At 40.3% G+C, this 286,065-nt stretch overlaps 16 protein-coding genes and 1 long non-coding RNA gene across 37 annotated transcripts in view; 13 read left to right on the forward strand and 4 right to left on the reverse strand.

Moving 5' to 3' along the window:
• Positions 1-15,363: 15,363 nt before the first annotated feature.
• erfl1 (Ets2 repressor factor like 1) lies at positions 15,364-63,209 on the forward strand. 2 transcript variants are annotated; one of them, XM_082551639.1, is made up of 7 exons: positions 15,364-15,508; positions 29,361-29,516; positions 55,986-56,059; positions 56,756-56,990; positions 58,643-58,829; positions 60,519-60,648; positions 62,210-63,209. In XM_082551639.1, the coding sequence occupies exons 3-7, from the start codon at positions 55,999-56,001 to the stop codon at positions 63,019-63,021; spliced, it is 1,425 nt and encodes a 474-aa protein (XP_082407765.1). In that variant the 5' UTR covers positions 15,364-15,508; positions 29,361-29,516; positions 55,986-55,998; the 3' UTR covers positions 63,022-63,209. The 2 variants fall into 2 exon arrangements, with proteins under 2 accessions (XP_082407765.1, XP_082407766.1); XM_082551640.1 differs by having other exon boundaries at positions 58,643-58,820.
• A 3,709-nt stretch (positions 63,210-66,918) lies between these two features.
• arhgef1 (Rho guanine nucleotide exchange factor (GEF) 1) lies at positions 66,919-110,111 on the forward strand. 8 transcript variants are annotated; one of them, XM_082551802.1, is made up of 31 exons: positions 66,919-67,211; positions 84,091-84,177; positions 84,287-84,400; positions 87,074-87,172; positions 88,340-88,382; positions 88,493-88,598; positions 90,189-90,329; positions 92,100-92,129; positions 92,943-93,051; positions 93,247-93,316; positions 93,461-93,487; positions 94,058-94,246; positions 94,686-94,821; positions 96,615-96,779; positions 97,699-97,886; positions 97,998-98,144; positions 98,463-98,545; positions 98,795-98,920; positions 99,167-99,281; positions 101,421-101,521; positions 101,701-101,775; positions 101,891-101,966; positions 102,325-102,492; positions 102,581-102,668; positions 102,761-102,877; positions 104,641-104,693; positions 104,786-104,929; positions 105,053-105,178; positions 105,821-106,002; positions 106,442-106,546; positions 107,033-110,111. In XM_082551802.1, exons 2-30 carry the CDS (start codon positions 84,127-84,129, stop codon positions 106,511-106,513), a joined length of 3,141 nt encoding a protein of 1,046 aa, XP_082407928.1. In that variant the 5' UTR covers positions 66,919-67,211; positions 84,091-84,126; the 3' UTR covers positions 106,514-106,546; positions 107,033-110,111. The 8 variants fall into 8 exon arrangements, with proteins under 8 accessions (XP_082407928.1, XP_082407929.1, XP_082407926.1 ...); XM_082551803.1 differs by having other exon boundaries at positions 94,061-94,246; XM_082551800.1 differs by having other exon boundaries at positions 84,094-84,177; positions 93,455-93,487.
• A 1,493-nt stretch (positions 110,112-111,604) lies between these two features.
• On the forward strand, positions 111,605-114,363 carry cd79a (CD79a molecule, immunoglobulin-associated alpha). Its single transcript, XM_082551808.1, has 5 exons — positions 111,605-111,812; positions 112,271-112,591; positions 113,216-113,331; positions 113,553-113,615; positions 113,775-114,363. The coding sequence occupies exons 1-5, from the start codon at positions 111,773-111,775 to the stop codon at positions 113,898-113,900; spliced, it is 666 nt and encodes a 221-aa protein (XP_082407934.1). The 5' UTR covers positions 111,605-111,772; the 3' UTR covers positions 113,901-114,363.
• A 224-nt stretch (positions 114,364-114,587) lies between these two features.
• Positions 114,588-143,129, forward strand: lipeb (lipase, hormone-sensitive b). 3 transcript variants are annotated; one of them, XM_082551964.1, is made up of 14 exons: positions 114,615-114,703; positions 118,150-118,190; positions 122,000-122,241; positions 123,125-123,409; positions 124,144-124,234; positions 125,297-125,442; positions 125,877-126,062; positions 128,623-128,775; positions 131,451-131,595; positions 133,235-133,462; positions 136,026-136,211; positions 137,149-137,330; positions 138,276-138,542; positions 139,319-143,129. In XM_082551964.1, exons 2-14 carry the CDS (start codon positions 118,163-118,165, stop codon positions 139,718-139,720), a joined length of 2,541 nt encoding a protein of 846 aa, XP_082408090.1. In that variant the 5' UTR covers positions 114,615-114,703; positions 118,150-118,162; the 3' UTR covers positions 139,721-143,129. The 3 variants fall into 3 exon arrangements, with proteins under 3 accessions (XP_082408089.1, XP_082408090.1, XP_082408091.1); XM_082551965.1 differs by lacking the exon at positions 114,615-114,703 and adding an exon at positions 115,097-115,188; XM_082551963.1 differs by lacking the exon at positions 118,150-118,190 and having other exon boundaries at positions 114,588-114,703.
• A 902-nt stretch (positions 143,130-144,031) lies between these two features.
• tmem145 (transmembrane protein 145) lies at positions 144,032-185,616 on the forward strand. Its single transcript, XM_082552096.1, has 15 exons — positions 144,032-144,323; positions 158,709-158,783; positions 159,230-159,307; positions 162,611-162,697; positions 163,342-163,443; positions 170,859-170,943; positions 171,538-171,609; positions 174,349-174,417; positions 175,032-175,112; positions 175,437-175,515; positions 176,974-177,067; positions 179,998-180,170; positions 180,859-180,979; positions 181,333-181,521; positions 182,994-185,616. Exons 1-15 carry the CDS (start codon positions 144,213-144,215, stop codon positions 183,231-183,233), a joined length of 1,656 nt encoding a protein of 551 aa, XP_082408222.1. The 5' UTR covers positions 144,032-144,212; the 3' UTR covers positions 183,234-185,616.
• A 2,746-nt stretch (positions 185,617-188,362) lies between these two features.
• Positions 188,363-191,250, reverse strand: mrpl17 (mitochondrial ribosomal protein L17). Its single transcript, XM_082551627.1, has 4 exons — positions 191,125-191,250; positions 190,830-191,021; positions 188,921-188,989; positions 188,363-188,814 (listed from the first exon to the last, which is right to left on the reverse strand). Exons 2-4 carry the CDS (start codon positions 191,001-191,003, stop codon positions 188,560-188,562), a joined length of 498 nt encoding a protein of 165 aa, XP_082407753.1. The 5' UTR covers positions 191,004-191,021; positions 191,125-191,250; the 3' UTR covers positions 188,363-188,559.
• Positions 191,251-196,724: 5,474 nt separating this feature from the next.
• Positions 196,725-198,369, forward strand: LOC309717826 (trypsin-1-like). The gene is made up of 6 exons (XM_082552690.1): positions 196,725-196,800; positions 197,040-197,190; positions 197,309-197,559; positions 197,667-197,803; positions 197,978-198,079; positions 198,202-198,369. The coding sequence occupies exons 1-6, from the start codon at positions 196,761-196,763 to the stop codon at positions 198,247-198,249; spliced, it is 729 nt and encodes a 242-aa protein (XP_082408816.1). The 5' UTR covers positions 196,725-196,760; the 3' UTR covers positions 198,250-198,369.
• A 4,120-nt stretch (positions 198,370-202,489) lies between these two features.
• LOC309716869 (trypsin-2-like) lies at positions 202,490-204,142 on the forward strand. The gene is made up of 6 exons (XM_082550948.1): positions 202,490-202,580; positions 202,810-202,960; positions 203,077-203,327; positions 203,435-203,571; positions 203,746-203,847; positions 203,968-204,142. The coding sequence occupies exons 1-6, from the start codon at positions 202,541-202,543 to the stop codon at positions 204,013-204,015; spliced, it is 729 nt and encodes a 242-aa protein (XP_082407074.1). The 5' UTR covers positions 202,490-202,540; the 3' UTR covers positions 204,016-204,142.
• Positions 204,143-206,243: 2,101 nt separating this feature from the next.
• Positions 206,244-207,874, forward strand: LOC309717242 (trypsin-1). The gene is made up of 6 exons (XM_082551667.1): positions 206,244-206,344; positions 206,542-206,692; positions 206,809-207,059; positions 207,167-207,303; positions 207,478-207,579; positions 207,700-207,874. Exons 1-6 carry the CDS (start codon positions 206,305-206,307, stop codon positions 207,745-207,747), a joined length of 729 nt encoding a protein of 242 aa, XP_082407793.1. The 5' UTR covers positions 206,244-206,304; the 3' UTR covers positions 207,748-207,874.
• A 5,380-nt stretch (positions 207,875-213,254) lies between these two features.
• LOC309716448 lies at positions 213,255-214,819 on the reverse strand. The gene is made up of 3 exons (XR_014279438.1): positions 214,509-214,819; positions 214,219-214,306; positions 213,255-213,505 (listed from the first exon to the last, which is right to left on the reverse strand). It is a non-coding gene; the product is annotated as an uncharacterized lncRNA (long non-coding RNA).
• Positions 214,820-216,317: 1,498 nt separating this feature from the next.
• LOC309717243 (trypsin-1-like) lies at positions 216,318-218,268 on the forward strand. Its single transcript, XM_082551668.1, has 6 exons — positions 216,318-216,426; positions 216,624-216,774; positions 216,891-217,141; positions 217,249-217,385; positions 217,560-217,661; positions 218,098-218,268. The coding sequence occupies exons 1-6, from the start codon at positions 216,387-216,389 to the stop codon at positions 218,143-218,145; spliced, it is 729 nt and encodes a 242-aa protein (XP_082407794.1). The 5' UTR covers positions 216,318-216,386; the 3' UTR covers positions 218,146-218,268.
• A 7,916-nt stretch (positions 218,269-226,184) lies between these two features.
• LOC309716769 (trypsin-2-like) lies at positions 226,185-227,823 on the reverse strand. Its single transcript, XM_082550783.1, has 5 exons — positions 227,722-227,823; positions 227,473-227,626; positions 227,128-227,387; positions 226,635-226,768; positions 226,185-226,513 (listed from the first exon to the last, which is right to left on the reverse strand). The coding sequence occupies exons 1-5, from the start codon at positions 227,759-227,761 to the stop codon at positions 226,361-226,363; spliced, it is 741 nt and encodes a 246-aa protein (XP_082406909.1). The 5' UTR covers positions 227,762-227,823; the 3' UTR covers positions 226,185-226,360.
• A 560-nt stretch (positions 227,824-228,383) lies between these two features.
• Positions 228,384-229,852, forward strand: LOC309716770 (uncharacterized protein; the record flags this gene model as incomplete). Its single annotated transcript, XM_082550784.1, has 4 exons — positions 228,384-229,166; positions 229,264-229,395; positions 229,565-229,601; positions 229,729-229,852. The coding sequence occupies exons 1-4, from the start codon at positions 229,130-229,132 to the stop codon at positions 229,850-229,852; spliced, it is 330 nt and encodes a 109-aa protein (XP_082406910.1). The 5' UTR covers positions 228,384-229,129.
• A 105-nt stretch (positions 229,853-229,957) lies between these two features.
• Positions 229,958-246,668, reverse strand: cblc (Cbl proto-oncogene C, E3 ubiquitin protein ligase). Of its 3 annotated transcripts, none has more exons than XM_082550781.1 (14): positions 246,521-246,668; positions 245,435-245,812; positions 239,011-239,157; positions 238,776-238,932; positions 238,349-238,470; positions 237,843-237,980; positions 237,669-237,756; positions 237,411-237,542; positions 234,781-234,966; positions 234,093-234,245; positions 233,850-233,896; positions 232,679-232,753; positions 232,466-232,521; positions 229,958-231,137 (listed from the first exon to the last, which is right to left on the reverse strand). In XM_082550781.1, the coding sequence occupies exons 2-14, from the start codon at positions 245,806-245,808 to the stop codon at positions 231,007-231,009; spliced, it is 1,806 nt and encodes a 601-aa protein (XP_082406907.1). In that variant the 5' UTR covers positions 245,809-245,812; positions 246,521-246,668; the 3' UTR covers positions 229,958-231,006. The 3 variants fall into 3 exon arrangements, with proteins under 3 accessions (XP_082406907.1, XP_082406906.1, XP_082406908.1); XM_082550780.1 differs by having other exon boundaries at positions 245,435-245,815; XM_082550782.1 differs by having other exon boundaries at positions 229,960-231,137; positions 234,781-234,963; positions 245,435-245,815.
• Positions 246,669-251,721: 5,053 nt separating this feature from the next.
• bcl3 (BCL3 transcription coactivator) lies at positions 251,722-269,028 on the forward strand. 2 transcript variants are annotated; one of them, XM_082551371.1, is made up of 10 exons: positions 251,722-251,808; positions 252,727-253,373; positions 254,148-254,268; positions 261,400-261,508; positions 265,809-266,010; positions 266,691-266,779; positions 266,897-266,974; positions 267,310-267,477; positions 267,946-268,045; positions 268,134-269,028. In XM_082551371.1, the coding sequence occupies exons 2-10, from the start codon at positions 252,902-252,904 to the stop codon at positions 268,364-268,366; spliced, it is 1,572 nt and encodes a 523-aa protein (XP_082407497.1). In that variant the 5' UTR covers positions 251,722-251,808; positions 252,727-252,901; the 3' UTR covers positions 268,367-269,028. The 2 variants fall into 2 exon arrangements, with proteins under 2 accessions (XP_082407497.1, XP_082407498.1); XM_082551372.1 differs by lacking the exon at positions 251,722-251,808 and adding an exon at positions 252,308-252,633.
• Positions 269,029-270,221: 1,193 nt separating this feature from the next.
• On the forward strand, positions 270,222-279,439 carry ddx61 (DEAD (Asp-Glu-Ala-Asp) box helicase 61). Of its 6 annotated transcripts, none has more exons than XM_082551633.1 (12): positions 270,222-270,412; positions 271,219-272,019; positions 273,168-273,231; positions 273,370-273,474; positions 273,924-274,053; positions 274,548-274,694; positions 275,297-275,391; positions 275,503-275,625; positions 275,723-275,851; positions 278,767-278,947; positions 279,033-279,134; positions 279,228-279,439. In XM_082551633.1, the coding sequence occupies exons 2-12, from the start codon at positions 271,844-271,846 to the stop codon at positions 279,407-279,409; spliced, it is 1,434 nt and encodes a 477-aa protein (XP_082407759.1). In that variant the 5' UTR covers positions 270,222-270,412; positions 271,219-271,843; the 3' UTR covers positions 279,410-279,439. The 6 variants fall into 6 exon arrangements, with proteins under 6 accessions (XP_082407759.1, XP_082407762.1, XP_082407760.1 ...); XM_082551636.1 differs by having other exon boundaries at positions 271,275-272,019; XM_082551634.1 differs by lacking the exon at positions 270,222-270,412 and adding an exon at positions 270,419-270,532.
• Positions 279,440-282,301: 2,862 nt separating this feature from the next.
• Positions 282,302-286,065, forward strand: part of tomm40 (translocase of outer mitochondrial membrane 40 homolog (yeast)) — a 10,420-nt gene continuing 6,656 nt past the window's right edge. Inside the window, exons 1-3 of one of the 3 annotated variants that reach the window (XM_082551651.1) lie at positions 282,302-282,515; positions 283,208-283,443; positions 283,556-283,716. In XM_082551651.1, coding sequence (XP_082407777.1) covers positions 282,427-282,515; positions 283,208-283,443; positions 283,556-283,716 — 486 coding nt within the window. In that variant the 5' untranslated portion in view covers positions 282,302-282,426. Of the gene's footprint in view, positions 282,520-283,207; positions 283,444-283,555; positions 283,717-286,065 lie in introns of all 3 variants that reach the window. The other 2 variants (XM_082551653.1, XM_082551652.1) reach the window with 2 other exon arrangements.

Below are 286,065 nucleotides of genomic sequence, written 5' to 3' on the forward strand. Positions count from 1 at the left end.
TTTTACAGTCTACTCCATCTGCAACACGCTCGGCCTCCCATTCCCTCTTCCCCTCTTTCCTCTTTACTCTTTTCATTTCCTCTAATCTCTCGCTCCCCCTTGCTCTACCTCCATGTCACTTTGATTTCCCTATCCACTGGCCTGTGGCGTGTGTGTGTGTGTGAGTGAGTGAGTGAGTCAGAGAGAGAGGAAGGAAAGAGTGTGCATGTGTACTGTGTGTTAAGAGAGCAAGACTTAATTGTGTAAAGCAGTCTCACAATTGTAAGTGAATCAGTGGATGTGTCCTTTAGCACATCAGTAGACGTGGCATTGGAATTACATGGAAAGTCTTGTGTAATCCATGTACCCCAGAAACACACACGCTCACGTTTTTATTTTGCTTGCAGATGTCCCAAAACATTTTCTGCTCTGTTTAAAAAGAGTTGATATTGATATCAGCGAGAGAGCTTTTCGTGAATACATATGTGTATGTCTCCATATATATATATACATGCATGTCTGCGAGTCCATCCGTGCATATGCGATTGTGTCGTGCATATGTCTGTGTTTACCAACGTGTGCGTGTAAATGCAGGAGTAAATCTGTGTGTTTTCGTACTTGTGTGCATGTGTGTGTGTGTGCGCACAGATGCCCCCGCGTCTGGGCTCAAGCCTGGATGGGCCTGTGTATATGAGAGTAGACAGTGTGCGCGAGGAGAGCAGGGGAGTGAGAAGGACGTAGCGGCAGTTGGGGGGGGGGGGAGGCAGGCCAGGCCGAGGGGCCCCCCTCTCGTAGACAGTTTGACTGATGACATGCATTAAACAGTTAATCTGTCTGATTGAATGTTTGCTTCCTCCAAATTGAAACATTAAACAACAAGGCGAGAGAGAGAGGGAGGGGAGAGCCCGAAGAGGAGAGAGGGATATGGCTTCATCTATTGCCCAAATCATGCAAAGCATGAGACTGGAATATATAATACTGTCCTGTGAGCTAGAGAGAGGGGGAGGCAAGGGGAGGAGAGAGATTGGAAGGGACAGAGCGAGGAGTGTGAATGAGGGAAAGAAAAAACGAGTGAGGGAGAGAGATGAGAATGGAAAGGTTCAGGGTAGGTGGATGGGATCGGGGGGGGGATGGGTGAGACGCAGAGGATGCAGCAGAATAGGCCCATAGAGAGGAGGAGGCTCTGTAAAATAAAAGTTTTATTTATCCTACAGCTCAATGGAAATGCACAGATGAAATTGTATCTTTAAAAGGATCATATCTCTATTTTAAACAAGGAAAAACTTTAACAATTAGGACAGTTTTGTCTCTTTGGAAACTTCTTCGGTGAAAACAAACTTTTGGGCACTTCCATTTATTTATTTGTCAAAAATGCCTTGTCTGGCTTTAAGTTCCAGGCAGGAGACTTTGAAGCAGTTGTTGTCTGGTTTTACTTCCTGGGTTCATGACCCTCGAGCATCTTAAAAGCTCCTTATGTTATCAGCGCTCTCCCGGTGGAACGGACACAAAATAAGGTGCTGCTTTTCAAACAACATAATGTGATCATCGATTACATCCATCTTTGGGTAATTTCCTCAGTATTTCTGACACTGGCAGGATTTGTCTTTAGTGAGAGAAATGTACAGTAAAGTAGAAGATTGCTCTAAAGTAGACCAATTATATTCACACTTTTTTTTCATAAATCATTTTACGGATCAAAGATGCTCTGCTTTTATTTTTTTATAGCACATCAGATGATTTCATGGGCAGAAGAATAGAAGAACACTAAAAGACAGACATATAAACGAGACATTAGTTTTGAACAGAGCTGTTGCCACAGAAATGCTGCTACTAGATTGGGAGAAATTGGGTGACCCCTAGCTGGTAATGTGATATGTCATTTAGCCTTAGCCTGACCCTGTCCCCTCCCAGGGTTCACCATCATCACCATGTTCCAAATGGGCTTCCCTTCCCTTTGTCTCAAGTGCATATTCTCCTCTGTCAAAATGACCCTCATTTTCTCCAACAGCTGATTTTGGTCCAGCTCTAAGACTGTGGTATAATTGCACAAACACACACCTTGTGTCTTGATGAGCACATGAGCTTAAAGCCACTTTTCCACCCAACAGCCGGCACCCAGAGAGAAGGGGGGGAACAGGGAAAGATGAAAACATTAATGGATAGGTTGCAGGATGGACGGATAAATTGATAGATCTTTTAGAGAAGGTCAAACTTCTGTGCCCACACGCGGGACCATCATGAAGAGAAGAGAAATTGATTGCCGCTCACAAAGGCACTAAAATGACTAGAGAAATTATTTTCTGGGCAATGAACATTCTAGGAGGTATGGTGGTGGTGGTGGTGGTGGTGGGGGGAGCGCTGGGGGAAAGTGCAAACCTTTCTCAAAGGGTACAAAATGGCTCAAGCAAGCTGCTGTCAAGTGCAGTTGTTGGTGAGAAAGCCCAATGAGTGTATCTTCAGGTAGATCCTCAACAAGCTCAGGTTGTTAGGGCATGTATGTGTGTAAGTGTGTGTATGTACAGTACATATACACACCAGGTGGTGTGGTGTCTAAAAAGGCTGTGTGGGGTCTTCTATTATTAGATACCTCATCCAAACTGCAGCAGAGCCTTGGTATTAAATAGCATCTATCTTTTGTAACTCATGTGTAGGGATGGGTATTGATAAGATTTTCACGATTCCGATTCTATTTTCGATTCTGTTTAACGATTCGATTCTTTATCGATTCTCTTATCGATTTTTTTTTTAAAAAGGAGAACACTAAGGTCGATTAGCATAGAACTTTGTTTCATATCTTCTCTTTGAACAAGATAGAAATTTAGGAGTAACATGGCCTTACAAACCCAACAGTGAGATCTTAAGAGATCAGCCTACAGCTCTTCAATGGGGTGTCACAGGGTCCCCAGGGAAAAAAATTGTAAATGTAAAATAATAAAATAAATATTCTTCTGTAGCAATAACAAAGTATAACATAAATTATTCTGTAGAAATTACACAAGAATATCCAGTAATGTCCCTGCCTACAATTAAACACATTCACTTACTGAAAATCGGGGGCATCTTCTGTGGCAAATGGGTTCAAGCCTTTTACCACAAACTTAGTCACTGCTCGGTGACATTCGTCTATCCTGGCCTGAAAGGAGACGCTACCGGTAGACTGCAGGGAGAACTGCCAGCATCTGAGCCAGACTCTGTCTGTCTCATCATGGTCACCTAAATGCACAGTAATGGCAGGTTTTGTAATAAGGCAGATCACGCTAACATAATATGCACTGTTAGTTGATTATTTACCTGCCGCATTAACGGGAGAGGACGTGCAAACGTTATCGCTGCTGCTGGGTTGAGATTCACGAGTCCGGAGCGGAATTAAAAACATGACATTCATTTAAGGTCATCGCGTGTTTTGTGAGCAAATGCTTTTGCATATTCGTAGTGTTTCCTCCCTTAAATGAAATATCTACTTTGCAAGTTGCCCTGTTGCAAGTATAACCAAACTTTTGAGCCGCCATGTTTCCTGCCAGGTAAATGACGCTCCGCAACGTGGTGACATCATTCGGGGCGACTGGAATCGATAAGGGATTCGTTTGCAAAAATGGCAAACAATTTCAAGGAATTGAATCAGTGGGAACAGGTTCTCAACAAGAACCGGTTTTCGATACCCATCCCTACTCATGTGACAACTGAATTGTCAGCACCTTCTGAAATTTTACAGATCATTTTTCCCAACATAAATCCATGGACACTGCTGCGGTTTAGGTTTATTTAAGCACAGAATAAGTTAAGCCTGAGTTAAAATTTGTGGAAACAGTTAAAACTCTTCTTTTCACCGAAGGACGGGGCAAACATGCCTGTTAATGTAGTGCAAATGTGGGAGAAATCTCCCTGCTGAAATATTTGCTTTGGGTGAACTATAGGCTATATTTCTATAAATTCCAAGGAGTATGAATTTTGATTTGCCATATTATCTATGTTTTAGCTCTTTGAGTGCACAGGTAGAGTAGAAGAGCGCTGTATAAGAACTAGTACACTTACCATTTACTTTCAGACATCAAACAGTGATGCTGCACTTGCTAGTCTTTAAAGAAAATACAATAACCTCAACAGCTTTTTGCTGTGACTCTTACATGGTTTTAACTTTGCTCCCTTTTTAGTCATCATAAAAGCTATTTCCAACATGTCCACATGTGTGCAGTTTTATCCCCATCTGAACATATCGTGGCCCTTTTGTTTGACGATCCTTTAACTGTGGTCCTTTTGGAAAAGCTATGAACATCTTTATCATCGGCTGCTTCTACCTCATATTTTCTGCATTTTCCCTGGAGTTGCACTAGGAAGGGAACTCAGGTGAGAATGATCTCAATGGCAAATGGATCTTTCACTATACATATATATACATATGTCTTTACTAACAAAGGCCCAGAGTGGCATCACTAGTATTGCTCATGTAATTTAGCTATCAGTGTTGTATTAAACACCTCCATCGTGAATGCGAAACGATAAACAAACTGCTCCCATGAGACTTCAAATAAATTCGTTTTCATCACATTACAAGAGTCACACTCCTTGAGCGCTCCCCCATTAAACCCCACACCTAAAATTACAACATAATGAATTAATCTCATTCTTGTTTATGTTGTGGATTTGATGAGGGATGATGAGTGATCCCTTGACACACAAAGTCTTCTTTCTACCAACTTATTGCCGCACTTGGTAAATATATTAATTCCTTCATACATAAACAAATCTTTGACCTCCGCATCTAAACCTCATCACAAAAATGAGTGATCCTCCTGTCTGCTGACAGTCCCCCACTTTCTGATGACAGTGGGGCCCCTTCCTCCTCTGAGCTTGCCTAATGACACTCAGATTGATAGAGACCTCCACCAGCAGCCCAATAAATGGCCCAGCTTCAGGACCAGAAGAATGGAGTACAGTGGCGGATATGTAGATTGGGGGGAGAGCAGACAGAGATGGATCAGGGGGGCTTATGTGTGGATAAACAGAGTGAGTTTGATTGCTAGCACAGAGAGGGGCCATTACGGCGAATCCGCACGCTAATCATAATGAATCACTTACTTATTAAGCGTTAATTATGGCATGCAAATACATCCCATGCAGGCGAGCGAGCAGGGATGGTGCTTGCCACTGTTCTGGGGGGTACAGGAGGAGGCGAGGAGGCCACATTAATTTATTCTTATTTATTAATTTCCCTAATTAAAACAACAAGGCTGTGGAATAGAAGTGTTTTCTTTGGGTGAAACAAATGAAGGCCCTGGAAAAGCGATATGAAACCAGGCGTGGCATGGTGTAAACATTAAATCATGTGAAGTGATGGTGCTTGTTCAGCTGTTCATTATTAGAATAGCTTTATCCAATTGGGCTGCCCCCTCTTACCCTTTTTCTTTGTTATTATACCACACGGCAGCCCCTCCTCAGTCATGACGAACACACACACATTCCCAAACACTTGTACTCTGGTGATGGGGATGGCAGATTTCATCATCATTATTCAGTAAATGGTTTACTTGCCACAGGCAGTATCACAATAAGCCACAGTTCCTCTTTAAACGCATCCTGCACAAATGCCATAAAATCAGACAAACGCCCCATCTTCCCCATTTGATTGTCAGATGTTTATACCTCCTCTGCACAACTGTAGAGGCCTTTACTGAATCTAAACTGCTTCTCCCATTTTCTCAAATTCATCTATCTCATCGTTACCCTCCCTCCTTCTCCACAGCGCCTTCTCTCAATTTCCTGATCTCTCTCTTTTGGTCCCGGAGTGGCCCACCTGAGCGGGCGGAGCGCGATAATGGCGTTAATGCCCGGTAATACGGGCCAGATATTATAATCTCAACACTGTCACATTGCGTTAGCTGCGGGAGACTGACGTGTCAATGCCACGGCGAGCAGGTGACGCGCGGGGCTCAGGAAGCGTGGCCCGGTAATCGTCCAATACAGACACATTTATTTTAGAGTTGAATATTTCGCCACGCTGCTTTTGCAGGAGCGCAGCAGGTATTTGTGGGGAAACTTGTGTCAGCCTGTCCAGGGATGAGGCACAGCTCCTTCTGGTATAAACTTTTTAGCTGCTCTGAAATAGGTTTCTGTTTTCTTGAGCTGGTTAAAATTGAAATCTCTGTGATTTCTCTGCAGTGCATAGGTGGTGCTGTGAATACAGATTACTATAATAACTACAGGATTTATAGAGTATCAGAAAGTATAACAGCATTTGTATTTTACAGGTCTGAAACTGAATTTTTGAATCAAGAAATGCAGCAGCCTGGTTAGCATTTTTGCTTTTTCATGTTGATAAAAATCCAAAGCCCAACTTTAGGTCCTGTAATGTAAAATATTGCTATAATTGTATTTTAGATTGGAAAAATTCACAAATGGTGAATTTTGCCTGATTTTGCTGAAAAAAAGAGCAAAATCTTTGTGATTCTTTGGATTTTCATGTAGTGCTAATACTGTTATTTTACGCAAAACATCATCAGCATCAGAAGACCTTAAAAGGCTGCTTTTGGTTAAATTGTGTCACTCCTAGTATATTTAAACACTGCAGATGACAACATGTACAGAAGGAAACAGGCAGTATTAAATCCTTATTAATACACAATATTATCACACACATAGCGATAGTGCTATTTACAGATACAAACATTTTCCTTACACATACATAATGCAGAAAAATAACCCGTGGAGTAATTATTTAAAAATGGTCTTATCCCATAATTTGTCTACTTAGGCTCCTGATTTCATTGTTTACAACATGCCCAGGCTGCAGCACATGTAGCTGTGTAGCATTACAGCTGAACAGACGGTGATATAAAGCAAAGTGTTGCCTTCACAGCAATTTAGTAAGTTTATACACAATGACACTATCATTTTTTTTCTTTTCACCTCAACCATCCAAAGATTTAAAAGCAGTATCAACTCCTAAAACTATCAGCTGGTGCTCTACCAGATAAGATAACATGTAACAGGATACATTTCATACTTTAATATTGATTGTTGGGGGTGTTTGAGAAATCATATTTGTTTGTGAGTCTTGCAAAGTTCTTCACATTCAATATTAAGTAGTGCAATATACACTCATGGGACACTTTACTAGGTACTAATGTTGGTACTGAGTTGGACCCCCTTTACAGCAAGGTGCTGAAAACATTCCTCAGAGGTTTATACTCACATACTGACGTGATTACTGGTAATAATCTGACTCTCTGCTTTTGGCCTGTCTCTCTCCCCTCACCCCCAACCAGCTGCACTAGATGGCTCCTGTTTCCTGAACCTGGTTCTATCGGAGGTTTCTTCATGTTAAAAAGGAGATTTTCCTTGTCCTTGTCACCAATTGCTTGCTCATAGAGGATTGTCTGATTGTTGGGGTTTTCGCTCTGTTATTGTAGGGTTTTTACTTTACAATATAAATCACCTTGATGCCCCTTCTCCCAAAGGTGCTCTGTTGGATTGGATTAATGACTGTGGAGGGCATTTAAGTACATTATCATGTTCAAGAAACCAGTTTGAGATGATTTGTGCTTTCTGCCGTGGTGTGTTATCTTACTGGAAGTATAGCCATCAGAATATGGGATGGACGGGTAGCTGTGGAAATACCTGGTAGGCTGTGGAGTTTAAATAATCCTCGCTTGGTGCTAAGGGGCTCGAAGTGCGCTAAGAACCATTACACCATATGAGGCACTGATACAAGGCAGGATGATCTGTGCTTTAATGCTGTTTACGTCAAATTGTGTTGCAGCAGAAATCGAGATTCATCAGATCAGATAATGTTTTTCCAATCTTCTGTTGTTCAATATGGTGAGCCTGAGCAGATTGTAGCCTCAGTTTTCCACCCCATCTGACAACAACAACCACACGACGCTTAAAGTCACTGTAATTACCTTTCTTCCCCATTCTGATGCTGGGCTTGCACTTCAGCAGGTTTTCTTGACCATGTCTACAAGCCTAGATGCATTGAGTTTCTGCCATGTGATTGGCTGATTACATATATGTATTAATGAGCAGACAAATAGGCATGCCTAACAAAGAGGTATCATATGTTGCATTTCATAACTTGCTGCATGCTAGGTATATAGACTGCTTACAGGTACATGGTGTAATGTTATACACAATATTTTGATAGCATTTTGATTCCCAAACCGGTCTATCTGCAGTGACTCCATATTTTTTCCATATTGTTTTTATCTAAGCCCCATATCTTTGCATTTTAGGAAGACAGTGGGACAGAGAGTCAGTAAAACCTCCCTTCGTAAAGGTTTATAGCTCATTTTGGTGATAAATCCAACAATTGTTTTTATTTAGAAGGTGAACTTCGTTTGCACTGGAACTTTGATTTTGGGACACGGCCAGACAAATAACATATTATTACATATGTTATGCATACATGGTCTCGTATTTTCAAACCAAGAATGCACTTAATAAATACTTTGTAAGCTCACACCATTGCAACTTTGCCTGCAGCCGTGCTCTTCCTTCTACTGTATATACGTCTGAAAATCTTTGTTCTTTTCTAGCTGCAGAAGAAGAAGAAGAAAAAAGAATGGAAAAAGAAAATGATCCATCCCTCAAATGTCTGTGTGGGGACTCATGGGTGCACGGTTCGTCAGTGATTTATGCGTGTGTGTAATTGAGTGTTAATAAAAAGTGTGTCCGGAGCGCGTGTAATTGTGTGTTTTCAAGACCCACCATGTGTGAGCTTGTGTGTAATTGGGTGTTATCGATGTTGTGAGAGTATGTCGGGGATGAAAGACCAAATGGACAGGTTACAGTGTGATTGCTGTGTGAAAAGTCGAAAGTTTATTTTTATTTATATATAGTTGGAAGGATATTTTTATATTTTCCAGGAAGGAATATTTTATTATCTTCTTGAACTTACAGTTAACAGATTAGAAATAATAGCAGTAACCTTTACTCTGTGCTCTGTTTGCGTGAGAACATGGCAATGACTAATTTATCATATAACACAAAAGACTTAAGAGCAGGTACATTTCAAAGTCAGTCTTTTTTTGTATATATTTAGAAATCAATTGCGCTGGGAACATATAACAAACCAGCATAGCTATGAAACATAGATCACTAAAGATAGAGTCATTTATTTTTTGCATTTTGCTTTTTTTGTGTTAGTTTTGATATGCATGTATGCTGTATTTGTGCACACGCCTATGTTGAGTGTTGCGGTAACAGAAAAGGCATGTGTGTGGAAGGTGTGTGTGTTTGTATGTGGTGGTGATGGTAGTAGATAGAATAGGTATATGTGTGTGTGTATATATAGTGCGGTGCGGGTGCTGTTTAATTGATGCGGGCTGGCCATCGATCCCTCCCGCCCAGCCTAATGAAGGCCTGATTGGTTTGTGAGGGCTGGCTGGTTCTGCTTAGCTGCCTCTGTCTGCTGCCCTGGCTGCACACACTATAACACACACACACACACACTAAATTCAAGATCATTCTTTTTTCTCTCTCTCTCGGTCTCATGCTTTGTCTCTGTCTCCCACTTTACATTTTTGTTTGGACTTTCTCTTTGTCTCACTGTCTCTAACGGTCTCTACAGCCTTCTCTGGTTTACTCTTTGTGGTGGCGAATCCATTCTCTCTGAATCCTAAAATGGCAACGAAATTCCCCATAATTTAGAGCAAAGTGCTACACTTACTGATAATGAAAATTCATTTTGTGGTGAAATTTCAAGATACAACACTCAGTGATCCATTAACTGGAAATCTTGTGTGCTCAAACTTGACCCGAGCTGTGTGAAATCTTGGCCCGCTCTTTTTATGATCGATTTGAAAAAACATGGAGTCGGCGTGTCAGTACAATAAGTAAAATTATGTTGACATATTCCTGTATGTTGCTATCCCATGTGTAAGCCTTGTAGAACATGTGACTCTTCCCTTACTCGGACGTGATCCATGTCCCATCTCTTGTCTCCATCGCTGTTTCGGTGGTGTCGGTGTCTCTGTGTGCCTTTATCTGTCAACCAGCTTGCAGTCCACTCACTCAGTCAGTCAGATGTCACAGTGCTTCTCCTGTCATGGCAGTGCCCATAAATGTCTTTCTGTGTCATTCAGCTCACTACAGACACAGGCATTACACCACCCTGTTAATGGCTTTGTCAGATGGCCTTTTCACAGAGCCACTCACGAAGACAGACGGGACCTTCTATCAGTTCGTGCATGTGCGTCCCTGTGTGCGTGCGTGTAAATGTGTATGTTTCACTCACTGGCATCTGTTCAGGAAATAAAAGACCACCCAAATATCTGCCAGTCATGTATCAACAAAATTCCTCAGAGTGGCTTTTCAGTCAGGCCACAGAACAGTTATTCTTTTCTGTCACTGTCATTCAACCTGCCATCGCACTGAGGAATCTGTCTGATACATTCTTCCTCTAAAAGCAAAATTACTTCCCAAACCAGGTCACTTAACAAATCTGCATCACATAAGTTAGAGTTTACGTCTCTGCGGTGTAGTGCTATGATCCCACTTAGAACTGTCATTGCTGTGGGGCCAAAACTGGATGCTATAAACTGTGGAAACAGAACACACATCCTAATTTTTCTAGTGTGTTTACAGTATTATGACGTGCCTCGTAATGTGATCAGGGAAATGTATCTTTAATGTAATGATGCAGTTGCTTTTAGCTATTTTAAAGGTTGAGGCTAGTAATGCTTTTGCCATTTTAATAAATATAGCTCGCATTTAATCCAGATCAACGTACATGAAACAATATTTACATCACCAGGACCTGGTTTTAAAAAACAACAAAAAACCTCTCATTAAAGAACACAAGTGGGTTTTTAAAATGTCTTTTTAATATTTTGAGATTTAGTTGTGACGTGTAAAAAGTGGGAAACGGCCAGACGAGGCTCACAGACAGTATAAAAGTGCAGACACCACAAGCCTTATTCCATAGCGTCTGTATAAATATTCAGCGTTTTCTGTAACCATCCACATTGCGGTAGTTGCAGTTTTAGAGCAAAAGGGTGTCGAGAGTGACCGGCAGCGCACTGATCAAACTGCTTTTCAACCTGTTGTGCATCTTTATTTCACGTCTGTCCGTCTGCTAAGGCAGCCAACACCTCTGGCCTCATATACCACAGCCTTCACCTCTCCAGCCTTCACCAACAAATACACAACAGCATACACTGTGATAAGTGGTGTGTGTTTACAGCTTGTTCATTTCCACTCTCCAGCTCTCAGCAGAGGAAAAAGAACGGGGGAGAGTGGGAAAAAAGAGAGAAGGGTAGAAACGATGGGGAGAGAGAAGGGGGCTATCGGAAAGTAGAGGGAGGGCTTGCGGGGAGTGTTTTTGTCCTGGAGAGAAATAGCCCTCTAGGTTGTAATTGGAGGTAGAGAAAGGGACAGAGGGAGAGAAAGAGAGTGAGGGAGAGGAGGGAGGAAGAGACAGCAGAAATTGCTTGGCTGGGGCTGTGTGGGATGATAGTGTTTTTGACAGGTAAATAAGGCTGTGATTGTCGACAGTTACACTGCACCTCGCTGACCCTCACACACACCGGCCTCCTCCATCTATATTTCACTCTGACACACATGCTGACTCTCTGCCTCTCTCATGTCTCTGCTTACACACACACACACACACACACACACACACACACACACACACACACACACACGCATTTATGCACATGAATGGCATGCGCACAAGTTTGCTTATGTTATATTAAATGCACATGTTAAGAGTGCTGTTGAATAGCAACTTCCCACTTCCAAGAGCATTTCTCATTTGTAGTGATCCTTAAGTCCATACACGTTACTTGAATGATGGTGACTCACTGCAAAGTTTACCACATAACATTTTAAAATGCACAAAAAAAACCCCCCCAAACAACATTTAATCAGTGTACCATCCATCTACCCTAGCATCTAAATCTAGGCAGGGAGAAAATAACAGGAAACATCATCAAAAATAACTACAGAGTTATTGCAACATATCTTTAACAAAATAGAGACACACATAAGATTCTCAAATATGGCAGTTTTTATTTCAAGTGGATTGTACGTCTAATTTTATCCACCTTTGTGTAGATCTGCCTTTATCTTCTGCTTTTAAAGATAGATAGACTGCTGCTGTTTCTGCAACACCACCAGTAGTATCTCTTCTTCCTACCCCCTTTCCCCTTCCTTCCATCTTCCCATTCTCTTTTATCAAGTCAACAGCAGTCTCCCCCTCCCCTCCTGCCTGCCCTTGCCTCCCTCCTCTCCTCGCTTCTCTCTTGCTCACTCCCTCTCTCTCCCTCTCTCACTTCAATCTCAAGTGTTTTCAATTTTATTCTAGAGTGGAATTAACTACCCCCGATGTCAAATTGCCGACGAAATCGATAATAATATCTTTACAAAAGAGGATATTCCAGTCTCTCGCGTCGGCTTTTGAAAAATGGAAAATTTAGCCGAGATTGATTCATTAGTTGACACGTTATAGGACGGTATAAGTATTGATCGCGGCCTGTCATGTCCCATCTCGGCTAATCGAAGCTGAGGCGCTCTGTCGATGGGCGCATTTTTCATAATTCCGTCGCCGGGGAGAGAGACCAGCCGGCAGAGGCGACTGCAAGGCACAGAGAGAAAAAGGGGAGAGTATAGGGGGGCAGAAGAAAGATAGACGGGGGGAGAGAGATGACTTGGGGGGAAATAGGTAGGGGGCAAAGAGTGGAAGAGCGAGAAATAGAGTGAAAAAGAGGCATGGGGTAAAAAAGGAACAGGGAGAGAAAGAGAGAGCGGTTTTGTGTGTCTGTGCGTGTGCGCGGGTATAGCCGTGTGTCCATACGGCATCTCCTGCCCAGAGGCCTCGGGGTGAGGCAGTGATGGAGCCACGGGAAGGAGAGGCTATGTTAATGGTGCAGGTATTGGGGCGTAGATAATTAATGCATTAACTAATTAAAGCCAAATGGGGGAGATAACGAGGTGGAGGCAAGTATAAGGAAAGGGAAAAGACAGCGGGGTGGAGAATTAGGGCGACAACAGGGGGAAGAATGGATTTTAATGGCGAGCGGGGAGATGCGGAGAGGTGTGAAAAGGGAGAGATGAGAAGGAGGATGAGGGAGACGGGGGAGGTGTTGGGTGGCGCGGGTGGGAGAGCTTGAGGAGTGGAGGGGTGAAATAAATAGAAATTGAATGGTTTGGGTGCGAGCAGAGAGAAGTTCTGAGGCGGAAAAAAATATAAAGAGGAGTGAGAGAAGACACAACGACAATGATGGAGAAACTTTTGATAGTTGTGCAGTTCGTTTGGAAAGTTGGCATTGGCGTGCTCAAGACTTATAAGTCCAACATAATGCCACTCCTCTGGCAGTCTTGTCACGAGCTGCACAAATCCAGGGTCCCCGTCAATCAACAAAAGGAGTTTGTTGGAAAGGAATGGAGCCTACCTGTTTGTCTTTTGGTCTAAAGTCTCAAACCCGCAAACTCCATTGTCCCATGTTGGGTATAAAACGCTAGATTATAGGCCATCATATTGCACAGGGATCCATAGAGGTTTTCTAATAAATGCCAAAAAGGTGCAGTCACCTACTCCACTGAAAGATCCAAACAGACGCCCCAAAAACACACTTGGTCAATAGTGCCTGTGCACTTTTATCCTTTAGATTTTTTTTTCGCTGGGCTCTTTTAAGCTTTTGTTTTTGTGTTAATTCATCATAAAGAAGGCCCTACTGTCCCAAGAAAGGGTCTCTCAAAGGTCAAGTGGATCTGTCATGAACTCATCCTTTCATTATTTATCATCTAATAGCCCCAAATAACCCAAATGTATTGTTAATTTCTTGACCTGCCTCTACATTTTGGAAACTGTGGCAAGGAGCTTCACACAGTTTTACGCACCAAAAAAATAAAATTAAAAACCCCATAAAGAAAAACCAAAGAGTTCACCAGGAGACAACGTCAAAGAGTTGCTATGTGTTGCAGTGGCTAGAGCCTTTGCTCTAACATCTACGCGGGAGAGAACCACGCGAATCTCAATCCCATAATTGATTTTGATAAACTAACATGCATGGTGTGAGGAAGTCCTTTTGCACTGAGAGAAAATGAGAGTGTGTCCAAGAGGCCACCCCCAAATCAGCAATGATAAAAGTGGAGCTGAAATGGGTTGTGGGATGGAATCAAGAGAAATGAGATACACCAAATTAGAAGAGATTGGCCTGATGGACTTGGATTAGAAGGAAAAGAGGTATATAGGGAGGGGATGACGAGAAAAGGAGGAGAGTGAGTGAGGGACTGTGTGAGTGAGTGCATATGTGGAAGATGGGGGGGAAAGGGGAAGGGAGGAGGGGGTCTCGGTACTTGGCAGTCTCTGGGTATCTCAGGTTCTCTCCGGCCGGGAAAGCGGTCGATATTTAATTGTTATTGCTAGCATGGAACGCACGGAAGCGGGGCCTGTACGAAAATTTCTCATTTATTTGGTATTCTTGTTTTCTCTCCTTTTCCTCCCTTCACCCACCACCCCTGTTTGCGGGGTGGAGGAAAGTGAAAGGAGGTGTGGGGGTCTTGTGCGCACACTGGGGGCAAATGGAGAAAGGGGATGAGATCCTTGGATGACTCTGAAGGGGGGAAAAACACTGCGTCCTCCTCGCCCAAGTTTAGTTTCTGTCCCTAGACACATCATATCCACCCACCATCACCTCCACTCTGCCCCCCACCTCACTCCACTCTATCTACCCCCACCTGTCCAAAATGAAAAATCCGTCATTTTCATCAAACGTCCAACCAAATATTATCTACACTCCATTCCCGAAGATCGAATCTTATTTAGGGGCGACGGGATTCGCCATCTGTTTTTAAATTTCATTCCTCCATGAACTTTATTTTCCCTCGACTTTTGGACAAAATTATAACCCGATCGATCCGCTTTCTGGCCACCACCCGTCTACATATATTTTCCTTGTGCGGTCTCTTCACTGTGTGGGTCAATTTTCTGTCTCACGTCCACATGAACACGTGCAGAACACCGTCTGCAGCTGATAGAAACTTAAATGCAGTCCGGCTGATGTGAGGTGGAGGTTCAGGCTCTGCACCTTCGTTTTTTTTAAACCTTCCCCCTATTTCTGCGCTCTCATCCTTACATCCCTCCCAGCGCCCGGATCTCTACCTTTTCGCGCGCTCTCCCCTCGCACCTCTGACCGTTTCTCCTTGTTTTCCTTTTCATGTTTTGCTAACATTGCTAATATAAACTATATCATAACAGAATAGGGACACAAGCAGATTGGGGTCCCTTTTTTCCCTCGTCAACTGTTTTTCCCGCTCCGAGGATAACTTTTCTCCGGCTATAGTCCGCGCGCTGTTTGCTCATCTTGATTTTTTTTTCTGACGCCCTACGGGCGGTATTCACTCATGTTGCCGCTCATACGTCATGCCAGTGTAACACTTCACCAATGTGGTTTAATGCAGGAGGAAGGATTCGCTGTCCGATCTGTTAAATTGCTCGATTACCACCAGTCCTCTGCGCACGTCGACAGGATTCCCATCAACCTAAGTAGGAGCTGCCGGACAAGTCAATGAAGGTGCTTCGATGAAGGTAAGCATCCTACTTTCCCATTCTGTTACAGACAAGTGGCATTAATAATAGAGAAAAGCGTCAGGAATAAGAATCCCACGAGAAATATAATGCACTTTAGTGCGAGGGAAACATGCGCACCTACTGCAGAAATTGATTGATGTAGGCTGTGTACGCTTGTGCGCCGGAGTTTGTCGAACAGCGCGCTGTACGCGGTACTTTCCCCTCAAATAGATCGGCAACAACTCCTAAAAGGTTCCTGCTTTAAAGTGAAAGCGTGTTTATGCGTTGAATTCGTGGGTTTGTATCCTACAGCGGCTTCGGGGACTCAGACGCTAAGGAGAGGGGATGAAGGTAAACAAATGTGCGGTGGAAAGTATAGCAGCTGTCGGGGAACTGAAACATGAACTTGGCAAATGAAGATATTCGCTTCAAAAACTTGTTCAGCCAGGATGGAGCGTGTCCATTTGCGAGCATATCTCAGTACTCCATGCATTTAATTCCAGTGTGCATATGCATGGAATTATGGATTCATTTTAATCGTAAAAGTGGCTAAAGACATAGATCCTCTCAGATGCTAACCTGTACCTCTAGAAGAGTTTACACGGGGGTATTTAACAGTAGTTTATGTCCGTAAAGCTAAACCACAATAATTTTACCAGCTGAAAATTCAAATGCAGCTCCTTCTTTTGTGTATTATGCTTCACAAACGCCTATCTTATTACTTTTAAAAATATTTACCTTTTGGATTATGTCAAGTGTAATGTGTGTGGGTGCTGCGATGAAAGGGAATTTCACACAGTTCAAGATCCCAGCATCATCCTCGTGCTTTTGTCGTGCGTTTTCGTGTTTTTGTGATTATGAAGAACAACCCAAACATAGACAGCAGAGAAATGAGACTCTAATCTTTGAGGTCCCACTGATGTCACTCTGCAGCTGCTGCTTTGATGCAGGAAATCAGACTGACTTTGTGTATTCATACAGCTCTGGAATTTTTATACTTTTAATACTTTTTCATGCATTTTGTTGTGTTAATTTTAGTTACAAATCAGTGAAGGTTGGCCAAAAGGTCAAGGTCACATGGACCTTTCCTCTATACGTGTATAACCTTTTTTCATCTAACAATTTTTCACATTCCCAAACCTGAACATGTGCAGTTTTATTATGATAATTTTTATGACCAGTCCTTAAATAAATTTAAGGTGATGGCTTTTTTATGTGGAATAATGAAAAATGTACTGAAAAGCGCTGCGAAAATTTTAGTGTAAAAACTGTTTCTCACACTCTGCCCTGCTTGTGGGTCCACAGTGGCCTGAAGGGCAGTCTGGATACTGTCAGCTTGACCTTTGCATTGATTTCAACTTCACGTCACACAAGGTCAAAAGCATCACACTGATGGCTCGGGTGCTTTTCAAATATACACTCGAAATGATGCATTTACATCGACATGTGTGCACGTCTCAGTAGCCTATGCAACTGCATGCAATTTATTTATCTATGTAATTATGGATTAATAATAATGTATTCTATAATGCATAATTATTAATCAATCAGTATTATTAATCATACAGATCCTCTCAGATACTAATCTAAGAATGTAGAAGAGTTTACATATATTTATGTCTGTGCCAACAGACATAAAGCACCCAGGAATTATTTTGGAAAATAAGAAATGTCGTCCATGTCTGTGTTAGCCGTGCAGTCACACGTGAGAGAGCCAGACTGCTGCTGCTGTTGTTAGATGATATATAATTTACAGTGTTTAGGTAATATTCTGAAGTAGTGTAATAAAAAAAATCAGTGCAAACAGCCTGAAAATGGCTGAGAGTGTTTAATTTCAGCCAAATTGATTATATGTTTTTGCTGCTAAGATGTGACAAAATTGGTTTTCCCTATAAATCGTTGAGCAGAACCCAAAGACAAAGCATGAGCTTTAACTCCCCCCCCCCCCCCCCCCCATTAATCTTGAATACATGCACAAATTCCATTTTAGAGTCATATTAATTATTACTTTTCATAAATGTGCATCATTGCTGTTGCCAAGATGCTGCCTATCAGTGACATCTGTGCCACTAATCAGAAAGAAACCTGTTAAGATATTAGAGAAAACTTTTGCGTGACTAAAAGTAGAAAAAAAAAGCTTTTTCTTGTTGTATTTCTGTATTGTTTGTGTTTACTTTGTTTTGAAAGATAAAAACTCATTTGAACATATTTTCAGATTGCTCATATGAAAGTTTTCACATAACTTAGTGTTTTACTCCTTGAAGTATTTGAAATGTAACAGGGTGCCTCGCTTAAGGCTTCGGAAACCATCTTATCTCACTTAATCACACGAGAAACCTTCCTTTTGTGAACTGGGAAATGTTTTGATTTCCTAGGCTTGTAGAACCTGGACTCACAACTAATCTGTAACACCGGCACCCAACAATGGGAGAGTGACCCTGCCGTAGAGTTAAGTCTGAATTTCTCTCAGGGGCAGGCAGGAAGGTGTGTAGTTCCCACTGCAGTCTTTTCATGTTTTTTTTTTCAACAGCTATCCCAGTACCCCTGCAGTTTTTACTTCTTCCTGAAAAACCCTTTCCTATTGACACTGATAATGTGTTAATCAATATGGTAGTTTTGTGCTTATTCTAAACAACATTATATCCGCACCCACAGTATGAATCAAGGCTCTGCGAGGGCCCACTCCAAGAGAGTTCCCCTCCATTGATTAAGTATTAGCTTCAGCACCTCCAACGCCCAGCCACTTGTTTGCAAACGGTGCTCTATTTCCGAGGTAATTCAAACGATCACTAAGCATGGGAGCCAATATTTATAGAGGCTTTAACAGGTTCATTATAGTCAGAGGAGCCAGTTCCACCGGGGGATGAAGCACTCATAAAGGGCCCAGCAGAGTTAGTCCCTATCCACTGAGCATTTGACAGTACAGTCAATGGCTCCAATCATTCCTCATCTGCTTTATGGCTGCATCAATGTTTATAGCTGTTATGGGGTTAAAATAAAGCATTAACGGATGCAAAGGGTAAGGTGGTGCATTTAATCAAAGGTCACTCTGTGTGAAGTCTATAATCCACTTGGTGACAGCTAGAGCCATCCAGAGTTTTGACTGTGTGCACACTTTGTTTTGTTGACAATTGTTGAAATGCATTTTACTGTTTGGGGGGGGGGCTGTCCTGAACACTGTTGATCACTTATACTCAGTCTAGTTTTGATGCTGAAAGCTTCACCAGCTAAAATATATACAGACAAAAGTATAAGTATCCATAATTTTGCATCAATTTCATCTATTGATAAGCTTTTTCGGGAATACTTTCGGTATTTGTTAAATATAAACACTTTAAAATCCCTGAATGCCCCAAGTCAACTTTTACTCCTTTATACTATTTATATGTATTCTGACATGCAAGTGCTGCTGAAATGTAGTTTCTGTCTTAACACACACTTTTATTTCCTTTCATGTGTTCAGACGTAAACTTAAACTTGCAGCTTGTGTATACTAATTCCTCTCTCACATCATTATTATTCTCTTACACTTCCTGCTTTACCTTCTTCAGCCCTGCTGAATGTTACTAAAACTATCCATTTGTGTTCCTGCTTCATTTTCTATCATCGCCATCTTCTTCTGCTCCTAAAGCAGCATTTCTTTTAGACAATTTGAACCCTGTTTTGGAGTCACTGACCCCACTACTCGGCTTCTCTTCTCCATACCCCGTCTCCCACTTAACCCCATATTTCACAGCTGAACTACGGTTAATTTCCCCCCAGTCCTGCGAACAACGCTCTCTATACTGCTGGAGCACGCTTAATTACCCACAATTAAAGCCAAACGCTAACAAGAAAATTGCCCTGTTATGAAATGACTTCAAAAGGACTAGAGTAGGTAGAATAGATTGAAGGAAAAGTTGGGTGGTAGCCTCGGGTGGAAGGGAAGAGATTCTCTGCTGTGTTTTCCCCTCAAGCTGTCTCAGTGGAAGTCAGTAAGCAAAGTCTCTGTTGGCAATACCCAAAGCTGTAGACTCCAGTTTTTAACAGCTAAATTAAAGCACTGGTACTGAGAAAGCACAAGTAAGGCTGTTCATTTTACTAATGGAAGAAGGACTCTGTGAAAGCTTTGTTTTGAAAAGGGAAACTTTGGCTTCATCTTTGGTTTCTTTTATAACATCAGTTCAAAAATATACTCACCTGGACAGCTTAACTTGCGTCTTATGTGTCTCACTTAAAAAAAATATACTGTGGATCATGTTTCATGACTGCACAGGAATAATCATGGTCACTGGAACAAGTGTGGCCAAATGAATTCCAACAGTTTGCCATAAATAACTCTCAAAGATATACATGATGTGTAACCCTGTTACAAATGTAAAATGTAAATCACAGAATTCAGTGTTTTTATAATAATTAAAAACCTTCATCCATGTGTATTTGAAAACAGTACCAAAACAACATATCAAGTGGCAACAATTAAAGTTTTACAGTAAAAGATCAAGTGAATGTATCTTCAGCGTATCCAGTTCAGGTACAATGTGGAGCTAATACACCCTGAACAGGCTGCCAGTTTTTCGCAGGGCTAATACAGACAGATGGGCCGCCCGTAATGCTCACATTCATTTTGGAATTTTAGAATCGCCAGTAAACCTGATCCATGCATAGCTTTGGACTGTGAGAAAACACCAGGGAAAAACTCCTGCAGATCCTGGAGGAACATGTAAACTCCACACAGAAAGGTCTCTGCCTGGTTTCAAACCCAGGGCCTTCTTGCTGCAAAGCAACAGTGCTAACCACCACAGCTCCTCATGTGGCACCGGCCAGAAAAGACAATTCAGTAATATAAGATCAATACATGAGCTCTGAAACACTCTATCCATGAGTGCAAGTTTAATCTTCCATACAGTGACAAAAACGTATTTACATAAGGTCCTGAAATTCCATTAAATGCTCTTGGTACACCAAATAGAGGTGAAGTGGAAAGCGCACCTCTGGGTTGAAGAGGAGACGGATCATCCAGCTTGTTAACAACACACTTTTTAAACGTGTATCAACTCCTCGTGTTCCTCTAGGCTTGATACGATAACTTTGCCACCACTGCTGTGTGAGCCTGTGTCTCAGTGGGTGAAACACATTATAAAGCTCTTTATAGACTCAAGCTAAAGTTAAAAGATAAAAGCGCAATCCTTTTTCTGCTCAGTTATTTGCGTATCTATGAACACTGCATTAGGAGAACTTATGCTGCCACACAAACATCTAATATATGGCAGACCTAGCTTATTTCAACAAGACAATGTCAAAGCAGACTAACCTCATATCACAACAGCATGGCTCCATGCTGTTGTGATATGTTAGATCTGTTTTCTATATATGTTAGAAAACAGTCACATTCTCTGTTAAAATGTTTCCTGTCATGTCCCTATGCCCTATTTAGCAGTTAGGTACATTGTTCAAATTATTGCGATTTTTGTGTATTTGGTTTTTTTTTTAAGCTACCCTCACAGTATCTGACTTTTGGGAGACCGGCGATCTATATCAGTCGCAGGTGCATCTTTGAAGAAACAGCTGCAAAGGATTTTAGTCACGTATTTGGACACAGGGCTGCAGAGTTTTGCACCCTATAGGTGAGGGTTCACAAAAACATGTTTTTTTTCCCAACTACAACAAAATATAATGCTGCACAGTCAAGAATTTGACATGATCAGCTCACTCAGATGTTAAAACTGAAACATTTGGAATCTGCAACTAGTCTAGCGATTAAAAAAAAAAAGGGCAAATATACTCTTTTAAAACATTTGTCTAGAAAACATCTGCTTTCTTTACCTAACGTCATGCTGAACAAAAGCTATTGTCAGTATTTTGATATATACAAACTAAAAATGTTCAAAAGGTTTAACTAAATTTAAAGTTAAGGGACTGCCAAGTTATTCGAGTTTGGAAGACATGGATTTTACTATGGTGTTTGAGGAAAATTCAGGGAATAACCAGTGCGAAGGGGCTTCTTCCCATGGTATTATTGGATGGTAAATGTACTAATTGTTGAAAAACATTTATTCTGTAAAAAAGTAATCAACCAACCACAAAGGGATACATTTTTCTAGAGAAAGGGTTGTGTCACTCTGGAAAATTCACCAGTTTTATTAAGAAAAGCATAGAAAATAATGAAATTCTTCACATGTTGTGTGTGGGCTGAGAAACGTATTGTTGGGAAGAGATACTGATCTAAAATGTTATTTCTCCTATTTCTCATCACTGTCAGCACACAGCTGTAATTCCATTCAAGTCCATTTTTGGGGGGTTGGGATTTGAGACCCATGTAGTTCAATATGAGGCCACAAAAACTGAAGATATACACATGACTAGTCAACAGACGTAAGACAGAAAATAGAGTACTGTGAAACAGTTCCTAAAACCAAAAACTAAAGCACAAACTCAAAATAATTTATGCGAATAATATTGCATAATGGGTAAGTAGTCTTCAAAGTGGATGAGTGGTTAGCATGGTTGCCTCGCAGGATGGGTTCCTGGGTTCAAACCTGGGTAGAACCTCCTGTATGGACCCTGTATGTCCTCATCACGCTTAAGTGGGTTTTCTCCAGGAGCTCCCACTACTGAAAAACATTGTAGGTCTTGCAAAAAATGTTCTTAATCTCAAGAGTTTCAGTTTCTTGTTAAAGAGAAAGGTTATAAAAGTGCCTCGTTTTCTTCCACAACACTTTATCCAGAGTATTTTCTGTTGTGTTTAGGTGCGCCCCCACCATTAAAGCCGAGGATCTGAGATGCCTGACAGAATTAAAAAAAAATAATGGTGCAATATAAGATCCAGAACACAACCACCAATAAGAAGATCGTGAACACATTCTTGTAACAAAACAGTACCTATTGAAGCCCTGCTGGTACAACCTCACAGCAGCTGAGAGGAATTGAGACACCCAGATGTTGGAGTGTGTCTAGGACAATATAACTGACCACAGATCCCATTCTCTGTCACTGAGGAATGGGCCGAGCCTTCAATGCCATCAACAACCCTCCCTGCACGCTTCCCCTCCATCCTCCCAAAGCAATCCAATCTACAGCTGGCAAAATGAAACAAATAAACACTAATTTGGATTATTTACGTCCAGTTTACACCACAGGAGGCAAGGTATGAGACGGAGGAAAGAAGAGCTATATGGTCGGAGGATAATTGTAACAGTGGTAGTAATAAGTGCAGCAGCTACAGTGATAACAATTAGATTTGATTTCATTTGAGAATGCCTCCACAGCTGCTCCTCACTCACCCCCTTAACCCCCTTCTTTCCCTTCCCCCTCCTCTCCCTCCCCTCACTCCTCTCCCCCTAGATTAAAGTGGGTGTGTTAATTCCGTGGTGTAGCGATCGAACAGCTCTGGCAACAATGGGAAATGGGCTATTGATCAGAACAGCTCAGATTAAGACTAGGCAGTGGAGCTCTTTCTTGCTCTCTTTCCCCTCCTTTTCTCTCCATTTCCCACCTTCTACTGCCTGTCTTCCTGTCTGTCCTGCTTGTGTCACCCCCTCCTATACACACACACGCACACACGGACACGCACACTTCTCTCTCTTGTCTTTCAACCTCAAAGAGGAAGAGAGTGTTTGCATGCATAAGAGTCTATGAGGATTTCCTGTCCTTTCCTCCTTGTCCCTTCTCTCTATCTCGGCTCCTCCCGCTTCTAATTTCTCTGCTGACAACGCCTCTCCTAACTCAATGTCCCAAAAACATAATATTTTAGCTTCATCAAAAGCAAAGAATGCACGGAATCCAATAACTACGGTAGTCTCAAAAGGCATAGAGCTCGAGCCTTTTAACGGTTCACTCTGCAGCAATTTGACATCCATTCACATGAGATTTTATATCAGTCAGTCACAGGGAGGCCTTGTGTTGTGCCACCACAATTAAAATCTGCCCTATCAAAATGCCTCGCATACCAAAATTAGCTGTCATGATTGTGCTGCAGGATGGAACACATTGAGTTTGCATTGAATAGACATAGAACATGCCAAATGTGAGGAGACAGCAAATCCATACAGTGAAAAGTGAGCTAAGAATCCCCAGCTCTACTTATATTAATTAACTCAGTCAATGGGGATGTGATAGGTCAGTTATTCATCCTCTTCCAGCGCCTCCCCACTCTGTCACATATACCTCCCAGGTGTCAGAGGCTCAGACGCTCCAGCTGCTGAGCAGATATCATTGGGAGGAAAAAAAACATGGATGAATGGGCTGGTCTGAGATCAGTGGCTGGAGGTTACTAGCATGTTTCAGTGTTTCTCTATGTGCTTTTGCCCTTTTGGATTTTAGAGGTGACATGGAGAAATGCAGCAGGCACCGTATACATGTACATGCACCAGCAATATTTACGCACACACACACACCAGTGGTCACATCAATATTGCTGTGACCCTCAGGGGACTCAGAGTACTGGCGAAGCTTTTATCTGCAGAGTGTGTGAGTGTCCTTGCTCCTGACATGGCCATCCGTACAAAGCTGATGTACATTAAAGACAAAAGCTATGCGCACAAGCAAATACACTCATAAACTGGTGTTGCAGCATGGCGTTATGTCCAATGTGAGCCGAAAATCCGGGCAAAAAAGTTGAGAAGCACTGGTGTCTGCTGGAAGCCTTAACAAGCTGTGATGGAAGGCTGAGATCAAAAGTGGACACCAGAGGGCGATAAAGAGGTCCGTGTGTCGTTGTCTGAATTTATTGTATGGACTCCGTGTGTGTGCGTGGCTGTGGCCATAGCCGTGTTGTGCAACTGATGCTCATTCAGTAGTTTTGGCCCTTCCAAATATTTTTGGTAAGATATTTCTGTTTGTGTGTTTTCGCGGGAATTAGAGCCAATTTGCATTTTTCTAATTGCTGATTAGGACAAAAACTAATAATATTTTGCTTCACGGCTGATTTTTTAATCAATCAACAAGCCTTTGAAAGCTTCTGAAAACACTGAAACGTCCTCACCGTGTTTTTGTAGAGTCCAACGTGTGGCTTTCAGCTTCTTTCCCATGCTTCCATCTCCAACCCCTTCCCTTGATACCCTTGTCATAGGCTTTGGCTCTCTGCACTCAAGTGAGTTTCATTGGTTTACCTAATTGATTATTAACTTGCTTATTGAGGATCAATTAAATAATTAAAGTTTGTTAAGGGCAGAGTTGATTCAGTCGCACAAGAGCTGGGGCATTCTTTCCGCTGCGCTGCGTGCTTGTGCGGGTGTGTGATTTTCATTTATGCAGACACTTGATGGAAGTCACGAGTTGAAGGAAGACGATTTGTTTCACTGTAGTGTGGATTTTGCTACAGGGACAGCAAATAAATAACAGTTTGCTTAAGCCAGACTGACAGGTGGGGCTCGACCTTTAGTGAGTGTCGTTTAAGGTTTCCTTTATATTCATTGAAAACAAAGAAAATATTGCTTTGGCTAGGTAGCATTTTATTTAGCACATAGGAAATCACAGTGATTCCTCTAGTCTCAGACTTCAATCCGACTTCAGCTGTAGGTGGAAGGTTTTTGTGTCATAGAAAACACTGTCAGGCACATCAGTCCCCAGTCGCATTGGCACTGGAAACGCATTGAAGTGGCCACTTTCATTGCTTGTTTGGGGAATTGGTGCCCAATTCAATGTGAGTAACTTTTAGGGTCAGGTCAACAGGGTGGTGAGTACTGTGACTCTTCAAAGCCGGCGGGGGGAGACGCGATGGAGGGGCTCCTCTTGTGGCAGCAAAGAGAGCCCTGAATAAGAGAGAGGGAGAAAGAAAAACACACCCAGTCACAAACACACACAATTACACTACACACACACATACACACACACTCTCTCACACACAGAGACCTCATATATGAGACACGGGAGCGGAAACGGGTCGAATCCTACTTCAAATTCTCTTTCCTCTCGGCTTGTCGACCGGGGAAAACAAACCGACCCGAGGCACAGCGAATAGGGATTTAGTAATTAACTGCTTACACACACACACACACACACACACACACACACACACACACACACACACACACACACACACACACACAGGGAGAAAGAGAAGAGAGAGAGAAGAGAGAGAGAAAGATACACACCTTCTCTCCTCCCTCCTCCCCCCTCCCTCTGCTCTCCTTCCCGGGTTCAGGCTGGTAGTAGTGCTGCCTCTCCGGTCTCTGGCTCGGTGCGCCGTCAGAGTGAATGCGTGTGGATAGACTGGTCGCCGGTGAGAAAACAATTTACTAAAAAAAAATCATACTGGAGGTATGTTTTCCTCTTTGTGCATTTTATTTATTGCGTGTAATATTTATAGACATTGAATTTGATATTTTTATTGTTTGTTTTGGGGGGTTTTCCCCTCGAGGAAAAAAGTTGGGGTTCTAGTGAGTTAGTAAGCGTTTTTAAAAAAGCATTTCACGATACGTCTGCGCTGGGCGATATTATTCTTCACGGCTGTCATTTTTGCTATAAATAAGATGTTTATGTTTTCCTGTATGGCATTCTCTCCGCAGTGTAATCTTGTAACAAAAAAGTTGGACTGCACGTAATTCACACAGGCTCTTTTAGCCACCATTACTGGGATTTTGTGTTGTTGTTGTTTTTTGTTTTTAAATATTTGTCTTTTTGCAAACGTTTAAGTGCTCTTTGCATCCTTTGCAAGTAGACACTCACACAAACACACCAGAAAGGTGGTTAAATAGTCCACTTCTTCAGTGCATGTGTGAAGCCTCGGCTGTTCGGGCGCACTTGGATGCGTTCAGCTGTCTGCGTTGGCCCGGATTAGCCTTTAAATGTCTCTATTTGTTAAGGCGTCCAGATCTCACCTCCACACCGCCTTATCAATCAGTCAATTAAACAGCCACTCACACGCGGCGAGCTGCACAAGTCCTCAGCCGGTGTATCTCTCTCTCTCTGTCTCTCTCTCGCTCTGCTCCATTTGTTTGTGTGTGTGCGAGTGGCCTCATGCAATTTATAAATATTGTATAATAAAGTGTGCCTGTGTGACGTTTGGATCTTGTTTTTTGTGGGGGGTTTTCATTGTGCGAGTGCGTCTTGTTGCCTGCATGCTTGTGCCATGTCCTCAACTTTGGGACGTGCACGTGTTGCACGTGGTCAAATTTTGATTTGGTTTTAGTTTATTTCATTATTTGACTTTTTGTTTTCTTTAATTTCTCGTCTTTAAGTTAGAGTCAGCTTTCACGGTTATCGACAGTTTTCCAATTTCTCAGTACAAGCTACCAACGATTAGGTTGTTCGAGTTTATTCCAAGTTTTGGCCCAACACACACACACACACACACACACACACACACACACACACACACCACAAGAGAAAATAAATAAATAAATCAACAACCAAGCAGCAAAGAAGTGGTTTGCTCTCTGTGACCATCCTTCAGTGTGCTCACCACAGAAAAATATTGAAGTTTACTCCAGCAGGAATGAAGCCGGCGACATGTGTGTGTGTGTGTGCGCGCGCGCGCGCGTGTATCTGCCTGTATATGTGTTTTCAGACTCACATGGGAGTTTGTTTCAGAAGTGGGCGCATCGATACATTTCGGAGTCTAGCTTAAAAAAATATATATTTGGAATAATCTTTATTTGATTTCGCTGGTCTCTCCCTCATATGGTGTTTTCTTTTTAGGTGTTTGCCCCTTTGCAACTTTGATGCATATTTATGCGCGCCGTGGGTGTACTCCATCAATTATTTGTGCCAGTATAATTCTAGATAAACAGTGTTTGTAAATCAATACATGCATGTAACTATTGCAGATTAAGAGATCGATCAATGGATCCACCGTAACCCCAACCAGTGCTGTTTTTTCCTCCCTCTCTCTCTTTTTTCGAGTCAGTTACAACTCACATCTAACTTTTCACATCTGTCTAAAAAGAAGTTTTAATGCGTGTGAAAGTGCTTGTTTGTGTCTGTGAAAAACATTTTTGACATTTGAGGAAACTTTAGAGTTTTCTATTTTATAATAACCAGAAATTACTTAAATATGCCCAGATTGTGCGTAATAATGTTAATAATAATAATAATAATAATAATAATAATAATAATAATAATAATAATAATAATAATAATAATAATGTCTTGTTCTTATAATTAATTTTGTTTTTGTATTTATTTTTCGTCACCCTCGTGGCCTCCGTCAGTTTTCCCCTCTCTGTGTTTCCTGTGTGTGAACTTTCAGACCAACGTGTTGAACCTCGGTAATTGGATAATATTCCTGCTTTTTGCGCCGCTCCTTGCCAGTCGCCTCATCCGTCTCACTGCTGTCAATACAATAACATAATAATGTTGGAAATGTTTCCGACATTAAATGCCATTCGGGGAAATTTCTCTCCACGTCACTCACCCTCCCCTCCTTAATCGTTCACCTCTGCACGGCTTGAACTTGTTAACGTGTCCAATTTATTATAATACCAGCACTTTAACGCAAATGTTTATTTAAACACACGGTTCACACAGTAATTAAGAATATGTCTCCGTTCCTTCCTGCCTAATAATAATAATAATAATAATAATAATAATAATAATGATAATAACTAGTGTATTTTCGTTTTAAAATAATGGACATTTTCGATTATTATTATTATTTTTATTATTATTATTATTATTATTACATCAAATAACATGCCTTGCCTAAATGCCTAAAACTTCAAATTTCTCTTTCCGATTATCTTACTTCGTTGTTAGGACAATTGTTTATTAATTTAATTTGCTCGGATTCATATTTTAGTTTTTCTTTTATGTCTACAGAAAAAAATACATTTACTCTTGCTCTTTTTTCTGCAATTCATTTGTATTTTACCTGCCGTCACTTCTAAAAGGTAAATATAAATATCGTTTCTTCCTTTTATGTCCGTGTTTTTATTCGTTTCTCGCTTTGTTATTATTATATTTTATTATTATTACGTTAGGTTTTTTTTAAGCCGTCCCAGCTTTTTAATGTCAGTTACATCAAATCAAACTTACTTTTCAGGCTTATGATCATAATTATTTGATAAGGAATTTGGATATTGGATGCGCCCTCGCCTCCTCATTTTCTCCTTTGTTTTTCGCCTTTTTCCTTTCCTCGTTTCTGAAATAGACTATTGACTTCATTTTATTCATCAAGACAATCCACCTATGGGGTCTCGCACCTCTCCTCATCTCCATCTTGTCTAGAGGAGAAACTTCTGACAGGTGCGAGAAGCGGGTTTGATTTTTAAAAAATGCTCTCATCCTTAATGTGTTGTCATCTGGAAAGCAATTTCGTATGATCAAAGTGCGGCTAGTTAGTGCGGTCAATATTCTTTCCAGCAAGCTTCTCATATATCGATAACAAGACAGCAAAGCCTCTCGCCGAACTGCATTCAGGCCCTGTATCCGTTATGTGCCGATAATCCCGGGTACATCCTGTGCGTAAAATGCGTTATAGCCTCATATACATTTCAGGAAGCTTTAATATAAATATAGGAAAGAATATACCTCATTTATAAGGATTTTATAGGAATACTGCAGAGGGAAAAACTCGAGGAAATGCTTTCTAGTGCGATAAGGTCATCTACAAATGAGTGGCAAATACGCACGAAGTCATTATGTGAGTATTATAAGCTCTAACTGGCTCTTCCTCTCTCTTGCTGTCACAGTTACTGTATGACAGTAAGGAGTAAATAAGGTGATTGATCTGTGGTCTATGAAGCAGCAGTGGTCCTGCGGGAAAACATCAGAACACAAGCCAAAGGATCGACTCCAGTCAACTGGGCCAAAGCGCCACCTCCCCTGTTTCCTGTTACTTCATTTATTTTCATTAATTATTTGAATTGAGGGCAACCCCGCGTACGTACTTGTCCTTTTAACGGAGGATCTTCCAGTCGTACTAATATATATAAATATAAATTTTTTTCAGTGACGCCTTCGTGCAACAGCGACACTTTCCTCCTTGTTTCCTCCTTTCCGGTCGGATCAAGCGAAGCAGCGAAGAAATTTCAAGTCCAGTCCGTGAGACCGTGATCGGGCTTCGGCCTCAGGTGCATCTCTGAGGCGGAGCGACGCGGAGGTCCAGGTGGGTGAATTCAACCCCCCCCCCCCCCCCCCCCTCCTTTTTTATTTCTTTCTAAAAAAATTTAACCGTGTGCCTTTAGTGTCTATTTTCTTCCATTGCTTCTCTTGTGCGGTTGCATTTTCTAATTACAGTCGAACCTTTTTCTATAATAATTAAAATAGTTTAAAATGTTTTTAAGGTAATCTGAGGTCACTTAAGTCAAGATGCTTTCCAGTGGGTGGAGTCATTTGTTGCTGATTTTAAAAAAAGAAAAGAAAACGGAACTGTATTTTACAAAGAGAGTCCGTGTAGAGATGCAACGTTAAACCAACGTAACCATTCAAAGTGGTAATTTAAACTTTATAAGACAGCTTTCTGCACTCTATGAAATCTTTCAGACTCACCTATTTCTTAAAGATTCACAGAAGAACAACTTCTAAAAATTATGAAAAGAAAATAATTTTTTTAATGTGTGGAAATGCTTTTCAAAATTTCAAGATTGTCCTGTTTTTCTATTTTAAAAAACACTGCAATTAAAAAATAAATAAATAAATCCAAACACCTCTTTTTGGATTTTGAAAATGTGTCAGTGACAAAGTGGTACAGAACTATCTACAAATAATCAAAGGTGTCCAGTCTACTATCCAGTAACCCTTGGCCATGTGCAAGATTGCTCTCCATCAAGGTAATGAATGCTTCCTTCGTTTCTTCTGCACCCGTCTAATTCTTCCCGTTTGATATTACACTCTTAAAATTTGTATTTTAGTATTTATGATTCAATATTCATTAGTGTCTGCTGGAAGAGAAAATTCTACCTCTTACTCTCATAGCCTTATAGGGGAACTGAAGGACTTCTCCATATCTTTTCCATCATCTGCAAACACTCCCTCTTTCTCCGCCCCCCAACCCCCTCCTGTCGTCTTTCCCTGCCACACCTGGTAACTACAAACTTGTACACAATAATAACAGCCAGATGTATCCATCTATCTCTCTATCTAGCCTGTCGACAGTTAGTGGAGTGGCTGAGAGACTTGCAGGCGTGAAAGGTCAGTTAATCAATGGCGCACAATTTGACAAATCCCAGTGACTCTTATCATCCTCACGGGTGTTTAGGGCCGAAAGGAGGACCACCGAGATAAATGCTTAATCCTGAGTGCTCAGTGAAAGAGAGAGAGCGAGAAAGAGAAAGGACAAGGACGGGAGCGCTCTGAAGCAGATGGGCATGCAGAGAGGTTGAACGCCAGGGTTGGTAGTGGAGGGCAGTGGACTTTGGAAGAGTTGACAAGTAGAGATAGAAATTGAAGAAAGAAAGAGATTCGGAAGTGACTCAGTGCAACAACTGGAAGGTGATAAATGTGCCTGCTTTTGGAAATGACAGATTATACTTTTGTCTGTCGCAATCAAAGGACATGTGCAACTTTGTGGCTCTCAGATCACAGAACATTGCCTCAGGCTGGACAGGCCGAACACATGCCTTCTGGTCTGACAAAGAAATCCTGGTTCACTCTCGGTTATGGCTCTGCTTCTGTGTGTAAAGTTGAGAAAAACCTGAGGAAAACAAAGGTGTATGAGTGGTTGAATTCTCCTGTGGCATGTTAGCCCGCCTGCAGCAGTGTGCAACCAAGAGGAAAATGAGCTTTTGTCCACAAGGCTGGCCTCTTTTTTCCTTCAGTTTTTTTTAAACTGCAGGGGTTTTGGAAGAGGGAACAATTTCTCTGTCCTTATACCCTTAACAAACATCACCTCAGTAGGACATGTCGTCACTTGTTTTCTGTACTGAACTGCTAGGACCTTGTTATTTCCTGTTTTTATATTGGCATACATCACATTTAGTTAAAGAATCCAAATAGCATTACTGTCACCAAAAGTGATGGCTTGAATCTGAGGGCATGAATTGAATTTCCTTGCCGTGTGTGTTTTATCTTTTTTTCACATGGGTGCAAGAGAACTGGAGCTCTTTGAGCAATCACACAGACAGACCCTCATGTCCTTTATCTCCATCTCAATACAAGTTCAATGTAATTCAATTGAGATTAGTTGAACTGGCATGACAGCAGATCCGTAGTATTGCCAAAGCACTTAGGAGGCAATGACAGAACCACATCGATGTGGACTAACACATACACAACGCTGCACGACCAGCCAACCTTGTAGTGAGACTAAGACACACACATGCACACACAAAGTATAGGATCGAGCGAGAGAGTGACAGTCAAGTCAAAGAGGTTTTGGCAAATCTCGGGATGATGAAGTTAAAGGCTGATAGAAACTTGTCTAAAAAATGTGAAAAGAAGGAGAGAGGAATGATAAAGGGACCCGGACGATGAGTAGAGCTCATGTATGACAGAGTTCGTCCAAAAAAGATGAAAGAATGATTGACTCTCGGGGAGCACGATGGAGAGAGAAGAAGAAGGAAGGACAGGAAAAGGGGAAGAGGAGGACGTGACAAAGTGAAAGAGGTGAGCGATGCTGAGGAGAGCGAGAGAAGAGAAGGAGCGAGTGAGGAGAAAGCGCTGAAGGCGAAAAAAAGGAGAGGACAAGAGATAAAGAGAGCAAAGGGGGGGGGGGGGGGGCAAGAAAGGATAAAATGTATAAGAGTGATGTACGAGAAGAGGGGAGAGGAAGAGATTTACTAGAAGAGAGATTAAGTCAAGTTGTCCCCGGTCAGTCATTAATCCGATTTAAGAGCAATTAAGGTGAGACTGATTCCTTCCTAGAGAGAAAGAAATAGATGGAGAGGGTGAAGAGAAGGGGGGAAGAAAAGAGGAGACAGGGAGGGAGACAAGGAAGGAGTGATTGAAAGAGAAAAGTGGGAAAATAGAACAGGTGTCTGAACTCTGGATGTCGGTTAGTGGACAAATTACAAGTAATGTACTGAAAAACTAACAGGAACACTGGCAGAATACTCTAATCTGTTTATTTGACTGTCAGGTAAAATTGGACAAATCTAAAACTTGCTAAAAGTCACAGGTTAGGGAGCGAGGTGAAATAAATTTTTCAAAAGGCACTCCAGAAGTTTGGTCGTGGCTTTTCGTGTATTCTCGCATTCGTTGACTAACACACATTCCCTTTTGATCAAACCATGGATTTTCCGTGACATTGGGATCATAGAAGGGTACCTCCACACTCTGTTAACAGAAACTAACATCTAAAGTCTGCGTGTTATAGCTCAGTTATCTGTGAGATTTGTTTTGTGAGAGTGGACAGGAGACGTGAAGTTGAATTTCAGGTGAAAGTGCAGCGGCTGCTTCCCTCCAGTCAACATTAGACAGCGAAGGGCAAAGAGGAGAAAGAGACAGTGTTAGAGAGAAGGAGAGTGAAAGACAAAGTGGATGACTCTCCTCTGAATGAAAATGAAAAGCACGGGAGCAATGAAGAGTTTCCCTCCTCCTCCTCTTCCTCTTCCTCCTACTGCAACAAACCCCTCCAATCCCCACTCGGTGTGCTCTGTTGTTCCAGATATGTATCAGGGGTCTCGGGGTCAGCAGAGGGGTCCCTCCACTTGCTGTAGTGTTTCTATGTCTATTGGGAGATGGTGGTCCTGATAGCTTGGCCGTCTGACACGTACACAACAGTACATAAATCAAAGGCGCACATACACACCCTCACTCCGTTTATCTCCCACTCAAACAGTGCGGTGATAGCAGCCAACTCTGCATAGAGTCAGACAGAGGGAGAGGTTGTGGTCTGTCTTGTTAAGTGGGAAAGTAATAGGTAGCTGTAAAAGGTTTACTTCTGTTGCTGCCATCTCTATTGTTCAGGCTTTTCCAGTGTTTGTGCCTCTTTTGTTTGATGTGCTTCAATAGTATATAGCACACTCAACTACGTACATAATTGCTGTTCCACATAACTGCAGGACAGCAGCATGTTATTATGAAGTCTTTTAAGGCAAAGAATGTAGCAAATTGAAAGTGAGGTTATAGATTTTGTTTGTAACATTTTAGGTATCTGAATGGAAATGGTTTTACATGATTTCATTGACTTACATCAGTCACAAATGCACGTTTTTCAAAAGAACTCGGCCATTACTGGGAAAATGCACTTATACACATCTCTTTATTTCATTTTCTGTTTTGTCCTGGCTTTTCTCCTATTAAGATTCTCTCTATATTTCTGTGGCGCATCTATTGCAGTTTCTGTGGACCAATCTGTAGACCATCGCAAGTCACAGATTGAGAGGCCATTTGGCTGCTGTTGACAGGAGACAGCAGCTATTGACAGGGCCCTGCCGGGGAGGCGTGTCTCAGGCCCCACGTCCAAAGCGTTTGTGGCATTTAATACACTGTAGCAGTGGTCCTCACAGCCCTCACCCTGCGTGCTACTGCCATAGGGATCAATATGCACTGGGTTAGAGAGAAATGGACCATCTGATGCACACTCAGAGAGGGGGATGAGAGGAAAAAAGAGTGTAAGAGATGGAATCAGCGGGGAGGGGTGGGGTAGCAAGGGATTTAAGGGAAGAGAGGCAAAAGACTTGAAAAGGGGGAAATGGTGAGACCTAAAAGTGAAGAAAAGAAGAGAGGAAATGATTAGAGGCATGGTTTAAAAAGACATGGAGGCAGAGTGTTGCCCAGCACAGAGATAGATAGCAAGGGAGAGAAAGTGGTCAGTGGTTGAAAGAGACATTCAGCTGGGAAAGAAAACAGATTGGAGGGAACGGGGATAGACACTGAAAAAGAGGAAGGCTCTAGACACCAGGGAGGATACACACAGGAAAGGAAAAAAGACATAAGGGAAGAGACGAGTGGGAGATAGGAAGGGAGAGGGGGAGTAGAAGGAAGAAAGGAGAGGGGAGAAAAACAGAGGTGGTGGTGGTGGTGGGGGGGGGGGGGGGTGCTGGGAAGGATGAGGAGGAAAGGAGGGGAGTGGGGGGGGGACTAAAATTTCCATCAGGTTTTCAATTGGGGCGGATCAATAGTGTATTAGAGCTCACCTTGACCCCATCCCTCCCCCCTCTCCCTGGCCCAGCACACAGGCCAAGCTACTCTCCCTCACAGCAGGGGACAGAGAGGGGGAGAGATTGCATTACGGCCCCCCTTTCTTGGACCAAAGTGGCAGAAAATGGCACAATAAAAGCAAGAGCGGACAGAAAGAAAGAGGAAAACTAAGTCGCGGCAGGTAGAAACAGAGAAAGTGGGAGACGAGGAGTAAGAGACCACGGAATGAGCTGGAGGAGAACCCAGCAGGTGCTGCCGTGCTTGTTCGGATGGAGCTTTCTAAGAGAGGAAACTTGTTGGGTGGTGTGTGCATGACTTGTGTGCATTTGTATCACTATAACACTCAAAAGGACAGATTGGAACTGAAATGTGTGATCCACATAAAAAACAAGCATGTTTTTTGAACATGTATAGAATTTGGTTAAGTAACTGTGCTAAGTGTTGACGCAGTCACGGGGCTGCTGAACCTTGAAAGACAGAGAGTTTTGTCTATCAGTGTAAAAAAAATGCACTCATATGGACTCGAACAAGTCCGTGCATTAGTATTTTTATTTTATTAATATGCCACTAGTTTAAAAATTGTAATATTCTGCATAGAATACCTTAAATATATAACTATTGGCATTGGTTAGGCTACAAAGCCTACCAATGCTTTTAAGGTGTGGTGTACAAATCGGTGATCTGCTGCACGGTTACACACAAATGCTCAGTTAAATAAGTTGGTAGATGTGCACGAGACTGGTAGGACACCCTCCATCACTGGAGGACAGCGGGACTTGAAGCTGTTGCAGAAGGACAGAGGCAGGGGCCAGAGTGAGGGTGATGATGGGGGGAGAGGTTGAATAAAAAAATTGATCTAGGAATTTAGCATTTAGACACAGTTTGCAAAGTGATATAGAGGGGAGGCAGAGGAGCAGAGGGGACAGTGCGGGGGAGGACACTTAACTTTACAATAGGTCAGCTCTGCTGCTAAGTCTCTTACTAACTGGAATCTTGACATCCTGCCTCATATGCCGCTCTGTGCATATTCCCCAGAAAATAAACACAAAATGCGATTCCGAGATTCTTTCAATGATCCATCTTGAGCGTGTGATTTAGCTGTTTAGACAGGAGCTTGTTTGTAAAAGCACAGACCTACTAGCAGCACCATCCTCATCTCTTCTCCACATTTCCTAATGCTGTTCCTATTGTCACCCATCCACACTCCAGTGCACATACACACGCCAAGATGCCCGGCAAAACAACACGCAAATGCACACGCGCGCCCTGTGTCAGGCGTACGCACACACAGTAACCCACACAAACTCGTCCCACTCACTGAGGGGGAGAAAAGGAAAGAAAAAAGGAGAGAAAAAAGAAATCGATCGCCGGGGATAGCGGTGCGCGTCGGAGGATCGTATCTTGTCAAAATAATATATTACCCTCATCCCCGCCTGATCGATGCGGTGGATTAGGGACGGAGGGCTCCCTCTCTCCCCTCCTCTCTCTCCCTCTCTTCCTCCTCGGTGCTTGGTGCAGTTTAATATTTACCTCCGTGAAAGAACGGCCGCGACGGCTCTCAGCCCTAATTGATTCCGACACATGGGGCTCTGTGCTCAGGCTGCGGATGAGAGAGGGAGGGCCGGCTGGAATGCAGAGGTAGAGAGGTGAAAGAAAGAAAAAGAAAAGAGGAGGGAGAGAAGGAACCTCAGGACAGCAGCATCAAAAAACAAAATAGCAGGAATATGTGAAAAGGAAGGCTAGGAAAAGAAAAGATTTCCATAAGGAAGAAAAAAGAAGCTGTGGGAAGAAATGGAAAACTGAAAAGGGTGAGATAAAGTATGGAGTTTGAAAAAATGGATGGATAAAGGTTAGGGTGGTGGAAGAGAGACGAATGAACTTAAAACCTTGGAGGAAAACCTGGGAGGTCAGAGGAAATACAGTTAGAAAGGTATAAGATGGAGACAGCTGAGCCAGAGGGTGGAGAGGAATGGCAATGTATGTGGCACAAATAGAGGAGAGAGGGATGAATGGAACGGATAGCAGATAGGAAATGAATCAGGAAGAATGAGGGAAACGGGGAGAGTAGGTGGAAATGGGACTGCACGCGAAAGTGGCTTCAGGAGAGCAGGAAGAGAAACGGGAGGGATGAGGGCAGAGGAGAGCAAATGAGAGGGGATTAAGAGAGCGACAGGAAGATGGATAGAAATGGAGGAGTGAAACATGACGGGTGGAATGTAGAGCACCAATAAAAAGGCAAGAACGGGGAGCAAAGAAATAGGGGGATGATGGAAAAAAGAGCCCGGCGCAGAGGTGACAGAATGATATCAGGTGGGATAGACAGAAAACAGGAGTGATAGCGGAGCGAGAGGCGGGAGGGTATAGAGGGACCATATTTTCCGCTGAAGGAACTGGCCTGTCATGCTGTTCCGCCAGCGCAGAGCGGCTCTATAAAATACAGGGAGCAGGCGGGTCGTGTCGGGTGACTTATGTGTATATCTAGGCTTTGTCAATATTTCTTTCTGTCTTCCTTCCTCTGTGCTCTCCCTATTGCTCCCTGACTTTCTTTTTCCAATTGTGCTTCCACTGTCTCCCCATTTCTTACTACGAGTGTGTGTTCGTCCCAGTTAAGTGCTCACTCCATCTCCAGCACTGTTTGTCCACCTTCCTGTTCTTTCTGGGAAGTGAGAGCACATACAAGAGATATAAGCCGTAGAAGTCACCTGCACCTTTTGAGCTTGCAAGCCAAACACGACTGTGGTGCAACAACTTGAGGACTTATTGAGGTTTTATTCTTCAGTCATTCTCCATTATGAGGCGATAGAGGCAGGATGATGAGGCTTGCGGTTAAATTTACATCAACAGAGCACCAACACAAATACTCTCATTGGGGTTCATATTTTAAAGTCTATCTCCAGATTAAGAACATAGAGACACACACGGCTGGTTCCCTCTCTCAAACAGAAGCCGTCTTACCTGTTAAGACGGCTTCTCTTTTGCATAAGTGCGGGGATAAATGAATTCATCGGGTTGTGTACATCTTTCTGTAAATCCACTTTTCTAGTTTGTGTTTCTCCAAGTACAGAAGCACCGGGTGGTAGGCTGATTTATTCATGTGATCCCACGTTGGGTTACACCTCCTCTTCCTCATTTGGCATGGTTTAGTATCCTGCACACAGGTCTGTGGAGACCTGGATCCATGGGGGGGCCAGGCATCCTGCAGATACACTACCCCAGTGCACAACTAGTGGACACTCACAAATTACCCTGCTCTACATTTCATGTATATTTATTATGAAAATACATTAAAACTTCTCCGAACTGTTTCTGTCTTGCCATGTAAGTGAGAGTACTACAATGTTGCCCTCATTTTTGACTTCACCAAAGTCCTGGTGGGACTTGGCGATGAGAAAAACATTCAGTTCTATTTCTACCTACCTGTGTCGCCACAGAAAAAGTGAGGAGGGGAGGGGGAACATAGAGGACACAGAAGTTGAAATGGAATGAAACAGAACTTATTTATTTTTTAAAAATAAGCCCCAAATTTCCAATCTATCCCCATGACTTCCTCTGCCTCGGTGCTATGGTTTCTTTTTCCTTCCCCTTTCTCTCTCTCTCTCTCTCTGTCGCTGTGTCTGTTCTTTATTTACACCTCTCTCCTGCTCTCTGCAGTGGCTCAGGGAGCGGTAACAGAAGTGTCACTTGTCATTATTGGTCTAATTCAGTAATCCGTCATCGTGCACTCACTGTATGCAGCGCATTATACGCCAGCACAGCAGGTGTACTACGCACCGAGGTGGAGATTCGATTTGACACGCACACACAGGCGAGAGAGCCAACGGGGGCCGTAGCAGACGGGCACCGAATGTGTGTGTTTGTGTGCGTACATTTTGTTTTCTGTGTGTCGGAGAAAGTGGAAGGGGAACAGATAGAAAGATGGAGAAATTGAATTTTTGTGTGCATGTCTGTGGATATATTGTAGTTTCAATAGAAATACAGCGGTCTAAGATGTCTCTGTAGTGGGACGAGACATCAGCGACGGGACAGAGACAGCAGAACGAGTCAGAGCAGAGACTGTGAGCGGTAGCATGTGTGGGACCAGATGCGAAAGAAGATATTTGCAGTAAAGAAAAATGAACAAAATCCAACAATATATTATTACAGCGTGCTTTCCATTCATTTACAGTCTGCAATTATCAAATCAAAGTTTACGTCTTCATCTGAGGGCTGAATATGTTTTATAACCCAGCCTGGAAGCAAAGCTATAACACAATCTACTGTTCAAAACACGGTATTGAGTTTCCATGATTCTGTTGTTCAACACTTTTACTTGGCTATAAAAGTTTTGCTTTATCCTCATAGCATTTTCTAAAGCAGTTCATTAGAAAGTAATATTTTTATTTCTTAAGCGAATATGATGGCTGACCAGCCAAGAAAGTCAATTCAGTCTGATTTATAAATTAGTTGTCTGACTTTTAAGTTTGGTGAAACTTATAGTTTATTATGTTTTTCCCAATTGAACTGCTTGGCTATTTAAACCACATTAATGCCAATTTTTCTCCAGTATTTTCATTTAGCTGCTACACTACACAAATAGGACCACATGCCTCTACCTACCAGTGGAGAAAGAAAAAGAATAGACACAATGACATGCAAGACAAGGAACATCCAGCTTATGTGGTCAGCGTCTTGGACTTCACCTGGACTCTCTAGATTTAATTATGAGAGTATATGGACTCATTGTCATTGTACAAAAACATAATGTGTTGTGCTTTTCACCTACCTCATCCTGCTATAGTGGGAAAAAATCCATAAAGCGATATGATTGCTAAGTCTCCCAGATCTCTGTTCAGCTTGCGGCATTGCTAACTTCTGCACTACAGTGTGAAATTATGGATTCTCCTGAGATTATGCTTAGAAGCACCTAGATAGATCTCCAAACCCAATGTTTGTTTTATATAACGGTCAAGTCTAGATTCAAGTTAGACATGGTGAGGTGAACCCTGCTGCAGTCAGGGTTGTGGTCTGTAAGACTGATCCATTATCCATGAAGTCAAACACCGATTTTATCTGCTTTAGTCTCGCCCATATTTATGTTTGTTTTTGCCAGTATAGGCATCACAGATGGCTAATCAATCAGTCAATCAATCAATAATCAATATTGGTACAGATTTTTTTTTAATTTAACCTGTTAGTGCTTTATCAGTTTAAATGATTTTAAGTGTAGTTTAGCGTTTTTAGTGCCGCTTTCCTCAGCTTACACATAGATATCATTTTAGATGCAAGAATGTCAGACACTTTATCAACTTGACTTATGCTTGGTATTGGTAGCTGTTATTCAAGTTCATTTTATTCATTTATTTTTTAGTTTGTTTATTCTGCATGTAGTATATACAGCTGGATGCTTTCATATCAAGGAAATAAACACAAAGGCAAAGTCCGATAAAAACAAAGGAAAGTGGAAGTACCATCCCTGAAAATCCTTTCACTTCATGTATGATATGTAAATATGATATGAATGGATCTTAAAACAGGAGTAGGTAGAAGCTTAACACTGCACTGCACACAAAAATGTGCATACAGTCCAAACTTGGCACACTTCTAAGTCAAAGCTATCTACAACTTGGTGCTCCGGTGGGTCCAATCGAAAGAAAGGCAAAGCCAAGCTTTGTATGCAGCATTGACAGTCCCACCTCCCTTGGGGTTGGAGATGGTGCCCCCTACATTCTGGGTACTAGAGTTTTATTCTATGTGAACAAGTGTGTGAGGGTGATAGGGTTTAAGATGTGATGGAGCTTCACCTCTTCTCTTTATCAATGGCAATTTGTATGTGAGCACACACCTCTGGAGTCCCAGCGGACACAGTGGATTTCATCAAGTTCTTAACCCCACAAGGCTACAAATCCGGTTACCACTGTAAGTGTTTTAAACTGTTTAAACTATCACAGCACTCCATGCTGAGTCCCAGCCCGTGTGCAAGTCACGCCCAGATCACACCGAAGCATATGAGTGTAACTGCATTTACTCTACTTTTTTCTCTTATTTTATTTTTGCTTTATATAACACCTGCCATTTCCACCAGCACATCAAACCCCGGCTGTAAGCTGACTCCGAGGGGATTCACTTCTATTGTTTTGTGAAACCTTTTTACAGCTGCTTTTATTGATTCATTTTTATCATTCCTTTTTTCATTAAGAACATATGGAAGACATTTTTTATGTGATTTGACTACACCCCAAATTTCTGCTGCTGATTTTACTGTAAGATTGTGAGATCCTCTCGGTGATACTGATGATGCAGAGTAGGGCAATGCAGTTTATACACTGAATACTAATAGCCACGGTTGCTAATTGTTAATTGCAAGATTTTTCTAATTACTACTCATTAGTGTAATTTGCATAACTCTAAATGTATGGTGAACTATGATGAGCCCAGTTCAGAATCAACAGCTCAACCAATGAAAACAATGAAAAAACATCACAGTATGTCTTTATTTGCCATTTCTTAGAAATTATTTTGTCATTGGTCATCAGTAGAATTTCAGACATGTGATTGAGCTAAATCACCAATCCACTTTTACATCAGGAGCAAACCAAAACACTTTTTCAAACAGACATCGACTGCACAATTTAAAGCTGTCGCTGCATCTGATTGTTTACTAATCGCTAATTTATCCGAGAAAGTATTCAGTTCAAGAAAGTGAGGTGAGAAATTACAATTGAACTAAGAGAGAGAGAGAAAAATAGATTTTTATGTTAAAGATGTTAGACTTTTACTTATTTTTTCTCCAGAGGCCTTCTTCCCCTTCACCCACCCAAAAGACAAGAGTAAAGCCTTTCAGTCACATATAGCCAGAGAATTAGAGATAGGTATATGAGGCTAATCCTTCAATGTGGTATAAACAGTAACAGGTAATTTCTCATTGTTGTTGGTTTATAAATTATAGCTCTTGAATTTAAATTACAAAAAAAACCTTTTACTATACAATATTATTAGGTTAACATGAACTGTAAACAAAACATGCTTAAAAGTTGAAAGAATGAAATGGCAGGAGCTGTTTGTTTTGGATTTCACAGAGCAGACAAAAAATGTTATGTCAAAACATCTTAATTTTATAATGAACTAGTTATTTTGACTTAAAGGCTACACTGAAAGGTCATTAATATCTGAAGGTTTGCTTATTTGCTTATATCTCCAATGGATCATTTAACCTATTGACAAAGAGCCCTTTGATTTTATCTATTGCCTGCCTGATGGTGATCATCGACTGGGGAGTTATTTTGTATTAAATAATCAGAGGTGATCAATAACTGTCTTCCTCCTCCTTCTTATCAGCCCCACAATGTCTCCATGTTGAAAGACCCATAGGCGCACACTGCTGACATGGTTATAAGATGGTCGGAATATATGTAATCTGTTGATCCTCTGGCGTTTTACAGTTACTTTGTCTTTGTTTAGGAGCTGAATTGCACAATAGCATCCACCAAATGATGGCCAGCGCACAATGAGCTACTTCTCCTCCTCTGCATCAGTTGATCAAAACCGCCTGGAGTTATGCAGTTAATGGCATCATTATTGTAAAAGAGAGAGAGAGAGAGAAAAGGAGATAGGAGAGCGAGAAAAAAGGGGGTGGGAAGAACAAAGTTGGAAAAGGAGAAGGAGGAGGAGGGAAGGAAGGAAAGTGTTTGAATTATTATCCTGTATATGCTCGAGTGGACACGAGACAGAGAGCAGGGGGCGATTTGGCGAGTTGTTGAAGAAAAGATGAGAGGTGAGGCCTACGGTGGGGAGGAGAGAGCAGGAGGGAGGGCCGGTGATGAATGGAAGGAGAACAGGGATGAGAGACGGAGCAGCATGAAAGAGTATATACGGTGCGCGGTCCCGCTCCGAGGATGATGAAACGTTAATTAAAGTAAACGAGCTACCTGAGCTCCCCGGCTAACCCCCTGTCACACTCTGTCAGGAGACAGAAAGAGGGAGGTGGGGGGCAAGGGGGGAAAGAGGGGGGGCGGTGGAAATTTGACTGGAGAGGAGAGAAGTTGGATAATCCAGCTGTGGCTTTAGTTCAAGGTTGATTGCTGTCACAGTTTCTAGCACAGATATCATGTATGTGCACACCAGCGAATGTGAATAAATATGACTTCAATATGATCATTTAATCATTTACGTTTTTTTTGTGCATTATTATTAAAGTATTTCCCATTAATTCCTCGCAGGCTCCATCCAAGATTTCGTGTGAGACCCGCCGAGCTCTCCGCAATGACATCTCACATGCGGGAACAGAACATTTTGAATGAATCGATCAGCCGTGCGAATGTGCCTGAAATGTTGCTGCGTGGATCAGTAATTACAAACTACTTTTTGGGCAAAAGTGTGCCCTAATTTTCAAAAGAAAGCCCCACCCATCCTCTCCCCCTCGAATATGTTTCAGCCTGTTCTCCTCTGTGTATGTAATCCTTATTTCCCGTTCAATCCACGCAAGGTTTCATCCGCCAAGATCACCTTTGTTTCTTTTTAATGCTCATATTCATTCAATTAATCTGGGCTCTAATTCGTTTATATATTTATTTACTCGGTCTCGCCATCACTCTCTTCTTTTTTTCATCTCTCTCCAACGATTATCCTGGCGTCTAATTAGAAATCGATGCCGCTTGGCCGCCGGGTATTTGCAATGTGTTTGTGGACGTTGAGAACAATTCCCCGGACAGAAAAGACTGAGAGAAGAAAGAGAGAGGAAGAGGAAACGCTACACTACACCGCACTGCACTATATGCACACACACACACGCGAGCGCGCAGATTCTGACAACCGACTTAACTGCTTGCAGCGATTCTTCTTTCTAAAAAAGCAGTAGGCTAAGTTAAAAAAAAAACAGAAAAGAAAGAATGCAAGGAAAGGAAAAATGAAAAGAAAATGATTTTTTTAACGACTGACGCGAGGGATTTGTGCAGAATTGTTGAGGACTGTTTCCCCGTCTTTTAGGAAAACAAACAAACCTCGAAGTGGAAAAGCACTTTAAATGTGATGGCCTGCATCTAACCCTAGCCAAAAGTCGAAGGAGCCAATTCATCACAAGGTTATAACAATCCAGTGCGCCGAGCCTCTATTGCAATGGTATTCTTATTTTAGCATCGGGCTTCTATTTTTGAGCGTTTGGGGCCTGCGTATGTAATTAATGCATTAGTCCGAAATGCAAACTTCAATGAAAAAAAGTGTAAGAGCCTCTACGTGCGTTTAATAGCAGCCAAACTTTGTTGAAATTAGCCTTCAGTAATTGAGCAATCGTTCATTTGCCTTTCTCCCTTTAAGGCGAATATTTCGGGCAGTTGGAAACTCAAAGTCTAAATTACTTCAAACTTTGTGTGAACTATGGCACCCGTTCTCTTTTCCCTTTTTTGTGCCATAACCGGTGTCTTCTCTGATGCTCATTCCGAGCCGGCGTCGCCTCTCTGTCGCGTCCCGCGGAGAGGAGTCGGTATGGAGACGACGGGTTAGCGCCATTACCGGGGCCAATCGAACCAAACCGGATTAGCAGCTGCCAGATGAAAAACGAAATCGTTCCAACCAAGTGAAAAAAAATGTAGGGAACCAGAGCCTCGCACTTTTATTAGTTCAGCTTTACACCACAGTGTGTTTACCATCTGTGCGCAACCTTTTATTGGCTCTCCCCATAATCTGTTTTTCAGACGCCGTTTCTCTCTGTTTACTGTGTTCATCATCCCAAACGAGATGCATCACTTTCTCTCCCCCCTTTCCCTCCCCTCCCCGTGTGTGTGTGTTTCTCCAATAACTCCGTGGGTTCACCAGTCAGGAAGTGTCATATCGGGAAATGCAGTGTTGGAGTGTCACCCCCCTCTGCATGATAAGGAAAACTGAATAACTTGCTTCTTCTCCTTGTTGCTTCACATTTCATCAACCCCTGTGATGCTTTACTTGTGCCAAAACCATCAGCCTGGGCTCCCTGGTGTCTGTGTGTGTGTGTTGTGTGGTTCCACATGTGTGCATGTGTATGCATGTGAGTGTCTGTGTGTCTTTGTTGCTCTGTGCAGTAAGTCATATTTGAGGCTTCATCCTTGCATTTTCTGTCAGTCTATCTTTCCATCTTGCACGCTCATTAAACGTCCCTCCCTCACACAGACACACACACACCATCTCTCTCTCTCTCTCTCTCTCTCTCTCTCTCTCTCTCTCTCTCTCTCTCTCACTCACACACACACACATACACACACACACACACACACACACATTCCCTCTCTCACTCTCTCTCTGAGTCTCTCCCTCTCCTTCTTCTTCCTCCGCGCCTCACGCTCCCCTTGCCCGTGGCTATATGATCGTGAAAAATGTGTTTACAAAACTCGCTCTCTTGCAGATCAAACCGTACGGACGAATCAAAGACTTTGGAGAGAGAGGCAGAAAAGAAGCGAGGGAAGATAGAGAAAGAGAGATAGAAGGGGTATGAGCAGAGGGTGTGTAGAGGCCTTATAATTTTAAAATTCTCTGTGTGTTATTCTCTCTCTCTCCCTCTCACTTTTTTTCCTCCTCATGTAGTTGTGTGTGCGTCTGCATCTCCTTTGGTAATACAATATCTTTAAGGCCCCCAAAACAACTATCTGTGTCTCACAGTTAAACATGAGATAATGCAATATTGATGTCTCCTTGTCTTTGCTATAACGCAATACTAGACCCATTCAGGCTGGACACGCTAACATAGGCCGATAGTGCCCTTGCACTTAAAAGAATTACTCTGCTCCTGTAATAAATTTTAGAGGGATGCTACACAAATATGAAGTCCCACAAGGAATATAGAAGCCTGTGAGAACATAGAAGTAAAAAAAAAAAAAAAACACTCCCAAAGAAGCATCAGGTCACCTTTCATATTATGTATTCAGTACAAGGCACATAGTAATATTGGGCTGTATTAGCTTTCAGCTGGTTCTTTGTGCATTTGGGTTTCAAGGGAGTGATTTGAGACATGTTTACTGGTCCAAGTTTTGAGCAACTTTGTGTTAGCTGAGGCCTCTGGAAGTCCTCAGAGTTATGAAGGCTATTTGCGCTTCATTTTGTGCATCACTTGTTCACGTAATTAAAATTTCAGACTTTTTAGTTCATTAACAAACAAGGACATTATTCTGAAGTCCAACGCTGGGTGCTTGTCACTGCTGTCTTACTAAAAGTTGTTGAACTGTTTAAAGACCAGGAACACTATTCAATCAGTGCTGGTGGTATACAATTTGGGTGCATTATTTTACTAAGATTTTATTAAGTAGCCGAACCAAATAGAACCAAAACTGCGTCATTTTAGAATCCATAAACGCACAAAATCTGACATGGTGTTGTACATAACAAATGACATCAAGTGCAATAAAACGTGTGATAACCTTTTTAAAACTGGTTTATACTCTTGTGGTTGGAAATATGTTTCTCAAGTGCCCATATGATACATTACTTCTATGACAAGACTTCTTTTTTTTATCACAATGTCAAATTGCCTGATGAGGGTGCAAAGGCAGGAAAGGTGTGAGGAGTTATTTTTAAATAGAAATATCAGAATTGCTGCTCTTAATGTTTATGACAGGTTTGATAATTATGAGAAGAGAGCATCTAAAATCCACAGACAAGGACAGGAAGAAGACACAAAAAGATGAAGGAAGGGGAGGAAAGGGATTGTGAGGGGATGATGGTGAATGTGGTGAAGGAGGAGAGGGGAATGAGGGGGGTGGGGGGCAGACAGACAGGCAGGGGGAGCGATTATAGCAGGGTTTATGTATGAGCTATTGATTGAGTCGGTGGTGACTTCTTGAGTGGTTAATTCGGGAAGTGAGAGCGATAGAGAGAGTAACTCACTGACCAGAGAGGGGAGGGAGAGTGAATGGGGGGGATAAAGAGAGAGATAGAGTAGGAGAGCGTGATGAGGAGGAGGAGAGATACAGAGGAAGAAAAAAGTGGACTTCCCCAAGTTAAAAGTGTGGAACATAAGATTCTATTTGGCAAGGAATTAATTTGTGGTTCATGATTACTAACAGGAGCAATTTATGAAAGAATGAAGCAGGGTTGTTTTGTTTTTTTGTCTTTTGACTCTTCTCAAAACTGCTGAACTTTTCTCCAAGTGTTTCACACAAACACTTGGAAAAAAATTCAGCCAATATTTAAAGGATTTCTATTACAGAAAAAAAGTCTTAAGATTTGTTTATTATGTGGATTATGCATATATGCTCCTTCTGTTTGGCACAAAACAGCAACTAAAAGGGAAAATAAATGAAATCCACATTTACCTGTGTAGGGTTTTAGAGAGGGCACGGTACCTCGGAGCAGGAAGGGTTCAAATCCAGTCTGAGGCTTTTTGTGTGATGTGTGCATGTTCTCCCCATGAATGTGTGGGTTCTATCCAAGTACTCCGACTTCCTCCAAAAGTCCAACAACATGGACTGGTTTAGGTGAACTTCTGATTCCAAAGGGGCCGTAGGTGTGAATGTGAGCATGAATGGTTGTCTTTCTCTACGTGTTAGCCCTGCAACCCATCCCGGGTGTTCCTTGTCTCTTGCCCTATGACAGCTGGGATGGGCTCCAGCCCCCTTTCAGCAACCCTGAATTAGATAAGGGGAAGGAGATGGATGGCTGGATGGATTTTAGAGTAACATATAACCAGGCTTTGAGCTGGAGTCTCTACCTCAAATCTAAATTCTCAATCATACTGGTTCCAAAGCAGTTATCACTAATTTAGAGGGGAAGTGTCATTAAGCATGAAGGTGATTAAACACCATTATGAGCTGCTAAAGGGTCTCTATGACCCCAAACACACAGAAAACAGTGCAGTCACATTCAAACACTGTGTAAGTTATAATGATCACACAGCTTCTGATCTGCCTTAGTATTGCTTCAGTCCCAACACGGTTTTCTTTGGGAAATTAACTGAAGATCTGAGCAACCTGCGTTCATGTCCTGAACATACTCAACTCAATTAAAGCCTTCCGCTCTCCATCACACATAAACACTGAGCGAGATCAGACAGTTTCTTCTCTGGACTTAAGCCTATAGGACACTCGTGCGATCGCTGGAAACCACAGAAGGATCTGTTGGTCTCACTGCATCACCTTGTCTGAGGAAAAAATAGTCAAGAGCAACAACTCTGAGTGGGAAACAGGGTGGTGTGTGCGTTTGTTGGACGTGTTTGTAGTGTAGTGAGCGTGAAGGTTCTCAGTAATAGCCTATAGACAGATTGGTTATTATTCCAAATGTGTCCGATGCATATTCGCCCGCAGTTTGATTTGCAATGCATCTCTCAGTTTGTTCGCTGGTAGGATATCCTGGATAGGATATCAAATTCCGAAAAGCTGCGCGCGCGAGTGACGCTACGTGGGTTTTGCGTGCATCGGTGTGTGTGTGTGCGTGCGTGCGCATGTGTGTGTGAAGGTCAGCTCGCCGGCGCAGTTTCTTTTCCTATTTCTCTTCCCTCTCGCGCAGGTTTTGATCTCTCAGCCGCGAGATCAAAGGCGCTCTCTGGCTATTAGTCAGCGCGAGCCATTGATCCCTCATCGATCCACGCGAGACACAGCCGCCCCGTGAACACCGCGCGAGGCTCCCAAAAGCTCCTCCCGCGCGTCAGGAGAGAGAGGGAGAGAGAAAGCAGAGGAGGGAGATGGAGCGGTGTCTGTGTGTGCGCGCGCGCGCGCGTGTGTATTTTTCTACTGGCGCGGGCAGAGCCAAACTCGAGCTTTTTCTTTGCCGCGGGACATGAAACAATGAGGCTCGAGCCGGTTTTAATAAAGCGCGCTTTCCCTCCTTTCAACTCTGGCGCGAGGCGGACGAGCCGGCAGCGGAGAGCGATCGATAATTAATGACGATGAATAATTTAACCCTATCGATTGATACTTTTTTCTTCATCCTTTTTCCCCTTCTTTTCCTTATTTTCTTAAGGCCAGCGTTCTATATCATACTAATGCCGTTTTCACGCGCTCAACATCCTCATTTTCACTCACCTCTTCTTAAACTTGTTGGAGTTCACCACGGATCGTGAAAGTCTGGAGAAAAAAAAATCAGGTTTCCTTATTTATCAAAGCAGGGGAGACCGGGGATAGTTGTAACGTGGGTCAGTTGTAACACTTCCAATTTCTCCAATCAGGGCTAAGTTTCAAATGATGTGACTCATCCTGTGCATGCCCAACTCAGTTCTGCTATCACATGTGAAAAATCAGCACATTTTGTCAAACACAGACAATTTAACATGAAAAAAAGTAATTTGTATGCCAAAAAGTAAGTTTTTCTACTTTATTTCAATGTTTAATAGCATTATCTGCTTTGCAGTTAAACTCATCAAACTTAAATTATGTTATTTGTATGTCTATGGGGATATATTCTGTGTAGGTCTTTAGTGCTAATGTTTTAGCCGTTGGCTGTAATGTTAGCTAGTTCATGGCTATAGGAGTCTGGGTCAGTTGTAACAATAATGCAGATGTTACAACTTACCACACTATTACTTTAACTTATATTAAACAAGTTGGGGCAATGGCATCAGCAGAGAGAGGTTCACTGGTCGCTTTTGTATATGCGGTTAATGCCATTGGCAACACAATTCCTCCACTGTTTGTGTTCCCCACACATACATTATGCAGACCACTGTGTCAGAGATGGACCAGTAGGAAGTATTGGTAGTGGAAATAAATCAGGATGGGTGCAAGAAACAGATTTCCTCATCTTTCTGAAGCACTTTGCAAACCACACCAAGGTAAGCCATGATAAAAAGTAATGGAATTGCGGTGCTGGTGCACAACTACAATTTTTCAGCTTCATTGTTATGTTCAAAATTGGTGCAAGAGTTGTAGGTTATAATGCCCACTGAGCCAATGAGGCCAAACTCAAGGAAGACCAACCAAAATTAATGAAATATTCAGTTGCAGAAAATTCCATAATTTGTCTTTTTTGGGGGGTTGGAATATGTTCAAAAGTTAGATTTCTGCATTCTGTCACACACACACGTAGCTACATAAATGGCTCTAAGTGCATTCATGTGTTGAATAAACAAAGATTACATGTTAATATTTTGTCAGTACCCTTATTTCATTGTGTTACATTTCACCCCAGGATATGTTACAACTAACCCAGACTATGGGGTTAATTGTAACATTTCACTCTTTGTGTTTGAGGCCATACCATGCAATGGGCAATTGTGCTGCAGAGAAAATAGCTGCACTATTTAATAGCCGAGACATGTAAATACTTTGCATTACATTTTGAATCCACTACCTTAAACGAGCTCCAATTTACAGACAGAAATGTCAAAAATGTTACAACTATCCCCGGTCTCCCCTACTCTATTTATGACCCGAGCTGGAGTCTAAACTTCTCTCCGTGAATTGAGCTGGCCTTTTCTTCTTCTTCTTTTTAAAACCGCAAGGTGTTGTGTTTGTCATAAAAGCCAAATATGCACATCATACCCCATTACAATTAGCCCAAGAAACGAGCCATGATATTCGACCTTTTAACATATTTTTTCTGCTAACACTTCATTTATTACAGTCAATCCCTCTCACACACTCCTGGTGTTACTCTGTGACTTAAAGTAGTGTTATAATGTAGTAAAATCTCCAAAGCTCAACTCATGAAAGAACACATAAAGCTCTTACTCATTTTAAAGCACTCATATTTTCAGCAGGGGTATCTGTGCTCAGCGTTGACTTTAAGCTATGTATTCATAGATTTAGGAACTTGATGCAAATTCTAAACCCAGCCTTATTCCTTAAGCCGTGAACCAAACAGTTCAGTGTGAAATTATGTTTCTTAAGTTTTCAGATATGGACTTTAATATTTCTCTGCCCTATTACTCCCTGCCTCTGTTGTCACATCTTGTACCGCTGCTCTACTGTATCTTTCAAAGTACATTTCACTGGATGATATTCTGGCCGGGCAGTCCTGTCAGATGATAGCCTGTCTCAGTGTGAAGGACTCAGTATTAGCTTTGCCCCTGCAGTGTGGAGTAATGGGTGCTCTGTGGGAGAACAACTAGATTCAGCCAGTACTCCTGTAACGATATGTCTTGGTTAAATACACTGATGCTACTGCACCGCTGCCTGCTCCTATTATAGTGACTGCACTGATTTCTCACTCTTTCACATTGCAGTGTGATGGGTGTGTAAGGTACAAAGGAGGGATTGTGGGGAAATCTAGCGGCTATAAGTTGCAACATGATCAGTATTGCTGTGATTATCTGCGCAGTTTCAGTGATTAAAATGTAATCTTTTTTCATTTTTTATGGATTTTCACAGATTCAAAGCTTAAATGGTAAAAGTGAAAACCTTAATGTACATGAAATGCAGAACAAAAAAAATAAATATCAATAATTTTAAAAAAACAACCAGTGATGGTTTTAATGTTTTATGATTCATCGAGTGTGTAATATCCTGCGAACAGGTCAAATTGTCTGAAAAACCTAGTAATTGAGACCAAATTTTTAACTTGTGAAGTTTTGAGAGTCTTTGGGATGCTGAGGTTGACTCTTTTTTTCGTTATGTAAAGGGGAAGTTAATTTTGTTGATGGCAAGGTTTCAGTCATTGTTTGTCTTAGTTTGAAAAAGCACGTAGAACTTTTGTTTGTCACATACAAAATCCAAAGAACCTTTTTAATTGGATGCTCAAACAAGATGTAGATGAGATGCATATTTGGGCTTCAAAACAAAATTTGTAGCTTGATATTTTAAGATGTAACTAAATATTATTTTTAAAAATCATATAAAGAATGTTTTTTTGGTAATTAAGATGGAACTTAAGCTAAATAAGAAGGTTTATAGGCCAGTGTATGGATAGAATTTAATTCTGTGTTGACTTTTCTCTTCAACATTTGGATAGATAGGTTCTTTTCCCTCTTCCTGACCAACCCCCTTTCCTCCTCTCCTCCTCCTTCTTCTCTCTTCTGTCTCTCTCCTCATTTCTCCTCTCTCCTTCTTTCCATCTCCTCTAACAAACCCATAGCAGAGTCCCTCTGTTCTTCCACCCTGAGGCTGACCAGTGTGTCAGAGCTAACCAGGGAGAGGAACAGAGAGAGAAAGACAGAGATAGCAGGAGAGAGGCAAGCAGAGTGAAAGGAAGAGAGAGAGAGAGTTTTCAGTCGGGCCTTTTTCAGGGGCAACCAAAAAAAGGAAGATGAGACAGATGTACAGAGTCCTTTTCATCTAGTGGAAAAAGAAAGCGGGAGAGGCCAGACTTTTCATGCCTCTCACATTTTTCTATCTTTTTATATCGTGACCCATCACTCTTTCCTTCTTTAGACAGCACTGGAGACATAATGTTGCCTGAATGTCAGGCTGCCCTCCTTCCTCGCTCTACCCCAGTCACTCTGCAGAATTTCAAAACGTAGTTTGTACTACAGTATATCCCTCACACTGGTTTCTTTTCACTCCCGTCAGTGTCCTACTAACCTTGGCGTCACAAGTATGCCAGTTCTGCCTTTACTTTAGCAACATTGTTACAGAGTTGATGTTTGGGAGATACATGCAAAAGTTACAAATACAAATCTGTGACCTTTGTGGCGAGACTGACCTCTTAAAACTCAGTGGGACTGGTCCAATCCTGACTCTTGGATATGCTTTTTCAGTCCTTTTCTTACTCTTAGTCCCCACTTGGGCAAGAAAGTCGAGAGGTCACAGGAAGTTCATCAGTTGAGAAAATACAAGTTTCAGTTTACTGCTGAAAGAAGGATGGTTCACGCACACGTTTACCTGAACATGATGCAAACATACCAATTTGGTCATTGCAACACTGTAGTAATTTTCATCTTTCTTTCTTTGGACTTTGTCCCTCGTCAGTTACAATAGATGGAAACGATTGCTCTCGTTGATGTAGGAGTTTGTCTTTAGAAGACCCATGTGCTTGTCCTATTGTCCTTTTTTTCCAAAGCAGTTTTCCAATGATCAAAACAGGTTTGGCATTACATGACTGAAAGGTTATTTATAGGAAGCGACTGAACTTTATTTGCACTGTGTGAAATTCAAGAAGAAGAGAAATAAACTGAGTGAAAAATGCATTTTATCTCCTCTCCAATCATTATTAAATCTGCAGTGAGCAGTATAACAGTATAGTACCTTGCACTGTGGGTTTGCTAGCAGACAGCTTAATTTCTTATATTGTATGAATTTTGAGGGACTTTGTCCATAATTTTCACTCTCTAAGGCTTTGAAAATGGCTAAAAGTAAGTACAGAGAGCAAATGTGGAGGGATTTCTGAGGTTTACATGTTGAGCAGTGACAACAGCAGAAACCTTTAACCTTTCAGCCATGACACAGGAAGTTTGTGTATCCCTGCAATGTTGTTGTGTCCTAAAGTCACAAAAAACAAAGTGCACTCTTTCAAGCGTTAAACTATAGAAAAGCCTCTGAATCATCAACACACCAGAGATTTTCCAGCAGTAATGATCCATTTGCTAGATCTAGTGCAGGCCTACACTTCAGATTATGTGTAGGAACACAGCTGAGGTGTTTTTGTGAAGATGTGATTGTGTGAAGTAACTTAGTGAATCTATTGAGTGTGCTTACTATTGTCACCGGTAGCCGTGTGATCCATCATCCACGCTGGGTTTCACAGGTGACCTTTTGTGGGAGAGGGGTCCTTTGTTTGGACTCTGTGTCTCTTTGTCCAAATAAAGCAGTGTTTTTTCTGCCCACATCTCTCTATCAGTAAACCAGAATCTTTAGTAAACAAAGTGCATTCTCTTTTTCAGCTCGGTGAGATCTGTGTTAGTGTGCCGATATTGATTCAGTCAATATCTATGGGCTCCATGTCTTACTTTGTGTGCTGCGTCGTACAGTGTGTGTGCGACGGCTACCTGAATGCCTGCGTATTTGTGCCATATCTGCTTGAGACTGTGTTTACTGTGCATGCACAATCCCTTACAATCTGTGAGTGTCTGTATCTGACAGTCTGTGCATGCACGTGTGTGTTCGAGTGTGTGCGTATGAGGAGCAGTATTCCCTGGGCTGCTAGTTATAATGTTTCTGGGGGTGATGGGGGGAACTTGAAAGCCCTGTGCTGCCCAAATCAAAACTAACAAGGAAATGATGGGGGCTCCTTTATCTCCTCTCTGGCCTGGGGGGCCGAGGGGGGGGCGAGAACGGGAGACTGGGCAGGGAGGGAAAGAAGAAGAGGTGGGAGGGAGGGAGAGAGAGAGAAAGGGAGAGAGTGAGGGGAGGAGGAGGAGGAGGAGGAGAAGGGGGGGGGGGGTAGCCTGGCTTCCTCTTTGATTTGTAAAAAATGCATTACCTCCGAAATCAAACGGAAAATTACTGCGCCGAAGCAAAACACACAGAGCAGAAGAGAGGGAGAAGGGTGGAGTGGAAGGGAGGGCGGGGGAGAAGACAGTGGATAGGTGTGTGAATAGAAAGGAGGTGGGAAAGAGGAAAGGAGGAGTCACCTGTATAGATATGCTGTTGGATATGAAAAGGGAAGGAAGAGTATAGATTTGAGGTAATGCGTAGGTGGTATGAGAGGAAGTTGGAAAGACTGTGAAAGACAGGAGCTCACATATATGTTTTCCGCAGAGGAGATGAGCTTATACATGCCGTGGACCATGAGAATACGGCAAATGAAAGAGATGATGCAGTATTGATGACCTGTAGCCCACGGGGCAGAGGAAAGTTATGGATTGCTACCTCCAACACAACGTATATCTCATTTTGTAAAGACCAATCTTCGCAACGGCCTTCCTGTCAGATGAGGTCAACATTTTCATGGAAAGATGACAGTTTTAAATGTTTTCAAAAATCTCCAAACATGTGAACAGCGGGGTGTATTTTGATATCCTACTGGTAAACGGTCTAATCAAAATATTTGATCCTTTTCTAAAAATGAGTCGCACGGGATGAGTGCAGACAGAGTCTCCAGATAGTTTAATGACCAAAAAAAAGAGAGAAAAGGAACAATAAGAGTAAAAATAATAATGATTATTATAATAAATAGAATTAATGTCAGCTCTGCACTCATAGACAGAGAGAGCAGACTGAAAACAAGGAAGATGAAGAGCGGGAGGGGAGGGGAGAGAGGAGACAGCGAGCGGGGCCACAATCCAAAGGCTTGAAGCGGGGTGAGAGCGAACGTGAGACAGAAAGAGTCAGAGAGTGAGAGAGTGAGAAATGCCTGGAGTTAGCAATAATAATTTATACAAACACACCTTAATAATTCACGTTTCATTTCAATGCTGGAGGGAAAATCCAAAATTCACAGAGCATAATTAAATAGAGGCAGAGAGTGAAGGGAGAGATAGAGAGGCCAGCATTAAAGATACCAGTGTAGCAGCAGGCTATCTCTTCCATCTGAGCTTTGTAAAACAACCCTGATGAAACTGTGATATCCAAACTAGATTCCATCTCAGAGTTCCCCTCTTCATCACAGAAACACCAAGATCTCCTCATCTTCTCGCATCAGCAGATGTCTATATGAATATATTTAGGAGGCCTTATGATCATAAGCTCTTGTATTATAAAAAGGCCTACCCTACCTCACTGACACGTGCACGTATCATTCAACATTCAATGCAGAGCATGAAGCGATGTGATGGGGTGAAAAAATAAAAGTTTGGGGGTTTTTTTGTAAATCTTCAGATTTCAAAATGCACAGAAATAAAAACAAAATCAGGTTTTTAAATAGTTTGGACAGTTTATTTTCTTGTGATGTTAAACATGGACGTGTTCACTGGACTCACTGCATCATTTCTGACTTTTATTCCAACAATTTTGTGTGTTTTAAAAAAAACGTGTAGTTTTATATAACCATATACTATAATTATAGGGGGTATAATTTAATATTACAAGTACAGATGTGAAGTGTTTTCTCGCTTTTGCTTGTTCACACTCAGCTATGCAGTGACTACTAAACAGTACATCCGACAATTAAAATAGCTCTAACTCAATCAACTAATAAAACGACACTCTTGTATGTTCAAATCTTTATGCAATTTGGCACTATTTGTAGTACTTACCTGACTTACCTAGGATACCTAAGGTGATATGAAAGACATTTTACCAAAAACTATAGCCCTTTAAATCCTTTTGAAACTTTCCTCATCTGGCAGACAATTAAACCTAACCTCTAATAGCCCCGAACATAACTTTGTACATGAGATTTTTTTGATACTTTTAAAACTTCACTAAGAAATAACCAAGTCCTATTATATATTTAAAAACCCAAGTTTTAATGTATAATGTGGCTCAGTTTTCAAGTTGGTTTTCAAAAGTCTATTTAATTCCTCCTGTTCATAAATGCACTATAGGGATGTCCACCACGTTGCATCAGACACAGCCTCAGGTGGCCACATCCATCAAACACCTGATCTCTACCAAAGACATATGAAACATAACCTTGCTATATTTCACATCGATTTAAAGTATCATTTTGAACTCATGTTGCGCCTTTAGACCCTTATGCAATACCTTCAGTTTCAACAAAATGTACTCTCTTCTACTCTGACTTGGTGTAATAAATGCAATAAACATGCTGGGTAGTTGAAACTGGCTTAAGCAAATACATCTCTGCAAAATTCTCTGTTTTTCATTTGTAAAAGTTAATGCCTTCTCTCTCTTTTGTTTTGTTCCAGGTTTTGTGGAGGCATGGACTGTAACTGCGTCAGTGATCTGCTGCTCCCCCCGGTGCCCGCCCTCTGGACGCCAGGTCGGTACTCTCATCAAAGTTAGTGACATGAAGGCAGGAGACTATTACATCCTTGCTTTTCTGCATCAAATCTCCTTAAAGTTCTTATTTGTAACATTTAAAATCTTTCAACTTATCTTTAAATCTAGTCCTAAGCCACATGTGTAAATCGGGTGAACCCAGACAGCCAAAACAAGCAAATACTTAAGAAGCAGCTACTTCATTATTAAAATTGCATGTTGAAATTCATCCCCAATATTCATCTATTTAAAAAGATTAACCATACACATTCATGTTTGCCAAACAAGTTCAGACTCTGGTAGTAATTGGTTCAATGTGTAATGTATTTACAAGGCTAGTTAGTGCCAGATTCACTTTGGCCTGAGTCAAAAAGCTACTTAACTTCATCTCTGATGGTCATAGAGTTGGCTTTTAAAATTCAGACCTGAGCAGCATCAGTCAGATCTCTCCCAGTGAGCTGTCATCATCCCACTGACCAATCTGTTGAGGCTAGAGGGCATTAGCTCAGACTAACATTGCTCAAGGCACGTGCTGTGATATTAAACACATCATCCCTCACCTCCATCACTCATCAGTCATTCAGACAGTGAACTCCCCCCCCCCAGACACACACACACACATGCACACACTCCCTGTGAGCAACTGGACAAACAGGCATGAACCTCACCCTGCTTCTTCCTCCTCCCCTTTGCCCAGGGATCGCCTTCCCAGAGTGGGCCTACAAGCCCGAGTCGAGCCCCGGCTCCAGACAGATCCAGCTGTGGCACTTCATCCTAGAGCTCCTGCAGAAGGAAGAGTACCAAGGGGTGATAGCCTGGCAGGGAGACTACGGGGAGTTTGTCATCAAGGACCCAGACGAGGTGGCCCGACTGTGGGGGATAAGGAAATGCAAACCTCACATGAACTATGACAAACTGAGCAGGGCTCTGAGGTATGTGTTCATACGAGATGTGTTGAATGTCAGGCAACCGCACTGTTTGCATCAGATAAATCAGGCTACAACCCTGCGGTTTCCATAAATTGTTTACTCTTGTTGGATTTAATCCCCACTTAACATCTCTCTTTTCCATGTTGGCAAAAATGGAAAGATAAAGGTGGGATTTTTCCTGGGGAACGTCAATACCCTCAATTTCTCCTTATCTCTGGACATCCTAATGGAAAGTTCACCATTGAGCTGCCAAATAAAAAATTCAATAGGGATTTCAAAATTAAGCCCCAGTGTGAAATTGGACTTTTTCAGAACAGCAAAACTACTCGACACTGAACTTGCTGAAGGTGATTAAAACAATGCCACACTCCATACCTTCAGCAGTTTACACCCCCAGCCAGTCACACACAATCTTCTTATGCAAATACCCACTACCCAACTTGTTCCCCTACCCCACCCCCTCCCTCTGCTTTCCTTCGGCCTCTCGTTAATGGGGACTGTCGTCAGAGTTTAATTGTTATAAATTGGCTGGGGCCACAATTAGCCTTCTTAATTAGCCTTACTTAATTGCTCAATTAAGGGCCATGGCACAATTGCCACGCAAAGCAAAACATGTACACATCATTGCACTGGGCTCAGCCAGTGTGGATACATGCAGATATGTACACGCTGCTGTGTTTGTTGATATAGTGTGCCTGCATAATGAGCTCACCACTATTTAATGCTGAGGTTGTCTCATGAATTCTGTGTTTAGCATGCTCACTGTGGCTGCACTCACACAAAGGAGTCCAAAAAGTCCACAAGGAAACCAGATTTAAACTTGTATTTCACAATAAGACATCTGCAGGTTTTTTTAATTTGTCGCATCCCACTTCGCCCCCACCCCCTACGCTCCTCCACCTGAGCACTCAGCTTTTACCTGGGCCAGATGGCTCCATGTTTTTCCTTTGCTGCCGATCAACGTGGCATCCTGGCAGATTGTACATTGTGACACCTCTGTGGGTGGCAAAGGAAACTGGTACGATGACGACCTGACATGCCCAGCGGGAGACACTGGGGGTCGTTACCATGGAGACCTCTCTTGCTGTCCCACCTCTTTGTGAATGTGCTTTGCTATTGGAAACGGTGATGTCTTTTGGTGTCATGTCAAATGGTGTCATTCCGACAAATTTCTAATTTTCTGGAAACAAAAAAGTCTCGAGCTCATCTGATAGTGTAACGTGATGCTCACATTATTTCTTCAATTGATAAATAGTCCTGTGCATAATGAAAGGAACATTTACTTCTTGTGTAGTATTTCTGTGTGAGAGGTTCAAACGAATTTAGATTTTGGGGGGTTTTGAGGCGGGGGGGGGGGGGGGGGGGTTGATAATTGCTGAATATAAAATTCACTTTACAAAACCATATTGTATTGAATAGAGGCAGCCAGACATGAATTGATTTGAGAAAGGAGGAGATGAATAAAAACACTGGGAAATCAGCACAGCTCTTGCCTCACAGCACTGAAGTTGTTTATACTTTACTTATAGTGATGAAACACAAAACCTTGATGTGTATTATATTAATCCTTCCCACCTCTTTTCCTTTTCCTCTTCCTTTTTCGTTTATCACTTCACTCCATCCCTCCATCAATATTCTCTCCCGCTCCTTTGCAGGTATTACTACAACAAGCGTATTTTGCACAAAACCAAAGGGAAGCGTTTCACCTACAAGTTTAACTTCAGTAAGGTTGTGCTGGTGAACTACCCCATCCTGGACATGGCCAGCTCGCCCTTCTTCCTTGCCCAGAACCATTTCAACGGGGGCTCCACCACACCAGACTGCAGCCCAGAGGTACACAGGGTAGGATGGAGGGTTTGTGAGAGGGGGTGGATGGGTAAAAGGATATATGCTGTATGCAAGTAGTAGATTTAGTAGCATATAAATAGAAAATTGTGTGAATAATGTGAGAAATCATACCTATGTATGTTCAAATTGTGTCTCTATAGCAGGTAATAAAAAGAACTAACATTTTAAAACAGAGGGAATTTAAAAAAGCCAAACTTTAAACAAAGAAAAAGGATGAAATATAGCAGGACACCGCACTCTGCTTCCTTAAATTTTTATCAACAAAAATTTAATTCAGGTAACTGAAAACCATTCAACTCGAGCTGTTATATTTCTCAGGCACCTGCTGTGCATTCCCCCTTTTTTGCAAAAGAATGGTGGTATTCATCGTAGCTATCTTTTATTCACTCTGTCTAATGGGGGTCATAATAGACTACAGTTTGATTATTATTTGCCCTAAGAGATTGTAAAATTTTTACAGAGATAAAATGTGTCAGAACACAAAAAAAGATGGAGGCGTAAACAAAAATGTCCTAATTTGGTTAAAAAAAAATAATGTTATGACTTTACTTGTGTTTATAAGATATTTAGAGATTTTTCTTTCTTTCTTTTTAATGGAAAAAAAATCAATTTCTGCGTTTCAGATTCTACACTAAATTATAGATGTGGCTGCACAAATTGATGAAGAAGGCTATTTTTTTGACTTGGGTATAAGTGCTGGTGTGCAGATAATTTTATTTTAGATGACTAATGTCCTAGAAAGTACAAGTAACTTGAAAGTACAGTAAGAGAGAATCATTCATCAATTGTCTGTGCCGTCCTTAAGATGGGGATAAGGAGACGCGAGCTCTGAAGGAGACCGTGGAGGGGGGACGGTTTTAACTTGCCCTTAAAACAAAAGAAGACGTTATCCCCTCTTTCTCTCATCCCTGTCTCCTATGGCGTATCCATCTGTCATCGATTGAAAATGAAAGAAATAGAAAGCAAAGGGGTCGCGTCAGATCAGATCAATGGCGGGTCATTAATGCGGTTTGTTAAGCAACGCAGATCTCGCAGCTTGGGAGTACAGTCTCACCTTTCAAACTTGGGGCTGCAGGGTGACAGATACTACTGATCCGCAATCACGCTAGGGGGGAAAAGAAATCCCCCCGTGTCCCCTTGATTCCTAAGATTAATCTGTTCCACTTATTTTACCTCTTCTTTGCAAATTTTAGACAGAAAAAAATCTACGCACTCACTGACACGCACACAGCTGCCCTACTTCTAAATGGATGTCATTCTCTCACATCTCACTGCTATTCGTCCTGTGTCCCTTTACACAAGCTGGCCCACAATCCCTCTTTCTTCTTTTCATTTATCCTTTGTGCCCACAATCTTAATCATTGGTCTCCATTTGACTCTGTACTTTTCCTCCCTTTGAGTCTCTGAGCCCGTGCGTCCTCCTGCCTCCCGTTTTTTTTTTACCCCAAGTCCCATGGCTTCCCTTTTTATCCTGTCCTTGCTGCGACTGTGTCACTGTTTGCATCACACTCTGCAGGGTGCTGCTGTCAACATATGACTTTACCCAGCAAAGTGCAGCAGCATCATAAAGGCAGATTTGTAGGAATATGTACGCAAGCTTTTTTTATTATTATTATTTCATGGTACAAACTCATCTCTAACCTCCTTTTCTACTCTTTGCTTGTGTCTCTTTCTGCCGCTCAGGCCATACAGTCCTTGTTTCCTCGTTTGCCAGACACCAGCAGAGGAACTTCCCTTTTCGATCGGGGGACCACAGCACCAGGACCTGAAGGGGACAAACTGAGACTGGACTCATTTCCTTTCCTAAGTTCAGGTGAGCAGAGAGAATGACAAAGTTGGTCAGATACATGCCGGTCTTCCTCTATTGCATGAAGAAAAATACACTTATATATATATATATAAAGTGTATGATTGGCAGTGTACAAACAAAGAGAGGAGGAGAAGGTAGCAATGTAAGTTGAGCAGAGAGAGAAATGAGGATACAGTGAGGCATGAACATTTATTGTTAAAGGAAATAAGAGAGATGGCTGTCCCATAGCAGTCTACAGTGAGACTGTGCTCCAGGTGAGAAAGCCCAGGTTAGCTGGTGAATTATGCATGTCAGCTGTAGTGAGACACAAGTCGAGGGCTGGAGAAATCATCCACTTTTTCAGCGCAACTGTTCACATTTGTCCCCTTCTATCTCAGAAAGTGAGTTCAACCAAACACAGCACGGAAGTGTCATTGTTTGCTTGACTGATGGCACGCATGCACAAATGCATTTCATTTGCAATCTCTGCACACGCATAAGAAGGTATACGAATCTGCAGAGCTCGAGAGGTAGTGTGTAAACAGACTCACTCACACACAGATGCAATTCTCATCCCAGAACCGGCACCCTCTCCCTCCTCCCTATTCTGTTTGTCCTCAGGTCCTATTCCCCCCTTCTTCCCTTCTCACCCTCCTCTCCCTCCCATGTGTCCCCGCTGTCCTAATCCCTTCCCAGGCAGGAAGGCCCTAATTGAGGGTGCAGGCTTCAGTTTGTGGCCTGTGGGCGCCCATTACTGTGTTTTCATAAGCAAGTGAGGCCTGCCTGACTGATTCAATATTCATGTGTCTGCCAGCTACTCCTGGCCCAGCACGCAGAGACTTCACCACTGTCAAATTAGCCCTGCATAGTAAATAACAGAGTGAAAGAGAAAAAGAGAGTGAGAACGGCTGGGAGAGAGGTGGAGGGTGCAGCAGAGAGAGAATCTTTGAGTCGGTTGTCATTTGGAAGGAAGTAGACTAGGTTGAGAGGCAATGCGTTTGTTTGTTCATTAAAATTGCATTCCTGCATCACCTCAAATTTGCCCCCTCGTTCTGTTTTCAAGTGATTGAATTCAAATACGCAACGCAATTTGCTGCACCATAAGTGTTTTTTGCTTAATTTGAAATGATATCATGACATGTCAGAGCATTGCGGGGACAAATGTCGACATTATTTCTCAGTGAGAATTTTCAACAGTGTGACTGGTTTCACCGCAATGATGCGCAATCAAAACAGAAGCAGAGTCACTTCACATATTTCTTTTCTTTTAAATATACAAGGAAATGATAAGCCGTTTGGAAGACGGGAACTCTTCTTAATTGTTTTTCACTGCAGTGGAGAATCTTTGTGTTGACATCTGGTTTGCAGCGGTGTGAAGTGGGTGTACTACACAGTACCGGCATGCATAAATGAACCATCAGGTTTTGTGTTGAAAGCAGCCGTGCCAGAATTAGCCCCTGTGGCTCCTGATTAGAATTGCTAATACCACTGACTATAATTAGTGAACATTCTTGGATGTTGTATGTCAGGAAACCTTTGCCCCTTCTGAGAGCTAACCTCCATCTCTGGATTTTCTCTGTCCTAGGTGCACCGTGCTATTCAAAACCCCCGTCCCTGCTGGGCCCGTACCCTCGCAACCCACCCTTTGACTACCCCTGGGGCTTCAATCCCTACCTCCCAGGGGCCTTCTCTCTCAACAACTGCCCAAAACTGCCCCCTGGCTCCCTCTACCCCTCCCAGTTTTACCCCAACCCCTTGCAGAGCAGCCTTTCACAGCTGCCTCACCCCTTCTCCTCCCTGCTCCCGCCTGGAGAGGCAGGTGGGGGTGAGAGGGGAGCAGCGGGGCAAACTGGCGGGACAAATGGCACAGCGGGTGGTCAGCCGGCCAGACTCTGCCTGCCGCCGTACCAGGGCAGCCTGTCGATGGGTCGGACAGACATTGGCAGCGGGGCGACACTGGGAGAAAGGGTGGAGCCCAATCCTCCGGGTCTCGGCTTGACCTTGGGCCTGGGAGCGGTCAGCTTAGGAGCTGGGACTGGGACAGACCAGCAGAGCCCCACAGAGAGAAGAGGAGGGGTGAAGCAGGACCCAGAGTCAGACTCAGACCTGGAGATAACAGATCTGAGCGACTGCAGCTCGGACAATGAAAATGAGCATGAATTTGGCATTCGGAAGGAATCCAGCCATGCGAACCGATCACAGCTTGTGTTAGATGGGAAGAAAGGAAGCGTGTTGCCTCCCATCTCCTCTCTTCCTCCACCAGTGTCCCCACATCCACTGAAGAGCCTGGTGCCCATTACTCCTCCTCCCCCATCCCTGCCTAGGTCACTCTCACCTTCCATGGCTCTGCATGAAAGACACAGGGAGACAGAGACTCTCAAACTGATACACAGCTAAGACATTTTCTGATGTGTCCTCCATCTTGCCAGTCTATGGTCTGATAACTCTCTTTTTCTCTCCTTTTGTTTCTCTGAGATGAATTTTCCACTTTAAATCATCAGATCTTTTCCAGCCCTTTTCCAGGAATGGCAGTTAACTTCTTTTACTTCTAAAACTGCAGTTTTCCTGTTTGCTGTGCAAGTTTTGAGCTTGCCAGCAGTCCATTACACTACTGATTCATTCATCTTAGAATATATGGGGTGTACAGTTTTTAGAGTGTCGGCTGTCTCGTCCTTTTTATTTTGATCTCTCGCACCAAATGGTTTGTAGATTTGCTTTATGCATTGCCAGCACTAGTCTACAATTTGCTGTCTGCAGCTGAGCTACGAAAGAAGGCATCGAGGTGGGAAATTACAACACAGCAATTCCTGCCTTGACAAACATTAACAAACAACATCCCTAAACTAACAGAACAACAAATGATGCTCAGATCGATCCAATTTTACAGATTTGTCCTGTAATTCTACAGATTTAGACTATAAATAATTACTGTGGCTTTTAAGACATGGTCAAATACTGCCACCTAGTGGTCCTTTCACTCAATGTCGTTTTCAAAGAACTGCAAGTGTGTGAGTGAAGCTACTGCCCTGAGTTCATTTTGCACTGTTTTTTAAAATATATATATTGTTTATTGTGGGTTAATTTAAATGTTAACAATCCATCTGTTCAATAGTGCTAACTGTGACGGTCTGTGCGTATTTACTTTGTCTTGGTGCACATTTTCTAACAGGAAAGAAAAAGAGAGCAGGAAGGAGCTGGACCAATCTAGAATTTGTATGAATATTTCTGTATATATTTTAATATGGTGTACATGACATTTAATTATAATTCACTATGATAAGATTTAGCTGTATTGTTGTGATTTTATTCAGTATTTAAACATGTTGGAAAATTATAAGCTTAGGTGTATCAAAATTGAAATTATTAATGGCAGAAGATCTGCACTCTGAAGACTTTTTTTTAATGTTGAGGACTGAGCTCACGTTGGGATTTGTCTCTGATTTCCTCAACCCCAGTTAATTGTGCCCTTTGGTCATTTTGTTCTTGCCAGATGCCCAGTGTACAAACCCTTTGGGTTCAAAAACATGCCGGCAGACTTATTTTTCTAGTTAGCATTCACCCAATGTTCCTGTACTGTAATTAATCTAATGTGAATAATATTGGTCTTTGCATTTTCTTCTTTAAATCCTCCCCCCAAAATCTGTTTTGATTATTTTTCAATCGATTCTTTTTGTCCATGCCAGCAGCAGAGCAATTTGTTTTGCTTGAGGACACTAAACAGTGGTGGGAGGGAATACTTACAAAAAAAACTGTACCTTTCCTCTCCCCAGATCTTATGACCAACATCCTTTCTACAGCCCTGTTTCTCAGCGTGGAGTGAACAGTGAATCATATTGTACAGTTTCATAGCCTTTATGCCGATGGTTTGTCAAACAGTGGCAGTATACCGATTATTTGTGAAAGCTCTATTGTAAAGTTAATGTAAAACTCTATGTTTGTTGAGTTGCTCCAGGAAAGGCCTCCAGTCACCTCCACAGGAAGAACACTAACAGCTGTAAATACTATTTCCTCGTGTGTGTGTGTATGTGTGTACACATCCAGAAATGACAGTGCAGTGGTTTTACCTGTCATCTTTCTTTGTTTTACTGTAAAGAGGAAAAATGGAAAGTGCAAAAAGAAGAAAAAGAGTAATATCTTCAAAAGCAATAAATATTATTCTGGATAGCGGACTGTTGACTGTGTTGTTGAAAAGATTTAAAAAATACGGTGCTTCATACATCACAATTCTGACACAATCTGTGGAATTCAGGTCAGTGAAAAGAAATATTATATTATATTATATTATATTATATTATATTATATTATATTATATTATATTATATTATATTATATTATATTATATTATATTGACACCAATAATGATTTGATTTTTTTATGCATTGGTGAAAAGTCCATGAAAAGTGTCTCTTAAACTGAAAAAGCACAGTAATTGCACACCATGCCAATTTAATCTGAACTTTTCTTTTCCTATAAATAATTAAATCTTGTTTACATTTAGAGATCTCTGCCCAAACTTTCTGTTACTTTCTGTTGTGTTTGACTAATTGTTTACCTGCTTTTCTTTTAGATTGGCTTTTACAAGCTGGCAAAATGCAGACAAATGAGACATTACAATTACACATGCAGAAGTTGTTATCACCATTTTGATGTATATTTTAATGTTTTAAGATGATTGTTAGGATGTTTTATATATGCCACTTAATGATAGGAAACATATTCCATTCAGGGAATGTAAAATTTTAAAACTGTTTGTTTGCCATCTACAAAAAAAGGGGGAATTTATAAAGCATTGCGTAATAGCACAAATCATACTGAGGCACCTCTTAGTATTACAGAGAGGAATTTATTACTCGCACTTAAGCTCAGTCAGCATGTGAAAAATATTTTAAAGAAAAAACACCTCACTATCAAACAAGAAACGTCACTGTGCTTGTGATGATCACTGGTACTCACTAGACAAAACATTTGCAATTGTCATTATCAACTGTAACTAAATTTGTTTGACAAATACACAAGGAGTGGGGCTGCAGACATAGAGGGTGAGTCTTTTAGAAAGGTGTGCAACAGAAAATAGTAACATCATCATTAAAGTTCAGATCATTTAATGTATATGTGGCATCCACGTCATGTGTACATCATTTGTCACCAAGCGCTTAGGCCTCACTACTTTTCTACGTTAATCCAGGGAGAGATTAAATTAATTTTCAAAGAAGTTTGTCAACCTGGAAAAAGATTTAAAGGTCAAAGAGAATTTATAAGCTGACACAGTACAGGTAGAGACATGTATTAATGATTTAGAGGTCAATTTGGAGACATTATTTGCATCTACAATGTGTTCTTTCAGACTAGTGACACAAAAAATTCCCAAATACACATTTAAGGGTTTATTTTGCTACATTTTTTTTTTATTTATGTAACACAGTGCATATTAATCAGACATTATATTTGTATATGTAAACACTTTACTCATGTTACAAGAAACAGTTGCCTTAATGTAAGAAAAAAAAAACAAATCTTCTAAATCTTTATTGTTAGATGTATTTGGAACGTTTGCCCTTTTTATCTCAGGGTCAAAAAATCTCAATGTAGAGCAAAAATAAATACTTAAATATTCATTCAGTCAGTCAATACACACACACACACACACACACACACACACACACACACACACACATATATCGTTAGGTGTAGATTTGTTGCCTGGTCGTTATCATATTTCTCCACAGTGCGGCGCCAGAAGGCTGGAAAATAAGTGAAGCATCGAGAAAACCAGGGAGAAAAGTTTTTTGAGAGTTCAAGCCTGTAAAATATAAATAATTCATATTAATACTTAATTTCCCGCAGACATAGTTCCTTCAGACATTTCTGATTTCTTAGCTTCGCAGTAGTGAAGATAATTTTTTTCTAAGCAGATACAGAGATTGACACCATCCTACATATCAATAATTTATGCTTTACACTGTCGGTCTTTGTTCAGAACATAATACACATTTTTAGAAAGAAAAAACTGTTTTGTTTTTGCTGCAACATTAATTATAAAAGAAAACTGAAGACGAATGGGTTTAACAGGTTTCATGTAAGTAGTGGACTGGCTAAGTAAACAATAGACAGAGGAAGGGTTTCATTTTGTATTGTGTTAATAACACTTTTTGGGTATCTCGTCTAGATATTTCTAAATGGTAGTAAGCGAATTCGTGTTTACACAAATATAAAGGGTCCATAAACACCGTGCTAATAAAATTCTCTTGTGTTGCAGAGAGTAGGTTCTTAATGGGGACAGGTTACTGTGTAACACAGTGCGGAAACAAGCCGTTTGTAGGGGTTACTGTTACGTTTTTATATAACATTCAAACCTTAAAACACACGTAAATTGACAAAAAGTTATAATATAGCCACTTTTATTTATTGCGTACTCGATAATTTCGAAGCGGTACACTGTAACTTCCCCCCCTCGCGGTTAATCACTCAGTTTTTTTTTATGTGTACTTCCGCGTACAATGTTATTTTTTTTCTTCCCACTGACACACGGCAACTTCGAACAGGAAACCTCTTAGACGTCTCGCCTGTCGGTTTCTCTGTATTTACGGGTAAGTACACCATTCATAATGTTCACATGCTTGTGAACATTATCACGCTTTTGGACTTTTACGGGTTTCAGTGCTATAGTTTGAGTGGTTTTTGGCTATTTGTTGGCGCTGGCTTCCCCCCCATACAGCCAGAGCGGCAGACGATAGCGTCCGCATACAGGAATGCTGTACTCGGCTCACTGCACGACATCTCGTCCTGTGCGATCAAAGCCCATCTGCAGACGATTTTATTCAACATTTTGGCCATTTTCATTAGCACTGGGATAGCCACAGGTTTATTTTGTGAACTTGTTTAACAAAGGCATGGGAGTAACAGGGGAAAGAAAAAAGAAAAGAAAAAAAAACTTAAGGTAGCAAACTTGTCTTTGTGTATTTTTTGGCAAAGCCATCGAAATTTTATACGACTGTCCTCAGTTTCGGTTTAGCCCAAACTACAAATCACTTTAATATTCTCAAATGGAGTTATGTTTTGTATTGAGCTAGTCAGTGGGAAGTTTATAGCTTGTGACCTTGAGAATTTTTATGTATTTTTTTCTTATCTTCTTTGAAATAGTATCTTTATGAAATGTATCATATGGGTAATCTGGTTGTTACAGCTATACAGTGTGAACCTGTGTGTATTTTACCTCATAAATGTTTTTATTATATCCAGCCTGTGATGCAAGTATACACACACATACAAAAAATACTCTCAGCACATTATAGAGGCTTAGGAAACCACTACCAGATCAATTCCTCTGTTTTCCTCTCATTTATTTGTCGACACTTTTTTCCCACAACATGAAAAGTAGCATCTGTCTTATCCCTCCCAGTTTTTCCCCCCTCCCCCTTTGCTTCCTGTTTCTATATAACTCACTTATCAGATCGGCCTATAGACTGGGGGTCTCAATGCAGACAAAGTTCAATAATTAGTGTCTGTATGTAATTGATTGCCAGTGGTGATGTTTTTTCTCTCACCAAGTGCATTGCCTGTGCAAAACAGGCAACAGTTTCCTGTGCTCACAGGAAACTATAATTACTGTACATCTAGTGGTGCATCTAGTACAGCTTCAGTATCTCATGCTACCCTAGACAGAGGATGCTAGGGTAGTGTGGGCTGTGTATGCCAGTAAGCTGTAAGTTAGTAATTAGTCCTCAAAGAAAAACGGTTGCTTTTAAACAAGTTGTCAGGGCAGTTTATCCAGGCTTTTTTTTAAAGTCACCAATCATGAGCTCAGTCAAAGCCACCTTAGAATCACCCTAAATTTTGATGATGCTTATTGCCCATTATTTGACTCTGCCTGTGTGGTAAGGGCATTGGAGCTGGCGGTTTTAGAGACTGTGACTTGTTCCCAGTCAGCCGCTGCACCCCAGAGGCCCCATGTGAAGCAGGCTCTGCCACTTCCTGTTACGCTCTGTTAGACTAGAGGTGCACTGCACTTGTCATCTTTCTCTCGCTACATTTTACAAGTGCAGGCTTGTCTGGAGCCCAAAGGCTACCTTCTCTTCCTTTTAAAGGAGTGTTGGCTATTTAATCTGAGTTGCTGCACTGCTCTCTCCCTCTCTTTCTTCCACTCTCTATTGTTTTAGACCTACATAAACTCAGCCATATCCCCTCTTTCTTAGTGAGGAGGAAGATAAACTCAGGATATCGCTACAGTGAGCCATTTTCAGTTGTTGTTTAGCCTATGTGAACGATACCAAACAACTGGAATGACGGGTAATGCACTTTCAGTGGAACAGCCAGCAGCTGTCCTAAGGGCCTGGTGGTGTATTGCTAGCACAATGATAATTTACTGTACTTGGGCTCTGACTTCAAAGGGAGCACAGGTATTCTTCTCTGGCTGAAGATAGTCTGACAAACAGTCAGCAGATAATGAGAGATGGAGTGGACTCCCTGCTATTCTCTCTGTGAGTCAGAAATCTCCTGATTCCTCCTGAATGAGCTCACTAGGTGAGGTGGGGTGAAGTTCCAAACAACTGTGTGAGATGGTGAACAGGAAGGTGCTCATGCTCTTCGGCGCGTGTGACGTGAGTTTTTGTGAAACCGCAACATATGACCTCTGATCAAGGCACAACACTATTGTGTCATTGTAACTACTTCTGCATTGGTTTGCATGGATCTCTCATACATCAATAACAGCACAGATTTGTTGGCTGCATAGATATAATGTTGTAGCTTCTTTGCATAGTTTTTGTTGTTGTTGTTGTTTTTGCACGGTTGTGAAATTGTACCTGTACCTTTTTGTTGCATTTGCATAAAGAGAAAAAGGAGGCACTTTGCAACATCATATTTTTATTCTTGGACTTTGCTTGTGTAGCTTTGCGTGATTCACAGTTCAGACTAAAGTCGTGTCGTCTTGTACTGGGCTTCAGTGCAGTCTCTCTCTCTACATCCACCCCTGAGCAACACATTTCAGGACCTATCTATTTCTGACTGTCTTCTGATTGGCAGTCTCTTGCAAACAAAGGATTTGAACAGTAGGTGGGTTGGGCTGCAGTGCTTACAGGTTGACCATATTATTAGGGGTTATCAGTGCTCGCTGAAAGGAAATGTTTAGACCAGTCTCACGTTGTGAGCTTTTGCCTCCGCTGAATCATTTGCATATATGCTCATGATTAATATGAGCATCCATCATTGTAATAGCGCATATGTGTCAGAAAATAAGAAAGAGCGTAATAGAGAGCGAGCAGTATGTTTCTATGAGTATTTATGGTGCCTATGTGGCCTACATGTGGGAGTTCCCCTTTAATTGAGTAATACATTATTCATGTGTCATTATGGCTTTCCAGCATAGACCAGAATGTATCTGTTCTGGGCTTCTTCTGTGTTTTTACTTGGCTTGTCTGTTTTTGTTTTTGTTTTTCTCACCTGTTAAGTTCCGTCTTCCCTCTGCTGTCATTTATGTTCTGCTCAAACTGCATGTGCTCGAAGTGGATTTGCAACTTATGAGTCATATGTGTGCAGCAGTGATGTCCCGCTGCAAATGAAGCAGCCCTTTTGATTTCAAAATGAATGCAGCACGAATCCTTATGAGCTTTCTGACTGATGATAGGAGTTTTTTGTGCAATTTCAGCCTTGTCTCCAGGAGCTTAAGCGTCTCGTATGAAAAAGAAAGAAAATGGAAAGACTTGCATCTATCTGTCCAAATGTGAGTCAGACGGGCTGGCTGGAAGGCCGATGTGACAGGGGGTGAGGGAGTGAAGAAGCAGAGAATGAGCTCTTTCATTTGAGGGTCAGAGTGGAAAAAGCGAGACCAGACTCCACTCTTATGTTTACTCTCGAGGAGTGAAAGATGGTGGGGGCTTGGTGGGGTGAAAGGTCCTCCAGTCAAGTGTGTGGAGACAGTGTGTTGGCTGTGTGTTAGCACACAGCTCTTTACAAACAATCGCTCATCCTGTGTTATACAATAAGTCATCATTTCCATTGTCATTTTAAATAATGGCAACTTCTATATTTATATTTTGATTACACTGTTCCACTGCTAGTCTACCCTACATAATGTATTACTTTTAACTGTGATGTTTGGTGCACATTTAGCCTTACAGCTTCATACATGTTCAAGGGAAAAATTAAAAAGAGAAACCCCAGAAAAAGCAAGAGGAGAGGATGAGGGATTCGTCTTTTATGCTGGCTAGGTAGTTGGATAGTTTTCACACACAGAAATGTGGCTCTGAACTTGAAGCATTCCTTGTGAAGTACCGGTACACTGGAAGATTATTATTGTGACATACCGAAAATAATTCAGATACCTCTCCTAATACATGGAGCTTATTCTTAGAGCTTTATCTATCGACCTTAAAAATAGGCCCCTGATAAAAGTAGTAGCATTGCAACTAAGTGTTCCTATTATTAGGAGTGTTATAGTATAGCATTGTTTGTTAATTGGAAATATTTAAAAAATGAAATATTAATTTGTTGTTTTGTTAATGACAGAGCCCAACTGATACAGGAGACTGACACCGATATTTAGAGATTTAAAGAATGAGATATTATTTTATATCAGCCGATGTTTTTTTTTCTTCTTTCATACACATGAAAGATAAACATTTATTTATTCCTTTACACTCTTTCCAACTCTGCCGGGATCAGGTTGTTGTTGTGTTTGTGGTGTTCCAAACACTTGTTTCCATCAGCGAAGTTGCCCTTTTGAGGACAAACTATGCAACATCAACTCTTATAATATTACTGAAGGGTGTTTCTTCCATCTCTTATTTACTTTTTAAATTTGAATTTATGAGGGTTTTAACATCCACATACCTGTGTTGATTTCATTGACCAATAGTTGTCGTCATTTTTTTTCCTGACAATGCAAGACAAGACAATAGCTAAATAAAAACTAATGCACAAAGGCAAAAATTATGATGAAATGTGTCAACACTTTCCTCAACTAATAAAAATGCAACTAAACTAATTTGGCTGTATAGAAAGGAGGGACAAGTTTGAAAGTGATCCAATCAGAAGTAATATCTTTGTGCAGTAAAGCTAGATGCACACATCTGATATGCCGCCGACAAACAAGGTGGAGGTGGGGGCAGAGGTGGTGGTTTCTCAAGAAAACACAGCAAAATGTCAACGCTTGGGAGGAAGAGCAGAAATTTCACAGCTGATGTGAAGGGAAAGATGCTGCTTTGTAAACTGAGTGGAGCCACTGTCACCAGAAAAAGACAACAAACATTTACAATTTAAATTTAGAAAATAATTTAGATGCCCAAATTATGAGTTTTAGTCAAAAGGTTATGACTAAAACTAAATTAAAAAAAAAAAAAACTGTCAAAATTAACACTGCTAGATTAGCAAAAGTTAAAATCATTGGAGTGCATCGGCCGACTGATACATTGGTGGCTCTATACATGCAGCTCTAGTTAATAACACAGAGCTGTGGGGCTGGTTTAGTTATATCTTAACTAAACCAGCCCCAATGACTAGCTAACCATTGTATCTGGTTGTATTTTCACAATTCACATTTTTGCTTTTTGTAGCTTTTAAAATTTCCTTCATTTATTGTGATATCATCATCATTCATTCCTTTGGTTGTGTTTACAATGTGGTAAAAAATCTTTGGAGACAGGTCAATTTTCAGTAATGAATAATTCAATAATCAGTTTAATGTATGGTCTATAAAAATTTAAAAAGAAGTGCATTATTTCACTATGGTTGGCCGCTTTGGGGGTGCTCTCTATACTGTGCTCCAGTTTTTCCATCCAGTGTTTCCATTTTTAACTGCAGTCCTAGCAGTGAAAAATGGAAACCTTTCTCCAAAGTTGGAGTTGATGTATTTCAAAGGTTGTTTTGCCAGCAGTCTTTTAATGTAAGAGCTCTGTATAGTAAGAGAATCGGATCAAAATATGACCCAAGTTACACTTTTTTAGAGGTAGCATACAGCGTGAGATAATCCACTAAATATCCAGTCACAGTTCTGCAGATTCTTCCATTTGGTTTAGACAAGGGCATTGGTCGTGCGGATCATAGCACACCAGACAACCATTTTCTCATTGCGGTTCACCAGAAAATTTACCTATGCCAGTCTCACATTGGTTCAGTTGGACATCACACAAGCTTCTTACTAGGAAACTAACATGTAATGTTAGTTGGGTAATGTTTAGAAAGGTTCAAGGCTACAGTGCATATGTGAAAGAAGGAAATTATTTCTGTTGGCAAAATTGGAGCCAGTGAATATTGGCATCTGTGTCTTTAAAAAAGGCACAAGAACCATAATCTCTAGCTGAATGACTTGTAACTAATTTGGAGACCGGATTTTGACAAGAAAGAAGCCTGTGGGGATATTTGCAGTCCTGCTGCACTCTTTTCATTTTTTTCTTTTTTCTTTTTTTTTTTTAAACTGCAGGCACACTTTGAGAAATATTATTTCTCAACATGTGTATTTCATTACTTGGAATGCTACTGGCTATAGCCTCCCAAATGTATTGTCAGTCAGTGTTTGCTTTAAGTTTTTATATTGATAACTGTCAATAATATTGACATATCAATTCACACTTGAATAACTGTGTTCTTAGAAAAATCTTCATTGCCAACCATGAGAATGATGTTTGAAGCATCCTGAACCAAGGTGCGCCTGTGTGCAAGTACACAAGCATTTTTTGGCAATGTTAACCTCAGAAGCTTTGAATCTGGGCAGGCTAAATTCCTTCCAGAAATATTCATCCTGTTCCCTGGCATTTCTGGCTTTGTTTGGTATAGTCTTAAAATCAGCAGCAAACGAACCTACAGTGGACACACTAATGCACGCAACAGACTTGTGAATTAGTCGGGAGTTGTTTTGGTCCGAAAATGCTAATCAGAGATGTCTGTGTTTGGTTTTTAGCAATTACTGCTCCACACACACACACACACACACACACACACACACACACACACACACACACACACACACACACACATGGAAGCAGTTAGGACAAGCTAGAGGTTCACTGTGAACTGCCAATCCATGCCAGTCGATTTGCCTCAGCCTATCAACTGTTTCCATGAAGCCAGTGACCTCTATATGGGGATAAGGCGAGAGAGAGGGGATGGGGCGTTTTTGGCTTGGAGTTGAGGGTTATGAGAGTAGGAAAGTGAAGTATGCTTTAGCTCTGAGGAGCGACAAGAAAATGAATCAAACGTCTGTTAAGCCTTCATGAATATGTGTGCATGAGGACATGGAGGGGAGGTTATAGCTCTCGTTATATGGGATGCCTTGTTAACCTCTTTAAACTAACAAACACTGAGGAGTATTGCGCTGAGAGTTGGTTGGGGGGTTCTGTCCAGCATCATTAAAAACCTCTGAATCTGCTCAACTAAAACCATATGAAAAGAAGGTCATTGATTCTTTGCAGAGGTTTTGTCCAGATAAAGGTCACTGGACTGTTGCAACAGTCCAGTGGCCAATGTAGGATCTTGTGAAGCAATGAAGAAAAAAATCTGCCTGTGCTTTGCCCGCTCTGTTGGCCATAATCTTATTTTAGCCACTACGTAATGGTTGTTGAATTACATAATTGACCCTTGTCTACTAGCTATGAATGCACTGGCTGTTTTAGAAGTGAGTGTAAAAGGGGCCACTTTGTTTAACGCCAGAGGTAGAGGAGAAGAAAGTAATATATACTTAGAGAGATGAAAGTCACAGAGGGGAAAAAATGAATGGTAGACGAAAGCTGTGGTAATGCAGAGGAGGAGAAAAGGCAGTCTTACCTCTTCAGTGCTGATGAGCCACTCCCTTATTGCGCATGCACTGATGCACCGACTTCCCCTGTGCATGCACGCTGCTGTGCAACATAATTATGTCACAGGTAGCCTTTTTTTGTTTTTTGCTCATTCCCTGCCTAGTGACAAGGTTTCAAGGATAACTTTGCCCTCATGTAATGCTCAGACTTCTGTTCTGTTGCCCTTTTATCTCACACAACATTCATAATGTGACATTCAGTCACATCAGGACTACTTATCCTGAAATGTCTTATTGCTGAGAATATGACTTTTAATCAGATATGTTTGTTTCCTATGTCTTTGAGCTGATCTCTGCAGGAGTAATGCCCATGAGTCATACAAATTAAATAACACTCTCTTTGTACTGCACTGAGGCATTTTACACCTCACACGTGTTCTGCTCAAACCCTGCTCCTTCCTTCCAGCCCACTAACACACAGCCTTTCAGTGCATGTGCATTTAGGCCTGCACTTTTTCATACTTGTGGATGTTCGATTTATATGCCATCATGTCCATAGGTTTGAACCTGATGTGGTTGGAATGCAAACTTTATGTTTTAATTCAAGGCTTGAGTTGGTTAGATGCTGGGAAAGGATTAGTGATCCTCCATTTCAGTTGTTATCTGTGGTCTTTCATGCTGTTTGGTGTTCCTGAGCTGGCCAGTGCATTCCTTCTATTTAAGAATGTACCAGATTGTTGATATGGCCACTCCTCAAGTTTTTGTTATCTCTCTGATAGGTTTATTTTGTTTATTCAGCCTAATGACAGCCTCCCTCGCTTTCATCAACATCGCTTTGAGAGTTTCGGTAAAAAGATGCCAAATACAAGTTGAATCTTGTCTTTGTTTTGTCAGCTGGCCATGGCTTGTCAGTTAGATGTCCAATTACTTTTGAGCCTATAAAAATAGGGCTTATATATAAAAATGTGTATAATGCGATACTTTTGTTAAACACCAAAAATTCAAGCTGAAGGTCTGCACTTCAATCAAATCTTAACTGTTTGATTTTTAAATCAACTGTGATGGTGCACAGACACAAAATTACAAAAGAATGTGTCCAAATTCCTATGGATCTTACTGTGACCTTTTTGTGACCACAGGATGCTTATTAAGTATAAAGATGTATAAACACAACATCGGGGCTTTATGTGTTGCCACATCAATTTTGTGCTGGCACATCAATTTTGTGCTGGCTAAACATTCAAAGATAATGTGATGATGAGCTGAAAGACTTTAAAACTGTTGAGTTATTTTCTTTATAGAGCCGGCTGTCGGCTAAGTTGTTAATCTAAACATCTGTGTGGACTTGACATCCCAACACACAGCACATGCTCTACAGTCAAGAGTTCCCTTTGGTTTTGTTTATCCTGAGGTGCTAGCTTACTGTCAGCTCTGCCAGCTGCAGCTAAAACCATTTGGTCAAGGTTGGAAGAATCTAGTGTGCATGCTTGTTTATACTTGCTGAAGAGCAGATGTATACTCTGTCGGCCTTCAGGTGCAGGGCCATGCTCTTAACAGTGTTTCTCAGTACTTACATGCTTGCTACTCTTTCCAGGGTGTTTCACATTTATGTTTCCATTGCCTGTTTTCTCTGTTTTTCCATCGTGGCAGCCTTGTTCTTAATTTCCTGTTGAAGTGTGTCCCTTCTTTCTTTCTTTTTTTTAATTTCTGCTCCACACTCCCTCTCCTCCTCCTCCTCCACCTTCACCTCCTTCCTTACCAGACCACTGGTTTTACTTCTTCTGTCTTCCATAAGGTCAGTATAAACTATATACTGGTGCTTATAGCCACAGTTTGTTTTTTGTTTTGTTTGGTTTCTTGCTTTCTTAGTTATTCAAGAGCTTTAGATTCCAAGATCACTAAAACAGGATATATGTAATACATATAATCATTTTTTGGGAGGTTTTTTTTTAACATGTGTGTAGTTAACAAAAGAAAAATCCTGATCCACTGAAGCCATGCCTGCTCTTTAAACAGTTAAATGGTTGTGCTGCATAAGTGGGTACATTTGAAGAATGTGCAACTTATTAAACAATTTTTCATATCCGGCCAATTTTACATTTTGATAAGCGAGCCGCTACCTTTGTTATGTGGCCACATTTGGCCTTAAGTGTTAACCACAAGAGATGACTAGACCTAATACAGGAAAGTCAGGTTACCAGTTTTAGATGTCAGGCTTTTGTTGGTAGCAGCGTTGTGATATAACAACTACTGGAAAGTCCAAACTTGACTTTTTGCACAGTAGATTTAACAAAATGCAGCCACACTGCTGTCTTATTTGATGTGGCGTCAGTTTGGAGCCAAGTCTAAGCAAATCTTCAGAAAATGTAATCAAGCTAGTTTTCATAATAAGGTTTGAGTAAGTCCACAGTTGTGAAAACTTGGGAGTGTTCTTCAGAAGCAGCTTGTTTCTCCTGCTGCTCAATGAGTTAGTCATGAAAAGCTATTGTAGCAGTGCCTGCTGTTGTCTCGCCAATGGGAATTTAATTGGATGAGAGCATATTGACCAAACAATCAACCAGATTTTTAGATCAGTCTGATATGTCTAAGTGTCTTATTTAGCTTTTATTTTAAATATATATAATGTTGGAAAAAAATATTTTGAATATGTTTTAGCTGCAAGTCAGAGCACAATGTATAGCCAGGCCCTGTAATTTAAGGCCATTTGCCCCTATTCACACCATTATCATTTGAGTTCTGTTCCTCATTTGTTCAACACTGGGTTTCATTTATGCACTGCATTAACTTCCTTATCTGGTTCCCATGTGAACTAAGAGATGAGCGGGACCGGAGGTTTGTTTGATTCAGTTTTGACAACCATGTTTCATGCGGAAACACTTGTGGGCACCAACTTTTTTTTTTCTTTTCAAACTGTCTCACTCATTCTCATCTCTTTTCTGTCTCGCTTCCTCTCTCTCTTCGCATCTGATAGGTCATACAGGAAATGGTTCTGATAGCTTCCTGAGGAAATTACACCCACTTCCTGTCTGTGTGCCTCCCCATTTGCCACCTTGTCCATTTTTTTTCCTAGTCTTTTCTCAGGCTCCTCAAGGATAAGCCACTGGGGGAGTGGAGGAGCAGCAATACTGCTAGAAATCCCCCAGTTAGTGCTAATGAGGTTGAGGCCTGATGAGCAAGCCAGATAAACCATACAGCAGTACAAACACAGCAGGCAATGGCCATTAGCTGTTGGGTTATTTTTGGATGCTACCCTCATAGCATATAGAGAACAGGACACAACCTATTGTGACCAAGTATAAGAAGGGAGCAGTGACATATGTGTATACAATGGATTCTGTAGCCAGGTGCACCAAGTAATTGTAAACAAGTCTACATCTATCTAAATTTAGTGTTTTCAGTACAGGATGTATGTGTCTACATCAACTGGTTCCTCACAAATTTCTCATATTTTCACTTAGAATAATTTCTTACTCTATCAGATATTTACTTATTCCAACTTGAGAGCCACTTGCTCACACTTCCTTTTTTTCTCTCTCACAATCTCTTGGGTGGTTCAGTTTGACTTTTAAAGCACTTTCAAAATATCAGCAAACCCTTGACCTGGTGTGAAAACCTTTTCTAATCTCTCTGATTAAGAACTTCAAATTTGACATCACCAATGGGGCTGACTAGCAGTGTGGTTTGTTGCAGAAATATGAAATCTTTTACTGCAATAGTTCAACTTTTTTTTTTTTAAACTAAAACATGAAAAGAAAAGAAGGGATCCTAAAGTTCCCCTCCAGACAAAAGTGTATTTTGTTTATTGTTACATTACATTTGACCTCCATTGTGTTCGAGGAAGCATGCTAAAGTTTTACTCCATTAAGCGGTTTTCATTTTCAATTTCTAAGGAGAGAAAACTACTGTGATCAAATCAAATGTGTAAGGATGATTTTGTGATAGCATAACTAGTTTGTAAACTCCTTGTTGTTGTGTTGTGAACTTCAAAAGTGTCAGTGCACAGTTACTAAGAGTGGACCAAAAATCATAGATTTGGGATTTTCGTGTAAGCAAGAAGCAGAGGTAGTTTAGAATTCGGGAATTGAATTGATTTCTGTGTACGTGTGCAAAAATGAAATACATGTCAGACACAAGTTATTATGTAAAGCATGGATTTTAAACATCTCTTCTGAACACATATGTTAATAAAATGTGTCCATAGCAAATGATCAAAATTCATCCAGTGTTGCACTGTTTATCTTTCTGTGCACACTTGGCTGAACGTATACTTCCACAGGTTTATAGCGTTCCTCTTGTTGCTGGCACTAGTTTTTCAAACTGCGGCATGGTTCGGGGTGACCTCTTAAGCTCTGTAAATAAATGTCTGCATAATATTATGTTAACATAATGTTGCAGTGGAGATTGCTCCTGTGGTTCAGTAACCTGAATGTGTTTTTTCTTTGGATAATGAACCTTTTAGTTCTTGGTTTTAAAAATGTTGCCATGCCATTTCTCCTCTGCGGTGCATCATTTAAACTTATTTATAACACAGGGGTCTGACAGCCACTGCCATGTGATTGCAGGAGTTTGATTGACAGGTGCAATGCAGATTTTGGGGTGATGTCACAGTTTGACGACTCCACTCTTCTTGGTCATAGGAGTTGTGCTAAAAAGCTCATTGTTTTAATGTCTTGCAAGTGAATGTGGGGTTTACATGAGAGCTGATGCAAGTGTTATCATGCTGCAGCAAAACCTTGGTGACCTGGTGGAAATATAAAATGTTAAACTGTGCAGGCTGGTTGCTGCTTTTTTTTTTTTTTTTTCCTCCCATCTTTTTTTCCAATTTGAAGTGTTAGACGTCTGCATGGTCTGAGATGAAGAGGAATGCTTTGTAAAGACCAGCTGTCAGAGAGCACACACACAAACACACAAGTTTACCAGCAGCTCTCTACAATAACATAGGAATGGCCCCCTCCCATATACGTGCTAGGTCCTAATGCACACACATACACACACACACACACACAAAGGCACGTACGCTTGATGGCTATCATTAGATTGATGCCACCTGACACTTAGTTAGTACTGGAATGTGATGGAAGGGAGGGGTGGTGGGCAGCTGCCGACTCAGGAGCACCGGACCTGATCTCCGCGCTTCTGGGACGCTCTGTTCAAAAACTCACACCCTTCCTTTTTTTCCCCTTAGCAACGCCTGTATCAGACTGGAAAGACACTTGCAGCCTAGAGCTTATGCCAGTTATCCTGTAATGTATGTGATGGGCAGAGGGTCTGGTTATTGCTCAAGACCAAGACTGTATCCATCTGTTGTCTGAATTGTGCCATATGCTGGAATGCACCACTTGGCTCATTCTGGTCAGAGGAGTCCCTTCATAGTCCTAACCCTGCAATTAGCTTCCCTCTGCCTACCCCAGTTTGTCTTTCAATGTGTGAACTTGTACTGCAGCTCCTCTGAAATCAACCAAGACATAACAATAACAAAGGCTCAGATTTCGCTGTCCTGTAATAAGGAGAGTGAAATGCTGAGAACCAGTATTAAAAGCATTTTATGAATGTTTATATTCTTTAAACATTTAGTCAGTAATAATTGGGGAAACTACTATAAATAACTGCTATAACTACTATACCAGTATAGTAAGTTTGTGCACTTTAAGACAGTTGTTGGCTCATTTTTTCAGCTAAAACTCCAGTGCGGTTTGATGGTCAGAGAGTAAGTAAAGAATAAATATAAAATCTAATTCAAACAGTTACTTGGTATATGTGAACTTTAGAACCTCTTACTGTACACTGAGCTCCATGGATCTTACAAGATTGCTGATGCAATTTTCTGGTGAATTGACTGGTTAGTAGACATTTATTTTGTACCTGTAAGTCTGCATAAGTTACCATAGCAATGTACCCCGTTTTAAAAGTTGACCACTTTCACAGCACTGAAAACACAGTATTAGTAATGGAGTTAGCTGGTTAAGCCCAAATCCTACTTCATATTATGACCCTCTGGACATATACATAATACAGTAGCAACATGTCCATAATAGCCTTTATAATAGGTATTACTACTGATTAAATAAATTAAGCTAATTATTTCTGGTTATTTTTGGTTAAACTCAATAGGAATGGCCAAAATTGTTCAGGAGTTCTGGGCACTTTTTGCCAAACAGAAGTAACCAGAAGTCAATAGGAATGGCTAAATTTGCCCAGGATTTTCTTTCTCAGTTCAGTTTTTGTTCTCACGCACCTATTGTTAAAACTTGAGTGTGTTAAGAAACGTCCACAGCATTTTATCTTTCCAGTAAATGCGTAGATATGTTTTTCCAGCACTAATCATTGTCGTCATGGTGTCAGAACTTCTTCAGTGGCATGATAAGGTATCTTTGATGGTCTCACTTTAGTATGGCGTTGGCGGTTGGGTCTATGGGTGTGAAAAAGAGGAGACGTTTCCCTCTGTGTCATGTTTGTGTATGTCCGTGCAGATGTGCGTTCATGGCCCTGGCAGGCCTGTGTCTCTCTGTTTGGCTAACCCCTCCTACGCATGTTGCTTCAACACTGGCCTTTCTCAACCTGCAGCCCACTGGAAATGGCCATGAATGAACACATTCTCTCACTTTCTGCCTGTCTCCCAGTTTCACTTTCTGCCTGTTTGCAATCTTACCCACTGTTTCACTCCCTCTCTTTACCAGAGCTCACGGTGACTTTCATGTCTTTCTCACCCCACTTATCTTCTATTGAACACATACACTGAAATCAGGCCATAAATCAAATAATGATCATCTACACAGTCACATTTCCTTATAAACTCTAACCACTTAGTGAGTTATTTGTTCCTACTTAACAGACAACATGCAAAACCGCATATGTGAGCAAGTTTACAATGGCACAAAAAGTGTACTTAAAGTATGAAAAGACACTGAGAAACTCTGTGGATTTCATGAATCTTTTTTTTTTTAGAAGAAGCTAATATAGTGAGTTTATCAAATATCTTACAAATTACAAGTTATGTAACTACATTGATGTAATAATCCTGAGAATTTAATATTGCTATAACAGGATATTCTTGTCTACACTGGTTAAAAAATAGTAAAGGTACAATTACCGGAGTATAAATGGCGATGCAAAGCTGAATAGCTGACACCTTTTCATAGTTTGCACTGTATACAGATTATAATAGGAAACTTGCTGTAAAAAGCACAACACTTATCCAAATCTGACTGTCTTTAGTCTTGACTCTGGGCTAGAATAGAATGTAAAGCTCTATATCATTAGTCCCTCCTACACTAAATACATACAGGTACTATGCTATTTAAACAAAATTAAATAGAAAAGAATGAATGTAAATGAGTCCTTATACTAAAGAGGTGCTAGATGAAACGTTCAAATATGCTTCTTGCTAACATTTGGTCATGACTTTCTCTTCTTTTTCCCCCTCCTATGTTTTTAAGATGAATCAGTTTTTAACCATTTTGTCTCTGTACTCACTGTGCCTTGTGTTCTCACCTAACACTACAGTGCAGCTTTTTAACGTGTGTTTGTGTGACTGTGTGTATGTAATTGGGTGTTCCCTGGTGGCGGCTCTGGGTCTGCAACCTTCAGAGGACTGAATACAAGGGCTGTGTGTTGTTTGTGTGTTTTGGGGAAGAGGAAATGGTTTGGGCTGTAAAAGGGTGCAGCTAAATTGATGTACTTTTTCCCATTCATCATTTTCTAAAGCAAAAATTAGAATAAACCTTTTATTTCCAATTACTTGAGCTGCATTTTTAGACCTGAAGAGCTTGTGTCCCAACTAGAGGAGAGATTTCTGCAGAATGTTTTTACTGAACCCAACACAAGTCTGGAAAAATAAGGGACAAAATCTGGACACACTTCAGAGAATGTGATATTTTCCAATGCATGTTATACCCCAGGGAGAATTGAAGGAAGAAGTAGAATCCAAGGAAATCTCTCTAAAAAATAAAAAAGGAACAAGGTTGAAAACCAATATTTAAAGCCTGTTATCTTCAAGTCATCAGCCAGCACTGCATTGCAAACAGCCGTATAAATCACTGTGTGGACTCCAGAATTCTTCCTAAACCTATCATGAGTGAACACAGTTTGTCACAGGGTCCATAATTGCCTATTAAATAAATTAAAGGTTCACCTAAGAAAAGTGGGAAAACTTGAACCCATACCCTGGGTTTAAGAGTAGATGGCCATATAGTTTCTCAGTAGATGGTTCAAAAGCCTCTATCCATAATGGTACTACATGGGAGATGCAACAAGGCATGGCTGTCTTATTCATCTATAAAGGCCCCATAAATGCTAATGTATACAAGTTTTGTAGCAGCATATGCCACCATCCATATGATGTCTTTCCTATTTCAGCAGGGCAACATTCAGTTCATGTTACAACAGCACTGGTCTATGGAGGGAAGAAACCCTGGTGCTAAACTGGACTATGTTTTCTTATTGAGTAAAAATCGTAAAACAATTCCCCTCAATTCCCAAAAGGTTGAGTGTGGTTATAAAGGTACTCACTGTAAACTCATAAGTTCAAAACGATTACAGCCTCACCAAAATGTAATGCATCCCTCACTCATTATGAGCCAACCAGCTGACACACAGATGGATATGTATAAGTAGCTGCTCTCCTCATTTGTGCAAACGGATAGTAAAGGTCAAGTTACTAACTTAGTTCCAAAAATACAACTATATGTGATTAGCTGTCTATCAAATTGTTACCGGGGGCACCTCTAAATGGATTTCCTAAACATTTTGGTGCTTTACTCTAGAGATAAGTTTTTGTTCTCATGTTCATACCTATAGTAAGTTTAGAATCACGTTTAACATCTTGATCCATACTCAATAATCCAGTTAAAGTAAATCCCAGAAAGATGATTGTGTTCATCATTCTATTTTGATTGTTATGCAACTGTACTGTTTATAAGGTTGGAGAAACCTGCAGGGAGCTGAGACTGAAGAAGTCAGTGATGAAACATTCTCCCACGGTGCCTCCAGATGAACAGAATCAACTTTCTGGGAATCACCAGTTAACGAAACTTGTATATTTAAACACAAACTTCACACAGAACAGGAAGTTTTAACCCAGAACTTCGTAGAGTAAGGCAGCAGTACTAACCACACCTATCTTGTCTAATTTACTTTTTTTTAAATTTGTGTTACGGTGGTGGCTATATTAACACAGTCTCATAAAGCATTGTCTTCTAGTCATTTAAAAAAACAATTTTAAATCAAATTCAGAAATACAGTTAGCAATAGTTCCTTTTAAAAGAAGTAGTAAGGACATTGGTAAGCATACCCCAGCTTTTCATTTAACAGGTATTAAATTTAAAATGAACAGATCTTCTTTAAAAACATTTATAAATTTTTATTTAATAGCACTCATTGTTAGTGAAAAATAAATAATGCATTGAATTTTTGTGACTTTCTTGGATTGTATGAATGGGATTCTACTTAAAGCAGGTCTCTGCTTCTAATACAAGGACCCCACAACTATTATGGCCCATCAGGATTGTCTCGATCTCTCCAGAAGGCTGGTTTAGAAGCTGTGACATTTTCCCCCATCTTTCTGCTTGAACTTGTAGAACACTGGGAAAGTTCACTGTGTGTAAACTGTCATCTGGCTTTATGTCTGGCTCTGCTCAGTGGGAGCCCAGGACGTCAAAGAGATACCCTACCACTTCAAAGTATAGCACATAACTTTTGCTAATTGTTTTGTTTTCTTCCCCTCCCTGCCTCTTTCTCCATAGCAGGGTGTGTCTGGACCTCAGTGCTCTAACCCAGCCATGAGCATCATCGGGGCTGAGGATGAGGATTTTGAAAACGATCTGAATGAGGTGAGTGCAGAAAACAGTGGCACATGAAGGACTGAATGTTACTTGATCATCATATCTCAGATAAGTTATTCCATCTCCTTTTACACCTATTTATTTTTGTCTGTCTCAGTACGTGGAAGACCGGTCCAACACCTTTAACCACATAGAGCAGTTGAAGAGTCGGCCGACCCACCTGCTGGTTTTCCTGCAACATGTCATTCTGCAGTTTGACCCTGCTCCCCTGGTGAGAACTCACATTATGCAAGGTCCACTACAGCCAACAAGCTATATGAAACTGAGATAACACAAGCTTCCACAGAGCAGCTGCTGTTAACAGATATTTTTACAAAGTTAGTGACGATAATGATGAGTAACTCTAAATGTAGAGTTAGTATATCACCTTTTAGATATGATCTAATCATGAAATCCAAATCATAATAGTCATCAGTTTCTGTCTGGCTTGTGTGAAACACATGAAACAGCTATTTTGATGTCCACTGTACCTCAGTGTGGATTAAGACTGTTTTACCTATGAGTCCAATTTTACTTTTCAGAGTTAATATTTGGATTTAGGATAAAGGTTAGAATTAGTTGTTGGTTGGGGTTAAATTGGAGACCATGGAATGCATAATACCGATGAGTAACCCCCATGGGAATAGAGAAAAAGGTTTGTTTGCGTGTGTATGTCAGTGCTGATCAAAGGCATGCCTGTCCTTTTCCCTTTATTCTGCATGCAGAGAACATGACCCACCCAGGTACTGTTACACGTTTCACACCCATGATGTGCTCCATCACCCCCCTGCTTTTCCCTCATGTTTGTCACGACTTGAGTCGTGTAGTCTGTTAACAAAATATTTGTAATTCTGCAGCATTTAAGAAAATGTGGTTTGCATCAGTGGTTGCGTGCTCAATTTGCTTTGGGGTTATAGTGCGTCCACTAGACAAATGCAGGTTGGGGTATGTGCATGATAATCTCTGGAGGGGACAATAACTACTTTATGGGATACTGTCATTAGGATTCAACTATTAAATTGATGTCAGTCATTTTGTGTTAGACATTAGGGGTGCAACGATACACAAAATTCACGGTTCGGTTCGATACTTTGGTGTCACGGTTCGATATTTTTTCGATACAAAAAAATGTTCATGCATTTTTAATTTGTCATTTATTAAAATTATAAATATATATTTTAACTCAAAAGTACAGTTTTTAAATTTAACCCTAACCCTTGTGCGTGTTTTTTATTTTGACAGCGAATGCGCACCTGCGGACCACTTATGTGCAGCCCTGGTTATTTAGCTCGTCATATTGCAGCCACAGAAATTATTTTGTCCATGAAACCATAAAGCTGCACTTTCTTTTTGCCTTATAGTCTGATTTGTCATAACTTCTCCGTTTTGTGGTAAGCTTTTCTTTGGCTGTCACTTCTTCACCCTGACCTGTCTTATTTGGCTCAGCAGAACTGAAATGCTTTTACACACTCACTCACATAAGCTCAGCGATTCTCTGCGCGATCAACCTCTCACATGTTTAAGCTGCGGGAGATTTCACTTGTCATGTTTGCATAGTAAGCTAACGATGAATAAGACGATGTCAGAGGAATTGGTGCACAAATTATCATCACTCACAGATCAGTGCTGTCGCTCTCTATACACAGTTCGCACGATTGCAAAGTGAAAGCAAAAAACAAGCGCAAATTCAAACGCGATTTCAATATGTCACATATTGACAGTGGCTCACCGATGCCAATGACATAATTACCCAGCTACATTTCTGAAAGAATGCAAAAGCATTGACATATATTTTTCCTTCCTACAATAGCCCGACGGGCAGGGAAGAGATAGATTTTGGTAGCCCGACTGAAAAAATCGCTAGCTCCGGGACGTCGGGCTAGCGATATTGCGAGCCCTGTATCTGATTGAGGAATCACTCATCTTTGGAAAAGAGAGTTTATTACAGAGAAATGGCTCTTTCCAAAATAAAAGCTATACTATCCGCTTCTTCTGGGCTATATTCTCAGCAGCATAAGGAGAATCATGTGCTAACAGCTGTCTAAATGACTCGGCTAAAGTTAGTAGCATGCTTGTTGTTTTTGTCTTTGCACTAGGATGATGTCGGCGTAAATGTGCAGTCATATTCGTTGTGTTCCCACTAGTGCTTTCAGGTTAATCTCGTTGAAATGACCTTAACGCCACAACACGGCAAATCTCCGTTAACAAGCTACCGCCGATCGCTCCGTGCATGGGGCTAGACGGCCAACACGTTAACGAGCTAACTGCGCTAACACACTAGTTCACACCAATGAGGCATTGCATGGCACATCCAACATACTGTTTTACTTTAGTCCATGACTCGCTTACCTTCAGAGTCATACGTCACATGAAAACCAAAATAATTCCAAACGCCAGATCTGAATGAGGTTCAATTTGCCTGTTGCAAGGAGAGCTTAACTTCTGTCTCGCTAGCTTGCCCTGCGCTCTTCCTTCTGACTATGCTGTCTGTGTTGAGCGCTCAGTGGATCTGCGCTGGACAGTGCAGCCTAGGCGGAGTAGTCGAACACAGATTCACTGAGCGCTCAACACAGACAGCATCGTCAGAAGGAAAATTGATAAAATAAATTACAAATGTTGTATTGTTCGATACATATGCGTACCGAACCGAAAGCACTGTATCGAACGGTTCAATATCGATACGAATATCGTTGCACCCCTATTAGACATGTAAGCACACTGAGTCAAACTGAAGTTGGGTTTTTATGTCTGGCATGCCTTTATGTGATGTAGGTGTTTGTGATCTTTAGTGGTCATGTCAAATAAAATTGTGACAGCTGTGGTCATAAATTGGCACAAGTAGTTATTTTAAAAGATTTTGGAGCTATTCAGTACTAAATAAAATTGTCTTTTTCCCAATTGTCAGCTCTGTTACCTCCATGCTGAGCTCTTCAAAAACCTCAGTGCCAAAGAGACCAAAAAGCAGTTTGGGGATTTTTACACAACCTTCTTGGACAAGGGTGCAGTAAGTAGCAGACTACTCAACATTTCTGTCTTTTTTAAAGCCGTCTCGATTATCAAAAATTGGCCCAAATGTTTATACCTTTCATAGCCAAAATAGAGATAAAGATGTAAAGCTTGAAACATTAAATTTATTGCAGACTTCATGCAAAAAACAAAAAAACAAAACGCAGAACAATTCAGTACAGAGAGGGAATGAAGTCACTCTGATAATTAAATACAAAGTATTTTATACCCTTTATACTCTTTATCTTATCTGTCCTTATTTACCTTTTGCTGTAAATGGAGTTATAATTGCACTGTAAAAAAAATTGATAACCACTAAAATGATTTCTTCCCTCAGATTCTTTTGGCTCATGGCCTGGATGATCAAACTATCAAAGTTCTGCTTGCATGATTTGAAATATACCCATAATAACAGACTGTAGGGTTGGCTCCCTGTCTATGTATTTTTAGATCATTGATATTCTCTTAATTCTTAGGTTTAAACTTATCTTTGAGCTTCTTAACTTCAAGGTTAGTAAGACAAAAGTAGCCTTTGTATGATCAGTACAATATTGTGTTTTATTTTTCTAAAATTATGAATTTACTGAGCTGCTCAGCTCAATAAATAAGATGAACTTATGAGAGAGGAATCCATTGTTTTTGTTTGCTTTGTCTGTACAGTATCTGTCTTGCACACCTGGCCCACATTACTGTCCATTATATTTGCTCCTTAGAGCTCATGCACTGTACATGTCTATCAGTTGAGTCAAACTCCCTGCCAGCCCGTACAGCCTCACAGCTTCCTGTCAAGATCGTGGGAAAGCCCTGTAGAAGGAATCATCTTCGCTCAGTCCCTCCTTTCAGGGTGAAAAAAGGAGGGACTGAAAAAAGGAGGTTAACCCTCTGTTAACCTATTGACGTAAAGTTGGCCCATGTGGTTATTTTCATGTCAATGACAGAGCTGACATGAGCACAGAGCATCCCCCTTTGGAGTATCTGTTTTTTCTCTTATCTATATTTCCTGTGTTAAAATGCCACCCTGTGGTGACATCTAGCTACTGCATCACAGTGTTTTACAAAACAAACTGAGAATCCATACTGTCAGTTAGTCTGAATGTTGTCTGAATCGTATCTCATTTTTCTATTTTTCGCTCTGTATCTTTTTGTCATTTGCTTCACATTACAGGTTCTGAAAGTGGCAGTACCAGCTCACGTAAACTCTGAGTTGGGTAAGTTATTTTCCAGTGATGTTTATAGATATAAGTCAGTGCATTGTTGTTTTGTTCCTCTCTAGTTTTTGACTCACTCTTTCCTTTCTCTTTTCCGTCTTCTCCCTAAGATCGATCCCGTCTAGATGTGCTCACAGATGATATCCAAAAGCGCTTTGTTCAGGACATTCAGAGCGTCCAACTTGCTGAAGTGGCCAAACAGTTGGAGGATTTCAGGTGAGAACTCTACTCAGGCTTTACATACTTTACTAAATTGGCAAGAAGTTTATAAATGCACAACAAGCATCTCACAACATGATTAGAACATCCAGGGTTGGGATTAATGGCTGGTATGTGATCAGGGACATTCTTGAAACTTTGGTTAATTAATTTTTAAAAAATTACTACAATAATAATTACACTTTTTATTAATCTAAAGGTTGGTGTTGTTGGTGTTTCTCCTCACTAAAAAAAAGAAAGCTTCCGTTTGATGATCTGTCTTGTTATTGTCTTTGATACATTTTCAGTGAGTTACTTCAAAACAAGCTGAAAAATAATTTTCAAATTTTGGTCTCAAAAAGTTTATTTTGTTTGTTGTTGGAAATGAGAGTTAAAAGGTGTAACAACACTTATCTGGACACTGAGCTGCTTTAAATTACCATCTCAGTTCTTTTGCATTGTTAACCCAATAACTACAATTCTGCATTACTCAAGTAACTTGAAACAGTTTTTTAAAGTAATTAATTGGATTCAACTTCTAGGTCTAAAGCTATTTATGAATGTTAGTATTTGACAACATTCAACAGTTATGTGAACTTAACATTACTGTGCATATCCTGATTGTAGGTATGTAATTTATAAAATCTAGCCCTCCTCCATTTAGAATTGCAACAGTGACTAATACACATTAGTCACTAAAGGGAAGATTAATACAAAACTACCAGTGTTTACACATAAAGATTTCAATATGAAATCTTTATGTGTAAACACTACAAAAGGTTGTCTTGTCTTTCTCTATCCTATGTTAATGACACCTGTGCTTAGGTAAACAGAAATATGCAGGCCACTCTTTACCAAAATCCATATGAAGCACACTGATCTTACATTTGAGAGTAAGATGACAAAGGAAGGTTGAAGGTCATGGAGAAAAAATGAGTAGGTGATTCTATAATTTAATTTTTTGCCCATTTCTCAGTCCTAGATTTATGTGTACCTTTTTAATGAATTAGAAAAACATAATGAACTTTGCAAAAGTCTTGAACCACAAAAGTCTTGAACCACCCCTCATTTTTTATGTGCAAGCTTAAATTGAAATACGGAATATAAGGTAAAAACACAGTTTGAACAATTCAAAGAAACTTGAAAGTAAGTATTTGGTATGACCACATCTATCCTTCAGCACTGCGTAAACTTCTTTAGGCGACTTTCTTGTCATTTCTTTAAGTACTCTTCAGGAATGGTCCAAAGCTCTTCTTTGGATGCTATCTGCCTTTTGTTCACTTTTTCACCAAGATGAACTCACACTGCTTCAATGTTGTTTAGGTCTGACCTCTGGAGAGACCAGTCCATGACTGGTTCTATTGTATGTTTTTCTATCTGGGTGTACTTTTACTGCTTTAGCAGTGTGTTTGGGGATCACTGTGATGCTGACAAATGATGCTATTGCTACTCATACACTTACCAGTCGGTATTACATGGTGGATCAAAAGCTGACTGTGCTTTTCTGTTACTTTTGCACAACACTGTCTTCATTTTATCCTTTTAGTGTTAAAAGTTTGAGATGTTTTTGCTAAACTTGATTCTCTGCTCTTGCTCTGTGTTGCCTAGGCAAAAGAGGATGATGGGTATGACCCTCAGTGAGGCTGAGCTAAATGACGTGGACAGCCACTATCCCACCGACCGTGTCCCAACGGATATGAAGGAGAAGTCTGTTGCTGAGAACCTCCTAGAGAAGATGTCTGAGACACAGTGAGTTTTACTCCACTTTTCAACAAATATTTCAGGTATCCAGCCTCCACAAAGTGAAGTTCAAGTCATTTTCTGCATAGAGATTCTGCTGGATGTGCTTAAAATGCCAACGATTACTAATAATGGGTAACCACTTTACATATTACAATAATTTTTTGTTAGATGTTCTTGGGAGCTATTTTCTCTGCTATTACTTTCTGCTGTGCACATGAAGATGACTGATCTGTTGGCTAAAGCTGGTAGTTTTGTATTAATCTTCCCTTATCTTGCTTCTAAACTTCCTTAAAAGGAAAGCGTTAGCATTAGTCGTGCACAAATCCATTTCCAAACAGCTTATAAAGCAGGTAATTGATGAAATTAAGATGACAAGGGACTTGTGATTGAAACACAACAAAACAGAGCCAGAAAGACATGAGGAAGCGGAGAAGAAAAATGGAGTCAGTAGTGCCACGCTGGCAGGAAGGCTCTCCCCTGGCATTTTGCCAACTGAAGGAGGGCTGGTAGTGGGAGGTGGAGGGGGTAAGACAGCAGAAGAGACAAAGGAAAAGAAAGGGCCAGAGGGTTATCGATGCTGGATAGCTCCTGCCCTGAACACAGTTAAAGAAAGAAAGTAAGAGATCTAGGGGAAAGTTAATCTATCCTTGACCCCGTGGCAAACCACAATGTGTTATCCTCTACAAGAAATGAGTCAGACAGAGAGGGAGACGAGGCCAGGGAAAGGGGCAGAAGACTGTCTAACTTCATCTTGTCAAAGAGAGAAAAAAAAGATCAGCAGAAATGAAAAGAGGTGCACTGTGCACAAGCAGCACTCATCCTGTGAATATAACCACGATGAGAGTGGAGGAGACACAAAAAGCCTGCAAAGGAGTCTCTATCAAAGACGTGATAATTCAGTTTTGACTCACTCAATTACTATCACACAGTTGGATCTTTATCTCCAGTGCACAAACGAATCATTCAGCCTCACTCCATTCAGTCCTGCTCGCTATTCCTCTCCGGCACTCCCACACTCAGTCACCCCTCTGCACTCACACGCACACACCTCCCTCCATTCTTGACCACAACACAGTGACCTCACCCCATCTGTTTCTTATTGGTCTCTTTGATGAAGCGAACAAGGCAACCAGTCGATGTGATTGGATTATGCAAGGAAATCCCGAGGAAACCCCTCCCATCCTTTATGTTCATCTCAAAACATCAGTATCCAATTTCCACAGTCTTGCCTGCATGTTGCATCAGACAAACATGGTTAAATAGACATTTCCGCTGCGCTGGAGCACTTCTGATTTTGCTTTGCAGGCGGCTGACTGAAGAGACAAAGCAGGGCAGAGAATTTTTGATACTGAGGACAGCAGTTTGGTTTTTCTTTTGCAAATCGCCAAGTGTGCAGATTGAGTTTAAAATTTCTGGAACAGGCAGAAGAGTAGCTTTTGAAGCATCTTTTGCACTTTTAATCTTTTTTTTTGTTTTAGATTTTTAGTTTTTCTTTCCTTTTTTGGTGGATTCTTAGAATATGATCAATAGCTGCAGCTCTGACCCCAACAGCATAACAATCAGTTTTGAGTTGTATCAAGAAAAGCTTAATCACTTCAGATTCCACAGGCCTAAAACAGAGTTCATAGTTAGTCGAGCAAGAGAAAGAAAAAATGTTACTTAAAAGGAAGAGGTGAGTTAGATGCAGCATCAGAATTACTTTTGTTGTTTGTTTCTTTGTTTTGTTTTTTCTGTCTACAATAGTGACATCGCTGACACTTGTCTCTGTTCTTTCAGATCAACAGGTGCCTTTGATGAGGATAAATGGTGAGTCAATGGTGTTGTTGTGTATATATATTTTTTCTTCTTTGTGTAGCAGCTTTGACCTCTGCAAGCCTGGGTGTGGTCCGGCCAAACATTTGGCATACTGTTTCAAAATGTATGTTGCTGTAGAAGTATGTTAGAAAATCCAATCCAAAAATATATTTTTTTTCTGTATTGTCACTGCACTCGTTTTTATTCTATTTGCATTAAATTTTTCTTTTAATGTCCTTATTAGACAATATATTCTCTTAGTGCATATATTTGACTAACCTTGTCATGCATGCCTTAGTGTCTTTAGGCTACTCTCTGAGGACTCCTCGTCCTCTTCAGTTCAAATTCTTTATTGTACGCCTTGTACTCAGGCGGCAGACTCTGAGAAACTGTGCAGTGTCTGGTAATGTGATGCACTTTTGTTCTATGCACATCCCCAGTGTCTCCTCCCTTTCCTAGCTCCTTTAATATCTCCTCAGCTCTTTGTGTCTCTTCTTTTTCCCTTCCCACTCTTCTGAGCTCCTCCTCTCATGCTCCTCCTCTAGACATTCTCCAACTCCCTCTTTCCTTCTAGTCTTTCATGAAGTTCGTCCTTTTTTTTTTTTTTTTTTTTTTAAACCAAGTGTCTCAACTGTATTACTTGGAGATAGAATAAGCACACTGGTATTTTTGCTGCCATTAATGTGAGGACACATGCGTCTGTAGGGACTTTAAATATAAAAAAAATATATATATATATAGATATATATTCTGGGAATTTAAGCAAGTTCATTTGTTTAAAAACTATATATTATTATTAACACAAGTTTCTTGTTTCTCCACTAGCCAAACCATCTTTAATGCTGTGGTCTTGTACATGAAACACCTCGGGGTTAAAAACAAGGCAGCTGACAGTAAGAAGTCCAAAGGAGGTTTCTTCACTAGAAAGACTAAGGTAAGGTAAACTGACAGCATTGGTATCCTATTAGAAAGCTAAATAAATGCATCAACAATCAGAACAGTGCAAGGCAATTATTGGCCTGCAGTGTTCTTCTTAAACCATTTTGTAGTTGAATTTGTATTTTTTCAGCCTTTTGATCTTATTTTAATTTTACCTTATTTTTTAATTTCCTACCTGGTGATATTGCAGCCCAAGAGTAAGGATGATATCCCAAAGGCCAAAAGCTCAAGAGTGTTTCCTGTTTTACCAAACTGGATGGGTGTGTATAAATTTTTTTATTTTTCCTGTGTTATAATTAATATACTAAACTATATAATATACTGACTTTTAAAATTTGCTAAGTGATGTTGATGAATAATGTGGATATGAAAATATTTTGTCCTACCCTTCTTTCCAGTTACAGTTGAGTCCAAAATTAAAGTGGATGAAGGTAGTCACTGTTCAGAATCCTCCCCTTCTGCTTTTTAACTTGTAGATTGAGAATGGTACTAATTAACCCGCAAGCATGTGTGCATGTCCTGAATCAGTACAGCAAAGCATGTGGGTGGAGCATTGTTTAATTGATGTTGTGCATTGGAGTGGTTCTTTACAAATATTATACTAGCACTGAGTCTTTAAACACTGAAAATGTCATAAGTTTTCATAAATATTTTCTAATCTAAATGGTTGTTCCTCAACTCTTAGACCTTGTTGGCTAAAATCACTTGTGTGGCCCCCTAACCCATACCCATCCAAATCTCGTAGTTGATGACTTTGCACTTTAACTCAGGATTCCCCATTTGTTTTGTGTCTTGCAGAGACTTGCATTAATCTAAAAAACATTGTTGATATACTTTTTGTTTCAAACCAGTCCTTTTGTTAGCTGCAGAAGTCCTGTCTGTCTGACTTACAAAATCTGCTGTGTGCTGTTTTTTGTTTGTTTGTTTGTTGTTAAGTGAATGAGGTTCTTTGTGGTCATGGTTTTTTGTTTGTTTGGGTTTTTTTTCTTCGTCCTCTCAAGCAGACAGGGATAGAGGGTCAGTCGATCGCAAAGGTCCTGGTGCTAAAACCACCCCGAATGACTCTGGAGTTCCCACTATATCGTTGAACAAGAAGCAGAGTCTAGTCCCTCCTGTGCAACCTGCGGTAGATGTTGATTCCCCAAGCAACAACGCCACCAGCACGACTACCATAGAGGCACACAGTGACGGTAAGGTTGCTCATTGATACTGATGAATGAGATACACCACAGTTGTTTTGGTGTCCTTGTTTAGTATTTTATTGCACTGCCGCTGTCATGGTGTCATGACATGCTTTTTCAGGAGATTATTTGAAATGATGGTGAAACATTTATCTGGCCAGAAATAGTTTTCAGTTTAAAACTCTTTTCTAAAATGAAAACATGTTGTGATTTGGGCTAAATTCTAACATTCTCCTAAAAGTCGCACCCTGACAGTACTAATGTACACAAGATATAACACACAGGCATTTTATGGGCACATAAAAATTGTATCACTATTATATTATACCAGCCTTCAGAGTGATTTGATGTGTTCTTGTAAAATGATTTCCATTATTTCTTTTGCTTAAAACAGAAGGTCAATTTTATTTAACAGAAAAATGCTAAATTTAATTTTCAATTCTTCTAGCTGTCCCAAGCAATCGTTTAGAGCTTCCAACTCTGCAAGATGACTTGCCCTCTGGGCCTGCAGGTGGGCTGATCGAGCCCATCTCGCCCATCTCACCCAGTGACATCCCGCCTGAGGAGCCTGTGGAGAAAGAAAGGTGAGAAGGACGGAGATAGTAATAACAAGTATTGTCTAGGGAGTAAGATAATATCTGCAGTGTAATGAGTAAGAGATTATAAGCATTTCACAGATTTAGAGATTGTAATCAGATTATAATTAGACTTTATGGGAGACGAATGACCAGGGTAAAGTGGGGGAACAAAATGTGTTTGAATTGCTGAGGCTGGGGCGAGCATGGTAAAACTCCCCCAGCAGTCTGTCCCTGCTGTGTGCTAGCTTTTGTCATGCTGCCCATTGCTCGCTAGCTAACAGAGTCTTCAGTCTTGAGATGGACCCCGATCAGGTGAACCCAAATCCAGCCTTCTACTTCCAGCACTCTGCCTTTCCTTTCCTCATTCCCTCTCTCCTTTTTCTTCTCCATAATGGCACGTGTGCTCTTTCAAATATCTTCTGTGTTTTTTGTGTCTGCGTCCTTTGCATCTCTTGTTGATGTTTACAGCAGAGCTTTATTGCAGGTTTTGTCGCATATAGACATCCGCTGTGCAATTCTATCTTTTTTGGGGGGGATTGAGGTACATGTTGGCAATAAAAAGGCATATTTATCCATACTTGCATATTTGTGATCATAATAGTGCCATTGCATCAATATTGACTCTTTCTAAGTCACAGCCATTAGCCTTGTTAAGCCAAAGTAAAAGCTTTATAAGAATTTGAATATTGGCAAGTTGTTCTACTGCCAGGCTTGAGACAAAACTTAACACTATGTAATTACATTAATAGTCAAATATAGACACTACATTTAGTTCAGCGTTTTTAGTTCATTAGAGCTTTTTATTTTATGTGCTTTTCAAGGTGTCTCTGTCTGTTGCCATGGTCAGGGCCCGTCCTTTGTCCTGCTTGTCTCCACCGTATGTGGTGTTAAATGTTGTGCCAGGGGCTTTGGCATCGTTTTTGGCATGCTATTCTGACAGAGGTTTTAAAATTAGTTTAGGATAGTATGGAGGGATGTGCTTTTTGAACGTTATGGTTGTCACTGTGGCTTACAATAGTTGTGTAAAGGCGAGTGTGTAACAATGTGGTGTCCCGTGTTTTTGCAGACGGAAGACAAGGTGGGTGTCAGCGCCTTGACAGAGTCATGGACATGCTTCAGGCCTTATACTGATCGCATATCACACAAACACAGAACACAACACTCACATGCACATGCTCACATTGAGCTTCACAGTGCTTTGCAGATACGTAACATAAACATGGTGAAACATTTTTAACCTGCTTGTGAAAGAATTAGCTGATTGTTGAGATTAGCTGGATTTTTTGTTGTGTGAAACTGGAGAACTGCTGAGATAGCTTAAAGTTGCAAAACTGGAAACTTGTACAGTATAGTCCACAAAGTACAAGCAATGCCTGGCTAGTTTAACATACCTTTTGTAGATTGGCAGTTTAATGCAGTGTATGAAATATACTTTTACTATCTAAACATATGCATGTCATATCATGCATATTTGCTTGTTATCCATTTTCTTTTTCTCTACCTTTTGCTGATATGATTTATATTTTTGTGTAAATTCTCTATTGATTTATCTCATCCTCTTTATCATCCTAATTACCTATTTTCATATGTACATCTGCTACGTACATCTGCTGTCTTTTCCTTCTACTATGTTTTCTGTTTTTTCTTTTTATTCTCTGGCCTCCCTTTTCCTCTTAAAATCCACACATTTTCCTCTTTTCTTCCTGCTGCTTTCTTTTGTTTCCACCTGTCATTTCTCTTTATTCTGTCTCAAACTGACTCCTTCCTCCCACATCCTTTCCCAACTTCAACCCCTTCAGTAGGAAAGTGGCACGCAGTGAAAGTGCCCGAGTGGACCGACAGTCATCACGGCGGCGTGGCTCTTCTCGGGCCAAACAGTCTCGCTCCCGTAGCGATGTGGACCTGCAGCCACCCTCTTCCACGACAACAACACCTGCCCCGCTCACCCCCCAACACCTCCATCCGTAAGATGGGCAAACCTTCTCTTAATGCCTCTCTTCCTCGTGAGGTGCACAGCAGGGACAGACAGGATGTCAAGTTGAAGTAGGAACAGTGCTGCAGTCCTGAAATAATCAGGAAGCACTTTAAAAATAAAAAATAATTTTGAAGGCTTAAAGCCACCTGGCTCACCACTGTAAAGATCACTTAGGAGGCATATCTGTTAATATCTGTTAAATATTCATGGAAAATAGTGCTAATTGTGTGGATGAGTGGAAATTATTTAAAAAGGCACATTTCTGTTTTCTCCTGTTGAAATTGATCACTCTGGCACTGTTACTGACTAACAGTTGCCTGACACATTGGCTGCTTTCTAATAGTTGACCTGTGCTGTGAGCATCGGGGAGTGAAGCATTTAAACAGCACTCTCATTTACAATGATAACGAGGTTCTTTAGGGGAACGAGGTCGGTCAATATTGACCGTTTGATAAACATTAAGTGCCCTTTTATTAGCTTAACTTGCTGTTTTCGAATGTAAAGAATTTTGCAGTTTCTTCTTTGATTATATTTTTATACAGTAATAGGAAATGGTGCGTTTTTCAAAGTTTAGATTTAATCTCAATTATTCTTGAATCACTTTAAAGCCAAAAAAATCTCGGTTTTATCTGAGCCATTGCCTGTTATTTATTGGTGAATTATCACAAGCTACTGAAATCGTGTTATTCTCAGTGAACATTTACTACCTAGATTATCTAATGTTAACATGTCCCTGATATGCATTTAGAAAGACCAGCTGTTTCACAACTACTTTTGTTCCACAGCCAACAGCCTCCAGCTGTGCTGCCAGAAAGAGTCACATAATTTGATAACTGACTGGTCGCATTTCGTCTAAGCTGTAGTTCTTGTTCTGAAGTAATCCCTCTCGCCCCACATTCATTCTTCAGCCCAGAAGGACTAAGTTTTGCCCCAGACCCTGGCCACTCCCCCACCAGCCCTTTCCCGCAGGTGGAGGAGGTGGATCCGCGGCTGCAGGAGTTTGAGTCTGATCCACCCAACTGGAGGGAGCTGGCCTCTCCTGAGGCTCTGTCCAAACTGACCAAGAAGGAGACCAAAATGCAAGAAGTCATAAATGGTAATTAGAGAGAGACAAACAGTTGATGAGACGATAGAGGAGTTTGTTGTATAGACTATATTTAAATTTCCTATTAATCACTCGTACTTTTACTACTGTCTTTCCTCTCAGAGTTGTTTACAACAGAGCACGCACATGTGCGAATGCTGAGTGTCCTTCAGGTGATCTTTGTCAGACCATTGGAGAGAGAGGAGCTTCTGACCTCAACTGAGCTGGCCGCCGTCTTCCCCAACCTTGATGAGATCACTGAAATGCACAGTAAGGGCTGCTGCAAAGAAGCATTTGTAAACACAGCCAGACAGCTGAATATAGCACCCTTCCTTCAACGAATATGCCATTATGCAAATAACACTCTTCCTTACTCATTAGTGAAATCACTAACTGCATGTACTACCTGCAATTGAGGGCACTGTCGTTAAAAAAGCATGATGCTAAATTTGTTCTGGCCAATAGTACCAAGTGTAGATACAAGACGAATGCATAGTGCTGCCTGAATTGCCAACACAGTGTTAGGAAAGAGAATATGCTCACTATCTACTTATAAGTCAGTTGTCTTTTTCTAACTTTCAATTTCAGGTAACTTCTATGAGAGCCTTAAGAAACAGCGTTTGGATAACAACTTCATAGTTAAATCCATCAGCACCACAGTGCTCAACAGAGTGAGTCGTCACAGTCTTTCACTTCATTTCATCATACAATATTTCTCTTTTCTCTCTGTGCATATTGTACAAAGTCAGTATGTGCCAACAAGTTCATTTTACACAATATTACTGTAAAAATGCAACAAGGATTTTGGCCTTTTCTGCACTTCTCGAGTTTGACTCACTTCATTATTATGATTTTTTTTTTTCCAACTAGCCACAACACAATCTTTGATTGTAATGTTTGTGTGTGCACGTGTGTTTCAGTTTGGTGGTACAGAGGGGGAGTGGTTCCAGAAACTGACAGCAAGGTTCTGCAGCCACCAGTCATGGGCCCTGGACCAGATCAAGACCAGGCAGAAGCGAGATCCACGCTTCAACATTTTCATACAGGTACCACATACACACAAACATATCCCCCAAGATTGAACAGAGACATACATGGACGCACTTTGCAGATGCAAAGTAATGCAAAATGTGACAAAGGTGTTCTAGTCTGACTGTGTGTGTGTGTGTGTGTGTGTGTGTGTGTGTGTGTGTGTGTGTGTGTGTGTGTGTGTGTGTGTGTGTGTGTGTGTGTGTGTGTGTGTGTGTGTGTGTGTGTGTGTGTGTGTGTGTGTGTGTGTGTGTGTGTCTCAGGAGGCGGAGAGTAAGCCCCAGTGCCGTAGGCTGCAGCTCAAGGACATCATTCCCATAGAGATGCAGAGGCTGACCAAGTACCCACTGCTGCTGGAGAATATCGCAAAGAACACAGGTGTGTGTCTGTATGTGTCCCTGGCCTGTTTGTTGCTCACTTTCATGTGTCAGTATATGTGCATCGATATTGTAAAACTTATTGCATTCTTACTTTCTTTACATTCTTACTTTTTACATTTATTCTTTCCTGATATATAAGATAGTCAAATGCATTTTTATTACACTGTGTATCATCATATTACTCAGCTATATAATGCTGTATATCTGGGTTTGAAAATGTAATCGGAAGTACCACCATCACCAATGATTATGATAGATGTTTGTGGTGTGATACATGAACGTGCACGTGCATGATCCATAAGAATTTCCCTCCTGCTCAGAATCTCTTTCTCTCTCACTTGCTTTATATAATGCTCTGTTTGTTATATACATAACAAGCCAAGGAAGAGAATGGTGAAGGAAGGTGGTTTAAATGACTTTGAATCTGGCATGATTTTTGGTGCCAGATGAGGTTGTCTGAGCATTTCAGAAACTGCTGCTCTACTGTGATTTTCCTGCCCAGCCATCTCTTGGGTTTACAGACTGGTCCAAAAAAGAGAGAAATATTCATTGAGTGGTTGTTCTCTAAGCAAAAATGCCTGGTTGACGCCAGATAGGGCTGTTCGATATAACGATATATATCGGATGACGATGTAAAAACGTCTATTGTTTCATTTTACGCTATCGTTTGTTTCGTGGTGTCGCAAAATAAACTGTTTACGGCAATATTTTTTCGGTTGATCTGATATCCTCGTGTTGGTGTTGTTCCCAGACCATCATGAAAATGTTGTTTCAGGATCAACATTGCAAGTGACCAATCAGAATGATGGTCTGGGAACAACACCAACACGAGGATATCAGATCATCCCTCTCTTTCATCGTTTTGATGGTCACTGTAGTGGCTATATTAATTTCTTGAAGTTCTCTCTTTCTCTTATATTTAATATAACCACACTACGGACGGGCAAGCGCCTGTTTTTATGCGTTGTGGTTAGCAACAACAACAGTAACACCATGTTTCACATAAACCTTTCACAATAAAGCTCAAGATCCTGTTGAGACTTTTCAAAATAAACCGAATCACGTGAAAGACCAGATTATTTACGGATGAGAAATAAAAAAGAGCCGCCAGGTGCTAAAAAATAAACCTTAGACTCAAATGTTAGAACAGGCTTTTCCCCGCAGCACGCTGTGTATTAAATACTCACAAAGGAAACGGCAGTCGTTACAACTTATGACTAAAAATGTATCGTTTCATGCATCGGTTAAAACACTCGACTCCAGCTACATGACGCGCAGCTGGAAACACTTCCCGCAAGTCGAGCTGCCCGAGATTCACAGAATTTACAGTTTACATTTTTGTAATTTATATCGTTATCGGGACGATAGAATTCCTATATCGGGATATGAGATTTTGGTCATATCGCACAGCCCTAACACCCAGAGGTCATTGGAGAACGGCCAGACTGCTGTAAGCTGATAGAAAAGTAGCCAAAATAATCATTTTACGATCAAGATATGCAAAAGAGCATCTCTGAATGCACAACTCAAGAGTATTTACAGCAACTTGTTAAATCTGTGACACAGAGAATTAAAAATGCATAGAACTGTGATGTTCTTTAAGGGACATTAAAGTAAAATAAACATATCTTGAGAATTTACAGCCTAAAGAGGTTTCAGCAGGATTCCTGTCTTCCTTCGTTTGAAGGATCAGCACAGAGTTCTATTGCAGTAAATCTTTTATATTCTTCAATGCCTCCATCAAAACAACTCACTGAAATAGGCAGCACCCTGATTGGGTGCCCCCAAGAGTATCGTAGAGTATCCCCAAAAGCTAAGGAAGAAAGCCAGAGTTAACAAAGAAAGTTACTAATTGCCCTTATGATAGCTGTCATCTCTTGCTTCAAAGTATATCCCCCTTCTGCAGGTGTTGATGTATGAACTATAACATAACACTTCTTGAGTACTTTGACTCTGTGACCAGAAAGTTGGTACCACGAGGAGGACCAATGGAAAGTTTTGGTGTGGGTTTTTTTTTTGTTTGTTTGTTTGTTTGTTTTTTGTTAGTGTTTTGTTACACTCTTGATTTATGGCTTTTGTCTGGGCTTTGCTGTTAAAGACATATTTTTCTCATCTCTGTATTTCTCTCTAACTGCAGAAGATCTAACGGAGAAGGCAGCAATTGAGAAGAGTGCAGAGTGTTGCAGAAAGATCCTCAACCACGTCAATGAGGAAGTCAAAGTGATGGAAAACCTGTTGGTAAGAAATGCTCAATTCACCACTCAGCCAACAGCTGCGTGGTAACTTGGCACCAATTGAAGTTTTGTAAATGAATTTTGAGACTTCTTTAGCTCACTGCTTATAAGAGTACATCTTTTTCTGTGCTATGTTATCAAACAGACCACAGTCTGACTCACAATCATTCTCTCTGCTCCCAGACTCTGAGGGAATACCAGCGCAAATTAGACACATCAGGACTAAAACCCAGTAATGAGCTCTATAGTGAATATAGGGTGGGTTTCTTTCAACTAAACTTGTCTTTTGCACACAGTGTTGCAATATTCCTTTTTTTTTCCTCCAAGATTTTGTTGAAACATATTCATGTTATTCTCCTCCTGTCTGTACTAGAACATTGACTTGACTCAGAAGAAGATGCTTTATGAAGGCCCACTGATATGGAAAGTCACCAAAGAAAAGGCCGTTGGTAAATATGTGCTATATTACAGGCCTTTCTTTCACAGCAACAAGGTCAAACATTTCAATATATTGCAAAGTAATACTTTTCACACTTAAACTAAAAAAGATTTTTAAAAGGAAGAAAAGATTTTGTAGAACGTCATACAGATTTTATGTCTTTCACTTCTCTTTTATGAACATCAAAATCGGCAAAAAAAACCCCAAAGAAACAGACTGACATAGTGATTTATTTACTTCCCCTTTAGCATTATTTCAGTTGAATTACCGAAATTTGGCAAGTTAATGAGAATCAAATAGGCAGCATAATGGTTGGCCTGTTGCCTCGCAGCAAGAAGGTCCCACTCTTTCTGTTCCCTGTCCTTCAGAGGTGCAATGTGTGTTGCTTGCGGACTTACTGGTGCTCCTCCAGAAGCAGGATGACAAGATGGTCGTCAAATGCCACAGTAAGAGTAACATCGCTGCACAGGACGGCAAGCTGATGCTGAGCCCAATTATTAAGCTGGACTCAGTCTTTCTCCGTGATGTGGCCACAGGTTAGCAGTGCACCACAGTACAGTAGTTTGCAAGTCACTCTAATCGTAAGATAAGTCTTTGAATTGCTGTTTTCTCCTGTTGTGTCAGATCGAAAGGCTTTCTACGTGATATTTACCTGGGAAAGCGGCGCTCAGATTTATGAACTAGTGGCTCAGTCTGTTGGAGAAGTAAAAATGTAAATACCAAAGAGAATTGTATTCATAAATCATGTTTCCTTTTGATTTCAAAGCGCAGGATAATTTTCCCCCCGTATTTCCATATTTTTAGTTGGACTCAAGTGATAAAGAAGGCAGTGGATGACCTGAAGAAGAGTGGCAGCACAACCAAGAAGTTGACGGTGGCTCCTGGAGTTGGAGTTGTAGGACCTCCCTTCAGTCCCATCAGGTAGGTGTGTGTGTGTGTGTGTGTGTGTGTGTGTTCCTGTCTAACTATCTTTGTGAAGACTGAAATGTGCATTCTACTATAAGATAAGATAACCTTTATTAGTCCCACACGTGGGAAATTTGTTTTGTCACAGCAGGAAGTGGACAGTGCAAAAGTTATGAGGCAAAAATTAGAATACAATAAGAATAAATACAGTACACAACTGTACAGAATAGAATAAAATAATATACTATATACAGTAGAATAAAATAGAATAAAAATATACAATAAGATAAAAATAGAATACAAATACAAATACTATATACAACTGAGTAAAAATACAACGATGACAGAAAGGATTATTGCACTTAGTATTATTGCATATGTATGGATGTGTGTGCTTGATCAGTTAAAGTCTTTGTTGTGGAGTCTGACAGCAGTGGGGAGGAAAGACCTGCGAAATCTCTCCGTCCCACACCGTGGGTGCCGCAGTCTCCCACTGAAGGAGCTGCTCAGTGCTGTCACAGTCTGCTGCATGGGGTGGAAGACGTTGTCCAACAGGGATGACAGCTTAGCCGCCGTTCTCCTGTCACTCACCACCTCCACTGGGTCCAGAAGGCATCCTAGAACAGAGCTGGCCCTTCGGATCACCCTGTTCAGTCTCTTCCTGTCCCCAGCAGAGATGCTGCCGCCCCAGCAGACCACACCATAAAAGATAGCAGAAGCCACAACAGAGTCATAGAATTTCTTCAGGAGTGGGCCCTCCACTCCAAACGACCCGAGTCTTCGCAGCAGCTCTGCCCTTTCCTGTAGAGGGCGTCTGAGTTATGAGTCCAGTCCAGTCTATTGTTCAGATGAACACCAAGGTACCTGTAGCTGTCCACAGCCTCAATGTCCATACCCTGGATGTTCAGTGGTTGCAGTGGAGAATGCTTGTGCCTGCGGAAGTCTACCACCAGTTCCTTGGTTTTACTGGCGTTGATCTGGAGGTAGTTCAGCTGGCACCAGTCCACAAAGTCTTGGGTCAGACCTCTGTACTCCTTGTCGTCCCCATCAGTGATGAGGCCGACTATTGCAGAGTCATCAGAGAACTTCTGCAGGAAGCACTGGGTGGAATTGTGGGAGAAGTCTGCAGTGTAGATGGTGAAGAGGAACGGAGCCAGAACCGTTCCCTGTGGGGCCCCCGTACTGCAGACGACCCTGTCCGACACACAGCCCTGAGTCCTCACATACTGTGGTCGGTCGGTGAGGTAGTCCAGGATCCAGGTAGTGAGGTGATGGTCCACTCCAGAGTTCACCAGCTTGTCCTTTAGAACCGAGGGAAGAATGGTGTTGAAGGCACTGGAGAAATCAAAGAACATGATTCTCACAGTGCTTCCAGCGGTCTCCAGGTGAGCGAGGGAACGATGTAGGAGGTGAATACTTGTGAGAACCAACAGTCACTTGTGAGGACACACGCACCGGTCCGCACAAATTTGAAGGCCTTTTTGAGCCTCAAAATGCGGTTTTAGAGTCAGGGTTACAATTAGGTTATGGTTAGGTTTAGGGTCAGGGTTAGGCATTCATTTTTAATGGTTAGGGTAAGGGGCTAGGGAAACCATTATGTCAGTGAAGGTCCTCACTAAGATGGCTGAACGTGTGTGTGTGTGTGTGTGTGTGTGTGTGTGTGTGTGTGTGTGTGTGTGTGTGTTGGAAAAAGTGAGAGATATTCATATATTGCCAAAGTTTATTTATCAAAAAATCCAATTTCCTTGTTTTTACTTTTTTTTCCTCCTTTCTTTTAGTCTGAATCCCCCTATGAGCCCGATTGAGAATGGAGCTTTGAAAAGCAGCAGTGGTGAGACCGTTGTGACTGCACACCTACAAATTTGCCATTGTTACACACTCATAAAGACATAAGCAAAATTTAAGACTTATCTCTGTCTGTAGATCAAGATAAGGACAACTTGAAAGATAAAAAGTCGACCGATCCCAGGCACAGGCTGATTGATTTCCTGTCTGACAAAGGGTTTGACTTGATAGGCCACACCAAAAATGATCAGGAGAAAGTGGCTAACAGTGCATTAGATGAAGGTGAATAGGGGTCTTCCTTGTACTTATATTCATGAACTATAAATGACTATATTTTTGGCTTTACTTTCTTTCAAAGTAGCTTACCTATCCTAATAAAGCCAATGAATCTGTCTCCTCTGTTAGTCATGTCCCTGAAAAGGCTCCTGGTCGGCAGCATCAGTCTATCAGAGGACTCACAACCTGATGAAGAACATGAAGTAGGGCAATCAAAAGGCCCTGGGCAAGATGTGGAACAGCATCAGTTAACAGGTTTGGCCTATTTTTTTGTCTTTCTTTTTTCTTTTCTTTTTTCTTATTTTTTTAAAGGAATAGTTTCATAGCGATAGATGAAGAGAAGCTTAATACCACTCATATCTGTAAGCTAAATAGAGCCATCTTAGCTTAGTCTTGGTAGTTTTATCTGTACAACTTCCCAGAATATTTTTTTTCTTAAGCAGTGACTTTCCAGAGTTGTTAACATTAGCGGATGCAGCAAGGCTAGCTGCTTCCTATCTCCTCTTGATGAATTGTTATTAAGCATTTAATGTTGAAACCTCTGGCATGTAGTTTCTTGTCCTTATTTTTCACCCTCAAAACCCCAGTGTTACCTGATTTATTTGTTTTTTTTAATTAGCGACTTTACACATGATTCTACACATTAATCAAAAGTATTAAAGTATTTCTAATATCACAATTTGATATCAGTATATCCATTTTAAAAGCAGGATTGCAAATCCCCTCGCGTTAAAGCAGGATTTCGTGTATGTGTGTACTATTCTATTTAATGCAGTATTACAAGGAACTTACAATGTCAAAGGATTTTTGCAGTGCTAATTATTAATGGCCAGAATTTATTATTATTTAAAGACTGCTGACTCTTGACACTTTCAAACTAAATATTTCTATCCACAGATGAAAGTCAGACCACGAACGAAGTAGCTGAGGAGACGAACCCCACGAGTACAGACAAAGAAGGTCAAAATCCAAAAGGAGACGATGAGAGCATCAGCGCGCCCCTGGTGCTGTCCCAGGAGAGAAAGGAGGAAGTGTGCAGGAGGCTACGCAGCCTGGAGGAACAACTAAAGAGACTACAGGTGAACAGAGGGGGAGATGGAGGGGAATATTGAGAGAAAACTGTAAGCAGGGAGCAGGACGTATGACAGGGGCAGATAGAAATGTCAGCTCTAACAAAAGATTGGAACTGACTAGAAAGAGACTCAAAGCTGGGCATCAAGATTTCAGTGGGGATAACTTGAGTAAGGAGTGAGCTGTGGACAAATGGGGCCAAATGGCACAAAAGAGAAACCAGAGAATAGAAAACCATTTAACTGCTGCTGTTATTGCTTTGCTGAAAATTGCCTTGTGAAATTGGACTTCTCTAAAAATGGCTATTATGTCCAGCACTTGCAATGGGATGTGTCAGAGAAGCAGTGAGGGAGACGAAGAGAGGATGTTAAGAGGAGAAGGTTGAATTGTGTGTGTGTGTTTGTGTGTTCTCAGTTCCTAAGGTTATATTGATTTTGTGTGTTGCAGACTGTAGAAGAGGAACACCACAAGCTGCAGGAGGCCCTTTCCAAGTTCTCACTGGAGGGGGGCAGCTTCTAGTGACCCACCTTAATGCCTCCTGCTGGCCATTAGGTGAGAACACTAAACTAGATAGTCATGTTAAGTATTGAATTGTCATTATGATTAATGGTATAGAGCCATTTCCACCCATGAATGGACAAGGTTAAAAGAATCGGGTTTAGCTTTTGGACAGCTTTTTATTTCACCCTGAAAAATATGTGCAGTGTTATAGTTAAGCTGTGTATATCTCAAGAAAAATCCATAAACAGGTTGGGGCAGCTTGTACGTGGCCTGAGAGGTGAAGCCCAAGGCAAAAACAAAAACCACTTACTGCTGGTAGTTGCAACTATTGGCCGTGAGCTAATGGCAACATTTGAAGGTGACTGATGACAGCAGCTGCATTTTTATGAGCTCTTCTCAAGCTGCATTTGCATTTTTGTGACTGTAAAGTCTGAAGAATCAAAATGAGTCTACAAAAATACTAGATTTAAAAAAACAAAACAGGATTTATATTTAAAAAAAATGTTTGTTTTTTTGTTTGTTTTGTTTTCTGTGCAGGTTTTGACTGGTTCTGGTTTGGACTGAGTGACTTTCAGAGGCTTTCCTGGAAATTCCTATACCATCACACGTCTATGACCGGACCATCGATACATTTCTTTTTCTTCCCCTCTTGCGTGTGTGTGGGTGTGTATGTCAGCTGTTTGCAGCCAATCAGAAGTTTTATTTTATTTTTTCTCCTTTTACCAATTGGCCATTTAGGGAAGGGCTTTGTGCACAGTGCAGTGGTTCAGTAATGGAACATGTGTATGTGTGCGTGCATGCTGGATAGAGGGCTATACAAAAAAGAAAAAAACAATCCTAAATTGGGGTTTGAGGATGCTGTTAGTGAGAGGTGCCAAAGGAAATGAAGCAATATTTTGCTGTTAGTGAGTTGCTGCCTAAGAAAATATAGTGATTTGAGTCTGCTGTAACACACATACGCAAACCAGAAACATGCATGATGGAAAATAATTTACAGTAATGCCAAATTCTAATGTACAGTAACAGAGAGAGCCTTAAATGGCCAATATAGCATTAGGTCTATTGAAATACTACTACTGATATATAGTGTTATTTCTAGTCTATGCCAAAGTAAAACAGAGATGCACTTTTAATCAAAACAAGATGAACGCACACAGTTATTGCTAAATTTGTTACTTTTAGCTCTGTATTCTGTATGGTTATTAAGGCACCCCTCATTATTGAAACGATGCATGCAAGAAAGTGTGTGTGTATGTGCGTTACAATTTTTTTAATTAAGGATATATTTCTTCAGATGATTCTTACTGTAATTAGGTCACATAAAAATCATTTATAAATAGTGGCAGTATAAGTAATCTTGCTGTTAATAGTGGAGATTTGTTTGTATGTACCGCTTTTATTTATTCCCTTGAGTCCTTGTGTGTCAGTGAGCTTCTTCACCTGAGTGAAGCTGATACAATGCCAGGCCAGAAACAAAAAGTGATGTGCAACTGTCGGACAGGACAGACAAAAACGAAGCTGGCGTGTGTGAAGCAGATCAGAGTGGAATAGAAAAGTGAAAGAACTGGGAACTGGTTTCAAGGGGGTTGCTTTTTAGAAACCTTTAACTTGATGGTCATGAGAGAGTAGAAAGTAGGAGATTGGGATTTGCGCCCCTATATTAAATAAATAAATATATATAGCGCTCAGTATTACTATGCTCATATCATTTCAGAAGTTTCAACTTACCTTTAGAGAGGGTTCCCAAATGCTCGTCCAAAACACTTTAGTTGGGGTTATACTTTTCAGACGTATTATGAGATCAGATTGATTTAGTATATTGCAAATTTGAGCTAAGGTGATATTTTATTGAGCGTTGACTATGGTAATATAATTTCTGATCTGTGGCGTAACTGGGGCTGTGCACACAGGACCAAAGAAGTAACAGCAAACCGCTAGATCCTCATTTGTACAAAAGCTTTATTAGTGACGTGCATCATCTGTGTAGTAGTGTGTCACAAAATGTTGATGCGGGAATGGTGGCTCAGTAATGCAGTCTGGAATCAGCAGCCGCTTTTCTTCACCCCAAACACGAAGGGATTTTAAAAGCACATTGAATAATAAAAACACTTCTTTTTTTAAAGTTAATGTAAAGAAAATACCAAGATGAAAAACGTTAGATTATTTGGGATTAGTCATAAGACATGAACAATCTATAGGACTGGGAAGTTTAAAATTGAATGAAAAAGTTGCGCTATAGAGGATTAAGAGACGCACCGAACATGCCCCTGGTACTAAGCTGAACATATGGGGCTGATACTGACACAGCAGCAATACTGTAGCCAGATGAGGACACAAAGGAAATGCTGAAGGTCTGGAGGAAGGAAAACTGTAGACTCATTCCTACAGAAGCACGTCAGGAGCACTTCCTGACATCCATTCTTATTGTTGTTGTTGCCACAACAACAAATGCCACCTTTGAACCTACTGAACCTCACCGGGTTTGCTCATTTTGATCACTTAAGTGTTCATAGGCTTCAAAAACTATATATGATTCTAGCATCTCTCTCCACGTATTGTTCTTTGGAAGTGTATATAAATGTAGTTTGAAGGCAAAAAAAGACAAAGACAAAAAAATAATAGCTCCCCTCTGTGTCTTAAGCTCTTTTTTTTTTTTTTTTTAGCTACACACTCTTCTTCATAACACACTCACACCTTTTAATTGCGTAATCACTTGTTTCTACTGCACAGTTTTATCCTACATTTTGTGTATTGAGTCACTTAAGTAGGTTGGGGAGGGAGTATTTTCCACAGAGGCTTTTGTAATTTTTTACTATGCATTTTCCACAATGGTGAGAGAGGCAGGACTTGCCTGTAACTTGTCTTTGCATTTTGATGATTGTGAATCAATTGAAAAAAAAATATTCAGTGCCAACCAGCTCTGTACTGTGGGTACTATACCTCAGGCTACCCACAGTGCTTTTTAAGAAAAATTCAATGTCAGTGGTAGACATTTGGAGTCCAGCTACCACCAGCATCAGCTGATTCCTTCAGTCTCCACTGGCTCAACGACTACTACAGGCACTTCTCGCGCTCTCTCCTTTAAATGCTTTTCCTCATGTATTCCATATACAAAATGTATAGAAAACTTTATTTATAGAGTGGTGCCTTGTTCTAACGATCAAGTTGTTTGCTTCATAAAAGACTCTTTAGTTGAACACAATCACTGCTGTGTACCTCAATGAGAAACATGACTAGTAAGCAGAGAAAAATCATGACAGGATTCAGATTTTGGTGGTTTAAGGTTTGAGGGTTGTTTCTATATGTAGATTTAACTTGGGCTTCATCGCACTATTTTTGTGTCCATCTCTATCTCATAGTGAGGATGTAAGCCCTCTACCAACTCAGCCGACCAGTGCCCAGTATATTTAAAAAAACAAAATAGACATTGCTCCTTGCCATACTGGTGTTTGCCACCTTATCTATAAACATTATATATGCAAGAACTATACTGTGTATTTGGGTTTGATTTTTATTGTGTAAGATGCTCTTTAATGATGTATACCTAAACAAATTTGTGGTACGTTCTATTTTTTAATTCTTTTTTTTTTTTTTTTCAATAAACTGGGGAAATTTTTTTCTGTTTTCTTATTTACAGTTGGGAGAACATCATGACAATTGTTTAGGGTTCAACCATAGTTGGGCTTCACTCCATTTGTTTTGAAATATACAGTGCATATTTTAAAACACATGAATTATAGAATATCAGGATTCCATGTAAATCCCAGTCCTTTAAATTCTAAATATTTAATTGAAAAAATGATGTGTCAAATCTCAAAGCTGATAATATTAATCTGCAATATTCAGTTAAATAATTGTGCCCAGAAAGGTATTTAAAAGGTAAAGATAATGGCTTTATATGCAAGTAGCTATCTCTTTCTAAATGTTGAATTGCAAAGAATTTACAGGGGTTTTTTTAATAGACAGGGAACAAGGCTGAAAAATATTAAATGGATATTAAGGCAAAGCTGTTTGAAACAATAGATTTCTGTAGTGAAAGGCACTGCATTAGTTCAGGAACACAGTTCATGACACTGCATGCACCAATTAAACAAAGCTCCGCTATAAAACAAGAAAGGTAAACAAGATCCAGAAACTCTCCACCTATGGGTCTGACCTCATTTGAGACAAAGTGTTTGTTTTGTCTGATTAATCTAAATTTGACATTCTTTTAGTTTTGATGGGTGCACTCTGTAACAATCCAGCTATATCACTGGAAGGTTTGGATCAGCCATCAAACAGGACAAGAACAGACTACAAAGGACTGTGAGGTCTGCAAAAAAATAAAACACACCCTAGACATGACCTCTTCCAACTATTCCCCTCCAGTAGGTGCTATAACAAGCAGTGTCACTACTAGAATTTGGCAACACTGGGACCTTAAACAGGTTGCACAGGTATTCCAACTCCTCCAGGAAAGTACAGCAATATTTGCCATTGCCAGAAAGCTTCCAGTGTCTTCCAGTAATGGTCTTAAGAGCATAAAGGTTCCAAGAGACAGGCAGTTACTTTAAGAGAGCAGAAAAGGTACCTGCTCCTTTGTGCAAGGAGGAACAGCTGGAAAACTACAAAATGACCTTCAGCAGACTTCAGAGGGTGGCCGGAACATTGATGTCCTCTAGTGGGTCCTGTGCTCACTGGAGATGATATGTATTCATATCATTAGCAGGTAATGTAGATGTTTAAATGTTAGGGATTTAAATGTTAATCAGAGTGGTGATGAGTGGGAGGAACAACAGCATGGCTCCAAACTGAAATGGTCTCACCCAGTGGAAACACAAGACACTGAAAAGAAAAACGACTGACCAAGGCTCCGAACTGTTTAAAAGTAAGACTTTTACTTCAAAGCTCGAACAGTTTGTCTCCTGAGTTAATGCTTTCAGAAAGAAGAAGAAATGCAATACATTGTCCCTCTATCAACTGTTCCATTTCCACTTTTTATATTTGCAATTTTCAGTCAAGAGCAGCATTTAGTTGCTATTTGCATGTTTAACAGACTTTTTTTTTTCTTTTTTTTTTTTTAAACAAAGTTCTATTTTTTTAAGCATTTGGATGCAGCACTTAAGCAAATGTGGGCTGGTGGAAATTTATTCAAGCATAAATCCTGCCACTGAAAAACAAGACACCAGTGTGATCTTGCAGAAGAGAAGACTGAAGCAGAGCTGTGTGTAGAATTTTTTTTTTTTAAATCAGAATTTTATCCTTTTTTATTCCTAGATTGAATTTTGGCTTACAAAAATGGGGATGGTTGTAATATTTGTCCTCTCCAGCTTGGTGGGTGAGTCAGATTATATTTTTAATACCGTACATTCAAGTATTTGAACTTGTTTTATTTAGAAGTAATCATTGACATCATCCATTTATTATATATTTCAGTAATATCAGTTATGTTTTTGAAAGATTAATTATTTCAGCGTGTCATATTTCTACATATCGGTTCAGTATATATGTACTTATGTATTCATTTTTGTTTAACTCTTTTGAGTTCTGCTTCAGTGAACCACATTTCCTGTCAAAACAGATGGCTGTGCTATCATGATGACATTTTTGCTTCAGTCGTTCTGGTTACTTATGCTATACAATTATAGATCATTTGGCATTTTTAAAGCATATTTTAATACTTTGTCAGTTTTGAATATGGGTTGTGAAATTATATGCAGTCATCATTAAATAATCGGAGACCTCAATAACAAATCCTACAACATAACCTGTCTTAACATGCGCTTTCTTCAACAGTGGGTTTTGCTTGGGGTGAGCTGATTTTAGAACCAGACAGACCCTCACTGAGTGTGCCAGTCTCTGAAAATGCTTCACTGGAATGCTGCTATAAATCACCGTCGGGGAGAGTGAATGTCCACTGGATCTATTATAACAAAACTCAGCAGATGTTGTTAGATAAAACAGCTGAATCACAGAAAGATTCCAAATCTGAAAAAATATATTGTGCCCAACTGAACTTCCCTGAAGTAAAGCTGGAGAACCTTGGATTTTACCATTGTCAGCTGAATGATAGTGGCAACACATATTACACACATGGAACCTACCTGCGTGTCTACAGTGAGTGTGTGTGTGTGTGCATGTGTTGTTGTTGGGGCGGGGTGTCACTACTTCATAAACCATAAATCCTGTTATTGTTAATCTGCCCAAAAGCTGTGAAAGTGGCAGCATCCACATATATTCAATTTATTTAATCTTTACATCTTCAGGATTGTTGCATTGCAGTATGCTGCACCATTCATTCACTTTAAATAGCACCAAATTTAGAATTAAATTTCAGTCAATGTGCAAAGGCATTAGTCACACTGAAAGGCCACTTCACACACTAATCTCATTAAAACCAGATGGTAGATGAGGAAACATAAAACTGCCAATCTGAGGGATTATGTGTGCGATAACCTGCATTGTTAACGTGACTTAACAGTACCACCAATTGTATGTTTAACTGTGATCCTTATGCTAAATTTAACCGTTATATAACAAAACTATCAGTGTCATAATAAATCTCCCAGTAAGGCTTTTGAGTAATTATTTTGTTAGCTTGCGTTTTCATGTGCAGGCTAACAAATACGCAGCATTCACGTGTTCACACTTAAAGCAGAAAAAGATAACTCGTGTTTAAAAACCAATACGTGCAACTGCTAATTTGTTTGTTTGACCTCTGAACCCTTTCTGCATTCCTAGAGCCAATGGAGAAGACCATAAACCTGAGAGAAACCACCAAAAACAAGATCCTGATAGCTGAGGGATTCTTACTGTTACTGTGTGTGATGCTGCCTTCTGCCATTCTTCTGTTCAAGGTCGTTGCATTATTATACAATGATCAGCAGCACTACTGTTGAAGCTATGCTTAATTTCAAGCATTTTCCCAAAAGAGCATTACTTTTACTTTATTATTCATGCATTTAAAAGTAATGGCAGAGCTGTGCGACTCTGGCATGGATTTGTTTTTCTTCCTTCTCCGTCAACAATGGGAATTTGCAACATTTGACTGATTTATTACTTTTGGTTTGCCCTACAGTCAAAGAAGCTTAATGAACTGGAGAAAAAGAAAGCAAAGAAAGAAGAGGAAAATATATATCAGGTCAACATTACATATTCTCAATCTCTTTCCATTACACAAGGCAAAGCAGGAAAGCAGGAGCTAAGAAATGAACACCATTTCTAGTTGTTGTTGATGTGTATATCTTTCACTGATAATAGCCTTTGCATGATTTCCTTTTTGCATTTTCTCAAAAACCAGGGGCTAAATCTGGATGACTGTTGTGCAACATACGATCAGATTGAACGCTCCCAAGCACAGGGCCCGTACCAGGATGTGGGCAACATTAAGGAAGAAGAGGAAGAAATCCAGCTGGAGAAACCATAAAACAAAGTGAATAACAGACAGTTACGAGTGTTACATGTAAATAGCAGGCTTCTTACAACACGCTCTGATTTCAGAGTTTTGTTCTCTGAAGTTTTTTATTTTTTAAGATTTTATCTGTATTTGTCAAAACAATCATAACACAATATCCACTGGTCTGCAACCAGGATTTTAGAAATACTTCCTTATCAACATATCAACTATAAACTTTTTTTCAGTTTTTTTTATGATGTTTTTAAATATACTCCTTTACATTTTTAAATATATGTAGGTGTTTTGCTTTAGCTTTTTTATTCTAATTTTGCACACAGATTCCAGAAAAAAAATGACGGGTCAGACTGGTTACGTATGTACCCCAGGTTGCGTTGTCAGCTTTTTAAATATTCATTGACGTGCATCTGCTACAATTATGTGTTTTTTGCTATTTCTGTGAGTGCTGTAATAATAAAATAATATTTAAAAAATCCATCAAATCTCTCTGTAAATTGTCTGAGTAATACAATTGCCCTTTGTGTGCAGTGAATAGGATAGGATTGTTTCTTTTAGGGGGTTGCACAATAAAGAGAGTAGGGCGGCACTTACGAAATTTTGATTTGTCCTGATTGGTTACTAAACAGAAGTAGGTTTTCATTGGCTTACATTTCTTGCGCGGGCGTGGTCTCATGGCTTCTCAGGTAGAAATGTGAGAGGCGGTGCATAAACAGAGTGGGCGAATATGGCGTCCAGCAAGAAGGGTAGTGGGACTAGCAGACTGGAAAAAGGTGTGAATGGAAGGCGCTCGTCCAAACACAAAGAGGGTCCACTGGGTGAGGTTTTTTTTTTTTTTTTTAATTTGGTGTACCTACTACGCTCCCTCTGTGGCTTGTCCCTTTAATAACACCCCCGCCCCCCAATTTGTACGCTGTGTCCTCCTGCTAACGTTCGTTAGCGGCTAAGTTAGCTGTCCTTTGGTAGCTGCCGCTAGGTCTGTTTTAGCAGTAAAAGTCTCGTGATTCTTGTATGACAGAAAGAGGCGCTGAGTTAACATGTGTGAGCTGTTGGTGAAATAATTGTCAAGACAAACTCTGACACTCTGTTGCTGGCATGTCTCTAGTTAGAGCATCCTTTAGACGTAGAAGCCGCCTGCACACTGTTAGTAGTCATTGTAACGTTAGCAGCTAGGTTATCTATGTAATAGACTTTAATTAACGGGACACATACTGTATGTAGCACGTGCTCGTATTTATGTTCACTTGTCACTTTTCGTGACTCTAGCGTCGACCGCTGACACCGACCGGACCCACCTGAACAGGTACGCCAAAAACAACCACTAGAGGAGAAGACTAGATTAACCAGATTAAAGCTGCGAGCGTAACACATGCACACAAAGGGGGAGTTTATAGTTGTACTGCCCTGTGCACTAATCGATTAAGGTGGACTGATGGTGACGCTGTCACTAGTTCGACCGGTGTGACGCAAGAGCAGGGTGACACATGGTGACTAACAGCAAGTCTCTGAAAGGCGGTGGCAGACTTTCAAAGCACGCTGCTCGTAGGGACTGTGGACGTGCTATTATTACTAAACACACTCTCGATTTTGCTCTGTTCGTCTGGTAACTAGTCTTCTGTCTCATTGTTTCTAAGAACAGTCCAGGCCACCACGTTCAAAAGGCCATATTTCTGACCGCAGTCTGAATCTTATCTTTGTCTTTGCTATCTAAACAAATGGCATTGTGTGTTGTAAGCACTTATAACTGGATAGGAAACGCTTCCCTAATCTTACTTGTTATGTAAATTTCCTAACATGCTCAGGTTTTATCATCAGACTTATAATTTTCTTACGTGAACCTATTTATGTAAAGGGTGTGGAGGCTCATTGTTGCAAGTTTCCTGTTGTTGAGTTTGGACTTGTGTGCGTGTGAAGGTGCTCTGTTTGGTAGAAAGGTCAAAACTTCGTTCTCATTATACTACTGGGCTCCTGCTGTGCGCTCTTCTGTTTTGCCTTTGCCCTGGACAAAGATGTCTTTCTATAGATTTAATTCTTTGAGTATGACACATGATGTGGCAACTGTCACATCATATGTAAAGAGACCATCTTTCAGAGGTTGTGCTGTGATGGAGGGTGCCTTTGAAAAACAGCCAATTTTTATGTGCTTGGGACTATAATTACCCACTTTTCTACAGCATGGGTCTGTTTAGGCTTGATAAAGTGGGGAAACAAACACCAACGAGTTAGAGAAGGCTTAGACAAGATCAGTACAGTAAGTCAAACTGGCATTGAGAAGATACTTCAATATAACAACTTCGGTAGTGTTTTCTGAGTGGAAGGAATTTCAAGTGAGAATTTATAGTCAAGACAAAAGGAAAGCTCTTAAGTTTATTTATTCACTGCAGTCACCTGACATTTGGAAAAGCACAGGTGTTACAAGCAATGACAAGAGTTCCCATGGGGCAGTGAGCCGGTCCTCACAGTCAGTCCAAATCCAGATGGAATGAGAAACATTCATTTTATTATTTACATCTGTTTCTCATTATAAAATGTTTTTATATCTCCTGAAAATTAACATAAAAATAAACATCCGTCTGTCCATTTTCTTAACTGAATCAGAATCGTGTTTATTGGCCAAATATATGTGCAGACACATACAGGGAAACTGCTTAAGAAAATGAGAAGAGCCCTGTATTACAAAGTCAGTTCAATGTACCAAGGTATTTTTTTTTTTTTTTGTCATCATCTGGATTCACTTGCTCTACCCTGGTAACAATAAAAGCAATAAAATTGTTTTAGATTTTCAGCAAAGAGGGGAAAAAAAAACAATCAAGGAATAATGTTGTGACTAAGAATCTGTTTCTTAGTAATGCTCATCAGGGACATAAAATTAAAAAAACAAAACAAAACAAAAAAACCCCAAAACCAAAATATTAGATGCTTTTTAAAAACAAAACTTAAACCCCTCCTAGTGTCTGTGCCCAAAGGTCTGAGTGATGTTCCTGGAATGGTGACACCATTTTTCCGGAGAAGGTCAGTAGGTGGTGATTTCATATCTGTCGTTTTCTAATCTGAAACTTAACCTGTACTTATGCCGAAATGTATTCTGCTCAGGAGGTTAAGTTAGGCAGTTCATGCTCATACTCTCACTTAAGGCCAGTTTAGAAGCACCAATTTCAACAATATCTTTGGACTGGGAGAGAGATGCAGGCACTGGGAGAGAATGCAGCGGAGCCTTTTGTTCTGCTGCACAGTAGAGTGTGTGTGTGTGTGTGTGTGTGTGTGTGTGTGTGTGTGTGTGTGTGTGTGTGTGTGTGTAAAAGTTTGTTTATCTCAGTATTTCTATAAGTAGGTGAAGGTTCATGACTCCATTCACTGAGTTATGAAACTGTCATCTGTGATATCAGTCAAAAAGTTCTCACTGAGGTCATGTTTTCCGAAAGGAAAATATCCTTCAAATCATGTTTTCACCATCTGTTTTTGGGTGTTCACGTGCTGTCCATGTCCTGCATTCATCCCTGAACATTAGTGTTTCTCAAGAGTTGGTGCAAACTGCATGTTTCTGATGCTTAAATTAATACGAATGTATTAAAGGCACCTCAAATACTCAAAACTCTAACACATGGGGTCACAACACTAAAGTGTTATTGGCACTTTAGGTGTAATGCATATGAGTTAGACTAATGCTGGTGCTAAGTGGTGGAAGGTTTAGTTAATTAATCATAATGTTTTGATAATTTAACAATTTTAAAGTGAATTTTGTTGGGGTAACCATTTGTGAAGGTAGTTTTGTGTAGGGTTTTTTTATGTAGTTTTTCCTAAAAAGTCTAACTGTTAGTTCTTGGTAACAAGTAAACTTTGTTCTATTTTATTTAAATATTTAATATTAAAAACCAAACAAACATTTTAACAGTTAATATATTGCTATCATATCATAATCTTATGGTTGTAGTTTGCCAATTAAGTTTAAGGTCACAGGGAGTTCCAAGCTGATCTGCCAATAGCAAAATAGCCTCGAGTTACAGGGAGAAAGTTAACTGGGCAAGGGTCGTCCTTGCTGTCCGTCCTTTTAAAAGAGGCATGGTTAGGATCAACAGAACACAGGGAAGAGCAGCATATTGCTTCTTGTTACAACGTCTGAGAGGTAAAGAGATACGTCACAAAGACAAGCGAGCAAGACAACAGAGCTGGAAATCACTTTCTCTTTCCTTTAGACAACACCAGCATCTATTTTTCTTTCTCTCTCATTCTCTCCTTTTTTCCCTCCATGCTCTCATTGTGGAAGAGAGGACACAGACATGGACAGAGCCTTGAACTCAGATGCTGGTAAACACTTTCACTTTTTTCTCTTTAAGCTATTCAGTTTTGATTTTTGTTTTTTAGTTTTTTTTTACTACTTCATCCTGTCAGTTGTATGTTATGCCAGTGGCAGTCAGCAGGTATTTTTATGGATGCTAAATTCACACTGTCTTTGGGCCCCACAGGGAACATTATGTGTCTGTAATGTTGTTGGTGTTGGTTGTTGTACATGACTTATTAATGCTGACTCTCATCCATCTTTAATGTGGAGAGACCAGGTACAGCTTAATGGTTGCAGTGGCCACTTGTTTTACAAAAATATGGAAAACAAGGCATGTTGAGACATTTTCAGTATTGACATACTAGCTAGAGGAAGCCTGGAGCATTTGTGAATGCATACAAAGCGGATGTGATAAGGACAGTAGGTGAGTCATGTCTGATGGTATATTTACCATCTGTAAATGTACCGTTCCTGTAATGTTATCAGCTTGTGTGGGTGCATGTGTTTCATTATGGAAAATCCTGGCAAGATGACAAGATTATATGCCTGTGGAGAAGTTTTATCAATGCAAAACTTTATCACAACTTTGCACGACGGTTTCACAAAACATCACAAGTTTGTAGTTGAGTCTAGCTGAAGATGAATGTGGTTTTATGCATGGTGTAATGTACCATTGTTTACGCCAACACATGGGTTGAATGCCAGCATTTGACAGGTGTTTAAATGCTTTGCAAGATACTTTCTAGTAACAGCTATCCTTTTCCCTCTGTTCTAGGCATTATCATTTGTCAAACAAAGGTGAAGTCTTTATTGGATCATTGTATGTTTGAACTCTTAATAAGATGGTACTGGTTTGCCTAACTTTGTTCATTTGCATTTCATTTGCGTGTAATTTGGTCCCTGCAGTTAGATAGGGTTGTAATGTCTCCTGGCTTAATTTTCATTAAACAAGTTTCAGAGCAGCTTATGCTTATCCAAGGGTTCATAAAGTTCAGGCCCTTTCAACATCAAGCTTATTGGCATGCTCAGATGAGAGAGTTGCACCGCCGGCTCTAATTAGGCAATGTAATTTTAATATTGGGTTTGTGCCCAAACTGGTTTGACTGCATTAGCATTGCTTTTGGGTGATTACTTGACTAGCACCACTCACTGTATCACTTTAGGTCACACTGCTGTGAATGTGTTTATGCAGAAAGATAAAAGTATATTTATAGATGTTCTTTGTTTGTGTCCTTTGGTACTTCATTCTGATGTCATTGTACATTACATGACTGCTTCCTGTGTTGTCAGGCTCTGAACGTTTGCAGTCCACACATAATCCACTAGCTCTTGGTCAAATCCTGAAATTGAGCAAGAGTTGTATAGATCTGCAGGTAGCTGTTGAGTTGTTTTGAGTCTTAGTCTAGGTTTACTTCATTGATCTTTACCAGGAATATGAGTAAGTAATGCTTGTGTAACATGTCAGGGTGAGTGGGACATTGAAACTCTGGAAAACATCCACCAAATAAATGTAAATCGCCATTGTTTTCCTTTGTCTGATACACCTGGGCTTGCTTGCAAACATGGACGAGTCAATCTGAGAAGCTGTCAATATTGAGACAAATCTAAAAAAGTGAGAGAAGTCCTACCAGTCTACAAACCTAAAAAGTATTGATGTTTAAGGAGTTTAAGTAGTTGTCCATATTTCTAAATGATAAACTCGTGGTTCATTGAGTTTGAGCAGCACAACGTTTCAGAATCCCCAGAAATCATGTGATGATATTAGACCACAAAAAGTATTCCTTTCACATGGCTGAACTGGTTGGAAATTTGCCCTGAAGCTGCTTCATTAAGCTTTGGATGAATAAACAGAACTATTTTAAGCTGAAATTTTTAAAAAAGAAACCCTTTTCCCACTGCAATGCTGTCCTGTTTAGTTCAGTGATTTTTGGTTCCACATTTGTTTTGGTCTTTCTGTATTCCCCAGGGTCAATAAATGCAGAAACTAACATTGCTCACATAAATCACATAAATTCAGAGGGTTTTGTGTTTGTAGAGAAACGTTTTCTGCTTTTGACAAAAGCAAGTTAAAACAGACACAACTGAGTGGACAGTGGACATAATATCACAGCACATAATGACTGTTTGCTGATTTGGAAAACAAACAAGCCTCAGCTCTGTAAAATGTGGACTTGGAATTAGGTGTATTCAGATGATGCATATTTTAAAACAATCAAGGAAGATCTGCTTGATGTAATTAAATCATTTATTACTAAGTGTACAACAGTTACAAAAGTTGATTCTTCAGAGGCTCTCTTCTAGGATATGAACAAATTGTTGTTTTTTGTGTTTGTTTGTTTTGTTTTTGGGGTTTTTCTTTGTCAGAGTAGGGGAGTGAGAAGCAGATGCCAGTCAGGAAAATGAGCGTGTGCGCGTGTGCGTGCGTGCTATAAGTTGTCTGGCTGATAAATGTCTCTTTGCAGATATCAGGGGGACGTGATTCCTCCCAGCAGTCTGAAATTGCCTCTCCTATTACTCTTCCTGAATGGCAGAGAATAGCAGAATAATTGTGCGATTAGGGCTCCATTATTTCTTTGACCCTTGAAACAATATTTCTCTCTGTTATCTGTTCACTTTTCAGCATGCAGAGCCTACTCCTGCTTCCCAATCAATTATGTCTCTTTGGGCATTGTTTTACCAGAGTTATTTATCTGCATTTGTTCTGTATTGCTTTTTCAAAGTTGAAAATGTAAAATCCAAAGTTAAAGGATTGAGGCTAATTCTTAGAGTTGTCATTTAATTTAGCATCACTTAAGTGGTGATAATTTACTCTACGAACTGATTACTATCGACATATTGCCATACTAATGAAAATCTATTAAATCAAGAAACAACAAAAAAACCTGTTTCCATTTCTCCCATAGTTTCTCGTCTTTTTTTTTTGTTGTTGTTGTTGTTGTTGTTTTGTTTTGAATTGAATTGAACTTTCTGCGTGTCCAATGCCCCTTCTTTTCTTTCCTCTTTCTCAGCATGCCAGAAACCTTATACAAGTACCAGCTAGTTCCAGAGATGTTATGGAAACTCTGATCTCAAGTGACTCAGTAGGAGAACGCCATCCTACAGTGATAATCCAACAGGGCAAAAGTGCTACATCTTTGTTATTATTGTTTTTTGTTTTTAATTTCACTAGAGAGGTGGGCACACTTAATAAACACAGTCTGCTGATGGTTGTCTACTGTATACCTCCCTTTGGGATTCGTATGCAAGTTTGTTTATGTGTTTTTTGTCAGTGTATGACTAATCTGTGTTTGTTTCCCAGCAGCATGATACCAGATCTTGGTGGATTTTTGGTGTGCAGCTTTGGTTTACATCATTTAATTTCAAGCCTCGCTTAACACGTTTCAGTTCATGAGATTCCATACATCAGGATGTAGGGGCTCAGTTAATAAGACTAAGAACATTTTGTAGGATATATCCAAAAATATCCCACTTGGTACAGTTTCTACATGCTGATTACAGCTGTGGGTGTGGTGCAGAATATTGATCAGGGTGCTACTTTTTATGGTAGTTGGAGCAGATGCCAGCTTTCAGTCAGGTTTTTAGAAACGCAGCATATAAGAATACATTTGGGATTAGAAGGATAGTGGTATTAGTAACAACAATGTTACTAATAACTAGTAACAAATTATTGCGATTACACCCCTAAATCATCAGTTACGTGCCTACAAGTGAAAAGAGACATTCCCCAGTGGAATACATACTCATGTTAAAAGAATGTTGTTATTCTTACCCACAGTAAATCTGATTCTTTCATTGTTTCATTCGTGGCCTTTTCCTTTTGTTTCACTGCTTTTAGTGATGGATACCAAAGCAGTATTTGCGGCCCTGTACGGTGTGTGCGAAGAAAATGCAGCTTTCTTCTCAGGGGGAGCCAAGGGGTCACAGGGTGATGCTGCACGGCGGCTGGTGGAGGCCATGAAGCAGATTCAGGAGCACGCTCGCAATCTGGAACCTGTTATTTCTGGCTTTGCTAATGTTTACCATCACTTTGATTTTGATCCACATATACCAGCTAATGGCTATCGCTCCCTGGTCAAGGTAGGCTTTCTGATGTTTTAAGGTCTTTTTGCGTGTATAAATGAACTCTTGGATGTGTGTTTTGTTTTGTTTTTATTTAATCTCTGTGCAGCTTGGAGAAATGGTACCTCTTCTGCAATACATTCTTATCAATATTCTTTCCACACTGTGAGAAACTATTCACAGCACCTCTTTGCTTGAATATCACTTTGTTTCAAGGTCAGTCCATTTGTTTTACAGATTGATTTTATGTTACAAAGTGGGCAAGATAAATTCCTCCAGCTGCGAATATCTGCCTCTACTGTATCCACTGTACTTTATCTTGTACAGTTATTGATGAAACATCATGACCTTCGGTTACTGCAGCCCACCACAACAGAATGAGTCTAGTAGAGCAGCAAATGAATCCTGTTCTGTTTTCTGGCTTCTCTGTTTCCACATTTATAATCCTTCTCATTCCAGCAGTACCACTCTTGCTAATCTGTAACACCCAGTGAAGCAGGAAGTTTTTTACATGTTCTCATTTAGCCATGCTTTCACACATCCTCTCCTTTCCCTTTAGGCTTACCACACTAATCTTAATCACAACTTAAGCACACCCAGAAGACTTGTCTCTTTAATGAGTGCACAAATGGAGATTTTAGGTTTTGTTTTTTGTTCTTTCAAATAATGCGTATTGCTGTGTATCTTCATTTCAAGAATAAATATAATTCTATAAAATTGTATCCCTTTAACACCTAGTAATATAATGTTTCCTAATACTTATATTAGTACTTAATAAAGTTTTTAAGGTTCGTGTAATGTGATTTAGAATTTGCTGAATGTCAAAGTAAACTTTATTGTGTGGCGGATGTTTTCTAATTTTAGGTACCGGTATTTTATTGTCACTTTTTTTATTTTCTAGGTTGTGCGTTGCTGCCTTCTCCACATCATCCACAAGGGCCACTACATCACAGCCAACCGCCGCAGCATCTTCTTCCGAGCAGCACATAATGCAGGGGAAATGGAGGCGTACTGTAATGCTCTGTGCCAGCTGCGTGCCCTGCTTTACCTGGCTCAGCGCATGCTACATGACAACAGCCACGGCAATTTGTTTTTCCAGGATGAAAGCGGGCTCAGCGAAAGTTTTGTCCGTGAATATGCATCCATGCACAAGGGTTGCTTCTATGGCCGTTGTCTGGGCTTTCAGGTGAGATGAGCTGTTTTAGCAGTCATATGATGTGACAAGGATAAGCACTGGGAACTGTGGAGTGGTGAGAGTAAGAAAACGTGTAAAACTCTTATAACAGTATAGATGAGCAGCACTACTCATAGCTACAGTTCTGGTAAAGGTTATATACATTTTTCATTCATCAAATTTTTCATATTGCATTCTACACCTTTAACTTTTTTATATTTTGTGTTGTGTTAGGACTAGTTAGTTGCGGAATAGAGGTCTCAAAGATTTCTATAGTAATTTGTAAAGTATTCTTTAGTTTTGTAAAAGAAAGAACTTGTTTATGTTTGAGGCAACTGGCCTGTTACCTGGTCTGTGTATATTCCCCTGCTTTTATTTTAGAAATAGGAATTGACCCTAAAAAGAGATGTTAAGGCTATGAGAAATACAGAACGACGATCTGGTCATCTTTACAGCAGTTCCCATTTTTCTCAGTTGAGCTTAACAAGGGAGGCTGAACTCTCACAGCACAGAGGTCAAAAGCAAACTAAAGGGAAAAAATGATGAAGCTCCCTTTGAGTCTATTTTCTATCAATTTGTAATCTCTTACAATTCTGATATTATGAGATCTTCTCATTCTTTTTTTCACTTTCTTTTGTAGTGATTCTAGTCACATTTGTGTTCTATTTCTTATGTTTAAATGTGTGGATAGTGGACTGGAATTGAAATTATTTTCTCTGTTTTTGTACATGCCTTCTCCCCTCTAGTTCACTCCAGCCATTCGCCCCTTTCTTCAGACCATCGCTATCGGCCTTGTGGCCTTTGGAGAAAACTACAAGCGGCATCAGTCAGGAATAGGTCAGCAACATCTTGTCTGCATCTGCACCCTCTCATCATCCAGCCAGATCGTTTTCATTCATAGATCGTACTCATCCAGCCCCACACCTCTTCTACATTGCTCCCTTGCCCCTGACTGTGTAACTTTTGATGTTGTGTTTGGATTGTAGATGCTCTTTCATCCCTTGGAATCTTGAGGGCTTGCTGCTGTGCTTCTTTTATATTTCAGAATGTTTTGAACATGCACATAGTTATGTACAGAGGCAGCAAGAGAAGAACATGCACTGTCATAGACACACATGTATTGTGCATGTGTGTACACAGACAGAAAACTATTTAACATTCAGTAAAGAATTATCCATTTCTCATGGTTTCTTGTGCTCTCTGCTGCACCACAGTGGAAGCAGGAGGTATTGCACCATATGGTGAGTGTGCTAGACCACCACCCCTTTTATAATATTCCTCTGTAGTGGTCTGTATAACTGTGTGAAGAAACTTATTTTATTCTAAAGCTCTTACTCTGCCAAATTGTTCTGCATTTAGCACTGTAAGCTACATTAGCATTCCTGTACCTGTATATCATCATGATAAAAGGCCTTTCCTTACTGCCCATCCTTGACCCATAATCGTGGGCAGTAAATAAACCGCTGAAAGCAAGAGAAGATTGATAATACAATTGAGTCCTTGTGTGGCTTACCATGAGCCCAGTACAGTAGACTTAAAAATCCCTGTGGCAAAAATGACTATAGTGTTTTGACTATGTAAAAGCCAATTTCACCCTTCTGTTTTTGTTTTTTTTTTTTCTCCCCTGCTAGGGACCAGACACTTGAAACTTTAATGTTCATTCCCTCCTCCACTTGTTCCTGCTCTTTGTCTGTGTGTTAAATGTGGCTCCCTTACCTGTTTTTTTTTTTTTTGTTTTTTTTTTTTTTTTTTAAATCTTTTGTCCTTGCTATTTAGTTTCTGTTCCATTTTTAACCCATCATTATCATAATATGCATTCCTCTTTTTTTTTTTCTCTTTCCTCCATCGCCTTATCTCGGTCTCCTCCTCATCATATATGCTTCTCCCTACTTTTTTCAGGGGTAGCAGCCAGCTCTTTCTTTACCTCAGGAAAGTATGCCATTGACCCCGAGTTGAGGGGGACTGAATTTGAGCGCATCACCCAGAACCTGGATGTCCATTTCTGGAAGACATTCTGGAACATCACTGAAACTGAAGTCCTGTCTGTGAGTAGACTGTTAATGTTTTTTGTGTCTGTCTGTTGACAAACACACAGAGACACCCGCTCTTGGACATCTGTAATTGAGAAGAGTTATCTTTGCTAACTCATGTACCAGGATCTGCACAGTGCTGTTTTTAATTTCGACGCAGTATCAGGGATACTTTGCTTTCCTCTGGTAATGGTACCTTTCTATCATTATGCATTTCACCTACAGGCTGTTAGTAATAATAGAGTGGAATTCAATTTATTCAATGGGGTTCATGATTTATTCATTCAGTTTCTCTTTCCCTCCAGTGGCCTGCCTCACTCTGAAACTTGGACTTTTTTTTTTTTTTCCCCTCATCTTTCTTTGACTTGTTTTCTCACTAAATGTCTGGGGTTTGTTTTTTTTGTTTTGTTTTTTTTTCTTTTTCTTTCTGTCTGTCTCTTTTACCACAGAGTCTCGCCAGTATGACATCCACTCAAGTCAAGGTAAACCGAGCTCTTTCTGTGCCTCCTGCGACCTTTGACCTTCCCTTGGCGGCCAACCACAGAGCATCAGTAACTATAGCTCCACCATCAGCGCACATCGGCACTGCTCCTGTTCAGATGAGACTCATTTCTTATGATCTGCGTGAAGGACAGGTACTTGAATCTTTATTCAGTCCATACTATAGTGGCATACTTGAAAATTCAATAAAATCTTTATAATCTCAAATTCTCTGCAAAAGTTTATGGAGCTTTTAAAGACTAATGCTGGCACTTGCTGTACACTTGTCTCTATGTCATTGTTATGTTGAGTTCTAATCTCATTCTGGATGACTGCCAGAGATGGGATTGTAATACGTTAATACGGTAATGTGCTTTTCATGCCTGCGTAGTAGGTTGAGACATAACAACAAAGTCAAACTTGTGATCTGAATGACATAAACAACCTGATGAAAGACCCTGGCGCTGATCTGATTATTCTCAAAAAGATTTTAAGTAGGGTTGTAACAGGTCTGAAACTGCTAAGGATACACTGCAGGCACTGCCAGTTAGCATCTGACTTAAGGGCTTCATCTGGAAGCAAGGGAGGCATCAGTCGCTGGTGTTTGATCTAAACCTTGGTGGGCCTGCACACAGCCTTGGTCTGGCTAGCATTTGTGAAGTCTGTTAAAGAAAAACATATAAGGGGAACCTTCCTAACTCACAAGGACACCACCAAGGCAAAAGAATATAGAAAAGTGCAGCTACAAATTTAAATTGTTAAATTGCTTTTAGCATGTACAGCACTTTGTGAACTCTGGTTTTATGTTAAAGTGCTTTATAAATAAAGGTGGTATGGTATTGTCCTTGTGTTGCCCACAATCCACATATGTCTCCATGGTAGAGGTTAAATGTCAGAGAAGTGGTTAGTTATTAGCTGGAGAAGACTGACAGATTCTTTGCTATAGTTCAACATAGTCACAATAACAAAGAACAGTACAACAAAACTAGTAGTCAGAATTTAAAAAAGCAAAAGATACAATGGCGTGAAGCAGTAATCTACCTGTACAATGATTGGAGGTGCAGCGTGGTTTGCAAAGTGTGCCCCTTGAGGAAGTGAACTACTGAAACTCCTGTTAATTGATATTTATACAAAGCCGTTTGTTGAAATGAACTCTTGTCTATGCTCACTCTGGGCTAAAAGGTAGCTAAGACTTGCAGGTTACAAGACAACTGGCATACGCAGTAAAGCACTGACAGCCATTTATCCATCCATTTTCTGCTGCTTGTCCAGATCACGGGGAGCAGCCATAGCAGAGATGCTCAGACCCCTTCTCCCCAGCCACTGGCTTCAACTGCTTTGGAATCACCACTGAAACCTTCACAGGCCCAACATAATCTATCCAGCAGCTGACCCAGAAGGCAACTGGGAAGCATCATAGACTGATGTCCAGACCACTTTATCTAGCTTCTTTTAATGCCAAGCAGTATCTGCTCTTCTCTGAGCCCCTCTTGAATGCCTTAAGCTTCCCACTGTGTCTCTAAGGCTAAGCTCAGGCTCCCCACCACTTGTAGGCACAATTTTATTCTTTCTGTAATTACCCACAGCTTGTAGCTGTAGGCTATGTAGCCAGCTTTGCCTTTGCACTCAGTTCTCTTGATCACTTCAGTGCAGTGTCTGCATCACTGTAGGAGCTGCACCAATTCTTTGTCAATCTTTGACAACCAGTGACAACAAATACAACCTGAGCACTTAGACAAGAAGATAAGTAGAACGCCAGTGCTGGGTGCTAGGCCAGTCCACAGGTTGTTTGTGTCAACCAGATGACACCTGCATCTTTCTTGGTATTATCTGTGTGTGTGATGCATATTTAAGTAGCCAATTCTGGTGGTTAGGAAAGTGTACTGAAATAGGTTAGTTTTCCTCCATATGTTTTTGCTGACCTTGCATATATCAGACATTTAAAAAAAAAAAAAATCTTTCAGTGAACAATTCAACAATATTTGTTGGCATATGTGGCATTTTCCTTGTTTCTTGTTTAAACAGCAGCTTGAAATCATCATCTTATTCTGCTTAATTCTCACACACACACACACACACACACACACACACACACACACACACACAAAATGTCATTACTTTCTTTCTTTCTTTCTTTTTCTTTTCCCTTTGCCTCCCTTTTTCTCTTGGGAGACTCCCCCTTTATCCGAGCTGCTCTTGTAGCCTGGCAGTTAACCAGACATACAATTTCTCACATTGATCATCCAACAAACAAGTCCTTTTTATGTCACAAAACACAAGCCTGCATCAGTCGAAACACTTTCTTAGCCTCCGTCCTTGTTTCTGTTAATTAATGGGAATTAGTATGTGTTCCTGCAGCCAAGCAAGGTTGTCAGCAAGCTGCTGCAGAACAACTGGTTAATCCACTTCTCAAAGGAACCCTGTTGCTAACATTAGAAAATTTATCAGCAATAAGACACTGTTTGGAACCACAGACACTGTGAATACTAGACCCAAATAGGAGATCTTGATTATTTGTCTTTCTGTTCATCTTCTAAGTTATTCGTTCTCCTAATAATGGTTTTTTTTTTTATATATATATATATATATATATATATATATATATATATATATATATATATATATATATATATATATATATATATATATATATATATATATATATATATATATATATATATAAATATATAAAAATAAATAATCTCACTCTCTCAGGACAGTGAAACACTGCTGTCTCTGTCCCGCTCCGAGGGGGGTGCTATCTCTCTTTCCCTGGGGCTGAAGACCAAGCGCCTCCCCTCTTCTCCATGTCTCCTGATCCATTTCCATGGTGGAGGCTTTGTGGCACAGACCTCAAAGTCTCATGAGGTGAGAAACTACTGTTCTACTGAAGTTAGCTCAGTTTCAGAAGTGTTTTATTTTGACTAGAGATTCATTATGACTACCTCTGTCTTGCATGATAAAGCTGGTTAGATTCAATGGACTGCTTTTCCTTGTATTTAATGGAGGTTTGTATAGGACAGTATTGATGTGTTTGTAAGATTTTATAATAGAACACAGACCAAGAAAACGTGGCACTTACCTGTCAAAGCACTAACAACAATACACCTCTAGCATTAGATGCCAAGTTCAGGTTTTGAGCCTCTATCACCAAAGCTGTCATCCAGCTAATTTCATCCTCTCATCCCTTCAATCATGTTTTCTCAGACTAATTGTAATGAAAACCCAACTAATTAAAGTGTTGATGAGACAGACACTAGTTGACAGCAGAGGAGAAGAGGGGTTACCAGTCTGAGTCTCTTCCCCTGTCAATAGTGTGACATGGATTGAGAATTTAGACTAATTATTTTTATAATTATCCCCTGAAAACTTAACAGAGACTCTCTGACCTTACTCTGTGGCTTACTTACTGGTAAGGTGCTTGCAGAGCTGACCCTTGTCTGTCATTGCTTTCTGTCATCTAATTCATCCTCACTCCTTTTTGTTCTCATAAAGGAGGAACTTGTATCCTAGATTTAATTTCTGGATCACTGTGCTAGAAAAAAGAAGCACACAGACACTAGCCTTGTATATTATTACTATGTAAAAAACCCTTAAAGTCTTTTTTTTTTTTTTACCCTTTTGATCATAAGTTTAAATTGGTGGCAGTAAATAAATTTTAACAGGAAGACTGCATATTAGTGTGGTTTGTTGATTTATAAATAGGAAGATTTTTTTTAAAAATATAGTTTGTACCCCTGTACTTTATCCTGTGCTTGTGTGGTCATTATGTGGCATGAAGCTACTTATAGCTGCTTTAAGACAGGGCTCTGTGAAATTGCAAAGGACATTGGCATCCTTGATCTGCAGCTGCATAGCAACCAAAGGATGAGAGGGAGCAATCAGAGAAGGGATGTGTGGGGCTGTCATGTTGAATTAACAGAGAACTGTACAACCCCGCAGAGAAAGATTACCCAGGGCACTAATGGAAGACTTGTCAGACTATCCTTCTCTCTCTTTTTTCTAGGCGCTCGTTTCTTTTTCTTTTCTTATTACATCCTCCTTCTCAATCTTTTTGATATCACAAAATCATTTTTGTTCACTTTGTGTCCTTTTTCTACATCTCAGTTTAGTTGTATTTGGACATCACTTTACTTTCTTTCCCCCTTTTGCCTTTTTGGATCCCTCTACCAAGACCCAGAAATGAGGAATACAAAAATGAAAGATTTTATGATGGAGTGGAGATGAGCATTTTTGCCTTCAGTAGCTCATTTAACCTCTTCTGGATCCTGTATCTCCCATCATATGGGTGAGATGAACAGTTCAACCTCAGATGAAGAAGCCTGTGGTGGTCTCAGTGCATAATGATGCTGATATCACAGGAATAAATGTACTTAGAGTCTATGTATTTAGTAACTTGGGCACAAACCCACATTCAGTAAATGTTGAGGTATTTGCAGATTAACTGCTATTTCTGTCGAAGAATCAGTAGGACAGCAGCGCCTCTTAATTCCAGCTTAGAGGATAGATTTGGGACCCTTTAAAATTATGTGTGTGAGAAGAGTTTCCTGAGTCATTTAAATTTATACAGCCTGGTTCCCACCCATTAAAACTCTTGCACACACCTCTTCTCATATTGACTTGTTGTAGACTGCCAGTAATGGCTGTTGTTCTCACTAAGTAGAACGCATATACACCTTGGGAGCAGCTTTACTGATTTGCACAAACTCACATTGCCTTTCCTGCTCAGTGCTCGGACTGCATGCACACACTTATCTGTGTCCTCACACCGAGATTTATCGTGACAGGTAGAGTTTTAAGACATCACAGCTGACTGCTGGAGCTGCTACTTTTCTTTTTGTCATACTACGGTAAATCAATGAGGGATGAGACAGCACATAAACATGTACACACTGTGCTCTTCCTGCCATTGTGAATGGTGATCTGTTGCTTTTACCAACACCTATCACAGCAAACGTATAGGTGTTGGAATTTGATAAAGACAGAAGAGGAAAGTGCGAAAGCTTTGCAAAAGTAATATTGTCAGAACTCATCGTGCCTTTCTCACATTTCAAGGTCACTGCCTAAGCAGAGTAAACACTTAACCTGACTGTAACAATATAAAAAAACGATCAGTATTCTGACAGCAAGTCTGTATCTATGGATTTTCTTTGTATATCCACACCACCTCCTTCTCTTTGTCCTCTCTCTTCATACTTCACCAAATAGGACATGTGGGCACATTTGTTATTGCAGTGCAAAAAGAAGGAAAATGGATTTGACTGTGAGGGCAACGCTCATTCTCCCTTTGTCTAGACAGTAAGCCAGAAAGCAGACAGATGACATCAGAAGAAAGCATAATTTTCATAACTTTTTGTCCTTCTTTTCAAATGTTCCACACAGCAGGCTTTTCCTCAATCACTTCTCTTTTTTATTTCTCTCTCCCTGCCTCTGTGTTTTATTATGGCTGCTTTTGTGTGTCATAAATTTACCAACATAAAAAAAGCATTGTTTTTCCTTTTATAAAGTCATGTCTTTGTATCATTATCTTCTGTGTGAAACAGCCCTATCTAAAGAGTTGGTCCCAGGACCTTGGTGTTCCCATACTGTCAGTGGACTACTCTCTGGCCCCTGAGGCACCCTTCCCACGCGCCCTAGAGGAATGTTTCTATGCCTACTGCTGGGCTTTGAGAAACCACCACCTATTAGGTATATGCATCACACAGCATTGTTTATACTTGAGTATGGCTGTGTATCTCTCTTGTATATTTTCTGTTTCTTCTTTAAAGTCATGGGAATAGTATACAGCAGATTCACAAAGTACTCAAACCCTCTCATTTTGTTCACTTTATTGTACTAAAGATTTAATTTAAAATGGATAAACAAAGCCATGGAGTCAGCTGGGAGCTTTCTGTAGATATATGCAGTAAGACTTGAGGCATAAATCAAAGTGAGGGGTACAAAGCAACTTTTAAATCTGAGTGTTCCCAGGAGTCCGGTGTCCTCAAAAACTGTGAAATGAAAGAAATTAACTACCAGGAATGTTCCTAGTATTAACTTTGTAGTGACATAGACCTTCAGTGTGATTTGATAGACATATTGGTCTTTGGGCAAAACTCTGAGCCTTATACCTTTCAAACACCAGGCACTGCTCATTACTTGCTAATACTAGCCTATGGTGAGGCATGGTGGTAGCAGCATGGGGTTATGGAGGAACTCTGTGACAGAATAAGCAATAACTTGTCAGAACTGATGAAACGCAGCAATGATTTCAAGCATGGAAAGGCATATTCTGGACCACTCAAGGATCAAAGTATGTCCTAAAGCCCACAGTTAAACCCCGGAGAGTGGAGATACCTCAAGATACAAGTTCATTTTCTTGCAATCCAGTCTGTTGGAGGTTGAGAGGATCCGCAAGGAAGAGTAGATAAACTGCCCAAATCGAGCTTGTATAAGCTGCCAGGGATCTTCTACAAGCTACTGATTTCATGTCTGAATACGTTAAATGGTTTTAAAGGAGATTTGAGTTTTTGATTTCTGGTTTAAAAAAAAAAAAAAAAAAAAAAAAAAAAGAAGAGAAAAAAATCTAAACAAGTTTGTGTTAAAAGTAAAGGTGTGTGTGTGTGTGTGTGTGTGTGTGTGTGTGTGTGTGTGTGTGTGTATATATATTCTACATCTTTGTATGCAGAAGTAACAGTATGTCCCTTAGGCAGATGAAAGAGAAGAAAGTTATTAGAATTACTGAGCAGGCACGTTGAAGGGATAACACCCACCTATTTCAGCGTGAAGGTTTCTGTGGAGTGCTTCTCTAAATCCTCCGCTGCGTTCACCAATTGCTTGTACCTCCTGAGAGGATTCATTTATCACTTTGAAAGTGATCATGCTGTATGCTTCTTGCACTTTACTTGCTGTTCAGTGCTATCACACCAGTTGTGATGCTCAGTATTTCGACAGAAAAAAAGAAGCCATCTGGTCGGTTTGGGGTACGCTCGTCCGCTGAAGCACACTGTGTCAAATTAACAGAGATTGCAGTGCAATATGCTACTGCTGTAGTACAAGTCCTCAATATCATGGCTATGAAGTAGATAGGGAAACCCTAGTTACAAGAGCTGCCTATTACCACAATGGTGAACAGAAAAGAGAGTGTTGCTGTTACACTGCCTTTTTTCTTCTTCTTTCATTTCAGTAATGTCATAGTTTTTTTTCCCTTTAGAAAAGATGTATAAAAAAAAGAAGTTCTTGTCCCCTTCATGTTATCTCATTTTTCAAAGTTTTCCCTGTGAATTACTTTTCTTTCTATCCGTCCTTGTACCAGAAGTCTATCATTTTTATTTATTTTTCCTTACAGGGTGGACTGGAGAGAAGGTGTGTCTGGCTGGTGACAGTGCAGGAGGCAATTTATGTGTGACGACATCGATGCGAGCTGCTGCTTTTGGTGTGCGAATGCCAGATGGCATCGTGGCAGCCTATCCAGCTACCCTGCTGACAGCCTACGCATCCCCTTCCCGTCTGCTAACACTCATGGATCCCCTGCTGCCACTCAGTGTGCTCTCTAGGTGTCTCAGTGCCTACGCAGGTAGGTTTGTGTGCATGTGTGTATTTCTGATTTTTACCTGAAGTTGAGATTTAAGTTGAATCCTATTTTTCGTTTCTGTCGAGCACATCTGTCTACTCCTTGTTATACATTACATAAACATATTGGTCAACCACCAGGTGACAGCTTTACTCTACTGGATGTATGATAAATTTTTATTGAAATAAGTTGTCAGGTGGGTAACAAACATTAAAAGATAAAAGGTCAAGTTTTCAGCTCAACACACAAACAACTCACACAAAAAACCCTAGAGTTACATCACTATATTCAGGAGGCCAACAACGGCAGGGAGAAATGAGTTCTTAAATCTGCATCTTGGCAGATTAAATCTGCAGCTAGAAGGAAGAAACCTGCACTGTTGAGTAGTGATATCCGATACCAAGTAATATTCAGGGTGGTATCGACGATACTGATCCGATACCGGTACTTTGTACAAAAACTTATTTTATTTATTGTATCTCAAATTATAGCATAATAATGATTATAGGACATCAGATTACTTGTTCTTATCGCTTAATGCAGGGTTTATCATATAGAAATAAAAAACTGAAGTTGTGGCTATTTGAACACCTTGCCTGCCTGCAGCACTAAAGGACTCCGTGAGAGACGTCTGTCTCGCCCTAGCAGCACCTGTCCCTGTCCTCCTCTTCAGTTCGTCTCAACATACGCTCGTCATATTCTGTGATATGATTTACTCTGAGGTGTTTGACAAGGTTAGTGATGTTGCCACAACCATACATGCCAACCCTCCCGATTTTTCCGGGAGAATCCGGAATTTCAGTGCCCCTCCCGAAAATCTCCCGGCGCCACCATTCTCCCAAATTTCTCTGAATTTTCCACCTGGACAACAAAATTGAAAAACCATATTGCAGAATTCATAGCGCGGCCCAGCCAATTCCAGTCTCCAACAATGACGACAGCTACTTAGTTTTAATATTACTCTTATTTCTCTTTCTGGGTCGCAAAAAAAACGTTTAACATATTTTCAGGTGAGAATGTAGCTGTGTAAACTTCAAATATCTGAGCCAACCGACACATCGTTTTCAAACCCCCGCGGTCTTGCGCTACTCGGGTTAAACATGATATATAAGTCACTTTGATAACTTAAAAATGTTCTTGTTTGGCTTTTTCAGTGTTTTATTTGTTCGTGGGTAAATCGGTTTGGCTGAGATTAAAGTTATTCGATTAGATTAAATTAAATGTAACTTTATTAATCCATCGGGTGGGTTCCTCTGGGGTTTTCACACAGCTGAATAAACGTCAAACAGAAAACGATTAAAGAGAAGCGTGAAACGGTTGAGAGTTTACGTCAGCGCCCGGTTATATTTTAGATAGCAAGGAGCAGACGGCCGAGTTTCACTCCACGGAGGGAGCTCGTGACGTGCTACCCGGTTTTCTTTAGGCCGCGAAGGCCGGGTCCTCAGGTGGAAGCAGCCTCTGAATTTGGACACCCCCGCTGTTTCCAGGCCGGTCAATAATAATGGTGACATTTAATGTATTTTATCCGATAAATAAACACTGTAAAATGTATTTATCACCCCCCCCCCACCCCAACAGCCCTTTTGAATATCTCTCTAATTCTGAGTTCTCAAGGTTTGCAAGTATGGCCACAACACCTCACTCTTGGAGCACTTTTTTGCCACATGTATCGCAAACTACGTCTCAGCTGTTTGTGGAGATAAAATAAATCCGCACATGACTCCAATTACGCTCAGCCATTGTTGTGAGTGCGCACGCCAGCGGTTGCGAGACATTAATACAGCTGTATTTCGCACATAACTATGAAAGGCAGAAGAGGAAGTAGTTCCTTTGAATGTAGACAATCCGAATGTTATAGTTTCTTTCCACTGTGTTCCTGTTAATGATAAACTACAAATTTACCCTAAATTACTAAAATATCGATATTTTAATGTGAGAATCGATTCTAGAACATAATTGATTGGTACGTTGAAACCAAGCACACCATTGTTTTTTCTTGTGACATTACCAATAAGTTTGATGTGTTACATGGCCCTCTTCCTATTGAAAAAAAAACAAAAGTTGTATCCAAGATGGCCGACTTCTAAATGGCCACCATGGTCACCACCCATCTTGAGGAGTTTGCCCCCTCACATATACTAATGTGCCACAAACAGGACTTTAATATCACCAACCGTGTGTGTGTGTGTGTGTGTGTGTGTGTGTGTGAGAGAGATGAATTTTAGTTTCACAAGGCAGGAGAACTGAGGACAATGAATGACTGCAGGAATTGGCTAACAATTTGTGACAAAGAGATTGGCTATGCTGACTCTCCTTTCAATAACTGAACTAAAACACTCATCATTTTTCTGTTCCTTCCTGCTGTCCACATTGTGTATTGTTGGCTTTGCAAATAATTGTATGGCAGTATTGAATGCACTCTGTCAGCGTTTACTGGACTATTATACCTCTCTTATTATTGCTTTCCTGTCTTCTCTGTTGTTATTCATTTGTGCTTACTGAAGAATAACAAACACTTTTATCCATTTTGTACATTTACTTCCTTCTTTTATGTCTTCTTCTCCAGGCAGTGGGCCACAGACCGAGAAGCAGGTGGAGAAGGTGAGCACGCTGAGCCTGGTGAGGAGAGACACTGCACTTCTGCTGCGAGATTTCCGACAGGGAGCCTCCAACTGGATCCACTCTCTGCTCGATTCTAGCAGAGCTCCAGCCTCCACCAGCACAGCACCAGAGGCACCAACAGAAGCCACAGGTATACAAGTAACTGTTATAGTTGTTAGTTGTCAGGTTGGAACATTAGGTGTGGCTTGAATGTATTTGATAGGCAGTTGCAGTCTGTCCATGTCTTGGTCATCTGCCCCTGCTCAGATATGTGTGGGTGTATATCTCCCACATTCTGTGTTTTCATTGAGCCAATTAATATAAGTGTTCCCCAAGTTCATTTACACCTCTCATGAAAGAGGTCAGTGATATGAGAACTTCTTATGCAGCATCTAACTAATTATTGCTTTAGCCAAACCATTTGTGTAGTACTCCTGTGTCCATATTCATATCAGTTCTCATCTTTGGGATAGCAAAGCATTGACAGTAATTGTTAATTGTAGCCACCGTAAATCTGGTGGCGAATTGTAATTTTCATGGTGTGCCCCTTACCTTGGTGACACCCCCACAGCTGCAAGCCCAGTCTAATGAGAGTATCATTGGTGGGTGTACATTAGTAAAAGGCCATCATGGTGCTGAGATGGTTCATTATTAAAGAGATAGGAGATTGGTAGAGCTTTGTGAGACCAGCTACTAACTGCTGTGTTTTGACAGTTCAGGGCGGGCAGATGCTATCATCGTGTGACAGCACTTTTTGAATTTTCTCCACCTACTTCTCATCTCTTCCAGATGTAGCTCAATTTGCATTCTAGGCTTTTAACTATTGGCTGTCAACCAGAGGACATATGATAAGTGGAAACAGTAGATGAAGTGAAAGTGATTGTGTGTCACCAGTGTTATTTTTCATGTGTCCTTCAACTGTGGTTAGTCCAAATGAACTAAATGCCCTCTTCATTCTTAATATGCTCTGATCTGTCAATCCTGTGTCGTTTCTGAAACTTAATTGTACTATATGTTTGTTTCTCATTGGCATTCTTAATTTCAGTTGTGCATTCATCAATATGGTTCCTTCTGTCCTTGCTTCCTAGATGCAGTGAGGAAGAGCATTTCGGAGGCGAACATCTCTTCTCCTCATACAGACCCACCTGTCCCCACGGATCTTTCGGAGTTCCCCAACAGGAAATTATCAGTGAAGAGCCAGACGTGCCAGAACTTGGGATCCTACAGCAATCCCATTCCCAGCAGTGCACCGCTGCTCTCTGAGCGTGCTGTAGGTCATGCTTGAACAGCTTGCTTTCAGCTGATGCTCTTATGCAGAAGAACCTAACAGTATTAAATGGCCAAGATCTGTTTCTTTAATAACACCTGGCTGTTAGTGGGAATCATTGTGAGAATTAAACCTGTCGTTATTTGACAATGGGTAATTTAATGATGATTGTAGCACCACTTTAGTGAAGTGAAATCCCACTAGCCTCTTGTCTTTGATCAGGATATCTCTGCTTTCAGCTTGCTTTAAAAGGATTTGGCACGCAGTTGTAGCCTTTTTAAGAGGTCGAACATTTTTGGGGCATTGAAATATTTTGGCCGTTGATCAAACAATGCTGTCTACCCTGTAGTGATGTGCATGTGTCACTTTGATGAACTCATCCGAGATTGTGTCACCCATCCCTCACAAACAGATTTGGCTTTGAAATGCTGACAGGATATCAAAAGGTTTTGGTTGTGCGAGTACTGGCAAGGTGTTGCAGATTATCCTCATATTTTCTCGCAGGCACACTGGATTAGTGGCTGGCGCAAGCAAAATTAGCAAGCAGAGGTGACGTAAGATATTAAATATGCTTTTCCTTCTGAAATGGGAATCGCTCAGCCAAGAGTCAGGCACTGAGCCAAGATTTTTCCAAGGACAAAGTGGCGTGTGTGTTTACATAACTGTGGCTCATGGCTCATCGCTAGGCAGTGGTGCAAGTTTCAGTCATTATGCAACTGTAATGTTTAGTAAGTTTGGGGAAACCTGCAGTCAGCTTAGATTGAAGAAGTCATTTGGACGAGTGATGAAGCAGTTCTCCCATTGAAAACTGAATCCAGATGGATAGAATAAACTTTATAGGACTTATAAAACCAACTTTTCTTGTAAAAATGTTTTAGCCTTTCTTATTTTTTATTGATATAAAGATATCCTTTGAACTAACCTAATATTTTCTCATCCTTTATGTAGCCAGAAGATGTCAGTTTCTTCTTTGCCAAAGATGAAGATCCCTCAGTGATCACTGACCTGTCTTCAGTGGCCATACCACCCCCTGCTGGAGAGGAGGGCTCACAGCAGGAGCACCCCAGGGAATTTCCTCTTGGGTTTGAGCCACTGCGCTCAGAGCAACTAGCAGAGATGAAGGTGGAGAGCTCTCCAGTGGTCAAGGATCCTTTCTGCTCACCTCTGCTAGCCCCTGACAGCATGCTGAAAGGGCTGCCACCTGTACACATAGTGGTAAGAGGACGTAAACGGTTAATTACTGAAATTACTGGTTCGCAGGTTACTTGTACAAATCTATTGTTTGCGTTACTCATTGTGTGCTAACAGTAGTCTATATTTTATAGCAAAGTGTTTTCTGTGAGAACGTGTGTGAGATTCAACTTCAAGTATAAGTTGAGCATTATAAAGGTAGACTGGCAAAAGCACATGCTCCCATGGTAGTGGCTATGGAGTTTTCTGTGGAAGCGCAGCCTCCCTCAGTAGATGGAGTTTAACTGTGTGTCACATAACTGTACATATTTACTGTCTAGTCTTCTGAGCACTTTCTGAAGACTTATTGTTCACTTAAAAGTTGAGACTTGGGGGGCAATGGTGTCATCACTGGCTGGAGTTGGAGCTTTTGATTGTATTACACAATCTCTTTCGATGCATTATATACTATACATGGTGCTGCAGAGGCATTAAAGTGTTAACTGACAGCATACCAAAAGATGTACGTGGTTTACAGATATTGAAGTGAAACAGTGTGATGGGAGAGAGAGGGTAGGTTAAAGTTATGTTTTTCCTTTTCTCTTTTCTTATTTTTGTTGTTGTTGGGTTTTTGGTTTTTTTTTTTTAATTCGCTGGAGTGAGTCAGTGAGAATGTAAAGAAATTGGGGACAAAAGAGACTGAGGATGCTTGGCTTCGTTTTCTTCATCCACTAATTAAGATTCATGACATGTCTGAAGGGAATCCAGATTTGCTTCTCACCATTTCTAACCCTTCTTTTCCTCTCTCTCCCCACCCTCAGGCTTGTGCACTAGACCCCATGCTGGACGACTCTGTAATGTTTGCCAAGCGTTTGAGGAACATAAACCAGCCCGTCACTCTCTGTGTGGTGGACGACTTACCCCATGGCTTTCTCAGCCTATCTCAACTCTCAAGGGAGACGAGGGAGGCTGCCAATGTCTGCGTGGAGCGAATTCGCGCCGTCTTCACACAGGACACACCCCCAGAGCCACGGAAGCACCGCAAGTTGGAACGGACCGACGGGGGTGTGTCAGCATCTTCAGGGGAAACCAGTTCTCTCTTTGTTGGCCCCACTGAGGGAGGAGAGCTAGCTGTCGGGAGAGGGGCTAAAATTGCTGATGGGGAGGGCGCAGTTGCTGTGGCAGCCCAGAATAACACTGATGCTGGTGGCATTGGGGCTTAAATAAGGGTATATAATAAAAAAGGGGGACTGCATTTCACTCGAGGAGCGAAGAGAGAAGGAGTAAATGAAAGTCGGACAAATTTAGGCAGCGTAGTGCCTATATGCAAGGCAAAGCATCCTGAAAACAGACAGGGGGTGGGAAATGCAGTCTAGCATATCGCCCAGTGTTTGAGAGACAAAAAAACAGCAGAGGAGGAGCACTGAAATATAACTTCCTCTGCTTTACAATTCCTGCCACTTGTCTGTGCACCATTATACACCAACGCAAATCTGGCAGACAAAGTGAACGCACCCACAAGAGACAGTCATGTTTTAGAATAAAATTATTTAGCAGCTACTTAGATCAAAGACCAGCACTCACCCACACACACACAGCAGTCGTACTTAACAGAGTTGCTGTGAGGCAGCAAAGGCTCGAACATAAAGAGGCACAGACTATTCTCGAGACGAGGCCTGAATGGGTGATTCATATAGGCCGAGGCAGTGATTCGAGGCCCTAATCAGATAGTAGTAGGGACACTATATGCTTCAGTGTGGAGTCACCTCTATCAGAATGGCCATTTGTCCGTTAGGGAGCGACTCTAAATAACACTTAATAGCTCCACATTGTGTTCTCAATTACGCCAGTTTAGCAGTCAATACAGCTCACTTTGTGGATGGTAACTGTGTAGACTCTCTCCAAAATAGAATTACAAAGCTAGAACAACAGCGTGAAACACTTGAAACTGGATAATTGATTCACTTCTTTTCTCATATTTGTTGCAGTTTAAAATCATTTTATGAATTCTATGCAGTAGTATTAGTTTTGTTATTTATATCAGTTTTTATTGCAGTTATGCCAGGCTTAAATGTTCTTTTCTGTTCTATATTATATAATGAACTCTTTTCATTTCTTTCCCCCCATGTTTTTCAGTGTGCTGAATATTTACCTCTGCTTTTGTGTGTGTGTGTAGCAGCAGCTGTTCTGACATCGCTGGCCTTTCCAATTAAGCTTCTGTTCTACCCTCAGCAATATACAATGATCAGAGTAAATGTAGAACATTACACAGGCACAGAGTGCCCTGCCTTGTGCATTTTTGTAGTGATATAATAATGCTAGTACAAAGACTGGACTGCATTCGTTTGTAGACAAGTACACTTAGGATACATCTTGTAGGTCTTTCAGTGACAATCATTGCTTTGATATTTTAAAATGTTTTTTCTTTTTTTCTTTTTTTTTCCTTTTTTTGTTACAGCAGCAGAAAGTCCAGCTCTCAGCTATCAATACACATTTAAAATTTCACTACAGTGATTTCCTCTCAAGTTGCCCTGGTCACTGATTGTGTGCTACTGTTCACTACTTCTCTGCACAGTAGGGACTGTGTCAAAGTGCCACTTCTCTGTAGCTGTGGGATTTCCTGCCTGACAACTCTTTTTCTTTCTTTCTTTCTTTTTTTCTTTTTTTTTTCTTTTTTTAAATTATCACGTCTAAGTAAATATAGATGCCAACAATGCTGGCACTGTCCTGCCCTTGCCTGGTAAGAGGGCTGGGGTTGTCAGGTCTGTAGAGAGGGATGCTGTGTGATGAATTGGATTTAGCTGATGCTCAGAGAGCAAAATCCTCCCCCTGTTCAAGAGCAGGATTTTCAGTAGGAAAGTCATGCTACAGGATTATACCATACTCAGTTGTCAGCTTCAAGTACTTACTGCAGTATTTTTAGTCAGATTGATGGAGAGAACAAGGACCGAGAAGAGGAAGAAAGTTATACAGTCGCTCTTTCCGAGATGCTGGGCCGAAGCAAGTGTTTGCTTTACTAGCCGCTGTTTATGCTCACTGTGCACTTTTGCAGTAGTTGCACTGTCGCTCAGTACAAGTTTAATTTAAGCAAAGCTTGAACATGTCACCTCCCTCCCCTCTCCCCGCTCTGTGCCTCTGTCTGTGGCTGAAATGGAGAATGGCTGCACACATAATCACAGTTGTCTGCTACGTGTTGAGAAACACGACCTCTTTGTGTTGTGTTCATATCAGACAGGAATGGCACTTCACACTCTAAACTATTCATAGTATTAATTAGCTGTTGTTGAGAGATGTCTCTAATGTAGTCAAGCCTCTGTGAGACAACAGTTTTTATCTGATATAATGTACACAACCTCATCCATACTGAAGTCAACACCGCACAGGATGAACAACAAAGGTGACGGGCCATTAGCAGTTTCTTCTATAAGGAATTTGAGTTAACTTGCTTTATTTTGATTTTGTTTAAATTGTGTCAAATTCTTATAGGCCTTCCTATGCCTCATATCCTTGATGACCCTCGAGCATCAGGCTAACCTGAGTGCAGGCGGTGGACCAGGGAGTCCTTGTGGTGTTCTGATCAGACAGGCTTGCTGATTCTCATTTTTGCTTCTTTTGTTGAACCGTTTGGTGCTTTAATGCTGCCTACAACTATTAGCTGAAATATTTTGTTCAGTATTGATTCATTTAAAGCTCGGTTGATGTTGTCTCGTGTGTTTATTTTGTTTAATGAGCAGCTGCTGTGGTAGTTGTTTAATATAGCTGTGTTGTTATTGTTGTTATTATTATTATTAATTCAGTCTCAAGTCGTGCAGTATACCTCTACAGTTTGACTCTATTCACTAGAGATTTTCTTTGCCTCAGGCTGTTTCCAGTGAAATGCAATGCTAAGTGCAATACTGCTACAACATGAGCCATTGGAGCAACATTTGCAGCAAACCTGTGTAGTTACACACCAGCACAATATTTTTTTCTTTTCATTCCCTGCTTCCTCCATCACTTTTTTTTTTTTTTTTTTTTTTTTTTTGGTGCAATATGTTTGACTCACTTCACAGCTCATATGTAGGTTCCTTGAAGCTTGCTTCCTTTACAAACACCTCTGTGTTAAACTGACTTTAAGCACTTTGCAGAAATGTTACATGTCATTCATTTATGGATAAAGTTTCAAGTTGAACCAAAGACTGAAGCCAGAGTCTTGTAACAGAGATGTGCTGACATTACTGCTTAATGTTCACTGTTCTCATTGAAAATGCAGGTGCTAGTCAGTGTCATAGTCTGCCTGCACTCCATATGCAAATTGCACTGCAACAGTTCTGATGTAGAATATGATTAGCCTTTAAAAAAAAAAAAGCTTGTATACATGACAAGCCATAGACTATAAAAGTGAGATGTTTTTAAGTTTGTTTTGTTGCTGTTCTTTAAAAACACCGTAAGTGCAAACCCATGAATAAAAAGAATGTATATTAAATATTATGATTTATGTAGATATTTTTACTTAAATTTGTTAATCAGATTGGTTGTAGATTGATTTTTGACTGCATTTCTTTGCAGGTTCCACGTTAGGGTGATGTGTCTGCTGCGCCAGGCTAGTTACTTCCTTTGTTGATTTTTATCCAAATAAAATTCTGACATGAACCCTGCTGTTTTTGTATTTAAATTTTTTGAATTAACCTTTGTTTATCATTGATCTCACAAAAGGTTAACTAAAAGTCACAGACTATGACATACTGGTTATAATTCAATCAGATATGACTTTTTATACAAATTGAATTAGGATTCGGGATTACATTTTTGGACAACGAAATTGCTTAAATTAACTTTTCTAACATTTTGATTCAGCTTAGACTTTGGAAAAGGTCAATAAGAAGTGTGACCTTTAGCTAAAAAGTGTCATCTAAAACCAAAAGTACACAGCACAGACGGCTCTCTGCAGAGAGGTGCGAAATGAAAAAGTACTCTTAAGTAGTTTTGAGGCGCTTGCCATTTGCATGAGTGTTTTCATGTGATGCCACTTCTCTCCACATTGCACATGCAAAGACCTGCAAGCTCTCAAACTGCTGAACTTCTGATTGCTACAATTATTTTACAGATCAACGTGGTCATAAAGGTGATTGTGTGACTCGAACAACACAACCGCAAGTAAATATGTAAATTGGCTCTATTTCATCCACTTCAATTGGAACTGTAACAAAGTAATACTTAAGTTTGCATATAGTAATTTTATTGTAACAGCATTTTACATCCTAAAAATGCCCTATACCTAAATGATGGAACCCCCCCCCCCCCCCCCCATCTTTTTCTCATGGGTAATTTTCCAAGTAACTCGGCCCATTGAGTCACGTTGCCGCTGATTCTTCTGGTTAGTAATATCATATTTGGGGCCAGGAGACCAACCAGCATCTGTCTCAGCGCAACTTCATTAGAAGTGCGTGACCTCTAATGGAAACATGATTGTAATCAGCCATGGCATTTTGAGCGTGTGGACATGTCGCATTGACGAAGCACGAGCGGAACCGTGCGCGCGCTCGGCAGCCGCCACCCCCTCCCTCCTAAACAACCGCCATCCAGCTTCACCTGCCGGAGGGGGGGCACATGCATTGAGGCAGCCGGCGCGAGCGCGCCTGATTCCTCTCTCTCTCCGTCAACGCGCGCTCTCGCGCGGAGACTGGCTTCTGGGAGCTCGGAGAGCAGACGAGCGGCAGCTGAGGAGAGAGAAAGATGGAGGTGAGGGTCGGGGAGAGACTCCTGTGCCTGGCCGTGCTGTCCAGCGTCCTCTGCATGGATTCAGTCCTCGGGAAATACGTGAGAGGCGTCGTCAACACAAAAGAGGTGAGCGTTTGTTCCCCCCCCCCTATCTTTAATTTGTTGCCTTGCGACAATGACCCCACCGCTCGCTGACAGAAGCGAAACCGACTTGACTGCGAATCCGTTCGCAGGTGTCTCTTTGGTGGACTGTTCCGTTAGACGAGGGGCCAACAGCCGATTCACGGATCAAGTTGCCTCGCATATGTGCACGGCTCTAGTGTCAGCGTGTGAAACACACTCACCTCTATTCTGCCCTAAAATCCCGCGCCATCTACCTGCGTATCATGCGTGGCGTATGTTTTACCCTCATCACGATAGTCTTCTGTATTATTGCTGCCTCTAAAGCGGCATCACGCCAGTTCAGAGCTGGAAATAAATCCTAGGAAGTGGTTACTCTTCTTTAAGTCCCATCCGTGTGTCCGGGGTTTTGTTGCCATGCTTGGATGTAAATTAGCAGCGGCTTTTCTGTTTATGATCGGAGGACCTGTCACAGGTGTGAGTCATATGGCCCGTGGCACGCGGCGGTGGTTTGCTGTTTGTTGAACCTGGGCTTAGTACCGCCTGTTAAGGGTTTGGGGGGAAGCTGTCAGCATCGGGATCACTGTTGTCCTGACGAGATCTGCGAGTTCAAATGTTGACTCTGCAGCTGGAGCAGGTATCTCTGCGCTGCTTGGAATTTACCACCTCCTGTGTCACATCTCTGCAGGCATCCACGCGAGTTTGTTGGGATCAACTTTTACATAAATGAGCAGTAGAGTTGGGTCTACCATTTTGTTGTGAGTGAAGCAATAGCCCAATCAGAAGAAAGAAGCAACCACCTCCGACAAAGTTATTAATGGCTGTTTTGAACGTGATCGGGATACTTAGAATATCTGGTAAAAAGCGAAGGAGACAATGTGGAATCAGCTGTTAGTGTGTAACATACACACAACATTGAGATTATGAAGTCAAAATGCATATGCTGCCGAAGTAGTTTCTTTTTCATCGCGGGTTTGTTTTTACTTGATAAAATAATAGTTTCAGCTTAACAGGGGCGCTCTCAGCTCTTAAAGCCTCCTGTTGCCACAGTGGAGTCACTCAGTGACCAGAAGCAGGGAGGTAGGGTCCATTGTTCCACTGTGTGGCTCAGATATCTCTTTGAAAAAGGCGGTGGTGGTGTTTGGTCAGATATTTTGCTCACGTCATTGTACAGTTTTACCTCACTCGTCCCAAAAAGAAGATTTAAACAGAAACACCAGACATAATAAGCTTTGATGATTCCTCTTACCTGCTGACATGCACTGCTGGCTTGTGTGCTCTTGACTGCAGTTTAAGAGGAGTTGAGCCAAACGGTGACATTGAAGTCACCATTTTTAAATCTGCAGGATGACGATGGAGATCAGAATAGATAAATTGAACAGGAGGCACTCATCCATCCATCACGGCTGGAGAGATGCCCTTGAACACAGGCTGAATGTGCACCTGCTCCAGTGGAGCTGCACAGTGGCCAGCAATATAGGCTGCACTGGGCAACTTCCAACTGTTTGTGTGCATGTGTGTGACTGTCCAGCTGCTGAGCAGAAGGACAGCCATCTACTCTTCTAGAAAACCACAGTGAAAAAAGATTTAGTTTTTCTTTATTGCTGGCCTTGTTGTGGCAGGCTGGTAATAAAATATTATTCATGAAAAGTAAATCTCATAATTTCATGAACCACTGTAGGCTGATTTTTTTGTTCTCACAGTTAATTATTTCATCAATCAGAAGTGGACAAAGTTTCACCAAAAAGGGCAATGCCAGTGAATTTCTTTTCTTTTTCTTGCTTAAAAATTATTAAAATAATTGCTGAAATTGTTGCTATTGGGTTACTTGTTAATTTATCAGCATGTACCTTTTTTGGTTTTATTGCAGAAGAAAAAAGAAGAAGAAATATTATGAGAATAAATAAATGAATAAAAGGAAAAAAACCAACGCTTGGTGTCTCCTAAAAAGTTGTGGTGCACTTTTTTTTTTTGGTTTCGTTCTGTAGCTGGTCAGATATTAGTTGAGTGCCTAAAGAAAACAGAGCACTTTGAATGACATCCTGCAACATTGGGCTTGACATATTGATATTGCGTGTGTGCGTGTGTCTCTGTGGTTCACTCCTCATCAGTCTTGCTTGCGCATTCCTGCCCCAAGGTCATCCACTAACTTTACTCAATATCCTGCCTCTCTTAGATACAGACACACACACACTCCCATGCACACAATCATGTTGACTTCACACTCCTATCAGTCTGTCGCGCTCACATGCTCACTCATTGAATAAACTCTGCTTCGGTCCCTTGATGCGGTAGCTGTGTCAATGCCTGCAGAGGTGAAGGCTGAGTTTGTGCAGAGCTGCAAATTGATAAATGAAATTTACCTCACTGGGAGAGGGATGAGCTGTTGAAAAGTGCTGGACAGCTGGAGAAATATATGGAGAGGCACACGCCTAGTTGTCCAAAGGCAGTGGTGCGGACTTGTCAACAGCTTTCTTGGGGCTGGTCGATGTGTACAATTAGTCTAAGTGGCTCATAGTGTGTGGACGCACTGATAAAATGTCCCTACAGAGGGGTGGTGGTGCTGTTAGATTAAAGGACAGGAGAAGGACGCCATTTTTAAAACCAGTTGGGAAATTTTGAGAGGGAGAAAAAGTTTGCCCTTCTTTAGCACACAATGGCACAGGACCTCTGAGTAAGGCAGTAAATCCACCCTATGCTTCAGTCTGGGTCTCTTGTGTTAATGTCCATAGAAGCGTATGAGTTTGTAGCATACTGATATTAAAAATCAGCTGAAGCAAAGACTTTATTCAACCAGGCTATATACAGCTGAGCTGTATCTCTGTTACATTTTAGCGGCACACACCTGCCGTTGAACCGTGAAAGTTTAAGTGCCCGCCTTTAGCTTTGGTGTTTTAAGTACTAAAGCTGAGAAACGTTAAACGCTCAGAAATCTTGTATTTTGTCCTGCCATGAATGAAACGTCTGTTACTGACACCATCCAAGCAAATATTGCAATCCAGTTAGAAAAAGTGAATAAACTTGGTTAGTGAGCTGTAAAAATGACTTCTTTGTATTTTTCCCCAGGATGCTGGGAGTTGGTTTTAGAATGGGGCGGGGAAGCCCATTGAGCAGAGGTGTGCTGATAAATATCGTTGCTAATGTTTCCAATTGTTTGACTTACAGACAGAACAGATAATTATAGATTTCAGTTTATTAAGGGTCATTTAATTGCAGTTAATCAAAGTAAATTTGTCTACAGCAGTTGTTAAGTAGCTAAAAAACACTGTAAATTGATTTGTAGAGAAGTGTTGTTATTGAAGGAAAAGAAATGGAGCAGTTTCTGGGTCAAACTTGCTTGATTAGAAACTTTTTGAGTATTTAACTGCAATTTAAAAGCAGTGGACTCTTTCAAATTACAGTTTTGGTATTGATAAATCAGTAAATTAATCATTTAGTCCTAGTTTTCTGCCAACTATTGGGCATTAAAAGGGAGGTGGGCTTGAGGATTCAGTGCTGAATACAGATATTAAATAAAAATGTCCATGAGCAGGTTTAAATGTTTGTGTTCTTCACAGTTAATTAAAATTTGTGGTTTTATAAAGAAAGGTCTTCAAACGGTTGCCTTTTAAAAATCAACAAATGGCCTTGAAACTTCTGTTTCTAAATGAAAAATCTAACACCACGTTCAGCAGCATACTGCTGCCCACCGGGCCTTTCCCCGTCCTAAAAATCAGCACCTCACATCACATAACACTGACATATGTCTGGGTTGATAAAAGCAGCAGATCTGAAATGAGGGATTTTGCCAGGAGTTCTTGGTTTAATAGGATCATGAAGAAGCCTCATATGTGATGTCTTACTTTAATTAATGCCGTGTCTTATCTTAAAACATGCCAGTTTTGAACTCTTGAAATTCACCCAGCAAGACTTTTAAGAGTCACTTAAAAGTCCTTTAGCTTGACTTTGAAGTAAGTTTTGGGAACCCTGTGTGGATAGTGTTATCTAGTCCACAACTCAATCAGTTTTCCTTTATCTCTTTTTAATGAGGACATTGTGATCAGATACAGGTGCCGTATGTGTGTAAGTAGGTGTGGCGAGTGGGCGTTTCATGTGCTCATAAGCTGGGTTTGACATGTATGTGTATTTCTATGTCTGCAAACCCAGCGTGTGCTCACTGAACCCCCCCCCCCCCCCCCCCCAAAAAAAAGACAAAAAAGAGAGCTGAGTGTGTTTGCATGTGTGCCTGTGCGTGAGTGTGTTTAATGGATTGCAGCATTGTGTAACCCTGACTAATGAATCATTGAGAAGCCCAGCGGGCCAGGGGTGACTTGACTAGCTGATTGGTAATTAATTGTTAATGAGGCTTAGCAAGCAAACAGGGTTTTTGGTGAGAAAGAGAAAAAAGATAGAAAGCTACTGAGATGAAAGGACAAAGTGTGAGGGAGGGGGAAAGAAAGGAGGAAAGAATAAGACTGCGAGAGGCTGAATTGACCAGATACTGCATCAAGGCATCGCACTTGATTAATGGGCGTACATACACACATGTACAAGTGCAACAATGCACACACACTCTGGAAGGTGGTTGAGTGACTCTGCATCACAATGCAGCGGCCTTGGGGAAATAGGAAGACTAAAAGGGGATTAAGGTAGACACCTCATCCACTGTTGCTGTTCTCCCAGGCTCATTGTCTTTTCTGGACTTCACTCACACACACACATACACAAACACACACACACACACTAGTGGGAACGTAGTTGTTAACGTTTGTGGAATTGCTCAACACCTGTGTTGAACTATCTTTGCATCCATCCAACAGTATACAAGCTTGCTGATGTTGTCATGACTCAGTTAGACTCTGTTAGCTGCTTGATTTAAAGCATCCACTGTGGAATTGCAGTGCTGGGAAAGTTAAGTAGGAAACATAGCTGCATTTAAAAAATTATAAATAAATTGCTAAGTAAATAAATGAATACTGCACTATTCACAGAAAAATGTCATCCTTGACTCTGCATGTCAGTCAGACCCCTGCCTTCTAGAAACTTTGGGGTATTGGACATAACATGATTAATAAGTCAGGCAACTTCACTGGTAATGTTTTAATAGATGTAATGAATCAGTACTAATAATGAGTACAACTGGAACCTAATATGTGCTAGTTACCGGTGAGCTTACTGTCCAACTTCCCAGAATCATCCTGAGACCTAAATCTGTCCCTAAAACACATCACCTCAGCACTGTGGGCTTTTCATAAGAACAAATTACAAGCAATGTAATATTTTTGTTGATAGCACATCTAGTTTGTTTTAAATATGGGTGGTCAGCAGGGGTTCAGTAATGTATAGTAATAATCCCCCAGATTTATAGTTTTATTAGTAAACGACACAGAAATGACAATTTGCATGTAACTTAACTACTGAAATCTAAAAGCACACATGGGTAGTTGATCTGCTAGAAAGCTACTGAAAAATGTAGTTAAACTGGTTTAACTACATTCATTGTATCACATGCTGTTTAACTCTGTAGCAGCAGCAAAATATATTTTTCTTCATTTATTAATCCTGCTCATCAAATCATTGACTGATCACTTGATCAACAAGGTTGAAGGTTGTAATTATATACAGTCACCAGTCTGAAATCACTGTTTGGTGTTTTAGCCTGAAAAGTGACCAAAGCTACTCCAGTAATTAGAATAATTACCTGCTATACCAATAATATTTATTCTTTTGCGTTCAATGCTGGAGCCACATTTTCTGCTTCAGCGTGATGATATCATATACACAAGGGCAGGTCCATAGAAAGGGCTCTCTGAGTGTGTTGAGGAAATACTTGACTGGTGTGCACAGAATGCTCAGACCCATCAAACACCTTTCGGGATGAAGTGGATTGCCAATTGCAAGCCGGGCCTTATCGCTGACATCAGTGCCTGACCTCAGTAATGCTACTGCGGCAGAAAAGAACCAAATCCCTGCAGCCAGGTTCAGAAAACTTGAGTAAAGACTTTCTACAATAATATTGACTTTTATAGTGATATTCTTATGTCTATGGCTTAGGAATATTTGTTCTCAAACACATATAGATGTGATGACTGGATGTCAACGGGCTTTGTTCAGCAGTTCACATAATTTTGACTATGTACTGTGTTTTATTTTGTGTTTGGCTCCACTACTTTGTTGTTTCCCACACATAGACTTGGGGGAACCATCCAGGTCTATTAACAGTTGCCCAATGAAGGCAAATTAGCCTTTTTTCTTTTATCTATCCAAAATAATAACATAATCAAGCTCATTTGCTCTTACTGTGAAAGTTCAGTTGCAGGAAATCAGCTAGTCCTGTCTCCTGTTTCAGGTTGCTGTTACGGCAGTCCTTCAAGTCGCTCAGCTTGCTTGTCTCTCGATCATACACTCCTACTCCTACGTTACCTTCTTGGAATGCAGCTGGTAACTGTGGTCCCGTTTCGCACTGGAGATTTGCTGTAAGCTGAAGGGTGACTCTCACCAGAACGTGTAGCAGGTGGAGAGCTGAGGCTCAACGAAGCTGCAGAGCAGAACAAGGACTGCCATCAGTACCTGGGGTTCAAGACAGTGGAATTTGAGTCTGTTCAGGGGTCTTGGACATTAGTGTGCACCCACTGCAGTCTAATTATGTGGCAAACACTGAAGTCTTTTAAGTCTATTAAGCATTTAATGGCAGTATGCATGACCAGTAGATACTGGGTCACTCATTGATGGTTTAGTTGATGCAATGCTTAAATTTGAGATGAGAAATTTTCAGTAGGATCTTGATAACTGGAAATTCATCAACTCTGTTTTTATTCTCGAGTCTTTTAGATTCATTTTTTTGTCACTTCATTAATCAGTAATTCACTTATTTGAACTTGATCCAGAAATTAGTGTGTGAAATTCCTGACTGTCCTCTTCGGTGTGAGAAGCTTATAGAGTTGGCAAGTAAGTTGAACTTAAATCCGCATTGAACCTCATTGTTTGGACTTGTATTCTACTCCCGGGTACCTGTGCAGGAAATTGAAGGACAAGTACACAGCAAAAACACAAAACAAGGATTGTGTGTTGCTTAATGTTTCTATGGCAGCTGCAAATGAAGGTATGCTGTGGTTGCTATGGCACTAATGGGGGAGGAGAGAGGTTTGTGTGTGCATTAAGTGATCTTTATCGAAGGGTAGGCATGTGTCACGTTGGCCATGGCATGCTGTAAAGTGTGTGATAGATGCATTCGAGCAATTCTGTGTGTGTTCGTGTAACAAAAGGGTCTTTCACAGTCCTGGCCTGTGGTGAGTTAAATTACACCCCTCACTATCTCAATAACCCAACTGGACCACCCCTCTCTCCTCTCTCCAGGGATTCATCTCTGGGTCAGTGTTTTCCTCTCCTGCCCTGGTTGTCATGGTTACTGCCTTAAGCGTCACCCAGGACGACGCACGGAGGTGGACTTGAGTCCCGGGCTTCACTGACTTTTGGAGTTTGCCATGAATTATAACCCAGAGGCTCCAGGGGCTGAAGCTGGCTGGCAGTAGCTGAAGCTGGCTGGCAGTAGCTGAAATATGGCTACAGTTTTGTTTTGCTGTGATATATGGAGGCGGCGGCGCTAGCCATGCTACGCTGCTCTGGATGCACTTTATTTCTCAGCACAGAAATCACCGTGCTTGTTTATGTAGGGAGAAGGCAGGGCAGAGGTAATTACAGTATAATGGTGCATGGGGAGTTTTCTTGGTTGGTTGGAGATCAAGAGTTCATAACAACTAACCTCAAGGCTTGTTTTAATAAGAAAGAGGCAAACTGTGGTCTTTGGAGAGGTTGAAACGTGCAACAGGATGATACGCACACTGTGCAAGAAAATGTGCTCATGTTTTGGATCAGTGTGTTTTTAACATTTGAGGAGCACAATTGATTTTAAGGATAGTAAATATTAAGCACAACTCTGAGATCAGCGTGAAGTTTGGACACACTAACCGACTCGTATAGGTGCTGGTACTGCACAATAATAAAATATTTTATCCACATTTCAGGGGCTATATCTGATTTTCTGCACAGCATGTTATAGTTTAAATGAGCTTTTACCAGTGAAGCTAAATTAGTTAATTCAGTTATCATCTTATATGTTATATGCATGTGCCTGTTCCATTGTCATAGCCTCAATAGTAATCAGCAATCTTAGGTTAGTAAATAACTTAAAAGCCTCATATGTGGCCACACCAAGTCAAGCCGAACCAAAATTTCGAGTACAGAATAGAGTAAAATAGCCTCTACGTCCTCTGATTTGTTGTCAGATAGTATTGTCAAAGAAAAGCACTTTTGATAGACCATATGCAGCATATGGACGCAGCATGATACCTGCAATTTTTTAGTAGTGTTTCTACTTCAGTAGCATTTACCTACTCTGTATTGTCTTATCAGTGAATTTTGTACAATTCGGCGAACTGTCTTGCTGACGTGAATCGGCTAATATTAGCCAGCTTCTGTTGACAGATTACACACTCGGGCTGAGACCTGTTCACAGACCAGTGAAAGCAAAAGATAGATAGCTTCTGCTGTTAAGTCGCACCTTTTTTTTCTCTTTTGTTTAGGTGGTGGACATCTGCACTGGTGGTTAGTTGCAATTGCTTTACGTGCGAGTGATTTATTTATATTTTTTCCCCTCACGGGATTTACTATCCTTCTCGCTTTCAATCAAACATTCATTGTGTCACGCTGTCATGATTTCCACCATCTGGCAGCTGCACGAAGGGACTGGAGTTCCTTTTGACAGTTTAAAGATGTATTTTTAGGAGAAATGAATGTGTACAAACCACTGATACAGTAGACTAATGATTAATTCATACCTTTTGTGCAGTTGCATCTTGCAATAATAATGAATAGTTGTAAAAAGGTTGGTAGGGCTTCTTGACTGAAATTTTTGTTTGGTAAAAGCCAAATAAAATGAGTTTTCAAGTTTATCATCAGTTCAAGTCTTAATTAGGAAATCAGAACAAATTGTAATTTTATAGCAAAATTCTTGAATGGTTACATTTTTTTAGAACAAATTAAAGTGCAGATTTCTTCATTGTAACTTACTGTAAACCTTTAGTGCAGCTTTTAGGATGTGATGATCAGCATGTGCTTATGTGCGTATTGGTATCTCATGATAAAGTTTTGTGGGAGTTTGCGAAAGGCTTTTGGAGCCTCGTTTCTTCGACATATGTGACAGTGTATTTCTTTTATGTTTCTTGTCAATTAAATAGACCAGCAGCATCTCTCCTTAGGTGACAACCTCAGAGAATATCTGGGATTGTGACATTTATAATGCAACACCTGCTGTCAAGGTTACCATATGCATCTTATATAGCTTGTAGAACCACTTTTAACAGGAATATTTTAAAGCAACCATTTTCTGTATGACTTGATAAGTCTCCCATCATTGTTGAGGAATTATGGCTCACTCTTCTTTATAAGGTTGTTTATTGAGTTCATTGATTTTTTGGGCATTTGTTTATGCACAGCTCTCTTAAGGTCCCCCTCATCATGAAAATCTGAACTTTGTCTAGAAAACACCTTTTTAATTATTTTGTTTTTCAGCAGATTTGCTGCTGTGTTTGGGGCCAATGTCCTCTTGCATGACCTAATTGTGGTCAAGCTCCAGCTTGGCTCTAGAATACTTAAGCACACAGAAGAGTTCATGTTTAACTCAATGACTGCAAGGAACCCAGGGTCTGTGGCTGCACAGTAAGCTCATACATAACCTCTCCACCATTGTGCTTGACAGTTGGTGTGAGGTGCAATATGAGCAAACATCTCCACTTTGGTCTCATCTCACCAAAGACATTGTTCCATAAGTCTCATGCTTTGTTCAGATGCAACTTCACACACTTAAGCTGTGCTGCAAGGTACTTTTTTAGAGAGAAGATGACTTCTGCAGGCAAAACAGGCCATTCTTGTTCAGTCTTCTGAGGCCTGTAGAATCTGAGATGTAGAACTTGGGTTTTTTGCAGTTTCCTTAAGCATTGCATCGTCTGATCTTTGGGTGGGTTTGCTGGGACATCCACTCCTGGGAAGAATGATGTTTTCCACTAATGAATCATCATTCTCACTGTAGGTGGAATTCAGATTGTTTGGAAATGACCTTATAACGCTTCTTAGATTTATGTGCGGCAACAATTACTTCTTTAAGACTGCTGATGACTTTCCTCTTTAGCATTTTGTTAACACACGCTTGAATACTCCAGACCAAAACATCTGCATTTATAGAGGTGGTCACACTTACTGATGATCAGTTAATTAAGTGCATTTGATTAGCAGCGCCTGGCTGCTCCTTAAATTGCAGCATGGAAATTGTTCTAATCTTTAAGATAACAGTCTTGCTTCATTTGACGTCATCTGTGGATCAGCATTAAAGCTTTTTCGTATTGTTTTTTTTGTCACAAATACAACAGAAGCTAAACTGGAAATTGTTTTAGTGCTGGAAGTAAATACTGTAATTGTAGGTAAGTACAGCTCAGTGCTTGTAACAAAAATGTGTTGTATTGTATGTAGTTTGATTTCAAAAATGAAAATTGTAAAAAGAAAATGAGGAGCTGCTTTTGGCTGCTCATTATTTCTCATGGGGTTACTCTGTTAGATGGATCTGTATGTTTGATTTCCCATTTTTATACTGGATGCTTTTCCTGATTCAAGCCTCCTCTTTATCTGGACTCGGGACAGGGGTTAAGTCTCCTGCTGGTCTCGAGCCAGGGGTCCTAGTGTGCAAGTTGAATTTGTTAACTGCTACGTATAAATCAAAATTCACAATGTTTCTTGCCTCAATGATTTATTTATTTACATTTCAAATGCATTGTTTAAACAGCTTTGTATTGTGTAAGTATCAAAATTAATCTAATACCAGCAGTGTGCAAACCTTTAAAAATGACATCCAGCACTAGATGTAAGCCAGAAATACTTTGACTTTGTCAGAAACGCCCAGCCTGTACCCTAAATTTAATCAGCTACTTTTGTAAACTGCAGAGGCCATTGTCTGTCATTTTGCTAGCCAAGCACTTAAGATATTGTTAATCACAGGCGACACCCTAGTGACTGTGAGGCTTTTACCACAAACCTGCAGTATTTCAAATATAAATCCAGCCTCAGTCTTTCCCCTAATGCCATTTGTACAAATGAGACTTCTACCATTTGGTGTATTAATTTTACAAGATTAGCTGTTACAACTTCTTAAGGATTTGATGTCTCATTTTAGTTTTAAAGCAGTTCATTCATTCTGGCTGCCTCAGTAGGGCCTACTCGCACTGGGCAGTCATCCAGACGGAGAAGCGTGTGTAAACAACATATAAGTGATGTGGTGTTAGTGCTGTGTTCAGCACTATGATCCATATCTACAGTGTGTGTCTACTAGGGCTGGGCGATATATCGAGTTTTTTTTAAAAATATCGATATATTTTCATACGAGATATAAGATGTGACAATATCGTTTATATCGATATAGTCTATGTTACGTTGTGGAGCCGCAGGTTTGCCTCTCTTTCGTCCACTTTTGTCTCTACGAAACGTTACTCGGCCTCGCCTCTCCTTCACTGAACACAACTCCGCCTCCCCCATAGCTTCACCTGCAGGCAATGACAAGATGAAAGCGGAAAATCTCCGTTAGCGAGTTACCGCGGATCGCCCCGTGCGTGGGGCTGGACGGCGTCAACGTGTTAGCGAGCTAACCGCGCTAACGACATGCAGCCCGAAGGGGCTGCACGGCCTAAAATCCTTTCATTTTCTCAAAACTCGACAGTGCGCCTTATGTATGAATTCTGGTTGTGCTTACTGACCGCGAACCGATTTTATGTGGTGCACAGCGCTCAGCAATCTGTCAAAAAATGTTTTAATATGACTTTGCTAAGCTAAGGAGCTGCACCGCTTGATGGAGCCGCCTCGCGGAGTGATACGTACTGTGCTTCAACGTAATATTACCGTACTGTGTGTGTATAAGGACCACAAATGGCACCTGTTCAGAGACGTGGTGCAGCTGTGAAATCTGTCTCTTTGTTATTATGCTCAGCGTCTATTAGTTTACATTTTGACTGCACAATTGTGAGCTTTTTGTTATGCACAAAAACAACATTGTTTTCTTTTATTTATGGACCATGATTATTTAATAAATGCTGATAATTTATTTATGAGTAATTTCTTCATGTACATCTACGCTGTATGTAAAGAAAATGCCCGTGTGACATCTGGGACACAGTGTGACTAAGAACTCTCTTTTTGTTCTTAACTTATGGCTTTTTAAAAAAAAATATTGAGATATATATCTTATATCGCCATGCAGCTAAAAAATATCGAGATATGAATTTTGGGTCATATCGCCCAGCCCTAGTGTCTACCCACAGCTGTATAGAACAATTTATAGAGAGATCACCAGTGACTGATCCACCATCCTCACGCTGCTGCAAGTACCTTATGTAAGCTCAGTGAAGTACACCATCAGCACTATTATCTGGTCTCACGCTGCTAAGTTTATGGATGAATAATATTAAGAAGAAATACTTTTTTCTTCCTCTCCACCTCTTTCTTATTAATGTGCTCAGCAGCCCCCTAATGCCCTTTCTGCTTACCCTTTCTAGAAGTTTATGCTCTTGGCACTAGCTCTTTCATTTATACTTTTCTTTTTGTTCTTATTCCGTCAACTTCTTGGTTTTTCACTGCTTTTCTGCTTTCTTTTTTTTCTTTTAATGCTTCTTAACTCTTCCCTGCTGTTATAACTCGCTTTCCCGGTGTTTGCTCTTACTTGTCTTTATAGCTCCATTTATGTCCTCACCATCTCTTATTTTCTTTCTTCTCTTCCCTCCGGCTCCCCTTCCTTTTATATCTTTAACTTCCATATGTCTCCTTCCCCGCAGTCTCTCTGTTCTTTAGCCGAGCTGGTGCTGTAGCTTTCAGGCAAGTTAATGTCTGGCTGCTGGTTGGTCTGTTTACTGATATATCCAAGTAATTATTGGATAAGCTTTTAAATACATTTTGGATGCAATATCAGCATTACCCAGAGAATGTACGCAATTAAAAGTTTTTTGTTTTTTAACTTGTGCAACATCTAAATGTCTAATCTATTCTCCAACTTTACCTAAAGAAAAAACTCAACCATTGGAGTTGACTTTATCAGTCCTTGTGGAGGAATTTTGTGGGTTGTGGGGATTCATTTATGCACATCTCTCTAAGGTCATGCCGCAGCAGTTTTATGCAGTTTAGGTCTGGACTTTAACTGGGTCATTGCAACACCTTGATTCTTTTCTTTCTCAGACATCCTGCTGTGGATTTGTTGCTGTGCTTGGGCTCATTGTCCTATTTCATAACCCACTTTCAGCCAAATTTTAGCTATCAGACAGATGGCCTGACATTTGACTCTAGAATACTTTGGTATGTCATGGATGACTCAGTGACTGCAAGGTGCCCAGGTCCTGTGGCTGCACAGTAAGCCCAAATCATCACCTCCACCACTGTGTTTGACAGTTAGTATGAGGTGTTTGTGCTGATATGCTGTGGCGCTGTGCATCTCCACTTTAGTCTCTGCATTTTTTTTTCTTTTTAGAGAGAAAAGGCTTTTTCCTCACCTTTTTGAATTTTCATAACTTGCTTTAGATTAATCTAATGAACAAGTAAGAATTTTAATTTATCTAATACTTTTGAAATAAGCCTTAGTATTTAGTGCTAATTAGCTTATAGCTGGCATATAAAGATAATATGATGGGGACCATAATTTGCTAGACAAGCTCCATGTTGTATTGTGAAACAGTTGAAACTACTGATTGAATTTATGAACTCCATGGAAAAATGTTAACTGAGGTCATAGCTCAAAATGTTTCTCTGACAAGTTTAAGGCACTTCCACAGTCTTCAATCTTTAGACCTGGAAGCCTCCAAAATGGCCTCATCACTGCAGCCAACACTTTTCTAAGGTGCAGCTTTTATTTTGAAAGCAAACGGTCTCCTTTTCTGGTTTGTGTTACACTTATCAAACTTTCTTCACTGCTGCGATTGTAGTTGGACAGTTCTTATGGATGAGGTTGCGTGCTCCATGCAAACTACGAATGAGGTTTTTACCAACCGGTTGGGGAAAACACATTTATTTCCTCACAAACGTTGGTTGCCAGATGGTTGCAGACTGGTGTCTTGGCCCATGTGTGTGACTTGAGGCTTATTAACTTGATCCTATAGTGTCACAAATCCAAAATAGTGGACAATCTAAGATTGCATGGTTAGTGGTCTTTTAACTACAAAACTTCAATACAGTCTGATATTGACAGCAGCGTGAGGCAAATGCTTAGAGAACTGCTGTGATGGCTGAAAAAATGAATAGTAGCATGCTGGTAAAAGTTTCATTTTACCTTGATTATATCAATTTTTTAATTTATTTTACATTTTAGCTTCTTTCTTTTCTTGATTACAGGACTGGGTTTTCCTTACACGCTTCTGCTTTCTTACCGAGTTTGGGCGGTTGGATTTCCGATTTCGCTACCCAAAGGTAGGATGCCTCATGTTAAGTTTAATGTGTGTCTGTTACACATTACTTTTGCGTTCATCATCTGCTCTGTCTTCACAATTTTTTTTAATTGTTTAGTGTTTTCCTCTCGGCTAATTCTGTCTTTTTTCTCACCTAATAAAAACTGATACCACTGCTCTTTTCCTTCTCTCCTCCTTCCTCTGGCTGTTCCTGCTCTATCTGCTTCATCCCTTTGTTAATGCCCTAAAAAAAAGAAAAAGGAGGAGTCCTTTTTTCCCTTTAGAGTGTTTTGTACATCCACTCCATCCTTTCTTTCCCTTGCGTTGCTTTACTGCTTTTGCCCGCAGACTTTGGAAACAATTTTGTCAAATAAATCTCATATTGTCTCACTGCCTCCTCTCTGATATCCACAAACCAGCGCAATCTCTTTCTCATTCTCCTTTTCTCTCTCTGTCTCCTCTTTGCAGTCTCGTTGCTGTCAGAACATATTGCTCTACTTTGATGACAGTTCTCAGTGGCCAGCTGTGTACAAGAGGCCTGAAAAGGTGAGACATCGACACCCTCAGCATCATGTCCCTGACAAGCTATTATCAAAGGAAAGTGCTGCTCCATTTGCTTATTCACATGTCATCGCTGGTGCTAATTTTCACATTTAAACCTTTGGATCACACGTTTCTCGCTCTGCTCCGAATAAAGAAAAGTTGTCCTTAAAAGCTGACAGTCTGGGGGGAAAAGGAGGGTTTTTTTTTTTTTAGGTTTTTTCTACTATCTTTTTACTATTTACTATCAGGCAATTGTGTATTATTGATGATACTTGCAGTGATCAAGTATGGTACAATCCAAAGTTGTGAACACAAAGCAAGACACTAGGGAGCCCCGTGTGAACCGAAATGACAGAATAAGCTTCCTTCATATAAATGTCTACTTTCTAAAAGTAATAACACAAAATTAAAGGCTGGTTCAAGAACATTTTTTGTTGTTCCCGTGCTTTTCCCTAACATATTGGATTACAGTGCATACTCATGAGCTTAATTTGATCACATTTATATCAGTTTTGGTGAGCAACATAACCTTGTCTTTATACGAGGAAACTGATCAAAGGCTCGGGCTCTATCTTTAAATGGTCTGTAAATCCTTTGCACTGACTGAATAGACTTTTAGCTTCAAATACCCTCAAAGCAAACAGCCTGCACTTCATTAGTGTATTAATGCAGTTTGTTTAATCCAATATACTTGAGAGAAAAGGCAAAACAATAGAACAATTTATGTATGTGCACATATCAACCCACATTTAGTAAAACTCATATATATATCTTATCCAATGTTGATTGGTTGTTTACAATACAATGACTAAAGATTGCATAAAAATGCTGAGCCATTGAAGCAATGCTTTTTTTATTATTATTATTATTTTATTTTATTTTTTTTAGACCACCCAATGTGAGGTTTATGCCATAGCTGACCTAAGTTAACAGTATTGTATTGGTAATTACTTAAATCTCTTTTTGATGTTTGTTGTAATGGTTAATCCACCAATATGCAGAAGCTCTCTAATTGAGAAGATTACATTAAATGACTTTTAATGCTAAAATATAATTATTACTATCCACTTTTTCAAATCTACTGTTAATTAATTAATACTTGATTAGTTTCTGACTTCTCAGAAAAGACCAGCGTGCCGGCTCAAATTTTATTTGCCTAATAAATAACAATATAATTTTCAGTTTCAAAGAACTTTTTGACTCATTTCTAAATATTAATATTTTATTTTTTGTGACGAGTAGTCTAATAATTGGTCTAATAATTTTGGACTGTATCCATGTGATGTTATAAGATATACTGTATCGAGATCTATATATCTTAACACATGACATGTTTATTGGTTGATTATACGATAATAACTAAACATTGCACAAAAATCTGGAGGGAATAGGGAACTTTTAAATATTTTGGTTCGTGTTAAACAGAAATACTCTATTTATTGAAATGCAGCGTTTTGCACTGTTTTCCAACTGAGATCTGGGGAAACATTTCCAAAAAGAGGATGGAGCTGGCATGTCACAGAGAACCCAGTAATGAGATGTGTTGGTGTGTGTGTGTAAGGAGGGTGTAAGGAGGGTGGAAAGGATCTGGTCAGAACAGTATGCTGTGCAGTGATGTTCTGATGCTGATGTGGAAATGAAAAACAGAATTACATTCAGGATGATAAATTCTTCATTCCTGCACGTAATGAAGTCTCAAAAAGAACTTTTCCTTGTCATGTTCAGTTCTTGTAATTTAAACACAGAGTCTTGATGTTAAACTAGGGCTGTGCGATATGCCCAAAATCTCATATCCTGATATAAGAATTCTATCGTCCGATAACGATATAAATCACAAAAATGGAACATTTTCTGTAAATTCTGTGAATCTCGGGCAGCTCGTCTTGCGGGAAGTGTTTCCAGCTGCGTGTCATGTAGCTGATACAAACGATACATTTTTAGACATAAGTTGTAAAGGCCGCCGTTTCTTTGTGAGTATTTATTACACAGCGTGCTGCGGGGAAAAGCCTGTTCTAACGTTTGAGTCTAAGGTTTATTTTTTAGCACCTGGCGGCTCTTTTTTACTTCTCATCCGTAAATAATCTGCTCTTTCACGTGATTCAGTTTATTTTGAAAAGTCTCAACAGGATCTTGAGCTTTATTGTGAAAGGTTTATGTGGAACATAAACAAGCGGACCCGCGATGGTGACACCGTCGCTGTTGCTAACGACAACGCATAAGAACAGGCGTTTGTCCGTCTTTAGTGTGGTTATATAAAATATAAGAGAAAGAGAGAAGTTTAAGAAATTAATATAGCCACTACAGTGACCATCAAAACGATGAAAAAAATATTGTCGTAAACAGTTTATTTTGCGACACCACGAAACAAACGATAGCGTAAAATGAAACGATAGACGTTTTTATCGTCATCTGATATATATCGTTATATCGAACAGCCCTATATTAAACTGTTTTTTTTAATGATCCTATTAAATGCTGCTGTAATTTTCTTCGTAAGTTAAGCTGTGTGACGAGAGTGAAGGTATATCTACTGTAGGAAATGTGTTTGTCGCTTTGATGATGAAAAGTGGTCAGTTTAAAGTACTTTTTGACCTTTGATTTACCCTCTGTCAGTATATAATTTTACATCTGTCTTCTGTAAAAGCCTTGTGGTCCAGCAGCATGTGTGGAAATTAACCTTCTGTTTTTTTATAAGTTTCTAGTGTTTTTTAAACCAGGGCGAATTTCAGAGTTGGAAATGTAACAGTTATTTAGGTTATGAAGTGTTTTGCGGCATATTGGAAAAATCCGTGCTAAAATGGTTTAGAACAGCCAAAAAAAAAAAAAAGACCCAAATACAGTGCATTTCTTGGCTGGTGCACTAAAGTAATTTGGTTGGTGGTGTATTCTTCTTCTCCCTGACATCTTGTGACACACAGACATCATGTTGAGATATTTTCAGTGCACTTACAAACAGCACATCATTTCTCAGCTTTCAGTCAGTTTCTCGTGTCAGATTCTCTAAATCAAACACTGTGGCTCTTATACGTCACACAGCTTTTAACATTAATGTCAAACAGTCAGACAGGGAACAGAAATCCACTGCAGAAGAGTCAGAAAACATCAGTTTTATTTGCAGCATTCAAACAGATCAGAAGCACGTTTTCAATCAGATTTCAACTAAAATCACCATGAATTCTGTGCACGGAGAAATATCTCTCTTGGAGCCCAACAACTGTGGGTACATCTTGTCCTGAGGTTTACTGAAAAGCACTTCGTGGAGGCTTTAAAAACTTGTTTTGATATTTCTGTGTCCGCTGATGTCAGAACTGCTACCAGAAGGAAGCCGTGCTGAGGCCTGAAAACAACCAGGTCATCAACCTCACCACACGCTACACCTGGTCAGGCTGTGTGGTAAGAGCACCACACAAACACAGATTTATATATACACGCACAGTTGCACTCTACAGCATCTTGTCCCTAAGCAAGAAACAAAGCCAATCTTTACAAATCCAGTGCAGGGATGCTTTTCTGTATTTGAAGTTGACCACTGAGCTTGCTGTCTTGAACAGCATGTGTGTCCTTTACAGAGTATGATGTTTTCTCCTTTTATCATCCGACAGTTGAGCATATTTTTTTCGTTCCTATTGTATACTCTTCTGTAAAGTAAGAGAGCAAATCAGTAAACCGAGAGGGAGTGAGAGCTAAAGGCGAGTAATGTGTTTGCATAACATTTTACTTATTTACATTTTTCCTCTGGTAATGATGCATCTCAATCAAACAAAGGTTCCCAAAGATCTTTCTTCACACTTTTTTTTTTTTTTTAACCAAGCAACACAAAGTGGTGTATTACTTTAGAATGTGTGACTAACAGCATGACTCTGTTGTTGTTGCGGTTACTGGATCTTGTTGCCACATTTCAGGCTACGCTGGGGTGTGAAATATGTTTGTATCTTGATATTTCAGGCTCCAAAATCTACTATGACAGCTCAGTGTCTCTGTGAGGCAAAATGTGCTGCATTTCTGGATAATAATACGTGCATTTTTTCCCCTCCCAGGTGGAAGGGGATGGAAACGAGGAGGTCCTGAGCTGCGTGGGTGGCCGCAGCTTCCGCTCGGTGAGGGAGCGATGGTGGTATATCGCTCTCAGCAAGTGCGGGGTAAGCACTGACCTCTGACCCTCCGCAGCCTTCCCTGACCCTGCTGCCCTGGTTTTCTTTAGAAAGAGCAGGTTCACCACCAGACAATGCCGTGATGACGCAACACCTTTTTAAATGGAAAAACACAGAGAGAGCTCACAAACCCACTCCTGTGGTCACTGTGTGATTCTGTTTGTATTCTAAGACAAACGCGCGTCATTACTGCCATCACCCTCCACGTCATCGTCTGCTCTAGCCCCCCCTCTAGACACTGAGGAAGCAGGGAGTTATATTCTTGTCTTAGATACCAATAAATTGATTTAAATGCTTTTTTTTTTTTTTTTGCGCATTCCGGCAGAAAGCTCATACATTTCTGGTGCAAACAGCTGAATCAGATATTAAAATAGGAAAGCTCAGGCAAAAATACATCCAGCACACCCCGAGGAGGGCTCTGTGAAATATTGGATATTTTAAGGCTACTTTTTTGTGCTGCTTCCCAATAAATTTTAAATCAACGTGAGCATAATTTCTGTCCCAGTGTATGCTTACCCATTTGGGCATTTTGCACCAGGCTAGACTTTAAATAGTGGAAGTAAAAATATCTAAATAGGGGAAAAAAGAATTATAATCCAGTGATTTAGAGTACTTATTCAAGCTCCTAACCCAGTTAGACAGATACTCTTACAAACATTTAGAAACTGGTCTTCAGATAAGGATTATGCCACATGTTACGTTAAAGATTTGTGTGTAAAATGCCACACAGACACCCCTAAATTCATCTCCTCAGATGTTACAACCGATCCTTTATCTGTGTATCTGTCTCTGGATTTCCGCCTGACACTCTGAAGTGTCTTATCTCTCCCTTCATACTGCTACACTTTCTGCATCAAAGCACAGAGACTCTGAGTATGCAGCCGTCTGCTTCAACTGAGTTAAACATGCCTTGTGAGGCCTCCGCTGTAGCTGACTGGCTCGCTTTGGGGACACTGATGCATTGTGTTGCTTTATAATGGGATTGGTGTTGTGGTAATGGTGTGCCGGGAGAAAATGACCAAAGTGCTAGCTGTGGTGTGTTGTTTGTTGATACGAGTCTAGGCTGGAGCACCCTGTCCAAAAATTGTGAGCCTGGCTGATGATAGCTCAGTGATGATACCGTATATCCTCCTTCAGTCAAGGACAAATCCCAGTGATAGCTGTGTTTTTTGTTGTTGTTGTTTCTTTCTTTCTTTTTATTTTTTAGAATGCAGGTAAGAGAAAGTGTTAAATATCTGCTGAAGGTGTACCCCAGCATGCCTGCCTATCAATGGCACACTCACCTGTACGCGAGCATGTCATGCTCCGATTCTGTGTGTAATTGTGTGTGAGCATTCCTGGCCTTGTATTTTTTGGGGGAGGGGTACGTAGGGTTGTTTTTGTGCTGCCACTTGAGAGCCCTAGCTGAAGAGGGATATGATTAGAATGGATGCTTCCTGGAGAGTATGGTTTAGTGTCACGCCAGCATCCGCTGAAAGACACGCTGCCTAATGCTGTTGGACTTGAGAATAAAGGCTCGCCTCCACTCCTGGGGAAATATGCATGCTACGTCCCGCAGCCAATTTCCACCCCTCGTCTCTCACGGCTTGCGTTCTCGCTTCCGTTTTGCTTCCACACCTCTTCATCTTTCTTACCTCTGTCGCTCACAATCTTTAGCTGTGTCTCTCTTTCAACTCTGTCACCAAGCTGTGACGCGCTCCACGCCATTTCATATCTATTTACTCCTGCATCTCCTGTTCCTCTCTGTCAGCCTGTGCCTAATTGTGTTTCTCCTCTCCATCTTGCAATCTCACTGGTCTCATTTCTTTTTTTGCCTCTCGCTCATTTAATGCATTTTCCCCAGCACCCTCACTTTTATCTGCTACTCCCTGTTTCCCACTTTGTTCCTGTTTCTCTCTTATCCGGCTCTTTTTTTGTTTCGTGTACTTTCCATCTCACTCTTTACCTGTGGAAGTGGGTCTAAATCCAAATCAGCTCCTAAGTCCTTAAAACAAGAGGACGTCTGTTCTCAATTCCCTTGCCAGCATAAACTGGTAAAATGTGAGGCTGGTCTTTATTTAACATTTCCAAGCAATTTCACTTGATTAATTATAGCAGGAAACCTCAAGGCTGCAAATAATTATTATTTCATCAGGGGAGGAAAAAAAAAAGACATTAATAAATAAACTTGAAGTCATCCCAGAATTTCACATGATGATTCATAACATCAAAACTTTTACAAAGCTTTACAAAAAAAATCGTTGTTATTATACTGTTGTCATTAGACTGTTTTGAAAAGTTGGTATATTAATAAAACTTGTCATGTAACTAATTGGGTACCATCAATAGAAAGTGAAGAGAAAACAGAGCAAATGCAGAATAATTACTTGCATTTGTACGAGCAACTGTTGTCGGAGCATTATTGTGTACTTTCAAACACAAGTGAAGATGTAGAAGGCTTTGAATTGCTGTAATCAACTTTTTCTTTATTATTCCAAGCAGAACTACTGCTAATGAAGCAAAATTACTTCAGCAGGGAACCAAGAAAGAACTGAAATTAGCTTGGCTGTAAAGAGGCAGGGGTTAAAGAAACGGCCAGAACTTTGCAGCTGTCAGCTTGGCCGAGCGACAAATCACAGCTACTGTATTTTGTCCAGGTTCTCCTGTTCTAGACGGGGAGCCAGTTTGAACATGAAACATTGCGCTTGTTCAGTGTAATAAATAACAACAACAAAAAAATAACAGGATTAGCTGACAGTGTTATGAGTCTTCTGGGAGATATATTTACCCATATAAAAAAAATCAGACTTTGTGATTTGTAGAATGTAATAGTAGTTCTGGTGTGAACACAGAGTGCAACAGTTAAAACTGTGATTCTAGTAACATGTTCCTACAGTACACAGTGTATGCACCATCTGTGTGTGAGCTGCAACTAACATTTACCTGAACGATTAGGTGCTAATTACTTTTTTCATCAACTATCAGCTCACGGTCATCACAATTCCTGAAAGTGCAAGGTGATGCCAACACCTAAATATAAATTACATTATGTTATTTTACATTGTATAGATTAAAAAATATGTGGACAGGATCCCTCGCTGAAGAAACCTAACAAAAAATCTCGTCTGCTATTTTACCCATCTGTCACCTTCATCTTCACTGCAATTTAAAAATTTCATTCATATGATAAATCGCCACCACAAAGGGTCATGGAGCAGTGACTCTGGCAGGGAACTTTTTAAAGGGTTTGCATGTTTTTCTATTTTAAAAGCGTAAAGGATTTTGCAGCCATGATACAGTATATTTCTGTGTTTTGTCCTACACTGATACAGGAGTGTACTTTTGGCCTGAAGGTGCTTATCATGGTCTGGGCTCTGCTCCTTAGATCTATAAAAGGAAATCTTAATCTGTTAATCTGAGTTTGTTGTTGAAGCATTTCTCTGACCGTCTGGCAATTTCAGTATGAGTTGTAGCACCAACTGCGAGTCAGGTCTTATCTCCCGACATCCATGCCTGACCTCACTGATACTTCAGTACTTGGCTGTGAGAAAATCCCCTGCTGCGGTCAGGTTATAAAATCCTGTGGCAGGCCTTCCTAGAAGAATGGCTGCAATTTCAGCATTATGGGAGATTTCACCTAAATTTTAATAACCACTTGAATTTACTGGTCATGCTCAGTGCTACAAGCTTGTGAAAGCAGATGTTTAATGGCCTCTGTAGCTTTAGAGAAGCAAATGATGCTTAAATAATCATAGTCATCAGGGCTAAGCTGACTTTAGTCAGGGAATTACCCAAGTAGATGCTATAATATTGCTACAGTGGTTTGGGTTTATTGGAGGCAAACGGGGACTACAAATCGGGATTTCTCCCCAAAGATGTCACGGATCGATCATCAAATAAAGCAGCTTTAGAAACCATCTGATCTTGACTGATTGTATGTTGGACATGGACAAATGTTCAAAAAAGTCTTTCTGTTAATTAACTTCAATATTACCAGGCTAAGGGGTCTTATCCCACCTTCCCTTTATTTCTTGTAAGAAATAAGTCAACTCTCATTTGAAAAGTGAGATTTTTTGAGAGTATAGGTCATGATATTGAGATCATCATACCACATAAAGAGTTTAGTGAATGCTACTAATGATCTGGACCATGAACTTGTGTCTGTGCTTGTCTGAGTGCAGCATCCAGCATTACCAACATTTTACATCAGAGGAAAAACAGCAGTGCTGGTTGGAGTCATGGTTATCTGATGATGAATTGTTTTATTCACGTAAATGACACACAAAAGATAGTCTTAGAGTTTTACAGGGTTCTATTCTTGGGCCAGTGTGTATGACATCATCCATGCCTTGCTCAAGTAACATTCATTGAAAATGTTGCATACATTTCCACTGCTCTGCAAGTAATATTTAAATCTGCATTGCAGATTAACTACTATCAAGTCCCAATTAAATTAAAGCCTAGATGACTTGAAATGTTCTAATTCTAAATTCACACTAAACTGAAGTTACTGTATTTTTAAAAACCCATTCTGGATGGCATTATACTCACACATAAAACTGACTGTGCAAACACAATTTTTGGAGAAAAAAGGGTTTGTTGCACTCAAACGCTACCCGAACATTTACGTTCCAGAGGCACACTCTCTCAAAAGACTCAGACATCCTTTGAAAATATTGTTATCTGCAGCTTAAGGGATCACAAGTTGTATCAGACTGTTTTGATGTTGGGTGAGAACACCTTCAGTGTGCGATACATCAGTGCGGTACGTCGAAAGTGGGTGCCTTTTACACCAGAAACCACCCAGCAACCCTAAACTCATCTGTGAACCCTGTGGAGAGAAGTCCTGCAGTGAAGTGCCACTTCTTCCCTCATCTCCCCTCTTTCCCGTGCATCTATTTCTCTCTCTCCCTTTTTGCATTTTTTTGTTTCCTCAACCTCTCTTTCTCTCTACCTGTATTTTAAACTTTCTCTCTCCACATCTATCACTCTCCTTATCTCTGTCTCCTTGCTCTTTGTGTCTGTATTGATTTTGTGGCAGTGCACGCTCCACGCTTCTCGCCCTTTTTTGATAGAGGGAGTGAGATGGAGTCTCAGGCTGCCAAATGAAATCAAAGTCTTTTCTCTCCCCCTCCCTCTCTGGTCCCTCGCTCAAGCAACAAGCGCGAACTCCATCGGCTTTGAACTTACGTCTGTGAAATGAGCTCTCTGTGCTCTGATTGTCAACCCATCTTTGTGCACTTTCTCTTGTTCTTGCTCCCCATACGTCTTTTTTCTCACCTCCCAAATTCATTTCAATTTGATGCTTTTTGTGTTGAGAACTGACAAGTAAACATTCACATTAATCCAATATTGGCTTGCCACAGGGGCATGCTAGTTTTCTTTGTGATGTTTCGCCTGACTTAAATAAAAATAAATATTCTCTCTTTGTGATAGCTTTCATACCACTGCACTGTCAGGCAGTTATATCAGATCAACATTTGAAGATATTGAGCTTAACAAATAATTAAAATCACAGTATTAATAATTGAGACCAAGAATACTCAGACTTAAGCAAGAGAAAGCTGTTGCTATGGCTATGATCTTTTCATCTTTCCTGTTAATTTGAGCATCTCTGGATTTGCAGCACAGTGTCGGCAGAACAGCCCAGATTCCTTTTTCTTTACCCATCAACTTTTTCCGTACACCTGGAGGATCCTGAGGTGCGCCGAGGCCAGCTCGAAGAATGACTAAATGACACAGTTGCATTCAATGCATTCAGTTGTAATCAGGTATACCATACCTGTCTCCTCATAGTAAATTACCAGATATGCACCAATTGCCATTTTCTTAGTCGAGTCCAATTCCTCTGTCGATTTTTTGCAGAACTCCGATTTTCTTTCTGGGAACAATGACTTGCAGTATATGCAACCAAAAAATAAATAAATAAATACAAAATATAATTTTCATAATAAAAGAAATAATTAAAATTCACAATTTTCCCCAAACTGGAGAAGGTTACAGAAACGTCACTTAATCAACTGAAAATAAATCGCTCTGCTACTGGAACGAGGCACAGATAATTAACTGAAAACAAATTACTGGACACCCACCTTTACCTGACATATTTTTCACCTTACCAAACAAAAGCAGGTGCAACATATTTATATAACAAAACAACTGTCAGGTACTTAACAACACTTTCCAATATATGCGTAACTTCACCAGGATGTTGACCCTTTTTTCGCTCATCTCTATAATTTTCCTAGTATCTGCTTTGATTCTTTGTTCACACTGAGGCTGCAGGCTTGTGGCTGGCTCCTGAGCTCTGGATGGCTTTGTCCAGTTTTCCTTTGTAACCTCTTTCAAAAAACCAATGTTGATTTAAGTGCTGGAATAAGTTTGTGTTCATGAACCTTTTCGTGGTGGTCCCGCATAATTTACTTTCACATACTTTGTTTTTATCTTCACAGTGAAAAGCCTCCATGGTAATGGCACACCAGCATGTGGCTCTAAATATGCATGTATTTAAATATATATATTTCGGGTTTCTAAGACTTTAATTATGACAGACATTTGAGAGTAAACAGGAAAGGTGGGAGAGCGGGGCAAAGTAAATAGCAAATGGCACACGGTGGAACCGAACTAAGGCCTCTGTAATAGCCTTGAAGCATATGGATCACCTGCTTAACCCCGTGAGCTTGTGGATAAATATTTGACTGCGACAGTGTATGTGGTGCGCATACAAGAAAGGGAGCTGCTCCTAATCTATAATTTACAACAATGCAACCATTAACTGTATTTGGTAGTTATAATGATATCACTCATTAGCCTAACATTATTATTCTTTGGAGCCATATTTGGAGGAGAAAGCTTCCAGCTAATGTTAGCAAGTTGGTTAGCTAGGTTCAGTAACAAACAATGCATACAAATAAAAGGCCACAATATGACTCACCTAAACTTCTTGGGCAAGTTCTTGATACAATTAGCTGCAAAGAAAGCTAAATAATTTGTCATTAAAAATGCTTCACAAGGGCCCAAGTACACAAAAACGGTCAAGGAGTTGAATTAGCCAAATGGATGTCTAACAGCCGGCTAATGTCACTCGAAATGCCCATGCCCCTAATAATGCATAACTTTAAATGGGTAAGTTATGAAAAATTCACCCACCCTGTATGGTTGCATACAGGGTAAAAAATAGCTATAGAGACCAAAATCATTTTTCGGAACTAGCTGTAAACATGTTTACTTCCCCTCTAAAGTAATTTGGTCTGTGGGAGTGGATTTGCTTTTTTTGAGCCAGCCTTGAGTGACCATTTGTAAAAGCAAAAATATCACCCAAATTCATTTTTATAAAGATCATAGATAAACATAGTGCATTAATATTTTGTACAAATCTGCTAACCATCCACTGTCCACTTCTGCTGCTCTCTTATGTCTTGCAGGGAGATGGCCTGCAGCTGGAGTATGAGATGAAACTGACCAATGGCCAGTCTTTCTGGACGCAGCATTTCTCTGCTGACGAGTTTGGTAAGTGTGATTAGACTGAAAGTGAGAGATTATGGAATGAATCGCTGATGGCACAAGCCTACGCCACTTAGCACGGCCAATAAAGCACCTTCAACTGAACAAATTACACAAATGACAATAATGAAGGGATGGCTGAATGAATTAATGATGCTAGATAAACTGAGAGGAAGGGATGAAAAGAATAAAAGAGGGCCAACGTAGCATCTAAATTAATTATTCCTACATCACTAATGTTTCCTCCGATCTCTCACACTCTTGCTCTACTGTAACTGCCTCTCACTTTTTCTCATTTAATCCAATATATGGCTATAGGATCAAATGAGAATCCAAAGAGCAGGGTGCTTGATCCATATCAAGCACCCTGCTCTTTGGATTTATTGTCCCTTGTAAATTATCTGTCTTTCCCTCATACGTTCTACTTTCTTTTATTGATCTGAACACTTTGTACACCTTATTTACTCCTTCTTCCTTTGTATCTAAACCCACTGTGTATCTTGTACATTTGCCTTCTTTCATATTTCTATTTCGTTCTTTCTCCTCAAATGTTCTCCTTTTATCACAAGTTTTCTTGAATTTTTCTTCCTCCTTTCACAGGCATCTTGGAAACAGACATCACGTTCCTGATCATCTTCTCCATGGTGTTCCTTCTCTCCTGCTACTTTGCTTGTAAGTACTGCCTTTTATTTCACTCTTTTAATGTAATAGGAATTCAAAGCCCCCCAGAAATGCAATTTTTGTGTCAGATCTATTATAAAATCTACATGGTTTCTTGATGGGATGGGAGTAAGTTCTCGTGTTTGTTCAGATAAGTAAAGGTGGAGCCTGTGCCGTTTTCATTTTGGGCTGAGACTGAACACGAGCATCAGGGAAGCAGGAAAGAGGAGACGGTGATAGCGAGCCTTGGTTTTCAAGTAAAGGTGAACGGTTGAGTGGAGAAGGTAGCTGCAGCCTTAAGGTTACTGAAGCGAGTTTGTCACGCAAAGGTCAAAGCTGAAATAACCCTGAAGCAACTGAGAACAACAGCTCCTGGCAAAATCCCCTGCTTTCTTCACGTCGGGCGTTTCTGTGCTATCATATGCATATCTTCCTTTTTATAAACTGGCAAGGGGGCAGAATCACTTGTATTGCACCTAATCTGTAGTTTGCTTCTCTAGACGATCACAATTAAGCATCCATTTAATGATCTTTGGACCCAATGAGGCACGCTTCAGATTAAGAATGGAAGGTTGAATCGCACAATCTTTCACAGCACTGAGAGTCAGATTTATATTTTTAAGTCTGCCTACTAAATTAAGTTCTGGTGAGATTTTTCTGTTAGCGCTGTTAACTCTCACTTTTTGTCCAGCTGTGAACAAACTGATGCATGTGTTTTGTTTGGTTTTTCCCATGTGAATGCTTTTTCTGACATCTTTATTGGGGTCCTTACTGACGCTGGGTCTTGAGATTGACTTCATTCTGAAAATCTTCAGAGGATTTAAAATTAAACAGTCAAGATGTGGCTGAATTGACTTTTAGCTTTAATACAAGGATTTTAACAAAAGTAATGCATTAACTGTTTAGCAATTGCAGTCAATTCTATATGTAATTTTTAGTATAGAGACACAAAATTGTGTCATTGTCCTTATGAACATAGAAAAAAAGCCATATAACCAAACAGAACGCAAGGATTTCACCCTTTATTTGACTAAAAATGACAACAAAAAAGAACAAGAAAAAGAAAAGATCTCAAATTTTGAAATGGGTAAATATGTGTGTTTTTAAGTATGTAGTCCTATCTGAAATTTGTTGACAGAAATAAACTTCAAAAAATTGAAACAGGGTAAAAAATACTTCGAAAAGTTGTGTAATGTCTTAAAAAAAAAACCTTAGTCGAATCTACACATACACACACTGTTGTAACAGATTGGCTGTTTTACCTTTGGTCGCTGAAACTATTTTTCCTGCAGTTTTTTTTTCTTCCTCTTTTGATGTTGCCTTTACTAAAGCCAAAAATGTGTCCAAACAACAGATGTAGATTTTTTTATTTGGCACAAGCTGCTCGAGTTGCACAGTGGGCTCGGTGTTTGAGTTTTTCCTCCATGATGTTACCATGGCGCAGGCTGGACGGGGCGGGCTCACGTGACGACGCTCTGAGTACTGTTTTAAAGGGGACTGTAAATACCGGCTGGAGTATTAACAGAGTTCGAAAAAAGCAACAAGAAAAACGAAACAAACTCAGAAATAACCAACGTGGGCAAGATTACGTCGATTAGAGGTTCTGACTGTCGGTTTCAGTTCTCTTTGGATTAATCCCCCTGCTCCACTTGAGTCTCTAGTGGAAATCACTGCATGCTCTCAGAAACACTTCTGAGCACTGTTTGTTGCTGCATCCATAAAATGCAAGTTGCAATACTACTACGCAGGAAAAAAGCACTTGTAAACAAGATCCAGAAATGCCTTAGCTTCTCTGGGCTCAGCTCATTAAAGGCTGACTGAGGAGAAATGGAAACTGTTTTCAAGTCTGAATAATCAAAAATGTAATATCTTTTTAGAATTCATGGACGCTTTGTCCGTTAGAGTACAGAGGAGAGGGCACTTGTTAACGGCACACAGTCCAAAAGACGATGAGGGTAAAAAGGAAACGTGGGATGGGTAACTTGCACATCTGTATGCAGCATTAATACTGAACCACACATGGAGATTTTGGAGCAGCATGTCCTGTCGTTGAGATTAAGGCTTTGTTCTTTAGGGGAGGCCTTGCTTTATTATCACCACATTCTATACATACTACAGCAACGTGTCTCTGTTTTAAAAAACAGGAACAGAAAACTCGAGAGACGCGCACTCGCAGAGAGGGGGGGAAAGCGCAACAACAGTGTTTGCAAAAGCTTCAAAGGGCTGTAAATGAATATGAAATTTTTTGGAAGTTTTTGTCTCTTTAAAAAATATCATTAGAGCACCTGCAAAATTCCCAGGAGGATTCAGCAACACTTGGCTGGCTAAGCCTGCTGTAATACAGGAGAGCTAAAAGAGTGTGATCGTTTATGACCCTTCTTCTCTCTATAAATTTTCCCCCTAGGCCACTGCTGTTTGCCGGAGTGTTTTGGTAGTAAAATAGGCTGCTTAAATACGCATTAAGAATATTTCCTCTCGGATTATGTGCCGTGAACAGAGAAGATGTATAAGGCGTCATCTGGAGATGTGCATCATGAGATGGATGCATACTAATGATCGCTCCCGCCCATTTATCTGGCCCGTTCCCTTGTTCTTGCTCTTTTCTTCTGCCTCCCAGTCTCTGTACCTCTCCTGCTCTCCTTCGCCATCTGTCAGTGTATCCTCATCCTTTTTATCTTTCCCCCAGCACACACACCTCTGTCACCTTTATCTCTTGTTATTTTATTTATTTATTTATTTTTTTACCTGTAGACAATCTGAAGGGAAGACAGCTTCTTCACACAACCTACAAAATGTTTATGACGGCAGCAGGTGTGGAAGGTGAGAGCTTCTGTCCTGAACAGACACGCACACTGACAGAACACACACACTCGAGATGACTGAGCCTCTTGCACGGTTGCAGCATCTCACACCTTAATCCCCACTTCAAGAGCACAGATATTATCGCACTTATTAGCCTCTGAATAGGACCTACTGCAAACAGTCGCCCTGTGTTACAGTGTTTAGTGGAGCATGCTGTTACTGATGAACCCCCTCCCCGCTCTCCTCATCCTGTCCTCTTCTTTTTCTTCACCCCCTTATCTCACTTTCTTCTTTCTTGCCTGCTTGTCCTCTGTCTAAATCCCTTCTCGATTCTCGTGCCACCCCTGAATTCGCTTTCACCCTCTCCTCCCACTTCTCTCAAGGATTTTGCTCCTTTTATAAATTCCTTCTTTTTTTCTGTCTTGCTTCCCTTCTCTCCTCCCTCATTATCATCTGCCTGTCACCTTTGTTCTGTGTATTTTCTTAACTCCCACATCTCTTCCTCTTAATGCCTTTTCTCCTCTTCTGTAACGCCTGCTCACCCATCTCTTTTCCCTCTTTTCTTCCTTCTGGTGTTTTTTTTTTTTTTTTTTTTAAATTTCTCTCCTCCCTGCATCCTTTCCACTTGGCAGTGCTCAGCCTGCTGTTCCATTGTGTCTACTGGGGCCTGTATGCTAGAGAAGGAGTTGGCAATGGCAGCCTCAAAATACTTGGTGAGTTCCTCTCCTGCATCGATCACTGACTCAATGACTGACACTAACTCTGCACTGGAAAATCGCTCACTGCCTGAGCAGAATGAATGATAGGATGCTGATGGGTGCGTGTGCAGCTGAAGAAATGTAATAGGTGGTTCAGCGTGCACGGGCTGGATTGGGTGTGATTGTACGTGACTGTGTGCGCGAGCAAAAATGTGTGCGGTGACCTGATTTTATCGTTCCCCTCTGATATCTCAGATTCGGAAACCACAACCTAATTACCCCTTCTGTCTCCTCTCTCTCATTTTCTGTCTCTCCCTCCACCTCTGTGACCATCTCCAGGGAAATTACTGTTCTCCGTCAGTTTCTTGGTGTTCCTTCTGATGCTCATATTGTTGGGCAAAGGTTTCACTGTCACCAGGTGGGCGCTTTGTCTGTGTGTACATGTATTATCTCACTACACTGCAGTGTTGTGCGCGTGTGTGTCTGTTTATACAAGCCTGTCACATTTTGTAGGTATTTTTATGCTGAGAATGTCACTCACTGTCAGCACTTACCGTCACCATGATGACTTGATGATGCCGGGTGACAGGAGTCAAAAAGTCAGTTAGGATGCTGCGTCTAATAATGTGGGCGAGCGCCTGATGTGTGTGAAGGGATGTCATGGATAAATGATGTTATGGTGTGAACTTTCTGATGCTGAAGCATTACCTTTGGCTCGCAGAGCCGGCTGACAGGTTTTTTGTTTGCTCACTAGTTTCTGGCAAGAGTTAGCAGACATTTTCTTGGGACAGGCAGTTAGACAGCACAATGGATTATTTAAGAGTGCTTTTCTTCACTGGAATGTCAGCATTTATCCATCTTCCACATGACTGGACAAATGCCCTGCTCATCCAACTGTCATTGGTCTTGCCTGTTTTCGAATGCTGGATTCAAACTCCAGTTATCAAACGGGAGAAACGTGTCAGTTTTTATTTGACATCAGTTTCCGAGTTAGCTTTATGTGCGAAGAAAAAGTCATGCAGCTATCCGATCTTGCTTTTTTACAAATCACCTCTGTTTATAAGGTATTTTTTAGAATCTTGATTTTATTTTTCTGGCAAGTCATCATCTAAACATGTGTCAAAGTTTGAAGATTGGTTTTGCTTTGGCTTGGCACAAACTAAATCTCTTTTTTCATACAGAACTCACAGCAAAAACTTAGCTTGCAAAATTTTTAAGCTGGCTTTTTTGACTCTAGGATTAGATCCTCCTCTGGGTTCAGAAGATTTCTAGACGTATTAAACTCTCTTAAAACCCCAGTGAATAAAACGAACTGCTTCATGGCTAAGCATGAGGCAGAGCTATTTATCTGCAGCGTTTAACTAGTTGACAATTTGCAGATAACTACTCAACAACTTTGATTTCTTTTTTCTTTTCTTTTTTGGTTGAGCGTAATGATGAATTAGCTGTGCAAAAAGATCTTTGAAATGCTGATGAAGGCTTAACGCTGAAATGCTTATTTGTTGACAGCTACAAATAGAGAAGCATTAATTTCTGTTTTTGCTCCATCCATAAGCCTGCAGCTGTTTTAAATATATAAATAGCAGAGAGTTTAATGCTCACATATCTTTGTGCTGTGTAGTTCTGAATAGCTGTTTTTTGATTAAGCTGTCTGCTTGAGTGTAAAGAAGCAAATGCAGGATTTTGTGTCTTTCTGTGTGTGTGTGTGTGTGTGTGTGTGTGTGTGTGTGTGTGTGTGTGCGTCTGTGTGTGTGTGTGTGTGTTTTATATCTTAGCTTTCCTTTGTGTCTCTTAAAGTGTGTCATTGTATTTTCTTCTTATCTTCCTCCAACTTGTGTGCAACCTCTGACCCTGTGTTTATCCTTGCATATCACAGGGCGAGGATCAGTCACAGTGGGTCTGTGAAACTGAGCATCTACATGACGGTTTACACAATCACCTACGTCATCCTCTTCATCTATGAGGCGGAGGTACTGTTTACACAATCACCAACACTGCTGGAAGGGACTGGAAGTTTATTTTTAATATCGATTTTATCTATACATATATTTCTAGCCAGCAGTATAGCATCATACTTTTAGAGCCAGTTACTGTGCCCAGAAATAATCATGCTGACTTTTTCCACTATGTAAGATTGACAGGCTTGTGATAATGTGAGTAGGTGTGCAGGGAAGTAGCTTGGCAGCTATAGTGTGGATTGTTGGCAAAATTTGAACGCCATGCAGTCGACTGGCATAACTCTGAAGTTCTTATTGTTTTAATTTGTCCAATAATTCTTTGGTAACAAAATGCCTGCGAAACTGTACTGGAGCATCAGCTGTGTTCTTGTTTTAATCGCCAATTAGTTTGAGCAGACTAGGACATTTAACTAAGATAGTAAGCGAAATCTTAATCCTGCTAAACATTAGCACATCTTCACCCCTGTGAAGCTGTAAAATGCTCAGTAATGAAAAAAATAATCTTAATTGTTAATGATGCTGATACAGTATGACCATAAACATGTGTGATTCATTTTTAGTTTTCAAAAGATTGCTATACAAATACATATTTGAGGGCTACGTGTGAGAATATTGTTGATGTTATTTACTTAAGCCTGAGCCTGTTCGGTCACGATTTGTTTATATAGGTGGGGATCTTATATTCATTTTTTTGCACAGTCTGTTTACTATGTGGTGACTGAATAGATAAATATTAATTATCAAAATTGTGGTCAGGCCCTGTGATAGACTGGGCACCTGTTGAGGCTGTACTTTGCCTCTCACTCTGACATCTGGGATAAACTTCAGGCCCCGGGAGACCCCGAATTGGAGAAAGTTGAAGGAAAATGTATGGATGGATAGAAAATTGCTCTAAATTAATTGAATATTGATTAATTTGCCAATTCAACTATAGCTCCAGAGTCAAAATGAATTAATAATTATGCTAATAATGATTTAATACCAAGCATTTTCTGGTTTCACCTTGTCAAATGTGTGAATTTCATGCTTTTTATAATGCTTTGGTTTTGAAGTCTTCAGTGGATAGAATGAAATAGTTGTCTTTTGTACGGATATATTAATTAAAGCAAGATTGATTGCTTCAATGGGGGAATAACTGAAAGAATAATCAAGACTGAAAATATCCTTTAGTGCCAGTCCTGTGAACGGTGGCGATCAAAGCTTTCAGTTCAAATACGAAAACTTTCCGATCCCTTTGCCCTTCAGGTGTGACATGAAAATAGCGTCTGAATTATATCCGGGATGATTGGGTACAAGATTTCTCACACACCTAAACTCGACACAGCATCTGCACTTGTGTTATTGCTGTCTTTGGCTTTTTTAATAATCTCATAAATATTCATAGAAGAGTTGGGCCCATAGATCAGCATGGGGCGTAATGGCTTTTCCTGTCAAGTTATTCATTACATTGATACATTACTAATTATGAAAATGCATCAAGTTGATTGTAAAAACAAAATGCTGAAATTCATTGATGAGTTACAAATTTTCTATCTTGACAGAAACAACCAGACAGTTCCCAAGTGCAACCACAACATTTATGGTTCCTTATGCCAGTGCATATAATGTACTCGAGCTCAGATCAAGAACCTTTAGAGTTTTCCTTGACAGGGACGTTAGACTTTGTAATCAGCCTCCACTCATTAATTCTTATGCCTCTCTAGGTTCCAGCTTCGATGAGCTTATGAATTAATAACAGACTCGTTGCATACATCTCTGCATACTGTAAAGCCTGCAGCAACGTGACATGTAAACATGGTAAATGCAGGGACGGTGGATTACAGTGTTTGAGGACAGCACGGTGGTGATACATTTGGCACAGTGTAGTGGAAGCTCACTGATAACTCTCACAATACAATATGTGGATCCGAGGCAGTATAATTTCTCTGGTGCCTGCCCTCTTATATGGTCGCTGCTATTAAAGAGCTCAAAACTCCAGGGAGCTCCTGCTAAAAATAAGCTTAACTAGGTTACAATTGGAACTGAAAGGAAAACTTGTACACTGTTTCTTGGGTTGCAGTCAGGAATCTGCCAGGCCCTCTGGAATGAAAGCAGGGCTGTGTTCTAAGTGTTATAGCTGTCTGTTACCATATCTGAATGTGTGAAAGCATTTAGTGTGACTCTTTCCAAGTGTCTGAATGAGTGAAAACAATGTTGAATTATTTCTAATCATTCCTACTGGCGATTCAGGAGGAAGTATCAAAAGTGTTTGTACTTCAAATTTTATTTGTGCTTTAAGAGCAAACTCGTGGCCGTAAAAGTGGGATTTTGTCATAGTTAAGTTCTGCCTGAATTTCCTTTTCACCCTTAAATCATAGACAGACAACTTCAAGCTGTTGTGGAAAACCTGTTCACAAAATTCATCCACAGCACAACCACACGTGTCCCTGCAGGTTCAAATCTACATCTTTGCATCTTCTTTTCTCATTCTTAAATTTATACAAAAATTGTGTACCCTTTTAGATATTGCAATACAGAATTAAAATACTTTGTGACTCTCTGGTGTGCTGGGGAGGTTTCAAGCAGGTCCACACAAACTACTCAGATCTATGCATTATGCAGTATGAGTAACCCTGGATGGCCCATGCTATCCTGTCACTGGACTGTGAAATGCAATCTAGTATCAGCAGATTCAAGCACATGCCCCAAATACACACATACAAAGCCGTGCACACAAATACCAGTGACCTAGTTGTGAAGTATCGGTGTCAAAGACTCACACTGAATGCTACAAGCAGAGCTTTGCCTCTGTCATCACAGTGGATCTGCTGAACCATGAGCTATCCATCTTAGTAATTAAAGCACCAGCTTCAGTATAAAGCTTCTTCCCTCCTTTTGTGTAAAATATTTTGTACTTGTTTTAATGTGTGCGTGGTAATTTTGGCATCATTTCCTCCTGCCAGTTCTTTGACCCAGGTGAAGTGCTGTACGCCTACGACAGCCCTGCAGGATACGGACTCATGGGCCTGCAGCTGGTTGCGTATGTGTGGTTCTGCTATGCCGTGCTGGTCTCCCTGAAGCACTACCCCGAGAAGCAGCCCTTCTACGTCCCTTTCTTCACCACATACACACTATGGTGAGACCTGCACTGCTCTCTGCGCTTAATAGCACCAGAGATGGTACTGGGGTTTTGATTGCACAAGTATAAAAAAAAATACACATTTCTCTGCTTGAGGACTCTCGATTTGAATAATTTATGCTGTTCTGTGGGGAAAAAGTGCATGAGAAAGCTCATGTTTGAGCTATCTGGGAATAAAAAGGTGTTTACACATCTTCTCTGCAGTAGTGTGCGGCCAAACACTTTTACCTCACACGGTTGCAGTGTATCATTGTTTCTGACTGCATGATTGCTAAACAATACTGTGTGTTTTTCTGAGTTGGTGAGATATCTTCTATTAGAATAATTTATGCTTCTTTATATGTGTGCCAGATATTCAGTGCTTTGTACTGGATCAGCTACATACTTCTACACAATCCTGAGAAAAAAAAATCTTGAAATTACACTGCTTAGTATCTCTAGCCGTCACCCACTTATATATAACAGCAGAGGCTTGAAATGAAGAGTAGATTACAAAGACTAATATTATCTATGTATTTCTCCCTCATTGCAACCACAATCCCCCGCCTCATTATCCACATCTCTGCTCTTTCCATCTTTATCTCTCTATATGCTTTAAATCTTTTAATCTCTCCCACCATCAGACCACATTCTTGTAGTTTTTTGGGGGTCTTTATGTCTAAATGTGTTCACTTTTCCTCCTCAGGTTTTTTGCTGTCCCTGTTATGGCTCTGATTGCCAACTTTGGGATTCCTCGTTGGGCTCGGGAGAAGATCGTCAACGGCATTCAGCTCGGGATCCATCTCTACGCTCACATCGTCTTTCTTGTTCGTATCGATCGCCCACTCGCATGCAGACGAGTTCATATTATTTAAGTCACTTTTTCCGTTGTCAGTCATACATTATTTCTTACTTAACTTCCTCATGCTGGTTGTCTTTTACACACATCATTATCTTCCTTTTTCTCACCTTCGACACGTTATTATTTAGTAATGAGCCCGGCTCAGGCAAATTTCCGTTCGCATGCCTGCTCACTACATTCCTCGCACTTTCCTCTTCTCTCTTGGATCTGGATGCGTGAAGGCTACTATATACCCTGATTTTAAACTGCGTCTATATGTATATGTGTGTTTATTTTATATGCACATCTGTGTCATTTTCTAATCTGTTTGCCTTTTAGGTTATCACACGGCCTTCAGCTGCCAATAAGAACTTCCCATATCATGTACGGACATCCCAAATCGGGATTCTGCTGTCCAGTCCGAAAGGCGGTGAGGGGGCGGAGAGTTTTCCTCATCATGCCTATGGAAATAGCTCCTTCCTGGGAGACTCGCAACCTAACTTCACCGAACTTTTCTCCATCCAATCAGTAAGTGTAAACTGCAAGTGTTTATGTATATTTGAATTTATACTATATAGAATATAACTGGATCAGTTGTTTCCTAATCCTTTTCAAATGTGCACATTTCTGTGAAAAGTGAAATTACCTCATTGCCTCACCCTAAAAAATTCCATTAGCTTAATAATAAAGTAACTAAGGGAAAATGTTTACAGGGATTACTTCTTCCCAGAAACTTTCATAGCTTCCTAAATGTGACAGGCGAGTGCAGTGAACACAGACTGATATTAAAACACTTTAGCACAGTGAAATAATAATTAAATAGGAACTTTGACCTGATTTGACCAGAAGTATTTTTTAGTCAGATGCATTTACAACCCCCCCCCCCCCCCAAAAAAAAAAAAAAAACAAACAAACATCAAGCCCCTGACATTTAGGTGGTGCAACATATCTACAAACTTGTTTTTCTGCCCCTACGAGGTTGTGGTGTTCAGGTTTCAAGTTGAGTAGCAATTTTCTTAGAATAATTCCTCCTCTTGAAGCCCTTGACTGTGAAAGTTGAGACCTGATAGATGAGTGCCATGAACAAACTCTAGGTTGGTATATCCACACCTTGGACTTCTCTGGCAGGCCTGATTTGTTAGTGGAAACCAGCCAAGTTTCCAGTCTTTGGTTGATATTTGATCGATGCCGCGTCACTCAGGCTGTTGTAAGCGACTCTTCTCAAGCCCTTCACTGGTTTCTTGTGATGGATGGTATCTGAAAGTTTCAGCTTCAATTAGAGCATGGAGACTTTTCTTTCCTTCAGCACCAGCAATCTAAACCAACTAGATAATCTGGCATTGCAGTCAAGACACATTTTGAGTGTGGTCCCACTTGCATTTCATCCACTGGACCACTATTTCTCCTGTGCTTTCCAGTTTTATCTCCATACCTGTGTACTACAGACACCTCTATTAGGATTCATGCTTTCTGGAGTAACTGAGGAGGTATTCTGCCCCCTCAGGCACCTGTCAGGCCCACTAAGCAGGAAGATGGTTGGGTAGATCTGGGGCATTCATCACCGTGGGCTGCACTGGCCTGTGAGCCAGAGCCCAATAGCTGTAGTTACTGTGAACAATTACACTTCCATCAGAGGCCTAGAGACCTGGTAGATATTCAGAGAGCACAAGGTGTTACACACGCTTTCCAAAACACATTTTATACCTTTTTGTTTTCCACTGGTGTTCTTTCTTCTTCAAGAAGAAATACTAGGTCAGACTAAAGACTAAAGATATTTCTGTGTCTTCTGGTGTTATCATTCTGTTATTGGTAGTCATTAAAGGCCACTGTTCCAGTCAGGTAAACCTGTATATGTTTAATTTCCCTCAAAGTATCTCGGGCATTTGCTGCCATAGTTGGTTTACTGATTGGTGTCTGCAAAGTCCTAATTTATGGTCAAGACAGCCTATGTAGAGGATCAGACCATGACAAATGTGAAACTCTCTTCTTCTTTTTTCCAGGAACCGGTAAAGACGGTGGAGGAGACAGTGGCCCGTAAAGGGCCAGATGTGCAGAGAAATAGCGAACAGAAGATCGTCACCACTGCTGCAGACTTAACGTCGATATTGCCCTCACCTCCGCCTCCAATACCCCCGCGCCCGGCCACACGATCACCCCCACTCCCACCCCGGCTTCCGTCCTTTACAGAGTATTTCACCATGCAGAGTGGAGGAGGAGCAGGATTTGGAACAAAGGCATGAGATGGAGAGAAAGGCAGGACAGAGGAAATTGGGCAGTAGGGCGGGGGGGAGCATGAAAGCAAGGACAGAATGACAATAAAAATAGAAATAGTGACAATAACTTAAGAAATATAGTGGAATTCAAAGTATTACACTTATGACAGAAAAGGTCAGCCGAAAAAAAAAAGAAATGAAAATGTTTGGAAGGACGAAGAAGAGATCATCAGAAAAGTGAATCCCTAAACGGTCGCTTTTCACCTTTGAATGGAAACGATCAGAATGGAGGAGTGAGGAGAAATGGCTGAGGCACAAGTGCAGAGCTTGTTAAAGAATAAAGAAGCAATAAATATTTGATGTTGACCAGTAAAAGGCACACAGGGAGAAAGATGACAAAGTGGATGTAGCCAGAGCAAAAAATGATAGCTGTGCACAAAGCGGAAATGAACAAAATTCTTGAAATAGTTTTCATTCAAAAATTCATGAGGCATTGATGGTGTGCCTGAAAGAGTTTGTAAATAGCTAAACCCGGTGAGTGCTACCAATCTACATAGTTTTTTATTTTTTTTTTAAAGAAGGAAAGATTTATTTTTGTTTTTTCCACATCATTAAATTGTAGTTGGTGCTGTGACCATAGAGAAACATCATGCCATTACATGTTCTGGGTTAATCTAAAAAATGATTTTTTTTTTATTTTTGACACTGTTTGATAAAGCTTAGATACATTTACTCTATACGAAATCTGTTCGGTTTATTTATATTCTTATATGCCTTCATTGCAGCTGGCTATACTGGATTGATATGCTGATGTGTAACTGTAAATGTCACGTTTACTGTGGGCACTCCTAGGTACAGTGCTTGTAAAAACACGCATGTTTGTATTGTATTTCCTGTCTGATTATATGTACTCAACATGACCACACAATATTTGCATATTGTGTGTATTGAACTCTTTCATTTTGTAAATGCATACAATAAGCTTCAGTATATTTCGACTGGATAAACTCTGTTGTTACTCCAGTCAAAAGCGTCTTGCGCTGTTTGAGACACAATATAAAACAAATGTTATATTGTTTTTTTGTTTTTTTTTCTTTGGTTGAATTTTCACTAGAGTACAGAATATGCCTGTTTAAAAAAAAAAAAAAAAAAAGTCATTTCTGTGTATGTAGACGTTGGTGAATGTACTGATGCAATACAGCACAAGGACAGGGGTGATTTTCAAGTTACTGGAATTACTCTAGTATACCTTTTGTCAATTTTTCTTTTTGCCTCTCTTTGGCTTCCTTACATCTGACACATCCATGACTTAAAAGCTGGAGGCTGCCTTTTTTTATAGAATACAAGTAACTTCATTCTCACCTCTGTCTCAATCCTGAAACACGAATATTATATTTGTCGGGTTCTCGCGCCTGAATAATTTACCCAGTGTGAGAAGCTGAACAAATATTACTAGTTTTGTATCCCCTAATATTGAGCTATAACAAGAAAAAACAACAAAAAAAAACTTGTAGATGAACTGTGAAACAGATACCGTGTACATTTCGTCTGTCCTGCATGGAGCACTTTAATGTTCCTGGTCTTAGTCTGTTTATTCGTGATGATGTCACCTTATAAGACTGCTTTGAAACCTGTATTCCTACAACATCGAGTACTATTCCAGATGCATACACCTGTAAATACAGTCCAAAAATGCCATCAACTGTCCAAACGTTTGAAGTTAACGTTTCATGCTTAGTCAGTGTAACACAACACTGAGTCTCACATGCTGGTAAGATTTATGTAAGGGTGTCATTGAGACTGAGTACACTTGACAAATTCAGTGTTTTTTTTTTTATCTCGACCTTTCATTCATTTCTGGCTTATAAAATCTGTGGCTCTGCTAATTATCCACAGATGTGTCACTGGCAATCTTTCTGTAATGGAGTTTAGGCAACGTTAGGACTGTGGTGTGTACCTTGTAATGTAATCAGAGGTGTAACTTAGTCTGTGCAGCTGAATGATACTTGAATTGGAGTATTAGCTGTTATTTCTGATTATGTTTCTGATTTGTATTTGGCATGTCTGCCATTTCGTCATCTGTTGACCATTGTTATGGTTGCCATGACTTGACAGATTAGAAACTGGGTGACTCGATATACCTACTGAATTGTGTATCCCTGCTTCAACCTTGTTTATAATGACTTTTAATTACAGAAATGACACAAAGAACTGGGGACAGAGCGCAAAGAAAAGAGATTGTGTATGCATGACAGAAAACAGCACAGCTTTTAGGCTACTCAGAGTGATCTGGTTAAGAGCACATCATTAAAGCACCGTCAAATGCATTTTAATGGTGTCAAATAATAATTCTAAAGAAGCTGTACATATACACTTTTTGCCAAAATAATAAAAAAAATCTTTGGTTTTATTAGAGGCTTTGCCTGGCTTTGTGTTATATGGCTCCTGTGTTACGATCCAGTTAGGACAAGGGCACGTGTCCAAAGGAGTAAATCTAATATTTGTAAATCAAATTTAGAATCTGTTCTCATTACAAGTCCATTAAAGTAAAACACCACAGGGACAGACTCCAGCCTGCTCACAATCTGATGTAGGCTAGCCTAATTGTTTCGCAGTCACTGCCAATATCCTGTTTGGTGACCCCTGAAGTACAGAGCCACAACAAAATGCCAGTGTTTGAGTTTCAGGTAGAGACACAAGCTTTCATTATGACTAATGTAACAGTCTTCAGAGAAAAAAATGAAAAAATATAATGCTTGGTAATGAGCAGTGTGATATAAAGCAATGTTGCTTCCCAGCAAGAAGGTGCCTGGTTTAAAGCCAGGCTGGGGCCTTTTTTCTGTGGAGTTTGCATGTTAGAGTAACCGGTGAATCTAAACCGAGAATGAGTGGTTATCTGTCTCTATGTGTTAGCTCTGCAATAGACTGGCAGCCTGTCCAGCCCAGCTGTGATCCTGAATTGGATAAGAGGATGGATGAATTTGTTTTTTTCTTTAGTTTAATGTTCCCAGAAAAAGTGACATGTGACACATTGTATTAGGGATTTGTCAGTATGAAGTAGTGTATATGCAAAGGCACTAATAACAGGATGGTGGAGGGAAGATGTAGGCCATTATTTTGTAAATTTAGGTCTTAGATGTGAGATTGGCTGCCACTTTATTAGGTACATTTTACTAGTTATCATTTTGGACCCTGTTTTGTCTTCAGAACTCCATTAATTTATTGTGACATGGATCTAACAAGGTGCTTGACACAATCCTGAGAGATTTGGTCCTTATTGACATAATATCACAGAGTTCCTGAAGAACCCAAAGATGCTCTGTTGGATTGAGGTCTGGTGACTGTTCAGGCAATTTGAGTGCAGTGAACTAATTTCTATTTTCAAGAAACCAGTTTGAGGAAATGCACTGTGATGCTAACCTGCTGGAAGCATCCACCAGCAGACGGGTACATCGTGCTCATAAAGGGTGAGCAACAATACTCAGATTGTGACATGTAAATTACACTGTTTGTGCCAAATTCTGACGTTCCCATCAAAATGTTGCAACAGAAATCAAGACCAGGAAATCTTTTGTTACTCATTTTTTTGTGAGTCTGTGCAAATTGTAGCCTTGGCTTCCTGTTTCTGACAGCAGTGCACCTAGTGTTAACTTCTGCTGCTATAGTCCATCTGCTTCAAGGTTCAACATGTTGTGCATTCAGAGTTGTTCTGATCATGGTGGTCCAGGAAAATCAGAGTAGATCAGCAGTTTCTGAAATACTGACCAGCCCATCTGCCATGAATGAATTGAGCTTCTGCCACAGATTATCTGATTAGATATTTGCAGCAGTGAGTCGCTGAACAGGTGTACCTAACAAGATGGGTAGTGATTGTACAGTTGTGCTTTATATAAATGAAATTTGAACATGTCCATAATTCCTTGTGTTAGTTCCGCTGTCGACTAATTTTATATATGACGTGTCTACCATTGTCTGTGCTGTTGCATGTCAATAGACGTGACTCAGGTGGCTGAATCACTACTTCAACCTTGTCTATACTGACATTAACTACAAGACTGGAAAACGATTAGTGAAGAGAACTTAGAGACAACGTACTGTCCAGAAGTCCTCCTTTAAACTGGAATTACACCAATTTGCACATGAAAGCAACCCTGTATAACCCTGCCACGTGTATTATATTTGAAGTTTAGAGACTTTTACATCATCACTGCAATCCTTATCCTGAAAAACATAAACTGCGCAAAAATAACAGATGTAGCAAAAAGTATATATATTAAAACTCATATATGTAAATTGCTAGTTTTAATTTGTTTTTTGTTAACACTCAACAGTCAACACTCTGAATTTTCTGGCAATTATTTAATTGTTCAGGCTTTACAGGGTTAAAACCAGTCATATGTAAATTACATTACTCACCTGGTTACAGTGCACTGTACTACTGGTAAACTGATTGCTGCTGTTCATGGGGTTACTTTAACATGCATCGCACACCTAAACAGTACTGCAGGACAAGCATACCCTAACGCTGCAGTGCCCATACCAAGCAGGACAATGAGCTCTGGCACACCGCAAAAAGTGCAACAGCTCAGGGGACTTGACAAAGAGTTCAAGGGGTTGACCCAGCCTCCAAACTCCCCAGATCCCAGTCCAATCGAACATCCGTGGAATGCGCCATTACAAATCCCATTCCACGGAGGCTCCACTGTGCAACCCACAGGACTCACAATCATCTACTGCCATTCACCACAGAACTCTCCCAGAGGTCCCATGCCCCAGCAGGTCAGAGCTATTTCGCCAGCTTGAGGAGAGCTGTGTAATGTAATTCAGGAGGTTTTAATGTTGTGGTTGATTGGTGTATATGTCACAAGGAGCGCTATGCATCCTGTAACGCCTTCAGAAAATTGATGACATGTCCAAAAATAATAGTAACATTGCTTGTGCTTGAAAAACAACAAATTTATAAGAGTCATGCTCTGTTATAAACAGGAGATATGGAATATGCAGTTGTAGAGTAGCACAATTTTGATCATTACTTTGACTCTTTTAAAATTATAACCACAATCACCACACAGGAAAAGCAGTTTATTTGTGAACCTATTTATGAATGCTCAACAGCATGAATCTGGATTCATTGACAATCAAAGGAAAACCAAACATTTCTTGCTTATCTTAAGAAAGAATATTTATTAATACACAATCAGAAATACTTTACAGAGCTGCGGCTTCTTTTGGTAAAGAACTGAATCAGTGTCTTTAAGCCACAGTCTGCAGAATATGCAAGTGGCTCTTCAGGAGCATTTCAGTACAGCACCATCACCCTTCAGCAATCTTTGATCCATCTCCATGGTGGCAACTACGGCTTTGTGTCTAACTGTTGTGCCCTGTCCTCTCTGTAGCCTTTGAGGAGCTGGTTGATAAGAGTCAGTTCATTTTCCTTTTTTGCAGGATAAAGGGGTGGGAAAGGGTTGCCTTTGTACTCCAGAACAGCCATCTTAGCTCTGTCCAGGTTCTGTCTGTTGGGGATGCGTGCCAGCCGTGTGTAGCTGTTTGAGTGGTTCTCAAACCGTGGAGCCAGGACCTTGAAGAGCTTTGGGACCAGATCCTTCTCCTGAAGAGAAGAAGCATACTTAAAATAAGCTTCACATCAACTGTTTTATATTCAGAGCTACACGGTTATTATCTTTACAAAGTGAAGAAGAGCTGCAGACACATACCGTCAGCCAAAAACTGGCCATTTTCATCGCCTTCTCATCAGTGTCTCCCTTTTTGGCATAGTCTACCAGCTAGAGGGAAAAAAGAAAAGATAAAAGAAAACATCGAAAGTCAGACGCATGTCAAAGAAAATGAATTAAAGACCTCTTTCAAAAAATATAAGGCTTTCAAACCTTGTTAAGAAGTTTGAACCATGTTTTTTTAATATGCTAGAAGACAAGTCATGAACAAATAAAACAAATTTAAAAAAACAAAACAAAAACAGCTACTATTGCAGCATGCTAATTAAAATGAAAATCACAAATTCAGGCAGTCAGGATTTCACACATATACCGAATATTAGGGCAGGGCTCATGTTATCTGCATGTCCTCGTTTTGTTTCAGTTAAGTGTGAGAATCTGCTGCTTTTTCTGTCATTTACAGTTGCGTGAGTTTCGTCATCTCATCCGTGTCTTACACTGATCCACGTGAAAACGGAGCAAAGAAGTGATGATTAATTTGACTTGACAACTTGTGATGTTGCCCTGAGAGAGGGGAAAAAACAAACCTTTCTTACAAGTGTTAATCTATTTAATTGTTATATTTGTATTAACATGTTTTGTTGATTCACTTTAATAGCTGAAACTTGCTAATTCTCAGTGTGGTACAGGCTCTGTATATTTTGTCAGGATCCTCTAAAACACTCAGTTTTACGTAGCGAGCAATTTTGTGAGTGCGGAGCCAAGGCGTGTGGCGAAGACCAATTTACATATTCACAGATGTCTGCATACTGAATAAGGCAAAGTTTTAGAGTTAGAACAATTTTAATGCAATAAAGGGTTATTTTTATATGAAAAACAACTTCTAAACAGGGATGAGCAAAACTATTTCAACTTCCTTCTAATAACACTCAGTAGGAGTCTACACAGTGCAGACATGCACACATATTAATATGCATAACCAGTTCCTATCAACTGAATAATGAAAAACTTTTAAGCAGCAAACTGCTCAGTGACATACTATATGCACAAATTTCCCACACAGGGGTTCTCCACCGCAATATGATGAAACTTGAGTGTGCTTCACACACACCTAAACCCAATTTAAACTACACACCAGGACTCAATATTCCAGTCAATATTCCACAGCACCAGTGATCCGCTACCTGCTCTTGCTGTGGAAGTATTTTTTATACTCTTTTTGTTATTCTGGGGGGTGGGTGGGGTATTCTCACAAATCATATCAAGACATTTGGAGCCAGAAAGAAGTGGAAAGGTAAAAGCTACAATCAGTTTTGGCAAAATGGCCAAGAAAGCTGCAGAAATTGCAGTCAAAACATAACATAGCAGTAAATATTTTAAGTAGCCAAGAAGTACTGTTTTGATAGTAGGTACAATAGTACAGAAATTACTTTTTTGCTTACAAAAAAGGTCACTTATTTAATATATAAATTACTTATAAAACTCCTTTAATATTGTCTATATACAGCCTATACGGCTCAGATCTCAGTCAGACGGTGCAGGCTTATGAATGAATGAATGTGTATTTTCACAATCTGCAGTGGAAACAATGAGCTGTGAAAACCAGCAAGCGTTCAATTCATTGATTGGTTGGAAGAACGTGTCTGTTTCAGCTGACCGGAGAGTGACCCGAGTGTTGCACTGGCCAATATGAACTGATTGATTAAAACGTTGTTTATATTAATTGTTATGTTAGTAACATTAGTGAGCTGCTGTGGGTGTAACAATCCTCTTAAGATGCGAGTCCACGTGTTTCTACCTAATAACTGTACTGGCCTTATTAGAAAGGCATCCCCGCAGATTAAACAATAATGTTATTAATAATTACTCATATTGAATTTGGCTAGTTAGAACTACTCAGATACTGTTAGATTTCACCGTTTCTAAGCATACTGGTTCCTCACATGGTCACCTTTTCGGCGTAGAAGCGGACTTCATCTGCTCGGGCCAGCGTGGTTTCTATCCTCTCGTGTCGGACCAGTCCTGTCAAAATGTTGCGCAGCATGTCGATCCTGGACCGCGGGCCCAAACCCATCCTCCGGGCCATCCGGCCGTGGGAGATCAACATTTGCAACGTGAGGCGCATTTTGTCGGATAGCTTCGCCTACGAGAGCCCGCGTCAGACAAAATAAAACTCAAAAAGCAAAGAAACGTTTAGAATATAATCTACCTAAACCACTGTTTATACACAAAATAGAGCAGGTTACCTAAATGTTAGAAATATTCCGGAGGTCACATATATCAACGATATATGTGCAAGAGTTGACATTGGTGGTACGTCGGCTAATACGTCCGACTGGGTTGCGAAATTGCGAGAAGATAGTTCCGCTTAACACCGCCGCTGCCTCACCTACAACTGGGGTCCTTTTTAAAAAAACACCTTCTCTATATGTTTTTGTTTGCTTGGTTAAAAAGCATTGTTATACTGTTGTTGCGTGTGTGCATGTAAACTGTGTAAACTGATGAATGTTACGAAACTATTCATATCTAGATAACTTTTAGGCATTGTTGTGCCTCCCACGACTCAAAAGGTTATGACCCAGTCTCAAAATTTCGACTTATTCCTGTTTCAAAATTGCTGAACTTTTTTCAGATGCCACCCCAAAAAGGTTGTTTCAGCGGTAAAAAGTTTTTTTTAAATGATAAACTATCAGAGCATTATTAACCCAAGAGTTTGCAGGCTGATTTTAAAAGGGTTAGCTGGACTGAACTAGACCCATTCACCACTGAGTCAAGACAGAAGTACAGATACACCTGAAAGGGCTGTATCTGAGTGTTGTGTGGTATAGATGTATAATAGAAGGTTTTGACAATGACAACTACTTAATAATAGTAGTTTGCTTTAAAGAGGAACAAATATTGTTCTTTGTATAGAAGAATTATTTTGAAATGTACAGGTTTTTGTATCACATATTTTCCTGTTTGAAAGGCATAAGAACCAATAAATGATGTGACTGATTGACACGAGAAGGAGTTACTGACCAGTCTATGCTTTCAACAGATGCTAATATGAAAGCTTTGACATAGTAATGAATAAACCTCCCAAAACATGACTCGTGGATTTAATAGGACCGATGGGAATTTGGAGAATTTCTGTCACAAAAATACAGATTGAATCCATGCATCCATTTTCTTTTGCTTATCCTTTTAAGGGTCAGGGAGCAAAGTTTGCTGGTATGCATAACCAGCAGCATACATTAAATAGGTGATAGTGGTTTATGTTAAAGAAATGGTCCTGGTCTCTGTGGATTACTTTGATATAAATGACAGGGGTTTTTTTGTCAGTACATCCATAACCCCCAAAGGCACAACACTCTGAGAGCAAGGTAAGCAACCGATATTTGAATGAGTTTCAAATCTATCTAGCTATGAAACTATATGTATGAAACTTTTACAGCCATACCTTCTATATAGGATGCAAGCACAGCAAAATGTACTTTGTAATCACTAACCTTGACTTGGCTGTAGCCTGTTGCACTCCAGATGGCCATGTTCACAACAGCAGTTGCAGAATGTTTCCTAACCCATATATATATATATATATATATATATATATATATATATATATATATATATATATATATATATATATATATTTGATAAACCAACAAAAAATGTTGTTTCAAGCAAATGAGAAAAGACAAATAACACCAGCCAAGTAGACCAATCATTTGTTAAAATATGCATTGGATTTGTTCTTTTATGTAATTGCAAGGCAGAGCAATATTCAGTTAATTAACTTTCTTCTTGACTAAAGATGATTATCAAAATTATTGCTTAGAATTAAATATTATAAATGAGCTATTTATTTGACAGCATAAATCTAAATATTAAAATGAAAAAAGATATTAATAAGATGTGAAAATAAAGAACTGCATCCTGCTTTATGTGGAATTCCCAAAGTTACTCTGGTATAGGTTAAAATACATTAAAGTATCCCTACTTTTAAAAAAATGTAACAGCTGGAATTAGTCATGATAAATATTAATGACTTTTTTTTAGTAGCTTTTACATTGACACAGAAAAAAATGTAAGAATTCTAATAAACAGTCTGAGGATTAGACATACATTTAGCATTTAGTATGCGGGACTCTTTAAAATCTAACAATAATTGAAATGTAGATAATTGCAGGACTGCAGGATTGTTAATTGTCACACAGCAGTTGGAAATCAGCAGCAAACCTCTGTATTACTGATACATTGATTATTCAAATCTAAATTTCTGAATTTCTGAATGGGTCTGATTAATTTGAGTCATCCATTATGCTGCAATCATTTTTGCTATAAGAATAGTTACATGTTGTCCTATTTGATTTCTCACTGCTGCATATTTCTTTTATGGTTGAGTTCTGAACTCGGCCTTGGTGTTATGTGAACAATCCATATGTTGCAGCCATACGGGGTTAGATTTAGAAGCCTTACAAGTCTGGAATGGACCACCTGCGTCTGGTTTTCACCTCACTATCAATTTGTGTGTTTTAGTTGACTGGCTATCACAGGATAAAGACTGAAGTGAAGTAAAAGGATACAATTTCAGCCATGAAATCTCTGGTTTTCATTTTGCTAATTGAAGTTGCTTGCAAGTGCAGACAGTGTCTTGTGCACTGTGCATGTTTCTATAGTGCAACAAATGAATTATTATTTCTGTGTCAACAGATGATGATGATGGGTATGAGTGTGAGCCCTACTCCCAGCCCCAATCAAGCGTCTTCTGTGGTTGCTCCTTGGTCAATGAGAACTGATGCAACTGATGGGAAAAATGAACAGAAAATCAAAATCTCTTTTTATCAGCTTCTTTGTCTGTCTTTTGCATGGAGTTGTGTATGGGAGATCATCATACTGGAGCCACTGAGGGTAATGAGGAGTTTGTTAGTGTTTTCCATATAATCCAACAAGCCTTCTGTGACAGTTTGGCACTTGTGAATGACATCAGGCTGCTCAAGCTCAGCTGCCATAGTCAACCAGTATGTGCAGCCTGTGGCTCTGCCCGCTGGCTGTGCCTCTTCTGGGACCACTTGCAAAGTCTCTATTATCCCCAATGTTCTTTTGTATTTGCTGCAGCTGCTGACAGGCTGCGGTGTGCAGAAATTCCCTTCCTGTCTGAAGATTACTGTCACATTACATACCCCAATGTAGTTGACTACACCGTATTCTGTAAAGGATACCTGGATGAAGGCAGGCTCCTGCCAGATATGTTTCTACTTTTCTGACAACATACGTTCAAACTGGACCAACCACTTTTTTTTATTTCTTTAAAGTGCTGAGGGCTGAGCATTGCATTGCAAAAGTTCAGAGTTCAAGTATCAATATTCACTGCATGTAAGTCCAAGTTTTTCTCTCAAGGTCACTCTGGAGGTGCTGATTTCTGCAAAGTTGTGCTGCAAGATGTATATTGGGGATATAGAAAAGCTGAGAAAAGCTATCCTACACCAAGGCATCATGTTAGTGCTTCCAAACACCCCATCCTGACTGATGCTGTTCAGTTTCTATGTCTGTGTTATGATTGAGTGGTGTTACGTTCCCCTGAGGGGTCTAGGCGGTGAGGGGGGAGTAACAAAAAGTGTCCAGGTCAGAAAAAGGAGTCAAGGAGGCAAAAGGGTTAAATCAAAGAGTTTTATTAAAGTAGCTCAACTAAAAGAGACGGACAAGCCGCTATCACCATTTAAGAAAACAAACAAAACTCAGGCGTGGTCAATAAAGTAAAACGTAAGCCAAAAAGAAAGAGAGCAGCTCACTAGCTGCAAACCACAATAACGCAGCTCACTAGCTGTAACCACTCACAAACACACTCAGCTCACTAGCTGTAACCACTCACAAACACACTCAGCTCACTAGCTGTAACCACACTCATGGCACTCAGGCCCAGAACTCACCTTTCCCTGGGCTTAAATACTTTTAATTACTGATGTGAGTCAGCTGTGTAACAGGGAAAGGTGGCACCTCAGGCAGAAGAGGTGGTGGGACACGCCCACACAGGCACCTTCAGGAGGAGGCCCTGCTAGGGCCGTAACACCCCCTCCCATAAATGCAAACCCATGGTTTGTCAAATTACCATAACCAAAAATGAGTCCATAACCGTTTCATGACGAATTTTGCAGGCTTTCCACCTACCAAACCCCATAACAACGGTTAGGCATTTCCTGCGGAAACTGCCAATCCCATCTCAGTGGGTTCACAACATTGCCAGAGAGTGGCCCCAGACCCTCGAAACAGTGTCCCATGGGATAGCCAGGGCTTCGAACCATCACGTGTGGAGAACCCAGCAGGCAGCTAGCAGGCTTCACTGAAACACAGACATGACTGTTAGCAAGGGGTGCAGGTCTGAATGGTGGTTTTAAACATGAACCGGAGAAAGGGTCAACCAGCGGCAGCTCAGGGTTAGTTGGCCTCGTACACTGATTACGGGGTGCTACTGAGCAACTGTGCTCCAGGTTTAGCCTTTTAGTAGGCCTGGCAGGCTTGTCAGTTTGAGAGCCACGACTGACTTTACTCAAAACAGGCCCCTTTCGTGTTGAGTGGGCTTTCTGTTTGAGTGCCAGTCTGACACAATTGGCAACCACATGGCCAGGCTTGTGACAGAAAAAACACAGTTTGGGCCTAGGTCTTAACACCATAACTGCATTTTCCATCTTAGCTGGCCCACTTTTACCTGTCCAGGCTGCGCTATAGTGCAGAGGGATATCCTGTCCTACCGCACTTGCTGTATGAGTCAGCTTAAACTCATCTGCCAGGGTGGCAGCTTGCTGTAGAGTTGTAACCCTCTGTTCACTTAAATAAAGGGCCACTCAGGCCCAGAGCTCACCTTTCCCTGGGCTTAAATACTTTTAATTACTGATGTGAGTCAGATGTGTAACAGGGAAAGGTGGCACCTCAGGCAGAAGAGGTGGTGGGACACGCCCACACAGGCACCTTCAGGAGGAGGCCCTGCTAGGGCCGTAACAAGTGGCTGCACAACACAAAGGCCATGCATTAACTGTGTATAAATTGGACTGGTTCTTATATAGCACTTTTCTACTCTATTTGAGCACAACTTGCCTCATTCACCTATTCACACAAGCATGCATCAGAGAGATATTTAGTGGGGATTGAACCCCCAACCTTCCGGTTAGTAGGTGACCTGCTCTGCTGCCTATATTTTTCAGCATTTATATCTCACATATAATTCTCCCTTTTCAAATAAAATAAAATCACAGCACTTGCTCTATCACAACTTTATATGCATGTCCTATGTTTTATGAATAAAACAAAGCACATCATTTCTTTCTTGGGGCAAACCTTTCATATCTGAATTTAGTTTCCAGATTACAAGGCTGACGTGTAACTGGAGACGTGGTATGTACCTTTACAGTGTGACCAGAAAAACAAACCAAACTCCCATTTCCGTCAGCTAACAGTTAAATTAATCAAATTTATACCAAAATAAAATTTGCGTGATTTAATTTGGTCTTAAGAGTTGCTTTATAGAATATTGCACAGGATTAATGTCAGAACATTACACATAAATGAAATGATTTGTTTTGCTGTGACTGTTTTAACGATGCATTAGGGAAAGAGTTTCTAACAAGTTGTTTGGTTTATATTAACAATTTGTATACATATATTACAGATATGAAACATAAGTCAGTACAGATAATAGAGAAGCAAAAACTGTCTACATCACACATTGCATTATGACTTTCCTTGTTTGCTAAAAATTAAGCCATCTCTATGCAAATAGCGAGGCCAGTTTCAAAGACAGAGATTGGTTCCTCAATGACCAATAGGAACTCCCCAGCTCCCTCCCTGTGTATATAAATCAGAGCTCCAGGTGAAGTTCTCTCATCTGTAGGATCACTCAGCAACCATGAGGTCTCTGGTCTTTGTTCTGCTCATTGGAGCTGCTTGTGAGTGTTTGTGAGAAGTTTTAAGGCTTCTTCTCTGCTAACAGTTGGTTGGCTTTCTTCCCAGATCGCACCATTAATCATCATAGCTTTATTATCTCAAAGTGGAAAATTAATTATGTTTCTGTATGCACTCAAATAGGTTTGATTTATGCATTTGACTGGAAATCAAACAGCATAGATGTTTCACTCCTGATGTAAAAGTGTAGGAGTAAACAGTTTGTTTACACTTGTGTTTTCAGTTGCCCTGGATGACGACAAGATCGTCGGAGGGTTTGAGTGCACACCTTACTCTGAGCCCCATCAGGTGTCTCTGAACTCTGGCTACCACTTCTGTGGTGGCTCCCTGATCAATCAGAACTGGATTGTGTCTGCTGCTCACTGCTACAAATCGTAAGTATATTTCTATAAGATCTATAAGATTACAGGTCTGATTTTCAGACCAAAGTTGTGCAAAATAAATTTTTATTGGAAGTTTTATACTAATTTCCTGTTTTTCAAATGTTTTCAGTCGTATCCAGGTGCGTCTGGGAGAGCACGACATTTCGGTCAATGAGGGAACTGAGCAGTTCATCGACTCCTCCCGTGTCATCCGCCATCCACAGTATGATTCCTGGAATATTGACAATGACATCATGCTGATCCAGCTGAGCCAGCCTGCCTCCCTCAACAGTTATGTGCAGCCTGTGGCTCTGCCCAGGAGCTGTGCTCCTGCTGGCACCATGTGCACAGTCTCTGGATGGGGCAACACCATGAGCTCTAGTGAGTAACTTCTGCACGTTAGCAGTTTAAAGTTAAAAATGTTTCATGACATTTGGTTCCATCAGCATGAATCGTTGTTCATCCATACTCTGTTTCAAACATTGCAGCTGCTGATCAGGACAGGCTGCAGTGCCTGAACATCCCCATCCTGTCCTACAGTGACTGTAATAACTCCTACCCTGGCATGATCACTGACTCCATGTTCTGCGCTGGATACCTGGAGGGAGGCAAGGACTCTTGCCAGGTATGTAATAAGTCAAACCTGCAACTGTCCCCTTCTCGAATAGTAAAGCTTTCTTAAAATGCCACAAGAGTGGACGTATCCCACAATGACAACAACACATTTAATTTATATTTAATTAGATTAAAATAATTATTTCTTGACATCCATCTTTGTTTTCTTTACTTTTATTTTCAGGGTGACTCTGGTGGTCCTGTTGTGTGCAACGGTGAGCTGCAGGGTATTGTGTCCTGGGGCTACGGATGTGCTGAGAGGGACCACCCCGGTGTCTATACCAAGGTAAAACTATATGCTTTCTTTAATTTAAACAGTTATGTCATATTCAATTCACATTGTGTGGCTTCAGTTAAACTTCATCATCCTGTCTACATTAACAAATCTCAATCTGTCTCCATTCACAGGTCTGCATCTTCAACGACTGGATTCAGCAAACCATGGCCAGCTATTAAGTCTGATCCTTCGATCACCACTCTGCTTGGCTGCATTTTTTTTAACCAGTTTAACTCTGCTCTTCTGTAGAGTTCTGAATAACATGCAGTCAACTAAATCAATAAAATCACACAAACTGAGTACTGTTTTTTCATTTGTTTTACAATATATACATTTGATCAATAAAGAACTAACATAGACATGATAGCCAACAGCTATTTAAGATGTAGCAGACAGTCATTCACAGTATTGTACATATAAATGTAAGGCACACACAGAACGTTATACACCTTGACCTTCATTAGTTTTACCTGATTATCTGCAAATTGTTTGACAAAAAAAAAAGAAGATAAATCAGTGCCAGAGATGCCAGCAGGATCAACAAACTAATCCGCAAGGCTGGAAGCATCATTGGTCAGAATTTGGAGGTCTTTGAGTCAGTGAGGGACAGGCGGACACTGAACAAACTGGCCTCCATCATGGAAAACCCATTCCACTCACTCCATTTCACACTTCTGAGGTGGCAGATCTCCTTCTCCATCAGACTGATTCAACCTCACTGCCATAAAGAACACTTTGGGAAATTATTCCTACCGTTCTCTGTAAAGCTGTATAACAACTCTTTACTCTGTGACAGGTGAACACACCTGCCAGGCATAAGATCCCAAACATATTTTGTATGTTTTGTTGTATTTTAATCTGATTACTTCTAAGTAATCAGAATAAAATTAATCTGATTACTTAGAAGCTTTTTAATTTATTAGTCTCGATGAATCGCATTTAATTGCTCAAGAAAATTTGCCCCAGAGTCTGAAGACAATGAAGAGAGGTGGAGGCTCTTTGCCTTTGCTGGCTCCTTTGTGCTGGCATCTTTACACTGTTCCTGCAGCAGGACCTCAAGGCTGGTCCAAACCTCTTCTCGCTCTCCCCTTGCAAGACACTTTAAATCCTTAAAGCCTGGGTCAAGCACAGTAGCTATCTTGAGCCACTGATGGTTGAATGTAGTTACACGTTGGGATAGGTCCTTTGTGAAGGCAGTCTTAAATTTCACCAAGTAGTTTGAGTCATCATCAGAGGCCTCCATGGTGTGATGCAGATGGCAGAAAGCAGTTAAAACTACTAAACCTAAGACATATGTCTCACCTCCAAGAAGCTCAGTCACAAACCTGTAGTAGACAGTTCAAGAAAGTAATTATTCATCTACACAGTAACTGTCAACTATAGAGCTTTTTGAAGAAACACTAACAAAGTTAAAAAATAGCTTTATTTGGCTGCAAGGACAGTCACCAGCTTTTGGAGTTTTACCAGCTCTGATGGAGTTAAAATGACTAACTTGTGCTTTTTTTTGTCTAAAGCAGCGAGACAGCCTCTTGATTCTTTAGTAGACAAGAAACCATATCCAGCGTTGAATTCCATCATGTGGAAACATCCTGTATGAGTGGCTCTTTGTGTTGCCCCAGTCTTGTTTGCTGCTGGTGCAGTTCCTCCATATTAGCAGGGCTGTCTGTAATGCATCTAATTTTGCTTGCTTTTCAAGCTGTTGAATTTTACTTGAAATAGTCGTTCAGCACAGCAGTTGAAAAGTTGGATCACCTGACACTAACTGTAGCACATTGTCTAACCCCCTATCTTCTACCACCAATAGTGGTCTACAGTCCAGAGCAATCCATTTTGCAAGAGTAAGTTTGTCTGATGTTGACTTACTAATTTTGCCCTGAAGTCAGTCTTGATGCATTCTCAATCATCCAGGAAAGTAAATTGCCATCTTACAATGCTGTGATTGCAGCCATTCCCCAACTCTCTGTGAATGGTACTCATGGCCATTGATCAGTGGGTTTTGGTCAGTGGTTGTTGACCAATGGTCATGAGAATTTGCATAATTATGATGAAGGAACTGACCTCCCAGCTCATTGTTCCCTCAGTGGGCTGGTTTCAGTCATTATGCAAATGTACTGTTTATAAGATTGGGGAAACCTGCAGTCAGCTGAGACGGAAGAAGTCACTCGGATGAGTGACGAAACGTTTCTCCCACAAAACGCTACGTCCAGATGAAAAGAATCAACTTTTGGAGATCAGAAGTCAGTCATTTCATCAAGTTTGGGCTGCCGACACCTTTTTTGGTACTCGGACTGAGACTCATAGTGCTAACAGCTCCAACAGTTTCGGTCCTTGCTGTTTTGTATTTAGATGGTACCCTAAGGTTGAAGTGCTTCGGTGGTATGCAAACTCCTTTTTACACAGTTTGCACAAACCCACGCTTTTATCAAGGCTTCTGTCAGGTAGTCCTTTCAAAATGAACTTTGCCTTTGATCAGTCCTAGCAACAGGCTTTCTTCTGATTGTTGCTCTGATGTGAGCATCAGTTTAATCTATACCAGGAAATTGTGCATTAACAAAAGTTCCCCTTTGCTTGGAATGCAAAAGCTGTGTCCAAATTCAGAGGCTGCATCCTCCTGAGGCCGATTACGTCACACAGCGACATGACAAAGGCTGCCCAAATTCGAAGACTCCTCCAAATGCGGCTGACAAATGCGTCCTTTATTTCCCCAGATTTGAAGGATGGATTAGGTGTATCCTTCGTGGCTCAGCCTATCCCAGAATTCATAGCACGGCACAGCTAATTCCAATTTTCAACAATGGCAGCAGCAACTTAGATTTAATACTACTCTTATTACTCTTATAAACTTTTAAGATATTATCAGGCGAGGATGTAGCTGTGTAAACTTCAAATATCTGTGGGATTTATCAAGATATCACACATTTGCAAAAGTGCTCCAACGTTTTCAGAGACGTCTGTTACCCACCAACTTGAGGCAATCAGGGAAAGAGACACAGGTGGGTAAAACAAGCAGCAGGGTCAACAGAATCAATTTAGGCGCACGAGGGACGCAAAACTGAACACAACACACACAGGACAAGAAACTATCAAAATAAAACAGGAACCTAAGACTGAGACTGACACTGAGACACATCGACGTAACAGGCAAAAGACAAAACTGACAAAACACAAGAGATATCACATAAATGTAAACACAGGAGGGCCAGAAAAACTCTAGAACAACAAAAAAATATGATGAATACAAAATCAGAATGAAAACCGCCACAGGACAACCACTTCCTCCACTCCTAAATGGCCTGTATTTGTATAGCGCTTTACTTAGTCCCTATAGACCCCAAAGCACTTTACACTACATTCAGTCATCCACACACACAGGTGATGGCAAGCTACATTGTAGCCACAGCTGCCCTGGGACGCACTGACAGAGGGGAGGCTGCTGGACACTGGCGCCACCGGGGCCTCTGACCACCACCAGGCAACGGGTGAAGTGTCTTGCCCAGCGACCGAGACTGTCGGAGCCGGGGCTCGAACCAGCAACCTTCTGATAACAAGACGAACTGCCAACTCTTGAGCCACGATCGCCCCCTTCACAGATTTACTGTAAGAAATCCTACTTTAGGTAAGAAGGTTTTTAATTTGCTGCTCACAGCACTTCAATGTCCAGTGTGAATTTAGTTTTCAAGTGCTGTGAAACACACAGATGTGAGATAGTGCGTTCCAGATATCTAAATATAGAGATTATATTTACCTTTGTCGAAGTCTGACCAGAGACACACTAATTTCAAACAATAGGGGCTGACTTATTAGTCTATTGTTTTATGAAAATATACATTTAAATTTGTATTTTATGAGAGCTTATGCATGAAAATGGTTGCATATACAAAGGAATCCTTTGAAAGAGTTCTGTTGGAGATATTAAAACCACTAGGATTTGTTATTATATCATGCTCCACTGTCAGTGCATAAAAGTCTGGGCATAGGGAAAAAGTGACCCTTAAGTGCTTATTGAAGTGAAACAGTTCAGGTCTGCGAGGCTACAGAAACAACCACAAAAAACTATTTAAGAAATAAAATAATCCTATTTTCAAACATTCCTATGAAATTTTCCTCATTTGCTAAAAAGAAAGCCATCCCTTTTCACTATTCTGCTCATTACTGTCATCAAATATTGGCAGGATTGAAATTAACTTTTCCCAGTATTACAAAAAAAATTGTAATAAGTTACTAGCAATTAAAATATAGATTAATACAATGATACAAAAGAGTAATCTATTTATGTGCATGATTTATATCAAGATATTTCTAAAAAAATAAGCCATCTCTATTCAAACAAATCACCAACCCCAACGAGCCACACAAGAGATTGGCTCTTTGCTGACCAATAGGAGTGCTCAGAGAGCTGGGCAGCTCTCCTGTGGATATAAATGAGAGCTCCAGGTGAAGTCCTCTCATCTCCAGAATCACTCAGCAACCATGAGGTCTCTGATCTTTGTTCTGCTCATTGGAGCTGCTTGTGAGTGTGAAGTTTTATCTGAGCAGATTGTCTTCCTCTCTGACTGGCAGATGTTTTTCTTATTAGACTAAAACTTCATCCAACATAACTTTAGCTGCTCATGGCTGCAGCTTCACAATGATTCTAATCAAATACAATGTACTTTGGGCTGGAAATCAAACAGCATAGATGTTTCACTCCTGATGTAAAAGTGTAGGAGTAAACAGTTTGTTTACACTTGTGTTTTCAGTTGCCCTGGATGACGACAAGATCGTCGGAGGGTTTGAGTGCACACCTTACTCTGAACCCCATCAGGTGTCTCTGAACTCTGGCTATCACTTCTGTGGTGGCTCCCTGATCAATCAGAACTGGGTTGTGTCTGCTGCTCACTGCTACGAGTCGTAAGTATATTTCAGTAAGATTTTAAATCTTATTTAAGGGAGTGATCCACAATTAATATTTGTTGGTAGTTTCTGAGTGTTTGAATCTATTCTTTCTGTTTTTCAAATGTTTTCAGTCGTATCCAGGTGCGTCTGGGAGAGCACGACATTTCGGTCAATGAGGGAACTGAGCAGTTCATCGACTCCTCCCGTGTCATCCGCCATCCACAGTATGATTCCTGGAATATTGACAATGACATCATGCTGATCCAGCTGAGCCAGCCTGCCTCCCTCAACAGTTATGTGCAGCCTGTGGCTCTGCCCAGGAGCTGTGCTCCTGCTGGCACCATGTGCACAGTCTCTGGATGGGGCAACACCATGAGCTCTAGTGAGTAACTTCTGCACGTTAGCAGTTTAAAGTTAAAAATGTTTCATGACATTTGGTTCCATCAGCATGAATCGTTGTTCATCCATACTCTGTTTCAAACATTGCAGCTGCTGATCAGGACAGGCTGCAGTGCCTGAACATCCCCATCCTGTCCTACAGTGACTGTAATAACTCCTACCCTGGCATGATCACTGACTCCATGTTCTGCGCTGGATACCTGGAGGGAGGCAAGGACTCTTGCCAGGTATGTAATAAGTCAAACCTGCAACTGTCCCCTTCTCGAATAGTAAAGCTTTCTTAAAATGCCACAAGAGTGGACGTATCCCACAATGACAACAACACATTTAATTTATATTTAATTAGATTTAAATAATTATTTCTTGACATCCATCTTTGTTTTCTTTACTTTTATTTTCAGGGTGACTCTGGTGGTCCTGTTGTGTGCAACGGTGAGCTGCAGGGTATTGTGTCCTGGGGCTATGGATGTGCTGAGAGGGACCACCCCGGTGTCTATACCAAGGTAAAGCTAAATAATTTCTTGAATGTAAACAGCTATCTTAAACTAAGTTCTCATTGTAGAACGTTCATCATCCCATCATCCTCTTTTCAATAACAAACCTTGATCTGTTTCCATTCACAGGTCTGCATCTTCAATGACTGGATTCAGCAAACCATGGCCAGCTATTAAGTCTGATCCTTCAACTTCTTTCCGACTCTGCTGCAATTCTTCTATCATTTTAACTCCATTGTTGTTGTCGAGTTCTAAACAACTTGCAGTCAGAAGCCACCTAAATCAATAAAGTTATTCACCTTGACTTCCATTTTTTGCCTTCTGTTTTCCTACAAAACTGTTTTTTGATATTTAAAATAGTAAAACAAACATTTTACAATCATATCCTGGAATTTAGGAAGTAGGAGAAAGGCAGTTACTTTGTACATAAATCATCTGAACTGCTGAAATCTTCTCTCTACTTCAATTTGCCACTGCTGCTGCTGTTTAGAAAGGGATTGATACATGCCCAATAATCTGGGACTGGTAATAACAAATTACATATTTATATATTGTTTGCTATACAACAGTCTATGTATCCTTAAATAGAATTTTGAGCTAATTTTGATCAGTGACTGTCTCTGAGTTTTTTTATTTGGTAAGTTCATGTAATCTGCTTCAAACCTTTTCTGTGGACATAAGTACGACTGAATCTGAGGCCATCTGGATATAGGGTGGGCTCCTTTTAAGGGTCTTTTTACTCCTTTCTAACATGCAATGGCAATTGATTGGCAGAGCCTGTTACCACTGTCGCAAGACATCATCATCAGTCACTCTTATGGTGTAACTTTACACGTGGCCAGAGTTCAGAATTAAGACAGAAACCAGCTGTAGTGCATGTACATTCTAGCGAGCACTGCACAGTAATTTATAACAATAGCATCTTATTTAAAACAGTAAACCTACTATTAAACATATTCCTAATACCTAAACAGCACCTTTTCAAAGCTAGGTTAAGAAACTTTATGCAAAAGTATCCCTGCATTAATTCAATTGTTATTTTTATCATTGTGTATATTTCCAGTTTTTATCTGTTGTACAGTGTCCTTGGGTGCTTTGAAAGGCGCTATTTAAATAAAATGTATTATTATTATTATTATTATTATTATTATTATCTGCTGAAGTAATTATCCATGTGAGGGATAAATCAATATAATCCCTAACCCTATGGTGTCAGAATGTGTGATTTCTGGCTTTTAAAAAATGTTTCCACTGTACTTTTTTTTTGGACATCACACAGTACACGACATGATTATAAGTCAAAAAGAAATATATATAGTCATACTGCCTCTGTTTTCTAGATAACTTTGATGGATTTCTTTTCAGGATATATTTTCATCTTTAAAATGATAACGAATTATTTTAGTAAGAACCTTTTAAAAAAACGAAATTAAACTTGCAAACAGTCTGTCAACTTCATAAAAGAACCTCAGTTCAGTTTTTTCATGGGGCAAAAAGCACATTCCCAGAAAAGTCACAAAGACAAAATGTATAATGAAAGCTGTCATGGCGTTTTTATCTTTGAAAGAAAAAAACAACAAAAGCCAACAAAAAATCAAAACAAAACAAAACAAAAGTAATTAAAGTAATCTAAAACCAAACAGGCCTAATATAAAAAAAAATAAGTCCCTAAAGTCTGGATGTTAACATAAGATGTTCTATAAATCTAACAAGAAAAAACAGCACACAATTAAAAATAATATGATGTTCTTTCTTTAAAATTTAAAAATATATATAAATATAAACCTACTGTACAGCAAGTCACTACTTCTGTATCAATTTCTTTATCAGCTCACCTGGAGTTGCCGATTGTCTGGATATTTTTCACACTGTGGTATTTCATTATTTACTTTAAAGTGAGGTATTTCACACCCACAAAGAATAATTTATACATATAATATTAACTATCAACTTATTTTTTGCTCATGGCAGCCTCAATGTCCATTTGTGACTTTAGTTTCTAGGTCATAGGTGCTGAGAAGTACACAGCTGTGAGATACCGTGTTCCATTCATCCATTTCTCCTCCTTATCCAGCCACAAATATCTAAATATAGGAGTTATATTTACCTCTATAACCTGACCAAACACATGCACACAAATTTCTGAGAACACAAGATAACTTTTTATTTCATGTTTTTTTTCTAAACCAAAATCTAAGTGTATAAGTGTGTTTTGGTACATTGGAAAGCCACACGAGTACAATATACATATTATTAGGATTTTTTCTATTTAGGTGCATGATTTATATCAAGATTTTAAAAAGAAAGCTATTCCTATGTTAATCTGGTCTCCAACCCAACGACCCACCAAAGAGATTGGCTCCTCGCTAACCAATAGGATTGCCCAGAGAGCTGGGCAGCTCTCTCTGTGGATATAAATTAGAGCTCCAGGTGAAGTCCTCTCATCTAAAGGATCACTCAGCAATCATGAGGTCTCTGGTCTTTGTTCTGCTCATTGGAGCTGCTTGTGAGTGTGAAGTTTTAAGGCTTTTCTCAGATCACACCTTTATTCACCATAGCTTTATTATCTCAAATTTCATATGTTTCTGTGTCCAATCAAATAGGTTTGATTTATGCATTTGACTGGAAATCAAACAGCATAGATGTTTCACTCCTGATGTAAAAGTGTAGGAGTAAACAGTTTGTTTACACTTGTGTTTTCAGTTGCCCTGGAAGACGACAAGATCGTCGGAGGGTTTGAGTGCACACCTTACTCTGAGCCCCATCAGGTGTCTCTGAACTCTGGCTACCACTTCTGTGGTGGCTCCCTGATCAATCAGAACTGGATTGTGTCTGCTGCTCACTGCTACAAATCGTAAGTATATTTCAGTAAGATTTCAAATCTTATTTAAGGGAGTGATCCACAATTAATATTTGTTGGTAGTTTCTGAGTGTTTGAATCTATTCTTTCTGTTTTTCAAATGTTTTCAGTCGTATCCAGGTGCGTCTGGGAGAGCACGACATTTCGGTCAATGAGGGAACTGAGCAGTTCATCGACTCCTCCCGTGTCATCCGCCATCCACAGTATGATTCCTGGAATATTGACAATGACATCATGCTGATCCAGCTGAGCCAGCCTGCCTCCCTCAACAGTTATGTGCAGCCTGTGGCTCTGCCCACGAGCTGTGCTCCCGCTGGCACCATGTGCACAGTCTCTGGATGGGGCAACACCATGAGCTCTAGTGAGTAACTTCTGCACGTTAGCAGTTTAAAGTTAAAAATGTTTCATGACATTTGGTTCCATCAGCATGAATCTTTTTTAATCCATACTCTGTTTCAAACATTGCAGCTGCTGATCAGGACAGGCTGCAGTGCCTGAACATCCCCATCCTGTCCTACAGTGACTGTAATAACTCCTACCCTGGCATGATCACTGACTCCATGTTCTGCGCTGGATACCTGGAGGGAGGCAAGGACTCTTGCCAGGTATGTAATAAGTCAAACCTGCAACTGTCCCCTTCTCGAATAGTAAAGCTTTCTTAAAATGCCACAAGAGTGGATGTATCCCACAATGACAACAACACATTTAATTTATGTTTAATTTGATTTAAATAATAATTTCTTGACATCCATCTTTGTTTTCTTTACTTTTATTTTCAGGGTGACTCTGGTGGTCCTGTTGTGTGCAACGGTGAGCTGCAGGGTATTGTGTCCTGGGGCTATGGATGTGCTGAGAGGGACCACCCCGGTGTCTATACCAAGGTAAAGCTAAATAATTTCTTGAATGTAAACAGCTATCTTAAACTAAGTTCTCATTGTAGAACGTTCATCATCCCATCATCCTCTTTTTAATAACAAACCTTGATCTGTTTCCATTCACAGGTCTGCATCTTCAATGACTGGATTCAGCAAACCATGGCCAGCTATTAAGTCTGATCCTTCAACTTCTTTCCTACTCTGCTGCAATTCTTCTATCATTTTAACTCCATTGTTGTTGTCGAGTTCTAAACAACTTGCAGTCAGAAGCCACCTAAATCAATAAAGTTATTCACCTTGACTTCCATTTTTTTGCCTTCTGTTTTCCTACAAAACTGTTTTTTTGATATTTAAAATAGTAAAACAAACATTTTACAATCATATTCTGGAATTTAGGAAGTAGGAGAAAGGCAGTTACTTTGTACATAAATCATCTGAACTGCTGTTACCACTGTCGCAAGACATCATCATCAGTCACTCTTATGGTGTAACTTTACACATGGCCAGAGTTAGAATTAAGACAGAAACCAGCTGTAGTGCATGTACATTCTAGCGAGCACTGCACAGTAATTTATAACAATAGCATCTTATTTACAACAGTAAACCTACTATTAAACCTATTCCTAATACCTAAACAGTACCTTTTCAAAGCTAGGTTAAGAAACTTTATGCAAAAGTATCCCTGCATTAATTCAATTGTTATCTGCTGAAGTAATTATCCATGTGAGGGATAAATCAATATAATCCCTAACCCTATGGTGTCAGAATGTGTGATTTCTGGCTTTTAAAAAATGTTTCCACTGTACTTTATTTTGACATCACACAGTACACGACATGATTATATGTCAAAAAGAAATATATATAGTCATACTGCCTGTTTTCTAGGTAACTTTGATGTATTTTTTTTTCAGGATATATTTTCATCTTTAAAATTATAACAAATTATTTTAGTAAGAACCTTTTAAAAAAAACTAAATTATGTTTGCAAACATAATTTTTGACCCCTATGAAAAGACCATCGAGGGAACAGTTCACCCTGCCCGGGATAGGGTTACCGGGGCCCCGCCATGGGGCCAGCCCCGGGGAGGGTGTCTGAGGGCGAGCGTCTGGTGGCCGGGCCCTCGTCCATGGGGCCCGGCCAGGCACAGCTCGAAAGAGGGACATGGGCCCATCTTCCTGCCGGCTTACCACCCGCAGGACGCACTGTAGGGGTTGGGTGCAATGTGAGTCGGGCGGCGGCCAGGAGCGGAGGCCCTGGCGGACCGATCCCCAGCTACCAAGACTGGCAATTGGGACATGGGATGTGACCTCTCTGGTGGGGAAGAAGCCTGACCTAGTGCGTGAGGTTGAGAGGTACCCGCTCGATATAGTCGGGCTCACCTCAACGCATGGCCTGGGCTCTGGAACCAGTCTCCTGGAGAGGGGCTGGACTCTGTCTCAGTCTGGAGTTGCCCCTGGTGAGAGGCATTGGGCTAGGGTGGAAATGTTGTTATCCCCTTGGCTTGCTGCTAGTATATTGGGGTTTCTCCCAGTGGACGAGAGGGTTTGTTCCCTTCGCCTTCGGGTCAGGGAATGGGTCCAGACTGTGGTCTGTGCTTGTGTGCCGAGCGGCAGTTCAGAGTACCCAGCTTTCTTGTAGTCCCTGAGTGGGGCCTCCTGGGTACTCTTTTGTCCTACTGGGAGACTTCAATGCTCATGTGGGTAACGACAGCGAGACCTGGAAGGGCGTGATTGGGAGGAACGGTCTCCCGGATCTGATCCCGAGCGGTGTTTTGTTATTGGACTTCTGTGCAAACCACAGTTTGGCCATAACGAACACCTTGTTCGAACATAAGAGTGTCCATAAGTGCACATGGCACCAGAAGACTTTAGGCCATAGCAGAGGCGGAGCCAGACATTTGAAACACCCGGGGCTTAGCCCTAAAGGGTAGTATGCATGTGGGATTTTTTTTTGGGGGGGGGGGTTAGAAATGACTGAAAGATTAATAGGCTCTGTTTTGAGTTTTGTTCAAAAAAGAATGACTTCATATATCCATCCGCTTCACCCGGGGCCGGGTCGCGGGGGCAGCAGCCTAAGCAAAGAGGCCCAGGCCTCCCTCTCCCCAGCCACCTCCTCCAGCTTATCCGGGGGAATACCAAGGCGTTCCCAGGCCAGCCGAGAGATATAATCTCTCCAGCGTGTCCTGGGTCTGCCCCGGGGCCTCCTCCCGGTGGGACATGCCTGGAACATCTCACCCAGGAGGCGCCCAGGGGGCATCCTTGTCAGATGCCCGAACCACCTCAGCTGGCTCCTTTCGATGTGGAGCAGCAGCTGCTCTACTCTGAGCCCCTCCCGGATGGCCGAACTTCTCACCCTATCTCTAAGGGAGAGGCCAGCCACCCTTCGGAGGAAGCTCATTTCTGCCGCTTGTATCCGCGATCTTGTTCTTTCGGTCACTACCCACAGCTCGTGGCCATAGGTGAGGGTAGGGACGTAGATCGACCGGTAAATTGAGAGCGTCGCTTTTACACTCAGCTCCCTCTTCACCACGACGGACCGGTGCAGCATCCGCATTACTGCAGCTGCAGCCCCAATCCGTCTGTCGATCTCCGGCTCCCTTCTCCCATCACTCGAGAACAAGACCCCGAGATACTTGAACTCCTCCACTTGGGGCAGGAACTCATCCCCGACCCGGAGTGGGCACTCCACCCTTTTCCATGGCCTCAGATTTGGAGGTGCTGATCCTCATTCCCGCTGCTTCACACTCGGCTGCGAACCGTTCCAGTGCGAGCTGGAGGCCCTCACCCGATGAAGCCAACAGAACCACATCGTCTGCAAAAATCAGAGATGAGATTCTGAGGCCACCAAAGCGAAAGCCCTCCGCCACTTGGCTGCGCCTAGAAATCCTGTCCATAAAAATTATGAACAGAACCGGAGACAAAGGGCAGCCCTGGCGAAGCCCATCACCCACCGGGAACGAGTCCGACTTATTGCCGGCAATGCGAACCAAGCTCTTGCAACGGTTATATAGGGATCGAATGGCCCGTAGCAATGGGCCAGACACCCCATATTCCCGCAACACCTCCCACAGGACACCCCGAGGGACACGGTCGAATGCCTTCTCCAAGTCCACAAAACACATGTAGACTGGTTGGGCAAACTCCCATGCACCCTCAAGTATCCTGGAGAGGATAAAGAGCTGGTCCAGTGTTCCGCGACCAGGACGAAAACCGCATTGTTCCTCCTGTATCCGAGGTTCGACTAACGGACGAACTCTCCTTTCCAGCACCCTGGCATAGACTTTCCCAGGGAGGCTGAGGAGTGTGATCCCCCTGTAGTTGGAACACACCCTCCGGTCCCCCTTCTTAAAGATGGGGACCACCACCCCGGTCTGCCAGTCCACAGGTACTGCCCCTGATCTCCACGCAACATTGCAGAGGCGTGTCAACCAGGACAGCCCTACAACGTCCAGAGCCTTCAGGAACTCGGGGCGGACCTCATCAACACCAGGGCCTCTGCCACCAAGGAGTTGTTTAACTGCCTCAGTGACCTCGCCCCCGGAAATTGGCGGGTCATTCCCCTCATCCCCAGACTCTGCTTCCTCCTCGGAAGACGTGTCAGTGGGATTAAGGAGGTCCTCGAAGTATTCCTTCCACCGCCCGACAATTTTCTCAGTCGACGTCAGCAGCGCTCCGCCAGCACTATACACAGTGCAGGTAGAGCACCGCTTTCCCCTCCTGAGACGTCTGACGGTTTGCCAGAATCTCTTCGAGGCAGTCCGAAAGTCTTTTTCTATGGCCTCTCCGAACTCCTCCCACACCCGAGTTTTTGCTTCAGCCACTGCCCGAGCCGCATTCCGCTTGGCCTGTCGATACCTGTCGGCTGCCTCCGGAGTCCCACAGGCTAACCAAGCCTGATAGGACTCCTTCTTCAGCCTGGTGGCTCCCTTCACCTCTGGTGTCCACCATTTGGTTCGGGGATTACCACCACGGCAGGCACCAACCACCTTGCGGCCGCAGCTCAATGCAGCAGCTTCGGCAATGGAGACGCTGAACATGGTCCATTCAGACTCAATGTCCCCAGTCTCCCTCGGAATGCTGTTGAAGCTCTGCCGGAGGTGTGCGTTGAAGATCTCGCGGACTGGGGCCTCTGCTAGACGTTCCCAGCACACCCTCACTACGCGTTTAGGTGCACCAGGTCTGTCCAGCGTCCTCCCCCGCCACCTGATCCAACTCACCACCAGGTGGTGATCAGTTGACAGCTCAGCCCCTCTCTTTACCCGAGTGTCCAGAACATATGGTCGCAGGTCTGCTGATACGATTACAAAATCGATCATCGACCTACAGCCTAGAGCGTCCTGGTGCCACGTGCACTTATGGACACTCTTATGTTCGAACAGGGTGTTCGTTATGGCCAAACTGTGATTAGCACAGAAGTCCAATAACAAAGCACCGCTCAGGTTCAGATCAGGGAGGCCGTTCCTCCCAATCACGCCCCTCCAGGTCTCGCTGTCATTACCCACATGAGCATTGAAGTCTCCCAGCAGGACAACAGAGTCTCCAGGTGGAGCACCCTCCAGCACCCCCCCCCCCCCAGGGACTCTAAGAAGGCTGGGTACTCTGAACTGCCACTCGGCGCATAAGCGCAGATGACAGTCAGGACCCGTTCCCCGACCCTAAGGCGCAGGGAACAAACCCTCTCGTCCACCGGGAAAAACCCCAACATACCGGCAGCAAGCCGAGGGGATATTAGAATACCCACCCCAGCCCGCCGCCTCTCACCAGGGGCAACTCCAGACTGTGACAGAGTCCAGCCCCTCTCCAGGAGACTGGTTCCAGAGCCCAGGCCATGCGTTGAGGTGAGCCCGACTATATCGAGCGGGTACCTCTCAACCTCACGCACTAGGTCAGGCTTCTTCCCCACCAGAGAGGTCACATCCCATGTCCCAATTGCCAGTCTTGGTAGCTGGGGATCGGTCCGCCAGGGCCTCCGCTCCTGGCCGCCACCCGACACACAATGCACCCGACCCCTATGGCGCCTCCTGCGGGTGGTGGGCCTGCGGGAGGATGGGCCCATGTCTCCTCTTTGGGCTGTGCCCGGCCGGGCCCCATGGACTAAGGCCCAGCCACCAGACGCTCGCCCTCGGGCACCCTCCCCGGGCCTGGCTCCAGGGCGGGGCCCCGGTAACCCTATCCCGGGCAGGGTAAACTGTTCCCTCGGTGTCCTTTTCATAAGGGTCTTATGAATCGCTCTTTGTCTGGTCCCTCACCCAGGGCCAATTTGCCATGGGAGACCCTACCAGGGGGCAAAAGCCCCCAGACAACATAGCCCCTGGGATCCCTGGGACACACAAACCCCTCCACCACGATAAGGTAGCGATTCAAGGAGGGGTGACTTCATATAGGGAAAAATATATATCACATGTGCAGGACACCTTAAACTAGTGTTTTAATTAAGCCACAAGGCAGAACAAAGTCGGGGCTGTATCAAGACACGAGGACTAAACCCCAATTCAACCAGACCCAGAACTGATCCGGAATTAAAACAGGACTGCAACAGTTCAAAATCAGGACTACTTAGGATTTAACCAAGACAGAACCAGAATCAGAACTAGATGATAGTAGCGCTAAAAATCATCATAGACCTGCACTACACTTATTTTTTAAATTCTACCAAAGAACACTATTTAGATTGAGAAAAGTTTATATAATTATTTAGCCTTGTTGTGCAAACAAGCCTGCATAACTTAATAAATATAGAATTTGAAAAATAGCAAACCTAAAAAGAAACACTAGGTACGAGATACATGAGTACCTATGATACGGTGATACTTTTGGTAAACAACCATTTGACTAACATGTGTGTCTCACCTGCTCTTGTTCCATCTCTGTTCTGTCCTCGTTCTCCATCTCCCTCTCTGTCCCTCTCTGTTCCTCTCTCTCCCTCTTTGTGCTGACAATCATCAAATATACAGTTGAAACCAGATATTTATGTACTCTTCAGATCAAAACACAAACACTTTTTTAATTGTAACATCAAATCAGACTAAATGTTTATTTTTTTAGATTGATAAATATAAAAAACATATTTGTTAACTTGAAGAGTAAAGAGAGAAACTATCTGTATTTCTTAATTGCAAATGGCACCAAATTGTATTCAAACTTGAGCCACACTTATGGAGCTCCACAGTTCTTTTCCTGGTGTTTTGATTGATATCTCTTAATTTTCCCATTTCAAAGAAACAGGCTCTGTGTTTTGCCTTATATGCATCCACAGCTGTGCCACCAATTTACTCACATGGACTCTACTAACCTATCAGAAGCTTCTTCAGCTCAGAATGGAATCGCCTGCAGTTTTCTTATTAATTAACAATAAACTTAGTGTATATGTGCTCCTAAATTTGATCAAAGTGATAAAAAATAGAAGCTCTGTCTCTCTTTATTCTGACATTTAACTAATTCAAAAGATATTTCAATATTTATCTAAAACAAAAGTTTACTCTAAATTGATGTTGTACAGTAAAAATGTTTTATGTTTTCTCCCTAAAGTGTATGTAAATATCTGGTTACAAATGTGAATATCCTGCTGTGTGCTGAAATCCCTCTTGTTTTGCATAGAAATATACTGAACAACATACAAAGCATAATATATAAAATAACATTTACCTGAGTTTTTTCTTTGAAAGAACCCTCTAATGTCCATTCTTATATTTCAGTACATAACTGAAACCGATTTAGTCGGGGAGGGTAAGAACTGAAAATATGAAATAAACACACGTAAGATAAGACTCTATTAAAAAAAATAGCATTTGTTCGGCTTTTCATTTCGCCATTTGTTGATTCACTTGAAGAGCAAGTAACGTAATATTGGTCAAGTGATCAGTTTGATATCAATCTTTCGTGATGCACCGTCATATTTACATTATTTGTACGGTATGAATGATTTTCTTTGGTACCTGGTCAAACTTAAGCTCTCCTTAGTATGGCTGGCTCCGTTTCTCCAACAGCGCACTCACAGGCGGCAGCTGCCCCGCCCCCTCGCTCAGTCGCTTAGTGCCTGAGCTCGGATCATACCAATATCAGGGGGGATTCACGCACAGTCGTAAATTCCCACAGTGTGCACTATGTGCTTCGAATATTGTGTGTACTTTTTGTTTTATACAGTTGTCAGCCAGACATCTAACTATGAAAAAATTACACTCCAAAAGACCCCGGGCTTCTGACAAAACAACCCGGGCTTAAGCCCAGTAAGCCACCCCCACGCTCCGCCCCTGGGCCACAGGTCGATGATCGATTTTGTAATCGTATCACCAGACCTGAGGCCATATGTTTTGGACACTCGGGTAAAGAGAGGGGCTGAGCTGTCAACTGATCACCACCTGGTGGTGAGTTGGATCAGGTGGCGAGGGAGGACGCTGGACAGACCTGGCGCACCCAAACGTACAGTGAGGGTGTGCTGGGAACGTCTAGCAGAGGTCCCGATCCGCAAGATCTTCAAAGCACACCTCCTGCAGAGCTTCAACAGCATTCCAAGGGAGACTGGAGACATTGAGTCCGAATGGACCACGTGCATCACCTCCATTGCCGAAGCCGCTGCACGGAGCTGCAGCCGCAAGGTAGTTGGTGCCTGTCGTGGTGGTAACCCCCGGACCAAATGGTGGACACCTGAGGTGAGGGGAGCGACCAAGGTGAAGGAGTCCTACCGTTTAAAAGCAAAAAGCAAAACAAAAACCCCCCAAAAGAACAAAAAAAGAAAAGAAAAAATAGTTAAAGTAAAAAAACAAAGAGGCCTAAAATTAAAAAAGAAAGAATACTTTATACATATAATATTCACTGTCAACTTATTTTTTGCTCATGGCAGCCTCAATGTCCATTTGTGACTTTAGTTTCTAGGTCATAGGTGCTGAGAAGTACACAGCTGTGAGATACCGTCCTCTATTCATCCATTTCTCCTGCTTATCCAGTCACAAATATCTAAATATAGAGGTTATATTTACCTCTATAACCTGACCAAACACATGCACACAAATTTCTGAGAACACAAGCTAACTTTTTATTTCATGTCTATGTTTTTTTTAAACCAAAATCTAAGTGTATAAGTGTGTTTTGTTACATTGGAAAGCCACACGAGTACAATATACACATTATTAGGATTTTCTCAGATAAAACTGAAATGCTAGAATGCTCTCCAGTTATTAGTTATTAAAATTACCAGTTATTATTGTCATAATATATTGACTGGATTGAAACAATTGATATCAAACAGTAATATATTACTCCAAGAAAATGAACAATTATATGTTAAACTATATCAAATTAAAGTTTTCCTGATATCATAAAACAAAACAATACAATAGTTTACCAGGGGCAGGGATAGCTCAGTAGGTAGAGTGGTGGCCTCATGATCGTGAGGTTAGGGTTCGAATCCACTGAATCGCTACCCTGACGTACACCTGAGCAAGGTACTGTCCCTACACACTGCTCCCTGGGTGCCCAATGGCTGCCCGCTGCCTCACTGATGAATGGGTTAAATGCGAAGAGTAATTTCCCCACGGGGATCAATAAAGTATACGTTATTGTTATTATTATTATTAATTAAAATATAGACTGATATAGTTATACTAAAGAATAATGTATTTATGTACATAATTTATAGCAAGATTTTAAAAAGAAAGCCATTCCAATGTAAATCTGGTCTCCAACCCAACGACCCACCAAAGAGATTGGCTCCTCACTGACCAATAGCATTGCTCAGAGAGCTGGGCAGCTCTCTCTGTGGATATAAATTAGAGCTCCAGGTGAAGTCCTCTCATCTAAAGGATCACTCAGCAATCATGAGGTCTCTGGTCTTCGTTCTGCTCATTGGATCTGCTTGTGAGTGTGAAGTTTTAAGGCTTTTCTCAGATCACACCTTTATTCACCATAGCTTTATTATCTCAAATTTCATATGTTTCTGTGTCCAATCAAATAGGTTTGATTTATGCATTTGACTGGAAATCAAACAGCATAGATGTTTCACTCCTGATGTAAAAGTGTAGGAGTAAACAGTTTGTTTACACTTGTGTTTTCAGTTGCCCTGGATGACGACAAGATCGTCGGAGGGTTTGAGTGCACACCTTACTCTGAGCCCCATCAGGTGTCTCTCAACATTGGCTACCACACCTGTGGTGGCTCCCTGGTCAATCAGAATTGGGTTGTGTCTGCTGCTCACTGCTACAAATCGTAAGTATATTTCAGTAAGATTTCAAATCTTATTTAAGTGAGTGATCCACAATTAATATTTGTTGGTAGTTTCTGAGTGTTTGAATCTATTCTTTCTGTTTTTCAAATGTTTTCAGTCGTATCCAGGTGCGTCTGGGAGAGCACGACATTTCGGTCAATGAGGGAACTGAGCAGTTCATCGACTCCTCCCGTGTCATCCGCCATCCAGATTATAATTCCAGGACCATTGACAATGACATCATGCTGATCCAGCTGAGCCAGCCTGCCTCCCTCAACAGTTATGTGCAGCCTGTGGCTCTGCCCAGGAGCTGTGCTCCTGCTGGCACCATGTGCACAGTCTCTGGATGGGGCAACACCATGAGCTCTAGTGAGTAACTTCTGCACGTTAGCAGTTTAAAGTTAAAAATGTTTCATGACATTTGGTTCCATCAGCATGAATCGTTGTTCATCCATACTCTGTTTCAAACATTGCAGCTGCTGATCAGGACAGGCTGCAGTGCCTGAACATCCCCATCCTGTCCTACAGTGACTGTAATAACTCCTACCCTGGCATGATCACTGACTCCATGTTCTGCGCTGGATACCTGGAGGGAGGCAAGGACTCTTGCCAGGTATGTAATAAGTCAAACCTGCAACTGTCCCCTTCTCGAATAGTAAAGCTTTCTTAAAATGCCACAAGAGTGGATGTATCCCACAATGACAACAACACATTTAATTTATATTTAATTAGATTTAAATAATAATTTCTTGACATCCATCTTTGTTTTCTTTACTTTTATTTTCAGGGTGACTCTGGTGGTCCTGTTGTGTGCAACGGTGAGCTGCAGGGTATTGTGTCCTGGGGCTACGGATGTGCTGAGAGGGACCACCCCGGTGTTTATACCAAGGTAAAGCTAAATAAGTTCTTGATTGTCAACAGCTATGTGAAAAAAAGTTCTCATTGTGGAACTTTCATCATTCCACCATCCTCTTTTTATTGGAGATTATGTACTGGAATTTCAGGAGCAGGATTCCTCCAAATATGCTCCTTCCAGCTGTCATTTATATAGCTTCCCCCAGTTCTGCAAGCTGATCATTCTCGTTTACGTGCCCCACCGTCCCTCCCTCCTTGTTTTCCATTCTTTAACTTCTTTACTTTTATTTAGTGCATGGGAATCTGCTAGGCCCGGGAGCCATCGCCAGTCCACTTCGAGGCCTTCCCCAAACCGCAGCTCAATTCATGTCAAAGCATTCACTTTTACCCACTAAAACACTCTCAAACCTAAAATGAGGACTTGGGCCCAGCTAGTGAAATAACAAACATTGATCTGTTTCCTTTCACAGGTCTGCATCTTCAATGACTGGATCGAGCAAACCATGGCGAGCTATTAAGTCTGATCCTTCAATCATCACCTTACTCCACTGAATTTAGTTTTTTACCAGTTTAACTCTACTCTGTTGTAGAGTTCTGGTGCAGTCAGTTTTCATGTAAATCAATAAAAACATACAGACTGAGTTTTGTTTGTTTTGCCATTTCTTTGCCATTTATATATTTGGCAACAAATATTTTAAAAAGGACTTTATGATCATCATCATATTTACAGTGTAGCAGGCAGTTCTTTACAGTACTGACCTTTAGAGAGTCAGTTTAGAGAGATACTAATGTTTACTATTGAGTTTCATTTGATGCATTTTAGTTGTTTATTTAGTTAGTTTGATATTTAAAAGAAATTTGTCAAATTTGAATCCAAATTATTATTATTACATTATAATTACAACACCAAATCCACACTGGCATGTTGTGTAGTTTTGGACCCAAATTCATTTGAGGTAGACAGAAAAACAAAAAGCCGACCTTTTATTTGGTGATTTAAAAAGTCTAAAAGGACAGATACTGTTAGAGGCATAGAACAGAAATCCAATAGCTTGCAGAAAAATTTAGAGGAAGAATAAATGGAAGAAAGGACCATGTAGTATAGGGAATGAGGCACAGTAGAAAACAATGACAAGACAAGCAGACAAACAGGAAGTCATAACACCCCCCCCCCCCAAGGCAATACAAACAAAAAAACAATACACAAGACACTTACAGATACAAAAAACTGAGGAAGCAAGAATAATTCATTTCATTTCTTTCACACATGGTTCAACAGTGTTTCGAATCATTAACGTTACGACAAAAACCAAAATGAAAACGGTAACAGTAACTCAACTTGAAGCAGATAGGCTACAGCAGCAGGACAAAAAATACTAGTTGTCACACCGGGCAGCTATTATCAGGAACCCGAGGCTACAGTGCACTCTGGCTCACCATAACTGAACACAAGACTGTAAAAATGTTGCCTGTTCTGATGAGTCGATTTCTGCAGCAAAATTGAGATTTTGAAGTCAAAATTTGGCACAAACTACATGAAAGCATGGATCCATGCTGTCTTGTATTAGAGGTTTAACCTGGTGGTGGTGTAATGGTGTGGCACACTTTGAGCCCTTTAGTGCATTTGTTACCATTAAAATCAATCTAGTCTTAGCAAGATGTAACTAATGAAGTGGCTCGAATTTTAAACTTAGGAGTCCAGAGTCAAAAACATAACCAGTCAAATGGACCATGACAGTTGAAAGGTTTCTCCCTCTTCTTCGTAAACACACAGACGCATCTAAATGCTGATTTCACACTTTTTTCACACTTTTTTTTCACATTTTTAAAATTTGTTCTAAAACCCTCTCAGTATTTTAGTAAATATGCCAAGAACTTCATCTGCAATATAGAGTCAGATTCTCATACATCATTAAAGGATGGATGTTTGCTTTGGTTGTTGCACATTAATGATTCCATTTCATTTTCCTGCATTTGAATTGTGAATAAGTTAATTATAAATGAATATGCAAAATGATTTTTAAAAAGGACTTTGAATTTTACATTCTGCCATTAATTTACTAATCAGTCTTCGTCTCATATTCCATTTAATCTTCTCATGTCTGTCACACCACAATCCTGGAAAGAGCACTAATTTCTGTGAAGAGCGCATTAGAAATATTCCTGTACAACTGTCCACTGGTTTTGGAGTGATGGTTTGTCTGATCTGACACAATCATCAACTCAGGACAAGTGAATGATGGCTGTCTATTCTCTGCTTCTGCTGACCTTTCATAGACAAATTCTGTGTGTGTGTGTGGATGAATTGTGTCAAACAAGCCAGTTTAAAAAGTAGAGTTAACTACAGTGCTTGTTTTTTTAACCTTCAGGTCCTTTTCTTTTGATGCTTTTAGACCATCAATAAAAACCCTTTAATAGCAGCACACGTTGCCTCAGTTCTTTAAAAATTACAAATAATTTAAAAAAAAAGAAAACACTATACAGCTCTAAAATTTAGAGCTATATAGAGCAAATGCTCTAAAAGGAGTCGGGAACAACTCTGAACGTTCTGCTTTTGACCGAAACGATCTGTCAGGGGTCTGTGACCCAGAATTTATTGAGTTTATTTTGTATTTTTGATTTCTTATGTTATATATATATATATATATATATATATATATATATATATATAGGAAATATGTTAAGTTGTTGTGTTATTAGTTAGGATTTATCCATCCATTCCCGCTTATCCTTTTTCAGGGTCGTGGAGGGTGCTGGAGCCTATCCCAGCTGTCATAGGGGGAGAGGCAGGGTACACCCTGGACAGGTCGCCAGTCTGTCGCAGGGCCAACACTCGCACTCACATTCACACCTATGGGCAATTTGGATTATCCAATTAACCTATCCCCACAAGACGCATGTCTTTGGACGGTGGGAGGAAGCCGGAGTACCCGGAGAGAACCCACGTAAACACGGGGAGAACATGCAAACTCCACACAGAAAGACCCTGGCCTGATGGTGGAATTGAACTCTTGAACCTTCGTGCTGTGCAGCTACAGTGCTAACCACCGTGCCACCGTGCTGTCCTTAGGATTAGTTAGGACGTAGTTGAGTTTTATTCTACTTTTTAATCTATGTTTCTTGATTTAAACGTTTTTTCCTGTCGTCTATGCAGTTTGTCTTGACGTCAGTGTTTTTCTTTCAGTTATGCCGGTGTGTTGGTGTCTCCCAGTGTTCCATGTTCTAATTGTCAAGCTTGTGTTGTCATGTCTACATCTCTCTTTGTTTCCTGTTTTTTGTTTTGTTTTTTGGTGGTGTTTCGATGTTCAAGGTGTTTCATTTTAATTTCACCTGTGGTGCCATGTTCATTTGTGTCAACTGTGCTTCCCCAGGTATTTCCACTTCCATAGCTGGACTGGCCATCGGGCATACCGGGCATTTTGTTTTTATGGACCGATCGTTTTATTTTTTTATTTTTTTTTATTTTTGGAAGGGTATAAATAATGAAAGGTGTTGGATTGGCCAATTGGTCATGATCGACTCTGGGCTGGACCAATTACAGCCGAGGAGGTCGGATGCACCCTCCCCCTTGTTTAGCAATCTTATAGACGAACTAAAGAAAATGGAGAACAAAAAAAGGAAAGGAGGTGCAGAAAAAATTAGAGCCAAAAAGAAACAAGCCCTTCAGGCAGACGCTGCCAAATGTGTAAAAAATAACTGAATTGTTTGGCGGTAGCTATGGCATAGCTTCCACAGATTTAGCAACATCAGCAAGTGGTGGAGGCCAGCAGGTGGATAAGGGAAAGCGGAGGCAAGAGGAGGAGAGACCCGAGGCGGCCGCCGGTCATAGTGGCAGAAGAACTGAACTTCAGGTAAGAAGTTATGACCTGCTGTCTGTCTGTGTCAGATATAAACCAAGTTTAGTTGTAGTTTGTTTTCGTTGTGCTGACTTTTTACAGTCGCTTAGAATAACTGGTACTGCGTACTAGCACTAGCATCCCCCAGGCTTCTACCTTTCTACCTATAAAACCCGAGAGCAGCCAAATGGCTGGTAGGCTTTTAGCTAGGCTTTAGCTTCAGCCAAGTGGAAGCTAAATTGGCTAGTCATTCATATGTAAATTGGGTCGTTATCTGGGAATTCTGGAGGGAGGGGAGTGGGGGTGTGTGATTGAGGGCGTGGGGGAGCTGCTAAAAGCTGTGCACTTCCTTTTGTGTTTCATCTTGATGCATTCTCAATCATCCAGGGAAATAAATCTCCAAAAGTCACCAACTTGGAGTGTTTCAGTTTGCCATCTTAGGGAGAAATCAACACACATGGGTGTATGTCCTTTGTTGCTGAGATTTATTGATAAAAACAGTACAAAAAACCAACCATTTGTACACATATTTACAAATGGCCTGCTGAGTGGTGCATGGAGCATGTTCATTGGTTCATGGACCTCCCTGAACTAATGGCATTTATTGCAATTGTCATCTTGCGGGGGATTAACAGGGTTCCATCTCTAAATGACTGCTGGTGGGCAAACCTGGGAAACCCACAGATAATTGGAACTATGGCACGAATCATGTTATAAAACACGGCGACTGGCCAGCGCCGTGTTCCTCTGCGGACAGTGTACTCCCGAACCATCTGGTCCATCACATCCACGCCACACTTTGTTTTGTTGTAAAGGGAGACAGTGTTTGGCTTCCTTTTGGTGGTGTTATCAATCTGAACCACGCTGTGCATGCTGCTAAGAATATAGACTGTCTTCTTCCGTTTGGCCGCATACGCCGTCAGCGGAAAGAAAATGCAGAGAAGACTCACCACTCAGCAGGCCTTGGAAATGATCCTGACGGAAGTCGACCCTTGTGACTCGGATGGAGAAGACCTAGAAGTTCAGCCGGATTCGGACTCAGAGCTGTCTGATCAGTCTTCCGGTTAGTTTCATTTCATGTTATTTCCTTTTTCATTTCAAACAAGTAAGTGGATGTAGTTAGTAAGTAAGATATTTCAGACATTATTCTGATACAGAGGAGGAGATACTGGAATTATAATTAGTATCTATGCATGCATTTGTGATTTTGTTTGACCTTCCCATTTTGCTCACAATTTGAATTTGTTCACACTGCAGATGAGGAGACTGCTTCTCCACCGAAAAAGAGAGCTTGTTTGGGGACTGAGACAGCGAAAGATGGCACAGTGTGGCGTGAAGAACATGTGGGGACCTGTCTCCCTTTCACCCCAATAGAAGCGTACGCTGCAGATGGAGAGCCAACGGCTAAGGCCAGGAGAAGTATCTCGAGTCGCCTTCAGAGCTTCCTGTGTTTCATCACTCTTGACATGCTTCGTAGCATTCAAGAATGGACTATTCAACATGCACAGCAAACGGAGCATGTTCATTGGTTCATGGACCTCCCTGAACTAATGGCATTTATTGCAATTGTGATCTTGCGGGGGGTTTACAGGGTTCCATCTGTAAATGGCTGCTGGTCAGCAAACCTGGGAAACCCACAGATAATTGGAACTATGGCACGAAACCGCTTCCAAAACATCAAGCAACACCTACGCTTTGATGACAAGTCCACCCGCTGTGATCGAGCAAAGACTGACAAGTTTGCTGCAATTTCCAGTGTGTGGGGATCATTTGTCACCAACTGCATCATGTGCTACAACCCTGGTCTACATATCACCGTTGATGAACAGCTTTTCCCATCAAAGACTCGGTGCTGTTTCCTGCCGTATATTGCAAGTAAACCTGACAAGTTTGGGATCAAGTTTTGGGTGGCTTGCGACCTAAAATCCAAGTACATTTGCAATGTCTTCCCATATCTTGGCAAGGACCCCAATCGTCCCACTGGGGAGAGACTTTCTGAAAATGTAGTAATGAGGCTGATGGAACCATTCCTAGACAAGGGCAAAAATGTTACCACGGACAATTTTTTCACATCGCTTTCACTTGCACAAAAACTTCTTAGACGGAAAACCACCATCCTCGGCACAGTCAACAGGATTCGCAGGGAAATTCCTCAATCCACTAGACAGACAGATCGCAATGAATTCACCACTCAGGTATGTTACAGGTCTTTTGTGGTTCTATGTTTATGTGTTTCATTGTGTGTAAAAGGGCTATGGAAATAACAATTTATCTTATTTCTTAGGTGTTTTCAACCTCTGCTGCCACGCTGACGGCGTATGCGGCCAAACGGAAGAAGACAGTCTATATTCTTAGCAGCATGCACAGCGTGGTTCAGACTGATAACACCACCAAAAGGAAGCCAAACACTGTCTCCCTTTACAACAAAACAAAGTGTGGCGTGGATGTGATGGACCAGATGGTTCGGGAGTACACTGTCCGCAAAGGAACACGGCGCTGGCCAGTCACCGTGTTTTATAACATGATTCGTGCCATAGTTCCAATTATCTGTGGGTTTGCCCACCAGCAGTCATTTAGAGATGGAACCCTGTTAATCCCCCGCAAGATGACAATTGCAATAAATGCCATTAGTTCAGGGAGGTCCATGAACCAATGAACATGCTCCATGCACCACTCAGCAGGCCATTTGTAAATATGTGTACAAATGGTTGGTTTTTTGTACTGTTTTTATCAATAAATCTCAGCAACAAAGGACATACACCCATGTGTGTTGATTTCTCCCTAAGATGGCAAACTGAAACACTCCAAGTTGGTGACTTTTGGAGATTTATTTCCCTGGATGATTGAGAATGCATCAAGATGAAACACAAAAGGAAGTGCACAGCTTTTAGCAGCTCCCCCACGCCCTCAATCACACACCCCCACTCCCCTCCCTCCAGAATTCCCAGATAACGACCCAATTTACATATGAATGACTAGCCAATTTAGCTTCCACTTGGCTGAAGCTAAAGCCTAGCTAAAAGCCATTTGGCTGCTCTCCGGGTTTTAAAGGTAGAAAACGCCAAATGGCGATCCGTGGGGGTTTAAGTCTAGCTAGCATGACGGAGTTTATATACTGCTGGGCGGGTGCTATGAAGTTACTGATAGTAAATTTTATTTTATGCTTAAGGTTAGTTTCTCAAACTCCTCAAAATATTAACAAATTGTGCCAATCCTTACATGTTGCACCAGGCTGATTTATCATCAAAAGTGGAGAAGTCTGTGACAGAGGAGACAGAAGAGCAGCAGAGAGAGATGGAGATGGAGAGATGACTTTATGTCATCCATGAGGGATGCATTTGACATATGTTTCACATATTATAGCCCAACAAGTTACTTATAGCAATTTCAATACGAGCAATCAGTTTTTGGTAAATACCAGAAATCAGTTTTTGGCAGACAATCACTTTTTGGCACAACACCGGCTATTGCAGTTAATAATACAACAGCTTCTTGCCATTTTTTGTGTTTCTTTTTATCGCTGTGTAACTGAGTTCAATTGAAAGCCTGCATGCGCTAGTACCTCTTGCCACAAGTTCCCCGAATCCTTTGCGGTTTTACTCCTGAATGACGTCACATTTTTGGTGGGCCGGTCTCTAGTCAAAATGCCCGGGCCGATTTTTTGTCCCAGTCCAGCCCTGTCCACTTCCCTCATTTTCGCTCTGTGTTTTTAAGTCCTCTGTCTTCCTCTGTTCTTTGTCGGGTCGTTTGTTTGTCTTATTGTCAGGTCATGTCATGTCAGGTCACGTCACAGAGTTTTTGCTCGTACTCATGCTCATGTTTAAATTTTTTCACTTTTATGTTTTGCATGTTCCTGTTCAGGTTCATGTTCTTGTCTCTTGCTGTTGTTTTATAGCTGGTTTAGTTCTTTCCTAGTTTAAGTTTTAGTTTAGTTTCGCCCTTGTTTCGCTTTGCCTTGTTTCTTTTGTTTTTGGACATCAGTTTTCTGTGTCTGCTTTTCGGTCCGTAAACACACCGGCGTACCCCGCCATGACAGGATCTAGTGATGTACTGATGTACTCATGGCTTTTCTGCACCTTATATCTATGATCATTAATTGCTTTTTTTCTTTCTTCTTTTTTTTAATATAGTATATAACAATTATGTAAATAAGTTTGTTTTTTATGCTGTTTAGGCAACAAATATTTGGGAGAAAAAAATGCATCCCCAAAATAAGCGGCCAGGAGGTAAAGCTTGTCCAAGCATCTGCACACTTTAACATTAACTATGACTTTTTTCAAAGGTCCATGTTTTGAAAAGACACTTTGGAAAAATGCCTTATATCTTCAACTACAGGTCTTCATGAAATCTCCTTGTGTGTTTCTGCCACCAGATCTTCTGTTGAAGTAAACACTTCTTATAAAACTTTCGATCTTACGTGCTGCACAATAATTTTCAATATTTAGTATTTACTGTTATATTCACATAGGGGGTGGGGGAGTACAACTTCTGACAAAACCGCATCAAAAGCATGCATAAATAAGTTGAATATAAAAACTGTTTCCATTGTTGAATGAAGCAACTTTATGTGTTGAGTTTTGCATCAGTCACTCATGATTGTAAAAGGGTAGCCACACTTTGACACAATAATTACATTTTTTTTAATATGAGACATTACAGAAATGTCTTATAGTAAGACATTTGCCAAAGTGGCAGAAACATTACAAATAAATACAAACATATTGATGCAGAATAGCTGATTTTATTTATTGTGCCCTCAGATTGGTTTTTCCTTGTGACTCTGTCTTAGCCTGCTGCTTTTCTTTCTGACACTACCCACAACCACCTCCGTTCTCTGTCTCCTTCAATTTCAATCTCTCTGTTTTCCCTTCTCTCGTGAAGTTCTAGAGATGACAGTCTAGCTGTATCGAGAAATAGTGTCATTGATCCAGGAAACCAGAGAGCAGACTTTGGTGTAGACACCTGGAAGGTTGGGCTCAGCACAGCCCACGCCCCAAGAGATGATTCCCTGCAGCTCCCCATTACACACCAGAGGGCCACCAGAGTCCCCCTGAGCAGGGGAGAGGAAGCGTATGAAGAGAGCAGGGTTTGTTCATCATCTCATCTCATTAAGGTTTACTAATGAGTATACTATTCAATGGTATACTATTCAAGTAACTGGGTAAAAATACCTGACAAGCATCCTTGCCCCCTTCCAGGTATCCAGCACACATCATGCTCTCAGTAATCCTTCCAGGGTAGGAGTTCTCACAGTCGTTGTCAGACAGAATTGGGACTTCTACACAATGTAGCTCATATGAAAATTCTGCAGTTGAGAGAAAGGAGAGGGGATTGTTATCTTTACTAAAGTATTCAGAGCATCTGTGTGCATCACAACCACATCATGCTTGCATGCCAACAATAACTGGCTTCTGAAACTGGTGTAAAATAAGTGCTCTGCATTCATTTTTTATTGTTTAGAGTCATCACATTAAGCCAAAAACAAGATTTCTACAGAAAAGATTTCTTAATTATTGAAGGCTTTAGTTCAAATGTCTTCATATCTATGAAACGTTTTAACTATATTTTTTAAATTTACCAAGGTTTGTGAGAAAATTCTTAATATGTTGCCAAAAGCAAGTCAATTTTTCAAAACCTTTTTTGTCAAAATCAGGTGGGCCTTACCTTGACCAGGGAATGTCTGCCCCCATCCAGATGCTGTGCACATATCCCCAGGTGTGGGGCAGGCTTTGGGTAAAGCAATAGGCTTGACGTACTCGTCCACAGTAACAGGGTATTTCAGTTTCATCAGCATGATGTCATAGTCTAGGGTAAAGTAATCAAAACTCTCATGTGTGTAGATGTCGTCAATTGGCATATACTGCTCTGTGCCCTCAGTATACCAGATTGTATGTTCACCCACAATGGCAACATGGGTAGAGGGTCTGAAAAGCAAGCAACAATTAAATTATTACAGTTCTCTTAGACACACATAGCAAGAATTTTAAGATACAAGAAGTCGGTACAAACATTTTCCAGCAGTGGGCAGCAGAAATGACCCACTGGTTGTTAATGAGAGCACCGCCGCAAAAGTGGTAGCCCTCATTGAGGGATACTTGCCAGGGTTGAGAATGAGCTGGACACTCGTAACCCCCCACAATCTTGTCATCCAAAGGGACTGCAGCTGTAATATAAAGGAAATACAACAAAGTTCTACTCATCAAAGTTAAAAATCTGTGTTACTCTAAAATCTTTGAGCATGATGCAAATAGTCTTTACCTGCAGTGCCCAGGATCATGAAAACAATCAGACCAATCATCTTTTAGCTTGCTCAAGAGCAGACTGGATGCGACTGACCTGTTATTCACTGTATTTATACATCAGCTTCTCTGTGACCTTCCATCCACCCCTCGCCCTGGACACCTTCATTTTTCCATCCACCTACAAACCTGCCCACTAAAGTCAACAACATATCCCTTTTAAAAAAAACACAACTTTGTCTTATTTTTGACAGTCTTATTTGCATACCTTCTATTTATGTTGGTGACAGGTGCAGAAATGATTCCCCCCCCCCCCTTTTTTTAAGCAACTATCAACTACTGTGTTTGTACATACTGCCATAATTCAGGAAAAACAAACAAACAAAACAAACAATGTAGGACTGCTTTTATTTTCTTGCTCCTGAGAGCACAGATGGTTTCTTTCTCACTTCATTTGGCTTTTATACAAACATGACCAAAAGCAGACCCAAACATTGACACGTTTGAGCATTTTCTATATTTTTTAAACAGAACTATCATTCATAAAATGTTTTGACAGCAATCATGTCTGTAATAAAAGCCATTTCTCCAGCACAACTTTATATGTATTGTATTTTCTGCACAAAATAATGTTTAGAATTTTTTTTTCTTGAAGAAAGGACAAATCTTTCATATCTGACTTTAGTATCCAGGTAACAGATGTCGACATGTACGTACAGACTAGTTTTAGCAATTAGGGGGTTAATTCATTGAAATTTATACGATAATTAAAATGCCAGCATATAATTTTTGATTTGGGGTTCCGGAGTCTTACGATTTGCTTTATAAAATATTGCACATCATTACTGTCAGTAAGAATTTACAGGAAAGCTTCCATACGAGAGTTCAGGCTGTGAATGAAATACAGACTTTCAAGCTCAAGAAGTCTAAAGGACATTGCACACACACACACACACACACACACACACACACACGCACGCACGCACGCACGCACGCACGCACGCACGCACGCATGCACACATCAAGGCCATTCACTCAATCACGCACACACACATACCCACCTGCAAACGACACACAAAGACCCCCACCCCCCTTCCCAAATGAAGCCAAGCAGATGCCCCACGGAATCAGCAGCAAAACTGGGATGCAGCCAGATGGGCCCGCGATCCACCAGTGGACCCCCATCCCAGGCTGTAGCTTGCCAACAATGAGTGACCTATGTGAGAAGCTTAAACAGGTGTTAAATGTGGGGAGATAAGCGATTTGGATGAACACTTAGCACCAAGCGGTAAGAACAGAATGCAGAGATACAGACGGGGTCAACATAACCAGGCAAGAGAGGAGGAGCAGGAATAGTTGGAGCACACAGACTATTGCAATATGAGTCAGAGTGTGCCTAGGTGTCTTCTGGGCATTTGCCAGACACCATGAGACTGCTGACTCTGCTGAAGGTTGGATTTGCTGGTAAAAATACAGAGATACACACATACATACAATGTACATATCTCTGTTGTAATGACACAGATTTGAAATGAAATTCACTTCAACTGTTGTGCAACAGTGGCAGTTACTCGTAAAGATGGCAGGAGTGTGAACATCACCATACATGGCCTCACTGAACAGACTACCACATCAGTGATGGTGTGCTCATCAGCAAGCAGCGGGTGCTCTCTGTTGCCCACTGTTGGTACAAGTAAGTACTCAGTGTTGGAAACACGAGTTTGTGCATTACTTTCTTTATTAAAAAAATAGATAAACTAAATAACTACATTAAAAAGATCATGTTGGTGTATGACAAATTTTTGGATCTTAGATAATCTGTTTTAAGGATTTTGTTTTTCTTGTTTAATCTGCCTGTACAGAGAAGCTGAAGAATGACATCATCATCTGGCTCCCTCAGTGAGTGAAAGAAAGGATCGGCCCTGTCTGCGATTTACTTTTACACGACACAGTTTAATATTTCCATTCACTGATGAAATACTTCAGACAAACAGCTGAGGCTTATTTTATATTTCTGTGTGTGCAGGTACGACTATCAGACTCTAGATTACGACATCACACTGGCCAAAATCTACCAGCCCTCAGAGGTGATTGAGGCTGTTATACTGATCCCATCGCCCACGTGCTGGACAAAAAAAACTAATAAATGAAACTTCTTAGTATACACACATTTTTTGATTGGTCTGTTTGTATTTAATGGAAAAAAGAACATCAAATAAAACTTGAAGACCAAAAATGCATCAGTTACAGGTTACTGTATTTATAATCAGTTACAGATGTAAATAAAGCGCCTTCACATTATTCTGACCGCCTTTTAATGTATCACTTTATGTCTGGATCAATTCAGCATTTATCATTTCCTGTACAGTTTTGATGGTAATCCTTCTACGTCAGATATAGTAACACTTACATATAATTTTTAATATAGCTCACGTCTGAACTGCCTGAAGTCACACAAACTGTGCATGTTTCTCATGCATCTTTCCGAGTTACTCTGTTCACTAGAGAATGACCTAAACAGCAATAACCTGTACATAATAACGCTCTCTCTCATTCTTAGACTGAAATGTTCCTCTGTGATGCATCTTTGCTTTTGCCCTTCCAGAGAAAGGGTCTTTCTGTGACTCTGTCTTGGAGGTACTTGATACAGCTTGCTTAGCAATATCCTGCAGCACCTTAACACTCACACATACTCAAAGACCCTTATTTGGAGTGACGGGGAGAGAGAAATAAATGTTCAACAAGTCTGGTTAAAGTACACATGCTGCATGTCTTCTGCATGTAGGTCAAATATCATATCTGAAGAAATTGTGAAACACTTTTATGTAAAACTGAATGACTGTAATGTTATTTATCTGCTGTTTTCAAAGGGTTACAACTGCTTTATCAATATAGAGGCCCTTCTCTACTCTTATAACATTTACAAGAACAAACTTATGTTATAGATTAAAGAAAGAGGTAGGGTTTTTCTATTATTTAATAAAAATCACATTGTCAATTATTAAGCCTCTCCTTAATTTCTGTTTCAGAGTGTCAGTAAATACTTTAACTCCAATGAAGATCTAATGTGACACTATATTTAGGAATTAGTACTGAACCTACCGTGTTGCTAATGGCAGTGCAATTATCAAACAGTAGGAGGCCACAGTGGGCAATTTTTCTGTTAGTCCCAAACACTCCACTCATTTTCAGCAGTGCAGCATGCACATGGTAGTTTGCAGCATTAAATATTATTTTTTACATTCAACAAAGGCTGATTTCTTGGATGAAATTAAGTCTATTGACTCTACATGTTGTTTGTCACTCAGGATGACATTGTTCTCTTCATCTCTCCCTGAGCGTACTTGTCTTTTCTGAGCCCTGGTCTGCTCATCTCCTTTTCCTTATGTCTTCTCTCCATTACAGGGATGTTGGGTCCGAGCCAGGGTACTCCACCTATACACAATCAAACAGAGATTTCACGTGAAATGCACAATATTCACAAGAAGTCTAGCGGGTTAAGGTGACTTACGTTATTCATGTAAGTGTATAGAATCTCATCTCCAACTTCTGATAAAATACTAAAACAATAGTACCTAAACCTAATAAATAAGAGCACCTAAGGGGAATTCAAAACAAATCAATTTCACAGTTTTGACCTGAGAAAAATGATCTCGGTGCTACCATTATTATGCTAATGTACTGCAATGCGTCAAATATGAAACTATTTTTAACAGTATGAGTTCAATTTTCTAATTTCCTGTCATGACAAGGTGAACATGTCTGAGATGTAGAATAAAAATCATAAAGAAAAGCAAGTAAAGCTTATTAAGCAAACAAATATATCCCATTCAAGACCTGAAGAGGCCTATTTTTCTCTGCAGTGCAGCTGTGTGTCTTTAATGTGTTTTTCATTTTTTTTAGAGAAACACCCGTAAAAAACATGTGGTTCAAAGCGTTGAATGATTTCAGTATGTTTCTAACTGTTTTCCAGTCTTGTGCATCAGGTGAAATTTCTTTAGTTCGTTTTAAGATGGAAGGTCCTCTGCATGTTTGCTCACATTACTGTATGTAAATGGCCTGTATTTATATAGCGATTTTCTAGTCCCTAAGGACCCCAAAGCACTTTACACATCCAGTCACACACACATTCACACATGATGGCAAGCTACATTGTAGCCACACCCACCCAGACGGTATCTGAAAGAAATTTAAGAAGCACGCATACAGCATAACAACATATGTAATTCACACTTCTGTATTAACTTGTTGCACATTATACTTTTTAAAACATGTTTAAGGAAGCATTATTCTTATTTCACCAATCATGCAGCAAGTATTCAGACAAGTCAAATTAGCAATACCACGCTGCACTGACAATGTTATTGAAATAGTCAGTTATAAGTATTATCAGCTCCTCACGTATGGTAAATGGCCTGTATTTATATAGCGCTTTTCTAGTCCCTAAGGACCCCAAAGCGCTTTACATATCCAGTCATCCACCCATTCACACACTGGTGATGGCAAGCTACATTGTAGCCACAGCCACCCTGGGGCGCACTGACAGAAGCGAGGCTGCCGGACACTGGCGCCACCGGGCCCTCTGACCACCACCAGTAGGCAACGGGTGAAGGGTCTTGCCCAAGGACACAACGACCGAGAATGTCCAAGCCGGGGATTGAACCGGCAACCTTCCGATTACAAGGCGAACTCCAAACTCTTGAGCCAAACTCTCATCGCCCAGCAAAAGAAGACGAAAGAAGGTTGTAACAACTATGACTTACTGTCGTCAGCTCTCTGAGAGGAGGAAGGAAAGTTTGCTTCTCTCAGGTGTTCCACGCTGTTTTACAAACACATAAACATACCAGTAAATTAACTGCTTCACATGAACCATCCTGTCATTATGACTACTAACTGCACTACATGCATAAAATTGAATAAAAAAAAAAAAACTTGTTTATTGCTGTGAAATTTAAGTGGAGACAGGAGTCAATCACCTGTGAGAGAAAGGGCGTGGTCTCAGCTCACCAGCGTATTCCTCTTCACTGCCGCGTAAACCCTCCGTTCGACAACTAAATAAAGACAGAAAAATATATTTTATCACCTGAGTTGTTTTTTTAAAATTTGATAAATCATTGTGTAAATAATGTATTTTCCATTAACCTAAGCTAGTGATCCTAGATAGAACAACCATCAAGAATAACCTAACAAGCAAAAACAGAAACATTTGGATTTTTAAAAATTACCTCTCGGCTTTAATGCGTAGTTACAAAGCATAGAAACATTTTAATTATTTTAATAGTCTCAATATCTGTATAGATTCAGTAACTTGGCTTGCAGGTCGCCTAACCATTTTTAATCATTTTATGATTCCTCTAATTAAATATTGTTTGCCAAATAACAATTAAATCTTCCTTTCCAAAACAAAATGAGAAAATAACATTAAAACCGGTGTAGTTTGTAAAATTAGTTCATCAAAGCCATCAGTTGTCACAGAAGCAGCTTTTTACTTCTCTGAAAGAAGACTACCAGGTGACTATAAATAAAGCTAGAATGTCATGGATCTTAATTGAGTAGCAGGAAAATGCTCTTTCTAGCATACAAGCAGAGAACCTTGATGTAATACTACTGCGATCTCACCTGCAAGGTTATTAAAGTAAACTAAAATCAAACTAAGAACTAAAACAAGGTGTGAAAAAACATTGTAAAACATTGTAACATTGAAAAAAAGAAAAGAAAATTAAGGTAGAAATATAAAGGTAATATCTTTAGTTTTAGTATCTCTTAGGTTGGTAAAAATGTTATTAAAACTTGCTGGTGAGGCAATTTGCAATAAAGGATTGGACATGGTTTGTAAGACTACTACTTTCCACTACTTAAAAAAAGGTTTTTATTGTAATACGTATAATGATTTTCCTAAATCTTGATTTAGGATCATGATTTAGGATCATAATTTAATAATTATGAGACTAAAGACATAAAGAGACTAAAAAAAACCTAAATTAAAACTTTTAAATTAAAACATTTTTTTGTTTTCAAACAATAAAAACTCAACTAAAACTTGACGATCCACTCTGGACAGAGATAGAAACTAACCTGAACTAAAAAAGAAGTGGAATGAAAATAAAAACTAATTACAAAATACAAAACTATAACAACTCTGCTCACCTGTTTGTCTGTTTTCTGTACCTTTCCGTTTCACTGCTACTTTGAGGCTGCAGGAGAGAACAAACACAGTGACTGTACGGGCGTCGGCTATTGCGCATATGCACACGGCAGTTGGTAAATCTTTTCATTACTTTTTAAAAAGTTTAGTCTCTTGGAGAACTGGACAAATGCAACATCTCACATTTTCAAGCTGCCATAACCAAGAAGAATATGCAACTAACCTGAATGCCAGCAAGAACTTACCGAATAAGAGTTGGAGTGTTTGGGCAGTGTCTTAATTTCAGACGTCTGAGACTGGACGGAGGGAGAGGGACAGCGTGGCATTGTATTATTTTTAGGGGGTAAAGGTGGAGCGCTAATGTGAGAGCTGGGATACTGGAAGTCCAAACTGGAAAACTGGAAAATAAATAAATAAAAATGATAATAAAAAAAATATCACTCAATAGAGAGAACTTCTTTTAAAATCGCAGAAATGCGAATGAGGATGCATGGTGCACACAAGGTGCCTGGATTTTACTGTATAACAACTATTTAAACACAGAACTACAAATGTCTATTTGTATAGTCAAAAAGATGTGCAGGTGGTTTTATGAATCTATACTTGGGCGATGTTGCTTTCAAGTGACTATATATAGCATCCTATAACTAGTATTGACATTAAGCAGAAGGTACATTGCAGTCTAATGAGTTTGCATGTGCTTATTTTATTAACCAAAGATTAATGACTAATTTAATTTTGTCCAAACGATGACGTCGAATGAAAACTACATGACAAAGTTGACCTGCTAGAGGCTATACATGCAAACAATTATTTTCTCTTAACCCGATGGCGGGCCATACTATGGCTGTTGATGGCAGACCAAAAACTCAATTTGCTAGCACAGCACAGCTAAAATTAAACAACATGGAACACGGAAATGTATTTACACACCTTCCTCAGGGCAGCTATTTCCTTTACCATTTCTTCAATATCCACATGATCCTCTTCGTCATCGTCATCATCGCCCTCCTCCACCAGCACCTGATCGCTGACTGGCACGTACGGCTCCAGGAGGATGGACTCTGTTCCTCTGATGTCGCAGCGGCAGTATGGGCAGGTTTGGCCAGCTGACTTCTGCTAGATGAATATCAACAACCCATCATCGGAAGAGGAAAAGAGAACGTTCACGTGAATGTGAAGAAACACCCATTCTCTTCAGCAGATTAATATCTTTTAAATTGTACAGTATGTAGTGGAATATGTTGAACATGTCTTCAAAGACAAAGGCCTCTGGCTGTTTGAAAGATAAAGGTAGTGGAAAATACCACGTTCAACAGACCCTGTAGATTGTGGTTTTCCACCTCAACATAAAAGGGAATCGTTGTAACATTCTGCTTTTGCTTCCGCTACTATAGCACAGAGCCTTTGTGTTTTTCCAGGTTTTGATGTGACCTCGATTTGTTAATATGATTACACAGACTGCTCGCCATACTATGTTATCTATTTTTGTACGCTGGTACGTCTCTAGTTTTAACAGGGATTAATGTTTATAGGGAACCTCACTACAAAATAGTTCTTTTCATTACATTAGTTCAAACATACGTTAAATCTAACTGCCCGGAAGTCTTTTGTTGTGTCAGATGATCGTCATTAAAATCCCTACTTACAAATTTTTCACAAAAGAAACAAGACATAGATTTCACTATAGCTGTGTTTATGACTAACAGAAACACCTTTAACCTCTCATGAACAGTATGCCAAGATAATGGTTTATGCATCTTGCACACAGTTGTACAGAAGGAGCAATGCATACTCAGCAGGAGTTTTTTTTCTAGATGTTTATCAGCAGCTAAATTATTGGGCCGTACTCCAGATATGACAGAATGAATGAGTTAGCAACATGCAACAGGACAGAAATGAGAGGATATGTAGGACATTTCCTTGAAACAGTGATGCTGTTTGCCATCTTGGAGATGACATAATCGATATGATGAGACCAAGATAAAGAGACGTCTGACTTAAAAACTTCATGTTTACGTTTCCAAACAACAAATCAATCGAGATCCTATCAATAAAAAAAATTCAGGGCCACTGTAAAAGCATCCCTACTACAGAAATATGATGCATGTAGTCTATAAATGTTCTATTTCAAACTCTTACTGAATTTAACATACACGTTCTGATATTTGGTATGCTGCTGCAATGCTGATTTTGTTTTTGGGTTATGTTCCTTACACCTTACATGTCTATGTAAAGTAAACTTACAGTTAAAAAGAAAGTTTGCTTAACCTTAATCTCATAAAACTTACAACTTTTCCGTTGTGGTGTGGCATCCATGAAGCTCTTTGAACTTTCTTTTCAAGTTAGTCTCTTTTTCTCTCTCTCCCTTTCTCCCTCTCTCTGCCTTTCTCCTTCTCACATTACATGCGCACACTTTTTCTCATAGTGAATGTCACCGATGCAGCTTAAGGAGGATGTGAGGCTAAGCTCACACAGGAAGTCCTGAGCCAAATGTCAGGACATGTTGCTCTGCACCTTCAAAAAAACAAACAAAACACCTACTGAATAGGTGGAGGGCTTCTAGCTGGGATTGTCTGAGTAAAAGAACTAGCCAGAACCATGAAGCTATACTTTGACAGCTCCAGCTTTAATTCTGATTGGACGTCTTTTTTGTCACTCTGTAACTCGAAAGAGGAAGCAGGAAGTTGGGGAAGCCCCCCTGGAAGAGAACAAACGAAGTGCACACAGGACATGCTGTACACATGATGACTGAATTTTCTTTGGCTGAGAAATTTCTGTCATCTAAAGAGGTCAAATGTAAAGTGTATTGAAACATCAATATCACATGATATTCTGTACATTGTCCTCAGATTTTCACGTTTATATTATAGTGAATAGGCTATGAGCTACTTTGTATTATCTCTATTATATACAAATAAATAATGGTGACATTATGAGAGGATGATTCTTGAGTGTCATGCCTTGGCTATCAAGCTATAAAATCTAATAGGTCATCTAAAAATAGCTCAACAGAGCACATATTACAGGTGCTTTATAAGCATTGGTGCACTCGATATTGCCTGAGCTCGACTATAATTTTTCATGTAAACAAAAAAAAAAAGGAAAAAAAGAAAAGTGGAAGAGGAAAATCACAGCCATGTAGAAGTGTGATAATTCCATATTATTTTTTGAAGATAATATGTGAATACTGGGGGAAAAAATAAATCAAGGTAGTTTTTCAGAGTTAAAATAACTTCTTGCCAATCCTACATTTTAATAAAGTGTTTGCATGAGAAATCTTTTTTTGCACCAACCCCAAACCACATTCAAATAACCCGCATTGTTACAGTACAGCAGGACTGCAACCAACGACCAACCCGTGGCCTAAAAAACTATATCTAGTTCAGCCAGCCCAGACTGTTTCACCCCAATGAACACACAACAACGGTTACAGTAACTGTCTGTCTCCCTTCAACGTCTCTGTATGAGCGGGATATATTTGAACATGCGTCTGTGAATTTGAATGGATTTAAATAGGTTACAGATTTGAAAACTTTGAGTCCGTGGATGAAGATTCATACCTGCCAGCCTGTGAGGCAGGTTTGGCACAGGAGATGGCCACAGGGCTGAATCCGGGTGTCTTTATCCCTCTCTGTGCATATCTTACATAGCTGGTAGGTGCTGCCGATCTCACAGTAAAGCTCATACTGTTCCTGTTTGGTGGTTGTATTTAGTCAGAGAGACAAGACAACATCTCAGGATATTATCTGTTTTGTCTTGGCAAAGGTTCAAGATGCTGCAGTTAAATAGATAATGATGTATAAATTGCAGCCACTCACTTCTGTAACTTTAACTTTTCCTCTGCTGGCTGGTTCACACAAGCTTTTCAAGTCAGGGTTCACATCCCGGCCATCTGGGTACAAGTAGCTGCAGGCACAGAAAAGCACGGAGCTTAGAAAAAAAACACATAAACAAAAGAAGCAATTCAGAGAAATGTACATGTTTGTCCTAACCAGCCCTGATTGAAGCCTTGAATCAGAGCTTGGTAGAGAGGTATGTCCTCCGGGATAGTCTGGATGATGGCACCATCAAATGTCACGTGGCCAATAGCCCACTCTCCCATTTTTGTACAGCTCAGACGAAAGATATAGCTGCAAGGAAAAGGAAAACATGTAGCTCACACAGAAAATGGAAAAATAACCACATTAAGAGACATTGAGGTTTTCCAGAAATATCAGCAGAAGATTTTACACAATTTTCAAATGGGGCTAATCAAATTAAATTCCTCTCATTCTCAGCTATAATAACAATAAAAAATTTGCACTGCATGATACTTTTGGCCATGGCTAATGTTTGTTTGCAGAAACATTTCTTGAATAAACCCCCAGAAAACTAAAGGTATAATATTGGAGCAATAAATGAAAAGATTCTCTTATTTATATATATATTTAGAATCTTGAGACCTTTTTCATATTTTCATACTTTTTGAATATTTTCTGAGTGATGCATGAATCCTCACCTCCCAGGTCTGTGCAGGTAGTGTTCCAGACGAGCTATAACCTGGTCATAGGTGAGGAAGGCCATGTAGCCTGGATGAGTCACGGCCAGCTGGTTCCAGTTCATTAAAAGAGTCCTCCACGGCTAAAAGAGATGAGGGAAGAGGATTTGATCTTGGATACTGCATGCCTTAATCTTTTGCACGCCCTTGTTAGTGACACTGTCCAGTCATCTCCTCTAAAAGGGCAACTGATCTGTTTAGTGTTTGGATTTGTTCTCTTTGAACAAACATGAGCTTTAGCGGTGCTGTACAGTTTTCTTATTTCATCTATCGTGCGAAGCTACAGTAACTAGCTACTGGTAACAAACCATTCTCCGACAAGCAAAAATGCAAATAGACATATTTCCTACACCATCTGGTTCTTAATGTAACAAAACGTTCACCTTACCTGAAACAGTCGCGTGAAAACATCAAACTCAAACACAGAGATGTGATCGTTGCAAGTTAAGTCAATGGTTGACTTCAGAGCCATAGATTCCATCCCTTCCTCAAATGGATGTACATTTCTCAGCTGTTCTTTAAAGGTATTCCACTGCACTATACACCTGTCAGAACACATCCTTAATGTTTGGTAGATGTAAACATACACATAAGACGATGTCAAGAAATGTTTCAATACTAACTTGTCGCCAAATGACTCCCTCCAAAAGTCCTCAGCTGCAGATAACGCCACCCTGTATTTGTCACCCTGAAAACATCCTCCTGGATAAAAGGCCTTCAGCTCCCACAGCATGTGACTGAACAACAAAGTCAGCTTGGTCAAATTCCTCCTGAGAATGAAAGACGTCACAGACTTTAAGCTCTGGCTGCAGAAACTTTTATAGAAACATTTATAGTTTTGCTCCACAGTGTCTGAGTAATCATGCAATACAATCTTTTTCTAGGCAGAAACCCTTGTGTTTGTGAATCTCAAGTATACACAGTGTTCCTATTTAAAATGAGTTTTCCTAAAGCTTTATGTAATTGCATTAAGTACAAATAGATATCTGAACTTTTAGCACTGGTGCACAAATATAGGCACTGTTATATACTACCTTTCTGTTTCAGTTGCAAGAAATACAGACACTTTCCATAGATACAAACACACAAACAGAATCAAACACACTCAACAGGTAGTCCACCTTGCAAACAGGATGCTGCCTGCTGCATGCTTGTCTGTAAATACCACAAAATGTTCCATTGGCCAGTGTGTCACTTTAGGCCAGTCTCAATAGTCTTCTCAGGCACTTCAAAGGCTTTCTATAAATATAATTGATATTTTTGATAGTTTTATTTTGATGCTACACATATTTATAACTTTTAGTTTAGTTAACAAAAAACTTTCTCTTTTTGCTAGAAGCAACTTGGTGCAACTCTCAAATGGGAGTATATTAAAAAAAAATAACAACAACAACAACAACAACAGCAATAACACCTCCCCACCACATACACACACATACACATGTTACATTCAAGCATGCCATAATGTGTAGTGTTAACAAGTAAGGGTCTGTCCTCCTCCATGTGTTTTATGCAGCACAACATGTATAAAAATGTGTTAAAAAGCTAGTGCATGTACTACTACTGAACTTTGAAAACACAGAAGCTACGGACATTTAGATATGCTTTCACTTTTTACATGTGGGCATTACTTTACAATAAATACAATGAACAAGTAGAGGAGGGCTTTAATTTATGTTTCCATATTTATTGTCTATATTGACTAAAAAACACTACTGTCTGTTTCAGCTCTCTGTGCACTAATCCCAATCAATAATTCGAGTATTTAAACTTACTAAGGAAACTAAATTTTGTAACACAAAGTATTTCCTCTTTTCTAACACTTTTATGATGCAACTCTGGAGGCAATCATAACTGTTGAAATATTTAAAATTCTTTAGAAATCTGCTATTGTGGAAAGTGGTTATAGACTTTCCACCTCAATGAGAAAAAGAAAACCCTCTATGGTGTTAAATAGAGTACTCAAGAGTAATAGTAGAGGAGGAGGCGGGAGGAAATGTGTAAGCCACATCTCTCACTCTGGCTGGGCCTTTGTACTTAAAAATATCATTCAAAAGACAGAAACACTGCACTGAATAGAACCATAAACACATCAGCTAACATTAGGGGAAGTGCTTTAATTCCTTTTATTATGAGATATAATAATTTGCATTATAGTAATTTGGTGTCATTTGTAGCTGAACATTGTTGGCATGTTCCTCACCAGCTTGTGCGTGACCTCAAACAGTTTGATGTGAAGTTCCTTGTTACTGTTGCTTTCTTTCTTTTTTTTTGCATCACGCAGCAAAACAGAATTACTTCAAGTAATCTCTGGGTCAGTAACCACCTTTGAACTCTGCCAGCACCAAACAAGATGTTCCATGGTGCAAGATTTCAGATTTAATTGACAGGTATGTAAGTGAAAGAGAGCCGCTTGCATCGAACACTATGGGAATATTTCTCCAATTTGAAACAATTCTGCATGTTAATATTTAGAATCATAATCATATAGCTATTATCAGTGTTTCTTGTTTTTTCAAAGAATACAGATTCGTGTTTAAAACCATTTGCAACACCCAAACTATGTGGTAACCACTACTTGTTTTATAATATAAATTCTGCCACAATTCAGAGCAAGACTATTATAAATCTACTCCACTTCAGAAATTTGATAGTTGTGTGTAGTTCTACAAAACACTATGTGAGGCCCCTTCCTCAGTCAAAATGACAGTGCACAAATATAAAAAAAAATAGATAAATAACTGACAGACTTAAATGCATCATAAGTAAGTAGCTAGAGCTCTTTAGATATAACGTGGCTTGAGGGCGATCGTGGTTCAAGAGTTGGGAGTTCGCCTTGTAATCGGAAGGTTGCCGGTTTGAGTCTCGGTCCTTGGGCGAGACAGTCAGTGCGCCCCAGGGTGGCTGTGGCTACAATGTAGCTTGCCATCACCAGTGTGTGAATGGATGGATGACTGGTTGTGTAAAGCACTTTGGGGAACTAGTAAAGCGTTATATAAATACAGACCATTTACCATACGTGAGGAGCTGATAATACTTATAATTGACTATTTCAATAACATTGTCGGTATTGCTAATTTGACTTGTCTGAATACTTACTGCATGACTGGTGAAATAAGAATAATGCTTCCTTAAACATGTTTAAAAAAGTATAATGTGCAACAAGTTAATACAGAAGTGTGAACTACCTATGTTGTTATGCTAATGCTGCAGCTGTATGCGTGCTTCTTAAATTTCTTTCAGATACCCTCAAAGTTGTCAGTGTTTCGCTTATGATAATCTTCCAACCGCTAAAGCTTCCACTGTTGGTTTCTGTCGTCTCAAATAATAATTAGATCTCACTTCTGTTTTTAATTTTTAACAGGCAGAACTTTCATGTAAAGAACTGCTATTTCAGCTTCCAACAGTCAAATACTTTAAAAGCAGACTGAAAATTTGCTTATTTGTATGAGCTGTAGCAGTACAATCCAAAAAAAACGATGAGAATATAAAAGAGATTTGTTCTGATGTCTAAACCACAATATGTATAACAATTTGTGAACTTGCCACATGACTGACCATGCAGGATTTGTGGTATGAGGGCCATCTGTTGTACATGCTTGAGATTCTTGAAGATGACGACATAAAACTGTAAATATGGGTTATGTGATTTTCATATTCTACGGGAAAATCATCTTTGAAAACAGCTGCTGGCTGTGAAATTTTAGCAGAACTGAGCGTACATTGTGCAGCATGCAGTGGACTCTATAGAGTTACAGCCAGCTCCCCAAATGAACCAGCAGAAGGGATAAGAATGATATTTAAACTGTAATTTTGATGTTGATATAATTATTTGTTTATTAACTTTGTCTTTTAACATGCTAAACAAAGATTTTTTCAATGTATAATATAACCGAGCTACTTCAGTTAGTAGATCACTGTCACCTCAAGCAGTTTTGTGGTTTGAACTGACTATGGTCAGGTGGAACCTTTCTGTGTCTATTTTTACTGTGCGCCCCAGTTACTTTTCACCGGTTAAAGGTTTACATGCAAGCTTAACTAATGGTGCTAAGTTGGTTGCAGGAGTGGGGGCTGCTCTCTATATTAACCCTGTGATGGAGTAGTGACCCGTCCAGGACAAAACTCCACTTATTTCGCAGTTGCTGCACAAATTTTGAGCGCTGCTTTTCAACAGCAAACCGGCCAGCGCCTTGGAATAAAGCTAAAACATTAAAATGTAATATCAAAGCACATGAAGGTTAATGCAACTACATCCAGTCAGAACAAAAAAAAAAATCATCATCAATCATCATCACCAGCTAGTTGATAAAAGATTGGACTATATTTTAGTTGGTGCTCACCGAGAACACTGCAAATCAGCTTTTCTTTATTCAGCATTCACGCTAGCTAATAAATTTGGCAGGGCGCTAAACTTGTGACAACAGAATAGTTATTTGCTCACTCAGTTCTGAACTAACACCGGTTGCAGGTTGGTATATTCGTAGGCAAATGCGGGCAAAAAATCGTGCTCAAGGTTAGACAGTCTCTTTCTCACACTGCTCAAATTCAAAGGATGTTGTTGTTGTTTTTTCTAGTTTCCCCATATTAGCATCACAAAAGTGCAAGGTTGGCTCTTTTCCACCTTAATTATTAGTATTCCAAACAGGTGCAGGAAAATGCAGCCAACACTCCACATATAAGTAAGTCTATTAAGCTGTTCCAGAATATCCACTTGAATGAAACAGCAGACAGAAAGTTATAGTACAAACAGAAAATATAAGTACAGAGAGTAAAGTCTTATTTTATTTTGCCTCAGCTTCTATAGGTGGTTTAAAATAGTTTTTTCTTCAGTGCATTTAATTTGTTTAAGGATGAGCTTAAACCTCTATCACTGCTTTCAAGTAAGACTTTTAAATCAGGCAATTATAATGGGCTATATTTAATTTGAACTTTTTTCCTTTAGTAATGCACAAGTGGTATAAAACCCTTGGTCACAGGATACTGGAAGAAGAAATGGGGGAAGGTTTTGCTTTTTTCTTTTATAGTCTATTTAATATTCCTGCAGAAGTTGAGTTTAGAGAGACAAAACTCTTATGGTTTCTGTTACTTAAATTCATTCCCACAAAATTGACTAGCCACAGCACCTACATTAGATACTCTACACAAGATTTGACACTAGATCAAATGACGTAAATTGAGAGTCTTCGTATTTTACAGTTCCTTTGGTATATCAGAAAAAAAAATTGGCTTGAGAACATGATCTGGTTGAGTGTGAAGGAATCGTAGTGTAATCTGGCAATAATAATATCAGATGGATGTTCACTCATTTTGCTTTTTATAATTTTCTGTCCAGCTTCTTTTATTAGCATCTGGTTAAAAACACATTGTATTTGCTTCGATTAGGAAAGCTCGGGTATTTGCGTTACTTGGATCGGCATGGCCGATTTCATTTGTGGCACTAAAAGAAATGGAAAGTCTGGAAAATTCGAATCTAAGATCTTACAGTGACTTGCAAGACAATTGGTATGAAGCGGAGATGTCAAACTCATGGTCAGTGGCCACATACAGACTGTTTTAATCTCATTTTGGTCAACTGTTGCACAATACCAGATTAAATAAGACCTCAGACCTCTTTTAGTCTTAAAGAAATAGAGGTACATTTTAACAGTATTTAAACTTCAAGCTTAAAAGTCGTTTATGACTCCATTATATTTCATACAGGAATATGCCACATAAAATGTCTTGTTTCCCTAATCTGACAGAAGTTCTAAAACCTTCTTAGATAATTAAATAATTTCATTTTTCAACAATTTTATGCAAAGAAAAGTTAACCCAATTCATCTCCGTCAGCTGAATGGCTTTCATCATCACTTTTGGCATTAAGTATCTGCCTACAGTAAAGCTTGATATTCCAGGTCTGACAGCCATGGATTACTGCAAAACACTACAAAGCAGTGATTAGAAGTGGTAAATTAAAATAACACAAGTCCATAATGATGACAAGCACGTATATTTACATAGCAATAAATTATCCAACAGAACTTTCTATTGTCCCTGCCACACGAACAGACTGGTTCCTGCAAGAAACTATGAAAAATTGCAAACAAAGTGGACAAATTCATGGGTGAGAAGCATTTTGATAATTAAAAACATCACATAGGTACATATAAAGGTATGACTGGCATCATAAATGACCACTACCTGAAGATTATTTAAATAATAAAACAAATATCCGAGCTGTATTGTGAAATATAAGTGCTGTTGGTCAGTTTTTCCATATTCAGTCAGGCTGCCATCGTTACAGTTAGTAATGCATAGGCACGGCTCCTTAGCTTAACCATCCCTATAATCGAGGCGTCGTGGTAGGCCGTGCTTTTGAGAAGTCTGACAATGCTTCACACCTCGTTCGGACAAAGGCCAACATTTCAGACAATCACCTTTATGACATGTTCAGTTCTTAACAACTTGATACACAACGCTTCCAAAATTCGGTCAGAAACTGATTTCCTACTTCCGTACATATGCTGCTGTTAAGGAAATTTGACCTGTGAGACTTCTGGAAAGTTTAGTGAGGATTTTCTTAGTTACTCTCTGAAAATCTAAAAACATATTTTTGGGGCCAAAGAAACAGAAATTTGGCAGATTAACCTGTTAATCTGTCGCCCCCCCCCCAAAAAAAAAAAAAAAAAAAACGAAAGAAAATTTATTATTATTTGCGATGACTTCACATGTCTTGTCACTTGTCTGAACAAGGCCAAAATACTGAAAAAAAGTGCACGCTTTCACATATAAGAGACTGGAGCTAGGATGAGTTTGCATTTTTGGTTAAACTGATGAAAAACATAAATGTAATCTAAACAAATGCTAATTTTACAAATGTCACAATGTTCTGTTATAGTATAAATGTAATAATGAGTATGTTACACAGAGTTTTCTTTTTCTTAAAAAAAAAAGTTGTTCTTTGTTTTCTAAACAATTTCTTGGTCTTGAAACATTTTGGTGTTTCAAGACCAAACTTTCCCTCTTCCCCTGCATGTGTATGTAGATGCCAGCCAGGGGCCCTCTCACCTGTAAGTTGAAGTCTCTTCATATATCTTCCTTCGTCCTTCTTTAAACAGCAGTAGAGCCCGCTCTGTCTTATCAAAGAGGTTTTTGATATGGATCCTCAGGTACTCTGCCTCGTCTCCGTGTGGCACCTGTCCACCTGCCTGCCTGAAGCCTTGGAAAGGCTCCCAGACCTGGATGAGCAGCACTGAGGTCTCTGACAGCAGCTGTGGTAGGTATGGCGGACTATTTCTCAGTCCAAGCCGAGGGGTACTGCACAGCTGTTGGAGTTTATCCAGTCTTCTGAGGGTCTTGCCCACGAGCCGAAGATCACCACGAGTGGGGGGCCCGGAGCTCAAATTCGGGCTCCTGGACGCGCCCAAATCTGCTGCCGCCATTGTTCTGCTAATGTGAGGTTTCAGGTGAAGTCAACCAAAAACTCAGTCTGTGAGTCTGTGAGTGTGTGTGTGTGTATGTGTGTGTGTGTGTGGGGGGGTGTCAATAAATATCTACAGTTCTTCTGTGTCAAGAGATGTGTAATCGCAATTTTTGAATGTGTGAATATTCATAAGCAATGAAGCTAGTGGTTGGTTCAAGTTTTTGAGCGTTCACTCTGATATTTGTCTTTAGAACGATATTTGCATGCCATCATGTTAATCTCAGAAGCATGCATCTTGTCCTCCTTAAACTGCATCCATTGTTGAGCCATAACAATCCAGTAGTATTACATTATCCAGCAACAGACAATAGGAGCAGTTACAATTACGTTTCATTTAAAAAGGAAAAGAAAAGTGTGCTCTTCCAGCCAATACAGCCACTTCTACTGATTTTTCGCTCACTCCTGTGTTCGTCTTTCAGAAATACGAAAATACAAGTGCTACAAAACAAATTCTACATTGTAAGTTTAACTTAATACGGGCCTTACAACACTCGAGGCCAAGAAAAGCACTAAAAATAAAACACAAAGAGGCACTGAGGCTAACACCAAGCCCTCAAAACATTTGAAACTTCTGCCATCACGCTCCCTTCTCCTCTCTCTCTCTCTCTCTCTCTCTCTCTCTCCACCCCTACACATTTATAGCAGATTTTAAGCACTGTACTCTTGCTTACCAACATCTCAGCAGCAATGCAGTCCTAGAGCTAGTGCATCTACTGTCAGCGCAGCGGAAACATGTTTTCTGTCATGGCCTGAAACATTACTGTTTCTCCTTTGTCTTGCTTGATGTCACTCTGCCCCTCGTCTTGATTGTCTTGCTGCAACCAGGAAACCAAATAGGTTTGTTTCTTTGGTCTATTGCTCAGGCAGACAAGCGGAGGGAGAGAGAGAGAGAGAAACAGAGGGAGGGAGAGAGGTGGGTGGCAGGGAGGGAGGAAGACAGAGAGGTGTGGACTCAAAACTAAACTTTTACTAAGAATGAAAGCAGAGTGCAGCTAAACTAGTCACTATCCAGACAGGTATAGTAACTAATGAGCTGGACGCCTGTGAAATGAATACAAAGGTCAAAGAACCGTAATCTTCACCTCACTGTTTTGTCTGTATAACGTTTAAATTAAATTTAAAAATTAAATTAATTTAAATTAATTTAAATTTAAATTTTTATTTTTTATTTTTTATTTTTTTTAAAAACTGTATGATATTTTCTTGAACAATGTATATGTAAACTTCATAATCTTAACACCTCATCTGCTGTGCTTTTCAAAACATTTTGAAGACTTCTGGGCACTGAGTTTAGAAATTTCTTGAGTTTTGGTCTCAGAATTTAGTCCAATTCTGTTTTCTTTAAAAAAAATTAGTCCTATTGTTGCCTGATATAGGTTTTCAGCTGCTGAAGAGTTTGTGGTCACACTTGATGTATTTTTTTATTTAACCATTGAGCAAACATTCTCAAGGTGAAAGATCTGGACTGCAGTCCAATTCAGCACTCTGACTCTTCTCCGATGAAGCCATGCTGTTGTAATAGCTGCAGTATGTGGTTTTGCATTGTCCTGCTCAAAAATACAAGGCCTTCCTTGAAACAGACATCATCTTTAGGGGAGCATATGTTCCTCTAAAACCTTTATATGACTTTTAGGATTCACAGTTCCTTAAAAATCATGCAAGCTGCCCATACTGTGTACACTTACACTGCATCCCTATACCATCAAAGAAGATGCTGGAAGGTCTCCCTCTTCTTTAGCCTGGAGGCCACGGCGTCTGTGATTAACAACAAGAATATAAAATTTGGACTCATATGACCATGGATCAAATTCCGACTTTTAAAATGAGTCTTGGCCCACAGGACACAACGGCGTTTCTGGAGTATGTTTAACTATAGCTTCCATTTCATTTGATAGAGCTTTAGTTGCTCTCTGAATCTTTTGATGATGTTATGCATGTTATGTTATGTTATGTAGATCATGAGAGTTGCAAAGTATTTGCAATTTGATGTTGGAAACACATCAAACTGGATGTTGGGAAACACTGTTTTTAAATATTCCATTATCTTTTTATGCATTACTTCACCGATTTGACAGCATCTCCCAATCTTTAATTCTGAAAGACTCTCCCTCTCTAAGACGTCTCTAGCTAATCATGTAACAGATCACTTTGCTTAATTACTTTCTAGATTAATTGCTGGATGTTCTCCCTTTTTGACATTTCCCACTTTTTCAGCTGTTTGTTGCCCTGTGGCAGAATTCTTTTGACCTGTAGAGACATCAAATTTGAAATGAACACATTTAGTGGATGAAGGTGTCCAGTTTCCCAGTTTGAACATTTGTTCTATTGTGCATAAAATATTGTCTTCTAGTTTTCATTACGTTCAAATTTAAAGAATGTCACAACTTTTCTGGAATTTGTGTTGTACTTGGGGACCAAGACAGAACACATTTTTAAGGTAATTATATATAGCTATGGGAGCCAATGAAGTGTCTTCAATCCTGAGGCAATGTTATCACATTTTCATGTATCTGTGAGGATTCTGGCTACTGCATTTTTAAAGTTTGTCTTTTTTTTAATCATCTTATATCAGCACAACTCAAAACACCTCCCCGGTATTTAGTAAAACTCAACATATACATTGTTCAAGAAAATATCATACAGTTTTTAAAAAGCAAAATTTGCTGTTTTTGTCAGTTTCTGTGGTCAGGTATTTCTTTCATACTTTGCTATCCACCTAACCACTTCATAGCAAAGAGCACTGATCTGCTAATGGCTTTTCAGGAGGCTGATAGCACAAATAATAACCATGTCAAATATACGATGTTCACAAAATGCTAAAGTTAAAAGAAAACAAACTAAACATTAGTCTGGAAAACCTCCAAATTTTTCATTTGGATTCATCACTTCTTAAAATCTGTTGCTACTAATTTTTAGTCCAGTTCATGTGCAGCCTTTTCTCCATTTTCCCCTTCATTAAGAATAAGATCTCGACAGGCACCTTTCCACCGAGAGCATTTCTGATGAGGCTTCAGTGAACAGTACTGAAAGGCCAGATGCATCTTTTAGGCTCTGTGTCAGATCCTTGTTGGATTTGTTCCTTTTTCTTAAGGACACGACTTTCATCTACTGTATATTTTTTTTTCTAGGCCTGACACTTCAATCAATACATAAAAGGTGAAAATAGTCAGGTATGAAGACTGAACTGAAAATGAGTGAAAAGGCAGCCCAAGAAAAACTTTAAAAGACCAACTACAGATCAAGTCCTTCTAAAAATAATTACAACAAAGTCTGGTTCCTTGGAAGGGAAAAAAATGAAGCAAGGAGAGGTGGCTTGAGATTTTGGCACAGTATGTAAACTGTACTGGGACTCAATCCAGAATGGACAGGAGCAGATACAAATCCCCAGGTGTGAAATGTAAATGAAAAGATTTTCATTTTACATTTACTGACATATTTTCATTCTTGCTCTTTTTTGATACCGAGTCAGTATCTTGTTTAAATTACATTTCAAACAGGTATTACATATACAGTAGATACATCTAATCATGCATCGTCTAAATGAAGCCTGGCTTGAAGTATCCACAAGGGGGAGACACTAACTCAGCCTATCAGACTAAGCACATCCAGTTTTCAGCTGCCAGTGCAGTCTTTTCATTTTATTTTTATTTTTACTTTACTTACATTACTTTTCACTTAAATTCCAGTTGACTCTGCGTTAAGTGAAGAACATACATATCACATTTCAAAAATGCTTTGGTCTTTTGACTCACTAAAAGTCACATTTTCTGTAGCTGTAAATGCTGCAGTAGGTTAGTGCTCCTCCATCTGCTAGTAATAACAGCTATCAAACCCACTAATCAGGGGAACACATCAGAAGTTTGTTTAGGCCCAAATTATTTATTTATGTTTTTGCAAGATTCAATTCATGTCTGCATTTTTTTTTAAAGATTCAAGATGCACCTGTGCTCTCAGAGCACAAGAGGGCCCCATTTCAGTGTTTTGCAGCTTGTGTCCATATTTTACTTTCTATCGTCTATGATTATTACTTCACCTGAAGCCTGAATTAAGTCCCTAAAATGTTAAATGAGTGTGAGAAGATGTTCTGTTGACATATATTTGCATCTTCTTAAATGTCACCAAACTTCAGTAACTTCACCAAACTTTCATCCTGCTGTAATCGATATGAAGTGCGTGTTCAGGATCAGGCCGGGTGTAAAAGAAGTAAGCATGTAATTTTCATAAAGGCTGACACTTAAATCCAGACCATAATGCTTGAATAACCCAACAGCTGCAGATCTTGTTTGTATAGTGTCAGGGCTTTTTAGGGACTTTAGACACTATACTTAACTTTCCGTTGCCCACTCCACACTTCAGTGGAAAGAGGAAAGTCCCAAATTGACCAAGGTAATCTGAACATGGCAGAGGGTGGGGTGGGATAAGATTAAAGATAAGAAGATGAGATGTGATTTTTGCATGTGTTTGCATTTTCAGGATTGCATGCAGAATTTGATATCAGGAAAGGTGGGTACCTGTAAGCGTAGCAGTAACATGAATTAACTGATGAGTCAATCTTCCTTTATCCCTAATCCCTTTGGAGATTGCTTGAATTCAGCTCTGATCTGCAGCCTGGTGATATCACCAACTCAAGGCAAGGGATAAACTAATCAAATATTTGAGACAAATGCTGACAATGTCACATTAAGCCTTATTTGAACTAAGGCAGCATTGTGGTGAAGGTGTTAGCACTCAACTCCACCATCTGGCTGGGACCCCGTGCTTGCACAGTTTCTCCCAGACATGCAGTTAGTGGGGTTAGGTTAACTGGTAATTTTTAAATTGCCCCCTAGGTGTGAGTGTGAATGGTTGTCTATATCTCTGTGTTTGCTCTGCGACAGGCTGTTGAGCTGTCCAGGATGTATGCAACCTCTCATCATTAGAGGATCCTTGAAAATTTCAAAAGGGAAGTTTACCTTTCAAAATCTTTTGTCTTTTGTCACCTCTTCCTCATGAAATGTGTTTGCTTGCTATATGGCAGAAACAGCTTAAATTACTCTAAATACAAGGTAGAAGCCATGGTCCAAGCATGTGGCTATGCTTGCACAGTGAACATATTTACAGTAACAGAAAGGAAAACACTAAATGCATTGTTGGAGTAGCTTGTTTCAGTAACCTGCTGGTTTCAGTAACTTTCTGGTAGCTGCACTACTTCTTTGCATAATGAGTTGAGTAGTTCAACTATTCCTTTGCTAGTCTTTGCTTACTGAAAACACAGAGAACTCTGGGGCATGACCTTGATATAGATCATGACATTGAACTATAAAGGTATGGCCAGCGCGTTTGTCAGGCAGGGCATCACCACAGATAGCATACAAAACGATGTCACACATTAATTTGTGGTCTGCTTTATAACTGTCACAATGTTGTTTTATTAGATGTCACAAAATTTAGAAGAGTCAAAAAGCTTGCAAGCTTGATTTTCAAACTATATAGATGCCTGGCACAGACATAGAGACCTACTTATTAGTGCTAACAAGAGGATGGATGGATAGATGGATGGATAGGACTACCCAAATTACTAGTCAGATAATTGCATTAAAAACGCTCCAAAAGCTATAGTAGGACCACAATTATGGACTTTAATTAAAATAAATTGTGCTGTTAAACTGGTTACTTTAATACTGGAGTCCATGTGGACGGACTTTCTTTAGGAGTCAGCCTGAAGTGGTCATTTGAGGAACTGCAGTTCCAATATTGCTTAATTTTCTTTAGCCCTGAAAGGTCTCATTTGGCCACCACCACATGGCTGTGCAGAGCATGCGCAGAAGAGCCCATAACTCACAGCATCAAGTAATCAATGATAGGCCTTCCAAATACACAGGTAAGTAACAAAATCTTAGGGAAGTTCATGCTTCTTTTAGAAGTTACTGCACGACTGGATGAACCTGCGTGAGCCTTCACCTGTTCTGTTCTCTGAGAGGTTGGTGTCTGACTGATTGCTATGGTTTAAGGCTCCTTGGGGCAGTATTTGTTGTGATTTGAGGATATATAGCTGAACCTGAATTGAATTATAAAAAAACAAACAAAAAAGACAGAAAGCAAAGCAATATTCATGTAGTTCCCAGTTAATAGTGTGGCTATTCGTTTATTTACTCATGACCAGTCACTAGCAAAATAAAATATTTTGCTCTAAACTCGGCTGAGACAGCCTTAAAAAATTATTATGTTTGAATCTAGCATCAAGTCATCTTTTCCTTGACTTCGTCTTTGTAACAGAAAGGGTTGTTTTTTCATGTTTTGATAGTAGTTAGTAGTAATAGTTTCTGCAAGGTAATTTAATGAATACTTTGATTACCTTGCTAAACTGAAAGTTGCTCACAAATCAAAATTTGTATTGAATCCAAATTTAATGTTGAAACATTAAATGTGAAACAATGTTGAACTATTTTAAAAGAAAAAAGTTGTCACCTATTGATCATGTGCTGGACAGTCGATCGACAGTCGACTAGTGCCTCCGTGTTTGTTCTGTACATTGCTATTGCACAGAGTCTCTGAACAAGCAACGAGCCATGAACTTCTTGCGAAATTCGGTGTTAAATGTTTTTAACTTGCATGCAAAACAGACAGATGTCAGAAGTCGGAAATGCAAGAATGCTATGAATTCGTCGCTGTTTTCCTGCCTTTCTTAGTATAAAGTTAAGTGGTAGAATCGTTTTGTTTCGGTTTAAAGGGAAAGCACCGTGTCGCTCTGACACTTCATTAAAAGCAGATGAAAGTCGCGCAGCTGCACTCTACCTTGTCATAGGTGCACTAGGACACACATAAGTACCTTATCTCTTAGCGTTTCTTCACATGTAGACTATTTTATTTTAAATTTTTGTGTTTTTTCCCCCCACAGGTCATTGAATTCGAACGCTTATCTAAACCCCACTAGTGACTCAAAAGGAAACAGGGTGATGGTCTGATCGCTGTCCAGTTGATTTCATGGATATGGGAATTGCGCACGGTCGGTTCACTTTGCTTTGACTGATTCCAATAAACTTCTTCAGATCTCGAAGAATCTCTCCCAGTTGATGCCAAGGATCATGACCATGAACGGTACCCACAAGTCGGTTGCCCCAGTGCCGCTGGATTTGCGCACCAATGTCCGAGTGCGTGGGAACGCCGGGGGGACTCCAGCCTGTGGCTCCAGGGACGCTCGGGTAACAGGCGGTTCACCTGCACCTCCGGCGTTCACAGGGGCGGACAGTTTAGATGAAAACTGCCCCACGGTCAGAGGCGTATCGGTCTCACCAACCAGTACTTCTCGCAAGCGTCCAGCGGATAGATCTGCCTCACAGCTTCCTTTTAGGAAACGCCCGATTCCTGTCGAACCGGAGACCAAGAGACTGTCACCGTCTAAAGCAGAAAGAGAAGACCGATTTTCTCCTCCGGAAGATAAGACTTTAGCCGATCCCGTGGAAAGAGTCGGCATAGCACCAGTGACTCCCAGGCAGCTGGAAGGACAGATTCCAAATGGATACCCCATATGCTTTTTCCCTTACGGTAAGCCCTGCTGGCCAACATTAAGTCTAATACTGCAGTATGTTGTGCAACAGCTTTATTATTTTGTTTTGTTTTTAAATATTGTAAGTGTTTAAACCCCAAAGTAAGAATTGGACCATGAGACTATGAGACCATGAGATGTCTGTAAAATTACCATCTGAAGTTTTGATTTCACTGTTCTCCAAAGAAAAACGCATTGAATATTTGTTTGGTTTAACCAATAATACGTGAAATAGCAGCCTGTGGGTAAAATGATCAGACTAGCTGACAAAATGTAGGTTTGGAGGACAGAGCAAGGCACTACATGTTGGGGCATATCATTTTTGTGGTATTACAGGGCATTACCTGCTAATGCTGTTTTGATTTTTAAAACTGTGGCAACAGACAGCTCCTCCTCCCCTTTCTTTAGTGGTTTTCTCTGCCAGTGTGACATTGTGGCAGAAAAGACAGTGAAGTCCGAGACCATAGAGAAGCTACTGCTGCTGAAAATGCCCACTAAGCTATTTTACACCTACTGTACCCCTCATTAGTGTGTTCACTGCATGAATCAAAGTAGCTCATAATTTATAATTGAATACAGCACACTCATATTTACAGTATATGACTTGTAACTTATCCACTTCCTTATTACAGAAATCACTTGCTTGCCAGGAGCTTTTCTAATTATTCATTTATATCTTCATCATTTCTCTTTTCTTTCTCTCTCCCTGCAAACTTCTTTTTATTTCTCTTTCTCATTGTTTCTATTTCTCATTCTGTGTCATCCCTGCTTAGGTCATTACCCAGTGTTCTGCCTGCCTCATCTCTCAGAGCCAAATAATGTTGTGGCCCACCAAACTGAAAACGTCCTGGCTGGTATCGCTCAAGCAACAAGACAAGATGAAGATGGAGATACGTATGTTGATTCTTTTCTTTTTCATTCTGATATTTGGGTGTCACTTTATGATATACAATCAATCCATCCATCCAGGTAACTGGTGTATATAGTAAACTTAAAAGATGATTCATCCACCTTGTGCATGATTGTGTCATTTGTCATTTTGAAAGTCATAACTTGGCACATTTTATGGATTTGAAAATTCAGCACAATCATTTCACTTCAAGAAATTTTCATTAGAGGGACTTCTAAGAGGATAATGGTTTGAAAATTGAGGTCTACTGTACAGTATGAGTCTGAGATTCAAGTCAATCCCAACTTCTCAGAAGTGGTGACTCATCAATTGCCAGATATGAAAGTTGCACTCAGCTTAAACTTTGTCAGAAAAAAGTTTATTGTTACAAAAAAATGTAAAGTTTAAATCTGACTCATATTGTCATTTTTAAACCGTATAACATGGCCAGTGACAGTAAATAGAAGGACATATGCAACAAGTTCAGACTCATCCTCAACACCATGAACATTAAAATCACAAACTGTATGTAAAAGATGGCCATGGTATAATGATTGCAACTTTAGCTTCATGATGGTGGTCATTTGGGAGCAAAAAGTTTCTATAGATATAAAAAGGACATGGAGAGTTAACTTTACAGTGCCACTTAGCTAGCTTGGTTAGGAAAGCGTGTGGGTATATCACATACATATGGGAGTCAATATGAGTTGATTTAACTTAAAATAGCTAAGTCAACTAACATGCATGTACATGTTGGCTTCATTTTTCAGCTCCTGACCACGCCTCTTTATTCAAACATGCAAATGATAGCAAGTGATTATATTTAAGCTATAGGTTTCACACATATCCCATTATCTCAATGTGTTTTCCAGTGTATAGGTGTATGAGTACGCATCCTAATCCAGTTTCACAACAGACGTTTTGAGTTTCACCGTAGGAAAACCATATGCAGTTAATGATGCTTTTGTTTGATTCAACTTTCCCAGTCACCCTTCGTAATGCGACGATACCCCTGAAACTAAAGCAGCTGCATGGAATTGTGCAGTCATATTATTCCTACTGTATTATATATCAAAGTGTTTTTATTAGAAAGCTTTCTAACATTAATCATGTATCACAACTTCTTACCAAAAATCGAAAGGCCCTTGTGATGAAAACGTGCAGTCTGATCATTACTATTGCTTTCACTTTTTTAAGTCTAAACTAAGTTCTCAAGGAAAACTGTTCACTTCAATAAGATGTCAGTGCAATTGATTTACGAGGAACAACCCAAACAACATTAATGTCAATGTCCTGCTGTCGAAGACAAAACTTCTGCTGTTGCACAATCTGGACGTGAGATATCAGTAGCGTTCTTTGTTTATTTGATCTCCATGACTCACCTGACTGTGCATACTGAGTAGGTACAGTCAGTCAGTGTGCCCTCCCATTATTGACTGCATTTTCACTGCTGATAAGGACTTATTGAGATTTAACATACCTAACATATTAACCTGGAAGCTACAGGTATACTATAGATCTAGGCTGAGAGTGATTTGTTGGTATTCACATGTTGAACAATCCAGAGTCAGCTGACTGGTCCCTCGAGGCGTGAGGTGGTGGTAGTGAGAATACACAGGGCACCAGAGGAGTTTTCGAGACCACATGAATGCAAATATTAAACTTTAACGCATGGTTACTTTACTTTGTCAAAATCTACCACCCACACACTAATAAACTACAGAAATTCATACAAAGACACAAAGAATCATGTGACCGAAAGCAAAGCATGTCCAAGAATTTATTGGCACTTTGATCATGCAGTTTCAAAAAGTATCATCATCATTTGCATTCACTCAAAAAAAACCAAACCTCATGATGACCAATATTTAGCCGAGCCACAAGTTAAGTCCCGTGGTATCTTACAGCTGCTTATTATCTCATATTTGCTTTGTAACTGCAATGACATATCCATCTTTAACAGATGGTTCCACGGAAGTAGATGAATGCATGTCTCAGATCAAAAAAAGCTTTAAAAACAACAGTTTTTATTTTATATTCTATTAAAGTAAGTTTTTTTTTTAAACCACCTTTGACATCTTAGCTGTGCTCTGATTTTATTTTTTTTTATCTCCACTTGTGCACCTCACAGTTGTACACTAAACTTGCTGTGTAGGCATAATGCAAATCAAAAGTCTGTCTCATTAGCAGAAACTCGATGCAAGACAGATTAAGTGCAGAAACCTTACACAACACCTAGTCCCTTTGCTTTCGCAGGCATCGGTTACCTTCTTGCTGCTTTGTGGTTGTTTAAAATTTTGTGTGAATTCTTCAGAAAGAAACATTTACAGCACCCTCTCGTTTTTCACACTGTATGCATATGAGTGTGAGTGTGTGTTTGTGTGTGTGTGTATGTATGTGCGTGTATACATAATGTGTTTGATGGTGAGCATGCGCCTGCTTTTACGTCAATGGGATTTGTTCTCAGCGCCTCTGAGCCCCTTAGTTTCGGGAAAACCAGTGAGTGCTCAGTTTTAAAAAGCTGTTGTGGTTTTTCTCAGGTGTCTCTGTCTCTCTCTTTTCTTCTCTGTGTTTTTTAAATGAATGGGCTCAAAAAACCCAAACATCCGCTCTTGACTTCCTCATTTACCGCTTTCTTTCTATCAGGTTCATCTCTCTCTCTCTCTCTCTCTCTCTCTCTTTCTCACTCTCTCTCTCTCTCTCTCTCTCTCTCTCTCTCTCTCTCTCTCACTCCTCTTTTCTGTTCTGTTACACTGTCATTTCAATGGAAGATGTGCAAAACTGTTGATTTACTTACAGCTCCTACATGTATGCTTCCAGTCAGTCAGTTACATAGTTACATACCATGACATACATAGTTTAGCAATGCTCTTATTCAAACTGCATTTATTCAGCTTTATCAGCTTGCATCCATTCAGTGCATAGGTTTAAACTGACACATTTAAGTTTGATTAGATGAAAACTAAAAAATTATTAGGTTTGTCCTCTGGGAGCATGGATATTTGAGTTGTGTTTAGATGTAAGTTTATCAGTTGAAAAACTCTAAACTGGAATTTCTGTTTTCTTTCTCTTTTTGTGTAATGGTGAGATGGTCTTGAGAACACTAACTTGCACTTAATCTTGAAAGTCCACAAAAATGATAAGACTGAATCACTTATCACTTGCATGTGAAGGATCACTTTTGTTAATGTAACCAGTCCATCCATCCAAGGCCTTTTCTGGTTGAGGACATATAGAAACATATAAAAACTTTGAAAGACCTTCAGAAAATCTGGAGAACTATTATTGAAGACCACTGGCTCTGGTGGCTCAAGACTTTTGGATAGTCCTGTAAAGCCGTTTTACATTAGTTGGCACTGATGGTGCCTCCACAGATATGAAAGTTCAAGATCTTATAGAATTATGAGTGCTTTTGATTGAACTCTAACAGCTAGTATTTCTCCTCTTTAACTTGCATCCATCCACGATTAAAGGATTTAAAATGTGAGTCAGGCCAGAACTGCTTTTTCTTTGCATAGTAAAGTTTTTAACTTGCTCTAGTGGATGCAATGACAAACAGTATATTTATATAATAAACTACTTGCTCATCAAAGTTCCCACGTAAATATATTTGCACCATCATAGACTGAAAGTAGTATAATTGTTAATGACGAGCACAGTAGGATGTGAAGTAAGTCGTCATTTCTTGTTAACTGGACTGTGGTGTGACTCTGCTTCTCTTTTGTTTACTACACGTTCAAACTGACACATCATCTCATTGCTCAGCTGGTCCACAGACCACAGGAAATGTTAGGCTTCAGTCTGATCATTCAGTCTGGCTGCACTCTCACCCTCCATACCAAACAGGATACCACATGCCTTCTCTCTCTCTCTCTCTCTCTCTCTCTCTCTCTCTCTCTCTCTCTCTCTCTCTCTCTCTCTCTCTCTCTCTCTCTCTCACACATACACACAGTTACCATCTGTGTTAAGCTTGGGACTCCTGTGTGCGTCAGGGCTGCTGGGCCTGGGGTTATCTGGGGCTGTGGTCTGCCCCACTTCCAGGAACAAGAAACAGTGCAGTTTCATCTTAAGAGAAAAGAGACACATAGATGATGATATAAAAGGGCTGAGCAAGATAAACAGAATGATAATAGGCATACATGGAGGCAAAGGATCTGAATATTAAGTTTGTTAAGGGTTATTGATGAATGATCCAAAGATAAATCTATTTTTCACACTTTTCTCAGGGCTCAGAATCACAAAACTCTGCTAAAGTCATATATGAATTGCCTGTCACTATGTTTGAGACCAGGTATACTGTGCCATGAATGATTATCTCCTTTACTGTAGTGTTTATTGTGGAGACACTGCAGGTGCTTTTTAAAGCTAGTTATGGGTAGCCAATAACATGTACAGTAAATATAACCAAACCTTTGTTGATGCAGATTTCTTCACTCTGCTGAGCTTAGTTACAGGAACAGGGATCTGCTGAGGGAAGAACCGCCCTGCACACTTGACATACAAAATTGTTTATTGCAGTCACACTTGAAAACTACTCTTGCACAGAGAACATTTGTTTTGCCTTGCTTAAGCGTGGCTTTTAGAATTAAGCATGCATATACATATGCACAGATGGTTTATCTACTTTTTGCATTTATTTTGCATTCTTTTAGTACACACACACACACACACACACACACACACACACACACACACACACACACACACACACACACACACACACACACACACACATATTTCCTGCAACTGCCAAGTGAATGTTGGTTACAGAACACACTTTGAAGGAATATTTATGATCATTAAATGCCAGGACACAGATAAAAAAAATAATACTGGGGAAATCTTAATATGTAGTATGTAATGTTGAAAATTGTAATCAGTTTAAGCTATTTCTTTTCAAGCGCGACTCTTCTTTAACTTAACTTTGTGTCACTGGGACACATCTCACTTAACTGAGAGTGTTGCAAAGTGTTGCAAGTGCTTTTGTCATTATATGAACTTATGTTTTTGACCTCATATTGCCTTCAAAGGTACTTTTAACTTATTCTAAAGAACTGTCTCTGTTTCCTGTTGCATAATTGCACTGTATGTCTGATTATGACTTATCTGTTGAAGCTGACTGAGCAAAACTAAAGAAAGCCCCTGTCAGAAACCATACGGCTTAATAACTAGATTTCAGTGCACATAGACCAAGATAGAGGAAAAAGAATGCTGTCTTTGTTAGTGACAACAGGAAGTGACATAAAACTTGTCTGGGTCTTACTGGAAGCTGCTTCTTCTGATAGAGCAAAAAAAGAAAAATGTGAAAACTGATAAACTGTTTTCTACAACATGCCTCTGCACCACCAATCAGTTTCCTGCCCTTCCCTGCCCCAAACCCCGCCCTGTGTTTGTTCATTTGCTTCATGTATAGATCACAGACAGTGGTTTCTTGATAAGGTTGTGTGATAAAGGAACTGTGAGTCAGTGCTGTACATCTACTGAACTTGTCAGTGCAACTTTCAGTGTTATAACTTATATCAAGTGATCAAGCAGAATTGGCTGATTTTTGATCAAAAAACAAACTTTAGTCCTCCACATGTTAAGTTTAAAGGCCACAAAATAATCGCCCCCTTCTTTGGTTATCGCAGGTTAGCTTAGTTTAGCATACATGCTAACGACAGGGAGAAAACAATTAAAAAGTACAATTATGAAGATGCTATGTCTCAGTCATTTAATCTATATATAAATGTGATGTACATGTTAAAATAAAACAAACAAAAAGTTTGTTGCCACAGTAAAGTTGCCGGGCAACCATCTAAGACGTTTTTCCAGGCACTGACTTAGTCTGGCTCATCGCTTTAGCAAAACCACAGCTGTTGTTTTTCGTTTTTACATGCTACGTGTTAATTAAGGTGTTTTTACACTTGCACGGAAGTTATGAACTTTTACCTGAGGACGATGCATGGAGAATTCAGTTGTCATTTATAAGTGGATTGGACTTTAAAACTGCCAGCTTCCTGTCTAAAGTTCATGTGATATATACTTGTGACAGTCTGACAATAGCACAAGTAATAGTCTGGTGACCTGGTTCTCCTACTTCTTCAATAGGCCATGTGTGAACAAAGCTTCATTGTGCTTTAGTGTGTAAGTGCTACTAGGTGGCTTCTAATAAAGACTCAGCCAGGCTCGCTATTGTTCCATTTCCACTTGTTGTTTTAAGTTGTTTATGATGGGGATGCATTAATTTTAAAGGTTAATTCTGTATATGATGTAAAGAACTGCCATTACTCATGCAAGCACATAATCACACAGTAGTTTTGCAGTTTAATCTTGTTAACCTATCCAAAAGGTATTGTTTTATATACTAGAGGACATACAATGTTATAAACAAAGCAAGCATTCATGAACGTGGCTGAGCATTTTTGCTTTGGAGTCAATACTGAGAGCCCAGGTTTCACAGTAAGAAAATGAAATAAAAGAAAACAGTTCTGTCAGCTTGCAGAGCGAGACTAACTTGTCAGGCTTGGTAATTTGGAACAAGTCTTTGCTCATGTGTGTGTCTGTGTATGTCTATGCTCCATCTCTGGAAATGCTTCTGGAGTTGACTATAACTCATTACTTTACACATGTTGCATTATGCCCAACAGTATGTTTCCTAACAAGTAAATAGCTTTGGTTTGACGAGAACTTTATCGTCTGCAACAACTTGTTATACGCTATCCAATACACTTCCTGCAATTTAAAAAAAATTAAATGATTTTCTTCTCCTGACTAATATTGTGGGTTGTGCGCATGTGCTGCCTTCTTTTATTTAGCACAATAATTAGTGAGTGAGTGAGTGAGACTCACAGATGCAGAGAGAGAGTGGTTGCAGGTTTCTGACAAGAGGTCAGGAATGAGGCACACACTAATTTCCATATATGTACATATATTGATTCATATTGGGGAAATAGTGAAGAGTTACATGTACCACTTTTTCAGCCATGAAGGGGTTTTGGGATTGGGATTGGGATTTGGTTGAAAAGAGATTAGCTTTTAAAGGTTTGATCAATGATAATCAGGTTGAAAATGAGAAATAGGTTATGTTAAATCCAATTTGAAAATGCAACACTTGTTGACTGTGTCATTTTTTTGTGTGCATGTGTCTTTCACAGAGCTCTCCACATAGCCGTGGTCCAGGGAGCATTGGACATAGTCTACAAACTCATCCAGCTCTTGGTGTTGGGTCATAAAGACGTTGATATCTACAACAATCTCCGCCAGGTAAAACAGATGCATTGATAAAGCTACTGACAAATATACACATGCACACAGTTCTGACCATTAAATGCCAGGAGACAGAGCTTTTATAGTCATAGGGATTTGCAAAGAAATTTAAATAGTTTAAAGCGAAGAATCTTTGCTGATTATGGAGCTGTTGGCATGTGTGGACATGTGCACGCTTGCAGAAAAAGCTTAGCATGTAAAACAGCCTCAGCATGCACAATATATTTCCCCGTCTCACCCTTCTGATAACACTTACATGGAAAAGAAAGAAAGAGGAAGTGAATTGGTTTCCTCCTTGCCTTGCAGTGCATTATCACACACTTACGGTCATGGCAGCTGAGGGTTGTGCAGTGGAATTCACCCTTCCCGGTTTCTCCACCTGTACTTGCCACAAGCCAAAGCCATGCACATTCTGGGAAGGACTATGTGTGATTTCCAGTGTTCTGTATTTTGCACATGGTTTTCTAGTGGTCACTTTCTGTATATGTAGCAAGGGATTTTTCAGTGTTTACATGTAGGATTTACCATGTTGTGAAATTCAGAAAGAAGAAAGCCAATATGATTAATTGGCACAAAAATGACTCACACTAACTCCCAGAAACCTTACACTGATACACAGCAAAATCTCCAGTGTTAAATTAACACTGGAGAGTGTCTATATGGGTCCACTCCTCTGAGTGTTAAATACAACACTGTTGAGTGTTAAATTAACACTTTTGACAGTGTTATATGTTTAAAAGTAACCTGGTCAGTTTTGAAGATTAACAAAGACTAACACTGAGCAGTGCTGATTTTCTAACACTGGAAAATAACTCAAAATGTTAGAAATATTCCAGTGTTAGAAAATCAGCACTGCTCAGTGTTAGTCTTTGTTAATCTTCAAAACTGACCAGGTTACTTTTAAACATATAACACTGTCAAAAGTGTTAATTTAACACTCAACAGTGTTGTATTTAACACTCAGAGGTGTGGACCCATATAGACACTCTCCAGTGTTAATTTAACACTGGAGATTTTGCTGTGTACCTAGTGTGTTTACCTTAAGTAAAAAAATGTTCATATGCAAAATTACACAGTAAAATTTTCAAAAGCGCCTTTTAAACTTGTATTTTGCACATGTTTTAATTTGTGCAGGGCAATTTTGGATTTTTAATGTGAAAAACTGACAAATAGATCCAATGCAGTTTCACTAGGGTGACTTTTCCCAAAAAAAATGATGGAGCAGTGCAACTCCCTACTTACTCTATCAACATGTTTTATTGGGATTGTGTATATGGAGTTGCTTTCAAGTGTTTCCCAATCCAGGGCTGTCCCAGGCACTGGTGCCAAGCCAACAGTTCAACATTCTTTTCTCCTTTGTTGTCTCCTGATTTCTGCTGGCTTTCTCTTTTCCATTCCTCAATAGAAAAACAACCAAGCTTTTTCAGAGCTTCAGTTCTCAAGTCTGGAGTTTGTTCTCAAGTGTGGGGTTTCACACCACATTGAACGCCACAGGCAAGCTTACCAGAAATAATGCTTGTGCTATCATCAGTTGTTGTCTCTCCTCATCGCTGAGGCTTGACAGCATAGGTTTTATGATATCCTGTGTTTGCCCTATGTATGAAAATGCATGCACGCAATACACACACTCACACACACATACATGCACATACACACTCACATTTGAAGTCATACACAGTTATAACCAAAAAGGGAGATTTACAGGCATAGGTCCCGCCACAGTCATTTGCCTACCAGATTGTGTGGTTTTGACTGAAAACCAGGCACAATGAATAAACTTATCAACATGAAGGTAGGGAACTTTTTAAATTTTAAAAACACTGAGTTCACTTCGTAGTCCAGAAGACACAGGCCATTTTCTAATACAAAAAAAAAACCAGGCACAATTAAAATACAACTTATCCAATGATGACAAATCCTGAGTTTCTGTGGTTTTGCATATGGAACATTTTGACAGAGTGTTACTATCAGTATTGTAACTGAAGAGCAGTGCAAGTGTCACGGCATGATTTGCCTTCCACTCCCAGAACTACAACAATAGTATAGAGACAGCTGTTTGATACTCCCACATGCTATCAGCTACACAAACACATACTACAATGGTAAACTTTTGCTTCTCTTACGACAGCGGATAATGTAGCGTGATGCTGACACTGTGGGGTTTGGGGACTAAATCCTTTGGGGCCACCCACACTAAAACGTGCACTGACTGCCATGTGGATTAGAACAGAGACTACCATGTGGACGTGTTACCGTTACAGTGCAGTATGCGGTTGGCAGTTTAACAATTGAATAATTGTTTTCTTTTTGTTTATGGTACGTTGGTGGTATGCCATTTTATTTTTCAGTGTGAGCGTGTGTGCATGTGTGTGCACAAACAAGGCATCCGTGTGCGTTTGTGTGTACTTTAGTGTCCTCGTTCCGAGAAGTCACATGACCCCTCCCTCCCCCCCGCCTTGCTTTGGGCTGTTTCTCAACATACCTTGCAGTGAGGTTCAGAGGGTAGTTTACAGGGACTTTCCCTTCATGCGCGTGCCTCTCTCTCTCTGTCTCACTTGTGTTGTTTCTCTATCTCCCTCAGTCTCTCGCTCTCTTTTTTTATATCTCTCACTGCATATATCTTTGGTTATAGAATTTGGTTTCTAACCATAGTTGATGAACTGACTGATCCTATCAGTGTAACTGTCAACAACACTGACGTAAGCATGTGATGTTTATTTGTGCAATAGGCCTGGCTTTACCCTCTTGTGCTCACAGCAGAAGACAAGTCTTTGGCGCTTTGTGCTGCCTTCCCCTTGTTTGGAACTGCCTGGGGTTGTTTTTCATGCCTCCAAACCTCTACTGCTGTCATCTTTTTACCTCATCCATGATGATCCACTCATCTTTCGGGAATGTAAGCCTATGAGGACAGACCCAAGGGAAAGAGAAGGGATTTTCCCTTGTTCTCCTGTCTTTCCCTTGGACTCCCCTCTGCCACTTCCGTTTTTTTCCCCTTGTTCTCCACCCCTTCATTCCCTTCCTACCTTTCCTCTTATCTTGGCTGAAATTTAGTTTAGTCACTGTGAAATCTATTACAGGAAACCAAAGCCAGAGCCTGCCAGCTCTAAGGGGGTCTATATTAAAGGCCATAAAAGGCCTTAGTGGTAAAGTAATATCGAAAGGGATTTAAGACATGTCCTTAATGGCGTTTGGGAAAAGTTAATAGTATGGTAGCATTTCATAATATTGTTCTATAGTAAATGTTTATAGCAGAAAGTTCAAATACTGGAAATCTTTCAGGGAACATGATTGTGTATATGACTGTGTACTTATGCATGTTTGTGAGTCATAGGATTCAGGGAAGTTGCATTGACACATTGGAGGAATTCCACAAAGATGTTCTCCCACTGCTACCCTACCTACTTTAATAGTCTTTACTGGAACGAACTCTCTGTGCACAGACACACACACACGTTAGTAGTAACACAGCAAAAGTGAAACTTGGAGAAGCAGTCCGTTCCTACTTGCTGCATTTATTGTGTAACTAGAATAGCAGCTAAAAAAGTCCAGGTTTAAATACTTCCCTTTTATGACTGAACTATGAACTAAGGATTGCTTAATGAACCCCAGGTTGCCTGCGCCCTCCCAAGCCTTAATTGACATAATATAAACAGGATGATACATGGTGACCTCACCCACAGGAACATCCTAGATTGCTAAAGGGATTTTTGTCAGTGCTTACAATATTCATCCAGGCAAACACCTGGTGAACAGTGACTTTTGCTTTTCCCGGCATTGTCGACTGCGGTTCAGAACAGGTTCTTCCTCATTTTCAGTTAATCACAAAGTCTGATGCTTCTACTCTTGTTGACAGTGTTTGTTCTGTAAGATATATTAATTTAAGTGCTGAAAACTTTGCACTTAGTGAGTGTATTTGTGTAAATCTAGGAATACACATGCATAGGTGAAGCCAGCTCATGGTCATTGTGTGTTTCTTCTAGGTGTTGATGTGTTCTTGCTTCTTTTTTTTTGTTGTTGTTTTTTTGTCTCATTGACCTTTAACCTGTTGAACAGGTTATAGGTAAACAGAGGCCTTTACAAGAAAACACCGCGTTCTTAACTTCACTGAGAAGAATAGTTATCGTAAATTAGCCAAAGTAAACACTGTGCTTTTTTATGTCAAGTATGTATTTCCCTTGTTTGTGGGCTTTGTGAAAAAACCAAAAGCTTGAGAAACACTGCACTGCATCTTTATGGTTATCAGCTGTGATATATCTGGCTTGTTTAAACTATAATTTTTGTTGTTATTCCCCCTCAGACTCCCCTTCATCTGGCAGTGATAACTAAGCAGGCAAACATGGTGGAAGCTTTGTTGAAAGCAGGGGCTGACCCTGCAGCCTTGGACCGTAATGGGCAAACAGCGCTCCACCTCTGCTGTGAATATGACCAGCGGGATTGCCTGTCTGTAGTGCTTTCTATGCCATCATCTGCCACCTGCCTTGAGATCCGAAATTTTGATGGTGAGTTACTAAAGATACTTCTTGGCATGTATTACACTAAAAGGGTTGCTTACACCTCTTTAGCTCTCACTAAGTGTGATAAAGCCTGTAATTATTTGCAAGCATCTTTTTATCTCAGATTATTATAATTTTTGATTTAGTTTAACTGATTCATAAAATATCAAATTAAACATGGTTGGCTAGCAATCAAATTATACTTCCTGATATATTTTCTGTTTATTTTTGTTGTTTTTGTCACATGCCCCCTGTATTTGTGACCCAGTTTACGTTTACATCTATCAGTTGAAACATGTGCACAACCAGGTGAAGTGAATTAAAAACCGCTGACACAGTTTCCAGACTGAAAGCGCTATGAAAAGAAAAATGCATTACTACATTACTACAGTGAATACACCTATTCTTATAATCTCCTTAACTGCCTTAACAGTCTGTTGGTGGGTATGAAAAATGTAAAGCCACCCTCAGGTATGGGTTGGGTTGGTTGTTTTGGGTGTGTGGGTGGGAAGAGGACATTTCCTTCCTTTGTGGTCTGGTGTCAGTGTAGTGTCGCATTGCCAAATCTCCAAGCAGCTTTGAAGACATTTATTTGTACCTCTGTAACTGATATCTGTTTTTTCAATGCGTATAAAATCTGAACATGAATATAAAATGCAGGCTTTTCCTTTTTTTATTATTCTTAGGTTTGAGCCCTCTCCATCTGGCTGTTCTGCAGGGCCGTAAGGATTTGGCAAGAATGTTACTGGATGCTGGAGCTGACATCAATGCCATGGTCAGTCCCTGTTGTACCGACTCAGCACTGTGGGTTTCACAGCATCACGGCTTTTTTGCATTTCCGCTCTGCATTCTCTGACTTTTCCCATGGTGCTTTTTTTTTCTCTCTAATCAGGACATCAAAAGTGGCCAGAGTCCTCTCATGCATGCTGTGGAGAGCAATAACGCAGACATGGTCTACTTCCTCATTGAGGTAATGAATTTGTGTGGGTAGAAGAGGGGAGAGAAGGGTTGTGACTCAGCAGAGTTAAATAATTCTGCTTTTCTCTTTCCACCTCATTATCAGTGCATAATTTTGTATTCTTTTTTCTTCTTAGGGTCCTTTTTAAAGTATTGCAATATAATTGTAGTTTTTCTTTATTTTTAGAGTTTAGCAGCTATGCTGTATATGTGAATCTTTTCTCCTTTCTTCATCACAGACTGCACTCAACCTCTTTGGGACATTATCTCTTGTTTCATTTTCTAAGTTACCGACATCTACTCTGGCTTCCTTTATGAATCATTTTCTGGTGATTTTCTATTTTGCAGAATAGATGTGATGTCAACAGCCAGTCATATAGTGGGAACACGGCCCTACACAGCGCATGTGGCCGAGGTCAGGTGGAGACAGTGCGGCTGCTGCTGAAGAGTGGAGCTGACAGTAGCCTCAAGAACTACCACAATGACACCCCAGTGATGGTGGCCAAGAACAAAAAAGTGAGTGAGGCGATGACAAAGAGGAAAAACAATAAATATAATGGACATTGCTGTAATTCCATTGATACAGTGTTGTTCCTTTTATTCTGTTTTATGGTTGTATGTTCCTGCTTCTTGTGCTGGAAAACAATAAACCTCCTAAAGGTTACTGTTCTAACAGTAAATCAGTTCCTTATATTTGTACAAATTTTCAGTCTCTCTCTACGATTTTACTATGGGAATTCACAGCTATGTGTTACATAATTTATGTCAGAACAGATACAAACAGTTGCAAAACCTACTTGGCCTAGCTCTTATTAGTGGGAAGAAAGAGTTGAAGCCAAAATGGGAAGTAAATGTGTGTATCGTTCCCTCTAGAGGCCAAACCTGAATAGTGCACCATTTCCCTCTAGTTATTTTAGTATATCACTATGAGACTTATTTTAAGTCACGTACAAAGTTTTTAATGAACAATAAATTGTTTTACAGATAGCAGATGTGTTACGAGGAAGAGGCTCCAGGCAAATAAGAGTCCAAGATCAGCACTGTATGTCAGTCTCACCAGTTGAGAGCAACCTAACAGAAAACGGTGAGGAGCATTCAAGCGTCTTTTTGTCTCACACACAGAAACAACAAAAGTTGCAGTATTTAATTTATACTCTGTGCTTCTCCTTTAGGGTCTCCATCTCCCAGCCATAGTCGTGGGTGCTCACCTTCAACTACGCCACACATTGTTCATCAGAATGCTTCCCACTCTCCAGAGACTTCCATTTTACGATCTCAGACTTATTTTCCAGTAAGACTTGCATCTATGTCCACACAGTCGAGCATCAAGGAAGCAATCAGACAACATCATGCTGGAGAGGGCTTCACCCAATGGGATGGCGGGGCAGGAATGGACTGCACCTGAAATCAGGCCAAACCTCCCATTTTTCTTCCCTGGACAATCATAGTTTGTGTCCTTTCTCAGGCTTTCATGCCTTGACAGACTTGCCTGCAACCTCCCTGCTTAGCTTGCTGCTTCTAAGGAGACTCCGGTCCTGTACTGACTCTTTGAAAACTGGGGAGTGAAACACTGCTGGAAAACTATGCATCAGTAGAAATATTCCACTGCATGCATTCAAGACTGAACATAAAAAAACATTTTTTTAAACTATGTACAGACATGAGTAAATGACTGCTACGGACCAAAGCTCAGTGAACTCAGAGTCCCATCGTAAAAGTATTTCTAGGCACTTTGTCTTAATTTCTGATTAGCAGATTAGAGGGGATGATGGTATGCAACAAATGTACCTGGCCTTACTTGAACTGTGGATATTGCATTAAGAGTGTCTTCATCATTATGCCACCAAGACTTCTTAAGTTTGCAGTATCCTTGTAAGACTTATATATTGCACAGTCAAATACCTGGTTTCCTTTCTTTTGATAATCTGTGCACAGGCATTGTACCTCTTATGTCTGTTAGTGTGCGTGTTGATGTGTTTTTTTAATGTTAAAAAAATGTAGATATTTTTATAAATAAAAACAATAAAACATAAAAATATAATAAATCAATATAATAAAAAAATGTGATGTCTTGCTTTAGCTTTATTATTCACCTTAAACCTTTTTGTGATCAAGTATTTATGTAACAAGAAGAAAAGATTAAAAAGGGGTATGATGACAGGCACACAGGTGACAGAACAGGATGTGAGACAAAACAGTTTCCATCCCCTCTTCACTTTCCTTTTTTAACCAAGCCGCTCTACGCCCACCCACAAACCCCTAACACAATAAGCAAGGGTAGCACGAGGGAAATGAAACACCTCACTGCTGCCAAAGCATCATCTGAACATTACAGATAAATCACCAATGTTTAAACACAAAGCAAAATAGATGATTATACAAATCTCTTCAAAATAACTCAAGATAGCCAAGAACACAAAAAACAAATTGCCAACAGCATCTATAATAACACAGATTTTCTCTGTCAGCTTTGACAAAAACATAACACCTTTTTTGTTTGGACATAATATAACTGTGGTGCGGAAAGCTCCACCTGTGCAATATCCCAGTAATAATAGAGCCATTCCCATACTAACAGCATTTGTGAAACTCATGAGACCAGCTAACAACGGGTGCCTGTTATCTATAGTTGGCTCCAAAGAGGATGCGATATTGATTAATAGTAAAAATTATATTCTCTGTTTTAACAACCACAATAAGAATTCACACTGGTATTTGTTATATGAGATGTACGACTTGTGCATAAATTTAAGGCTATCAGATACTGGTTTGGATTTCTGGATGACATGAATATATTTGACCATATTAACGGGAAAAACTCATATTCTTCTTTACTTGGCTGCTCCCTTTAAAGGTTTCCACAGTGGCCACCTCCAGCTCTCATGTCTTTTTGTCAGAGCCCGTGTTTGCAAGGTGTTACTGTCATCAGGCACACCTTCCCTGTCACTCTTGCTGCTATCCTTTTTTTTACACAAATCACCCCTGACACTCATTTCCACCCACTCTAACCTGCCAGACCTCTCTTCTTCACCTCTCTGGTGCACTGTCATTACTTCACAGGGCTGACTGCATGTATTTAAGCTCACCCACCTTCACTACCGCAATAAGCAACATTCATATGAGATCATAATAATAAAAGTATTAAGGTTAATGTCAGCGTCATTATATTTACATATTGCCAGTATTTTGGGCTTCAGAGTCGGTGCCTCAGTGATGGCCTGAGCTGAGTAGCTAAAACTTTTGAGGCGTTTGAAAACAGGCCCGTGATTGGCCAATTGGCAGTTCCATTGGTTCAAACAGCCAACCCCAAAACGAGCGCGGCCATGTTGAATTGTCAGTTCTCTCAAAGAAGAGACAAAAGGTTAAAAAAAAACTTCTGTGCCTTTGTCAAAAGTAGTGCCTACCAAGCTTAAACGAAAAGCCGATATACAGTTGAATCACGACACAGGCGGTAAGTTTGTAAGGGAAAGGTAGCATCTTTCTCTGACTGGTAGAGTTAAGCGTCACCGTTAGCGTATACTGCCTAGGCTAGAATCAGCGTGCTCGGATGGTTGAATGAAAGTGCTGAAGGGTGAGATGTAAACGGATGCAGATGCGGTTTCTTTGTAAACGACAGATATTTTGAAACAGTTTCTCACAAACCGGAAAAAAAAGACGCAATCTTAGCTTGTTAGCTCGATGGCAAAGCCCACGTAGCTGTACGTGAAGTTTTAACGGCGCGTACACTCGTGTAAGTTAAAGTATTCTAGCTAACTTTGTTATCGATAGCGGTAACTTTATGGATAAACTAAACACATGTCGGTCACTGTTGGCTTTACTTTGTTGTTTAACATGGCTAACAATTGCACTGGCTAGCTAAGTGACCATAACACTGGCTGCTAAAATTCAAAACTGCTTGCAGCTGTTATTAAGTTTACGCTGGTTGTTAGCCTCGGCATCAAAACAAAGGCAAAGTTGTCCGAATTAAAATGTTAACTCCACGTTTTTCAACCTCCTCATTTTACTTATATTTCCATAAATACTTGATAGACTTTCTTGCCATCTACCACCAGTCTTGTGGTGGCAGCATTATTTGTCACAATATAACAAAGGTGAGCTTTGCCTTTGGTACACATCTGAAATGTATTTCGTTGATCTGGTCAGGTGCCTTTGAGTAATACCACTTTGAAGCGCTTGTTATTTTTGTGCTCTTCTCTTTTGACTAGCCTGTTAATGCTTAAAAAAACAACAACAACCGCCATTGTTTATTTCTTGCAGGAAACCTGGACTACTTTTCTTGTGTATTGTTCATCATTTCCTTTAACATTTTGTAGGCTTCCATCTTGGCGTTTTGCTACAGGAGAATTGAAAACCGAAAAAAATGACCCCCAAAATTTAATGTAGCCTGCCAGTGCTTTAAAAAAATTGCAGGGATTGTAATTTTTTCCAGACCACTATTAAGAACAATCCAGTATTAAACCCCAGCAGTACGAGTTATATACTTGAACATGAGAGCAGTTAGATATGTGATCAAGTTGTCCATATTTTAATACTACCCATTTTCAGTCAATGTAACAGTCAAACTCATACTCACAAGTGCACACTAAAAACACACACAAGTTTATTCTTTGGTCATATTAGTCACGCTATTTATATTGATTTCTCCTTTTTGGAGAGTTGTATTGTAAATAGGCAGAATTTACACACAAACTTCTTTTTATGAAGAGGTCTGAATGTTAGATTGTGAACACATGGTTTAAAAAGGATAGATAAGAGAAAAGGGTTTTATTTTTCTCACGTTTTAGTTTTGCAATACATGTGCACATTAAAGTAGAGCAGTGAAAAGGAACTGAGCTGAAATATTACAATACTGCGAGGAAAATCCAGTTAAGGTGTTGGACACATGGCGACAGCAAGAACCGCAAACCCAGCACCAATGGCTGGATTGAACAAACCAGCAAATGGGCAGCTCAGGGGACAGACCAAGACAGGTGGACAACAGTCTGAACTCCTGTCAAATGTCCAACATCCCAGTGCCCATAAAAGGACCAGCATACCTCAGAGCAGTGGAGGCATCAAGTAAGATACTTGCTTTAGTAATGTTTCTCTTCTACTTTGAAAACAGAAAAGTGTCGTTTTTTCCTCACGTAATCATTTTTTGCAGCTTGACAGCTTGTGCTTTAGAGAAAACCTGCATGAGAACCCCATGGGAAAGTTCAGGACTTCTCACCAAATCTTCTAAACAGTCAAAGCCTTTTTTAAATCCCTGCTATCAGCTCTAATTACCATTACACCTGTCCTGACATGACTTAATAATTTAAGGTTTAACAGTAAGATGTTTTTGCTGTTGTCAGCACTTAGTACTTTGTTTGGAAGTTCATGAATTACAGAATTGTTAATTTTGTGAAGATCATGTACTTCACATTTGGTTTGTGTGCATATGTGACAATTTTAGAACATCATCAGCATTCACACCAGGGCTAGCTTGGGTGTTAAAAGCAAGATCCAAAATAAATTAACCAAAAGAAGTAGATTTGCATTTAACACTTATTTAGATGTTTGCCCACTTACCAAACAGGGACATGCATACAGGTCGAGGGCAAGTATCTGCCTACCCAAAGGAATATAATTTGAAATTGTTTTTAGTTCTTCTTAACCAGTGGGCATCAAAAATAACCCTGGTTTCCAGAGTGCAGTTTTAAAGGAGTCAGCATGCTCTCTGTGCTCTTCAATATTATGGCCAGCAGCAGAACTGCTTTAGAATACAATAGGTTATTGTCATTGTACATGTAAATTTTAAAAAACAAACTAGACTAGTAATACACATATGGACAAGTGAAAGTTATTCTTTATATCTGGCTAATTTCTGCCATCTAGTTGAAACAATGAGTACTTCTAATAATTGGTTAGTCCATTGTGTGGGTCTTAGAAGTTATAATATTAGCCTTGCATACATTAGTTTTAGTATTGCTGTGCTGCTTTGAAGTTGCTTTCACCAATGCTCGCCATAGAAATTACTACATTAAGCTGTTGTGTATTTTTAGTATATTAGGTCTTCATCTTTCCAAGTTGAGTCAAATCACACTGCTTAAAGCCCTTTTCCCTCTCTGAAGATTATGAAATAAAGAACTAAATGTTGCAGTGCTTATTTTAACATTTTGTTTTCTTTTTTCACTTGATATGGTCTGGGTCTTCCCTACAAAAATTGTACTCCTGATTACGACTAGGTTTGGTGATGACTGGAAGAAATGCCTGGAGCTTCCTCCAAAAGATACCAGGGTGAAAACTTCGGTAGGTGACTGCCATTAGACGCAAGTATAGTTATACATGCTTACTTAGACTCAGTCCATGCTGCCATCTAGTGCTGTAATCCTCAACCTCTGGATCGTTTTAAACAGTAAACTAAAATGATTGAGTTGTGTTCTCCAGGATGTGACATCCACCAAGGGAAATGAATTTGAAGACTACTGCTTAAAGCGAGAACTGCTTATGGGAATCTTTGAAATGGGATGGGAGAAACCTTCCCCTGTCCAGGTAAATAAAGTAGCCAGAACTCTGGTTCCTGTTTCTGGTGTTAATTTAGATGTATAAATAGTTGCACCCTTTAACAGAATCCCATTACCCCCACTTTGCCTTGATACAGCCCCATGCCTCAGCCATATGCTTTGCAGGGAAGTTGTCCACAAATGGAAAAAACAGCAGGAGAAACACTAATATGCATCTACCAAACAGAAGAGAAGCATTTTTGATTAATTTACTCTGGAACAAGTTTTAATTTCAGTGAGTAGGAGGCTAAATGAGTCCAATCTCTAGTCCTCCTGATTACATATAAGTATGAAGTGTTAAACATTGGTGCCACTTTGCGCGTTTTTGACTGTTAGAAGAAACAGTAGGGGTGATCCTTTAGTCCTGTCTATTTACATTGCTTCATGCCTAATGAACCATGCCCATTTTTCTGAATCGACTTGTTTGTCTGCCAACAGGAGGAGAGCATCCCTATTGCCTTATCAGGACGAGATATTTTGGCAAGGGCTAAAAATGGAACGGGAAAAAGTGGTGCCTACCTCATTCCTCTCCTGGAGAGGATAGACCTTAAGAAGGATCATATCCAGGGTGAGTTTCTTCTAGGTCTGGGCTGATGGCTTACAGTCAGTGTTGAGACAACCAACTACAGTTTAAGATGATGCCTGGTGGCTAGACAACAGTGGAAGAAAGTAGCGACAGACTGTACATGATTAGTGGCTTCACAGCGTATGAGTAGTGCATGAAAGTACCGTGCAGAATCAGTGGTCTGTAGCACTGCAGACTACTGAAAACTAAGTGAAGTGCAATAAAATAAACTGAGACATGAGCATGAATATATGACAGCCATGACTGAAAAGTAGAGATAATTTCATGAACTGTAGGGATGTTGTGCTCAAGCTGCACACATGCACACTTTGATCAGTGGTTCTTTTGTTGCTCTAAAACTAAAAATATTGATAATATTGATAATATACTGATTATGATCGCTGCACTGCACTACTCCATCAATAGTTTTTCTGCTGCTGGAAACCTTAATTTTTTCTGCATTAATATCAGCCCTTATTGTATCCGTTTCCTTCCAGCCATGGTAATGGTGCCAACAAGAGAGCTGGCCCTGCAGATGAGCCAGATCAGCATTCAACTCAGCAAGCACCTGGGAGGAGTCAAGATCATGGCTACAACGGGTGGGACAAACTTGAGGGATGACATCATGCGTCTTGATGAGACTGGTATTTAACATTTTAAGACAATTTTAAAAAAGTTATTTTTATGGCTGCAACTGAATCTTTTTTTTTTTTTAAATATTGTTAAAGATATTTACTATTTTTCCCCCAACATATAGTTAAATTTAAATTGCTTATCTGACTAATTAACTAAGTAGCAAATATGTTCATATTTGAGGTTCAAATTGTTCCTTTATCTTGACTCTTGTTTGTTGGCTCTTAAGTCTCCAATGAATGGGGCCAGGAAGAGAGAAAGTTTGTAAGCTGGACTTAAAGGGCAGAGAACACAATGGCCATATAGCGCTTTACACTGAACCCATTGACACACACATTCAAACACTGGTGATGGCAAGCTACATTGTAGCCACAGCCACCCTGGGGCGCACTGACAGAGGCGAGGCTGCCGGACACTGGCGGGTGAAGTGTAGTGTGAAGTGTCTTGCCCAAGGACACAATGACCGAAACTGTCCAAGCCGGGACTCAAACTGGCAACCTTCCGATTACAAGGCGAACTCCCAACTCTTGAGCCATGATGGCTCCCAGTAACCATGGCAGTAATACTTTTCTTGGTTAAAAAAAATTTTTTTTCATGCTTGCTTCTCCTGCAGTGCATGTAGTGATTGCCACACCAGGGAGGATACTGGACCTAATTAAGAAGGGTGTGGCAAAAGTGGACAAGACTCAAATGATGGTGATGGATGAAGTACGATTTGCTCTCTTTTTTTCTATATTGTTTATTGTTGACTTTTTTTTTTTTTAAGTTTGTGGACATACTATTCCTTTTGATGTTTTACCTCCCCCTCCCTTTATTCAGGCAGATAAGTTGCTCTCCCAGGACTTTGTGGTTCTGATCGAAAATATCATCAGTTTCATGCCAAAGGATCGTCAGGTTTTGCTTTACTCTGCCACTTTTCCCATCAGTGTGCAAAAATTCATGGTAAGATGTCAAACATTAAATCTTCTGCATGAGTAAGAATTCACTTTGTTTGTACTCTCGTTTAACAGTTTAAGTTGTTGTAAACTGTTTTGTGTAGAGTAAGCACATGCAGAAGCCTTATGAAATCAACCTGATGGAGGAACTCACACTGAAGGGCATCACTCAGTACTATGCCTATGTGACTGAAAGACAGAAGGTACACTGTCTTAACACACTCTTCTCCAGGGTAAGTAATCAAAATTTCGATTAGTTTTGACTACGGGTGCAACAATATACAAAAATCACGGTTCAGTTCGGTACTTTGGTGTCACGGTTTGATATTTTTTTTCAATACAAAAAAAATGTTCATGTCTTTTTTTTAATCTGTAATGTATTAAAATTATGAATATTTCTTTTAACTCAAAAGTACAGTTTTCAAATTAGATGTTGCTGAAACAACAAAATAATAAAAGAAATCTATCTTATCAAGAAATCACTCATCTGTGGGAAAAAAAAGTTTATTACAGAGAAATGTCTCTTTCCAAAATCAAAACTATAATATACCCTTCTTGTGGGGTATATTCTTACCCCCAGCCCAGCATTAACTATGTTCTTAGCATTGTCAGTAGTTACAGGTATTATAGCATTTGGTCGCACTAACTTACAATCTTTCACAGCTTCTGACAGATCTTTGGCTAAGTCGATGATGTGTGTCTGCAAAACACTGCTTTTCATCTGCCATTCCAGATCAATGTAATGTGCAATGACGGTTAAGTAGCTCTGTGTAGCTCTTGAAGTCCAGCCGTCTGAGGTCAGAGCAACACTGGGTGCTGCTGACACTGCCGTCTCTAATTTGGCTTTTGTCTCCTTGCACAAAGCAGGAACTGCAGTATCGGTGAAATAGGTTCGTGAAGGAATATTGTATCGGGGCTCAAGTACTCTCAGCATTTGCTGAAACCCGGTGTTTTTCTACAACAGAAAAGGGTCGCATGTCGACAGCATAAAAAATAGCAATTGTCCTGTCTAGTTCTTTTGCCCTCTTAGAATCATGTACTAACGGCTGTCTAAATGACTCGGGTAAAGTTTGTAGCATGTGTGCTTGTTGTTGTTTTTATCTGCTTCCACTTATCTTTGCACTAGGGTTCTGTCTCGCTAGCTTGAGTGAATGCATGTAGGCGGCTTTCTGTGGATCTGCACTCGACAATGCATCCTAGGCGGAGTAGTCGAACGCAGATCCACTGAGCTCTCAACACAGACAGCATCATCAGAAGAAAAGTTGATAAAATAAATTTAAAAAATTTGTATTGTTCAATACATATGTGTACCGAACCAAAAGCACTGTATCGAATGGTTCAATACAGATACATGTATTGTTGCACCCCTAGTTTTGACCAACCAGTTGTGCTATCCAGTCTTTAAGTCTGACGTCATTAACCATTTCTGGGTCCAAAGTCAAACAAACACTGGGGCGTCACTAAGAGTTACAAACTGTCTAAATTTCCTCTTTCATCTTTAATAAAATGATCAGTGTGGCTGCTCTAATAGGTGTAACAATTAAGTTTAACATCCAGGCATCCATAAAAACAGAATTTATGAAATGTAAGAGTTAGAAGTTGGCAGGGAGTTAGCTCACTAGTTTCCATCTAAACATGACATACCGTGTTCTGCATTAGGGATTTCTGAAAAAAACAAAACGTTTTTTCACTTCTGAGATAAATGAAGACAGGAAACTAAACAGCAGCAGTGACGTTTGCAGGGTTATTGAAGTTGGGCTAGCTGATATATAATGGTGTGCTACATGGTGGCTAGCTACGCAGCTATGGTTGGCATAATATAAACACAGTAAGCTGATGAACGCTAACTTTTTCCCTACTCGATAAAAGTTAATGCAAGGGTTCCCCATGGTTGGGGACAAATTCAGTTCCATAGCAGGATCCTTTAAATGGACCAAACTTCAGTCAGGAGAACAACTGAGACAATCCAGCCACAATACGAGGTTGGTCATTAATTTACCGCATGGGCTCGGCTGTAGTTACATCGTAAGGTTTTAAAAATTGAGCTTTAAAATGAATAGTTGTAATAAAAACCGAGAGGGGCCGACAGTGATCACTGCTTTTTTTTTTTCTTTTCTTTTTTTTTAGTGCTCGTTCAGATTAAATAGAACAAGATACAAAGTATTAAAACATGTAAAAAAAAAAAAAATCACAACAGCCTCAATAAATGAAGAGCAGTTTGGACCCAGAAGCACAATTAATGCATCATCACTTAAAGACTGGATTGCTGCACCATTAAGAAGAGAAACTCTGCCCCCTTGGGGTGATAGTGGTTTTTTTTGTGTTGTATGACATGTGTTGTAGTCGAAGATATTAGTAGGAAAATATGCAAAAATAAATTGAAAATCTAAGAAGACAGGTTTGGGCATCCCTTGTCAGAATACTGTGACCGTCCAGGTGAGATGAAATTACAAATGAGGCATTTCATAAAAAATGAAAAGACACATTTTCATGTCTTTTATGAAAGTATTCATGAAATCAGTCTTTCACTGCCATCCAAAATATTGCTAGCTTGCCCAGTAACCAACATATTCATCATTCATATTCATGTTTTACACCTGGAGGCTGACTGAAAAGTCGGCAGTGGCATACAATGATTTAGCCTGTGGACCATTATGAGGTATAGAGTAAATATAATTGGCTCCTACATTGTGTTCACGCAGTACTGACCCTAGTAAAAAGACAATGGTTTGTTTGTTTTTTTTAGTTGAAATTACACCAATGTTGCTTCACATATGATCATGTAATGCATTTACCTTTTGATTTTCTGTTGCTCTTTGTTTTCTCTGACCTGAGGACCACTGAACAAATCCTTCCTTTTTTTGGGGGGGGGGGGGGTGTCTGTCCTCCTTTCTTCCTTCCTTAACTATTCACAGTAATGGAAATTTTGACCCAGCCTTTGCGTGCCACTGTGCCTGTAACGTGTATTTGAATTCACTTTTTTTTTTGTTAGATTAAGTAAAAAGGAAAATGTATTTATGATAAACATAAAATTTGCACTTAAAGCTAATAAAACAAAAATACAACGCAATGTAAACACAGCTTCCAACAAAACAGTTTTGTTCACATTTTGTGAAATAACCCTTCATTTTGTATTTTTCTCTTCCAGCTCCAGATCAATCAGTCTATCATCTTCTGTAACTCCACTCAGAGAGTTGAACTTCTTGCAAAGAAAATCACTCAACTTGGTTATTCATGCTTCTACATTCATGCAAAGATGATGCAGGAGTACAGAAACCGTGTGTTCCATGACTTCAGAAATGGATTGTGCAGAAACCTAGTCTGCACAGGTAGGTGAAGAGTTTTTGCATTGGAAAAATGTGAAGTGGAAGAACAAATGTTCACTGGGTTGAGTAAGCACATGTTTTCTTGTAGACCTCTTCACTCGGGGAATTGACATCCAGGCTGTAAACGTGGTTATTAATTTTGACTTCCCCAAAAATGCAGAGACCTACCTCCACCGCATTGGCAGATCAGGTAACCTGTCGTTTTGTCAATAAGTTAGGTTTACAGCTACTGTTTGTAATACCACTACTAATACAAGCTTGACACCATGTTGATTTTCCACAGGGCGTTTTGGTCACTTGGGTCTGGCTATCAACCTCATAACTTCAGATGATCGCTACAATTTGAAGAATATTGAGGACCAGCTGGTTACTGACATTAAGCCCATACCCAGCAGCATTGACAAGAGCCTGTATGTTGCAGAGTTTCACTCTGTTGACGCAGAAGATGGTGAAGAGAAGGCATAAACTAAGGACTGGGAGCTGCACAAATCAATGGTCAGTTCCTTGAATGGCTCAAACTGAAGCATTACTGAAAAATAAATCTCTAAGAGTCAAAAGTTTGGTTTATAAATAAAACAAGATGGGATGTTTGCTGCCCTTTGGTTGCTCAGGACTAGGTTGTTGCAACCGTGTAAACACAGATTTTAATTGCATTTGTCAGTTAATCTACATCAAAATGTTATTCAGGGTTCATGCTTGGCCTTGAACGCGCCTGCTGAAAAGCTGTTTGATCTGTGGCCAGTGAGTATTCACTGCCCTATTCTGTGTTTCCAGTATTATGATTGTGAGGTGAATTCATCAGCAAGGAATAGCTTAAAAAGTATATCATGTACAGGTGAAACCAGAGAGAATATTCTTGCTCGCTGTGTTCTGAACCATAAGAAGAGTACATATATAGGGGTATTTTAGGATGTAGTGCATCTGAACACTCTTCCTGAAGCAACCTTTTTAATTGATTAGTTAATCTTCATGAAAGAGGATATAAAGCTTTACAAGATTTAAAGGTGAAGGGGTTACAGAACAGTCAGCATAGATTTGGACAGAGCTGATCTGCACACAGGGCCAGCTATCTGCTCTGTGGGTTTACTACAGTAGTGACACATTGACATGGTTGGAACTGGAGATTATAATTTTATTCCTGGCTTTTTTCTTTTGTTTTGCAGAACAAACATGGTGCCTGGCATTTGTCACACAATACTGGCTACACATCAGACAAGATTCAAAGTGAAGATTTTCTTTCTGCTCCTTCCTCCCTCAAAATAATATTTTTGTACATTTTTCATTTCCTGTTTGAGTTTACTAGTAAACTGGTGTCCCACAGAAAATTCCCACTTGAGCATGGACAGTGATTTCTATCAGTGTGGCAGACTACACTGCTAGAAATCATGCCTATGTGATTTGAGCTAAGGTTGAAATGATCTGCTTTTGGTGCTTTGTTGTAAGAATAAAACCGTAACCAAAGGTGAACTCGGTGGATAGTGCCAACTGTGAACTACAATGTTTGTGTCCACATCCTGCTGAAATGCATTTGAGCCAGTGACATAAAGAAAAACTGCAACTTTGGTCACGTACGTTTGGTCATTTCTTATACTGTCTGTGATAATTATGACATGCTCAGTATTATGATGTATTTTATCAGTTTAAAAAAAGTTTTGAAGATCACCAACCCCAAATTAATTTGATGCATGGTCTGCAGTATTGAATTAAGTAATCTGGTATTTTATTACATTACTGCATTACTTTCACAGGCCTTGTGTGAAATCTGACCCTTCTTCTGTGGAGGTTTTTAAAATCTTAGCAGAAACTAAGGATTGAAAGACCATTCAATATAAAATTTGCATATACTGCATTAGGGTAAAGCCACAGTTTTTGTCTGGACACATTTGCTACAACATGACACACATGGAAAAAAAATTTCCCTCTCCCCAACTTCCTTATTTCTGTCAGCTAGAACAGATGTGGCCATTCTTACTTGACCCTTCTCATTAGCATTTTTACCCTCACAAGCAGTCTCCCGGGGTTTATTTTTGTAACACTGAGACAAACTGTGTGGAAAATACAATGGAATCAGCACCAGTAATCCTTTCATTCTTGTCATCACCATTTCATTAACATTCAGATGATTGGGCAGAAAATCTGAATGGTGTGACCACTTCTTGCCTTTACAGGTGAAGTTTCTGCCCCTTGATTTACTAAAGATATTTGCATTAATTGTGAGACGCACCTAATATTTTGGAATATAGTACACAAAGAGACCAAAGAAGAGCACGAGTTGGAACAAACCTTCATAAACCAAAATGGCAAAAAATTCTTTCCTCTGACGAACCTTTAAAAAGGGCTGCTGTGCTGCTGCAGTGCACAAAGCTTGACACCCGTTTCTTATGATAAACATTACACTTTTTCTTTTCTTCACCAATAGTACAAACAGTTGTGAGTTCTAATAGCAAAGTTTCAATAATGTTGCACTTACTAATAAATGCATTTCATGTAGCACATGTCACATATCAGTAGTCGTAACTACACTAATGACTTTGAACTATTTGACATCAGGGATTGGTTTGTATATAGAACTTTTTTTATTCTAGTGGCGCATTCTAAGTGTTTTAAACAGCATGCCTCATTCACCCATTCACACCGCAACTTTGTTTCTATGGCAAACTGCTTTGTAGCATTCACACACATTTACACTCCAATGAATGTGTCATTGGGTCATCATCTATTTAAAATATGTATTTATGTTTGTTTCTCTGGCTGACTTTCACATTAGTGCTAAGCACCCAGGGAGGGGACTCGTTTTTGTCATGCGCATCTGTATTTTTCTTCCAGTGTGTCTGAACTAGTAATTGGACTCGTGGATTTGGTTACTGGATTAGAACAGCAATCCTTTGTTTTATTCTTAGAAGAAAATTATCTCTATGGCTTGATGAACCATGTTTTTCTTGACTATATTTATTTTTTAAAATCAGGTGTTGCAATGCTAATTCCAAGCAGATAAAAAGTTCAAGTGACTGCACTCCACAGCTGCACTTTCTGGGTTTTTTTTTAATTTCATGAATGATTGCATTTTGGTGTAAGCCTGATCCATGTAACCTAATATTTCTTGCTAAGACAGAATCCAAGTCAAACCATAAATCTGTCTTTTATTTGCCTAAAATGCAGTATAACATTTCATTATTTACATTTTAGTTAGAACCTGTTTGAATAACCCTGTCCACTGGGAGATGATCCCATTCTTTTTGAAAAATACACAAAACCCGTATTCTCATATTAGTATAATTAATATATTTTTGTTCCTCGCATATAATTGTGTAAACACTCCTGTTCGCTCCATACCCTTGGAATGTCTTTCAGTGAAAGGCCGAATTATGCGAATGTTCAGTAAATGAATCTAATGATACGTCACTACAAAAGGGTTGTCCTAGCTTCAGCCAATTGTTGCTGGCATGAGATGCACATGAGCCAATGCACAGACGAGTCTGGTAATGGGCGGATCCTTGTCAACTACGGTCACTGACGTTGTCGTGAACTTTACCGGTGTTGAACTACCCCTGGACCCAAACCGTCACCGTAAGTAGGTAAACCGCAGAAAGGAAGGGGGTGTTTTGTCATTTGGGGGCAGGGGGGGTATTTCATGGCGTTACTCTGTCTTGCGTCGTAAATCTAGTTACCGCTCTATTCACATATGGGCGAATAGATCTCGTGGTCAATTCCACATGGCTACCTAGCCAGCCAGTTAGCTAACCAACCTCTGCTAGCTCGCTTTAGCATTCATAGGTTAAATGCTGCTAGTGAATAGTTTTGTCAGCTGGTGGCTTAAATCCATATGTGGCTTAACTAACAAATAACCAACTGCAGTACAACATGTCTTACTATCAGGTTATACTGTTTTTATTGTATTTAAAATCTCGAGAGTCTAACTAAATTGGGCCTTAGCTGAAACCAACATGCTGCACCAATGCTTCAATGAGGGTAGCGGTGTTGATGGTCGCTGAAGTCTTGTGAGCAAATGCTTTAAGAGCTCCGTGTTACTAAAGGGCTTACAGATATACTGTATGAAGCATGAGTAACAGATCTCTGAGCAGAATATGCGCGTGTATGTATTTGTGTATTTACCTCACAGGATATGCAGTTCATGTTCAAATTTACTTTTTGACCATTTCTACAAGATCAGTTTAACAGTTTGTAATCTGAATGCAAATATGCAGCTTTTATTGCTGTTTTGAAACAATAATGTATTTATACACTGCCTGTCTCTCTCAATAGGCTGTTACCATCTAAAACTATGGGCAGTGTGTTGGCTGCCGCCTCCCCCAGTCCAGCCCCAGCTGTAGCTGGAAGTGGACAAGGGGTGCCAGGCTTGGTGTCGGTCCCTCCTGGGTTCACTATGCCCTCAGTGTCTTCCGTCCCTCCAGCAGCTGGATCTGACCAGCCGACGGCAGATGCACAAGCCTCTCTCCCAAATCCAGGATCATATGACGAATGCCACCGCAAATGTAAAGGTCTGGAAATGAGGCGCTCTCTCTGCATTTCTTCATTTGTTTTTCAACTTTTGCATCATAATTGCATCAAGTGTCATTGTTAAGCCGTGTTGTTCTCCCTGCTTTGTTTCAGAGGTGTTTCCACTTCAGATGGAAGGGGTGCGGTTAGTGGTCAACAAAGGCTTGAGTAACCACTTCCAGGTCAGCCATACTGTTACCCTCAGCACCCTGGGTGATTCTGGTTATCGATTTGGTGCTACCTATGTAGGCAGTAAACAGACTGGGCCAGCAGAGGTAATGCTCTCTTTTTTTCTTTTTTCTTTGCCTTTGCCTTAACATACTACTGATGTGATTCTGACCGTTGTGTGTAAATCTTTGTAATGTTTACAGAATTGAATGTTAATTCCATAAATACATCAACATTTCATTTAAAATGCATGAATATTATTGAGGTCGCGGTTATTTGTCACGAATAATCATTAGAACAAAATTGTCCTTTTTTTCTTTTTTTTGCACTGTCATGTAAATGTAGCATAGCTTTTATATTCATGTTGCCTTACATTCCTTATGTACAATGCTTTGCAAAAAATAAGTCACCTAGATTCAGTGCATCTTTTAGAAGAAAAATAGAAAACTTACCAAAGTGTAAGATAAAATCAAAACAAACAGGACACTCTTTGTATTTGTATATTGTGCTAAATTCCTGTTAATTAAATCTTTTTAAAGTGTTTATTCACCTCTTTGAGGTGAAATATATTGTCTTGTGTCATTCAAACATTTGAATTTGAACTAAATAAAGTTGTGTCCAAACTACAGGATAAAAAACAAACACAAAAAAACAAACTAAAGTGGCCATCCCTGAGTGTAGCCAAATGAAAATAAAAGGTAGGATTATGCAGGAAACGACCTACTGTTTTAGTATTATTTTAGTATTGCTTAATGCTTAAGGGTTAACACATCTTTGTCCAGTATTTTGACTATTTTCCTAAAGCCTTCATTAATCACTGTGTTTACTGGATGAATATATCTTTGGTAAAACGTGTTGGCAATTTCACTATGTCTTCATGAGCTGGGTGGATAAACTGTACATGCTTGATTTTCTGGACACCTGACCTGCTATTGGAGGATTTCAATAAGAAACAATTGCATTGTTTACGTTGCCTTTATGCAATCATCTTACTACAGTTAGCTGTGTGACTTTGCCACACAGACGTGAGTGAGTCTGCTATACTTTTTGCACATTGTTTGTTCTTGGTTTACGTCACTTGTTTTAAATGCACAGTATTTTATAAACCAACGGATGATAATCTGCTTTGAGAAACAAGTTCCACACCTTCTGTTGTACCAGATGTTTGACTTTTTAATCTAGTGATACTTGTTCAGATGACATCCAATACATTTTATGGTGCAGGTAACAGCTGTTATTTGGCATATGCAGGGGACTTCATCAGGGGGTAATTTTAGAGAGCGATTTATTTGATTTTGTTTTGTGTTTGATTGGCAGAACACATTTTTAATATCACTTGATCATGTTCATTTATTTGGTCGAAGTCAAACTCGTGATCACCATTAATAGTGTATCTCTACTTCAGTGTGAATCTTCACATAAATGTCTAATAAGCCATAATGGATGATTAGTGATATTTTATATCCATCTTCTTCTTTCTATCCGGGGGCTGGTTTACGGGGACAGCAGCTCCCACAGGGAAGCCCAGAAATCAATCTCTCCAGCTACCTCGTCCTGCTTGTCCAGGGGAACACCAAGGCGTTCCCAGGCCAGCTGACAGATATAATCACTCCAGTGTGTCCTGGGTCTGCCCAGGGGCCTCCTCCCGGTGGGACATGCCCAGAACACCTTGCCCAGGAGGCATCCTTGTCAGATGCTCGAACCACCTCTACGGGCTCCTATCAATGCGGAGGAGCAGCGGCTCTACTCTGAGCCCCTCCTGGATGGCTGAGCTTCTCACCCTATCTGTAAGGGAGAAGCTAGCCACGCTTAAGAGGAAGCTCATTTCTGCCGCTTGTATCCGCGATCTTGTTCTTTCGGTCACTTCTTTCGGTCACTACCCAGAGCTTATGACCATAGGTAAAGGTAGGGACGTAGATCGACTTTGCTTTTATCCTCGCCTCGCTCTTTACCACGTCTTACCGGTACAGTGTCCGCATCACTGCAGCCGTAGCACCAATCTGTCTGTCGATCTCCTGCTTTCTTCTCCTGTCACTCGTGAACAAGACCCTGAGATACTTAAAGTCCTCCACTTGAGGCAGGAACTCGTCCCTGACTCAGAGTGGTCACTCCATCCTTTTCCGGCTGAGGACCATTGCGTCAGATTTGGCAGTGCTGATTCTTATTCCCACCGCTTCACACTAGGCTGCAAACCGTTCCAGTGTGAGCTGGAGGCCATCACCCAATGAAGCAAACAGAACCACATCGTCCATGAAAAGCAGAGATAAGATTCTGAGACCACCCAAGTGAAGGCCTTCTGCTACTTGGCTATGCCTAAAAATTCTATCCATAAAATATTCTATTCTACTCATAGGGGTCTTGTGAATTGCTCTTTGTCCGGTGTCTCACCCAGGACCAATTTTCCATGGGAGACCCTACCAGGGGGCAAAAGCCCCTGGACAACACAGCTCCTGGGA

The sequence above is a fragment of the Aulonocara stuartgranti genome (genome assembly GCF_965226115.1).
Source record: "Aulonocara stuartgranti genome assembly, chromosome: 11".
NCBI classification, from domain to species: domain Eukaryota; kingdom Metazoa; phylum Chordata; class Actinopteri; order Cichliformes; family Cichlidae; genus Aulonocara; species Aulonocara stuartgranti.

Excerpts from the sequence above, each read along its gene's own strand:
- erfl1 (XM_082551639.1), top strand. The coding sequence starts at position 55,999 with ATGGACTGTAACTGCGTCAGTGATCTGCTGCTCCCCCCGGTGCCCGCC. Across the intron at positions 56,060-56,755 it reads GCCCGCCCTCTGGACGCCAG|GGATCGCCTTCCCAGAGTGG; the intron begins GTCGGTACTCTC and ends CCCTTTGCCCAG. Across the intron at positions 56,991-58,642 it reads AAACTGAGCAGGGCTCTGAG|GTATTACTACAACAAGCGTA; the intron begins GTATGTGTTCAT and ends GCTCCTTTGCAG.
- arhgef1 (XM_082551800.1), top strand. The coding sequence starts at position 84,127 with ATGAGCATCATCGGGGCTGAGGATGAGGATTTTGAAAACGATCTGAAT. Across the intron at positions 97,887-97,997 it reads AATGCAAGAAGTCATAAATG|AGTTGTTTACAACAGAGCAC; the intron begins GTAATTAGAGAG and ends CTTTCCTCTCAG. Across the intron at positions 101,967-102,324 it reads CACCAAAGAAAAGGCCGTTG|AGGTGCAATGTGTGTTGCTT; the intron begins GTAAATATGTGC and ends CCTGTCCTTCAG.
- cd79a (XM_082551808.1), top strand. The coding sequence starts at position 111,773 with ATGGGGATGGTTGTAATATTTGTCCTCTCCAGCTTGGTGG. Across the intron at positions 111,813-112,270 it reads TGTCCTCTCCAGCTTGGTGG|TGGGTTTTGCTTGGGGTGAG; the intron begins GTGAGTCAGATT and ends TTTCTTCAACAG. Across the intron at positions 113,332-113,552 it reads CTGCCATTCTTCTGTTCAAG|TCAAAGAAGCTTAATGAACT; the intron begins GTCGTTGCATTA and ends TTTGCCCTACAG.
- lipeb (XM_082551963.1), top strand. The coding sequence starts at position 114,613 with ATGGCGTCCAGCAAGAAGGGTAGTGGGACTAGCAGACTGGAAAAAGGT. Across the intron at positions 122,242-123,124 it reads GCTATCGCTCCCTGGTCAAG|GTTGTGCGTTGCTGCCTTCT; the intron begins GTAGGCTTTCTG and ends TTTATTTTCTAG. Across the intron at positions 137,331-138,275 it reads CGCTGCTCTCTGAGCGTGCT|CCAGAAGATGTCAGTTTCTT; the intron begins GTAGGTCATGCT and ends TCCTTTATGTAG.
- tmem145 (XM_082552096.1), top strand. The coding sequence starts at position 144,213 with ATGGAGGTGAGGGTCGGGGAGAGACTCCTGTGCCTGGCCGTGCTGTCC. Across the intron at positions 174,418-175,031 it reads GACGGCAGCAGGTGTGGAAG|TGCTCAGCCTGCTGTTCCAT; the intron begins GTGAGAGCTTCT and ends TCCACTTGGCAG. Across the intron at positions 180,980-181,332 it reads ACGCTCACATCGTCTTTCTT|GTTATCACACGGCCTTCAGC; the intron begins GTTCGTATCGAT and ends TTTGCCTTTTAG.
- mrpl17 (XM_082551627.1), bottom strand. The coding sequence starts at position 191,003 with ATGCGCCTCACGTTGCAAATGTTGATCTCCCACGGCCGGATGGCCCGG. Across the intron at positions 188,990-190,829 it reads TCCGCTTCTACGCCGAAAAG|CTGGTAGACTATGCCAAAAA; the intron begins GTGACCATGTGA and ends TTTTCCCTCTAG. Across the intron at positions 188,815-188,920 it reads TGGCCAGTTTTTGGCTGACG|GAGAAGGATCTGGTCCCAAA; the intron begins GTATGTGTCTGC and ends TCTTCTCTTCAG.
- LOC309717826 (XM_082552690.1), top strand. The coding sequence starts at position 196,761 with ATGAGGTCTCTGGTCTTTGTTCTGCTCATTGGAGCTGCTT. Across the intron at positions 196,801-197,039 it reads TCTGCTCATTGGAGCTGCTT|TTGCCCTGGATGACGACAAG; the intron begins GTGAGTGTTTGT and ends TTGTGTTTTCAG. Across the intron at positions 197,560-197,666 it reads GGGCAACACCATGAGCTCTA|CTGCTGATCAGGACAGGCTG; the intron begins GTGAGTAACTTC and ends CAAACATTGCAG.
- LOC309716869 (XM_082550948.1), top strand. The coding sequence starts at position 202,541 with ATGAGGTCTCTGATCTTTGTTCTGCTCATTGGAGCTGCTT. Across the intron at positions 202,581-202,809 it reads TCTGCTCATTGGAGCTGCTT|TTGCCCTGGATGACGACAAG; the intron begins GTGAGTGTGAAG and ends TTGTGTTTTCAG. Across the intron at positions 203,848-203,967 it reads ACCCCGGTGTCTATACCAAG|GTCTGCATCTTCAATGACTG; the intron begins GTAAAGCTAAAT and ends TTCCATTCACAG.
- LOC309717242 (XM_082551667.1), top strand. The coding sequence starts at position 206,305 with ATGAGGTCTCTGGTCTTTGTTCTGCTCATTGGAGCTGCTT. Across the intron at positions 207,060-207,166 it reads GGGCAACACCATGAGCTCTA|CTGCTGATCAGGACAGGCTG; the intron begins GTGAGTAACTTC and ends CAAACATTGCAG. Across the intron at positions 207,304-207,477 it reads GAGGCAAGGACTCTTGCCAG|GGTGACTCTGGTGGTCCTGT; the intron begins GTATGTAATAAG and ends TTTTATTTTCAG.
- LOC309717243 (XM_082551668.1), top strand. The coding sequence starts at position 216,387 with ATGAGGTCTCTGGTCTTCGTTCTGCTCATTGGATCTGCTT. Across the intron at positions 216,775-216,890 it reads GCTGCTCACTGCTACAAATC|TCGTATCCAGGTGCGTCTGG; the intron begins GTAAGTATATTT and ends AAATGTTTTCAG. Across the intron at positions 217,142-217,248 it reads GGGCAACACCATGAGCTCTA|CTGCTGATCAGGACAGGCTG; the intron begins GTGAGTAACTTC and ends CAAACATTGCAG.
- LOC309716769 (XM_082550783.1), bottom strand. The coding sequence starts at position 227,761 with ATGATTGGTCTGATTGTTTTCATGATCCTGGGCACTGCAG. Across the intron at positions 227,627-227,721 it reads CATGATCCTGGGCACTGCAG|CTGCAGTCCCTTTGGATGAC; the intron begins GTAAAGACTATT and ends TTTATATTACAG. Across the intron at positions 226,514-226,634 it reads GGGGCAAGGATGCTTGTCAG|GGGGACTCTGGTGGCCCTCT; the intron begins GTATTTTTACCC and ends TCCCCTGCTCAG.
- cblc (XM_082550781.1), bottom strand. The coding sequence starts at position 245,808 with ATGGCGGCAGCAGATTTGGGCGCGTCCAGGAGCCCGAATTTGAGCTCC. Across the intron at positions 239,158-245,434 it reads GAAGAGACTTCAACTTACAG|GAGGAATTTGACCAAGCTGA; the intron begins GTGAGAGGGCCC and ends TTTCATTCTCAG. Across the intron at positions 238,471-238,775 it reads TTTTCACGCGACTGTTTCAG|CCGTGGAGGACTCTTTTAAT; the intron begins GTAAGGTGAACG and ends CATCTCTTTTAG.
- bcl3 (XM_082551371.1), top strand. The coding sequence starts at position 252,902 with ATGCCAAGGATCATGACCATGAACGGTACCCACAAGTCGGTTGCCCCA. Across the intron at positions 261,509-265,808 it reads TCTACAACAATCTCCGCCAG|ACTCCCCTTCATCTGGCAGT; the intron begins GTAAAACAGATG and ends ATTCCCCCTCAG. Across the intron at positions 267,478-267,945 it reads TGGTGGCCAAGAACAAAAAA|ATAGCAGATGTGTTACGAGG; the intron begins GTGAGTGAGGCG and ends ATTGTTTTACAG.
- ddx61 (XM_082551633.1), top strand. The coding sequence starts at position 271,844 with ATGGCGACAGCAAGAACCGCAAACCCAGCACCAATGGCTGGATTGAAC. Across the intron at positions 275,852-278,766 it reads TTAACACACTCTTCTCCAGG|CTCCAGATCAATCAGTCTAT; the intron begins GTAAGTAATCAA and ends TTTCTCTTCCAG. Across the intron at positions 278,948-279,032 it reads CAGAAACCTAGTCTGCACAG|ACCTCTTCACTCGGGGAATT; the intron begins GTAGGTGAAGAG and ends GTTTTCTTGTAG.